Genomic DNA, 262,500 nt, shown 5'->3' on the forward strand with positions numbered 1-262,500 from the left:
GGCTGAGCTGGCAGCGTTCCTTCCAAGGCAGAAGACAAGCAGGAGCGGCGTGCAGATAGGATTAAGGTTTTAATTATTTTAAGGCAGGATCAAAAATACAAAACTGAGGACGCTAACAAGCGTGGAGCTAAAACAACCAAAAGGTCACCAAGGGTGAACAAGCAGGGAATGCTATTGTGTAAACAAATCACTAGAGCGAGGAGAAAAACCAGGAGAACGTAAATGTTGCCTATAACTAATGCTGGGTGACAGGAAACTATAAAGGGGGGTGATTAACCAAAACACCTGGTGGGAACACTAATTGCAGAACTAAGACAGGTGAGGAGAATCAGTGCCCATGGAAACTAACAGAAAACAGGGAAAGTGTCAGGCTTGTCCCTGACAGTTTGACTGTGTTTTAGTTTTTTCTCTGTTTGTCTTAGTTTCCTGTCAGCGCTTTTATTTTGTCTTCATTTCCTGAGTGTCTCCCTGAGTGCTGCTTCCCCTCAGCTGTGGCTGATTGGCACCTGGCCACACCTGGTGTCAATCAGCCAGCTACTATTTAAACCTGCCTTCTCCTCCAGTCATTGCTGGATCATTGTCGTTCCTACCTGTCGTGTCGTTGTTTGCTGTATGCTGTCGTTGCTACCTGTGTGCGTTAAGCTTTCCCTGGATCCTGACTCCTGTTCCTGCTTCCTGGTTTCTGGTTCGTGTTTTCCTTTTCTTATTTTTGAACATTAAAACCATGTTTTCTCGTACAATGCCTTCCGCCTTCTCTGCATCTTGGGGTTCGGCACCTACAAACTCTGACAGAAAGAGGGTGCACACAGGAAACAGACTAAAACAGAAAAACTACCAAACCCAAATCATGCCATGACCCGGGTGACGGATCATGACAGGAGCCGCCAGGTGTTACCTGGTTTTGTGGGGTTGATGAAATCATCACTGATGACATCAGACCATATCAAATAACAGCTGTTTGTCTTCTGTTTAATTCATCTTGTCTTAGGTTGGTCAAATGTGAGGATTAGATAGCGTTAGTATCTTTGAGGTCCTTTATTTGACCACTATAACTTTAACTGTTTGAGGTGTCAAAATGTTGGATTTTGTATGTAAGCCACCTACTCAGTGGCCTAGTGGTTAGAGTGTCCGCCCTGAGATCGGTAGGTTGTGAGTTCAAACCGCGGCTGAGTCATACCAAAGACTATAAAAATGTGACCCATTACCTCCCTGCTTGGCACTCAGCATCAAGGGTTGGAATTGGTGGTTAAATCACCAAAAATGATTCCCGGGCGTGGCCACCGCTGCTGCCCACTGCTCCCCTCACCTCCCAGGGGGAGATCAAGGGTGATGGGTCAAATGCAGAGAATAATTTCGCCACACCTAGTGTGTGTGTGACAATCATTGGTACTTTAACTTTTTAACTTTAACTATGGGAAACTGTGGAGTATTCTGGGTAGTATTGGAAGCCCTATAAAAGAGCAGAAGGATTAAAAGTTTAAGTTAAAATACCAATGATTGTCACACACACACACTAGTTGTGGTAAAATGAACCTCTGCATTTGACCCATCCCCTTGTTCACACCCTGGGAGATGAGGGGAGCAGTGAGCAGCAGCGGTGGCCGCGCCCGAGAATCTTTTTGGTGATTTAAGCCCCAATTCCAACCCTTGATGCTGAGTGCCAAGCAGGGAGGTAAAGGGTCCCATTTTTATAGTATTTGGTATTGAGATGCGGCAGCCATTTTGTTGTGACCAATTCAGACATGCCGCTGTCAAATCACGTGCTTCATTTTATTGATTTGAATGGGTAGATTCTTTGCTTTGTACATTTTGATAGTTTAAGTTGCTACTTTTATTTGTGTTCTGTTTGCCAGGTGTTTAAGGCATGCTTTGTCAGTAAACACACCACACCTCCAACAAACTGAGAGTCTGTCCTTGGACACCAGGACATATGTGGGCTTGTCTCACATAAGGATTGTGAATGATAGGCAAAATCCCGTAAAAAGTGCGGCTCCACCCTTAAAGGATCTTCTGAATCATATTTAATTCTTTCAACCAGTACCTAAAAGAAACTTAGTGTATGTGGTAGGCTGGCTGGATCCCGGCTGGGTCCAGACTAAGTCTTGGTCTGGATCTGGAACACAGTACAGACTTTAGAGAAGCCCTGCAGTAGACCATTAGTGACTCTGCAAAAGTCCATTCAAAGAGGTCTTTCTGAAAAGGAAAAGTTATTCTCCTGCGTGTGTTCTCACGTGTCTTTGCAATATATTTTTGTCAGTATATCTTTTGCCGCACACTGAACAACTAAAAGGTTTTTCTCCTGTGTGTGTTCTCATGTGTGACAGCATCCTTCCCTTTCGGGAAAACTTTTTGCCACAGTTTGAGCAAATGTAAGGTTTTTCTCCAGAGTGTGTCCGCTTGTGTCGAGTCAAGTCAGACTGCGCCACAAAGTTTTTTGCACAAACTGTACAACTGAAAGGTTTTTCTCCTCTATGTCTTCTCATGTGTATTTGCATAGTATGTTTTTCGGAGAATATCTTAACGCAAAGTGAACAACTGAAAGGTTTTTCTCCTTGGTGTCTTCTCATGTGTATTTGCATATTATGTTTTTCTGAAAATAAATTACCGCAAACTGAACACCTGAAAGGTTTTTCTCCTGTGTGTGTCCTCATGTGTGACAACATGCTTACCCTTTGAGAAAACTTTCTGCCACAGTTTGAGCAGATGAAAGGTTTTTCTCCGGTGTGTGTCCGCATGTGTCGAGTCAAATCAGAGTTTGTAACAAAGGGTTTAGCGCAAACTGAACAACTGAAAGGTTTTTCTCCTGTATGTGTTCTCATATGTACTTGCATATTACGTTTTTGGAAGGATATTTTACCACAAACTGAACAAATGAAAGTTTTTTTCCCTGTATGTGTTTTCAAGTGTGATTCCATATTGACATTAACGTGTGACGTTGAGTCGTCACTATCTGACAGTGGAGCTAAGAGATTGTGTGCTTGTGATCCTCCACTGTGGTCTCCATCATCTTCTGTTGTCATGTGTTGTGATGAGCTGCTGCTTGGAGGCTCCACCTCTCTCTTCTCCTCACTTGGAGTGTGATGAAGCTGTGAGGACTCAGGTGGTTTGTCTTCATGTTCTTCAGTCTTCACAGAGACAACAATCAGTGGAAAGTTGGTGAGATCAGCCTCTTCCTGCCCTAGAAGACACTCTCCCTCCTGAGTGATGCAGAGTTCCTCCTCTTCCTCTTTAATGTGGGGGGGCTGTGGATCCTCCTGCTTCAAAGGAGAGCTCACCTTCAGCAACAAAGAGAGAGGTTCTTCTTGATGACCAATCAGCTGCTGGACGTCTGCAAGACGAATAAGAATTATTGTGAAATATGATTAAAGGGGAACATTATCACAATTTCAGAAGGGTTAAAACCATTAAAAATCAGTTCCCAGTGGCTTATTTTATTTTTCGAAGTTTTTTTCAAAATTTTACCCATCACGCAATATCCCTAAAAAAAGCTTCAAAGTGCCTGATTTTAACCATCGTTATATACACCCGTCCATTTTCCTGTGACGTCACACAGTGATGCCAATACAAACAAACATGGCGCATAGAACAGCAAGCTATAGCGACATTAGCTCGGATTCAGACTCGGATTTCAGCGGCTTAAGCGATTCAACAGATTACGCATGTATTAAAACGGATGGTTGTAGTGTGGAGGCAGGTAGCGAAAACGAAATTGAAGAAGAAACTGAAGCTATTGAGCCATATCGGTTTGAACCGTATGCAAGCGAAACCGACGAAAACGACACGACAGCCAGCGACACGGGAGAAAGCGAGGACGAATTCGGCGATCGCCTTCTAACCAACGATTGGTATGTGTTTGTTTGGCATTAAAGGAAACTAACAACTATGAACTAGGTTTACAGCATATGAAATACATTTGGCAACAACATGCACTTTGAGAGTGCAGACAGCCCAGTTTTCATCAATTAATATATTCTGTAGACATACCCTCATCCGCGCTCTTTTCCTGAAAGCTGATCTGTCCAGTTTTGGAGTTGATGTCAGCAGGCCAGGGAAGCTAGGGTCCATCTCTGTCGTAACATAGCTTTCGTCGGTAAAGTGTGCGGAACAAACGTCCAATTTCTTGCCACTTTCGCATCTTTGGGCCACTGGTGCAACTTGAATCCGTCCCTGTTCGTGTTGTTACACCCTCCGACAACACACCGACGAGGCATGATGTCTCCAAGGTACGGAAAACAGTCGAAAAAACGGAAAATAACAGAGCTGATTTGATTCGGTGTTTGTAATGTGTTTGAGAAAATGGCGGATTGCTTCCTGATGTGACGTCACATTGTGACGTCATCGCTCCGAGAGTGAATAGTAGAAAGGCGTTTAATTCGCCAAAATTCACCCATTTAGAGTTCGGAAATCGGTTAAAAAAATATATGGTCTTTTTTCTGCAACATCAAGGTATATATTGACGCTTACATAGGTCTGGTGATAATGTTCCCCTTTAACCAGCACAAGTCACTCCACTAACTTTTAGTCTCATCTGAAGCATACTTTCCAACCCTCCCGGATTTTCCGGGAGACTCCCGAAATTCAGCGCCTCTCCCGAAAACCTCCCGGGACAAATTTTCTCCCGAAAATCTCCCGAAATTCAGGCGGACCTGAGTGACGTGTCGACAGCCTGTTTTCACGTCCGCTTTCCCACAATATAAACAGTGTGCCTGCCCAATCACGTTATAACTGGAGAATGATCGAGGGCGAGTTGTTGGTTTCTTATGTGGGTTTATTGTTAGGCAGTTCCATTAACGTCCTCCCAGCGCGGCAACAACACACAACAACAGCAGTCACGTTTTCGTCTACCGTAAAGCAGTTAGTCTGCCGTAAACAGCAATGTTGTGACACTCTTAAACAGGACAATACTGCCATATACTGTACATGCATATGTGACAATAAAATCTAGGGCTTTTAGAGAGTGCAGTGCACAACTGCACACACAACAAGGAGACAAAGCAGAATGCATCATCAGAGAGAGCATGGTTAGAAAAATAGTGACAGAGAATAGAACAAGGATGGACAATTCAACCCTTAACTCAACAATGAGGAGTGTTATGTGGGTGTATATGTGTAAATAAATGAACACTGAAATTCAAGTATTTCTCTCATATATATATATATATATATATATATATATATATATATATATATATATATATATATATATATATATATATATATATATATATACATATATATGTATATATATAATAAAATAAATATTTATATATATAGCTAGAATTCACTGAAAGTCAAGTATTTCTTATGTATATACAGTGTTGGGACTAACGCGTTACTAAGTAACGCGTTACTGTAACGCCGTTAGTTTCGGCGGTAACTAGTAATCTAACGCGTTATTTTTTTATATCCAGTAACTCAGTTACCGTTACTACATGATGCGTTACTGCGTTATTTTACGTTATTTTTTAATGTAGTATCGGCTAGAAACAGAAGAAGTGTCGTCCTTCTGTCTCACAAGGAAAAGAAAAGGCGTGCTTTCCTCGACCGAGGAGCGGAGCGCAGGGGAGACGTTCCTCCAGGGCCTATGTACTTCGGGGCTAACACCCTTCACTTTACCCGGCAGTGGGTCTTTACAGCTCCGGACTCAAGGGTGAATGACGAGGCCGGCGGTTTGTTGCAATTTTGTGACTTTATTGGTGTCTTGCACGTAGCCATCCACCAAGCTAGAGCACCTGCACGCATTCACTCTGTTGCGCTCCCTCACCTCTCTCGCCCACTCACTCACTGACGTCACTCACCTCACATGCTGTCATTTCTTAAAGGGCCACACACACACACACACACACACACACGCTACTCTCATAACAACTAAAAAGACATCATGGCGAAGCCAGAAGTCGAGGTTCTTAACATGGAGACATTGTCACTACTTTTCTTTTGTCGAGCACAAAGAAAATAACATTTTAGTTAAATGTAAGTTGTGTCTTGGATCAAAGATCCCATCTACTTAAAGTTAAAGTGACAATGATTGTCACACACACACTAAGTGTGGTGAAATTATTCTCTGCATTTGACCCATCACCCTTGATCACCCCCTGGGAGGTGAGGGGAGCAGTGAGTAGCAACAGTGACCGCACCCGGGAATACTGCCCAAAAATGGGTTATACTTGTATAGCTTTTCTACCTTTTTCAGGAAATCAAAGCGCTTTGACACTATTTCCACATTCACCCATTCACACACACATTCACACACTGATGGCGGGAGCTGCCATGCAAGGCACTAACCAGGACCCATCAGGAGCAAGGTTGAAGTGTCTTGCTCAAGGACACAACGGACGTGACTAGGATGGTAGAAGGTGGGGATTGAACCAGTAACCCTCAGATTGCTGGCACGGCCACTCTCCCAACTTCGCCACGCCACATAAGCAACATGCTTTGACGAAGCTAGTAAAGAGAGACACAGACTCCGATGCCACTTCACCTCCACCTAAGGATATTAATGGAGGCAATGCTAGCCAGGACAACATTGATAGAGCCATTGCAGCGTATGTGCTAGAAGACATGCAGGCTATTTCTACAGTGGAGTCACCCGTTTTCTGGCAGCTAAATAGCATGATACCGGCATCAAACAACAAATGGCACAGAAAACATGTTCCAAGTACCTGGACAGTGAGCACATAAACATGGAAAGCGAGCTAAAGAAAACACTCCAAACTCTGCCTCTGCTCATCATTGAAGGTACACACTGTCAATTCTCTTATATACTATTTCATTCTAGACTTCTAGAGTGTTTGATTATCACATCACTCTAAATGTATAGACTATAAAGTTCACAAACATAAAGAGGGATGCTAGTGGGCCAGGCCAATCTTTCATTTTCTCTAAACTAAAACTGGGGAAATGTGTAGAGTCTTCTGGGCTTCACTACAGTGTTGATCTCCTGAATACATGATTTTATTTCACAATTCCTTGAGAGAGAAAAAATGCCTGATTAGGCTTTGTGTATGTCATGTGTGCCTTCCTTGGGTGAAGCCAGCTTTACAGCTATGTTGTTATTATGCGGTTTGTTACTTATGTATGTTATGTTGCAGCTATTTCAAATAGTTTTGTCAATTTGTTGTGGCCTGAAATAAATTGGCCCTTTGAAACATATCTTTGTCTTTGTGTGTTGTATGTAGACCACATTGCTTAACAGAGTTCAGTGATGCAAATGCATGTCAAGTTGATCAACACATTGTATTATTCTCCAGTGCAATAACAGTACTGAAACGAAGGCTAAAAGGGCATTAATGGGAGCCTTAAAAAAAAGGAGAAAAAAATAAGTAACTAAATAGTTACTTTTCACAGTAACGCATTACTTTTTGGTGTAAGTAACTGAGTTAGTAACTGAGTTACTTTTGAAATAATGTAACTAGTAACTGTAACTAGTTACTGGTTTTCAGTAACTAACCCAACACTGTGTATATATATATATGAAATTCTTGACGTGGTGAATTCTAGCTGTAAATATACTCCTCCCCTCTTAACCACGCCCCCAACCACAACCCCGCCCCCTGACCACGCCCCACCTCCCGAAATTGGAGGTCTCAAGGTTGGCAAGTATGATCTGAAGTAAAAAGTGCATTACTTTTAATTTAACGGCAATGTGCCTTCCACTATAAAGAAGGGCATTTTTTCTTCTTCGAGAAAGGCTAGTTGACACCAAGTACTCATTGAGAACAGAGCTAGCTTGATCACCACCAGTATTCATAAGGCGGGACGTGACGTCAGTAACATCCCAGCCATTGTTGGATGTTATTTCGTCTGGGAGGAATTGAAAGTAGGCAGCACGGTGGAAGGGGGGTTAGTGCATCTGCCTCACAATATGAAGGTCCTAAGTAGTCTTGGGTTCAAGCCCGGGCTCGGGATCTTTCTGTGTGGAGTTTGCATGTTCTCCCCGTGACTGCGTGGGTTCCCTCCGGGTACTCCGGCTTCCTCCCACCTCCAAAGACATGCACCTGGGGATAGGTTGATTGGCAACACTAAATTGGCCCTAGTGTGTGAATGTGAGTGTGAATGTTGTCTGTCTATCTGTGTTGGCCCTGCAATGAGGTGGCGACTTGTCCAGGGTGTACCCCGCCTTCCGCCCGATTGTAGCTGAGATAGGCTCCAGCACCCCCCACGACCCCAAAGGGAATAAGCGGTAGAAAATGGATGGATGGATGGATTTGAAAGTACTGTTTTGCGTGTGCAAATAAATGTTCAATTTCCATCATTTTACTTCTTGACTAAGCTCCTCCACTCAGTGAAGTTATTCCAAATGTTATTTCATGTGAAGTTAGTAAAGATGTGAGAGTAAGAAGTAAACAAACCTGCTTTGTGCAACTCAACTTGAGGCTTCTTGCAAACAGCGTCCAGTAGTTGACGTTGTCTCTCCTTCTCGTCTTTTGTTCGAGGAAGTTCCTCCTCGTACTCTGCTATCCTTCTTTCGCACATTTTCACACAATCACAACACTTTACACTCACACGTGACCTCTAGTTAGCGACGTGTTGATCACTTCCGCGTCTCTATGTTAGCAGCTAGCAAGCTAAGCTAACTAGCACGCTAAGCTAACCCGAGAAGCTGCAAAGTTCACGGAGACGAGTCGAGTTTATACTTGGACGAAGAATGAATAACGTGTAGTTTGTCACACGATAGACGAATTAGTACAAACGGAGAGACTAACGCAGACTTAAAGACCACACTGCTATGTTACGTCTGTGGTAGTGTCCAAACATGAGGGCGGCTTCTTCTTCTTCTTCTTCACATGTGAGTTTAGGATGTCTTTCTTCTTCTTTTACTTTTCTGGCGAGTTGCAGCCATAACTTAAAAGACACATATCGCCACCTACTGTACCGGAGTATGCAGCGTATATGTGTATGTTTGGAAACAAAAAGACAATGTCATCAAATACAAAACAGAATCGTAGAAAATAGAAGATAGATACACGTATGAAGGTAGTGATTACAAAAAAATCAGATTTTTGATCTAATTTCTATTTACACTTTTTTTCCGCACCACTACTTTTTATGGAGACACTCACATAACAGGACATTGTTGCCAAAAAAGTAATATTGATTGATTGATTGATTGATTGATTGATTGAGACTTTTATTAGTAGATTGCACAGTGAAGTACATATTCCGTACAATTTACCACTAAATGGTAACACCCGAATAAGTTTTTCAACCTGTTTAAGTCGGGGTCCACTTAAATTGATTCATGATACAGATATATACTATCAGATATATACTATCATCATAATACAGTCATCACACAAGATAATCACATTGAATTATTTACAATCCAGGGTGTGGAGGGGGGCGCGGGTTTGGTTGTTATCATCAGTCATCAACAATTGAGAACAGAGAAATGGATATTGGAATAGTGTAGGTCTGACTTGGTAGGATATGGACAGCAAGTAGTGGGGAGAGAGAGAGAGAGAGAGAGAGAGAGAGAGAGAGAGAGAGAGAGAGAGAGCGAGAGAGAGCAGAAGGCATAAGAAACAGTATCCGCATTTGATTGTTTACATTTGATTATTAACAATCCGGGGAGGGTGTTAGTTTAGGGTTGTAGCTGCCTGGAGGTGAACTTTTATTGCAGTTTTGAAGGAGGATAGAGATGCCCTTTCTTTTATACCTGTTGGGAGCGCATTCCACATTGATGTGGCATAGAAAGAGAATGAGTTAAGACCTTTGTTAGTTCGGAATCTGGGTTTAACGTGGTTAGTGGTGCTTCCCCTGGTGTTGTGGTTATGTACTTCGGTATCAGGGAGGTGTAGCGGATTTTATAGACTAGGCTCAGTGCAAGTTGTTTTACTCTGTCCTCCACCCTGAGCCAGCCCACTTTGGAGAAGTGGGTAGGAGTGAGGTGGGATCTGGGGTGGAGGTCTAGAAGTAATCTGACTAGCTTGTTCTGGGATGTTTGGAGTTTAGATTTGAGGGTTTTGGAGGTGCTAGGGTACTAGGAGGTGCATGCGTAATCAAAAAAGGGTTGAACGAGAGTTCCCGCTAGAATCCTCATGGTGCTTTTGTTGACCAGAGAGGAGATTCTATAGAGAAATCTCGTTCGTTGGTTGACCTTTTTGATTACCTTGGTTGCCATTTTATCACAGGAAAGATTAGCCTCTAGAATGGAACCTAGGTAGGTGACCTCATATTTCCTGGTGATAACAATGTCATCCACTTTTATAGTGAAGTCATTGACTTTCTTAAGGTTGATGTGGGACCCAAATAGGATGGATTCCGTTTTACCCAAGTGTATGGATTGCTTGTTGTCAGCGAGCCAGGTGCATGTTCTACAGAGTTCAGCACTGAGGATTTTTTCCACCTGTGACTTGTCCTTGTCTGATACCAGCAAGGCCGAGTCATCCGCAAACAAGAACAATTCACAGTCGCATGCCGATGACAAGTCGTTTATGTATATTAGGAACAGTAAAGATATTGTGTAATTAACCTCTGCACACATCCCAAAGAGTTATTACTTACTAAGGGTATTACTCAATATAAGAGAGTGAATACCCGGAAAGCACCGGGACCTGATGACATTAGGCTTAAGGGATGTGCAGACCAGCTGGCTGGGGTTCTCAAGAACATCTTCAACATCTCGCTGACCCAGGCTCTGGTACCATCATGTTTTAAGACGACCACAATCATCCCAGTGCCTAAAAAACCCACAATCTCCTCCCTCAATGATTACCGCCCCGTTGCACTCACCCCCATCATAATGAAGTGCTTCGAGAGGCTGGTAAAGAAATATATTGTCTCCAGACTTCCCCCCACATTCGACCCATACCAGTTTGCTTATCGCCCTAACCGCTCCACAGAGGACGCCATTTCCTCTGCACTCCACCTGAGCTTAGAACATCTGGAAGGGAAGGACACACACGTGCGGATGTTGTTCCTGGACTTCAGCTCAGCATTCAACACCATCATCCCGCAGCATTTGGTGAGCAAACTGGCCCCCTTGGATTCAGTACCCCCCTTTGCAACTGGCTGCTTGACTTCCTCACAGACAGACCCCAATCTGTGAGAGTGGGCGACAACACCTACGGTGCCATCTCCCTGAGCACCGGCTCCCCCCAGGGCTGCGTCCTGAGTCCGCTGCTGTTCACGTTGATGACTCATGACTGCTGCGCCAGGTCCACTAATAACCACATTGGGAAGTATGCAGACGACACAACAGTAGTGGGCCTCATCCGTGACAACAACGACATGGACTACAGGGAGGAGGTGAAACATCTGATTGACTGGTGCAGAACCAACAACCTGGTCCTGAACGTCGACAAGACCAAGGAGATCATTGTTGACTTCAGGAAGCACCAGTCCAGCCACGCTCCACTCTACATCAACGGCACAGCAGTGGAGATAGTAAGCAGCACCAAGTTCCTGGGGGTGCAGATATCTGACAATATAACCTGGTCCCTACACACTTGTAAAAAGAGCTCAGCAGCGCATGCACTTTTTGCGTCGGATGAAAAGAGCACAGCTCCCTCCCCCCATTCTCACCACATTCTACAGAGGCACTATAGAGAGACTGCTGACCAACAGCATCTCTGTCTGGACTGGAGCCTGCAATGCCTCAGACTGTAAGTCTCTCCAGAGAGTGGTGAGGACGGCGGAAAAGATCATCAGGACTCCTCTTCCTCTTATCCAGGAGACCGCAAAAAGCCGCTGCCTGACCAGTGCTCAGAAAAAATGCAGAGACTCCTCCCACCCCCACCAAGGACTGTTTTCACTGCCGGACTCTAGAAAGAGGTTCCGCAGCCTCCGAAGCAGAACCTCCAGGTTCTGTAACAGCTTCTTCCCTCAGGCCGTAAGACTCTTGAACGCATCATAATTATCCCCTCAATTCCCCCCAAAAATGGATTAACTGACTGGAATTTAAAGACAATACAACATACATCTATAAACCTGGATGCATATGCAAAAGTGCAATATGTTAATCTGTACAGTAATCTATTTATTTATATCTGCACCTTATTGCTTTTTTATCCTGCACTACCATGAGCTAATGCAACAACATTTTGTTCTTATGTGTACTGTAAAGTTCAAATTTGAATGACAATATAAAGGAAGTCTAAGTCTAATATATTTTTGAAGATTTCACTGATTTAAAAATGTAAAAGAAGAAGGGATGTAAAAAGAGGTGGGTTAGTTAATATTTATTTTAAATAGGGACAGTAAATATTAATGGCAAATATACAGAATATGTAAATGTGTCAGATTCTAGTCAAATTATAATTGCCGCCTGTTGTCTCTGGGCAGACTAACATTTAAAACAAAAACAATAACAAACTCACTCAGCACCTTTTGGTCTAAAAATAATATTTCTCATGACATGAGCATAGATGATTGCTACCTGAATATCGCACATTTGAGCAGAAGTGTCCTGAACTCATGACGGCTTTTTTATCCCGCCTGCAGGGTTTACAAAACAAATTAAAACGGTATGACATCAGACGGCTGGTCTTAAACTGGCTAAGAAGCTACCTAACCAACAGGAAGCAATATGTGACGTTAGGCAAATACAGTGCTAAATATATTTTGTGGTGTACCCCAGGGATCAACACTGAGACCAAAATGGTTCAAGCTTCATATAAACAACATTTGTAAAGTTACAAAGGACTTGAAATTAGTACTATTTTCAGACAACTAAATAGTGCTATTCCGTTAAAGTAGAAGGGATAGTCAAACACAAATACAAATAGATGAAGTAGACATTGAAAGAGTTAAATAAATCACATTTTGGGCGAAATAATAGATGGCAAAACAAACTGGAAATCCCATATAAAAATATACAACATAAGGCGTCAAGAAACATTTCTATAATGAATAAAGCAATATATGCGTGAGAATTGTGATTTCTTCATTCGAATGGGAAGATATGAACATTCCATTAGTCGACTTTCCAGTGGGAGCAGACATTGTAGAGTAAGTGCTTGTTTAATTATTTTTGTTGTTTGTATGTCTTGTTTATTAGCACTTAGCAATACTGCTACTTCTTGGATCTGCTTATCACTCAGCTTCTAAAATTTGTAACACATTCTGCATATACTCAGGCTCAAAAATGTAAGGTTTATCTAGTCTTGCAAGCATTTATTTACGAGATAGAATACATAAAAAAGGAAGACATGAGTGCTTGTCTTACATAAGCATTGCGAATGATAGACAGCATTCCAAAAAAGTGCAGTTCCCCTTTAAAGGATTTAGTGGATCATATTTAAAAACACTGTATTTGATATTGATTACAAATTCTTAACTTAAAGTGGGTTGGCTGGGTCCCCACTGACTTGTTGTCTGGCTCTAGAACCCAGTCCAGACTTCAAAGAAGCCTTGCAGTAGACCATTAGTGACTCTGCATGAGTCCATTCAAAGAGGACTTCCAAAAAGAAAACGCTATTCTCCTGTGTGTGTTCTCATGTGTATTTGCATTATTTGTTTGTGAGAGGATCGTTCACCACACACTGAACAACTAAAAGGTTTTTCTCCTGTGTGTGTTCTCATGTGGGTTTGCATATTACCTTTGAAAGAGAATCTTTTATCACAGACTGAACAAGTGAAAGGTTTTTCTCCCGTGTGTGTTCTCATGTGTGTTTGCATATTACGTTTGCAGGAGAATCCTTTATCGCAGACTGAACAAACGAAAGGTTTTTCTCCTGTGTGCGTTCTCGTGTGTCTTTGCATTTTACTTTTCTCACTGTATCTTTTATCACACACCAAACAACAGAACGTTTTTTTTCCTGTGTGTCTGCTCATGTGTATTTGTATACTACTTTTTTTGGAGAACATTTTGCCACACACTGAACAACTGAAAGGTTTTTCTCCTGTGTGTGTTCTCATGTGTCTTTGCAAATTACTTTTATGGGAAATTTTTTTACTACAAACTAAACAACTGAAAGGTTTTTCTCCTGTGTGTGTTCTCATGTGTGACAGCATTGTTCTCCTTTGAGAAAACATTTTTCCGCAGTTTGCGCAGATAAAAGGTTTTTCTCCAGTGTGCGTTCGCATGTGTTGAGTCAAGTCAGAGGTTGAACCAAAGCCTTTTGGACAAACTGAACAAATATAATTTTTTTCTCCTGTATGTGTTCTCATGTGTCTTTGCATAATGCTTTTATTGGAAAATATTTTACCGCAAACTGAACAATTGAAAGGCTTTTCTCCTGTGTGTGTTCTCATGTGTATTTGCATATTACTTTTTGTGGAAAATATCTTACTGCAAACTGAACAACGGAATGGTTTATCTCCTGTGTGTGTTCTCATGTGTATTTGCATATTACATTTTCTGGAAAATATTTGATCACAAACTGAACAACTGAAAGGTCGTTCTCCTGTGTGTGTTTTCATGTGTGACAGCATTGTTCTTCTTTGAGAAAACCTTTTGCCACAGTTTGGGCAAATAAAAGATTTTTCTCCGGTGTGTGTTCGCATGTGTTGAGTCAAATGAGAGTTTGTACCAAAGTCTTTTGCACAAACTGAACAACTGAAAGGTTTTTCTCCTGTGTGTGTTCTCATGTGTCTTGTCATATTTCCTCTTTGGGAGAATATTTTACTGCAAACTGAACAACGGAAAGGTTTTTCTCCTGTGTGTGTTTTCATATGTGACAGGATATTATATTGGTGAGATAATATTTTACCACAAATTGTACAACTGAAAGTTTTTTCCCCTGTGTGTGTTTTCATGTGTGATTCCATATTTACATCAACGTGTGACGTTGAGTCGTCACTATCTGATAGTGGAGCTAAGAGGTTGTCTGCTTGTGATCCTCCACTGTGGTCTCCATCACCTTCTGTTGTCATGTGTTGTGGTGAGCTGCTGCTTGGAGGCTCCACCTCTCTCTTCTCCTCACTTGGACTGTGATGAAGCTGTGAGGACTCAGGTGGTTTGTCTTCATGGTCTTCAGTCTTCACAGACACAACTGTCAGAAAGTTGGTAAGATCAGCCTCCTCCTCTCCTAGAAGACACTCTCCCTCCTGAGTGATGCAGAGTTCCTCCTCTTCCGCTTTAATGTGGGGGGGCTGTGGATTCTCCTGCTTCAAAGGGGAGCTCACCATCAGCAACAGAGAGAGGGGTTCTTCTTGATGACCAATCAGCTGCTGGACGTCTGCAGGACAAATAAGAATTATTGCAAAATATGATGGTTTAACACATTTTTATTAATTATATGTCTCTTTGTATGCTCTTGTGGTTTCAGCATACAAAGCTTAGAAAGTTTGAACAGCAGGTTGCTTCTTAGGCGGGACACAAACCAGCTTTTAATCACGTGCAGGCAGGCAGGCAAGATGCTTGTCTCATTTATTCTTCTGTAATGTTTCCACAAGTTTGAAACCAAAATGTCATAACCTATGTCAGTGTATGATTTGGTATTTCAATGTTCTTTTCATTATTGGAAATTGAAATTATCTCATTTTAAAATACAAAAAAGAAAATTGAAAAACAAAGCGTTTTTTTTCTTTGGTTTTGAAAAGAAAAATGAAGATCCCCAGTAAACAATAACGGAAAAACAGACCAAAACGGATGGTTTTTCGTAGTCTGACAACGGAAGTCTTTATTTTCAAAGTAAAAGCGGGGATAATACAGTATGTGTGTCTGGCTAAAATGTCTTTGGAGCCCAACACATAAAATATTTTAGACATGGCACAACGAGGATGTTTACAGATATGCACATATATGAAAGTGGAGGTAAAAAGGGATTCGCGTTTGTTGATGTCCTGCCGCTGGCCTGCCGTGCGACGCAGTGGGCGCGGCTCTGGGGGTCCTGTCGCTGGTCGGCATGACTGCGTGGGGCCGGTGGTCCCTATTTAACTGGGCACTGCACCTGTTGTTTTGGGTTGGGCTCTCTGGGTGGCTGAGGCTGTAGTTTGGCTCCCGCACACACTGGGAGACAAATATATTGTACATACAAATACACATACATACTCACATACACCCAATTATTCATACATATATACGTACATTCATACATACATACATAGATACTTACCCACATACACAGGTACATACGCTCACATATACATACACAAATACAGTATATACATACACACTTGCGGTACATACATCCACACGCACATTCACTGTACAAACATACGTATAAACATACTGTACATCAGTGGTTCTCAAACTTTTTTTGTCATCCCCCACTTTGGACAAGGGGGAGTTTTCAAGCCCCACCTGCCCCCATCGCCCCAACAGAACGCTAATGCCAAGCTTAACATTTTCAAATTTATTGAACATCAAGTAACATCAAGTTGTATACATTCAAACTCAATAACATAATATAACATCAAGTTCAATAATAAATAAAATAACTGTGCAGCTGTGGTATAACTTGCATCAAGTTCAATAATAAATAAAATAACTTGCATCAAGTTCAATAATAAATAAAACAAAAGTGTTATAACTAGCATCAAGTTCAATAATAAATCAAAAAAAGTATTATAACTTGCATCAAGTTCAATAATAAATAAAATAAAAGTGCCACTTTGCAATCTTTGCAACAACAAAAAAAGGAGGAGCTATGCATTTGGCAAGACAGGGCAAGTGACAGCACTTTGCCCCGGGAGAGCCACCTTGCTTCACTGTGAAACAGCACCGCTGTATGATCAGCTCCCATTTCCTCACACAGTGCAGAGAACAGTCGCGCTTTCAGTGGTCGTGTTTTGATCAAATTTACCGCGCTCACAACATCTGTTAAAACCTCATTGAGTTCGGGGCTGAGCTGCCTTGACGCAAGTGCTTCCCGGTGAATGACACAGTGTGTCCAATGCGCATTTGGCGCAACCCTCTTTATTAGAGCCTGCAGCCCGTTTCTTGACCCTGCCATGGTCTGTGCGCCATCACAGCAAAAGCCCACACAGTTTTCACATTTAAAGGTCGTGTTCTTTGATGAAACTGTCCATTATCTTGAACAGCTCATCAGCAGTGGCTCTATTTTTGATGTATTTGCAAAACAGAAAATCCTCGCAGTGACTCGCCATTCACAAAGCGGACGTATGCGATGAACAGTATTGCTGTCAGTAGCTTCGTCCACTTGTAAAGCAAAACGACTTTCTTTTAATGTGTCGACGAGTTGTTCCTCAAGATCACTTGCAATGTCGCATATACGTCTCGCAACTGTGTCGTTTGACAGTGGGACAGCTTTTAATTTTGCTGCGCTTGTCTCGTCAAGCATGACTGACACCATGTCTATTGCAGCGGGGAGAATGAGCTGCTCAGCAATTGTGTGAGGTGTCATGTACTGTTTTGTCATGTCCGAGCCACCGTAGCATGTGTTCAGTGTGTGACGTCACGGGAGGAAGGGAGAGTTTGGACTCTCGAAGTTGTTAATAAATGGGAGCGATCCGAGGCATTGAGTTGAAACGTGTTGCCTGATTATTATTAAATTAAGACACCTAAATAAGCACATAGGTGAAACCGAGGACATAACATGTGTTTTTTTGCATTGTGCAATTCTGTATGCAACTCTATATGAAGCCATTTGAGCGTTACTGTTTACTGATGTAGCTTTTACCAGGCGCTTCTCCTGTTGACGGTACTCTGTCAGTTTTATTTGAAAGAAATCAAGTGGCTTATTGACGTGATTGGGGTGTGTGGTCTCGAGGTGTCTCTTTAATTTGTTGGGTCTCATGCTGTCTGCTGCTAGCGCTTTTAGACACAGAACACACAGGGGTCTCTCTGCCTCCACCACCGCTGCCGTGAGTCCAAGAGCATTAAGATACCCTTCATCATATTTTCTTTTCGGTTGGCTTTATGGTTGATTAGGCCCGTCAGATTTTTGTTTTTTTGCAGGCGCTGGCTCTGGCTCTGGCTCGACGACCTTTGAGGTGCCAGTCACAAATGTATCCATTTTGTGTAATTGTGGTTCACACATTAGCCTGCTACCCATCCGCGTGAAAGTTTGATCCGCTTAGCACCGCCCCCATTAGTTACTGTTGCTATGTCTGTCAAACTTTCGCTCCTACCGAGACATTTAAAGCCTACAGGAAAAATAAGTAATTTGCATTTATTTATATAGCGGATTCCACAGACAGAATCACAAAGTGATTTACAGTGTGTATAGAAAATGAAAGCATAGTAAAAAATAAAAAAAAATCTAAGAATATAATTTAAAAAAAAATAATGAAAGTGAAATGTCCTCCCGTTCCTCGCGCCCCACCTGTCATGTCTCTATTCCCCACCAGTGGGGCGCGCCCCACACTTTGAGAAACGCTGCTGTACATATACATACATACAGTCACGCATATAATCATGTTTCATCAAACATATATTAACGTTGTTCCCCTCGGTGAAACTGGGTAACACACGGCACACTGATAAAGCTTAACCTATTTTACTATAGCAATCTACAGGGTTAATACAGTACGCTTCTCTTTCTTCCCCTCCATTTATCTGCTTTCTTTTGTAATTCAAGTTTTCATTGCATATATGTATTGTTGCATTTGAAACAATTGTGTTGTTGATAATAGAGGTAATTATTGTTATTATTCGTTATTAATGGTGCTATTTCTATTGGTATTTGTATTGTTCCATTTGTAGTGCAATAATGTTCATTGCAATTTCTGTGTTAATATTTACTTCACTAACTGCTTCTTTGCTATCACTTTTCGTATCATATTTGTACGTATTGTATTTGCTGATGTTGTTCTGTAGTTGTGGTTGTTATTGTTGTCTTTGTTGTGGTTGTCTCTCTGTCTTATCCCCATCTTGTCCCCACAATTTCCCCCTCTGTCTTCCATTTTTTTTCTTCTTTCTATCCCCTCCTGCTGCGCCAAACATTAAATAAATCCATGTAATAAAGTTAAATACAAATAAGGCAACAAGAGAAGTATCCCACACTTCTCTTTTGTAAAGTAAATCTGTACAGCAAATATGGGCATCTACATCAGCAATAGGATTTGCCTGAAAGGCTGGACAGGACATAAAAAAACAAATACAAATGTTCTTCTTTCTTCTGTCTTGAAAATCACTACTTCCGCTTTCGGTGTCTATATATGAAAACACATCAATTTTGGCCTGCTTTTCATTTTCAATTGATGTTATGTGCGTTGATATTTATGTAGAAGTCTTGGAAATTAGTGCCATGTCTAAAGTATTTTCTTTTACGTGTTAGACAGAGTCAGAGGCACCTTAGAAATTATGTCCGTTTTTTAAACAATCAGGATGTTTCAAAGGCTGCTCCATTCATACCAACATTAGACTGTCATAGACATGATTGAATACAGGGATTTAATTGCACCTGATGGTCTTCTGCTCTTCTTTGACTTTTATAAAACGCTTGACTCACTGGAACATGACTTCCTTTCTAGAATGCTGGAACACACTGGATTTTGTATTAAGTTTCGGGAGATAATTCAAGGACTTTATGATAATATTAATATCTGTGTCTTACTAGTCTCAGGCACAACCCCAAGTTTCCCCAATCAAGATGAGCATTCCTTAAGAATCTCTGTTATCACCATATTTGAACCTGCTGGCACGGAAATAATAGTTCATTAGCAGATGAAACTACTTTTTTCTTAAAAAATGAAGAACAAATTCCAACTGTTATTGAAAAGATTCAAGAATTCTCTAATGTTGCAGGACTTTGCCTAGCCCCTAAAACATGTGAATGGTTTCCTATCAATAAATGTGTCCCTGTAAAGTCTGAGGTAAAATATTTAGGTATTAACCTATCAAAAAAAAAGCAAAAATGTACTCTCAGAAAACAAACATAGAAAATAAAATTAAAGAGTGCCAAACTAAGCTACAGTTATGGCAACAAAAAGATTTGCTTTGGGTTTTTTAATGCAATTTTAAAGTGATTTAAAGGTAGAATTGATTGCTCCCATTAGCTGCATTGCTAGTGTGGATAATGCATATATGTTTGATATACTGTGATGCTTTAGTATAACATTGTATTATGTGATTATGCTACTGGTACATTTCCACTCTGGAGATGTCCGTGCGGCCGGTATATTTCTGTTGCCTTATTATCTGTTGTTGAATTCCATATTTTGTCCTTGAGCGCCCAGTGTCTGCACAAACATGACCAATCACTCCTCAAAAGGGTGGTTTGTGCTGGTACCGAAGGATGCGACCCCTCTTCTTATCAGCAGGTGCATTCCTCTCTCACTATGAAAGTTAACCCCCTTTGTCTTATTTTTAGACCTCTCCTGGCGTTGCTCGGGTTGCGTTGTAAGGGCTGGTCTCCTAAAGCTTTAATAAAACTTGGCCAAGTACTATTCTGTCTCGGCGGTCCTTTTTACTCAACATATATGTCATCCAAAAGAATTTGGGATTGACCAGCGTGTTTTATTCCCTGAGAGGAAGACTGGTCGTGCGCAACACTAGCCACCTAGAACGAGCTGATTTTTACATGTTAGAATGCAAAAATGCAAAATAAAATAAAATAAAGTGCAGTTCCCCTTTAACGCGTTAAAGCATGTCATAAATAAAAAGAAATGATCGCGTTATCAAATATGAATGAAGATTAATCACTTCCGGGTTAAGGTTTAACCCGGAAGACGGGCACATTTGTTACACGGTCTGTGATCACCATTTCGCTCCAAAACAGAATTTTGGATAAAACTCAGGTAACTTGTCCAACCAAAATATGTCATTCATATCCCCACTGCTGATCTGCACAATTACAGCAAGGATGCACCAACTGTACTACACAAACAAGAGCATCAAATTGCTACTACTGACTGCATGCAAATTTATTTTGCTGCCCGGAGAACGTTGGACATCTGTAAGTAATCACAAGGAGCTGGGGTCGCGATGTACCAAAAAAAGAGATCAGCATTGTCGTCTGAAAAAGGTAAACAAGCTTGTTTGTTTCAACAATTGTTTAAACCAAATGGTTCACTATGTTAAGTTGTTTATGAGCGTGTGTACTACATTATCGATTAGTAACTGTACCTTGTTTGCAAGATTATTGCAAAGACTTTCAAAATGTGCTCTTAATTCTCACTATACTTATTGTCACCATGTTTTGAGTAAATCAATGACTTGCAGTTCAGTAAAACATAAAAAAAACGTTCCTGTATGACATTCTGACTACAAAATTGCATTTGTATCCAAATATTGGGGTATTTTCTTAAGCACATTATTTATGCAAGCAAATAATAACTTGTAACCTTAAGAGTCTGATTAAACCGATTTAAAAAAAAATTGTCACCCAAGTAAAAACTAAACGCATGTATCATATGTTATAAATTAATTGCCAAAAAAGCAGAGAAACAAACGTAGATAAACAACAATTACCAGCAGAGATGGGAATTGTTAATGTCCATAAATACATAAATATAATAAACATGACTTACCTTACTTATTGATGCACATATCAGGAGGTAACAATTACCGATGTTAATGATAAACTGCAGTAAAACTCCTGACAGTTAGTATTATTTGTGTATATTAACCACTAAACCTTAAAATATGCTGACATTGGTGCTGCAAAAAGTAAATAAACAGTAGCCATATTGAATGTTTGCCTTCATTTGACCACATGAGGTAAGGGGGACGTCCTCTAGGTCACGTGGTTGCAACTCAACAAATACATTGTTGATGATTATATCTCCAACGTGAGAGAGAATGTTGGACCCTGGATGAAGATCTGTTACAAACATTGTCAGGGTCTCTGCAGGTTTCAACAAGCCAAATTTAAGACTTTTTAAGACTTTTTTTAAGACCATAATGAATCAAATTTAAGACCCATTTCACATCGATACAGGCAAAAAAGTACAAAAGACTTGAAGGAAAAGTGGAGGCCCAGAATTACTTACAGAGTATATGAATTTATTCACAGCTCTTTCAGATTGGAATACAAAATGCTTAACTTAACTAAAAACACCAGAAACCTCTCTGTTGTGAACTAAGATTTGTTTGGAATTAGCCAAACAAAAATCAAAACATTTCAAAGCGAGACTGAAGTTTATGCATGTTTTTAATAAAAGTAACGTTAATAGATTTTTAAGACCTTTTACAATTATATTTGAGACCTTTTATGATATTTAGGAGAATTTTAGACATTTTAAGGCCTTAAATTAAAATTTTTAGATTTAAGACTTTTTTAGACTTTTTAAGACCCCGCGGATACCCTGATTGTATTAGATGATATCTGGATGTTGTGCTTACTTGGACTGTGATGAAGCTGTGAGGACTCAGGTGGTTTGTCTTCATGGTCTTCAGTCTTCACACAGACAACAGTCAGTGGAAACTTGGTGAGATCCGCCTCCTCCTGCCCTAGAAGACACTCTCCCTCCTCTTCCTCTTTAATGTGGGGGGGCTGCGGATCCTCCTGCTTCAAAGTGGAGTTCCCCCCCTGTGATTTAGGGGGACTTTCTTTCAACTGCTGCACATCTGCAAGAAACAAACCAAAGTAACAGACATGAATTGAATTATGAATATTCTACAAGTGAACAATGTGATACTAAAATGTATAATTTATGACATGACGTCACATGCAACAAAGGTATTGAAATATGGCACCGTTTAATTTTAAAATAATCGGTACACGGTAGTACCAACAGACTTCGGTCAGTACCTATAAAAGTACCGAATTCTGTACCCATCCTGACAAACATATGTGGTGCCTACAGAGTCCTTGGCTTCCACAACCACATCTCTATTCTGTCAACCCCAGCCTACCGTCCTCCGATGAAAGGTGTAGACCAGGGGTGTGACACTTGTTTTCGTCAAGGGGCCACTTTGCAGTTAGGGCTGTCCTTAGAGGGCCGTTTGTCACAGCGAATAATATATGAATTTGCCTATATATTTAAACATTACCGTATTTTTCGGAGTATAAGTTGCACCGGAGTATAAGTCGCACCTGCCAAAAATGCATAATAAAGAAGGAAAAAAACATATATACGTCGCACTGGAGCCCGGCCAAACAATGAAAAAAACTGCGACTTATAGTCTACTTATTATACGGTATATATTTTTAAAGGCCTACTGAAACCCACTACTACCGACCACGCAGTCTGATAGTTTATACATCAATGATGAAATCTTAACATTGCAACACATGCCAATACGGCCGGGTTAGCTTACTAAAGTGCAATTTTAAATTTCGCGTGAAATATCCTGCTGAAAACGTCTCGGTATGATGACGTCAGCACCTGACGTCACGGATTGTGGAGGACATTTTGGGACAGCATGGTGGCCAGCTATTTAGTCGTCTATTTTTATCACAAAATTCCACAGTATTCTGGACATCTGTGTTGGTGAATATTTTGCAATTTGTTCAATGAACAATAGAGACAGCAAAGAAGAAAGCTGTAGGTGGGAAGTGGTGTTTTGCGGGCGGCATGCAGCAACACAAACACAGCCGGTGTTTCATTGTTTAAAATCCCGGAAGATGACAGTCAAGTTTTACCATTGGCCTGTGGAGAACTGGGACAACAGAAACTCTTACCAGGAGGACTTTGAGTTGGATATGCAGACGCGGTACCGTGAGTACGCATGCAGCTGCGGCTTCCAAACATTTGATCGCTTGCCCGTACGTGCGTGCCGCTGTGTGCATGTCACGTCCGTAACTTTGGGGACTTTGGGGAAATATACGTGCTGTATGAACTTTGGGGAGGTGAACGGTACTTTGAGCTGTGGGATTGAGTGTGTTGTGCAGGTGTTTGAGTTGTATTGGCGGGTTATATGGACGGGAGGGGGGAGGTGTTTGTTATGCAGGATTAATTTGTGGCATATTAAATATAAGCCTGGTTGTGTTGTGGCTAATAGAGTATATATATGTCTTGTGTTTATTTACTGTTTTAGTCATTCCCAGCTGAATATCAGGTGCCACCCGCCTCTCACAGCATCTTCCCTATCTGAATCGCTCCCACTGCCCTCTAGTCCTTCACTCTCACTTTCCTCATCCACAAATCTTTCATCCTCGCTCAAATTAATGGGGAAATCGTCGCTTTCTCGGTCCGAATCGCTCTCGCTGCTGGTGGCCATGATTGTAAACAATGTGCGGATGTGAGGAGCTCCACAACCTGTGACGTCACACTACTCGTCTGCTACTTCCGGTACAGGCAAGGCTTTTTTATCAGCGACCAAAAGTTGCAAACTTTATCGTCGATGTTCTCTACTAAATCCTTTCAGCAAAAATATGGCAATATCGCAAAATGATCAAGTATGACACATAGAATGGACCTGCTATCCCCGTTTAAATAAGAAAATCGCATTTCAGTAGGCCTTTAATGCACACTGTAAAAACAAAAATCTGCATATTTTATAGTAAAAACTGGCAACTCACTCACTGGAATTTTACTGCAGTAAAAAGTGTTTTTACAACATTTTACAGTAAATGGAAAAACTTACAGCTTAGTGGCCAGAATGTTACTGTAAAATGTACTGTGGTTTTACAACGTCTTACTGTACATGGAAAAACAGCACCACTGTTATTTCTTTTTTAATTCTGGCAACAGCGCTGCCAGTTTTTTACCGTCAAAAAAGGTGCGACACTTTTTCCGTTAACAGTAATACACGGTAAAAACAACAAGCATAGATTTTACCATGAAAAAGTTTTTTGTTTTTTTTCAAGTTAATATTGTCACGACCTGAACAGGACTCTGGGCACAGATGCAGGAGTTTGACAACAAATAATGTATTCCAAACAAGGGAGGAAATGCTAAACAACTAATCTTACCTGACAAAAAGGGTACGAATAACGTGGCAATGGCTGTGGACATGGAACGCTGGAGGTTCGCACAAAAGATACGAAAACACTCTGGCACAGGACAGATGGAAGACGAACCATTTATACACATGAGGGTGGGTGACACAGGTGGACACAATCAGGCAATCAGGAGAGACATCAGACCAGTGAAACAGGAGGAAGGGAGAGTTAACCTTTCAAAATAAAACAGGAAATGACAAGATAACATGAAACCAGACGAAACCCAGACAAGACTTCACCCAGGTGTGACTAATATGCTGTAAAAACCAACATAAACGTAACCCCTAAAATCTCCAGTGAACAATTTGATGGTTAAAGGGGAACATTATCACCAGACCTATGTAGGCGTCAATATATACCTTGATGTTGCAGAAAAAAGACCATATAATTTTTTAACCGATTTCCGAACTCTAAATGGGTGAATTTTGGCGAATTAAACGCTTTTCTAATGTTCGCTCTCGGAGCGATGACGGGAAGCAATCCGCCATTTTCTCAAACACCGAGTCAAATCAGCTCTGTTATTTTCCGTTTTTTCGACTGTTTTCCGTACCTTGGAGACATCATGCCTCGTCGGTGTGTTGTCGGAGGGTGTAACAACACGAACAGGGACGGATTCAAGTTGCACCAGTGGCCCAAAGATGCCAAAGTGGCAAGAAATTGGACGTTTGTTCCGCACACTTTACCGACGAAAGCTATGCTACGACAGAGATGGCAAGAATGTGTGGATATCCTGCGACACTCAAAGCAGATGCATTTCCAACGATAAAGTCAAAGAAATCTGCCGCCAGACCCCCATTGAATCTGCCGGAGTGTGTGAGCAATTCAGGGACAAAGGACCTCGGTAGCACGGCAAGCAATGGCAGTTTGTTCCCGCAGACGAGCGAGCTAAACCCCCTGGATGTCTTGGCTCACACCGTCCCTTATGCCACCGAAGATGATCAAGAGAAGAATATCGACCCTAGCTTCCCTGGCCTGCTGACATGAGGGTATGTCTCCAGAATATATTAATTGATGAAAATTGGGCTGTCTGCACTCTCAAAGTGCATGTTGTTGCCAAATGTATTCCATATGCTGTAAACTTAGTTCATAGTTGTTAGTTTCCTTTAATGCCAAACAAACACATACCAATCGTTGGTTAGAAGGCGATTGCCGAATTTGTCCTCGCTTTCTCCCGTGTCGCTGGCTGTCGTGTCGTTTTCGTCGGTTTCGCTTGCATACGGTTCAAACCGATATGGCTCAATAGCTTCAGTTTTTTCTTCAATTTCGTTTTCGCTACCTTCCTCCACACTACAACCATCCGTTTCAATACATTCGTAATCTGTTGTATCGCTTAAGCCGCTGAAATCCGAGTCTGAATCCGAGCTAATGTCGCTATAGCTTGCTGTTCTTTCCGCCATGTTTGTTTGTGTTGGCATCACTATGTGACGTCACAGGAAAATGGACGGGTGTTTATAACAGGCACTTTTAAGCTTTTTTTAGGGATATTGCGTGATGGGTAAAATTTTGAAAAAAACTTCGAAAAATATAATAAGCCACTGGGAACTGATTTTTAATGGTTTTAACCATTCTGAAATTGTGATAATGTTCCCCTTTAATTACCTGAAATGAAATAATGCAAAAAAAACACAAAGTCCTTATTGCACATTACATCTCGATTGATTGCAGCAATTCTTTTTGTCTTGGTGGTGGACTCTATCCCTGCAGACTGTATTGATATATATTGATATATAATTTAGGAACCAGAAATATTAATAACAGAAAGAAACAACTCTTTGGTGCGAATGAGTGTGAATAAGTGTAAATGGGGGAGGGAGGCTTTTTGGGTTGGTGCACTAATTGTAAGTGTATCTTGTGTTTTTTATGTTGATTTAATAAAAAATACAAAAAAAATATTATTTTTTACATTTCTTGTGCGGACCGGTACCGGGCCGCGGCCCGGTGGTTGGGGACCACTGCTTTAAAGCACTTTCCTTTGTGTGCTTATTTTTACCGTAACGTCACTGTGTAGATTATTAACCTTAACCCCTAACTTCAAGTGGAATATTTGTCATCTTTATTTTTGAAAAACAGTTTTGTGTGTGCAACTTATTATCCACTTCAATTTACGTAGCCAACAATCTTACTTTCACTTCTTGACAACGCTAATCTACTCAGTTAAGTTTTTCCAAGTGTTTTTTTTCATGTCAATGATGAAATATAAAGTTAGTAAACATGTGAGATGGAAAAGTAAACAAACCTGTTCTGAGTAGGACAACTTGAGGCTTCTTGAAAACAGCGTCCAGTAGTTGACGTTGTCGCTCGTTCTCCTCTTTTGTTCGAGAAAGTTCCCCCTCGGATTCCGATATCGTTCTATCGCACATTTTCACTCAATCACAACACTTTGCACTCAGATGGGATCTCTTTAGAGATGTGTTGCTCACTTCCACGTCTCTTTGTTAGCAGCTAGCAAGCTAAGCTAACTGGCGAGCTAAGCTAAGCTAACCTGAGAAGCTTCAAAGTTCACAGCGACGAGTCGAGTTTAAACTGACACGAAGAATGAATAAAGTGTAGTTCGACACACGATGGTCGAATTAGTAAACATGTGGAAATGAGAGATAAACGCAGACTTAAAGGCGACACTGCTGTTTTATGTCTGTGGTAGTGTCCAAACATGAAATCTGCTTCTTCTTCTTCTTCTTTCTTTCTATGTGGTCGCAGGAAGCCTTTCTTCTTCTTTTACTTAACAGGCGGGTTGCAGCCATAACTTAAATACCGCATACTGCATACCGCCTTTTACTGCACCGGAGTATGCAACATCTACTCTTTGTCTGGCGCTCTCTGATGGCGTAACTGTAAACAGCAGTCTATTGGCTTTAAAAGAAAATGCGAGAAAATGTCACCAAATACCAGTGACGTGCAGTGAGGTTGATGGCTGGTGAGGCACTGACTTCATCACAGCCAGATTTACAAACATATGAACCCTAAAGAGTATCTTATTCACCATTTGATTGGCAGCAGTTAACGGGTTATGTTTAAAGCTCATACCAGCATTCTTCCCTGCTTGGCACTCAGCATCAAGCGTTGGGATTGGGGGTTAAATCACCAAAAATTATTCCCGGGCACGGCGTTGCTGCTGCCCACTGCTCCCCTCACCTCCCAGGGGGTGAAGAAGAGGATGGGTCAAATGCAGAGGACAGTGTGTGTGTGACAATCATTGGTACTTTAACTTAACTTTACACATACAAACTGTAGCACACAAAAAAGCACATTTAATTAAAAAAAACTTATTATGGTCTTACCTTTACTTATAAGTGCGGGAACAGTGGTGTTCGTGTTGGAGGAGTTGTGAATGAATGAAATATGAAATCCGTGCTGCAGTCTGCAGGTGTACCTAATGTTGTGTCCCTGCAGTCGTTCACGGCTCCTCCGGCGCGAGCATTGTTGTTTTTGCACTTTTTGGCTTCTTGTTAAGTGACTTTTTTTGGGTGGATTCGGTCTTGCACGTGGAGGGTTTGGGTGTGGGCTTTGGTTGGTGTGGCGCTCCCGTCGGGGGGTGCACTTTGCGCGGTGGTGCATCAACCGGCACCAGGAGGCGGGATTACTGCGTGCCTCACACAGTGCGCCTTCGCAGCAGTTTTATGATTGCTCAGCACAAGAAATACGTTACACACATACAGTTGTTGACAAAATACACTGTACATTATATACCTCAGCTAACTAAACTATGGAAATGTATAATATAGTTCATATAGCAATATGGTCTCACTGCACAGCAGGCCAGCAGTTAGCCGAGTCCGCAATCCATGTTGAGGCACAACTGAGTGACGTGCCTCAACTGGCTGCTGATCACCGCACCGTCTCTTCTCAGTATTTGAACGGCAAATGTGAAAATTCAGCGATTTTGAATAAAAATAATCTAAAACTGGTGAAGTTAAATGGAAAATAACTTTATAGTATAATCACTGAATACATATAACAATTTAATTAATTTGTTTTCTTTTTACATTTTTTTTCTTTCCATGATGGCAGGTGAGGCCCTGCCTCACCTGCCTCTAGTGACCGCACGTCACTGCCAAATACATAACATAATAGTATAACATAAAAGATAGATAAAAGTATGAAGGTATTATTTACAAACAATTCAGAGGGGTGTCAGTTAAATGTAAAAAACCCCAATTCTTATTCTAATTTCTATCTACACAGGTTTTTTCCCCCCGATATGATAACTGTACGAAAACCTATTGTGTGTCTTTAACCAGTTTTGTAATGTTCCTGTGTCTTTTAAATTGATAGGTCAATCTGTGACGTCATTTCCCCTTTAAAGCACGTCTTTGTCAGACTAGCCGGTTTCAATCAATGGTGGCAGCCAGCCTTGTGTGCGTTGGCGACTAAATGTAAGTTTGTCACATACTGTTACAGCATATGAACTGAATGTCGTGCCGCGCTACTTCTGCAAATGTTTGGTGCATCGTATGCTAAGTTCAGTTGTTTTTGGGTCAATTGAGAGATAATTAGTCTCGTTGACGGCGTTTACATTCACATGTAGTTTATTTAACGTCATTGCAACTGCCATGGCGGAGTTTGGCCTTTAGATGGCGACAGAGACCACATAATCGCCATGTATGGTTCTGAAGCTTAGAAACTTGTTTGAAGTTCATGCATAGTTAAATCAATCAATCAATCAATGTTTATTTATATAGCCCTAAATCACAAGTGTCTCTAAGGGCTGCACAAGCCACAACGACATCCTCGGTACAGAGCCCACATAAGGGCAAGGAAAAACTCACCTCAGTGGGACGTCGATGTGAATGACTATGAGCTCTCCCTCCTTCTGTAGGAGGACTGCCCTCAATCCGTATGAAGAGGCATCAGCCAACAGTTGCAGCTCTTTGTTGGGGTCGTACAGTGTCAGTAAGTACTGGAGGTGAAGTGAAGTGAATTATATTTATATAGCGCTTTTCTCTAGTGACTCAAAGCGCTTTAGTGAAACCCAATATCTAAGTTACATTTAAACCAGTGTGGGTGGCACTGGGAGCAGGTGGGTAAAGTGTCTTGCCCAAGGACACAACGGCAGTGAATAGGGCACGAGGAAGTTGAGGTGGGAGGGGGGCAGCGGAGGCTGTATATTGTAGCGTCCCGGAAGAGTTAGTGCTGCAAGGGGTTCTGGGTATTTGTTCTGTTGTGTTACGGTGCGGATGTTCTCCCGAAATGTGTTTGTCATTCTTGTTTGGTGTGGGTTCACAATGTGGCGCGTTTTTGTAACAGTGTTAAAGTTGTTTATACGGCCACCCTCAGTGTGACCTGTATAGCTGTTGACCAAGTATGCATTGCATTCACTTCTGTGTGTAAAAAGCCGTAGATATTGGGACGGCGTGGCGCAGTGGTAGAGTAGCCGTGCGCAACCCGAGGGTCCCTGGTTCAATCCCCACCTAGTACCAACCTCGTCATGTCCGTTGTGTCCTGAGCAAGACACTTCACCCTTGCTCCTGATGGGTGCTGGTTAGCGCCTTGCATGGCAGCTCCCTCCATCAGTGTGTGAATGTGTGTGTGAATGGGTAAATGTGGAAGTAGTGTCAAAGCGCTTTGAGTACCTTGAAGGTAGAAAAGCGCTATACAAGTACAACCCATTTATCATTTATTATATTATGTGATTGGGCCGGCATGCAAAAGAAGTGCCTTTAAGGTTTATTGGCGCTCTGTCCTTCTCCCTACGTCCGTGTACACAGCAGCCTTTTAAAAAGTCATGCATTTTACTTTTTGAAACCGATACCGGTAAATTCCGATATTACATTTTAAAGCATTTATCGGCCGATAATATCGGCAGTCCGATATTATCAGACATCCCTAGTTTCTGTACTTGTTTTGTTTATTATTATTTCTTTGCTTGTATGTAAATGTTGCATTAAAGGTTTATAAAAATCAAAACAATTTAAAAAAAAAAAGATACAAAAATAAGTAAAGCCAGCGTCTGTTTCCAATGGGTACGAGGCGCCATTTAGAGTTTCTCGTAGAAACTTGCCTTGCGATTGCGTTGTTTTCGGCTGTACGAACTGTTAATTTCTGCTCTCTATTACACACTGACTACATCATTTATTATTTAGACCAAACTGGGCGGTAATTTATCGTTCAACTTCGGCAGACACGTTCACAACTCCATCTCTACTCCATTTCCGATGCATCACTGAATAATGTCCCTGTTGCAACACAAACAATTGTTCCTAGGGAACGCATATCTTAACAATAGGTCATATTGTTACACGAACCGTTCAAATCTTTAATTGGAGGGTTGCATATGACGTCACATCTGTTTTTCTTATCGATTCTTATCGAGCAAAACATGCCGTATAGAGGGGTTTTGATTTTTATTTTACATTTCCGACAATGCATTGCCAATATCAATATTGAGAGGCGGAAGTTAGTGAAACGCTAATTATCTCCGATCATTCATCCAATAATATTCATAATGCCGACGACGTCTGCCATTGTCAACCCCCACAATCAAGGTGAAATGAATACAACTAGCTTGCATCGCATTCCTACGCGTGTTTCTGGACAAACGGAAGCGGCTGAAAAGAAAAGTTAACGGCGAAGACGAGCATGGATCGCTACAATCAACCGAGGTGTGACGTGACTTCGTGTTTGTTCGGATTATTTCAGGTAAAACATTTTGTAAGTAAAAAAAAAAAAAATCTAAAATAAATAACTTTGTATTAACTGGGTGTGCTTGGTCATAGACGCACTCTATTGCTGTTCTGTTCTTGGGTGTTCTCATCGTTCGAATAGAGAGATTGGAAATATCATATAAATTCGGGGGGAAAAAACGAAAGTGCGTCGAAGGAAATGGCTCTTGAAAATATCCCTTTCATCATCTTGTGGAATACAATCTGACCATGCTCGTGTCTGCAGTAATCACTTTGTAAAACGTTTGCTTGAACATTTAAATTGTTTGGGAAACTTTCTGTGATGCGATCGAGTTTATTCTCTACAATATTAGTAGTGTTTGAGAGCAGAACTAAATGTAAATAAAGGACAGGCGATCGCATTAGTTTGTGTTCTTTCGTGGCTGCTATGCCTAAATATGAAGACCTGGTTGTGCAAATAAACTACCGTATTTTTCGGAGTATAAGTCACACCTGCCGAAAATGCATAATAAAAAAGGAAAAAAACATATATAAGTCGCACTGGAGCCCGGCCAAACTATGAAAAACACTGCGACTTATAGTCCGAAAAATACGGCAATGCCATGTTGAGTCCTAGTAATAAATATTTTAATTGTTGGTCCAATCTACCATAGTTGGAGGTTTTTTTTAGAGCGCTTTAAAGGCGGAATAGAGCCGATGCCATAGGCTTCATTGTTAGCGGACGCTTGCTAGTGTTTATTTACGAGTTAGAATGCACAATAAAGAACAACATGTGTGCTTGTCTTACATAAGGATTGTAAATGATAGGCAAAATTACAAATAAAGTGTAGTTCCCCTTTAAAGGATCTTGTGAATCATATTTTATTGATCTTTTTTTTTTTAACCGGTACCTAAAAGACACTTGATAGTGTTTTTTAATTCATAACATAAGAGTGGGCTAACTGGGTTCAGACTGAATCGTGGTCTGGATCTGGAAAACAGTCCAGACTTTAGAGAAGCCGTGCAGTAAACCATTAGTGACTCTGCAGAAGTCCATTCAAAGAGGACTTCCAAAAAGGAAAAGTTATTCTCCTGCGTGTGTTCTCATGTGTCTTTGCATATTACGTTTGTGAGATAGTATTTTACCACAAACTGGACAACTGAAAGGTTTTTCTCCTGTATGTGTTCTCATGTGTGACATCATAATTCCCTTCCGAGAAAACCTTTTTCCGCAGATTGAGCAAATGAAGGGTTTTTCTCCTGTGTGTGTTCTCATATGTAACTGCATCATTCCCTTTCGAGAAAACGTTTTGCCACAGTTTGAGCAAATAAAAGGTTTTTCTCCAGTGTGTGTCCGCATGTGTCGAGTCAAGTCAGAGTTTGTAACAAAGCCTTTGGCACAAACTGAACAAATAAAAGGTTTTTCTCCTGTATGTGTTCTCATGTGTATTTGAATACTACCTTTTCGGGAAAATATTTGGCCGCAAACTGAACAACTGAAAGGTTTTTTCTCTGTGTGTGTTTTCATGTGTGATTCCATATTTACATTAACGTGTGACGTTGAGTCGTCACTATCTGATAGTGGAGCTAAGAGGTTGTCTACTTGTGATCCTCCACTGTGGTCTCCATCATCTTCTGTTGTCATGTGTTGTGGTGAGCTGCTGCTTGGAGGCTCCACCTCTCTCTTCTCCTCACTTGGACTGTGATGAAGCTGTGAGGACTCAGGTGGTTTGTCTTCATGGTCTTCAGTCTTCACAGAGACAACAGTCAGTGGAAAGTTGGTGAGATCAGCCTCCTCCTGCCCTAGAAGACACTCTCTCTCCTGAGTGATACAGAGTTTCTCATCTTCCTCTTTAATGTGGGGGGGCTGTGGTTCCTCCTGCTTGAAACGGGAGCTCACCTCCAGCAACTGAGAGAGAGGTTCTTCTTGATGTCCAATCAGCTGCTGGACGTCTGCAGGATAAATAAGAATTATTGTGAATGATAAACTTTTAATTTTTGGTACAAGTTGATGTTTCAAAAGCAATGTATACATCTATTTTAGTAAATTATATGTCTTGGCTGTTGTATTTCAGGACACCAAACTTAGGAAGTGGTTGGGGGCGTGGCTAAGAGGGGAGTAGTATATTTACAGCTAGAATTCACCAAGTCAAGTATTTCCTATATATATATACATATATATATATATATAGGAAATACTTGACTTTCAGTGAATTCTAGCTATAAATATATATTTATTTTATTGTGTATATATATATATATATATATATATATATATATATATATATATATATATATATATATATATATATATATAAAAGAAATACTTGAATTTCAGTGTTCATTTATTTACACATATACTTGTTGAGTTATGGGTTGAATTGTCCATCCTTGTTCTATTCTCTGTCACTATTTTTCTAACCATGCTGAACACCCTCTCTGATGATGCATTGCTGTGTGGCACGCACAAAAGTGCTTTCATCAAATGCACTAGATGGCAGTATTGTCCTGTTTAAGAGTGTCACAACATTGCTGTTTACGGCAGACGAACTGCTTTACGGCAGACCAAAACGTGACTGCTGTTGTTGTGTGTTGTTACCGCGCTGGGAGGACGTTAATGAAACTGCCTAACAATAAACCCATATAAGGAACCAAGAACTCGCCCTCGATCATTCTACAGTTATAACGTCATTGGGCAGGCACGCTGTTTATATTGTGGGAAAGCGGACTCAGGTCCGCATGAATTTCGGGAGATAATTTGTCCCGGGAGGTTTTCGGGAGAGGCGCTGAATTTCGGGAGTCTCCCGGAAAATCCGGGAGGGTTGGCAAGTATGAGTAAGTGATGAGTAAGCGCGTTGAGAATTTCGTCCCGAGACGTCCTTAAGGCTTATATTTGTTCGAAAGCCGGGACAACACATTGTATTAGATGCTATCTGGATGTTGTGCTTACTTGGACTGGGATGAAGCTGTGAGGACTCAGGTGGTTTGTCTTCATGGTCTTCAGTCTCCACAGTGACAACAGTCAGTGGAAACTTGGTGAGATCAGCCTCTTCCTGCCCTAGAAGACGCTCTCCCTCTTCTTCTTCTTTACAGTGGAGGGGATGTGGACCTTCCTCTTTAACAGGAGGGGGCTGTGGATGCTTCAAAGCGGAGTTCCCCCCCTGCGACTTAGGGAGACATTCTTTCTGACGTCCAGTCAGCTCGTAGACATCTGCAAGACTCAGACAAAACCAGCAAACTTTAACTCAGACATATTACATAGTACATGAAATGTGAATATTTTACAGGTGAACAATGTGATGGGAAAATGTGTAACGTATGTCATGACGTCACGTGAAACAAGGATATTGAGATATACCATTAGATTTTACCTGTACATGAATCGGTACCTAGTAGTAAGGACGGACTTCAGTCGGTACTGAATTCTCTACCCATCCCTACAAACATACACGGCACATAGAGAACCCTCCCCCTACCACACCTCGGCTTCTCCAACCACATCTTTAGTCTATCAGCCTTAGCCTACCTAGGAGTATCACTTTGTGGCCAAATGATGCAGCCTCTGTGCTCCAGGACTTCTTTCAGTGCACAGACTGGCAGATGTTCAGAGCAGCAACCACACAGGATGGAAGAGTGGACATGGAGGAATACACAACATCTGTCCTGGCTTCTACTTCAAAACGTGTTGCGATGTCTCCACCACCATGACATATTTACCAAGATAAAATACATTTTGGTAGCTTGTCAATAGGATATTTAATTGTATGTTAGCTTTAGGCTAGCGGCATGAGTGCCAACCAATCCTGTTCTTATTGGGGGGTTTTTTCAGTTCATACAAAAATGTATGGAGGGCTTTTGCTTTTTCGACATTTCCCACAATGCATTGCCCTTGGCTGTATTGTATCACACTCATTGTTGCTGATCATTCATTCAGTAAAACTGATAATGCAGACGACGTGTGCGACTGTCAACTGCCACAATAGAGGTGGGAGAGACATTACTTGCTTTGAGAGGTGGGGGAAATAATCGATTTTTAGAGGTATCACAATTCGGATCGACCTGAACTCCGCTCTGACATGTGGTACCTTGATTCTGCTTCCCTGGTATGTTGCCTTCGCATATTTCTGTAATATTGACCTCGTTGTGTTTTTGTTTTCCTAGCCACCTTGTTTTGAGAGGACTAGTTTTTGCCACGCTGTGTACGTCCTGACCTTTGCTCCGCCAACCTCTGAAAGAGACTACTTTTGTTTTATTTCCCATGGTGTGCACTTTTTCCCCATCACCCTTAGTTACAATTTTGGACTCATTAAATATTTTCATTTGTTATCGCTTCCCTTGCCTCCATTCTCTGCATCCCGGGGTCCACCCTTGAACTCTATCTTAACAGGAATTAATGTAACTGTTTCTTATTCCAAATGAATTGGATTTTTTAAAGTTGCAAGTGATCAACGCTTATTCAGTGAAACAAAAAGAAATGTAAAACTGCATCAATATACAGTACAGGCCAAAAGTTTGGACATACCTTCTCCTCATTCAACGCGTTTTCTTTACTTTCATGACTATTTACATTGTAGATTGCACACTCTTGGCATTATCTCGATGAGCTTCGAGAGGTAGTCACCTGAAATGGTTTTCACTTCACGGTTGTGCTTGAAGCTCATCGAGAGAATGCCAAGAGTGTGCAAAGCAGTAATCAGAGCAAAGGTTGGCTATTTTGAAGAAACTAGAATATAAAACATGTTTTCAGTTATTTCACCTTTTTTTGTTAAGTACATAACTCCACATGTTCCTCCATTCATAGTTTTGATGCCTTCAGTGACAATTTACAATGTGAATAGTCGTTAAAATATAGAAAACACATTTAATGAGAAGGCGTGTCCAAACTTTTGGCCTGTACTGTACATAAATTAAAGATGCATCAATAATCGATTTTTAATCGAATCGTAGCTCCTGAATCGACCCAAAGATTCCCACATCTACTAGCTTTAATCGCATTCCTAAGCGTATATCTGGACAGACGGAAGCGTCTGAAAAGAAGGCAAATGCGAGGATGGACTTTGTGTTTGTTTGGATCATTTTAGGCAATTAGGAACATTTTGGAAGTAAAATGAATGTAAAATAAATGACAGCAGCACTTTGATGTATTTATATTGATGAAACTACTACTCACTTCTCTCATCCAGACTGTAGCCTCCATATAAAACAAAAGTGAAGCGACATGAGAACAACATTCTCCCATTCCTGCCTTACAGTCAGTGTACTAACATGACATCAGATTAGTTATCCATGATTATCCAGGGTGTCAAAGTTCTGTCAGATAATGTCTGAGAGGAGGTGTGAAGTGGGCTGGGTTGAAAAATTAAGTAGTTCACAAAGTCCGGTTAGGAGACACGGGAAAGACGTCATGCATGGTCTCTGCTCCACTCAGACTTGTCCATCTTACACGGATTCCGTTAGTCTACCCCAGGTCAGCTGTGGCTACAAATGTAGCTTACCACCACCAGGTGTGAATGTGGAGTGACGCTATATAAATCTAATCTGACCTGATAGGTCGTGAGTTCAAACCCCGGCCGTGTCGTACCAAAGACTATAAAATGGGACCTGTTGGAGCCAAATTTCCTTATTTTGTTTATATTTTGTTTTCTCGAAATGATTGCTGGCAGTCTTCCATCAGGGATGGGACCGTTGCCATGGTGCGGTTGCCATAGTACCCTCATTTAATCTAGGGTTTAGGTGGTAGCACTCAGGTGCGATTGTATGGAGGACACAAACAGTTTTCGACCGTGCCGTGCGTGGTCAAGTCTCGCTGCTGTGACAATGTTCAATTCAAGGTCAGCATACTAACGATGACATTATGTTGTGTAGCCTACATTTGATTTCATTTTGATAGCTTAAAATAAACGGATTGTCCTATCCAAACATATTTCCACAGTGCTGGACATTGAATCATTTGCACGCGTCAAACTAAGTCAACATAGTCGCCCTCAGTATCAGCTTAAAGGTAAAGGCTATACAGGACCCATTACCTCCCTGCTTGGCACTCAGCATCAAGGGTTGGAATTGGGGGTTAAATCACCAAAAATGATTCCCGAGCGCAGCCACCGCTGCTGCTCACTGCTCCCCTCACCTCCCAGGGGGTGGAACAAGGGCATGGGTCAAATGCAGAGGTTAATTTCACCACACCTAGTGTGTGCGTGAATATCAGTGGTACTTTAACTTTTAACTTGAATCCATTATTATTATCCTTGCATCCAATTAATTTGCTCCTTATAACGACAAATGGAGGTCTTATCCAATGACTCACGGTATTTCTCCTTAGTATCACAAGTAGGGATGATGTTCGTTAAGAAATTATCGAGTTCGAGTACATTATCGAATCCTCTTATCGAACCGATTCCTTATCGAATCTCTTCTCGAATCCAGATAGGTTGTTGTGTGTGGACTGTGTTGCAAAAGCCACAGATGTTATGTGACTGGACCGGCACGCTGTTTATATGGAGGAAAAGCGGACGTGACTGAGGACAGCATGCAGCAGTTATAGGGTGAAGGTTTCAGGTTTCAACGCTATGTGCGTTGTAAATAAAAAAAATTGCCGACAAACACATCACCAACATGGACGCTCACTTTCAACATCCCGGTGAAGCACACCGGAGAAGAGGGGGACCAGCACGGTAGCGAATCCATACGCACAACGGGGCAAGAGAAGTCGGCTTTTACTGTTGTGCTTTGAAAATGAGGAGAGGGAATCTGGCGTGTTTGATGGAGAACTTGCCCAGTTGTTCAATTCGGACACAGAAGATGAGGACTTTGATGGATTTGTGGATGAGGGTTGATCAAAAAATAATGTGAGTACATTGATAAATACTTCAATAAAGTACAACCCAACTCAGCTTTGCTCCTGCTGCCTTTTTAAAACAGCGTATGTTTTAAACTAGCGTATGTTTTAAGTAGGGATGTCCGATAATATCGGACTGCCGATAATATCGGCCGATAAATGCTTTAAAATGTAATATCGGAAATTATCGGAATCGGTTTCAATAAGTGAAATTTATGACTTTTTACAACGCCGCTGTGTACACGGACGTAGGGAGAAGTACAGAGCGCCAATAAACCTTATAAGCACTGCCTTTGCGTGCCGGCCCAGTCAAATCTACGGCTTTACACACATACAAATGAATGCAAGTCATACTTGGTCAAAAGCCATACAGGTCACACTGAGGGTGGCCGTATAAACAACTTTAAAACTGTTACAAATATGCGCCACACTGTGAACCCACACCAAACAAGAATGACAAACACATTTCGGGAGAACATCCGTACCTTAACACAACATAAACACAACAGAACAAATACCCAGAACCCCTTGCAGCACTAACTCTTCCGGGACGCTAACAATATACACCCCCTCTACCCTCAACCACGCCCCCCTCCAATCTTGCCCACCTCAACCTTCTCATGTCCCAAATTCCAAGCTGCTGTTTTGAGGCATGTTAAAAAAAATAATGCACTTTGTGACTTCAATAATAAATATGGCAGTGCCATTTTGGCATTTTTTTTCCATAACTTGAGTTGATTTATTTTGAAAAACCTTGTTACATTGTTTAATGCATCCAGCGGGGCATCACAACAAAATTAGGCATAATAATGTGTTAATTCCACGACTGTATATATCGGTATCGGTTGATATCGGAATCGGTAATTAAGAGTTGGACAATATCGGAATATCGGATATCGGCAAAAAAGCCATTATCGGACATCTCTAGTTTTAAGATACCGGTAGCGTATGTTTAACCATGTCTGCGCCCACAAATACGCTGCACCTTATTTATGCGTTAAATACAGAAATAGCATCCGTAACTGACACGGCGCATTTTAATACGGTGCGCCCTATGGTCGCGAAAATACGGTATAGTGGCTTCGATAACGGGTACCGGTTCTCAAGAAGGGATTCGAATCCATGGAATTGGTTCTTTTCTTATCGAACAATCGGGAGAATCGGTTTCGAACATCATCCCTAATCACAGGTGCAACGTTATTTCCCATGGAATAGTTCGGAAGTATTACAAGTAGCACTATCCTGAATGCTTAATCTGCCTTAATTTGACATGATTCTTAGATGTTAAAGTACTTCATGTGCATATCAATTAGGGGTGTGGGGAAAAATCGATTCGAATTCGAATTGAAATTCTCACGTTGTGCGATTCAGAATCGATTCTCATTTTTTATTTATTTATTTTTAAAAATCAATCCAACAAAACAACACACAGCAATACCATAACAATGCAATCCAATTCCAAAACCAAACCCGACCCAGCAACACTCAGAACGGCAATAAACAGAGCAATTGAGAGGAGACACAAACACGACAGAGAACAAACCAAAAGTAGTGAAACAGAAATGATTATTATCAACAACAGTATCAATATTAGTTACAATTTCAACATAGCAGTGATTAAAAATCCCTCATTGACATTATCATTAGACATTAATAAAAACAATTTAAAAAATGAACAATAGTGTCACAGTGGCTTACACTTGCATCGCATCTCATAAGCTTGACAACACACTGTGTCCAATATTTTCACAAAGATAAAATAAGTCATATTTTTGGTTCATTTAATAGTTAAAACAAATTTACATTATTGCAATCAGTTGATAAAACATTGTCCTTTACAATTATAAAAGCTTTTTACAAAAATCTACTACTCTGCTTGCATGTCAGCAGACTGGGGTAGATCCTGCTGAAATCCTATGTATTGAATGAATAGAGAATCCTTTTGAATCGGGAAAATATCGTTTTTGAATCGAGAATCGCGTTGAATCGAAAAAAATTGATTTTGAATCGAATTGTGACCTCAAGAATCGATATTGAATCGAATCGTGGGACACCCAAAGATTCGCAGCCCTAATATTAATACACTTTCCTTTGTGTGCTTGGTTTTACTGTAACCTAATTGAGGCGGTTATCAATAAACAACTTCAAACTTTTCATCTTTAATTTGAAACACTCTTAAAGGGGAACATTATCACAATTTCAGAAGGGTTAAAACCATTAAAAATCAGTTCCCAGTGGCTTATTTTATTTTTCGAAGTTTTTTTCAAAATTTTACCCATCACGCAATATCCCTAAAAAAGCTTCAAAGTGCCTGATTTTAACCATCGTTATATACACCCGTCCATTTTCCTGTGACGTCACATAGTGATGCCAACTCAAACAAACATGGTGCATAGAACAGCAAGCTATAGCGACATTAGCTCGGATTCAGACTCGGATTTCAGCGGCTTAAGCGATTCAACAGATTATGCATGTATTGAAACGGATGGTTGTAGTGTGGAGGCAGGTAGCGAAAACGAAATTGAAGAAGAAACTGAAGCTATTGAGCCATATCGGTTTGAACCGTATGCAAGCGAAACCGACGAAAACGACACGACAGCCAGCGACACGGGAGACAGCGAGGACGAATTCGGCGATCGCCTTCTAACCAACGATTGGTATGTGTTTGTTTGGCATTAAAGGAAACTAACAACTATGAACTAGGTTTACAGCATATGAAATACATTTGGCAACAACATGCACTTTGAGAGTGCAGACAGCCCAATTTTCATTAATTAATATATTCTGTAGACATACCCTCATTCGCTGTCTTTTCCTGAAAGCTGATCTGTCCAGTTTTGGAGTTGATGTCAGCAGGCCAGGGAAGCTAGGGTCGATATTCTTCTCTTGATCATCTTCGGCGGCATAAGGGACTGTGTGAGCCAAGACATCCAGGGGGTTTAGCTCGCTCGTCTGCGGGAACAAACTGCCGCCATTGCTTGCCGTGCTATCGAGTTCCTTTGTCCCTGAATTGCTCACACACTCCGGCAGATTCAATGGGGGTCTGGCGGCAGATTTCTTTGACTTTATCGTTGGAAATGCATCTGCTTTGAGTGTCGCAGGATATCCACACATTCTTGCCATCTCTGTCGTAGCATAGCTTTCGTCGGTAAAGTGTGCGGAACAAACGTCCAATTTCTTGCCACATTCGCATCTTTGGGCCACTGGTGCAACTTGAATCCGTCCCTGTTCGTCTTGTTACACCCTCCGACAACACACCGACGAGGCATGATGTCTCCAAGGTACGGAACACAGTCGAAAAAATGGAAAATAACAGAGCTGATTTTACTCAGTGTTTGAGAAAATGGCGGATTGCTTCCCGATGTGACGTCACCATCGCTCCGAGAGCGAATAATAGAAAGGCGTTTAATTCGCCAAAATTCACCCATTTAGAGTTCGGAAATCGGTTAAAAAAATATATGGTCTTTTTTCTGCAACATCAAGGTATATATTGACGCTTACATAGGTCTGGTGATAATGTTCCCCTTTAAGCAAATACATATTTACATAACTATCTTACTTTCACTTCTTGACAAAGCTCCTCCACTAAGTAAAGTAATTCCAAGTGTTCGTCCCTGCCAATGATGAAACATCAAGTTAGTAAAGATGCGAGAGTAAGAAGTAAACAAACCTGTTCTGTGGAACACAACTTGAGGCTTCTTGAAAACCGCGTCCAGTAGTTGACGTTGTCGCTCGTTCTCCTCTTTTGTTCGAGAAAGTTCGCCCTCGTACTCTGCTATCGTTCTTTCTAACACTGCAAATATGTCTTCAACAGCCGCAGTCAGTCGCCGAGTCACCAACACTCTCAGCATTTGTACTTGACACATTTTTTGTTTACACGATCACAACATTCAGGAGCGGTTGACGATCACTTCCGCGTCTCTTTGTTAGCCGCTAGCAAGCTAAGATAACTAGCGCGATAAGATAGCATGAGAAGCTTGAAGGTTCAGTGAGATAATTTAGCTTAATCCTTACATAAAAAATGAATAATGCACAAAAAAATAAGTACACAGGAAGAAATGAAGGATTAACGCCGACCACTGTGCTCCACGACTGGTGTCAGGAGACGCGAGAAGTCCGTGCATGCGCAGAATGTCACTTCCGGTCATCTTTTACATCACATCCGTTTTTCTTCTTCGCGGCTTAATTCACGCGATGGTCAAGCAGTTTGAGCACAGCCTTAAAAACATTTGATTGATTGAAATTTGATTGAAACTTTTATTAGTAGATTGCACAGTTCAGTACATATTCCGTACAATTGACCACTAAATGGTAACACCCGAATACGTTTTTCAACTTGTTTAAGTCGTGTTCCACGTTAATCAATTCATAGTACCGGTAGACAACAAACAAACAAAGTGAGTGTAGGTATCAGAAAATGCCGTGTTGCTGTTCTGTTCTTGGGTGTTCAAGTCGTTCAAATAGGAAAAAGCTTTCATAGAGTCCGGAAAAATAAGTGGTTGATAAAAGTAATAAAGTCCGGGGATAGTTATATTTTCATAAACAATCATAAATGAATCTTTCAGCTCAAACACAATGTTGACATTTATAGTTATATTCTGATAAACAATCATAAACAAATATTTCAGCACATACACAATGTTGACATCTATAGTTATATTTTGACAAATAATAATAAATGAATCTTTCAGCACATACACAATGTTGACATCTATAGTTATATTCTGATAAACAATCATAAACAAATATTTCAGCACATACACAATGTTGACATCTATAGTTATATTTTGATAAATGATCATAAATGAATCTTTCAGCACATACACAATGTTGACATCTATAGTTATATTTTTGATGAATTAATATTTCAGCACATACACAATATTGACATCTATAGTTATATTTTGATAAATAATCATAAATGAATCTTTCAGCACATACACAATGTTGACATCTATAGTTATATTCTGATAAACAATCATAAACAAATATTTCAGCACATACCGGTACACAACATTGACATCTATAGTTATATTTTGATAAATAATCATAAATTAATCTTTCAGCACAAACACAATGTTGACATTTATAGTTATATTTTGATAAACAATCATAAACAAATATTTCAGCACATACACAATGTTGACATCTATAGTTATAGTTTGATAAACAATCATAAATGAACCTTTCAGCACATACACAATGTTGACATCTATAGTTATATTTTGATAAACAATCATAAATTAATATTTCAGCACAAACACAATGTTGACATCTATAGTTATATGTTGATAAATAATCATAAATTAATGTTTCAGCACAAACACAATGTTGACATTTATAGTTATATTTTGATAAACAACCATAAATGAATCTTTCAGCACATACACAATGTTGACATCTATAGTTATATTCTGATAAATAATCATAAATGAATCTTTCAGCACATACACAATGTTGACATCTATAGTTATATTCTGATAAACAATCATAAACAAAAATATTTCAGCACATACACAATGTTGACATCTATAGTTATATTCTGATAAATGATCTTAAATGAATCTTTCAGCACATACACAATGTTGACATCTATAGTTATATTCTGATAAACAATCATAAACAAATATTTCAGCACATACACAATGTTGACATCTATAGTTATATTTTGATAAATAATCATAAATGAATATTTCAGCACATACACAATATTGACATCTATAGTTATATTCTGATAAACAATCATAAACATATATTTCAGCACATACACAATGTTGACATCTATAGTTATATTTTAATAAACAATCATAAACAAATCTTTCAGCACATACACAATGTTGACATCTATAGTTATATTTTGATAAACAACCATAAATGAATCTTTCAGCACATACACAATGTTGACATCTATAGTTATATTTTGATAAACAATCATAAATTAATATTTCAGCACAAACACAATGTTGACATCTATAGTTATATTTTGATAAATAATCATAAATTAATGTTTCAGCACAAACACAATGTTGACATTTATAGTTATATTTTGATAAACAACCATAAATGAATCTTTCAGCACATACACAATGTTGACATCTATAGTTATATTCTGATAAATAATCATAAATGAATCTTTCAGCACATACACAATGTTGACATCTATAGTTATATTCTGATAAACAATCATAAACAAATATTTCAGCACATACACAATGTTGACATCTATAGTTATATTCTGATAAATGATCATAAATGAATCTTTCAGCACATACACAATGTTGACATCTATAGTTATATTCTGATAAACAATCATAAACAAATATTTCAGCACATACACAATGTTGACATCTATAGTTATATTTTGATAAATAATCATAAATGAATATTTCAGCACATACACAATGTTGACATCTATAGTTATATTCTGATAAACAATCATAAACATATATTTCAGCACATACACAATGTTGACATCTATAGTTATATTTTGATAAACAATCATAAATGAACCTTTCAGCACATACACAATGTTGACATCTATAGTTATAGTTTGATAAACAATCATAAATGAACCTTTCAGCACATACACAATGTTGACATCTATAGTTATATTCTGATAAATAATCATAAATGAATCTTTCAGCACATACACAATGTTGACATATATAGTTATATTCTGATAAACAATCATAAACGAATACTTCAGCACATACATAATGTTGACATTTATAGTTATATTTTGATAAATTAATCTTTCAGCACATACACAATGTTGACATCTATAGTTATATTCTGACAACAGTAACAAACATGGCAGTAGACGCTAAGTTAAATCATGAAATGCAACCGGGTCTATTCCATTGCATAGTTTTGCTCGTATCTCCTTTTTGCAGGAAGATTTAAGCCTCTTTTGTACTCAGTTCGCACGCTGCTTACTGTACAACAGCCATCTTGGCTTGGTCGACCACCGCTGGTTGTCATTTCAGGGAAGAAGTCACGTGTCTGAATACAAGCAATAGGCCGCACCGGATGTCCCCCTTTTCATCGTGAAAGATGATCAATAAAAATACAATGTAAATATATAAATAAAATTGCTGCAATAACCTTCTTCAACCGTGACACGGGTAGCAGTACGCTATAGGTCATAGTTTAGTTTTTTTAAGAAAAGGTTCCATTAAGTGTACAGAGTGCGCATTAAACATACATTTTTATTTACGCATTCGTATTAATAAATTTATTTTTATTTTTTTCATTCTGCAATTTTCTAACAGACATTTCCACCATGTTTGATTGAGGTAATTATGGTGACAGCTGATCACCGGGATCAAACTGGAATTTAATTGCCCAGCTGATTGTGAACAGGAATGTTGTGGTTAAACATCGGGTAAGGCAAATAACATCAATCATAAAAATAAACCCATTTGAAGAGAAACCTTTGACCAAAATACAAATAGAACATATTAGTGATCAACCAACATCACATCAGTCTTTGTCCTTGGAAAAAGTAGAGGTCTCTAGCCGACTCCAAAAATGCATCAGGAATTGTTTGAAATTTTGCCTATTGTTCACAATTATTAGAGACGAGAACACTAATCTCTTTTTTTTTTTTTGGATTTTAAAGATGATAAAAAATGCTTGGGTGGTGCGGCTCATAGGAGTCCCGGATGTAGCCTTCAAAGCCCTCTAAAACAACTTCAAAGCCCTCCATCAATGTTTGATATACACACTGCAAATCTATTTATAATGTAGTAACAGACACCATCATAACAATATGTAATACATTTTATATACACACTGCAAGTATATATATATATAATGTTGTAACAGACACCTTCATAACAATATGTAATATGTACAATATACACACTGCAAGTATATATATATAATGTAGTAACAGACACCTTCATAACAATATGTACAATATACACACTGCAAGTCTTTATATAATGTAGTAACAGACACCTTCATAACAATATGTACAATATACACACTGCAAGTATACAGGTAAAAGCCAGTAAATTAGAATATTTTGAAAAACTTGATTTATTTCAGTAATTGCATTCAAAAGGTGTAACTTGTACATTATATTTATTCATTGCACACAGACTGATGGGTCAGCAGCAGGAAGCATGAAGTGCTCTAAAACTTGCTGGTAGACGGCTGCGTTGACCCTGGATCTCAGGAAACAGAGTGGACCGACACCAGCAGATGACATGGCACCCCAAACCATCACTGATGGTGGAAACTTTACACTAGACTTCAGGCAACGTGGATCCTGTGCCTCTCCTGTCTTCCTCCAGACTCTGGGACCTCGATTTCCAAAGGAAATGCAAAATTTGCTTTCGTCAGAAAACATGACTTTGGACCACTCAGCAGCAGTCCAGCTGGTGTCGGTCCACTCTGTTTCCTGAGATCCAGGGTCAACGCAGCCGTCTACCAGCAAGTTTTAGAGCACTTCATGCTTCCTGCTGCTGACCTGCTCTATGGAGATGGAGATTTCAAGTTCCAACAGGACTTGGCGCCTGCACACAGCGCAAAATCTACCCGTGCCTGGTTTACGGACCATGGTATTTCTGTTCTAAATTGGCCCGCCAACTCCCCTGACCTTAGCCCCATAGAAAATCTGTGGGGTATTGTGAAAAGGAAAATGCAGAATGCCAGACCCAAAAACGCAGAAGAGTTGAAGGCCACTATCAGAGCAACCTGGGCTCTCATAACACCTGAGCAGTGCCAGAAACTCATCGACTCCATGCCACGCCGCATTAACGCAGTAATTGAGGCAAAAGGAGCTCCAACCAAGTATTGAGTATTGTACATGCTCATATTTTTCATTTTCATACTTTTCAGTTGGCCAACTTTCTAAAAATCCCTTTTTTGTATTAGCCTTACACAATATTCTAATTTTGTGACACACGGAATTTTGGATTTTCATTTGTTGCCACTTCAAATCATCAAAATTAAATGAAATAAACATTTGAATGCATCAGTCTGTGTGCAATGAATAAATATAATGTACAAGTTACACCTTTTGAATGCAATTACTGAAATAAATCAAGTTTTTCAAAATATTCTAATTTACTGGCTTTTACCTGTACGGTATATATAATGTAGTAACAGACACCTTCATAACAATATGTAATATATACAATATACACACTGCAAGTATGTATATAATGTAGTAACAGACACCTTCATAACAATATGTACAATATACACACTGCAAGTATATACATAATGTAGTAACAGACATCTTCTTAACACTATGTAATATGTACAATATACACACTGCAAGTACCGGTATATATATAATGTAGTAACAGACACCTTCATAACAATATGTACAATATACACACTGTAAGTCTTTATATAATGTAGTAACAGACACCTTCATAACAATATGTACAATATACACACTGCAAGTCTTTATATAATGTAGTAACAGACACCTTCATAACAATATGTACAATATACACACTGCAAGTATATATATAATGTAGTAACAGACACCTTCATAACAATATGTAATATATACAATATACACACTGCAAGTATGTATATAATGTAGTAACAGACACCTTCATAACAATATGTACAATATACACACTGCAAGTATATACATAATGTAGTAACAGACACCTTCTTAACACTATGTAATATGTACAATATACACACTGCAAGTCTTTATATAATGCAGTAACAGACACCTTCATAGCACTATGTAATATGTACAATATACACACTGCAAGTATATATATAATGTAGTAACAGACACCTTCATAACAGTTTGTAATATGTACAATATACACACTGCAAGTATATATATATATCATGTAGTAACAGACACCTTCATAACAATATGTAATATGTACAATATACACACTGCAAGTATATATATAATGTAGTAACAGACACCTTCATAACGGTTTGTAATATGTCCGAAATACACACCGCAATTATATATATAATGTAGTAACAGACACCTTCATAAGAATATGTAATATGTACAATATACACACTGCAAGTCTATATATAATGTAGTAACATACACCTTCATAACAATTTGTAATATGTACAATATACACACTGCAAGTATATATATAATGTAGTAACAGACACCTTCATAACAATATGTAATATGTACAATATACACACTGCAAGTATATATATAATGTAGTAACAGACACCTTCATAACAATATTTAATATGCATAATATACACACTGCAAGTAAGTATACATGTAATGCTGTAACAAACACATTCATAACAATATGTAGTATGTACAATATGTACTCCATCCATCCATCCATCCATTTTCTACCGCTTATTCCCTTCGGGGTCGCGGGGGGCGCTGGAGCCTATCTCAGCTACAATCGGGCGGAAGGGTACACCCTGGACAAGTCGCCACCTCATCGCAGGGCCAACACAGATAGACAGACAACATTCACACTCACATTCACACACTAGGGCCAATTTAGTGTTGCCAATACTGTATTTTGGTAATTTTAACTAATTCCTTGGCAGATTTATTTCCGTTTTCATAACAGTGCACTTCCGACCTCCGGCAGACTGAAGCCGAGAGAGTGACGTCTGCGTGTCTTGCTGCTTCAAATGTGGAACTTGAAGCAAAGCCATTACGACATAAATGGAGTGATTACCCAAAATAAACCGGAAAAATGTCCCCGGCCAGCTGAACCGAACGCACAACTGTTCATTGAGTGAGTCACTTTAATATTTATCATGATACACGCAGCAAATCATACTTGTTATTTCAATTACAGTATGTCGAGCTACCTGTGTACAAATGTTGTGCAAGGTGAAGTTCTTTTTACATTTATCAGCAATTAAAAGGCAAAGTTCCACTGTTAAGAAAAAGACACCAAAAGTTGTTTAAAATAATTAGATTCCAGCTTAAAAAAAAATAATTTAACAGGATGTTTAAAAATGAACTAAAAAAAAAAGATTAAATAAATTGCAATAAAAAAAAACCTGGAGATGGTGGGAAAGACCCGATAAGACGCTCATTTGTGTTACCTTTTTGTTTCTTTATCTGTGGGAAAAATATGATTAATTCTTCATCTAAACATGTAGATATATACATCCCATCAGTCAGCAACCCAGTGAGAGCAGACAGTGTACAGTAAGTGATTGTTTGATTATGTTGCTAGTTTATAGTTCGTGTTCAGCATTTAGCAAAACTGTTTCTTGTTGGGGCCGCTTTTAACTCAGCTTCTAAAACTTGTAGCTCATCCTTTGTATGTTCAGGCTCAAAAATATGGAAATTCTGGATTATCATCTGTTCCAAAGTAGTTTTTGTTGTTTTTCATGAAGTCTGACATAATTAGAAGTGTTAATAGTGCTAAAAATTAACAAAATATGTAAATATTACATATTATAAATGTTATTACACAAATATACTTACATCATGTATATTACATGTTTTTAAAGCGCTTTATAGGCAGAATAGTGCGAATCCCGTGAGCTTCTTTGTTAGCTGACTTTAGCCAGTGTTGCTTTTTGAGTTAGAATGCATAAAGAACTAAAACGTGTGTGCTTGTCTTATATAAGGCTTGTGGATGACTGGCAACATTCCAAACAAAGCGCAGTTCCTAATCTATATTTGTTTAAAGGACAATGCGCAGTTATGTTAACAAGCACCTTGCTAATTTCCATCTGTCGTCCTTTTACTGCACAGTTAGCATCCACAATTGAAATTTCATAAAGAGATTACAAGTACATAACAAGATTAAAATTACATAACAAGCAAGCTGTTAAAACATATTGTGATTTTTATTTATAAAACACTTTATCTAACATTACACATAACAAATACATACACATTGCAAACCATTTACTGATATATTTCTTACCAGTTCCTAAAAGAAACTTGATAGCGTTATGTCATTCATATCTTGAGGAGAGCTGGCTACGTCCAGGCTGAATCGTGCTCAAGAACTGGAACACAGCAGTAGACCATTAGTGACTCAGCAGGAATCCATTCAAAGAGGACTTCCAAAGTGGAAAAGTTATTCTCCTGTGCCTGCTTTTCATGTGACTTTGTTTGTCGGTGTATCTTTTACCACACACTATACAACAGACAGGTTTTCTGCGTGTGTTCTCATATGTGACAGCATCATTCCCCTTCGAGAAAAGTGTTGACCACACTCTAAACAACTGAAAGGTTTTTCTCCGGTGTGTGTTCTCATATGTGACAGCATTGTTCCCTTTAGAGAAAACTTTTTGCCACAGTTTGAACAAATGAAAGGTTTTTCTCCCGTGTGTGTCCGCATGTGTCGAGTCAAATCAGAATTTTTAACAAAGCCTTTTGCACAGACTGAACAAATATAAGGTTTTTCACCTGTATGTGTTCTCATATGTCTTTGCATGTAACCTTTTTCCGAGAATATTTTGCCGCAAACTGAACAACTGAAAGGTTTTTCTCCTGTATGTGATCTCATGTGTCTTTGCATGATATGTTTTGCAGCGTATCTTTGACCGCACACTGCACAACTGAAGGGTTTTTCTCCTGTATGTGTTCTCATGTGCAACACCATAATTCTCATTTGAGAAAACCTTTTACCACAGTCTGGACAAATGAAAGGTTTTTCTACAGTGTGAGTTCCCATGTGTCGAGTCAAATCAGAGCTTGTACCAAAGCCTTTTGCGCAAACTGAACAAATAAAAGGTTTTTCTCCTGTGTGCATTCCCATGTGTAACTGCATTAATCTCTTTTGAGAAAATTGTTTACCACACACAGAACAACTAAAAGGTTTTTCTCCTGTGTGTGTTCTCATATGCAACAACATCATTCCCCTTTGAGCAAACTTTTTGCCACAGTTTGAGCAAATAAAAGGTTTTTCCCCGGTGTGAGTTCGCATGTGTCGAGTCAAGTCAGAGTTTGTGACAAAGCCTTTTGGACAAACTGAACAAATAAAAGGTTTTTCACCTGTATGTGTTCTCATGTGTCTTAGCATATTATGTTCATTAGATAATCTTTTACAGCAAACTGAACAACTGAAAGGTTTTCCTGTGTGCGTTCTCATATGTGACAGCATCATTCCCCTTTGAGAAAACCTTTTGCCACAGTTTGAGCAAATGAAAGGTTTTTCTTGTATGTGCGTGCCCATGTGTCTTTGCATATAAAGTTTTTCGGAGAATGTTTTACTGCAAACCGAACAACTGAAAGGTTTTTCTTTCGAATGCGTTCTCATGTGTCGTTGCATACAATGTTTTTCGGAGAATATTTTACCGCAAACTGAACAACTGAAAGGTTTTTCTCCTGTATGTGTTCTCATGTGTCTTTGCAAATTATGCTTGTGAGATAATCTTTTATCGCAAACTGAACACTTTTTCCCTTCCATATTTACATCAACGTGCGATGTTGAGTCGTCACTATCTGATAGTGGAGCTAGGAGGTTGTCTACTTGTGATCCTCCACTGTGGTCTCCATCATCTTCTGTTGTCATGTGTTGTGGTGAGCTGCTGCTTGGAGGCTCCACCTCTCTCTTCTCCTCACTTGGACTGTGATGAAGCTGTGAGGACTCAAGTGGTTTGTCTTCATGGTCTTCAGTCTTCACAGAGACAACAGTCAGTGGAAACTTGGTGAGATCAGCCTCCTCCTGCCCTAGAAGGCAAGCTTGCTCCTGGGTGATCCAGAATTCCTCCTCTTCCTCTTTAATGGCGGGGGGCTGTGGCTCCTCCTGCTTCAAAAGGGAGCTCACTTCCAGCAACTGAGAAAGAGGTTCTTTCTGATGACCAGTCAGCTGCTGGACACCTAGGACAAATACAAATTATTGTGAAATATGACGTAATGTGATTTAAAAGCATAGCATGATGATGGGGACGATGACTTGTGTGGCTATTTTACTTTTTAAAATGCATTTATCATATCGTTTTGTAAGACTGTTCCTCACGCCGAGCCAAATTTATCTTTGGGTACAAATAAAGACATCAAAACTAATCTGAACTATATCTATTTTAGTAAATTATATGTCTTGGCTCTAGTGGTTTAAGGACACCAAACTTAGGAATATTAAGTGGGATACAAACTTGCTTTTAATTAAGTGCAGGCAAGATGCTTGTCTAATTTATTCTTCTCAGTTTTAGACCAAAATGTCCTAACTGACTTATCTACATTTATTTATATACTTTTACGGCTGAGCGATGTGACTGAAAACTGTACCACAACACAAGTGTTTTATATCAGTCAATATCAATAAAAATTATTATCATTATCATAAGGTCTGGTAAACAGTTTGTCAACAGACATTTGTCCTGTAGTGTCTTTATTTAGCTATTCAACTAATCACACATCCATTTTTTTGCGTGTAGCCCTCAGATTACATTGAATTTTCTCCAGATCTAAGTATAGCATGAGGTCCTTAAAGGGGAACCTCATGCGACAGTTTGTTTTTAAAGGGGAACATTATCACCAGACCTATGTAAGCGTCAATATATACCTTGATGTTGCAGAAAAAAGACCATATATTTTTTTAACCGATTTCCGAACTCTAAATGGGTGAATTTTGGCGAATTAAACGCCTTTCTATTATTTTGCTCATCGGGAAGCAATCCGCCATTTTCTCACTTTCGTCGGTGTGTTGTCGGAGGGTGTAACAACACGAACAGGGATTCAAGGCGCACCAGTGGCCCAAAGATGCGAAAGTGGCAAGAAATTGGACGAAATTTGTTCAAAATACGAGGCCGTGGGGAAAGCCGACGAAATGGTCAGTCGTTTGTTCCGCACACTTTACCGACGAAAGCTATGCTACGACAGAGATGGCAAGAATGTGTGAATATCCTGCGACACTCAAAGCAGATGCTGACATCAACTCCAAAACTGGACAGATCAGCTTTCAGGAAAAGAGAGCGGATGAGGGTATGTCTACAGAATATATTAATTGATGAAAACTTTATTCATTACTCGCGGTTTTACGTAAATTATTATACATAAACTGTGTTTACCAATAATTTAGCTTAAAAATATATATTTTTTTCAATCATTCGAGTACATTCGGGTAGTCTTGTGTAATGCAGTATTTTGTGTCTATTTAGGTATGGTTAACCTGAGTGCTGAAATCGTGGAAAAATATATGTTCTTAGCGCGCCTGAAATGGGCTGTCTGCACTCTCAAAGTGCATGTTGTTGCCAAATGTATTTCATATGCTGTAAACCTAGTTCATAGTTGTTAGTTTCCTTTAATGCCAAACAAACACATACCAATCGTTGGTTAGAAGGCGATCGCCGAATTCGTCCTCGCTTTCTCCCGTGTCGCTGGCTGTCGTGTCGTTTTCGTCGGTTTCGCTTGCATACGGTTCAAACCGATATGGCTCAATAGCTTCAGTTTCTTCTTCAATTTCGTTTTCGCTACCTGCCTCCACACTACAACCATCCGTTTCAATACATGCGTAATCTGTTGAATCGCTTAAGCCGCTGAAATCCGAGTCTGAATCCGAGCTAATGTCGCTATACCTTGCTGTTCTATCCACCATGTTTGTTTGTATTGGCATCACTATGTGACGTCACAGGAAAATGGACGGGTGTATAAAACGATGGTTAAAATCAGGCACTTTGATGCTTTTTTTAGGGGTATTGCGTGATGGGTAAAATTAAAAAAAAAACTTCAAAAAATAGAATAAGCCACTGGGAACTGATTTTTAATGGTTTTAACCCTTCTGAAATTGTGATAATGTTCCCCTTTAACTTGTTCACCCGCCTAAAGACGAAATTAAATATGATTGGATTTCGTCTCTGTCAACATTTGTCTTGTTATTATTCGTCGACTTAATTGTGTCATTGTTTTAGTCCATGTGCAGTTGTTGTGATTTGTTATCAGGCTATTTTAGACAAGGAACATTTGATTGTTGGCGATAACTGGGACAAAAATTCGTAGTCAACAAAATTAACACGGGCGTGGAGATACCTGAGGAGATGCGAGGAAGAGATGGGATTACGGAGCGAGGACGAGGTTCACGGAGCCCTGGCTGAATAAGCCTGTATCGTAGTCTTCGGTCTCCCTGGCTGGATTCCGACTCATTTACGCAGACCGGACATTTGCCGAGGGCTAGTGGGCAGCCTAGGACATGGTCAGCTCTCTTGGTTGCGTCGTTGGGTCTATTCCTGTTTCTGACTGTGCTGCCCCTCACCCCAGCAGACGATGGGTGTTGAAATTAAGTTCTTATTTTTGTTTGTCTATGCCTGGTGCAATTGTATATGTGCAATATTTATTATTTGTTTATTATTGTTCTTTTTTACTTTTGTAGCTGTATATAGAAATGGGGCCACTGTAGTGGCGGCTGGTTGCATCAATGTGCTCTCCTAACGTATTTTATGTCCTTTGCGTTACTTGATGTTTCCTTCTGGTTATTTTAATGAATTGTTTGCCTTGTTTTTTGTGTGTTTTTGTCTGCACTGCAACCACATTAATTTCCCATTGTGGGATAAATAAAGTATAGCCTAGCCCAGGGGTCGGCAACCCGCGGCTCTAGAGCCGCATGCGGCTCTTTAGCGCCGCCCTAGTGGCTCTCTGGAGCTTTTTAAAAAAATGTATGAAAAATGGAAAAAGAAAAGAAAAAATCTATTTTTTGTTTTAATACGGTTTCTGTAGGAGGACAAACATGACACAAGCATCCCTAATTGTTACAAAGCACACTGTTTATATTAAACATGCTTCACTGATTCGAGTATTTGGCGAGCGCCGTTTTGTCCTACTAATTTTGGCGGCCTTTCAACTCACCGTAGTTTGTTTACATGTATAACTTTCTCCGACTTTCTAGGACATGTTTTATGCCACTTCTTTTTCTGTCTCATTTTGTCCACAAAACCTTTAACGTTGTGCATGAAAGGTGAGTTTTGTTGATGTTATTGACTTGTGTGGAGTGCTAATCAGACATATTTGGTCACTGCATGACTGCAAGCTAATCGATGCTAACATGCTATTTAGGCTAGCTATATGTACATATTGCATCATTATGCCTCATTTGTAGCTATATTCGAGGTCATTTAGTTTCCTTTAAGTCCTCTTGATTCAATTTATATCTCATGACACACTATCTGTATGTAATATGGCTTTTAATTTTTTGCGGCTCCAGACAGATTTGTTTTTGTATTTTTGGTTCAATATGGCTCTTTCAACATTTTGGGTTGCCGACCCCTGGCCTAGCCTATATACAGCACGTGGTAAATTAATTATTAATAGCACAGAAACAAACACTGACAGACAACAATTACACAGCAGTGATGGGATATGTTAATGTCCATAAATACATTACTTATCTTACTTATTGGTATATAGGTAATAGGGATGTAACGATTAAAACTCCCGACATTTAGTATTCTTTGCGTATATTCACAACTAAACCTTTAAAATGCGCTGCAAAAGGTAAATTCCAAACATTGTATTAGAACAGGCCTCGGCAAATTAAGGCCCGGGGGCCACATGCGGCCCGTTGAGCTTTTCAATCTGGCCCGCCGGACATTCCCAAATAATTTTTGTAGATGTTTAAGATGGAAATTGTAGCTGTCATTATGATGTGCAGTGATGTTTTTAAAATACCGTAAGTCTTAAGCATTAAAGATAAGCTGACTCAATTTAAGATATTGAATAGATTGATTTTACATCTTCTCAGCTGTTTAAAATTGGCGTAGTAGATAGCAAGTTATGTATGAAGTGTCGGGCAGCTGAGAGAACTTTTGTTCATTTATTGTGGGAATTTCAGAGAATAAAAGAGTTATGGTTGAAAACAACAAAAGAAGCAATCACATTCCTTAATATAAACATCCCAATGACACTGCAAACTTGTATTCTTGGGGATCTACATCAATTTAGTAACGTGTCATCAAAGAGTAAAAATGCTTTTCTTTCAATATGCATAATAACAAAAAGGGTAATACTTAAAGAATGGATAGATGTTGATAGTCCAACTCATACTGACTGGTACACACAAGCTATGGAGATGATATCAGTAGAACAAACTGCATTTAGTTGAGATAATAATGAGTCATATATTGGAAAATGGGATCCATTATTTAAATGTGTTTCAACTAATAAATGAACCAAAACATGACTTATTATATCATTGTGGAAAATGTTGGACGCGGTGTGTTGTCGGGCTTATGGGATGTGATGTAAGTGTAAGCCACTGTGACACTATTGTTCATTTCTAATTTTTTTTTTTTAGTATTTTTTATTAATGTTTTTAATGATGATATCAATGAGGGTTTTTTTAATCACTGCTATTTTGAAATTGTTACTAATATTGATGCTGTTGTCGATAATGTTCATTTTTGTTTCACTACATTTGGATTTGTGTGTCCTCAATTGCTCTGTTTATTGTTGTTCTTAATGTTGCTGGGACGGGTTTGATTTTGGAATTGGATTGCATTGTTGTGTATTGTTTTTTTGATTGATTAATAAATTCATTTAAAAAAAAAAATTAAAAAAAACGTAAGTCTTGAACTATACAAAGTATTTCTATGGTTGGAATTTGCACTTTTGCATGATCTACTAGTTACTATGGTAATCTAATTAGTTACTATGGTCATCTAAGTCACAGCAGCTCAGACGAGGCATCAAGCAGTGTGGGGGGGGGGAGCGTTTCCACAGACTGTTTCCAGAGCGGCCAGCCTGAAATGCGGGTGTCAGGGACAGACGTGGAATGACATTTTTACAACAAAGTTCTAAAGCTTAGTGATATATCAGATTGTAGGCGGGTTTTTTTAGTTTTTTCGCTCTCATGTTTCGCTGTTTGTTGCATTTTTGTTGCGTTTCGCTTGATTGTAAAATATGTCGAAGGAGAGGGGGTGTGACATTCATATGTTGTCAATATTCAGAGTTTTATCGTTCATAGTTAATATTGTAAATCCCACATTCTTTATTTTCATGTACATTCTGGGTGTCTCATTCAGTAAAAAAATGTAATGTTCCATTCCGTTTTTTAAGGCGCTCTGTCATTACGTTTTTAGCATTTAATCAGACATTATTGTGAGGTTTTACATTAGTGTTCTTAAAAATCAGCTATACCGGCCCCCAGGCACATTTTTTCTCTAAATTTGGCCCCCCGAGTCAAAATAATTGCCCAGGCCTGTATTAGAGGATATCTGGATGTTCAGCTTACTTGGACTGTGATGAAGCTGTGAGGACTCAGGTGGTTTGTCTTCATGGTCTTCAGTCTTCACAGAGACAAAAGTCAGTGGAAACTTGGTGAGATCCGCCTCCTCCTGCCCTAGAAGAAACTCTCCCTCCCCTTGTTCTTCAATGTGAGGGGGTTGTGGGTCCTCGTCTTCCTCTTTAACATCAGCGGGCTGGAGATCTTCCTCTTTAAGAAGATGGCGCGGAGGATTCTCCTGCTTCAAGGTGGAGTTCCCCCCCTCCGACTTAGGGAGTCTTACTTTCTGATGTCCAATCAGCTGCTGGACATCTGCAAGACACAAAACCAACACACTTCAACTCAAACATGAAGAATATTTTATAGTGCATGAAATATAAATATTTCACAAGTGGACAATGTGATGGGAAAATGTGTAACTTATGTCATGACGTCACGTGCAATAAAGGTATTAAAATACTGTATATCGCCCAGTGACGTGCGGTGAGGTTGATGGCTGGTGAGGCACAGACTTCATCACAGTCAGATTTACAAACATATGAACCCTAAAGAGTATCTTATTCACCATTTGATTGGCAGCAGTTAACGGGTTATGTTTAAAAGCTCATACCAGCATTCTTCCCTGCTTGGCACTCAGCATCAAGGGTTGGAATTGGGGGTTAAATCACCAAAAATGATTCCCGGGCGCGGCGCTGCTGCTGCCCACTGCTCCCCTCACCTCCCAGGGGGTGATCAAGGGGATGGGTCAAATGCAGAGGACAATTTTCACCACACCTAGTGTGTGCGTGACAATCATTGGTACTTTAACTTAACTTTTTTTTTTTGTTTTTTTTTTTTTTTGTTTTGTTTTATGTCCTGTCCAGCTTCTCAGGCAAATCATATAGTTGATGTAGATGCCCATGTCGGCTGTTCAGATTTACTTTACAAAAGAGAAGTGTAGGATACTTCTCTTGTTGCCTTATTTGTATTTGACTTTATTAAATGTATTTATATTATCATTTAGTGCAGCCGGGCCGGAGCAGGAGGGGATAGAAAGAGAAAAAAAAAGAAGACAGAGGGGGAAATTGTGGGGACAAGAGGGGGATTAGACAGAGAGACAAAAACAACAACAGCAAACAACAACAACAACAACAACAATAGAGCAACATCAGCAAATATGACATGTACAAATATGATGGTAAAAGTAATAGCAAATAAGCAGTTAGCGAAAAATAAAAAATAATACAGAAATAACAATGAGCATTATTACACTACAAATGGATCAATACAAATACCAATAGAAATAGCGCTATTGATAATGAACAATACCAATAATTTACCTTTATTATCAACAATACAGTTGTTTAAATGCAACAATACATATACGTAATGATAACTTGAGATACGAAAGAATGCAGAAAAATGGAGGGGGAGAAAGAGAAGCAACCTACATTAACCTTGTAGATTGTTATAGTCACAATAGGTTAAGCTTTGTCAGTGTGCCATGTGTTACACCCAGTTTACCCTAGGGCAACAACGTTAATATATGTTTGATGAAACGTGATTATGTGCATGAGTGTAAGTATGCATATGTACTTGTATATGTACAGAATGTGTATATGTGTTTGTACAATGAATGTATATGTACAGAATGTGTATATGTGTTTGTACAGTGAATGTATATGTACAGTATGTGTATGTGTATGTTTGTATATTGAATGTGCGTGTGGATGTACGAACATTAGGTAAGTAAATATGTACTGTATTTGTGTATGTATGTGGGAGCGTAGGTACCTATGTACGTATGTGAGCATATGTGAATTTGCATGTACAATACATTCGACTCCCAGAGTGCGTGGGAGCCAGAGCACGGCCCCATCACCCCCGAGAGCCCAACCCACAAACAGGAGGCGTGGTGCCCAGGGAACCAGGGACCACCGCCCCCACGCAGCCAAGCCGGCCAGCGACAGGAAACCCAGAGCCCGACCCACCGTACCGCCCACAAGGGCCAGCAGCAGGCCGCAGACAGACGCACCCGGCAGAGGACAGGGCACGAGAAAAGCAGGGGACAGCCAGACCCCAAGCCAGCGAGAGACCACACCCCACACGGGAAGACCGCCCCCGCCCCACCGGCAACCGGGCCCCCACGAGCCCACCCCCCACCCCCGGAGAGCGCGGCGAGGCCAGCCCCCGGCCACCCCACCCAAACCGGCCGCCGCAGGACCACCCAGGCACAGGGCCACGGGAACCACCCACCCCACCCGCAGGGACCCCAACGATGGAGATGGAACAACCAGCAACCGCCCCGCCGAGCCCCCCCCCTGAGGGAGGGGAAAATTAAAAAAATAATATTAATAAAATATATTAAAAAATAAATTAATTAATTAATTAAAAAAAAAAAGAATTAAAAGAAGATCACAGACATGCTGACAAACAAGGTCACTACCCCAGCAACTGGCCGACTCGCAGCACCTCGGAATACCTTGCAGCACCAAGCTACCACAATAGACGCAGGGACTAGGCCCAACAGGCCCCAACCAAGACGGGCACCCGGAAGGGATGGACAGCGGGACCCAGGAGCTCCAGACACGCAGTTCGGATGCTTTAACTTAACTTTAACTTTACACATACAAACTGTAGCACACAAAAAAAGCACATTTAATAAAAAAACGTTATTATGGTCTTACCTTTACTTATAAATGCGCTGCTGTTGTGCTGGATTAATGACGGGAGTGTTATATCAACTAAAGCCCTCACTTCAACTTTCCACGTGCAAGATTGAATCTATTTAAAAAAGTGTAACCGAGGGTTTATAAATGTCGCCTATACTGTATGAAACTACAAAATAACAAACACGGAGGCTCCAGTTTACACGAGGACCACTTTATTTACCTTCTTTCAAAAACTTCCGCTCCACTCCAACGTGTCAAAATTCCGCTCTTAGCGCCTTCAAAATAAGAGCTCAAGGCATATACTGTATAACAGCGCATAACAGGAACTTAACATCACAAAGAGGAAAGCCCATAAAAATAGGTTACAAAAGTTATTTAATAAGAAGCCAAAAAGTGCAAAAACAATAATGTTGGAGGAGTTGTGAATTAGATACACCTGCAGTCTGCAGGTGTACCTAATGTTGTGGCCCTGCAGTCATTCACAACTCCTCCAACACGAACATTATTGTTTTTGCACTTTTTGGCTTCTTATAAAATAACTTTTTTAAATAGATTCAATCTTGCACGTGGAAAGTTTAAGTGTGGGCTTTAGTTGATATAACAATTCTACGGCGGGGGTGCAGGAGGCGAGCCTCAGCCAGTGCGTCTTTTGCAGCCGTTTTATGATCGCTCAGCACAAGAAATACTTTACACACATACAGTTGTTGACAAAATACACTGTACATTATATACCTCAGCTAACTAAACTATGGAAATGTATAATATAGTTCATATAGCAATACGGTCTCACTGCACAGCAGGCCAGCAGTTAGCCGAGTCCGCAATCCATGTTGAGGCACTGAGTGACGTGCCTCGACTGGCTGCTGATCACCGCACCGTCTCTTCTCAGTATTTGTTCGGCAAATGTGAAAATTCAGCGATTTTGAATAAAAATAATCTAAAACTGGTGAAGTTAAATGGAAAATAACTTTATAGTATAATCACTGGATACATTTAACAATTTAATATATATTTTTTTCTTTTTACATTTTTTTTCTTTCCATGATGGCAGGTGAGGCCCCGCCTCACCTGCCTCTAGTGACTGCACGTCACTGATATCGCCCTGTTTGATTTTAAATGAATCAGTACCCGGTAACATGGACGTACTTCGGTCAGTACCTATTAAAGCACTGAATTCTGTATCCATCACTACAAACATACACGTCACGTACAGAGCCCTCCCCCAATCACACCTCAGCTTCTCACGATCACATCTCCATCTCTGGATGTCCTTTGTGAAAGGTCCAGGCCCACATCAAAGGGGCCTGAACTTGTTTGGGGAATTTTGCCTGTCGTTCAAAATATTTAGGGAAGACACAGAACTGATGTATTTTTAATGCATTCTAACTCGTAAATAAACTTAAATAGAAGTCCCCTTACAACGGAGCCAATAGAGGTCCTTTAATCTGCCCATAAAACCCAATACATAACTGCCAACAATATTCCATTGACATTTGGTGACTTGAATAATAACCAAGAATTAGTCATATTTTTATTATAAGCGCTAACGCAGACCAACTATTTATAGCGTCGCCGTCATCTCTAGCTTACGCTGCTATATTTATAGCGAGTGGCAACCTCCTTCCTTGCTTGTGAACATTTATTGTAGATCATAAATCATGCCTCTCACGTGGATAACAGAAGGACGAGGACATATTCCGACAAGTTGGTACACTTTGACAGCCAATTTAGACCCAGCATTGGCAAGAACAACACAAAAAGACACTTGGTTCCAACCCCCTTTTCTTCGCGAGGATTAGAAGTCATTCTTCATCTAAACAGGACCAAAAGAAGATCATATCTATTGACATCCTAATGACAGCAGACGTTGTACAGTAAGTGATGTTTTATTATGTCGGTTGGCTCTCATGAAGTCTGCAGTGAGTAATAATCAGTGATGATGTAGAAGAAAAAATTAATGAAATTTGAAATTTTGAAATGAATGCGCCGCGTATGCTTAAAATGATCAAAATACGTAAATAATAAATTTTAATACAAATGTGCCTGTCACTACATTTCATATTGTCAAGACTTGGTCCTTGGGTTTTGTTTTTCCGGAAGGCAACGGAAAGTTGGCTCGGGCGAGACGGGAATGTAAGTACATGATTTATTAAATATTATCAAAAAAGAACAAACTAAAGGTGCGCACAAGGCGGAAGTACAAACTTGACTAATAAAACAAATACTTGCACGTGGGCAAAAAACTAAGGACATGAACAAAGTCGCTAACTGTGGCATGAATAGAAAAAACTTACTTGGACATGGCATGAAGTGCGCAGAGGTAAACAGAGTGTGACAGGGGTATGATGTCGCCAGACAGACAGCCTGGCAACTGGAAGCTTAAATAATAGTGACATGATTAAAGACAGGTTCGTGAGTCGTGAGGGCAGGTGAAAACTAATGGGTTGCTATGGTGACAAACAAGAGTGCACAATGAGTCCAAACGTGGAACAGGTGAAACTAATGGGTAACCATGGAAACAAGACAAGGGAGTGAAAAGCCAGAAACTAAAGAGTCCAATAACTAAACAAAACAAAACATGACTAAAACAAAACATGATTACACAGACATGACACATATATACTAACCGTATGTATATAAAACCTAAATGGAGGTGTTTGGTTGTATTTTAAGGACTTTTACAGGCAGAATAGAGCGACTTCCATAGGCTCCATTGTAAGCAGACTTTTGATCGCATTTATTTAAAAATTGCATATATAAAAAAACTGTAACACCTTAGTATGGGGAACATATTCTAAGTAACAAAGACTTAATTTTGAGTCATTTGGACTCTAGGAGAACATATAAGGGTTAGGGTTACTCATAAGCAATAATTCTGAGGTTATTGAGGGAAGACTCTTAGTTAATGGCTTACTGGTTGTATAATAAGGCCATGCAGAACAAGGCATTAATAAGTACTAATTTGTTAATAAGCAACTAATTAATGGTGAATATGTTTCCCATACTAAAGTGTTACCAAAAAAGATATGTGATGTTCTATTATATAAGGATTGCGAAAAAAAAATTCAAAAACGTGCAGTTCCCCTTTAAGGAGTGTCACTTTTTTGCCCAATGATGCAGCTTCTGTGCTTTATGACTGCTCTCAGTGCACAGACTGGATGGAGTCGACATGGCTTCTATCTCAAAGTGTGCTGCGTTGTCTCCACCACCAAGACAACATACCAAGATAAAATAAATTATGGTAGCCTGTCAATGGGATATTTAATTGCATGTTAGCATTAAGCTAATTGTATTGCTTTTTTCAGTTTATACCAAACGATATTGTCGATTTAACATGATTCTTAGGTGGATGTGTAGTTAGTGTGCATATAAATGTACTTTTTCTTTCTTTAGTTTATTTCGAACATGAACACACTTACAGCATAATACATCACACAATTTCATATCATTTCACTTTACATCGTGTCCGAAAAGGAGTAGGAAGAAGCAAAGCTTATTTAATCCTACCCCTTTCCCACTTCAGAGCGTTTACAAATATATACATCCATTTACTGACTTTTTTATAGTAAAATGACATCCGTGAATGAGTAATACAACAGTTTTGTAGTATATAATTAAGTCAGTCATTATTAACATACTGAGATGAAGAATATGTTATTTTCAATAAGGTTGAAAGTATTTCTCATAATTATTCTTTGTACTTTGTAAGCACTATTAATTTTAACAACCTCTTAAACTGGATCATATCAGTACAATGTTTAACTTCTTTACTCAATCCATTCCATAATTTAATTCCACATACTGATATGCAGTATGTGGGGTCACCAACCTTTTTGAAACCAAGAGCTACTTCTTGGGTACTGATTAATGCGAAGGGCTACCAGTTTGATACACACTTAAATAAATTGCCAGAAATAGCCAATTTGCTCAATTTACCTTTAACTCTATGTTATTATTAATAATTAATGATATTTATCTTTGTGGAAACACTGATCATTTTAATGATTTCTCACAATAAATATATATAGAAACAGATAAATATCAATATGGAACACTTTATTTTTATATTTTCTCTAAGTGCACATTTTTCAAATTGAACATTTTCAAATGATCACTTCTAAGACAGTCTTGTGAAATCACAATATCCCATTTTAACTAGGTAGCCACGAACATTTTTTTTTTAACAAATCATGAATTAATTTGCACCATCTTTGTACAAATAATAACTCATGTAAAATACAAAAGTCAACTCTCAAATTTTTAAATAAATCATGTCACACTTTGAACTGGACACCAAATCTGTTTCTTTGTCAGTTAGTGAAGACCAAGTCTTTAAAATATTTTCTTGGATTTTCAAATTCTATTTGAGTTTTGTCCCTCTTAGAATTAAAAATGTCGAGCAAAGTGAGACCAGCTTGCTAGTAAATAAATAAAATTTAAAAAATAGAGGAAGCTCACTGGTAAGTGCTGCTATTTGAGCTATTTTTAGAACAGGCCAGCGGGCTACTCATCTGGTCCTTGCGGGCACCGCGTTGGTGACTCCTGGGCTAAAGGTTCTAAGTGTTGTACGTGCATACACATGTTTTAAATTAGATTTTCCTCTAAGGTTATATTTCTCCTCTATAGTTGAGAATAATTGTTGTACATTCTTTGGTAGTGTCACAAAGGGGGGGCGCAGCTTGCTGCGGGATTGTTCTTCCAATGCAAAAATACGGCTCCGGACGACAGCGTGAAGGTAGGCTTGGATTTATTGACATAAATCCCTCACTACCACAAAACATAAAAATACAACCAAAAAAGGCAAGTGTGCCTAAAACACAAGAAGCTGCTAATTAGCAGAAGCTATGGCATGGATCAGGAAACTTACTAGGTCAGAACGAAACATGAACCGGTGTGACATAAAGACAATGCAGGCAGAACGAGTGATGGACAAAGGTAGGCTTAAATAACAGTGACATGATTGGTGACAGGTGTGTGTGAGTCCGAACATGAAACAGGTGCGTGACGTGACAGGTGAAAACTAATGGTTGCTATGGTGACAAAACAAACAAAAGTGCACAATAAGTCCAAAAACAAAACCGAACATGACTAAAACAAAACATGATCACAGACATGACAGGTAGCAGGTTATAGTTTGCTTTGTACATCATTTTAGCTGTTTGCAATTTTACCAAACCATCGGACTTTCATATTTTTGACCGAATAAATAAAGGGTTTGTATGTTCTCTATATCCAACATTATGTATCAGTCTAATTGATCTTTTTTGTAACACGGTCAGCGAATGCAGCGCACATTTGTAGTTATTTTCCCCATATTTCTGCACAATAACTCAGATATGGTAACACTAGCGAGAAGTAGCTAATATGAAGTGATTTTTGGCCCAGGACGCATTTTGCTTTATTCATTATTGAAATGTTTTTTGCCACCTTATTTTGTATGTGAGATTTCCAGTTCATTTTATCATCTATTAATTCCTCTATACCTCTAAATCGAAAGACTGTTTAGTGTGTGCTGTAAAAATTAAATAAAGGTGTTTGGGTTTACTTGGCCTGCAATCTTGCTTTCACTTCTTGACAATGCCCCTCCTCTTGGTAAAGTTATTCGAAGTGTTCTTTCATGATAATGATGAGATATAAAGTTAGTTGACATGTGAGAGTAAGAAGTAAACAAACCTGTTTTGTCCAACCCAATTTGAGGCTTCTTGAAAACAGCGTCCAGTAGTTGACGTTGTCGCTCGTTCGAAAGTTCCTCCACGAACTCTGCTACCTTTCTTTCGCACATCTTCACACAATCACAACACTTTACGCTCAGATTTGGTATCTGCTAAGCGATGTGTTGATAGCTTCCGCCTCTCTTTGTTAGCAGCTAGCAGGCTAAGCTAACCAGCAAGCTAAGCTAAGCTAGCCTGAGAAGCTTCAAAGCTCATGGAGACGATTTGAGTTTATCCTGACACGAAGAATGAATAAAGTGTAGTTTGCTACACGATAGACGAATTAGTACACACGTGAAAAAACAAGATTAACGCAGATTTAAAAAAAAAAAAAAAAATACAGTGCTGTGTCACGTCCGTGGTGGTGTGCTAACATGAGGTCTGCTTCTTCTTCTACTTCCTGTGTGGGCACAGGAAGTCTTTCTTCTTCTTTTACTATTCTGGCGGGTTGCAGCCTAATTTAAAAGATGCTGTCACGCCAAATTTATTTCCCCCCCATTTACTTCCGGGGTCATTTTCTCTTACGTCAATTTCTCTTACTTACGTCATTTCCTCTTACGTCATTGACAGCGATCGATAGAATCCAAATCTCCTGAAAATGGTGGTGTCACTGAATGACATTTGTCTTTATCTTTCCCAGGAGACTTATGTCAAACACCAGCAGGCTTCGAAAAATTCCAGGCGGAGTGTTAGGGCCGCTGCTGGGAACTTCTGTCTTCGTGGTAACGTGCAAAAAATATTAATTAATATATAATACTGTTAAATGTCTGTACTTTAACTCAAGTTAATTTGTCCGATTAATACAGGCGTTTTGTTAACGCTATATTATAAAAAAAAATCAAAAAAAACAAGTTAAAGTTAAAAAAAGTTAAAGTACCAATGATTGTCACACACACACTAGGTGTGGCGAAATTATTCTCTGCATTTGACCCATCACCCTTGATCACCCCCTGGGAGGTGAGGGGAGCAGTGGGCAGCAGCAGTGGCTGCGCCCGGGAATCATTTGGTGATTTAACCCCCAATTCCAACCCTTGATGCTGAGTGCCAAGCAGGGAGGTAATGGGTCCCATTTTTATAGTCTTTGGTATGACTCGGCCGGGGTTTGAACTCCCAACCTACCGATCTCAGGACAGACACTCTAACCACTAGGCCACTCAGTAAGTATCCTTAAAGCGACGGGCAGTCAAAGCCGAAGTGTTATCGATCGCAGTCAATGACGTAAGAAGAAATGACGTAAGTAAAAGGAAATGACGTAAGAGGAAATGACCCCGGAAGTAAATGGGGGGGAAGGTTTTTGCAGGGGGAAGAAATTTGGCGTGACAATGCATACCGCTATTTACTGTACTGGAGTATGCATAGTGTACTCTAAATCTAGCGTCCCCTGGTGGCGTAGCTGTAAACAGCAGTCTAGTGACTTTCAATGTCTGGAGAAGAGAAGACAATGTCTGTCCATCCATCCATCCATCCATCCATTTCTGCCGCTTATTCCCTTCGGGATCGCGGCGGGTGCTGGAGCCTATCTCAGCTACAATCGGGCGGAAGGCGGGGTACACCCTGGACAAGTCGCCACCTGATCGCAGGGCCAAACACTTGGACCAATTTTTTTTAATTTTTTTTTAGTGTTGCCAATAAGTCGCCACCTCATCGCAGGGCCAAACACTAGGGCCAAGTTTTTTTTGTTTTTGTTTTGTTTTTAGTGTTACCAATCAACCTATCCCCAGGTGCATGTCTTTGGAAGTGGGAGGAAGTCGTAGTACCCGGAGGGAACCCACGCAGTCACAGGGAAGCTGGAATATGTCAGTCTTTTAAAAAAATATATGATAAAATAGAAAACTACTTGATTAATAAGTGCCAGAATGTTCCCAAAGAAGGGTTTTAATTACGTGACATTATAGCACATTCCGGCTGTTTGAGAGAACTGCTGAACAAAAACCTCCTACACCAGTTGCCTTAAATAGCAATGTCATCAAATTTATAACAGAATTGTAGACAATAAAATATAGAACATAGTATAAAAGCAATATTTACAAAAAAAATCAGAGGGGCCCCCGTTCAATATATGTAAAACTTCTATTTACACTTATTTTTCACACTATTACTCTACATTGAGAGAGAGAGAGAGAGAGAGAGAGAGAGAGAGAGAGAGAGAGAGAGAGAGAGAGAGAGAGAGAGAGAGAGAGAGAGAGAGAGAGACATTACAGGACATTGTTGACAAAACAATTAATTTAGTACAGTCAATAGCTTTTGGAAGATTTCACTTATTTAAAAATGCAAAACAATAGGTGGGCTAGTTTATATATATATTTTTTTTTTAAAAGACGGTAAATATTAATGACAAATGTACAACATATATGTCAGATTCTAGTCAAAGGATCATTTCCACCTGTTGTCTCTGGGCAGACTAACATGTAAAACCAAAAACAATAATGAACTCACTCAGCACCTTTTGGTCTAAAAATAATATTTCTCATGACATGAGCATAGATGATTGCCACCTGCATATCACACATTTGAGCAGAAGTGTCCTCAACTCATGACAAAACTTCCGGGAAAGTCCGTCAACATGTGATCGATACATGTACTTGCTAGCAAGGGGTCGTAAAACCATACTTTTTTTTTTTTTTTCCAAAAACACACATTTTATCTTTGCAGAATATTACTCTACACACACTGATCATGACTAAGAGTAATTAATTATCCAAACAGTTCATGATTCCTACTTACATAAATCATATCTATGAGTATACTGATTAATTTTAAATGATCCCAACAGTTCATCTAAATCCATTATGCTATGACAGGCCAGGGTCAAAGGTCTACACAGCCTGATGCTGATCAAAGTGCCGAATGTGTGTTGGAACAGAGTGTGCATCTAAAAGAAGTAACAGGGCACTCAATATTAATAATAGCACATGTCAATTATATTATTGGTCATGATGGACTTTGTGGCAAATGTCAGGGTAAGTCTGTTAAAGGTTATGGTGTGACGTGTCCCTGGGAAAGTATCTCAACACTTTTATGTGAATATGTTGTTATTCCATTTATGAATTTAGGTGAAATAAGTGAAAATATTCTATCGGTTCTTTTTAAAAGGGGACTGCAATTTTTTTCTGGGGATTTTGCCCATCATTCACAATCCCTATGTAAGACAAGAACACATCTGTCTTTTTAAATTGTAAAATACGGACAGTACGTGGTGGCTAAAAATGCAGATAATTAATGGCAGTAGTTTATTGCGCCCGTAAAGCACACACACACATATATACATATATATATATATATATATATATATATATATATATATATATATATATATATATATATATACATATATATACATGTATATACATATATATATATATATATATATATATATATATATATATATATATATATATATATATATATATATACATATATATACATGTATATACATATATATATATATATATATATATATATATATATATATATATATACATATATATATATATATATACATATATATATATATATATATATATATATATATATATATACACACACACACAGTATATGTGTGTGTATCATCAACTGAGAAGTTGGTCAACTTTGAAATTCAACTGAGACCTGGAGATCGCGAGAAAGACACAAAAAGACGTAACCTGATCTCTCAAATGGTGCCAAAACCTGGACAACCATCAAATGTGTAAAGAAAAGACTAAGGGTGATGGAACGGGCTATGGAAAGAATAATGATAGGTGTAATAAAAAAAAATGACAGGGTGTCAAAAACAGACTTAACACAGAAATCAGGTAACCCCCCCACATATGCGGTCCTCTCCAAGGTTTCTCATAGTCATTCACATCGACGTCCCACTGGGGTGAGTTTTTTCTTGCCCTTATGTGGGCTCTGTACCGAGGATGTCGTTGTGGCTTGTGCAGCCCTTTGAGACACTTGTGATTTAGGGCTATATAAATAAACATTGATTGATTGATTGAAATCAGGAGTGTAGGATATCATTTTGACCATCAAATCAAAGAAATGGAGGTGGGCAGGACACCTGCCAGGAGGTATGATGGACACATTTCTAGATATCACATCAGAAAAATAGGGAGACAAAGCAGGAGACGGAGAAATTAGTTAACAGCACAAAGTGGCGTTGTTAGGCAGAATAAAGCTCCAGATGGAATAAAATGTAAAATTTGTGAGTAGGTCTTTCTCCTTCAGTGGAGTGAAGATGATTGAATATAGGCAGAATAAAGCAAATTCTATCACCTCCATTGTTAAATGACTCTTGCCAAAGTTTATTTATGAGTTAAAATGCATAAAAAAGGGGGAAAAATGGAGTGCTCGTCCCACATACGGATTGTGAATGATAAGCAAAATTCCCCTAAAAAGTGCAGTTCTCTTTTATAGGATCAAGTGACTCATATTTAAAAACACTATTTAACATTACAACCCATTTGTTGATGTCATATTTAACCAGGACCTAAAAGAAACTTGATAGTGTTTTGTAATTCATATCATAAGGTGGGCTGGCTGGGTCTCCACTGGATCCAGACTGACTTGTGATCCGGACCAGGAACACAGTCCAGACTTCAGAGAAGCCCGTCAGTAGACCATTGTTGACTTTGCCAAAGTCTATTGACAGAGGACTTCCAAAAAGAGAAAGTTATTCTCCTGTGTGTGTTTTCATGTGTCTTTGCATTATACGTTTGTCAGTGTATCCTTTACCACACACTGAACAACTGTAAGGTTTTTTTCCAGTGTGCGTTGCCAAGTGTATTTGCGCATTACTTTTTAGGGAGAACAATTTACCGCAAATTGAACAACTGAAGGGTTTTTCCCCTGTGTGTGTTCTCATGTGTGAGAGCATCGTTTTCCTCTGCGAAAACGTTTTGCCACAGTCTGAGCAAATAAAAGGTTTTTCTCCGGTGTGCGTTCGCATGTGACATGACAACTCAGACTTTGTAACAAAGCTTTTTGCACAAATTGAACATTTAAAGGGTTTTTCTCCTGTATGTGTTCTCGTGTGTACTTGCATATTATGTTTATCAGAGAAAATTTTACCGCAAACTGAACAACTGAAAGGTTTTTCTCCTGTGTGCGTTCTCATGTGTCTCTGCATATGATATATGTGAGATAATCTTTTACTGCAAACTGAACAACTGAAAGGTTTTTCTCCAGTGTGTGTCCTCATGTGTCGAGTCAAATCAGAGTTTTTAACAAAGCCTTTAGCACAAACTGAACACATGAAAGGTTTTTCTCCTGTATGTGTTTTCATGTGTGTTTGAAGGTTACATTTTAGGGAGAATATTTTACCGCAAACTGAACAATCGAAAGTTTTTTTCCCTGTGTGTGTTTTCATGTGTGATTTCATAGTTACATTAACGTGTGATGTTGAGTCGTCACTATCTGATAGTGGAGCTAAGAGGTTGTCTACTTGTGATCCTCCGCTGTGGTCTGCATCAACTTCTGTTGTCATATGTTGTGGTGAGCTTCTACTTGGAGGCTCCACCTCTCTCAACTCCTCACTTGGACTGTGATGAAGCTGTGAGGACTCAGGTGGTTTGTCTTCATGGTCTTCAGTCTTCACAGAGACAACAGTCAGTGGAAACTTGGTGAGATCAGCCTCCTCCTGCCCTAGAAGACACTCTCTTTCCTGAGTGATCCAGACATTCTCCTCTTCCTCTTTAATGTGGGGGGGATGAGGATCCTCCTGCTTCAAAGGTGAGCTTCCTTCCAGCAACAGAAAGGGAGATTCTTCTTGATAACCAATCAGCTTCTGGACGTCTGCAGGACAAATAAAAATGATGGTGAATTATAAAGACGGTTTAACAAATTTGTATTAACAAGGTGATGTTTCAAAAGCAATGTATAAATCTATTTTAGTAAATGTTATCAGTGTTTCCCCCAGCTAAGGTGGTGACTCTCCAGGGGGAGGGGACCGGGGAAAGGGGTGGGTGGGTGTAAGGATCGGTGTAACTCGGCCTGTCGCCATCACGTCTCCACCTCGTCGCTGCCACCACAGCCTGGGGAGCAATAGACTACAGACTGTGGTGACGTAGGCCGGCTTCGTCGCGTGAAGAAGCCTACAACTTTTGGTTGTGTTTTCCGCTCCATTTGCTGTATGGCGATATACGATATATATCTCTATATTTTTTCCGTAAAGTAAAAACAAAACAGTCCTAGTTACCTGAGATACTAAAATAATGACTTACAAAGTCAAATTAATGACTTACTGTAAGTAAGCGTTTGCAATAAGCGTTTGTAAAAAAAGAGTTAAAAGTGGGGCTACATGCTTAATTTATTACAGCATTTGGGAAGCCTGTAGTTGATTTTTATTATGTAAATGTTATATTTGTATCAACATGTGATAGCAGGGACCCTGCCATTCAAAACTAGGCTTCTACATTACTAATGATTAATGTAACTATAGCTGAAAAAATAGTACAATAGCAATAGGAGAGACTATTCATCCCTGAACACCATGGAGTTCATGTAGGCTTTATGATACAGTAACATTATTATATCAACTATCAGAGACAGCTTCAGGAAACTCTTCATTTAACATAATGTCCTTTTTTGCTGTTTTAACACAGCTCAATCAACAGAGAAAAAGGTAAAGTGAAATAACTTAGTTGTTAACTGTAGGTCAATAACGCTTGTCTTTCTCTCAGGCAGACAGGGCTTTGCTGTCCGTAACACACGCACGCACACACACACACACCGCACATTGAGCTAACGTTACGCTGAAAGCTAATTAGCCTACACCTCAAGGACTGCGAACGAGCTGAGCTGCCGCTTATGTTTCTGGAACGTCAAGGGGTCATAGTGATGTAACTAGCAGTTGACTTGGAAGTGTTTATTATAATTTGGGGAGAGTCCTCTGCCTTATGCTTACCTTTCTGCTCACTCCACGAAGGAGCACTAACTCCATGCACTCTGAATACGCACTGCTGATTGGCTGTTACATGCACTCTGAATACGCACTGCTGATTGGCTGTTACCGCTCTGCGTATAACCAATCAGATGGTTCTGTGGGTGGGACAATGCTGGGTGCTGCAGACACGTACTGACAGAGGCAGAGTGAGAACTAAGCGGAGCAGCTTGTTAAGACTTTAGTTTAGGCGGTGACTCTTTGTTGTTAAGGCGGCCGCCTTAACAACAAAGCGCTGCGGGAAACCCTGGTTATGTTTTAGCTCTTGTGGTTTCAGGAGACCAAACTTAGGAAGTTGTTTATTTGTCCTCAGGCTGAACAGCAAGTTGCTTATTTTTTTAGACCAGGAATTCTCCAACTATTGTATGTGTACCACTAATGGTACGCGGGCTTAATCTAGTGGTACGCCAAAGAAGCCCTTGATTAAAGCACAGTGTTTCATTTTCCTATATTAACAATGTTCTTCTTCAAACTGTGTGTAATGTTAGAGTGGTCAAAAATATTAAATAAACTTGTTAAATGTTTTTAATGGTACTTGGGCCTACTACACTACTGTATTTTAATGTTAGTCATTAGTGGCCTACTGAAATGCGATTTTCTTATTTAAACTGGGATAGCAGGTCCATTCTATGTGTCATACTTGATCATTTCGCGATATTGCCATATTTTTGCTGAAAGGATTTAGTAGAGAACATCGACGATAAAGTTCGCAACTTTTGGTCGCTGATGAAAAAGCCTTGCCTGTACTGGAAGTAGCAGACGATATGCGTGTGACGTCACAGGTTGTGGAGCTCCTCACATTTGCACATTGTTTCAATCATGGCCACCAGCAGCGAGAGCGATTCGGACCGAGAAAGCGACGATTTCCCCATTAATTTGAGCGAGGATGAACGATTTGTGGATGAGGAAAGTGAGAGTGAAGGACTAGAGGGCAGTGGGAGCGATTCAGATAGGGAAGATGCTGTGAGAGGCGGGTGGGACCTGATATTCAGCTGGGAATGACTAAAACAGTAAATAAACACAAGACATATATATACTCTATTAGCCACAACACAACCAGGCTTATATTTAATATGCCACAAATGAATCCCGCATAACAAACACCTCCCCCCTCCCGTCCATATAACCCGCTAATACAACTCAAACACCTGCACAACACACTCAATCCCACAGCCCAAAGTACCGTTCACCTCCCCAAAGTTCATACAGCACATATATTTCCCCAAAGTCCCCAAAGTTACGTACGTGACATGCACATAGCGGCACGCACGTACGGGCAAGCGATCAAATGTTTGGAAGCCACAGCTGCATGCGTACTCACGGTACCGTGTCTGCGTATCCAACTCAAAGTCCTCCTGGTAAGAGTCTATGTTGTCCCAGTTCTCCACAGGCCAATGGTAAAGCTTGACTGTCATCTTTCGGGAATGTAAACAATGAAACACCGGCTGTGTTATCCGGCAAAACAGTCAGGGGGTGCATTCTACGGCGGGGGTGCGTTATCCAGCACAACACCTGCCGCAATACACCGCTTCCCACCTACAGCTTTCTTCTTTGCAGTCTCCATTGTTCATTGAACAAATTGCAAAAGATTCACCAACACAGATGTCCAGAATACTGTGGAATTTTGCGATGAAAACAGACGACTTAATAGCTGGCCACCATGCTGTCCCAAAATGTCCGCTACAATCCGTGACGTCACGCGCTGACATCATCATACCGAGACGTTTTCAGCAGGATATTTCGCGCAAAATTTAAAATTGCACTTTAGTAAGCTAACCCGGCCGTATTGGCATGTGTTGCAATGTTAAGATTTCATCATTGATGTATAAACTATCAGACTGCGTGGTCGGTAGTAGTGGGTTTCAGTAGGCCTTTAGGGTGGTACTTGGAGAGCCAAGTTTTTTCTGGAGTGCTCCTTAGTGACAAAATATTTCCAACGTGTTGGACCCTGGATGAAAAACCTTAACAAACATTGTATTAGATGATATCTGGATGTTTTGCTTACTTGGACTGTGATGAAGCTGTGAGGACTCAGGTGGTTTGCCTTCATGGTCTTCAGTCTTCACAGAGACAACAGTCAGTGGAAACTTGGTGAGATCCGCCTCCTCCTGCCCTAGAAGACAATCTCCCTCCTCTTCCTCTATAAAGTGATTGGGTTGTGGATACTCCTCTTCCTGTTTTACGTGACAAGTTTGTGGCTCCTTGTATTCCTCCTTATTGTGTTGGCGCCGTGGCTCCTCCTCTTTCTCTTTAAAACAATGGGGCTGTTCCCCCCCTGAGTTTTTTCCCTGCGACATAGTGAGACTTTCTTGCTCACATCCAATCAGGTGCGGGACATCTGCAAGACACAAACAAAAACAAGACATTTTCACTCAGACATGTAGAATATGACATGAAATATAACTATTTTACAAGTGGAAAATGTGATGGGTACAAGGTATAAGTTATGTCATGGTGTCACGTGCCACAAAGGTATCGAAAATGGCACCGTTTGATTTGACATGAATTGGTACCCAGTAGTACCGACGGACTTTAGTCGGTACCTTCTAGCTGGCCTCACGTTGAACGTGACATGTACGCGTTCTGTGATTGGATACTCACCGGGACCCTTAGCGGATGAATTTGAGAACACATAGAGTTGATAGACAGTTGCGATAGCCAATCAGATCACAAGTTGTTGACAGTAGCCTCTCTAGGTAGCCTGATGTTAACGAGACGGTGATTGGACACTTATTTGTCATTCCAAAGTGAGTATCCAATCACAAGTTGCAACTTAGCAGGAAGCAGGAAGTGTTGACCCACAAAGAAGGAGAACAAAACGTTGATTAGGTGGTATATATATATATATATATTGTGATGTTATGAGCTAGGTAACATACGAACTCCATTACCTAGCATGCCACAGTAGTGAAGAGCGTGCCCAGTAGCCCTGTTTAGGTTGTTGAATGAAGCCATGCCGGTAGCTGGATGTTATTGATGAGCACGCTGTGGAGTAAACTTTAAGAAGTCAGCCAACACGCCTCGTCTGCATCTTTTATGATTAGACAAGACAACACATATATTTGCAAGTCCATTTTCAAGAACGATATTTAAAGAGAAACTACATCTTGTGAGACGATGTCGGCGATGGAATGCCGACTACAAGGGGCACCACTGGCTTATACGGCGTCGAATGGGGCTACAAATTGTGAGTTTAAATATTGTATTTCTTTATTTTTTCACGTTTAATTTGTTTTTTGCAATATTAATTTTGACAGTACCACATCAGATATGTTTTAATTGCTGATGCGGGTTTATTGATTTTTTAAATGCGCCAGAAAATAACCCGTTTTGTACACTGTTGAGGGGATTCAATGCACAGTAAATGTGTGTCTGTATAATATTTCTCCAGCAATGGTCATGTGGTGACTTAAATTATGTTTTTTTGAGAGGTAATCATTGAAGTCGGACATCACTGAAGGCCTAGGTGGGAAACGCACGGCCCGCCACTATATATATATATATATATATATATATATATATATATATATATATATATATATATATATATATATATATATATATATATATATATATATAGTCCAACTTTGTCTTTTACGGAATAATACTTAATTTGTGGACCTTTGTTACCTAAAGACGTCCTATCTTGTCTTCTATATCCGTGTGAGTGTCAATTAAAGTGAGGTCGTAGGGAGCAGTAACATCTTGGTGGTGATGAATGGTTTAAACCTTTCAAAAAAAAAATTCTCGATAATGTATAATTTCACTGCATCCCATTTTAAATATTTGCATTCAATACACCCAAATCTGTGCTGATGTAGGTAAATACACAGTAGCACTTTAGAACCATCGCCTGAAACCCGGAAGTGCCACTAGGTCACGTGATCGCAACCCAGCAACCGCTATGAGTTAAAAAAGGGGTAGGAATAAATTAGCTTTGCTTCTTCCTGCTCCTTTTCGGACAATGTTCCAACACTCAGTAAAGTTATTCCAAGTGTTCTTTCGTGTTAATGATGAAATATAAAGTTAGCTAACATGTGAGAGTAAGAAGTAAACAAACCTGTCCTGTGTAACACATTTTGAGGCTTCTTGAAAACTGCGTCCAGTAGGTGACGTTGTCGCTCCTTCTCCTCTTTTGTTCGAGAAATTTCCCCCTCGTACTCTGCTACCCTTCTTTCGCACATTTTCACCCAATCGCAACACATACACTCATATTCGATCTCTGCTGAGCAATGTATTGATACATCCGCGTCTCTTTGATAGCAGCAAGCAAGCTAAGCTAACTAGCAAGCTAAGCTAAGCTAGCCTGACACGCTTCAAAGTTCACTGAGACGAGTCGAGTCTATTTTGACACCAATAATAAACAAAGTGCAGTTTTTCACACAATACACGACTTAATACACTTATAGAAATGAGAGATTAACGTAAATTTAAAGACCACACTGCTATGTTACGTCCGCGGTAGTGTCCAAACATAAAGTCTGCTGCTTCTTCTTCCTATGTGGAAGCAGGAAGCTTTTCTTCTTATTTTACTATAGCGCCCATTACCATAGACATCTTATAAGTAAACACAGCATCGAGCGCTACTGCCTACTGGCGCTGACGAGACGCGGGGCCGCCATCTTGGAGTGGTGATCCGCTCCACTCAGTGCAATTCATTTGGCAGGAACAATGAACCGCCAGCCCATTTAATTCATTTTACCTCATTGAATACCACTGATTTTCACGCAGTTTTTTGTCATACGTGTAGCTACGATAAAGGACACATATTTTGGCGTGTTTTATTATTCATAGTTTGCTTAACAGTAATAGAATATTATTATATGCTATAAATGACCAGACGTTCGGGATCAAAACTGGGAATATAATCTCAGAGAAGGGGGAACAAAACGGCCAGCTATTTTTAAATTGAAGAAACAATATGATTAGGTTATATATACATGCGTATATCCTACATAAACAATGTATGAATACATTAGATATCTACCGGTATATATCTTAGGGACCTATAGACTGTATCTCTGTTGCTGCACAAAATTGGGTTGGAAAGCTAGACTAAATTTAGACTTGTATAATACTTTATAGCCACTGTCCATCTGATTGTATACTTAGCTAACGTATGTCCCCCCCCCACACACACACAATCTGTACTAACTTTTACCCCTGTTGGCTTTTACATTCTTTATCTTCATCATTTATTTCAATTTTATGTTTTTCAAGTATGACCTTTTTAAATTCAATTAATTTCATTGACAAGCAATTCTATTATGGTCATAATCTTGTTTGCTAGCTGCTACGATTTCAGTACTATTGAAGATCTTTGCTCCTTCTCAACTCTGTGGTAATATTATTTTCACAAAATACAACCAATAGTACGTTAATGTTAAATCTTACTTGTGAAAAGTAATCCCCCGATCCCTATTTTCAACAGTCCGCTCATTTGAGCAGGAAAACGCTGAACACCAGCCCGGCATCTTTGTTTTCTACCTGTCAACTGTCAGTTTAGGCTGCTCCCCGGCTACTCATCACCACTTCAAGATGGCGGCCGAATTTCTCGCGTCACAGCAGCCAATGCTGCGTCTACTTATAAGATGTCTATGTCCATTACTGCACCGGAGTATGCAACATGTACATTATATCTAGTGTCACCTGGTGGCGTAACTGTAAACTGCAGTGCAGTGACTTTCAATGTCATCAAATACATAACAGAATTGTAGAAAATAGAAGATGAATAAAAGTATGAAGATGATATTAACAAACATTTCAGCGGGATCTCTGTTAAATGTATAAAACATTTGTTGTTCTAATTTCTATTCACACTTCATTGAGACACACACCTATAAAAAGACATTGTTGACAAAAAAAAAAGTAATTTAGCGCAATGAACCACAGCACATTTCCCAAAGAGTTATTACTTACGACGAGTATCACTTAATAGCTTTGGGGATAAAAAAAAAAAAAAAAGAGGTGGGCTAATTTATATTTATTTTTGAATAAATATTAATGACCCATATACAAAATATGCAAATCACTTATATAGTAAAAGGTTGTTGCCATAAACCGAGAAGTTGGTCAAATTTGACATTCAATGGCGAGGCAGACACAAAAAGTCGCACATTTGCTCCCGGACTTTTTTTTTTTGTAACCTGCGCGAGAAAAAATAAATAAATGTAATCCAAACGGAAACATATAAACAGCACATCAGTCAGAATCCCAGAGGGAGTAGACATTGTACAGTAAGTGATCGCTTTATTATGCTCGTATTTTGTATTTCTATATAAAACTTGTAGCTCATCGTCCGTACGTCCACGCGCAAGAATACAAAGTTCTGGAACATATTTTTCCCCAAATAAGTCATTGTTGACTTTCATGAAGTCTGCCATGATTAGTGATAGTTATTGTTGAAGGAAATAGCGAACATTGTAATGTGAAATTAATGCACCACCAAAATGTTCTTATAATAATTAAAAAGACCAAAATACATAAATATTACTTTTTTAAAGAAAGTGCCTGTTACTACATTACATATATACTTACAGCGTGTATATTGAACGTTGGGCGCCTTGAGAGGCGACCCTTCAGCGTTCTTGTTTTGTTACCATGTACAATGTCTGTGTGCTGCTGAACAGGTTTGTGATGACAATTAAATGTTGTTGTACTTGTGCAATGACAATAAAGATCTTGCTTTCCTTGATAGAGGTTTTTATGAACGCTTTATGGGCAGTATGGAGCGAATCACTTTGCTTCTATTGTTAGCTGACTCTTACTAGCCTTTATTTATGAGTTAGACTGCATAACAAAAGGAAAACATGTGTGCTTGTCTCGCATAAGGATTGTGAATGATAGGCAAAATTCCCCCCAAAAAGAGTAGTTCCCCTTGAAAGGATCTTGTGAATCATAATTTAAAACATTGTATTTAACATTACAAACATTTAATGACTTGTCTTTATGGTCTGGATCTGGAACACAGTCCAGACTTTCGAGAAGCCCTGCAGTAGACCATGAGTGACTGCCAGAGTCTATTGAAAGAGGACTTTCAAAAAGGAAAAGTTATTCTCCCGCGTGTGTTCTCATGTGTCTTAGAATATAACGTTTGTCAGTGTATCTTTTACCACACACTAAACAACTGAAAGGTTTTTCTCCGGTGTGAGTTCGCATGTGGCAAGACAATTCAAACTTTGTAACAAAGCCTGTTGCACAAACCGAACAAATGCATTTTTTCTCTCCTGTATGGGTTCTAATGTGTCTTTGCATATGACGTTTTTCAGAGTAAATCTTACCGCAAATCGAACAACTGAAAGGTTTTTCTCCTGTGTGCGTTCTCATGTGTCTTTGCAAATGATGTTCGTGAGATAATCTTTTACTGCAAACTGAACAACTGAAAGGTTTTTCTCCTGTGTGGGTTCTCATATGTGACAGCATAATTCCTCTTTGTGAAAACCTTTTGCCACAGTTTGAGCAAATGAAAGGTTTTTCTCCGGTGTGTGTCCGCATGTGTCGAGTCAAGTCAGAGTTTGAAACAAAGCCTTTTGCACAAACTGAGCAAATAAAAGGTTTTTCTCCTGTATGTGTTCTCATGTGTATTTGAATATGACCTTTTCGGGAGAATATGTGGCCGCAAACTGAACAACTGAAAGGTTTTTTTCTTGTGTGTGTTTTCATGTGTGATTCTATATTTACATTAACGTGTGACAATGACTCGTCACTATCTGACAGCGGAGCTACGAGGTTGTCAGCTTGTGATCCTCCCCAGTGGTCTCCATCAGCTTCTGTTGTCATGTGTTGTGGTGAGCTGCTGCTTGGAGGCTCCACCTGTCCCTTCTCCTCACTTGGACTGTGATGAAGCTGTGAGGACTCAGGTGGTTTGTCTTCATGGTCTTCAGACTCCTCTTCCTCTTTAATGTGGGGGGGCTGTGGATCCTCCTGCTTGAAAGGGAAGCGCACCTCCAGCAACTTAGAGAGAGGTTCTTCTCGATGACCAATCAGCTGCTGGATGTCTGCAGGACAGATTAAAAATATTGTTAAATATGATGCTGGTTTGGCACATTTAATTAAGGGGGAACATTATCACAATTTCAGAAGGGTTAAAACCATTAAAAATCAGTTCCCAGTGGCTTACTTTATTTTTCGAAGTTTTTTTCAAACTTTTACCCATCACGCAATATCCCTAAAAAAAGCTTCAAAGTGCCTGATTTTAACCATCGTTATATACACCCGTCCATTTTCCTGTGACGTCACATAGTGATGCCGATACAAACAAACATGGCGGATAGAACAGCAAGTTTATAGCGACATTAGCTCGGATTCAGACTTGGATTTCAGCGGCTTAAGCGATTCAACAGATTACGCATGTATTGATACGGATGATTGTAGTGTGGAGGCAGGTAGCGAAAACGAAATTGAAGAAGAAACTGAAGCTATTGAGCCATATCGGTTTGAACCGTATGCAAGCGAAACCGACGAAAACGACACGACAGCCAGCGACACGGGAGAAAGCGAGGACGAATTCGGCGATCGCCTTCTAACCAACGATTGGTATGTGTTTGTTTGGCATTAAAGGAAACTAACAACTATGAACTAGGTTTACAGCATATGAAATACATTTGGCAACAACATGCACTTTGAGAGTGCAGACAGCCCAGTTTTCATCAATTAATATATTCTGTAGACATACCCTCATCCGCACTCTTTTCCTCGGGGTCTGGCGGCAGATTTCTTTGACTTTATCGTTGGAAATGCATCTGCTTTGAGTGTCGCAGGATATCCACACATTCTTGCCATCTCTGTCGTAGCATAGCTTTCGTCGGTAAAGTGTGCGGAACAAACGTCCAATTTCTTGCCACTTTTGCATCTTTGGGCCACTGGTGCAACTTGAATCCGTCACTGTTCGTGTTGTTACACCCTCCGACAACACACCGACGAGGCATGATGTCTCAAAGGTACGGAAAACAGTCGAAAAAACGGAAAATAACAGAGCTGATTTGACTCGGTGTTTGTAATGTGTTTGAGAAAATGGCGGATTGCTTCCCGATGTGACGTCACGATCGCTCTGAGAGCGAATAATAGAAAGGCGTTTAATTCGCCAAAATTCACCCATTTAGAGTTCGGAAATCGGTTAAAAAAATATATGGTCTTTTTTCTGCAACATCAAGGTATATATTGACGCTTACATAGGTCTGGTGATAATGTTCCCCTTTAACAGGGTGATGTTTCAAAAGCAATGTATTGCTTTGATTTGAATGACGTCACGTTCGGCTCACTAAATATGCGTGGTGGTCAAGCAGCGTCTATTCTCAGGTACCAAGCGCTTTTTGCCTGTGTCGAAGAAAAATGCCCTACGATTGCGTTGATTTCGGCTGTACGAACCGTTCAAATCGCAAAAAGGATCCATGTTTCTTCAGAGTTCCTCGAGAGGTAATCAAGACGGGCGAAAGAGCGCAAGATTTTAGGAAAGACGACGACAAAAGTGGGACGCCCTCCAGTCCAAAAGAGCAGAGTCGAAGAACGCACAAGTTTGTAGTAATCACCCCGTTAAAGGTTTGTTTGATATATTTTTAATTTAATTTACCCGTTTAGTATTTCCCATTGTGGTATTATCTTGATATTCTTTGTATTTAATTTTTTAACAAACCAGCCAGAAAGTCAGGGTCAACGATGCTTTGTCAGGAAAGGCACTTCTACATCTCCCCTCTTTTTTTTGTACACAAATGTGTCAGATTGCATACGACAACAGGACAAAAATCAAATATGGTGATGATTCCGTAATTATTAGTTTGTTAAATGGATATGCAGTCACATGTGGCAGCTGTCGGGTGCGGGTCGTCGCAGTTTGTTTACAAGGACACGTCCTCGCAAGACGCAAAGTTATATCATGAAATGCAACCTTACCCGAGCAAAAACAACGCATAAATACCCGGGAGAGTCTTGATACCAATGTCCTTGACCAATCCACACACAAAGAAGTTGGAGACCTCCATGCTTTTACAAGTTTTCATCTGTTTTGTTGGGTAGAGTGACGTCCGGAGCGCAAGATAGATAAATGTTTTGTACATTTCAAAAGAAGGCTAATGGGAACCGCGTTACAGCAGAGAGTAACCAGTTAAAAAGAGGAAATTATCAAGAAAATTAAGTCAAGAAAGACAATAATATTCAACAATACAGTTTGGCTGCCGGTGAGTCGATAGACGACACTCGTCTTTTAGCCGAACGTTTATGGCGACTGGGCCCAACGTGTTTGAGCATTCTGTGGTTTTAGAAGGCACAGTAATGAAATGAAAGGATATCTGCTTGCTTAGACATTATTTTTATTTACCGTATTTTTCGGAGTATAAGTCGCACCGGAGTATAAGTTGCACCTGCTGAAAATGCATAATAAAAAAGGAAAAAAACATATATAAGTCGTACTGGAGCCCGGCCAAACTATGAAAAAAACTGCGACTTATAGTCCGAAAAATACGGTAGTAATATTTATTATTATATATCAGGGGTGCCCATTACGTCGCTCGCGAGCTACCGGTCAATCGCAGAAGGTGTGTCATCTGCCAGCTGCAGGCATTAAAAAAATAGACCTGAAAATTAACGATCATCAATCTTCACTATGACGTCACTTTCGTCACTTGATTGACGCTCGCGGCACCCGAGGGTCTTGTGAGATGACGCTGGCTGCTGCAAGCTCAGTATTAAGAAAAAAATGACCGACAGGAAGGCGAAAAACACTTTTCTATTAAACAGACTCTGGAGTCGTACCTGCAGTCAAAAGCCTAATGCCCGACTGCACAGTTCCTGTCTACCAAAATATATACGGTATATATATATATATATATATATATATATATATATATATATATATATATATATACACACATACATATATATATGTATATATATATATATATATATATATATATATATATATATATATATATATATATATATATATATATATATACACATATATATATACATATATATATACATATATTTGTGCGGAGACACTGGAGGAGATGTGGAGGAAGAGACGGGATTACGGCGCTAGCGGTGAGTGTCGTGATGGACTAGATTGATTGATTGATTGATTGAGACTTTTATTAGTAGGTTGCACAGTGAAGTACATATTCCGTACAATTGACCACTAAATGGTAACACCCGAATAAGTTTTTGATTCATGATACAGATATATACTATCATATATACAGATATATACTATCATGTATACTATCATCATAATACAGTCATCACACAAGATAATCATCAGGGTGTATTATTTACATTATTTACAATTCGGGGTGTGGAGGGGGTGGGGGGGTTAGGTTTGGTTGTTATCATCAGTCATCAACAATTGAGAACAGAGAAATGGATATTGAAACAGTGTAGGTCTGACTTGGTAGGATATGTACAGCAAGTAGTGGACATAGAGAGAGAGAGAGAGAGAGAGAGAGAGAGAGAGAGAGAGAGAGAGAGATCAGAAGGCATAAGAAAAATATCTGCATTTGATTGTTTACATTTGATTATTAACAACAATCCGGGGAGGGTGTTAGTTTAGGGTTGAAGTTGCCTGGAGGTGTACTTTTATTGCGGTTTTGAAGGAGGATAGAGATGCCCTTTCTTTTATACCTGTTGGGAGCGCATTCCACATTGATGTGGCATAGAAAGAGAATGAGTTAAGACCTTTGTTAGATGGAATCTGGGTTTAACGTGGTTAGTAGAGCTCCCCCTGGTGTTGTGGTTATGGCGGTCATTTACGTTAAGGAAGTAGTTTGACATGTACTTCGGTATCAGGGAGGTGTAGCGGATTTTATAGACTCGGCTCAGTGCAAGTTGTTTTACTCTGTCCTCCACCCTGAGCCAGCCCACAGATTCATGGAGCCTTGGCTGAATGAGCATGTATCGGACACTTTGGTCTGCCTGTAAAGATTCTTGCTATTCCTGGACATTGGTCGAGAGCTAGTGGGCAGTTAAAGACAGAATCGGCTCTCTTGGTTGCTTTGGTGGGTCTGTTCCTGTTTCTGGCCGTGTTGTCCCACACCCTAGCAGACGATGGCTTGGAACACCGCAAAAGCCAGCGCGGTGTATGTGGGTGTTGAAATGATGGTTTTGGTTTTCTTTTGTTGTTTGTCTATGCATGGTATGTGCACAATATGTATTTTGTTGTGTTTTACTTTTGCAGCTGTATGTAGAAATGGCGCTGCAGAGGTGTCAGCTGCTTGCATCAGGTCTGTGCTCTTTTTATCTATTTTATGTCCATTGTGTTACTTAATGTTTCCCCTTTGGTTTCATGAGTTGTTTATCTTTATTTTTGTGGGCTTTTTGTATCTTCACTGCAACCACATAATTTGAAAAATGAAGTCTATTCTACATGTGTTATAAATTAATTTCCAAAAAACACAAATGAAAACTAATGAACAACAATTACACAGCAGAGACGGCAATTGTTAATGTCCATAAATACATTACTTATCTTACTTATCGATGACGAATATGGATGTAATGATAACTGGCTTTAATAATAGTTAGTTAGTGTTCTTTCAGTATATTCACCACTAAACCTTAGGATATATGACATCACTGCAAAAGGTAAATAAACAGTAGCCATATTGAATGTTTGCCTTCATTTGACCACGTAAGGTAGGTAACATTTTTTAAATTTTAACTTAAAATCTGTTACAAACATTGTATTCGATGATATCTGGATGTTCTGCTTACTTGGACTGTGATGAGGTGGTTTGTCTTCATGGTCTTCAGTCTTCACAGAGACAACAGTCAGTGGAAACTCGGTGACATCAGCCTCTTCCTGTCGGAGAAGACACTCTCCCTCCTCTTCCTCTTTAATGTGGAGGGGCTGTGGATACTCCTCTTCCTCTTTAACATGACAAGTTCTTGGCCCCTCTTCTTCCTCTTTATTGTGGGGGGGCTGTGGCGTCTCCTTTTTCTTTTTAAGAGGAGGGAGCTGTAGACTTTCCTGCTTCAAAGTGGAGTTCCCAACCTGCAACATAGGGAGACTTTCTTTCTGACATTCTAACAGTTGCTGGACATCTGCAAGACACAAACGAAACCAAAAGATTTTAACTCAAATTGGTAGAATATTACAGAGTACATAAAACATGAATTAATATTTTACAAGTGGTAAAGTACAAGTATATATATTTACACCCACATACATATGTATATATATATGTATATATATATATATATATATATATATATATATATATATATATATATATATATATATATATATATATATATAAATATACATATATATACAGTGGGGCAAAAAAGTATTTAGTCAGCCACCGATTGTGCAAGTTCTCCCACTTAAAATGATGACAGAGGTCTGTAATTTTCATCATAGGTACACTTCAACTGTGAGAGACAGAATGTGAAAAATCCAGGAATTCACATTGTAGGAATTTTAAAGAATTTCTTTGTAAATCATGGTGGAAAATAAGTATTTGGTCACTTCAAACAAGGAAGATCTCTGGCTCTCACAGACCTGTAACTTCTTCGTTAAGAAGCTCTTCTGTCCTCCACTCGTTACCTGTATTAATAGCACCTGTTTGAACTTGTTATCTGTATAAAAGACACCTGTCCACAGCTTCAAACAGTCAGACTCCAAACTCCACTATGGCCAAGACCAAAGAGCTGTCGAAGGACACCAGGAAAATAATTGTAGACTTGCACCAGACTGTGAAGAATGAATCTACAATAGCCAAGCAGCTTGGTGTGAAAAAATCAACTGTGGGAGCAATTGTCAGAAAATGGAAGACATACAAGACCACTGATAATCTCCCTCGATCTGGGGCTCCACGCAAGATCTCATCCCGTGGGGTCAAAATGATCATGAGAACGGTGAGCAAAAATCCCAGAACCACACGGGGGGACCTGGTGAATGACCTGCAGAGAGCTGGGACCAAAGTAACAAAGGTTACCATCAGTAACACACTACGCCGACAGGGAATCAAATCCTGCAGTGCCAGACGTGTCCCCCTGCTTAAGCCAGTACATGTCCAGGCCCGTCTGAAGTTTGCTAGAGAGCACATGGATGATACAGCAAAGATTGGGAGAATGTCATGTGGTCAGATGAAACCAAAATATAACTTTTTGGTACAAACTCAACTCGTCGTGTTTGGAGGAAGAAGAATACTGAGTTGCATCCCAAGAACACCATACCTACTGTGAAGCATGGAGGTGGAAACATCATGCTTTGGGGCTGTTTTTCTGCTAAGGGGACAGGCCGACTGATCCGTGTTAAGGAAAGAATGAATGGGGCCATGTATCGTGAGATTTTGAGCCAAAACCTCCTTCCATCCGTGAGAGCTTTGAAGATGAAACGTGGCTGGGTCTTCCAGCATGACAATGATCCCAAACACACCGCCCGGGCAACGAAGGAGTGGCTCCGTAAGAAGCATTTGAAAGTCCTGGAGTGGCCTAGCCAGTCTCCAGACCTCAACCCCATAGAAAATCTGTGGAGGGAGTTGAAAGTCTGTGTTGCTCGGCGACAGCCCCAAAACATCACTGCTCTCGAGAAGATCTGCATGGAGGAATGGGCCAAAATACCAGCTACTGTGTGTGCAAACCTGGTAAAGACCTATAGTAATCGTTTGACCTCTGTTATTGCCAACAAAGGTTATATTACAAAGTATTGAGTTGAATTTTTGTTATTGACCAAATACTTATTTTCCACCATAATTTACAAATAAATTCTTTAAAAATCCTACAATGTGAATTCCTGGATTTTTTTTTCACATTCTGTCTCTCACATTTGAAGTGTACCTTTGATGAAAATCACAGACCTCTGTCATAATTTTAAGTGGGAGAACTTGCACAATTGGTGGCTGACTAAATACTTTTTTGCTCCACTGTATATATATATATATATATATATATATATATATATATATATATATATATATATATATATATATATATATATATATATATATATATATATATATATATATTGTTGGAGCCAAATATCCTTATTTGTTTATATTGTTTTTATTTTATTTTCTCTAATTGATTGCTGGCCTCAGCTCATGATGAATTTCCTTTGTGGCAGATTGCTCCGCCCACTTCCTGTTAAGAACCAGGAAATGTTGACAGGGAGGGGACGGTTGCTATGGTGCGGTTACCATGGTAGCCTCCTTAAATTGGGTTCAGGTGTGAGCATGGGAGGGCGATTGGAGGACAAACAGTTTTCGACCGTGTCGTGTCATGTCATGTGGCGTCGAGTTGTGTCTTGCCGTGACAATGCTGTGACAATGTGCCATTCAAGGTCAGCATACTTTGTTATATAGCCTACATTTGATTTAATTTGGATAGCATAAAATAAACGGATTGTCATATCCAAACACAAAACTACAGTACTGGACATTCTATCATTTACACGCGTCAAACTGGTCAACACAGTCGCCGTCGGTACCAGCCCAAGGGTAAGGGCTGTACATATACATATGCATATACATATATATATATATATATATATATATATACATACACACACACACACACACACATGTACATGTTCGTATGTATTTATACATATATAGTTAAATTATGGAATGGATTAAGTAAAAAAGCCAAACAATGTACTAATGTGATTCAGTTTAAGAAAATGTTGAAACTAAAAATGTTTACAAAGTACAAAGAAAAATAATTCTGATTAACATCTTGAACTTTATAGAGAAATTATTCATCTCATTCTGTGACTCATAACTGACTAAACTATTTATTTAAGAGAACGGTTGTATTTAGAATAAATTGTTGTAAAGTGTGTTACAAAATGAGAACAGTAAGTAAACATACGAGTTAGTAATGGCTAATATACATTCATTGTACAAACACACATATACACATACTGTACATATACATTCACTGTATAAACACATATACACATTCTGTACATATACAAGTACCGGTACATACGCATACATACACTCATGCACATAATCACGTTTCATCAAACATATATTAACGTTGTTGCCCTAGGGTAAACTGGGTATAACACATGGCACACTGACAAAGCTTAACCTATTGTTACTATAACAATCTACAAGGTTAATGTAGGTTGCTTCTTTTTCTTCCCCTCCATTTTTCTGCATTCTTTCGTATCTCAAGTTATCATTACGTATATGTATCGTTGCATTTGAACAACTGTATTGTTGATAATAAAGGTAAAGTATTGGTATTGTTCATTATCAACAGCGCTATTTCTATTGGTATTTGTATTGCTCCATTTGTAGTGTAATAATGCTCATTGTCATTTCTGTATTATATTCGCTAACTGCTTATTTGCTATCACTTTTACCATCATATTTGTACATGTCGTATTTGCTGATGTTGCTCTATTGTTGTTGTTGTTGTTGTTTTTGTCTCTCTGTCTAATCCCCCTCTTGTCCCCACAATTTCCCCCTCTGTCTTCCTTTTTTTCCTCTTTCTATCCCCTCCTGCTCCGGCCCGGCTGCACCAAATGATAATATAAATACATTTAATAAAGTCAAATACAAATAAGGCAACAAGTGAAGTATCCTACACTTCTCTTTTGTAAAGTAAATCTGTACAGCCGATATGGGCATCTACATCAACTATATGATTTGCCTGAGAAGCTGGACAGGACAAAAAAGAAAAAAGTAATGGCTATGAGTTAGAAAAGGGGTGGGAATAAATCAGCTGTGTGTCTTCCTGCTCCTTTTCGATTGTGAAATATGTTATGCATTTTATTGTAACCGTGTGTTCGAAATAAACTTAAACCAAACAACCAATTTACCGACAATGCTCCTCTTCTCAGTAAAGTTATTCCACGTGTTCTTTCATGTCGATGATGAAATATAAAGTTAGTAAAGATGTGAGAGTAAGAAGTAAACAAACCTGTTCTGTGTAACACAACTTGAGGCTTCTTGAAAACTGCATCCAGTAGTTGACGTTGTCGCTCCTTCTCCTCTTTTTTACGACAAAGTTCATCCTCGAACTCTGCTATCCTTCTTTCACACATTTTCACACAAACACAACACTTCACACTCACACTTGATCTCCGCTTATTGATGTGTTGATCACTTCCGCCTCTCTTTGTTAGCAGCTAGCAAGCTAAGCTAACTAGCCTGACAAGCTTCCAACCTCACTGGGACGAGTCGAGTTTATCCTGACACGAAGAATGAATAAAGTGTAATTAGACGAATTAGTACACGTATGAAAATGAAATATTAACGTAGATGTAAAGACCACACTGAAATGTTTCATCCGTGGTAGTGTCCAAACATGAAGTATGATTCTTTTTCTTCTTTTTTCCATGTGGGCACAGGAAGTATTTCTTCTTCTTTTTCTTTTCTGACGGGTTGCCGCAATAACTTAAAATGCGAATACCGCCACCTACTGTACAACATGTACTAGCGACTTTTATTGTGTTTGTCATCAAATACCTAACAGAATTGTAGAAAATAGAAGATAAATGAAAGTATGAAGGTAATATTGACAAATAATTCAGAGGGGTCCCTGATTAGTGTGTAAACCTTTACACTTAATTGAGACACATAACAGGACATTGTTGACAAAAAACAATAATTTAGTGCAATGAACCTCCACACCCATCTCAAATAGTTATTACTTACTAAGAGTATCACTCAATAGCTTTTTGTCACGTCTGTGTGATCATGTTTTGTTTTGGTTATGTTCAGGTTTGGTTTTTGGACTCTTTGTGCACTCTTGTTTGTTTTGTCACCATAGAGACCATTAGTTTCACCTGTTTCACGTTTTGCACTCGCACACCTGTTGTCAATCATGTCTGTATTATTTAAGCCCATAGTTGCCAGGATGTCATCCTGGCGACATTAGTTATCCTTGTTACTCCATTGATTACGTGTTCCATGCCACAGATTCCTGCTATGCCAAGTAAGTTTTTGTTATTAATGCCACAGTTAGTGACTTTATTTTAATTTTTATTTTTTATTTTTTATTATTATTTTTCTAATTAAATCAACATAGAAAAAAAACACACAATACACTTTCAACTAGTGCATCAACCCCAAAAAAAACCTCCCTCCCCCATTCACACTCATACACACCCACTCACACAAAAGGGGTTGTTTCTTTCTGCTACCAATATTCTGGTTCCCACAACATGGACAACACTTCTGCAAGGGACACAGTCCCTGAAGCACACTTGATTGTTTGTGCTGCTGGTCCACATTTTTTTTAATGTAATTATCCTTATATTGTTTTACTTTCTTTTTTTATCCAAGAAAAGATTTATTTATCTTATCTAAAAAAAAAAAAAAAAAAAAAAAAAGGACCTTATCTTCACCAGACCTGGTTGTAAATGAAATTAGCTTCGTTTAAAGGTTGTTTTTTTTTAAACCAGGTCCAGTCCAGATAATGTCCAAGTCGGGTTCAGCAACACACACCTTCATTCATGTACACTGGAAAAAAAAAAATAGTAATAATAATTAAAAAAAATAAAATAGAAACATTTTGGAACACAACAGATTGCATATAATCTATAAACAAAATTACATTTTCAAAACAAACAAACAACAACAAAAAATATGTATTTACAGTCCAGATATGTTCAGGTCACTAAAAATTAGAATAAACATAATTACACTTTCAACATAAGCCTTTGAGGACTTCCCATCTTTTTTAATGTTTTTTGGCATCATTATCGTTTTCAACCATGTAACTTTCTTCTAGTGACTTTAGTTTCATGTTCATAATTTCTGCCTTTGTGCTAGATTTGTTTTCATTAGTCAAGTTTGTTCTCCGCCTTTGTGCGCGCCTTTAGTTTTGTACCCCTTTTGTACAAACCCCGTTTCCATATGAGTTGGGAAATTGTGTTAGATGTAAATATAAATGGAATACAATGATTTGCAAATCCTTTTCAACCCATATTCAATTGAATGCACTACAAAGACAAGATATTTGATGTTCAAACTCATAAACTTTATTTTTTTTTGCAAATAATAATTCACTTAGAATTTCATGGCTGCAACACGTGCCAAAGTAGTTGGGAAAGGGCATGTTCACCACTGTGTTACAAGGCCTTTCCGTTTAACAACACTCAGTAAACGTTTGGGAACTGAGGAGACACATTTTTTAAGCTTCTCAGGTAGAATTCTTTCACATTCTTGCTTGATGTACAGCTTAAGTTGTTCAACAGTCCGGGGTCTCCGTTGTGGTATTTTAGGCTTCATAATGCGCCACACATTTTCAATGGGAGACAGGTCTGGACTAGAGACAGGCCAGTCTAGTACCCGCACTCTTTTACTATGAAGCCACGTTGATGTAACACGTGGCTTGGCATTGTCTTGCTGAAATAAGCAGGGGCGTCCATGGTACCGTTGCTTGGATGGCAACATATGTTGCTCCAAAACCTGTATGTACCTTTCAGCATTAATGGCGCCTTCACAGATGTGTAAGTTACCAATTTCTTGGGCACTAATACACCCCCATACCATCACACATGCTGGCTTTTCAACTTTGCGCCTATAACAATTTGGATGTTTTTTTTCCTCTTTGGTCCGGAGGACACGACGTCCACAGTTTCCAAAAACAATTTGAAATGTGGACTCGTCAGACTACAGAACACTTTTCCACTTTGCATCAGTCCATCTTAGATGAGCTCAGGCCCAGCGAAGCCGGCGGCGTTTCTGGGTGTTGTTGATAAATGGTTTTCGCCTTGCATAGGAGAGTTTTAACTTGCACTTACAGATGTAACGACCGACTGTAGTTACTGACAGTGGGTTTCTGAAGTGTTCCTGAGCCCATGTGGGGATATCCTTTACACACTGATGTCGCTTGTTGATGCAGTACAGCCTGGGGGATCGAAGGTCACGGGCTTAGCTGCTTACGTGCAGTGATTTCTCCAGATTCTCTGAACCCTTTGATGATATTACGGACCCTAGATAGTAAAATCCCTAAATTCCTTGCAATAGCTGTTTTTTCTTAAACTGTTCAACAATTTGCTCACGCATTTGTTCACAAAGTGGTGACTCTCGCCCCATCCTTGTTTGTGAATGACTGAGCATTTCATGGAATCTACTTTTATACCCAATCATGGCACCCACCTGTTCCCAATTTGCCTGTTCACCTGTGGGATGTTCCAAATAAGTGTTTGAGCATTCCTCAGTTTTATCAGTATTTATTGCAACCTTTCCCAACTTCTTTGTCATGTGTTGCTGACACATTCCGACTTTTGCAAAGCAATTAACAAACAGCTGCCACCTACTGACATGGAGCATTACGTGGTTACCCTGCTGAGTTTTACACAACACAGACACTAAGCAACGGCACATTATTTGCAGATTATTACTAATGATTTGTAAAAAATATTTTTTGGACCAATTAGGTGAAGTTGCATAATTTCCCACGGCACACGAGACAATATCTCACGGCACACTAGCGGCACAGTGGTTAAAAAACACCGTACTGTATAAAAACATGTCCTACACTTTCTATCTTATGCGCATGCAAATTTACTACGTCATTTCCTGACAATTTTTTTTTACCTTTTATGTTCGTTCACTGCCTACGGTTCACCGTTATCTTTATTTAGATTAAAAATATCACCTAAAAGATAACATACAAAACAAAACTACAGTTATTTAAGAATACAGTATTTATTTTGAAATCGTATAAATCCGCACGGAAGCTGAGCGACTCAAAATGACGTCACGTCCGGCTCACTCGCGACAAGTGGTGGTGAAGTCAGCGTCTGCTGGCAATGGGTACTCGGCGCCATTTACCCTTTCTCGAAGAAAAATGTCCTATGCTTGCGTTGTTTTCGGCTTTACAAACCGTTTAAATTGCAAAAAGGAAAAACGTTTTTTCAGAGTTCTCCGAGAGGTAATCAAGAATGGCGGAAGAGTGCAAGATTTTATAAAAAAAGACAACAATAGTACCACACACTCCAGTCCAAGGGTGCAGAGCCGAATAATGTACAATTTTGCAGTGATCACTTCGTGAAAGGTTTGTTTGTTATATACATTTAACGTTTATTATTTCCAGTTTAAGTATTATCTTGATATTATTTGTATTTCTTAAGAATTTTTGGCAAGTCTAAATAAAATAAATCAAATGTGAGAAAAACCTAAAAGAGTTACATTTTTTTTTTTTTTTTAACCAAAGGCAGCAATCATAAATTAATCTTTCAGCACATACACAATGGTGACATCTATAGTTGTATTTTGATAAACAATCATAAATACATCTTTCAGCACATACAAAATGTTGACATCTTGTATTTTGATAAACAATCATAAATGAACATTTCCGCACGTACACAATGTTGACCTCTATAGTTATGTTTTGATAAACAATCATATATGATTATTTTAGCATATACAAAATATTGACATCTATAGTTGTATTTTGATAAAACAATCATACATAAATATTTCAGCACATACACAATGTTGACATTTGTAGTTATGGACCCTGGACACAAACTATTCTCCCCTCTCCCCTCAGGCAGGAGACTACGGTCCATCCAGACCCACACCTCCCGCCACCTGAACAGTTTTTTCCCCTCGGCCATCAGGCACATGAACAATAGCTCCTAACAGTAGCTCCTTGAATTCCTTGAATTCCTTCTAAGTCTATATAGGCCTGAGACAGCAGAGGACAAGGCACGGGAAAAGCAGGAGACAGCCAGCGAGAGACTATACACTACACTGCCAGAAAGTTGGGACGGCCCGCCCCGAGGGGCCCAGAAACTCCCCAGAACGGGACGGGCTGACTGCTCCGCCCAAGGCTGACCCACTAAAGTGCCCTGGCAGATCCTCCCCCTGAAGAAATAAAGAAAATAAGTGAAAGGAGGAGATAATACACACGCCGACACACAAGGTCATTACCCCAGCAGCTGGCCGCAATGCAACACCGCAATATACCATGCGACTCAGCGAAGAGCCACGATGGACACGGGGACTGGACCCAGCTGGGTATCTGTACTGTACATTTTGTTTGGTCTGAATGTTTGTAAAACACAAATTATGATAGATAATTTTGAAAAAGAGTAACGGTAAGCGCATGTCTGGGATTTATTATAGATGATAAACTAAGTTGGAAACTATACATATAAATCATATAAGGAAGAACATCAAGAATGACTGCATTATTAAATAGAACAAAATATAAAACCTTTTTCTAAGAGAAAAAAAATTACCCCATTTTTTGAAGCAATCATTGCTAATTGTATAAAGGTCTAAGGAAATACAGTACATGGAAAACATTCACATATCCAATATTCATAATATAAAAAGACGATTGATTTTCAAGACTCAAGTAATGATTCATAAAGTCACACGTTTTTAAAGTAAATGCTCTTAAAAAATACACCACTGCTCAAATGATGTGAACCAGTAAATATGACTTCGGAGGGACCTGCAGTCGCGATCAAAAGTTTACAAAGAACATAATGTCATGGCTGTCTTGAGTTTCCAATCATTTCTACAAATCGTGTTTTTTTGTGATAGAGTGATTGAAGCACATACTTGTTGGTCACAAAAAACATTGATGAAGTTTGGTTCTTTTATGAATTTATTATGGGTCTACTGAAAATGTGAGCAAATCTGCTGGGTCAAAAGTATACATACAGCAATGTTAATATTTGGTTACATGTCCCTTGGCAAGTTTCACTGCAATAAGGCGCTTTTGGTAGCCATCCACAAGCTTCTGGTTGCATTTTTGACCACTTCTTTTAACAAAATTGGTGCAGTTCAGCTAAATGTGTTGTTTTTTTGACATGGACTTGATTCTTTAGCATTGTCCACGCGTTTAAGTCAGGACTTTGGGAAGGCCATTCTAAAACCTTAATTCTAGCCTGATTTAGCCATTCCTTTACCACTTTGACGTGTGTTTGGGGTCATTGTCCTGTTGGAACACCCAACTGCGCCCAAGACCCAACCTCCGGGCTGATGATTTTAGGTTGTCCTGAAGAATTTGGAGGTAATCCTCCTTTTTATTGTCCCATTTACTCTCTGTAAAGCACCAGTTCTATTGGCAGCAAAACAGGCCCAGAGCATAATACTACCACCACCATGCTTGACGGTAGGAATTGGTGTTCCTGGGATTAAAGGCCTCACCTTTTCTCCTCTAAACATATTGCTGGGTATTGTGGCCAAACAGCTCATATTTTGTTTCATCTGACCACAGAACTTTCCTTCAGAAGGTCTTATCTTTGTCCATGTGATGTGCATAAACACTTTTATGAAGTATAAATATCTGAATACACATAAAATGTTAACTTTATGAAATATATGTAAGTTTTGGACTGTATATAGTTTTTAATGAATACAGCTATAAGGTTCTGGAAAAAAAAACCTGAATCTGATTAACAATTTTTCAGTCACTAAAGTTTTTTATTTTGAAATATATGTAACACAATGTTCTATATAAATGCACTTAATGAATGTACTTGACTAAAATAGTGTTAACAGTTACAATGTATATATATATCACATATTCACAAATCAAGTAAAAAAAAAAAAACAGAGTTTATATTAATGCATGTACCTGACTGACATAAAAGTAAAATGTAATCTATAAATGATAGAAGCATATTAACGAGAAAGTGTTACAAACAACAATGATGTCACACATGTTAAATGTAGAGAAGTTGTTAGAAAGTCAGAGTTATAGTGTTAACAGTTCCCTGCAGATTCATTTGCTGCTGCTGCTACTGTTCTCAGCAGCACACTTGTGTTTTTCACACTGGTACTTATAAGAGAATCTTTCATCACACACACTGCATCGCAACACTTTCTCACCAGTGTGTCTTCTGATGTGTTTTACCAGGTTTGATCGGTCACAAAAGCTTTTTTTGCAGCTTGAAGAGGAATATGGTTTTTCACCAGTGTGCGTTCTCATGTGTCTAGCAAGTGCGGATCGGTCACAAAAGGTTTTGTTGCAGCTTGAACAGGTGTACGGATCTTCACCAGTGTGTAGTCTCATGTGTCCTTTCAAAAATGTATTTCGTCTGAAACCTTTACCGCAGATTGTACAAGAGAAAGGTTTTTCTCCTGTGTGTGTTCTCATGTGTACTTTAACTGTTCCTTTTTGTACAAAACGTTTACCGCAGACTGAACAGACAAAAGGTTTTTCCCCAGTGTGAGTTCTTATGTGTACTTTAAATGTGTCTTTTTGTGCAAAACGTTTACCACAGACTGTACAGATAAAAGGTTTTTCTCCAGTGTGTGTTCTCATGTGCACTTTAAATGTATTTTCTTGTAGAAAACGTTTACCACAGATTGAACAGGCAAACGGTTTATCTCCAGTGTGTATTCTTGTGTGTATAATTAAATGTTGCTTCTGAGAGAACCTTTTACCGCAAACTGAGCACATGAATGGTGTTTCTCCAGTGTGCGTTCTCATGTGCACTTTAAATGTTTTATTTTGTACAAAACATTTATCACAGAGTGAACAAGTAAACAGTTTTTCTCCAGTGTGAATTCTTGTGTGTACAATTAAATGTTCCTTCTGAGAGAACTTTTTACTACAAACTGTGCACATGAATGGTTTTTCTCCAGTGTGTGTTATCATGTGTACTTTAAATGTTTTATTCTGTAGAAAACGTTTACCACAGACTGAACAGGTAAAAGGTTTTTCTCCAGTATGAATTCTTGTGTGTTTTATCAAATGTTCCTTTTGAGAGAACCTTTTATTACAAACTGGGCACATGAATGGTTTGTTTTCTTCCGGGTGTATTTTCATGTGTACTTTCATCTCACTTTTTTTTCCAAAGCATTTACCACAGACTGAACAGGTAAATGTTTCTTTTTCCGTGTGAATTATTGTGTGCTTTATCAAATGTTCTTTCTGGGAAAACCTTTTACTACAAACTAAGCACATGAAGGGTTTTTCTCCTGTGTGTATTCTCTCATGTCTTTTCAGATTACCACGGAGATGAAACATTTTGCCACATAGAGAGCATTGGAAGTGCGTGTTATCAGCGTGAAATGACTTATCAGGTTTAGAGTCTTCGTCATGAGTGTCAGGAGATTGTGACGTGTGTTGAGTTGAGCTGCTGCTTGGAGGCTTTACCTCTCTCTTCTCCTCACTTTCACCTTTGACCTCATCTTTACTCTTCACAATTACGCCAGTCAGTGGGATCTTAATGACATCAACCCCCTCTAGTCCTTCAAGGTACTCTTCCTCTTGACTGATGCTGTATTCCTCCTCTTTTTCTTTAATGTGAGGGGGCAGTGGCTGCCTCTCTTCGTCTTTAAAAGGAGAGGTCTGCGGCTCCTCCTCTTCCTCTTTAATGTTGGTAGGCTGTAGCTCCTGTTCCATTATGGAAGTCCACTCCTGCTGCTCAGGGAGAAGGTGTTCTTCACACATGTCTGCAAGACAGAAAAATCCATCTTTGTTCAGCTCCATAAGACACTCAGTATGCTGACAAGTACAAAAGAAAAACAAAGTTTTGCATGAACTGGCTTAAAATAGTTTTTCTAAAATCAACATTAACACTTTAGTCTGATTGCGCATGTCTGTTTTAACTTTAACTGGTACAAAATGCTGCAGCACGACTCTTGACTAACACTTAAACAAAGAGCTACATCACGCCAGTTCTGCCTTTTTTTGCACTGGCTTTCAGTCTGTTTTAAGAGTTGATATAAAAAAATGTTTTTCTCCTAAAAATTCGTTTGGGTTTTCATGGCAAATACATGCTACAAGAATGTGATCAAATAGCAAATGTTTTTATTCCTTCCCCTCCCCAAAAACAAAACACCCATAAAATACAACAAAAACTTAATAAATAAATACAAAAGACAATACAAAATAAGCAAATACAAATAAAATAAATTAAATCTAATTAAACAAAACAAAATTGGGTACAGCTAAACAGTGACACAAAGCCGCAAATAACAACAAAAAGCTTGTTATCTATGTACAAAACATTTCAGCTGGGGGAAATTAAAGATCAGTTTCTTAGCTACGGCAGGGGCGGGCGGCAGCTCCTTTTTTCTTTTTACCAGAGGTAACAAGTCGGTGAAAAGACTCACATCCATCCATCCATCCATTTTCTACTGCTTGTCCCTTTTGGGGTCGCGGGGGTACTGGAGCCTATCTCAGCTGCATTCAGGCGGTAGGCGGGGTACACCCTGGACAAGTCGCCACCTCATCGCAGGGCCAACACAGATAGACATATATGTACATATATATATATATATATATATATATATATATATATATATATATATATATATATATGTGTGTATATATATATATGTGTGTGTATATATATATATATATATATATATATATATATATATATGTATGTATATACATATATATATATAAATATATACATGTGTGCGCATATATATATATATATATATATATATATATATATATATATATATATATATATATATATATATATATATATATATCTATGTATGTATGTATGTATGTATGTATGTATATATATATAAAGAATGTGATTAATAAAAAAAAAAATTGCGTTATCATAAATTAATCAAAATTAATCACACTATTTGTTATGACCACACGAAAACCTGGAGGTTGGCCCCTATTGTTACACAGTACAAAGATGAGTGATGAGAGGCAGCCAGTTTCACTTCAAAACACACTCCGATGGAACTTTAGATAAAACTGAGGTATTTTGTTTGCATTGCAGCAACAAACTTTCTCATCGTCGATGCACAACAACTTTAAAATAGCATCTTAAAGCAAAGCACATAGAGGTTTTTCGCAGGGCATTAAAAAGCATTAAATGACTTTTGCGAAAATTAACACCTTAAATGGCATTAAAAAGCATTGAACTCCATGTCTAGAGGAATACAATTTGATAGTAGTAGGTCAATCAGCTGACCGAACTCAATAACTTAACAGTCATCGATACATTGCTACGCCTGTCTGTGTGTTTATTTTCTTCGGCCAGGGCCTTCAAACTGCATACCAGACGTCATTTGAAAGCGTGATAAGCGCTGCCTCCATACGGCAAAGGAAACAGTTCTGGGACCCCAAACTTTGGTGACTGTAGGCGTGTATTCCTTAAAAGGGAACTGCACAATTTTTTTGGAATCGTTCACAATGATTATGGGAGACAAGAATACACATGTATTTGTTTTAATTAGGATTTTAAAGATGTGGAAGACGTGGCTAATTAAAGCCACTGTTGTAGCCTTCAAAGTCCTCTAAAACAACTTTAATGCCCTCTATCAACGTTGTATCTACACGCTGCAAGTCTATATATAATGCAGCAACAAACACATTTATAACAATATGTAATATGTTCTATATTTACCGTATTTTGGTCATTTTAATCAATAGCGGGACTTCCTTCCCTGGCACATTTATTTCCGTTTCCATCACAGCGCACATCCGACTTCCGGCATCTACTGTGTGTTACTACTTCCACAAACAAACAGGCGAGTGTGTTCTAATCATGTATAATCAGCTGCATTCAGGCGGTAGGCGGGGTACACCCTGGACAAGTCGCCACCATACAACAAAGACGACTACTTTTGGACAAATGAATATTCAAAACCTTATCTTTTTGAAGCTGAATATACGAATGGTGATGAACTGCTGCTTATAGAAGCGAGCACAAAGAAATGGGTGAAACGTTGGAGTAGACAGAAGCCCAGAGAGTGAGGTCGGTGCGATTTGGTCACGCTGCAAATCTGGAACTTTTAAACTAAGCTATGCCGAATTATTGGAATGCCCAAATCAACTGGAAACGTCCCTGGCTAGCTTGACCAAACGAACAATTGTCCATCGAGTAAGTCATTATAATGTTGTTCATAATACATGCAGCACATCACCGTACACTACAGTACATACACTGTCGAGCTAGCTGTGTACAAACAAAACATGAAATAATAATTTATAGATACTGTAATATTTCATGTTCATGTTTTTCAGTCAGTACTGATTGGTGTCTTATCGCAGTTGTTGCAAATACCGAAACACGCTGATGTGCTACTACGCTAGAAAAAAAGAGTTCCTCGGTGTTTGCTCTAACAATAACAATGTCGCTACAGCTTGGTTATTATACAGGTTACAGAACATATATGAAGTATTGTTGACGGTATATTATTCAGCAAATGTTATTTATGCAAGCAAATAGCCGGTGATTAATTATGATTAATCACAGGTTCTGATTAATCACTTGACAGCCCTTTTATATATATGTATACATACACGTATGTACACTGTATATCTATACTAATGTATACATACATATATACAAACATACATATATGGATATATACACATATATACACACACAAATACATATATATGTATGTATTCACACACACACACACACACACACACACACACACAGACACAATATATATATATATATTTATATATATATATGAACAAAATACGATTAGTTGTGATAATATATCATAGTCGTTTGATCATTTAGATATTTCATTTGTATGTATACAGGTATATATGTGTGTGTGTGTATATATATATATACATACACATACACACACAGAACTTATCGTATTTTGTTCGTGGTTAACTCAAAATGAATCACAATTAATCGCAGATATTTCCACATTACATATACATTATTAATAAGTGCACCCGAGACAGATATTTTTTAAGTTGTTGATACCATGAGTGGACAATTAGTTTTAATAAAATATTTTTTAACTGTTATGCTAAAATGGACATCAACTCGCATTTATTGACAGCACAAAAATACCTGCAGTTCGTTGCTGTTTTGCCAGATTTTGTGTTTTGTAAGAATAGTGAATTTCTATTCCTGCTGTAGGAGCACTTGCATTCAGAGGAGGGGAGCTTCACTTTAATCTTTAGATACCAATTCAGCGCATTAAAAACGAAAAATGTGGATTATTACGATCATGATTTCATTGTCAAAGATGTTTGGAAATGTAATCTGTGATATTTCCACCTGAATAAATATTTCTCATACAGTGCATTAGAAAAGTATTCCGGAAAAGCTGTAAATATATTCATGTAAATGTGATGTCTAAGTTTTTTATTTTTAACAAATTTGCAAAAATCGATTAAAAAAATAAATACAAATAAAATACTGTGATGAGTTGGCGACTTGTCCAGGGTGTACCCCGCCTTCCGCCCGAATTCAGCTGAGATAGGCTCCAGCGACCCCAAAAAGGGACAAGCGGTAGAAAATGGATGGATGGATATTAAAAAAATACCTTTTTCACATTGCCATTATGGGGTATTGTGTGTAGAATTTTGAGGCCAAAAAGGAATTTATTCCATTTTGCATTTTGGAGTAAGGCTGTAGCACAACAAAATGTGGAAAAAGTGAAGCGCAGTAAATACTTTCCGGATGCACTGTACAACAAGTACCGAATTTGTTACCCATCGTAATTGTCTTTCATGTATTTTATATTGTTTTAATATTGGTTTTATATGTATTTATTTTTTGTTTTTATTCAGTCATTGGTGGAGCTAAGGATAATATTTTAATATTGTTTTTAATATTGTTGTGCAGCACTTTGGAAACATTTTGTTGTTTAAATGTGCTATATAAATAAAGTGGATTAGATTGGATTGGATCCAGCCGTTAATTATGTTTATGTATCATCCAGGAGCGAAGAAATTATGTTCCCTAATACTTTTGTACTTGTACTGTAGTGTGGTCGACCAGATGGTTTGAAAAGTTCACCTTGATTATGTAAAATGTTTTAAACCTTGTGAAAAGTATTTCTACTTAAGAGTGTATGGCTCCACTTCATCACAGTCACATATTTTTTCATATCTGGTTTGTATATTCATCACTAAACCTTTAAAATATGCTACTATTTGCCCTGCGAAAGGTAAATAAAAAGGAACCATGTTGAATGTTTGCCTTCATTTGACCATGCGAGGTCGTCCTGTAAATGAGCACATGATTGTAACTGATCAATTGCACTGTTGATACTAAAGAAAGCATATATTTTTGTAAGTGGTCGTGTTAAAAAGCAAGTAAACCTCCAACGTGGATGAAAATCTGTTACAAACATTGTATTAGATGATATCTGGATGTTGTGCTTACTTGGAGTGTGATGAAGCTGTGAGGACGCAGGTGGTTTGTCTTCATGGTCTTCAGTCTTCACAGTCAGTAGAAACGTGGTGAGATCAGCCTCATCCTGCCCTCGAAGACACTCTCCTTCTTCTTCCTCTTTAATGTGGCGGGGTTGTGGATCCTCTTCTTCTTTAAAGTGGGAGGTTTGTGGATTATCCTCCTCCTTTTTAAAGTGGTGGGGTTGTGGATCATTTTCATCATAATTGTGTGAGGACTGTGGATCTTCCTCTTTTGTATTGGATAACTGTGGATCCTCCTCTTCCTTAAGCAAATGAGGACACTGTAAATCATTTTCTTCAATGTGCGGGAGCTGTGGATCTTCCTCTTTTATATTAAGGGACTGTGGATCCTTTTCTTTTTCTTTAAGGGGAGGGGGCTGTGGATCCTCTGGCTTCAAAATGGAGCTTCCCCCTTGTAGCTGAAAGAGACATTTTTCTTGACGTCTACTTAGCTGCTGGGTATCTGAAGGACAGAAATGAAACAAACACCTTTTAATTCTGATATGTCAAATATATATATATATATATATATATATATCCATCCATCAATCCATCCATTTTCTACCGCTTATTCCCTTTGGGGTCGCGGGGGGCGCTGGAGCCTATCTCAGCTACAATCGGGCGAAAGGCGGGGTACACCCTGGACAAGTCGCCAACTCATCGCAGGGCCAACACAGATAGACAGACAACAGTCACACTCACATCCACACACTAGGGCCAATTTAGTGTTGCCAATCAACTTATCCCCAGGTGCATGTCTTTGGAAGTGGGAGGAAGCCGGAGTACCCGGAGGGAACCCACGCATATATATATATATATATATATATATATATACACTTATATATATATATATACATATATATATATATATATATATATATATATATATATATATATATATATATATATATATATATATATATATATATATATACACACACATATATATATATATATATATATATATATATATATATATATATACACATATATATATGTATATATATATATATATATATATATACATATATATATATATATACACATATATATATGTATATATATATATATATATACATACATATATATATATATATATATATATATATATATATATATATATATATATATATATATATATATATATATATATATAAGGGCTGTCAAATATAACATGATAACCTGTTAACTATAAGCTCCTTTTTGACCCTCGGGACGTTCCATAGTCTGGGAATATTTGCTGCGTTCACCAGTTACTGATAAGCCACAAGCGGGAAAAAAGTGAGCAGAAATGGCCAAAGAAAATAGTATATTATGGAAATATCAGGTACAAAGCTATGGCTCGGTTGTTTTCCCGACAAGACATGACTTTTCACTGGAACAAATGCCTGCTGTGTGCGTTGTTCAGACATGTGGGTGCATCTTCACTCCCGTGTTTGGATTAAACATTGATAGCATTCAATTTAAAATGTTGTTACTGTGAAAGCTTTAATAAGATAGCATAAAAGCTCAACGGAAATGAAAGACGGTAAGCAGGAAGTCGACAGGGTACTTTTTTAAAATTGCAAACAGTCAGGACCATCATCAAAAGATGTCAAGACATCTCAAACCAATCAAACTTTTCCATCTCAAAAATAAAAGCACTACGCTTTACAACCGGTTCACAAAATAAATATGTCCTACATTAGGATCATGCTTCGTCAAATATGTTTTGTAAATTAATCTGTGATATTTGCACCTAAATAAATGTCAATACATTACCAGGAGCACAATGGCACTCACAAGCATGACCTCAGCTCAGTTTTAATTGTGATGAGACCAGTCTTTTCTGAGAAAAGTTGAGGAAAATATACTTTCTCTCATCTCATTAGGCCCTTTTCCACCAAAAGTGAACTTTTGGTTCCTGGAACCTCTACTTCCTGGAACTATGGGTTCCTGTAAAAGTGTGTGCATGTGTTTCCACCGCATTTCACATTTGAGGGTAGTTTATACAAATCAGGCTGATGACGTATTGAGGAGGGGTTTAGTATATTTCTACACTGATACCATGTAAATAAGCAGACACTATTAGGTCACTTTTTTTCACTAAAAAGTTAGTAAATGAAATAAGAAGCAATAATATACAAAACAGTATGATTTAAAAAATGTATTGTACCAAATTGTTCATAAAAAGGCAATCTTTTGTCCGCAGTGTCCAACAGTCAGAAAGTTGGACATTGCGGATCAAACTAGAAGAAGATTTGGGGGAAATAAACATGGTTGTTGTCAGCAGACCATACAGGCGCTATATCAAGCCTCCGCACATTTGCTCAGCGCAGACGTGATCACGTGTACACAGTATCTTGCGACAAAAAACTTGCCAGTCACCGCGGATTTCATCTCAACAACTACAGATACCAACTTGATAGTAGGGCTACACGATTATGGCCAAAATAATAATTGAAATTATTTTCATCAATACTGAAATCACAATTATTAATTATGAATATTCACTATGCTAAGTAAAACATTTGTTTTTGCACTATGTGTTTTTAACAAACCGTATTTGAACGTAGCTTTTGTTTCAAAATGAAACTAAAAGGGGAACTGCACTTATTTGGGAATTTTGCCCATTATTCACAATCCCTATGCAGGACAAGAACACATGTTTTTCTTTTTTTTAAATGCATTATAACTCGTAAAATACGGCCAGGTGGCTAACAATACGGTTAATGAGAGTACACTATAAAACCCTCTAAATATAGATACTTCAAACTACTTCTAATGGCGCCGTGATCGCAGAAGGCTAATTAATCTATGCTGCTTTATTGACATATAGGCTGCATTCACCTGACGGCACGTCCGGTTCATTAACTATGCGAGGCTCGCAATGGAGGGACAGCGAGTGTTGGAACCGTTCAACCTTGAGAGGTAATCAAGTAGGGCGAAAGATGTCAAGAATTTACGAACGACGACAAGAAACACGGTGCCACATCTGCGGTCCTCTCCAAGGTTTCTCATAGTTATTCATATTGACATCCCACTGGATTGTGAGTTTTTCCTTGCCCTTATGTGGGCTCTGAACCGAGGATGTCGTTGTGGCTTGTTCAGCCCTTTGAGACACTTGTGTTTTAGGGCTATATAAATAAACATTGATTGATTGATTGATAACAGAGACGTAGCAGAAGAACGAAGAAGAGACATGGCGACGACGAGTAAGAAGAAGAAGTACGCTTGCAAGTTCTAAAATGATTGGAAATAATAATTTCAGTTCATCCAGGACAGCTTGAAGGGGAAGGGGTATGCTGCCTGCAAATTTTGTAGATCAGACTTCTCCATTGAACACGGTGGCCGAACGGATATAAGTCTGGGGGTCTCTGCTGGAACTGTTGTCCCCGCGACTCAATCCTGGATAAGCGGTTGAAGATGGATGGATGGATGGATATTGCTCCTTAATTGTTTCAGTGCTCCTGATTTTTTTCTGTGCTCTTAATTTGTTTATTTTGGACAACGGTGGTCGTAGTGAAAAAACTAAGCGCCTAGTCCTGTTTTGTTGACTCTGTGAGTTTTGTGTAAACAAGTTGACATTGTTACAAGGTAAGAGGAACTTGAACCTCTCATAAATGTTGTATGTCTGAAACTGTCTCGTTTTAACGAACCATAGAGTGCATCATCCTCACAAGACAAGTCATATTGCTATAGTTCAGTGGTTCTTAACCTGGGTTCGATCGAACCCTAGGGGTTCGGTGAGTCGGCCTAAGGGGTTCGGCGGAGCCTCCGCCGCGGAGGTCAAGATACACCCGACTCATCGTGTAAATAAAAACTTCTCCCTATCAGCGTATTATGGATACCCCCAAACAATGTTCCCTCTAATTTTCAATATGCGTGAGCAAACGCAAAAACTCCTTGAGCATTCAGTGGAGCACATGTGAGCCACACCAGCAGCACACCGGTCCCAAACCTGACTAAATAACAAGTTAAATGTTTTATTATTATAATCAAATGACAGCAGTAATTTCTATGAGATTATTTTCTAATATAAGTATTTTGGCCCAACTACAATGACTATAACAAAAAATATTATTTTTCATGAGCTCTGGCTTATTAGTGATTCCCAGAGCCCAAAAGAAGTCTGCAGGCTATAGAGCGTTTTCTATTCGGGCTCCAGTACTATGGAATGCCCTCCCGGTAACAGTTAGAGATGCTACCTCAGTAGAAGCATTTAAGTCCCATCTTAAAACTCATTTGTATACTCTAGCCTTTAAATAAACCCCCTTTTTCGACCAGTTGATCTGCCGTTTCTTTTCCTTTCTCCTCTGCTCCCCCCTATCTCTTGTGGAGGGGGGGGGACACAGGTCCGGTGGCCATGAATGAAGTGCTGGCTGTCCAGAGTCAGGACCCGGGGTGGACCGCTCGCCTGTGTATCGGCTGGGAACATCTCTGCGCTGCTGACCCGTCTCCGCTCGGGATGGTTTCCTATTGACCCCACTATGGACTGGACTCTTACTATTATGTTGGATCCACTATGGACTGGACTCTCACAATATTATGTCAGACCCACTCGACATCCATTGCATTCGGTCTCCCCTAGGGGAGGCGGGGGGTTACCCACATATGCGGTCCTCTCCAAGGTTTCTCATAGTCATTCACATCGACGTCCCACTGGGGTGAGTTTTTCCTTGCCCTTATGTGGGCTCTGTACAGAGGATGTCGTTGTGGCTTGTGCAGCCCTTTGAGACACTTGTGATTTAGGGCTATATAAATAAACATTGATTGATTGATTGATTGATGAGCTGTGTACTAGTATTGTATGTCTGGGTGGGGGGTCCTGCTTTGGAAATAATTTGTACCCCTTTCAGATATCGCATTTAGTTCCCACTAAAACAATCACACATTGCACAATGAGATGTAAACATGGGATCATGTGTACATTCCTGTAACTTTGTTTGTAAAAAAAATATCTTTATTAGTATTTATTTAATATAATAACATAATGTCATGGTTAATATTTATAAATTAAGATAAAATTAAGAAAAAAAAACATTTTATTTTTCACTAAAGAAGGGTTCGGTGAATGCGCATATGAAACTGGTGGGGTTCGGTACCTCCAACAAGGTTAAGAACCACTGCTATAGACAATATATTTAAGAATAGACTAGTGTTAATGATGATATATACTAGTCGAGCTCATAGAGCGAAACCCTGTGTCGGTGCGCGTACCGCTTTTAGAAAGTCACGTGACCGATCATGAGCTGTTTTGGTCACGTGACCGATACGCGAACTGTGTCGCACTGACGCCTCCTCTGTGCCCTGTGAGCGGCTCTTTTCTACAGCCGGAGAAATAATAACTAAGAAGAGAAAGCGTCTAAAAATGAATACGTTGGAAAAACTGTTTTTTTTTAAATAAAAATGTGTAAAAATAAATAAATAATAATTTCCAGGTCCACAAGCATCCTCATTCACAACACGTTCTCTTAGATTTCCATGTTATGATACATGTTCACATTATTTATTGACTGTATCTAAAAAAGACAAAAAATATATTTTTATTTAAATGAAGTTATGAAATAATCCTAAATGAAATACAATGACTTGGTTTATATTATTGTATATACTAGGTCAGTGGTTCTCAACCTTTTTTCAGCAATGTACCCCCTGTGAATTTTTTTTTAATTCAAGTACCCCCTAATCAGAGCAAAGCATTTTTGGTTGAAAAAAAAAAGATGAAGTAAAATACAGCACTATGTCATCAGTTTCTGATTTATTAAATTGTATAACAGTGCAAAATATTTCTCATTTGTAGTGGTCTTTCTTGAACTATTTGGAAAAAAAGATATAAAAATAGCTAAAAACTTGTTGAAAAATAAACAAGTGATTCAATTATAAATAAAGATTTCTACACCTAGAAGTAATAATTAACTTAAAGTGCCCTCTTTGGGGATTGTATTAGAGCTCCATCTGGATTCATGAACTTAATTCTAAACATTTATTCACAAAAAAAAAAAATCTTTAACATCAATATTTATGGAACATGTCCACAAAAAATCTAGCTGTCAACACTGAATATTGCCTTGTTGCATTTCTTTTCACCGTTCTTTTTGACAGACATTTTAGTGACAAACTTGAGCTTGTGCTTCACGGAGTTTATGAACTTACAGTCATATTTTGTTGAAGTATTATTCAATAAATATATTTATAAAGGATTTTTGAATTGTTGCTATTTTTAGAATATTTTAAAAAAATCTCACGTACCCCTTGGCATACCTTCAAGTACCCCCAGGGGTACGCGTACCCCCATTTGAGAACCACTGTTGTAGCTGAGATAGGCTCCAGCGCCCCCCGCGACCCCAAAGGGAATAAGCGGTAGAAAATGGATGGATGGATGGATGTACTAGGTCATAAAATCAGTGTCAGTTGAGTCGGTCCATAGGTTGCCTGTAGGGATTTTTAATGTCCAGCAGATGTCAGTATTTAGTGACACAGTATCGACACAGTATCAATACAGTTTTGCAATGTGTCGAAACGCTTCATGAGGCCTCATCAACCCATCACTAATATATACAATTAGTAAACATGTGAGAGGAAAAAGTAAACAAACCTGTTCTGTGTAACTCAACTTGAGGCTTCTTGAAAACAGCGTCCAGCAGATGACTTTGTTGCTCCATCTCCTCTTGTGTTGGACAAAGTTTCTCCTTGTACTCTGGTGGCATTCTTTCAGACATTTTGACACAATCACAACACTTTACACTCACACTTGATCTCTGCTTAGCAATGTATTAATAGCTTCCGCGTCCCTTTGTGAGCAGCCAGCAAGCTAAGCTAAATACCGAGCTAAGCTAGCGCGACAAGCGTCAAAGTGCACTCAGACTAATGTATCAGCATACAAACAATTATTAACGATGTTTAACTATATTTAACGCCATTTATGTGCACATGTACGGATTAAGGACAGATAACTATAAACCCCACAACAACGTCCTCTCCACCAAACGCCATCTTGCTTTATCCTGGTCTTGTTTTGTTCGCGCTCAGTGTTGTCAGATCTCGCGAGAGAAACAAGCTTTTTAGCTTTCACTACAACGGACGCAACATAGCAGTGTGGTCTTTAAGTCTGCGTTCATCTCTCATTTTACGTGCGTAGTAATTCGCCTATCGTGTGACAAACTGCAAGTTTATTAATTCTTCGTGTCAGGATACACTCGACTCGTCTCGGTGAACTTTGAAGCTTTCTCGGGATTGGCTTAGTTTAGCTCGGTCGTTAGCTTCGTTTGCTAGTTAGCTTAGCTTGCTGGCTGCAAACAAAGAGACGCTGAAGTGATCAACACATCGCTCAGCACAGATCAAGTGTGGGTGTACAGTTTTGTGTTTATGCGAAAATGTGCGAAAGAAAGATAGCAAAGTACGAGGAGGAACTTTCTCGATCAAAAGAGGAGAACAGGCGACAACTTCAATTACGGGACGCTGTTTTCCAGAAACATCAAGTTGTGTCGCATGGAACAGGTTTGTTTACTTCTTACTCTCACATGTTTACTAACTTTACATGTCCGAAAAGGAGTAGAAAGAAGCAAACCTTAAATATTCTTACCCCCTTTCTACATACTTGCCAACCTTAAGACCTCCGATTTCGGGGTGTGGGGGGGCGTGATTGGGGGGCGAGGTTGGGGGCTGGGGGCGTGGTCAAGAGGGGATGAGTTAATTTACAGCTAGAATTCACCAAGTCAAGTATTTCATCCATCCATTTCCTACCGCTTATTCCCTTTGGGGTCGCGGGGGGCGCTGGAGCCTATCTCAGCTACAATCGGGCGGAAGGCGGGGTACACCCTGGACAAGTCGCCACCTCATCGCAGGGCCAACACAGATAGACAGACAACATTCACACTCACATTCACACACTAGGGCCAATTTAGTGTTGCCAATCAACTCATCCCCAGGTGCTTGTCTTTGGAAGTGGGAGGAAGCCGGAGTACCCGGAGGGAACCCACGCAGTCACGGGGAGAACATGCAAACTCCACACAGAAAGATCCCGAGCCCGGGATTGAACCCAAGACTACTCAGGACCTTCGTATTATATATAAGAAATACTTGACTTTCAGTGATTTCTATTTATATATATATATTTATTATATATATATATATATATATATATATATATATATATATATATATATATATATATATATATATATATATATATATATATACATATATATATATATATATATATATATATATGTATGTGTGGGGGAAAAAAATCACAAGACTATTTCATCTCTACAGGCCTGTTTCATGAGGGGGGGTTCCCTCAATCGTCAGGAGATTTTCTGACGATTGAGGGAACCCCCGCTCATGAAACAGGCCTGTAGAGATGAAATAGTCTTGTGATTTTTTTTCCCCACACATACATATATTGCGCTCTACTACGGTATCGAGCACTATTTTTTGGATAACCTCATTAAGACATATATATATATATATATATATATATATATATATATATATATATATATATATATATATATATAGATAAGAGAAATACTTGAATTTCAGTGTTCATTTATTTACACATATACACACACATAACACTCATCTTACTCATTGTTGAGTTAAGGGTTGAATTGTCCATCCTTGTTCTATTCTCTGTCACTATTTTTCTAACCATGCTGAACACCCTCTCTGATGATGCATTCTGCTTCATCTCCTTGTTGTGTGCGCAGTTGTGCACTGCACTCTCTAAAAGCCCTAGATGTTAATGTCACATATGCATGTACAGTAGATGGCAGTATTGTCCTGTTTAAGAGTGTCACAACATTGCTGTTTACGGCAGACGAACTGCTTTACGGTAGACGAAAACGTGACTGCTCTTGTGTGTTGTTGCCGCGCTGGGAGGATGTTAATGAAACTGCCTAACAATAAACCCACATAAGAAACTAAGAACTCGCCCTCGATCATTCTCCAGTTATAACGTCATTGGGCAGGCGCGCTGTTTATATTGGGGGAAAGCGGACGTGAAAACAGGCTGACGACACGTCACTCAGGTCCGCCTGAATTTCGGGAGATTTTCGGGAGAAAATTTGTCCCGGGAGGTTTTCGGGAGAAGCGCTGAATTTCGGGAGTCTCCCGGAAAATCCGGGAGGGTTGGCAAGTATGCCTTTCTAGTTCATAGCCATTACTTTTTTTTATTTATTTAGTCTTTATTTAACCAGGTAAAATCCCATTGAGATCAAAGATCTCTTTTCCAAGGGAGACCTGGCCAAGAGGGCAGCAGCAAGGTTACATCAAAAACAGTAAACAAATGATAATAATGATAAATGGGTTGTACTTGTATAGCGCTTTTCTACCTTCAAGGTACTCAAAGCGCTTTGACACTACTTCCACATTTACCCATTCACACACACATTCACACACTGATGGAGGGAGCTGCCATGCAAGGCGCTAACCAGCACCCATCAGGAGCAAGGGTGAAGTGTCTTGCTCAGGACACAACGGACATGACGAGGTTGGTACTAGGTGGGGATTGAACCAGGGACCCTCGGGTCACGCACGGCCACTCTTCCACTGCGCCACGCCGTCCCCAAACAAATACATAAAACATCACATTTACAACATTAAAACTTGCTCACATGACATATGTGCATACAGACAAGGTAGACTGCAGTCATTTCACAGAAGCTTTAAACTCATTCAACGTAAAGGTTTGAAGTTTAATATTTGATTGGAGGTTATTCCAAGCCTTAGGTGCTGAAAACCTAAATGTCATAAAGCGGAAACTGAGGTGGTACGGATACATCACCAGATCCTCAGGCCTTGCAAAAACCATCCTGCAAGGCACCATACAAGGTGGCAGGAGACGAGGGAGACAAAAGAAAAGATGGGAAGATATCATCGGAGAATGGACTCACTTGAAACTCACTGAGGCAATGAGAGCTGCTGAGGACAGAGAGGGATGGAGAGAGCTGGTCAACAGATCGTCTGTGGTGCCAGAACAACCCTCCGGGGTTATGTCAAGAGCTCTCACCATCTTGAACTCTAACTTATAATAATAATTCACCCCTATACAATATCCTACCCTAATACCCTACTGTGCAATATTACCCTTCGAGTGCAATACGTCCGACACTGATTGTTATTTATTACTCCGGTACTCTTGTCTTGTTCTGTATATTATACAGTATTTTGTATTTCTACAGTGTTTTGTATATTGTACAGGATTGCTTATTATTTTTATTGGATAGTAGTCTGTTTATTTCAATTGTTAGTTGTTTTTTTTTCCTTTATTACCTCTTGTGTAATTTATTTGTACCCCATATTTGTTCCCACTACAGCACCTTAAATTGGAGTCCTTAATCTCATTATATGCAAATATAATTTATTCTATCCTATTCTATTATGGGATAGGTACAGGTACATGCATAGTTTTAGCTCTCTGCAAATGCACCAAAATATTGAATTGAAATATTTTGGATTCAATAAATACAAGGTATGTTTGTTCTCTATATCCAACATTATGTATTTTGTAACTTTGTTACAAAAAAGGTTTGTATCGAATGAAGTGTACTTTTGTAGTTATTCCCCATATTTCTGCACAATAATTAAGATATGGTAACACTAGCAGTAGGTATGAAGTGATTTTTGGTCTAGAACATGTTTTTCTTTATTCATTATTGAAATATTTCTTGTAGTTAATATTATCATCTATGATTACGTCCAAAAAATGTTCTATCTTTTACTCTGTCAAAATTTCCTGTGTATTTTGAATTGTGTTTGACTTTCTCTTCTACTGTTACCGAATAACATTATTTTAGTTTTACTGAGATTCAAAAATTGTCTGTTTTTGTCAAAACATCTATTAATTGTATTAATTTATTCTATTATTATTTGTATTAGCTTCTGTGTGTTGTCTACTGAAAAAAAATGCAGTTGTGTCGTCTGCAAATAATACTAGCTTTAAGTCCTTTGTAACATTACAAATGTAGTTTACATAGATATTGAACAATTTTGATCCCTGGTGTACGCCGCAAGATATATTCAGCGCTGTAAATGTATTTCCACCTATAGCTTCACATATTGGTTCCTGTTGGTTAAGTAGCTTTTTACCTAGTTGAAGGACAACCATTTGATGCTATACAATTATAATTGGTTAATTAAGATATTATGATTAATTGTGTCAAATGCTTTTGTTAGATCCATAAACCCTGCAACTGCACACTGATTACCATCTATTGCATTGGTCATGTTCTGTAATATTTGATTAATGTCATCAATGATGAAATGTTAACTCTGCGAGTGTTCCACTTCGTTTATGAATTTGAGAAAAACGTGTATATGTATATATATATATTACGGGTGTGGGAAAAAATCGATTCATATTCGAATCGTGATTCAGAATCTATTATCATTAAAAAAAAAAATTTTTTTTAATATGTATTTATTTTTTATATATATATATATATATATATATATATATATATATATATATATATATATATATATATATATATGTGTGTGTATATATATGTGTATATATATATATATATATACAGTATATATATATTATTTTTTTTAATTAATCAATCCAACAAAACAATACACAGCAATACCATAACAATGCAATCCAATTCCAAAACCAAACCCAACCCAGCAACACTCAGAACTGCAATAAACAAAGCAATTGAGAGGAGACACAAACACGACACAGAACAAACCAAAAGTAGTGAAACAAAAATTAATATTATCAACAACAGTATCAATATTAGTTACAATTTCAACATAGCAGTGATTAAAAATCCCTCATTGACATCATCATTAGACATTTATAAAAATAAAAAAAAAGAAGAACATTAGTGTCACAGTGGCTTACACTTGCATCACATCTCATAAGCTTGACAACACACTGTGTCCAATATTTTCACAAAGATAAAATAAGTCATATTTTTGGTTCATTTAATAGTTAAAACAAATTTACATTATTGCAATCAGTTGATAAAACATTGTCCTTTACAATTATAAAAGCTTGTTACTCAAATCTACTACTCTGCTTGCATGTCAGCAGACTGGGGTAGATCCTGTTGAAATCCTATGTATTGAATGAATAGAGAATCGTTTTGAATCGGGAAAAAATCGTTTTTGAATCGAGAATCGTGTTGACTTGGAAAAAAAAAAAAGATTTTGAATCGAATCGTGACCCCAAGAATCGATATTGAATCGAATCGTGGGACACCCAAAGATTCACAGCCCTAATATATACATATGTATACATACACACATATATATATATATATATATATATATATATATATATATATATATATAAGTATATATATATATATATATATATAAGTATATATATATATATATATATATATATATATATATATATATATATACGGTATATATATATACAAACCCCGTTTCCATATGAGTTGGGAAATTGTGTTAGATGTAAATATAAACGGAATACAATGATTTGCAAATCATTTTCAACCCATATTCAATTGAATGCACTACAAAGACAAGATATTTGATGTTCAAACTCATAAACTTAATTTTTTTTTGCAAATAATAATTAACTTAGAATTTCATGGCTGCAACACGTGCCAAAGTAGTTGGGAAAGGGCATGTTCACCACTGTGTTACATCACCTTTTCTTTTAACAACAAAAACGATTGGGAACTGAGGAAACTAATTGTTGAAGCTTTGAAAGTGGAATTCTTTCCCATTCTTGTTTTATGTCGAGCTTATATATCCATATATCCATAACTTTGTTGCCCGTGATGTCATGACATGACAAGTTATACATTTTCCACATGACATTGTTCACTTGTAAAAAAAAATATATTTCATGTAGTATATAATATTGTACATGTCTGAGTTAAAATGTTTTTTTTTTTGTCATTTTCAGATGTCCAGCAACTGATTGGATGTCGAAAAGAAAAGGGGGGGAATTCCACTTCAAAGCAGAATGATCCAAGTCCCCCTCCTCTTGAAGAGGAAGAGGAAGATCCACAGCCCTCTTATTTTAATGATGAAGAAAATCACCCACATTCCCCTCATGTCAAAGAGGAAGAGGAGGAGCAACAGGCCCCCCACTGTAAAGAAGGAAAGGAGAGCAAGTGTCTTCAGGGGCAGGAGGAGGCTGATCTCACCAAGTTTCCACTGACTGTTGTCTGTGTGAAGACTGAAGACCATGAAGACAAACCACCTGAGTCCTCACAGCTTCATCACACTCCAAGTAAGCACAACATCCAGATACCATCTAATACAATGTTTGTAGCAGATTTTCATCCAGGGTCCAACATTCTCTCTCACGTTGGAGATATACTTGCTTTTTAACAAAACCATTTCATCCATCCATCCATCCATTTTCTACCGCTTTTCACTCTTGGGGTCGCAGGGGTAGCTGGAGGCTATCCCAGCTGCATTCGGGCGGAAGGCGGGGTACACCCTGGACAAGTCCCTACCCCAAAAAGATTTTTTTTTTTAAAATCTTACCTACCTCACATGGTTAAATGAAGGCAAACATTCAATATGGCTACTGTTTATTTACCCTTTGCAGCGCGAATGTCAGCATATTTTAAGGTTTAGTGGTGAATATACACAAAGAGTACTACGGTAACTGTCAGGAGTTTTACCACAATTTATCTTAATACCGGTAATCGTTACATTCCTATTTGTGCATCGATAAGTAAGACAAGTAATGTATTCGATGGACATTAACAATTTTCATCACTGCTGTAATTGTTGTTAATGAGTGTATGTTTCTGTGCTTTTCTGCAATAAATTTATAACATATGTAGTAGGGATGTCCCGATCCAGGTTTTTGCACTTCCAATCTGATACCGATATTGTTTTTGCACTTCCGATCCGATACCGATACTGACCGATACCGATACTGACCGATACTGGCCTATCCGAGCATGTATTAAAGTTTAAAGTTATTTAGCCTACTTAGTTGTCAGAATCATGTTGAAAAGGGTTTTAGTACTCTTGATAACAACTAGCCAGCTGAATTAGGGGAGTTTGAATAATACACAATGGTTGGTAACAAGAAACTGACCTGTTTATTCAAGGATAAACACAAAATAGACAAAATTATACATGACAAACAGAAATGGCATCATTGAACTAGGGCTGGGCGATATGGCCTTTTTTTAATATTGTGATATTTTAAGGCCATATTGCGATACACAATATATATCTCGATATTTTGCCTTAGCCTTGAATGAACACTTGATGCATATAATCACAGCAGTATGATGATTCTATGTGTTTTGATTGAGACTTTTATTAGTAGGTTGCAGAGTGAAGTACATATTCCGTACAATTGATCACTAAATGGTAACACCCGAATAAGTTTTTCAACTTGTTTAAGACGGGGTCCACTTAAATTGATTCATCCATCCATCCATTTCCTACCGCTTATTCCCTTCGGGGTCGCGGGGGGCGCTGGAGCCTATCTCAGCTACAATCGATTCATGATACAGATATATACTATCAGATATATACTATCATCATAATACAGTCATCACACAAGATAATCACATTTAATTATTTACATTATTTATAATCCAGGGTGTGGAGGGGGGCGCCGGATGTAAGTGTCAAAAAGACAGCCAAAAGAGTTTGATATGAGAATAAATCTAAAGTTAAAATATAGGGTAGAAATGCACCCATTTGCAGGAAATGCAGTCTTGATTTTCAAAATGTTCTTTCAAGGCTTGCATGTCTACATTAAAACATTCTTCTTCATACTGCATTAATATATGCTACTTTTAAACTTTCATGCACAGAAGGAAATCACAACTAAAAAAATCACTAATATTTTCATACGGTGTTGATGTGGAACTTTTTGCCATTTTGATGGTGTGGATTTGTGGCACCGAATGGAGATAAGCGTCTCGACAGACGTCACAATATTTGAACAATGATGACGAAAACTGTTGTCTCTGTCGTGTCCGTGTGTCGAAAATTGTTAAGCGCTTATTTTTTTATTTGATTTTGTGCGTGGCATAGATTTGCCGTGCGCAGAGGACGCTTGAGCAGGCGCGCACCTTAGCGGCTGCGCTAGCATCACAGCTAACGTTAGCCATGCCGCTACCTCGCTCTCTGCTGAGAGAGGACGTATACGTATGTGACGTATGACGTGACAGTATGTGACGTATGACGTGACAGTATGTGACGTGTGTAAGAAGGTGCGCTCGCTGTCTGTGAGGGAGACACAGGAAAGAGTGAGAAGAGCCTGTCGTGTAATGCCAGCAGCTAAAAGCAACTGCGTGAGAATTGTGGATGTGTTGAAGGTGTGCTGGAAAATGCGGAACGGAAATTACGGCGCAGCAGAAAAGTGGAATGTATTATTTAAATAGGTGCGTTGGAAAACACGGACCGGAGTTTTTTTTTAAACTGGATCTGGATCGGCATTTTCCCATGCCTTGCCGATACGCAATTTTTGGCAAATATCGGCAGCCGATCCGATCCTAATATCGGATCGGGATTCCCTAATATGTAGGATAGGATAGACTTTATTCATCCCAAAATGGTTAAGTATGCAGATACAAAATGTCCACACAAATAAGGTAAACAAATCAGGAAACAAGAGGGAAACATTAAATAACACAAAAGACATCAAATACATTAGAAGAGCACAGACCTGATGCAACAAGCTGCCAGTTCAGCAGTGCCACTTCTACACGCAGTTTAAAAGTAAAACGCACAAAAAAAACAATAAAATAAGAAAGTAAATGATACGTATTGTGCACCATTCATAGACAAACAAAAATAAAAACATAATTTCAACTCCCACATACACCGCGGAAGCAGTTTTTTATCAGTATCGTTTTTTTTGTTGTTTTTTTTTAATGTTTTTTTTTTTTTTTTTTTTTTATTAAATCAACATAAAAACACAAGATACACTTACAATTAGTGCACCAACCCAAAAAACCTCCCTCCCCTATTTACACTCATTCACACAAAAGGGTTGTTTCTTTCTCTTATTAATATTCTGGTTCCTACATTATATATCAATATATATCAATACAGTCTGCAAGGGATGCAGTCCGTAAGCACACATGATTGTGCGTGCTGCTGGTCCACTAATAGTACTAACCTTTAACAGTTAATTTTACTCATTTTCATTAATTACTAGTTTCTATGTAACTGTTTTTATATTGTTTTACTTTCTTTTTTATTCAAGAAAATGTTTTTAATTTATTTATCTTATTTTATTTTAGTAATTTTAAAAAAAAGGACCTTATCTTCACCATACCTGGTTGTCCAAATTAGGCATAATAATGTGTTAATTCCACGACTGTATATATCAGTATCGGTTGATATCGGTATCAGTTGATATCGGTATCGGTAATTAAAAAGTTGGACAATATCGGATTTCGGCAAAAAGCCATTATTGGACATCCCTAGTCATAACAAATAGTGTGAATAATATTGATTAATTTATGATAACACAATATATTTTTTAAATCAATCACATGCTGACAGCCCTACTTTATATAATATATATATACAGTACAGGCCAAAAGTTTGGACACACCTTCTCATTCAATGCGTTTTCTTTATTTTCATGACTATTTACATTGTAGATTGTCACTGAAGGCATCAAAACTAAGAATGAACACATGTGGAGCTATGTACTTAACAAAAAAAGGTGAAATAACTGAAAACATGTTTAATATTCTAGTTTCTTTGAAATAGCCACCCTTTGCTCTGATTACTTTTTTGCACACTCTTGGCATTCTCTCGATGAGCGCCAAAAGGTAGTCACCTGAAATGAATTTCACTTCACAGGTGTGCTTGAAGCTCATCAAGAGAATGCCAAGAGTGTGCAAAGCAGTAATGAGAGCAAAGGGTGGCTATTTTGAAGAAATTAGAATATATAACCTTTTCAGTTATTTAACCTTTTTTTGTAAGTGCATAACTCCACATGTGTTCATTTTATAATTTTATGGATGCTATATATATATATATATATATATATATATATATATATATATATATATATATATATATATATATATATATATATATATATACTGTATATATATATATATATATATATATATATATATATATATATATATATATGCAGTATATATATATATATATATATATATATATATATACTGTATATTTATATATATATATATATACCGGTATATATATATACATATATATACTGTCTCTCTCTCTCTCTCTCTCTCTCTCTCTCAATTGCTTTGTTTATTGCAGTTCTGAGTGTTGCTGGGTCGGGTTTGGTTTTGGAATTGGATTGCATTGTTATGGTATTGCTGTGTATTGTTTTGTTGGATTGATTAATTAAAAAAAAAAAAAAAAAAAAAAAAAAAAATATATATATATATATATATATATATATATATATATATATATATATATATATATATATATTCTACCGCTTGTCCCGTTCGGGGTAGCGGGGGGTGCTGGAGCCTATCTCAGCAGCCTTCGGGTGGAAGGCGGGGTACACCCTGGACAAGTAGTATATATAAATCCCAGCTGATTGTGGACCAACTGCATTAGCTTGGAGATGAAGTTAGTGCCCTGATCAGTCAGCACTTCATCCAGGAATCCCACTGTGAAAGTCGCTTCCTAGCAGTTCCACTGCCACACACATCACAGGAGCCAGGTGTGCAGTTTTTAACAGAGTTTTAAGGTTCATCAATTTAAACAAATGTTTTTCAGCAGGTCGTGATTTTTTAGTCACTCCAAATCCTCCTCCTCTACTGTTCCCGGCCGCCACTGTTAAAGACAACAGGTGATTAGATAACTCGTACCACCTGGGAGACCTAATCACCTGTTCAGCTGTGTCTTGCCGTCGGCACTGCCACGCCCCCGTCTGATGGTGCTCTGTCCTCAGCAACATGGACAGAGGCGGTGACCTCCGCTCCTGCAGGCAGCGCTGGCCACACCTCCCTCCTCACCCACTCTTGAGAAGAGTTGTACCAGGGCATGGAGGACCAAGGCTTTTTTATCAGCGACCAAAAGTTGCAAACTTTATCGTCGATGTTCTCTACTAAATCCTTTCAGCAAAAATATGGCAATATCGCGAAATGATCAAGTATGACACATAGATTGGACCTGCTATTCCCGTTTAAATAAGAAAATCGCATTTCAGTAGGCCTTTAACGCAGCATCAAACTTTGTCTGCATTTTGTCTGCACAAAGAAAAACGTTTTTTTGACAGTGAATGTGTGGGGAAAAAAGGAAGATTCTTCTTTTGAACTTGAATTTGAACCTCCATAAGTCAGATATGTCACGTTTTCTCACCACAGAATTAAACATCACAGCTGAGTTTAAATTGAAACCTCCCTGATCATATTATATTATTCAACATTGAGAAAAGAAGAGTAAAATCTGTTAATGAACTGTTCATCATCCCAGTTTGGTGCGTAGAAGCTAGCTAAAACAACATGAGTGTTGCACATAACAGGGTTAGGATATAGATAAGTAAAAAGATAAAGTAAATAAAGAAATGTAGATAAGTCAGTTATGACATTTGGGTCCGGAATTTGTGGAAACATTACAGACAAATAAATGAGACAAGCATCTTACCTGCATGTAATTAAAACCTAGTTTTTGTCCCACCTAATAAGCAACCTGCTGTTCAGCATGAGGACAAATAAATCAACTTCCTAAGTTTTGTGTCCTCAAACCACAAGAGCTAAAACATATAATTTACTAAAATAGATGTACACATTGCTTTTGAAACATCACCTTGTTAATTAAAATGTGTTAAATCATTGTATTATTATTTGTAATAACTCTTATTTGTCTTGCAGACATCCAGCAGCTGATTGTTCATCAAGAAGAGCCTCTCTCTCAGTTGCTGGAGGTGAGCTCCCCTTTGAAGCAGGAGAAACCACAGCCCCCCCACTTTAAAGAGGAAGATGAAAAAGTCTGGATCACTCAGGAGGGAGAGTGTCTTTTAGGGCAGGAGGAGGCTGAGCTCACCAAGTTTCCACTGACTGTTGTCTCTGTAAAGATTGAAGACCATGAAGACAAACCACCTGAGTCCTCACAGCTTCATCACAGTCCAAGTGAGGAGAAGAGGGAGGTGGAGCCTCCAAGCAGCAGCTCACCACAACACATGACAACAGAAGGTGATGGATACCACAGTGGGGAATCACAAGCAGACAACCTCTTAGCTCCACTATCAGATAGTGACGACTCAACGTCACAAGTTGATGAAGACATGGAATCAGACATGAAAGCACACACAGGGAAAAAAACTTCCATTTGTTCAGTTTGCGGTAAAATATTATCCCAAAAACGTAATATTCAAATACACATGAGAACACATACAGGAGAAAAACCTTTCAGTTGTTCAGTTTGCGGTAAAACATTCTCCCAAAAAGGTAGTATTCAAATACACATGAAAACACATACAGGAGAAAAACCTTTCAGTTGTTCAGTTTGCGGTAAGAAATTCCCCCAAAAAGGTAGTATTAAAACACACATGAAAACGCACACAGGGGAGAAACCTTTCAGTTGTTCACTTTGTGGTAAACGATTCTCCCAAAAAGGTACTATACAAATACATATGAGAACACATTCAGGAGAAAAGCCTTTTAGTTGTTCAATTTGCTGTAAGTTTTTCTCTGAAAAACTTAATATGCAAATACACATGAGAACTCATACAGGGGAAAAACCTTTCAGTTGTTCAGAATGTGGTAAAATATTTTCCAAAAAACAAAATATGCAAAGACACATGGGAACACATTCAGGGGAAAAACCTTTCATTTGCTCAAACTGCGGCAAAAGGTTTTCTCAAAGGGGAACAATGCTGACACACATGAGAACACATACAGGAGAAAAACCTTTTAAATGTTCAGTGTGCGGTGAAGGATTCTCTGACAAACGCAAAATGCAAAGACATATGAGAACACACACAGGAAAAAAACCTTTCAGTTGTTTAGTGTGTAGTAAAAGATACGCTGACAAACGTAACATGCAAATACACATGAGAACACACACCGGAGAATAACTTCCTTTTTGGAAGTCCTCTCTGAATGGACACCTGCAGAGTTACCGGTACTAATGGTCTACTGCAGTAGAGTGGAAAAACAAGTTGATTGTATATGCTTATTTGTGTATCATTGCATCCATTAAATCATATCCAATTGTGTTTACAATCCGCAAAGTATGGGAAAATACTGTCTAAAATGCCACAAGTTCCGTCCGCCATTTTGAATATTTCGCTCGAAATATCTTTGTCGCGACCCCGAACGGGACAAGAGGTAGAAAATGAATGGATGGAATTTCCGTATATTGTACGTCACTATGGTAACGCTTCTGCACTCTGACTATATTATCAGATCAGTCATATTAGAAATTTACAAACATTGGAAAGACACGTGCTGTTTGTCATTCACAATCCTTATGGAAGACAAGAACACATATGCTTGGCTTTTTTTGTCATGCATTCGAAATCATAAATAAATAGCCAACAATTGAGTCAACAGATAAAGGGTCCTCTGTTGCGCCCATTATACTCTCTAATACTATCTAGCAACCGCCAACAAGACTCTATTTACATATCGTGACCTGAAAATAACCAAATATGAGTGATGTTGTTTTAAGTGTCAACGCAGATGGCCTATTTTAGCGGCGCATTGATAGCAGTGAGCTAATGCTAGCTTACGCTGCTATTGTTGACACACTGAGCCGGCAGCTGCTTCTGCTTGGTCTCAAACTTGCTAAAAGTAAATTCTAGATTATAATTCATGCATCTCTTACCTGGTAGTAGATAAATGTGGCCATGGACCGAGAGACTCGTCGACTTTGACATTACCGGAGATGGCGAAAAAGACGCTGGTTGCGGCAACTATCTTTTAACTCTTCATGAGGATTGCGACTGAATCTCCATCTAAACGGAATTACGCGTGCGCCCTGTCGGTCAGCATCGCAACAATGTGGAAATTGTTTGGTTTATTATGGTTAGTTTGTATGTTTAGCACCTAGCCATGCTGCTGATGCATCCGTTTAGTACTCAGCTTCTAAAACTCAGGCTGTTTGTGTTCTGGCTCTAAAATATACGGTTCTGTATGATGATTTTTCCCAAAGTAATCGTTCAAAGTCTGCTTGATTAGCATTGTTGTTGATGGGGAAGAGATCTGTGTTTCCTAACACTGCGTCACGCGATCATTTGACTAGCTTCGTCATTAATTCTCAAAACGGCTCGAGAATCTCCAAGGGATTGATACTATTTTGATCATACATTTTTATTTGTAAACTCAAGAAGTCTTTTGATGTAATAAATCAGGTATATATGATAATAACCTCTATATAGAGGCAACTTGTTTTTCCACTCTACTGCTACTTTAAAGTCTGTACTGTGTTCCAGAGCCGGACCACGAGTCAGTCCGGATTCAGTGGGCCCACCTTATGATATGAATTATAAATCACTATCAAGTTTTTTTTTAGGTACGGGTTCAAAGGGGAACATTATCACCAGACCTATGTAAGCGTCAATATATACCTTGACGTTGCAGAAAAAAGACCATTTTTTTTTTTAACCGATTTCCGAACTCTAAATGGGTGAATTTTGGCGAATTAAACGCCTTTCTATTATTCGCTCTCGGAGCCATGACGTCACAACGTGACGTAACATCGGGAAGCAAATACCGAGTCAAATCAGCTCTGTTATTTTCCGTTTTTTTCGACTGTTTTCCGTACCTTGGAGACATCATGCCTCGTCGGTGTGTTGTCGGAGGGTGTAACAACACGAACAGGGACGGATTCAAGTTGCACCAGTGGCCCAAAGATGCGAAAGTGGCAAGAAATTGGACGTTTGTTCCGCACACTTTACTGACGAAAGCTATGCTACGACAGAGATGGCAAGAATGTGTGGATATCCTGCGACACTCAAAGCAGATGCATTTCCAACGATAAAGTCAAAGAAATCTGCCGCCAGACCCCCATTGAATCTGCCTGAGTGTGTGAGCAATTCAGGGACAAAGGACCTCGGTAGCACGGCAAGCAATGGCGGCAGTTTGTTCCCGCAGACGAGCGAGCTAAACCCCCTGGATGTCTTGGCTCACACCGTCCCTTATGCCACCGAAGATGATGGGTATGTCTACAGAATATATTAATTGATGAAAATTGGGCTGTCTGCACTCTCAAAGTGCATGTTGTTGCCAAATGTATTTCATATGCTGTAAACCTAGTTCATAGTTGTTAGTTTCCTTTAATGCCAAACAAACACATACCAATTGTTGGTTAGAAGGCGATCGCCGAATTCGTCCTCGCTTTCTCCCGTGTCGCTGGCTGTCGTGTCGTTTTCGTCGGTTTCGCTTGCATACGTTCAAACCGATATGGCTCAATAGCTTCAGTTTCTTCTTCAATTTCATTTTCTCTACCTGCCTCCACACTACAACCATCCGTTTCAATACATGCGTAATCTGTTGAATCGCTTAAGCCGCTGAAATCCGAGTCTGAATCCGAGCTAATGTCGCTATAACTTGCTGTTCTATGCGCCATGTTTGTTTGAGTTGGCATCACTATGTGACGTCACAGGAAAATGGACGGGTGTATATAACGATGGTTAAAATCAGGCACTTTGAAGCTTTTTTTAGGGATATTGCGTGATGGGTAAAATTTTGAAAAAAACTTTGAAAAATAAAATCAGTCACTGGGAACTGATTTTTAATGGTTTTAACCCTTCTGAAATTGTGATAATGTTCCCCTTTAAACATGAATGAATAAATAGTTTGTAATGATAAATACGGTGTTTTTAAATATGACTTAAAAGATCATGTAAAGGAGAACTGAACTTTTGAAAAAAATGTTTGCCTACCATTCTAAATCATTATGAGAAACAAGCACACTTTTTATTCCTTTTTTTATGCATTCTAACTTGTACATAATCGCTAGCAAAAGTCAGCTAACAATGGAGATAACGGTATCCAATCTATTCTGCCTATAAAACGTTCTAAAAACTTCCATCATTGTTTTATAGACACACTGTAAGTACATATGTAATGTAGTAACAGGCACGTTCATAATAACATTTTATATTTTTGTATTTTGGACATTTTAGGCATTATCGGAACATTTTGACCGCGCAACAATTTCACAGACACTGTACAGTTCCCACTACGTGTTGTATACTAGTATGTTAACCTAGATACTTGCCATACTCCGGGTTTCACAAGCCAGGATCAGAGCGTCTTGCTCCCTTTATTGTTGACAAATGCAACTGATGACACTTTTATGACTCACAGAAATCACGAGTGAAACTGCAATAACAAGCGGAAAAACAAACAAGATAGATAGCATTAGAACTCATGCATTAGCTAATGTTCAATCACAAGTGCTATGACATTTTAATTTGCATAAACAATTGTAGTCTCACATAAGGACATTACAAATGAATATTTGACAAACAGATAGATTGCTGTACCGGAAATAACGACTACATGGAAACGATGCTTAAAAATGGCACAATCTTCTCACCTTAGTGTTGCAACAACTTATTTACTTTCATTTGAAGTAAATGAAGGCTCAAAACACGACGGAAAGTTCCAACGTTCACTGTGTGTTTAGAGAAGCATTCTACAAGTTTCCCATCATACCTTGCGACTTCCTCAAACGCTGTCAAAATAAAACACACTGGTACAAAACAATTGTCAACTTCCTGTCAAGAAAACATGCATGGCAGAATGTTTGCTATTTCGTTCAACAACTATTACTAATCATGGCAGACTTCATGAAAGCCAACAAAGACTACTTTGGGACAAATGGCGATCCAGAAACATATATTTTTGCGCGTGAACATACAGAGAAGCTGATTGATAAGCAGATCCAGCAAGTAGCAGTATTGCTAAGTACTAAACAAGAAATACAAACTACGAACATAATAAAACAATCACTTACCGTACAACATCTGCTCTCACTGGGATGTTGACTGTTGGGTTGTGTATATCTTCCCGTTTAGATGAAGAATTATTCATAATTATCATGCAGGTAAAAAAATATATTTAACAATCCACAAACAAGCGTCTTCTTGTGTCTTTATCGTCAGTTCCAAGTCCAAGTTAGATGCCAAAGTTAACCAACTTGGCAACAACCTTACTCGTGAGGGGCATGATGTATAATCTAAAATGAACTTTCACTAACTCGGAGGTGATGCAGCAGTTCATTTTGTCTATTATTACACCTAGAAATTGTATTTAATTTACTCTTTCAGTGCCTACTCTGTCTATTTGTATTTGTGTTTAACTACAGTCACTTGTCATTTGGTTTTATTGAGATTTAAAGATTGTCTGTTTTTGTCAAACCATCTTAGGTTATTATTTGTATTAGCTTCTGTGTGTTCTCTCCTGAACAAAACACAGTTGTGTCGTCTGCAAATAATTCTAACTTGAAGTCTTTTGTAACTTTACAAATGTCGTTTGTATAAAGATTGAACACTTTTGGTCCCAGTATTGATCCCTGGGGTACGCCACCAGATAGATTTAACTCTGTAGACGTTTGTTTGCCTGGCTTCACGTATTGCTTCCTGTTGGTTAAGTAGCTTCTTAACCAACCATCTGATTCCACAACATTCTAAATTGTTATTAAAATAATATGATTGTCTCAAATGTTTTTAATAAATCCATAAACATTGCAGCAGCTCACTGTTTACCATTTATTGCATTGGTCATTTCTTCCGCTATTTCCAATAATGCCGTTGATGTTGAAATGTTGGCTGTTGGTTGTCTGTGTGTGTTTAATTTGTATTTATGAATGTGTCCAATCTGTTGTTAAAAAAACTGTTTTTCAATTATTTTACAAAATTGTGGAAGTAAAGAAACAGGTCTGTAGTTTGTAAAGTGTTGTTTGTCTCCAGTCTAATAAATTCGCTCAACTTTTGCTATTTTCGTTTTATTTAGGAGTTTGTCTGTTTAAAATGATAGGTTGCTGATACACGTTAAAGGTTGTGAAATCTCTTCATTAACCGTGTTTATCGTTTCCATATCAATTCCGTTACAATCATTTTGAGATCTTTCACAATATTGATTGTTGTTTTACAACATTTCACCTATTTATTGTGTGAATGCTCCAAACCATTCACACATGTTTTTTTACACCAAAATTGATCTATTATTATTTGTGTAAAAATAAACGGTTACAAACAGTCCGAAACTTAGATGCTAATATGCTAATGCTAACAAGCTAAAGGAAACCATCTCTAGTATGAGTTATACAACAAGATGTGGATCAGAATCATTCATTTACTCAAAAATTACGATGTTGGTGGTAATTATTCTGAAATATATTTTTGTGTAAAAATTCCATAAGGGGGAGTCATATTTGCATGCTTTGGCTGTGATTTCACTAGTTTGAATTTTCCCTCACCTAAAATAATATGTAGCATTTTAACAATATATAAAGAATACACAAATAACTAAGAATAAAAAGCATTAATGGATATTAAAAGTATATTTAAAACAACAATAAAAATTAGGACATAATAAAAATGTGAGTACAAAATTGTACTACCAAACCTCCATGGAGCCGTAACCAAAAATTGATTTTGGGGCCCTCTATTTCTGCCAATAACATTGATTGTTGATCATTCACACACCTACTATTAACACATTGTGGCTCGGCAGTGTTGTTTATGTTATCCTATTGTTAGCCTGGCATGTCTTTACATATGTCATTTGGTGGTGGCCCAGTTAGGAACATACATAATGGCAATGCAATAATACCACAATTAATACCAATGAATGAAAGATATCCAGGGTGCCACATATGGTTCCTAATTTTTAAAATGTAGAACATTCAGCTACAAGAGTGGCCTGGGGTTGAACGATCCAAGTGATAAAGTTCCACGACCAGGACAAAAAAACAAACTGCTCCTCCTGAATCCGAGATTCGACTATCCAGTGTAGCCTCCTCTCCAGTACACCTGAATAGACCTTACCGGGAAGGCTGAGAAAGGTGATCCCACGATAGTTGGAACACACCCTCCGGTTCCCCTTCTTAAAGAGAGGAACCACCACACCGGTCTGCCAATCCAGAGGTACCGCCCCCGATGTCCACGCAATGTTGCAAAGTCTTGTCGACCAAGACATCCCCACAGCACACCTTAAGGAACTCTGGGCGGATCTCATCCACCCCAAGGCCTTGCCACCGAAGAGCTTTTTAACTACCTTAGCAACCTCAGCCCCAGAAATAGGAGAGCCCACCGGAGATTCCCCAGGCACTGCTTCCTCATAGGAAGTCATGAAGGTGGGATTGAGGAAGTCTTGGACCTTGACCCAGCATACCAACCCACCACTGCTTCCCCTTCCTGAGGCGACGAATGGTGGTCCAGAATCGCTTCGAGGCCGTCCGGAAGTCGTTTTCCATGGCTTCCCTGAACTCCTCCCATGTCTGAGTTTTTGCCTCCGTGATCGTCGAAACCACACACCGCTTGGCCTGTCGGTACCTGTCCGCTGCCTCCTCAGTCCCATGAGCAATGGTCATGATAGGACTCTTTCTTCAGCTTGACGGTATCCCTCACAGCGGGTTCTGGAATTACCGCCATGACAGGCACCGACCGACCACCTTGCGGCCAAAGCTGTGATCGACCTCGACAATATAGGTATGTAATATGGTCCACTTTTATGTTTACTTTTTCATATATATATGTATGTATATATAAATATGTACATATATATGTATATATGTATATATATATATATATATATATATATATATATATATATATATATATATATATATATAAATACATATATATATGTATGTATATATAAATATGTACATATATATGTATATAAATACATATATATATGTATATATAAATATGTATATATGTATGTATATGTATATATATATATATATACATATATGTCTGCGTATATATATATATATATGTATGTGTATATATACATATATATATATATATATATATATATATATATATGTATGTGTATATATACATATATATATGTATATATATATATGTATATATATATATATATATATATATATATATATATATATATATATATATATATATATATATATATATATATATATATATATAAAATGACACAGAAACCTTAAATGGTACTTTGCATATTTTTTCCAGGATGTACTTGTTTCTATTTTATCTGATAAATTATTAGAAACCATCTGAAATTTCCAGGAAACCAATGCTTGCTTCTGTCGCCAACATTAAACTGCTGCGATTTTGCGGCTGAAACTTCAATGTTCCATAAGATGCTGATGCTCAAAAGTTTTTACAGATAAAATAAATGTGTGTTTTATTGTTTCTTCAGGCACCGGAAGACATAATCGGTCTACTACGTCACTTCTGGCAGTTATTTTCGTGCACGCCTGATTTACCATGGTTTTCTTTTTGTAATCTATATTTAAATATCATATAAAAGAGTACATACACAAGATAATACACGTTGCTTAAGGAATACAGTATTTATTTTGAAACCTTACAAAATCTATTATTTATTTTGAAACCGTACATAAATCAATCTTTTTTTTCACTACCTTGTTTACATTAAATTGACGGAAGTGACGTAGTCATCGCGCATGCGTGGACCCGACTGTGTCTTCCTGAACAGATCGCGTCGTGACACGTAACAAAGCAGTATGGTCTTTCAACATGCGTTAATATTTCATTTTTACGTGTGCACTAATTCGTCTATCGTGTGACAATCTCCACTTTGTCCATTATTTGTTTAAAGATAAACTCGACTCTTCTCTGTGGACTTTGAAGCTTGTCAGGCTAGCTTAGCTTAGCTTGCCTGTTAGCTTAGCTTGCTAGCTGCTATCAAAAGAGACGCGGAAGTTATCAACATCATCGCTCAGCAGAGTCCAAAGTGAGTGTGAAGTGTTAGGATTTTGTGAAAATGTGCGAAAGAACGATAGTAAAGTACGAAGAGGAACTTTCTCGAACAAAAGAGGAGAACGAGCGGCAACGTCAACTTGACGTTGTTTTCCAGAAACATCAAGTTTTGATACACAGAACAGGTTTGTCGACTTCTTACTCTCACATTTTCACTAACTTAATATTTCATCAGTAACATGAAAGGACACTTGGAATAACGTTGTTAAGAAGTTGGTTGGTTTAGAATGGAAAAAGGGGGAAATCATTTTTTTGTTGTAGTAGGTTTTTTGTTTGAGGACAAACATGACACAAACCTTTCCAATTGTTAAAAAGCCCAGTGTTTAATATGTTTGTGTGTATGCCTCACCGATGACAGTATTTGGTGAACATCGTTTTGTCCTACTAATTTTGGCGGTTCTTGAACTCACCATAGTGTGGACTGTGACGCAACTGTTTGTTTACATGTAAAATCTTCCACTCCTTCTTTGTCTCATTTTGTCCACCAAAAGTTTCATACTGCGCGTGAATGCACAAAGGTGAGCTTTGTTGATGCTGTTGACTTGTTCGAGTGCTAATCAGCCATATTTGGTCAGTGCTTGTGTCAAGTTAATCAATCCTAACATGCTATTTAGGCTAGCTGTATCATCTGCATCATTATGCCTCATTTATAGGTATATTTGAGCTCATTTAATATCCTTTACTTTTAGATTGTAATAAATGTATTAAAAGAAGACAGCCTGTCGTTTCCTTTAACTTGGACACACACATCTATACCTTTGGCCATTAAAAAGCCAGTAATTTCCAGGAGTTATCTCACCTGAGTAGCCTCTGATTTACCATACTTGCCAACCTTGAGACTTCCGATTTCGGGAGGTGGGGGTTGGGGGCGTGGTCGGGGGTGGGGCGGGGGGCGTGCTTGGGAGCGTGGTTAAGAGGGGAGGAGTATATTTACAGCTAGAATTCACCAACTCCAGTATTTCATATATATATACTGTGTATATATATATGTGTGTGTATGAAATACTTGACTTTCAGTGAATTCTAGCTATATATATATTTATTTATTTTATTATATATATATAAATAAAAGGAATACTTGAATTTCAGTGTTCATTTATTTATACATATGCACACACATAACACTCATCTACTCATTGTTGTACTTGAAAGTACAATGCAATACAATTCCGGGACAATGGCACCTATCAAATACACAGTAATGAATACACAGTTGTTCTACTAACTGTACTGTGTGTTATGACAGTACAGTATGTGTGTGTGTGGCCCTTTAATAGGTGACAGCATGTGAGATGAGTGACGTCAGTGAGTGTGTGGGCGAGAGAAGAGAGGGAGCGGTAGCGTGAGTGCTGGGAGGGACTAGTTGGTTTTGTGTTGGATTGGCTGTGTGCAAGCAGTCAATAAAGCAAGATTTGCAACTAATCGCTGGACTCATCATTCACCCTAAAGTCGTCCGCTGTGGAGACCCACTGCCGGGTAAGGTGAAGGGTGTTGCCCCGAGCATACATCGGCCCTGGAGAAGTGTCTCCCCTGCGCTCTTCGACTACGGCCTCGTTCTTCTGCTTCGTCTCCTTGTGTGCGCACACTGGACTCAGGTCCTTATGGAGCTGGAGGGGGCGTGGCCTCCAGCTCCGGCTGAAATCCGAGAGATTTTCGGGAGAAATTTTCTTCCAAGAGGTTTTCGGGAGAGGCGCTGAATTTCGTGAGTCTCCCGGAAAATCCGGGAGGGTTGGCAGTATGGATTTACAAATGGTTTCTAATGTTGTAAAAATGTGTAGAATAAACATTAAATTTCAACATTTCTGTCAACAAAGGTTTGCGACATAGTCATTTTGATAGTAGGCTATTATAGCTAATATAGACACTTATATAGGTTGTGAGTTCAAACCCCGGCCGAGTCATGCCAAAGACTATAAAAATGGGACCCATTACCTCCCTGCTTGGCACTAAGCATCAAGGGTTGGAATTGGGGGTTAAATCACCAAAAATGATTCCCGGGCGCGGCCACCGCTGCTGCTCACTGCTCCCCTCACCTCCCAGGGGGTGATCAAGGGTGATGGGTCAAATGCAGAGAATAATTTCGCCACACCTCGTGTGTGTGTGACTATCATTGATACTTTAACTTATATCACGTGTTGCCTTCATTATAAGACTTAAATACGGCAGATTTGTTTATTGTTTTTTTAGTCCAATATGGCTCTTTCAACGTTTTTGGTTGCCGACCCCTGGTTTAAGTTTATTTTGAACATGTAGTTACAATACATCACATATTCTAGATATTTATATTGTTCTATCCATGTCCAAAAAGGAGCAGGAAGAAGGAAAACTTTGTTAATCAGAATTTGTCTTCTTTGTACTTTTTAAACTTTTTTAGTTCGAACATTTCTCTAAACTGCATCCTATTCATCAAGTGTTTGATTTCTTTGCTTAATCCATTCCATAACTGAATTCCACATACTGATATACTACATGTTTTAAGTGTTGTACGTGCAAACACATGTTTTAAGTTAGATTTTTCTCTTTAAGTTCATATTTCCCCTCTTTTATTGAGAATAATTGTTGTACATTCTTGGGTAGCAGGTTATAGTTTGCTTTGTACAAAAAAATCTGCTGTGTGAAAATGCACCACGTTTAAACGTCAGCAGCAACATGGAAATAATTGACCTTTAACAATGGTGTTTTTATAGGTACCGTATTTTTCGGAGTATAAGTCGCACCGGAGTATAAGTCGCACCTGCCGAAAATGCATAATAAAGAAGGAAAAAAACATATAAGTCGCTCTGGAGCCCGGCCAAACTATGAAAAAAACTGCGACTTATAGTCCGAAAAATACGGTAAACATTATTACAAAGATGTTAGCCAGGAACACCAACCTGCCAATCTAAGTAAATGAGCACGAACTGATGAAGCCTACTCAGATGAGTGGAGAAATGTCTTCTAAGACAAACCAAACAGTCCAGTTGCGATCAATGGCCTGAGATGACGATGACCTGATGAATGAGAATATTCATAGACATTTTCCAACACATTGTCCACTTGTAAAATATTCATATTTCATGTACTGTATAATAGTCTACACGTCTGAGTTAAAATGTGTTGGTTTTGTTTGTCTCTTGCAGATGTCCAGCAACTGATTGGACGTCAGGAAGAAAGTCCCCCTAAGCCCCATGACCAGGAGGATCCACAGACACCCCCCCTTAAACAGGAAGATAAAAATCCACATGCTCCTCAATTTAATGATGAAGAAAAGCACCCACAGAACCCTCATGTAAATGAGGAACAGGAGGATCCACAGCCCCCCCAATTTAAAGAAGAGGAAAGAGAGTGTCTTCTCGGGCAGGAGGAGGCTGATCTCACCAAGTTTCCACTGACTGTTGTCTCTGTGAAGACTGAAGACCATGAAGACAAACCACCTGAGTCCTTACAGCTTCATCACAGTCAAAGTAAGCAGAACATCCAGATATCATCTAATACAATGTCTGTCACAGTTTTTCATCCAGAGTCCAACTTTCTTTCTCACTTTGGTGATATACTTGTTTTTGAACACAGAAATTCCATAAAATCTTACCTACCTGATATGGTTAAATGAAGGCAAACCTTCAATATGGCTACTGTTTATTTACAGCGCAGATGTCAGCATATTTTAAGGTTTAGTGGTGAATATACACAAAGAATACTAACTGCCAGGAGTTTTACCACGGTTTATCATTAACACCCGTAATTGTGACATCCCTATTCGAGTCTCGAAAAGTAAGATAAGTAATGTATTTGATGGTAATGAACAATTTCCATCACAGCTGTGTAATTGTTGTTTATCAGTTTTTGTTTCTGTGCTTTTTGGCAAACAATTTATAAGATATACTGCATAGGATACGATAAACTTTATTCATCCCACAATGGGTAAAATATGTGGTTGCAGTGCAGATACACTAAGTCCTAAAAAAAAAGACAATAACTCATGAAAACAAGAGGGAAACATTAAATTATACACACAAAGGACATTAAAGACAAAAAAAACCCTACAGAGCTGATGCTGCCACCTCAGCAGAGCCATTTCTACATATAGCTACAAAAGTTAAACAACCAAAAACCCCAAAAATTAGCAATAAATAATACATATGGTGCACATACAATTGCACCATGCATAGACAAACAAGATAACAAAAATAAAACATAATTTCAACACCCACATACACCGCGCTGGCCTCTGCGGTGTTCCACACCATTGTCTGCTGGAGAGGGGGGCAACACGGCCAGAAACAGGAATAGCCCAAACAAAGCAACCAAGAGAGCCGACTCCGTTCTAGGCTGCCCACTAGCTCTCAGCCAATGTCCAGTCCACGCAAATGAGCAAGAATCTGTTCACAGAGACCAGTGTCTGATACATGCTCATTCAGCCAGGGCTCTGGCTGGACCTTTTGCTGCCAATGGAACTGGTGCTTTACAGAGAGTAGATGGGACAATGAAAAAGTAGGATTACCTCTTAATTCTTCAGGACAACCTGAAATCATCAGCCCGGAGGTTGGGTCTTGGGCGCAGTTGGGTGTTCCAACAGGACAATGACCCCAAACACACGTCAAAAGTGGTAAAGGAATGGCTAAATCGGGCTCGAATTAAGCTTTTAGAATGGCCTTCCCAAAGCCCTGACTAAAACGTGTGGACAATGCTGAAGAAACAAGTCCATGTCAGAAAACCAACACATTTAGCTGAACTGCACCAATTTTGTCAAGAAGAGTGGTCAAAAATTCAACCAGAAGCTTGTGGATGGCTACCAAAAGCGCCTTATTGCAGTGAAACTTGCCAAGGGACATGTAACCAAATATTAACATTGCTGTATGTATACTTTTGACCCAGCACATTTGGTCACATTTTCAGTAGACCCATAATAAATTCATAAAAGAACCAAACTTCATGAATGTTTTTTGTAACCAACAAGTATGTGCTCCAATCACTCTATCACACAAAAATAAGAGTTGTAGAAATGATCGGAAAGTCAAGACAGCCATGACATTATGTTCTTTATAAGTGTATGTAAACTTTTGATCACGACTGTATGTATATAGACATAGCCTGCTCAGTGGCCTTGTGGTTATATTGTCCGCCCTGAGATCGGTCGGTCATGAGTTCGAACCGAGCCATACCAAAAACTATAAAAATGGGACCCATTTCCTCCCTGCTTGGCACTCAGCTTCAAGAGTTGGAATTGGGGGTTAAATCACCAAAATGCCACCGCTGCTGCTCACTGCTCCCCTCACCTCCCAGTGGGTGGAACAAGGGGATGGGTCGAAGAGGGTAATTTCACATAGTGTGTGTGTGACTATCAGTGGAACTTTAACTTTAATATATGTATATGTATATATATATACATGTATGTATTAGTGTTGTCCCGAGACCAATATTTTGGTACCGATACCCAGGGACGCCGCTAGGGATTTTGGGCCCCATGAAAAGAATCTTTACAGGGCCCCCAACACAGTGTCATTATTTTTTCTGTATTATAATTTCATCATCATTAGGGGCCTCTCTGGGCCTCCTCCATCATGGGCCCCTAGAATCCGTCTCCTTTACCCCCCCTTTTCGGCGCCCCTGCCGATACCAAAATTATTTCGATACTTTTCAGTACTTTCCTGTACTTTTCTATATAAAGGGGACCACGAAAAATTGCATTATTGGCTTTATTTGAACAAAAAATCTTACGGTACATTAAACATCCATTTGTTATTGCAAGTTTTTCCTTAAATAAAATAGTGAACATAAAAGACAACTTGTCTTTTAGTAGTAAGTAAGCAAACAAAGGCTCCTAATTTAGCTGCTGAATTATGCAGTAACATATTGTAATTTTCCATTCTATTATGACTATTTCCATTCTATTAGTACTTTTCAAATGGGGTATAGTACCGAATATGGTTCATTAATATCGCGGTACCATACTAATACTGGTATACTGTACAACCCTATTGTGTGTGTGTGTGTGTGTGTGTGTGTGTGTGTGTGTGTGTGTGTGTGTATATATATATATATGTATATATGTATGTGTATATATATATATATATATATATATATATATGTATGTGTGTATATATATATATGGAAATATGTATATATATGTATGTGTGTATATATATATATATATGGAAATATGTATATATATATATATATATATATGTTTATATATACATATGTATGTATGTGTATATATATATGTATATATATATATATATATATATATATATATACATACATACATATATATGTGTGTATATATATATATATATATATATATATATATATATTTATTTATGCATATATATATTTATATATGTATATAATATATATATGTATGTATATATATGTATACATACATACATACATATGTATATATAACCATATATACATATTTCCATATATATACACATATATGTATGTATGTATGTGTGTATAATTGTATGTATGTATGTATGTATGTAAATATATCTTAATATTTATATATATAAACAGTATATCAAACAAAGTTTTAACGAGGTGGTCACTGCAAATTTGTGCGTTCTTCGACTCTGCTCCTTTGGACTGGAGTGCGTGCTACTTTTCTTGTCGTCTTTCATTAAATCTTGCACTCTTTCGCCCTTCCTGATCATCTGTCAAGTAACTCTGAAGAAAATGTTATCCTTTTTTGCGATTGAAAACGGTTTGTACAGCGGAAAACAACGCAAGCATAGGGCAAGGCTGAATGGCCCCAAGTACCCATTGAAAACAGACGCTGGCGTGACCATCACGCATATTCGATGAGCCGGATTCGACGTCAATGCAGCAAACTGCTGTTCAGCATGAGGACAAATAACTTCTTAAGTTTGGTGTCCTCAAACCACAAGAGCCAAGACATCTAATGTACTAAAATAGTTCAATTAATTGTTTTTGAAATATCACCTTGGTGATAAAAAATGGTTTTAAACTATCATCATATTTCAAAATATTTTACTTTATTTACCCTGCAGATGTCCAGCAGCTGATTGTTCATCAAGCAGAACCTGTCTCTCTTTTGCTGGAGGTGAGCTCCCCTTCGAAGCTGGAGGAACCACAACCCCCCCACATTAAAAAGGAAGAGGAGGAATTCTGGATCACCCAGGAGCAAGCTTGTCTTCTAGGGCAAGAAGAGGCTGATCTCACCAAGTTTCCACTGAATGTTGTCTCCGTGAAGACTGAAGACCATGAAGACAAACCACCTGAGTCCTCACAGCTTCATCACAGTCCAAGTGAGGAGAAGAGAGAAGTGGAGCCTCCAAGCAGCAGCTCACCACAACACATGACAACAGAAGATGATGGAGACCACAGTGGAGGATCACAAGCAGACAACCTCTTAGCTCCACTATCAGATAGTGACGACTCAACGTCACACGTTAATGTAAATATGGAATCACACATGAAAACACACATAGGGAAAAAACCTTTCAGTTGTTCCATTTGCGGTAAAATATTCTCCCTAAAATGTAATCTGCAGATACATATACAAACACACACACGAAAAAAAACTTTAACTTGTTCAATTTGTGCAAAAGGGTTTGTGAGAAACTCTGATATGACTAAACACATGCGGACACACATGGGAGAAAAACATTTATTTGGCTCGAACTGTGGCAAAAGGTTTTCTCAGTGGAGAAGGATGCTGTCACATATGAGAAAACATACAGGTGAAAAACCTTTCAGTTGTTCAGTTTGCGGTAAAATATTAATTCACGAATATAAAATGCAAAGACACATGAGAACGCATACAGGAGAAAAACCTTTCATTTGTTCAGTTTGCGGTAAAATATTCTCTGATAAAAGTAATATGCAAAGACACATGAGAACACATACAGGAGAAAAACCTTTCAGTTGTTCAGTTTGTGCTAAAGGCTTTGTTACAAACTGTGATTTGACTCGACACATGCGGAGCCACACTGGTGAAAAACCTTTCATTTGCTCAAACTGTGGCAAAAGGTTTTCTCAAAGGGGAATGTTGCTGTCACATATGAGAACACACACAGGAGAAAAACCTTTCAGTTGTTCAGTATGTCGCAAAAGGTTTACTGGAAAGGGAATGATGCTGTCACACATGCGGACACACACAGGAGAAAAACCTTTCATTTGCTCAAACTGTGGCAAAAGTTTTTCTCGGAGGGGAACAATGCTGTCACATATGAGAACACACACAGGAGAAAAACCTTTCAGTTGTTCAGTTTGTGGTCAAAGATACTCTGATAAACGCAAAATGCAAAGACACATGAAAACACATACAGGAGAAAAACCTTTCATTTGTTCAGTTTGTGCCAGAGGCTTTGTTACAAACTCTAATTTGTTTCGACACATGCGAACACACACCGGAGAAAAACCTTTCATTTGCTCAAACTGTGGCAAAAAGTTTTCTCAAAAGGGAACGATGCTGTCACACATGAGAACGCACACAGGAGAAAAAACTTTCAGTTGTTCAGTGTGCGGTAAAATATTATCTCACAAACGTAATATGCAAAGACACATGGGGACACACACAGGAAAAAAAACCTTTCAATTGTTCAGTGTGTGGTAAAAGATACTCTGACAAACGCAGTATGCAAATACACATGAGAACACACACAGGAGAATAACTTCCTTTTTGGGAGTTTTCATTGAATGTACTCCTGCAGAGTCACTAATGGTCTACTGCAGTTCTTCTCTAAAGTCTGGACTTTATTCCAGATCTGGACCATACGTCTGTTTGGACCCTGTGGGCAACCAGCCAGCCCACCTTTTTGTTATAAATTACAAAATACTGTCTATCTTTTAGGTACTGGTTAAAAATAAATAAATATTTGCCATGTTAAAAAATACAATGTTTTTAATGAAGATTTTCCAAGATTCTTTGAAGGGGAACTACACTTTTTTTTTGTGCCTATCATCTGAAACAAGAACACGTTATTTTTTTATAAATTCTAACTTGTAAATAAATGTGTATATGTAATGTAGTAACAGGCACAATCATAATAACATGTCATATTTATCTATTTTGGACGTTTTAATCATTACCGGAACATTTTGGTGGCGCATTAATTTCACAGACGCATCACAATCGTTGCTATTTCCTTCAACAATAACTACTACTAATCTTCATGAGAGCCAATAAAGACTACTTTGGGACAAATGATAATCTACAACAGACCTCTGAGCAAAATACAGCCCACTGGCCGCATACAGCCCATTAAGATTTTCAATCTGGCCCGCCGGACTTAACCAAATATTTTTTTTGGACCTTTAACATCGAAACTGTGGCCGCCATTATGATGTGCAATGCTGTTTTCAAAATACCGTCAGTCTTGAACTATACAAAGTATTTCAAGGGTTGGAATCTGCACTTTTGCATGATTTATAATTGAATACGGTAATATACATCACAGCAGCTCAGACTCTGCATCAAGCAGTGTGGGCGGGGTTTGTTTACACTTAGTGTTTCCAGAGCGATCAGCCTGAACGGCGGATGGCAGGGACAGATGCGGAAGCAGATTTTTTACAACAAAGTTCTGCTGAACAGTGATATTACATCAGATTGTAAGTGTTTTTTTACCCTTTGCGTTCATATTTCAGTGTTTGTTGCATTTTTGTTGCGTTTTGGTTTATTGTAAAATATGTCGATCAAGGAGGTGGTGTGAGAAGTAAAAAAGGAGTGACGTTTGTATGTTGTTAATATTCAGTGTTTTATCCTTTATAGTTAATACTGTAAATCCCACATTCTTTATTTTCATGTACATTCTGAGTGTCTCATTCAGTAAAAAGCAATTTTTATTCCATTTTTGAGGTGGTCTGTCATAACATTTTTAGCATTCTATCAGACATAATTTTTTGTTTTTGTACTAGTGTTCGTGTGTGTGTGTGTGTGTGTGTGTGTGTGTGTGTGTGTGTGTGTGTGTGTATATTTATATATACATATATATATATATATATATATATATGTCTGTTTACATATACCTGTATATGTGTGTATATATGCATGTATATGCGTATATATGTATGTATGTGTGTGAAACAGTAACAGTCCAAACAAGGCAACCAAGAGAGCCAACTCTGTCCCAGGCTGCCCAATAGCTCTTGGCCGATATCCACTCCGCGCAAATGAGTGAGATCGTCACGTCACGTCTGGGAAAGTCTGATGATCGGTGCTGCCGCAAAAAAGCTAAGTACTATCTATCTGTGTGCTTCTAATTGTTTTACAGCTTTCTTTATTCCTTCTCAAACATATTTAGTAGTATTATCAAACTTGCAAAGCACGCACTCTCTGTCTCACCGCCCCTATCTCAGCTAGCTAGCTAGATAATTGGCCCTCTTTCTGGGGCAAACCGGGCTTGCCGAGGAGAAACGGCCTTCACTCTCCAGAAATATAGACCACTACTTGAGTCAAACTTGACTAACTACACTAGAGCAAGCTCGGACACAGGAAATCACAATGTCTGTTAGTCCAGATGAGGAGTCATTTATGCTAGAACTAACCAGGCTGGAAAATTCCTGCACACATAGCATTTCTCGTAGAATAATACAAAACTCAGTGTTTTTTTCTTTAGTGACTGTGCCAGAGGTTAACATGCATTCTACTGAGGTGGCAAATTATAAGGCGTTCAATCTGTCGCAGCACCAAGCAAACAATCTCAAGATCCCCACCATATCAATTCTTAGATGTCATCAAAATTATTTAAGGCGCACAACACAAAATAAACGTAACATTATTAATATCAGTACAAACGTTATTAGGTAGTGAGGTCATTAGAGACAACAATCTTAACGTCATTGGTCTTCCCAAACCTGGCTAAACCAGTTGAATTTTTCCCGCTTAACGAGGCATCTCCTCCTAACTGTACGAGGGCACGTATTGCCCGTTCCCATAAAAGGGGCGTAGGGGTACTAATATATAATGAATACCTTAATCTTACCCCTAACCTAAGTAATAGTTTGATTGATGTCTGTCACACTGCTTCCTCTATATCTGGCTGTTATCTATCACCCGCCTGGGCCCTATTCAGACGTTATCAGTGAATTTTCAGAGTTTGTCGCAGATCTAGTGATGCACGCAGATAATATAATTATAATGAGGGGATTTTAATATCCATATGAATACCCCTTCAGACTTTCCGTACGTGGCGTTCCAGACCATAATTGATATCTGTGGTCTAACACAAATAATAAATGAACCCAGGCATCGCAGTGGTAATTCAATAGACCTAGTCCTTGTCCGGGGTGTCACCACCTTCAAAGTTATGGTATTCCCGTACACTAAAGTAATGACGGATCATTACCTTATAAAATTTGAAGTTCTGACTCATTGTCAACAAGCTACTAATAACCACTGCTTTTGCAGCCGCAACATTAATACTGTCACAACTATGACTCTTGCTGACCTACTGCTTTCAGTAATGGCACCATTCCCAAATTATGTGGGCTCTATCGATAACCTCACTTCGAACTTTAACGATGGCCTAAAGCTAAAAAAGGCCCCTAAGAGGCGTACCCCCTGGTTTACAGAAGAAACCAGTGCTCTTAAACTATCATGTAGAAAGCTGGAACGTGCGACTAAACTTGAGGTTTTCCATCAAGCATGGAGTGAAAGTTTAATAAACCTTTAAACACACGCTTACTTTAGCTAAAACTAATTACTACTTCAATCTCATCTGCCTCAATAAAAATGATCCTAAATATTTGTTTAGTACAGTAGCATCGCTAATCCAACAAGGGACTCCTCCCAGTAGCTCCATCCACACAGCTGATGACTTTTTGAATTTCTTTAATAAGAAAATTGAACTCATTAGAAAGGAGATTAAAGATAACTCGTCCCAGCTCCAACTGGGTTTTACTCACACAGATACGAATGTATGTACGATGGATATTGCCCTCCAAAATAATCTCTCTCTTTTTGAAGAAATAACATTAGAAAAAGTCCCGCGACTAGTAAATGGGACAAAACAAACAACATGTTTGACCCACTTCCTGGGAAACTTATCAAGGAGCTGTTTGTAATATTAGATCCATCAGTGCTAATAATTATTAACTTATCATTTTCCTCTGGCACTGTTCCCCTAGCATTCAAAAAAGCGGTTATTCGTCTTCTCAAAAGACCTAACCTCGATCCTGACCTCATAGCAAACTACGGGCCGGTGTCCCACCTTCCCTTTATCTTGAAAATCCTGGAAAAAATTGTTTTACAGCAGCTAAATGAACACTTAGCGTCTAACAATCTCTGTTAACCCTTTCAGTCTGGTTTCAGGGCAAATCACTCTACAGACACCGCCCTCACAAAATTGCCTAATGACCTATTACTAACTATGGATGCTGATGCGTCATCCATGCTGCTGCTACTTGATCTTAGCGCTGCTTTCGATACCGTCGATCATAACATTCTATTAGAACGCATCAAAACACGTAAGTGCAATATGCAAGTGCAATATGACTTTCATCATCTTGTGGAATGACCACATTATAGCGTCTTTGGTGATATTTGTTAGCATCAAGAAATATCCTTAACAGTATTAATAAAGTACATTAATACATCTCTGGTAGGCTCAACAGCATATCCTGAATCTTGATATTGCTAGCAAACATTGCTGAACAACAGGGACATCTATAACTAAATAATGAGACAAAATATGAATTTCACAGCATAAAAACAACTGCAGACATGAATTGTAGATGAGACTAATATTTGTAGCAGGAAATCAACTGCAAACAAATATAATTATTCTCATTAGCGTCACGATCACAGCAGCACAGCACTCGTTATGTCAATTGACGGAGGCAGATAATTACATATATCCATATTTGTGTGTTACTTCTTTATTTTCATAGTCATATTACAAAACAGCTAGTGTTCTTTATTTGTTATCTTTTGGTTGTCTGCAAGTACTGTGTGCCAACTTTTAAGAATGTGAAGGGGGAGATCTTCTCTGCTTCTTGTCTAAAACCGACTTTAGATAATAAACAAAAGGGACCTGGGGTGAGGTGAGAGAGAGGGGGAGTAGCAATAAATCCTTTTTCTTATCTTCTCCTGTGCCCAGCTGTGGAGTAAGAGGGACAAGGAGGGTGGGGGCAAGAGAGACGTTCAAGAAGAGAAGTTTTCCGTATGTTGGGATTAGACCATTGTAGCTGCGCGAGTGAGCGCTTCTGTACGGGATTTGGTCTCACGTTTATTTCCAAAGGCTTTGGAAATCAAATTACAAAATACCTATTCTGTCTCTAGTGGTTCTTCTACTCAGCTTTATGTGTCATCAAAAGAGCTTGGGAGTGACCAGCAACTTGAATTCCCTGGGAGGAACAACTGGTCAAAACGCAACACAATCAAATACGTTACTTAGCGACACACGTATAAGTCCAACTTTGTCTTTCACGGATTAATGTTTAATTTGTGCACCCAACAGATGTAAAGACATGATGTGCCTCCAATCTTTTCTTTTGTAAATACCGTAAGTGTCAAGTGAAGTGAGTTAACAGCAGTGTTGGGTTAGTTACTGAAAAGCAGTAACTAGTTACAGTTACTAGTTACTTCATTTCAAAAGTAACTCAGTTACTAACTCAGTTACTTACACCAAAAGGTAATGCGTTACTGTGAAAAGTAACTATTTAGTTACTTCTTTTTTCTTTTTTTTTAAAGCTCCAATTAATGCCCTTTTAGCCTTCATTTCAGTACTGTTATTGCACTGGAGAATAATACAATCTGTTGATCAACTTGACATGCATTTGCATCACTCAACTCTGCTAAGCCATGTGGTCTACATACAACACATAAAGACAAAGATATGTTACAAAGGCCAATTTGTTTCTGGCCAGAACAAATTGACAAAACTATTTTAAATAGCTGCAACATAACATACATAAGTAACAAACAGCATAATAACAGCATAGCTGTAAAGCAAGAAAGGCACACACTACATACACAAAGTCAGGCATTTTCTTCCTCAAGTAATTCTGATACAAAATCATGTCTGAAGCCCAGAACACTCTACACATTTCCCCAGTTTTAGTTTAGAGATAAGGAAAGATTGGCCTGGCCCACTAGGATCCCTCTTTATGTTTGTGAACTTTATAGTCCATACATTTAGAGTGATGTGATAATCAAACACTCTAGAAGTCTAGAATGAAAGAGTATATAAGAGAATTGACAGCAACGTTCCCTCTCAGGAGCGCGCATGTGCAATTGCGCACTGCTCAAGCGTCCTCTGCGCACGGCAAATCTATGCCATGCACAAAATCAAATAAAAAAATAAGCGCATAACAATTTTCAACACGACACGGACACAACAGAGAAAACCGTTTTCGTCATCATTGTTCAAATATTGTAACGTCTGTCGAGACGCTTTGAGGACATGAATTCCATCCATCACTTTACTGAGCAAAACTCTTTACTGTCGGCCATAAACACATCACCAAAACATTAGTAAAAAAAATGATATCTAGCAAAACTGGTCATTTTCTGCAGTACAAACCAGACCAAAAGCAACTTTGTTATATCAACAGCAGCCGCTCGCTCTCTCACTTGCGCCAACACTTGCACATATGGCACTTAGCCAGTGATGCGTTTACAGCCACACAAAAAGTCGGACAACTCCAACACCACACATAAAGTGTCATTCCAGGTCGTTACACTATGATTTACCAATCAAATGTGTGCTTATTCTAGTGTCATTTATTAGGAATCTTAATTTATAAATATTAATCATTAAATGCTGTTAGTATATTTAATAAATACTAATAAAAATATATTTTTTACAAACAGGAAGTTGCAGGAATGTACACATGATCCCCTGCTTACATCTCATTGTGCAACATGTGAATGTTTTAATGGGAACTAAATGCAATGTCTGAAAGGGGTACAAATTATTTCCAAAGCAGGACCTCCACCCAGACAAACAATACAAGTACACAGTTCATGAAAAACAATATTTTTTGTTATTGTCATTATAAGTGGGCCTAAACACTTATATTAGAAATGGAAATGACTGCTGTCATTTGATTATAATAATAAGAGAATGTTGTCTGTCTATCTGTGTTGGCCCTGTGATGAGATGGGGACTTGTCCAGGGTGTACCCTGCCTTCCGCCCGAATGCAGCTGAGATAGGCTCCAGCGACCCCGAAAGGGACAAGCGGTAGAAAATGGATGGATGGATGGAGATGTAAGTTGTTATTTAGTGAGGTTTGGGACAGGTGTGCTGCTGGTGTAGCCACAGTGTGCACGTCTAAAGTTGCTCACATGGACTCCACTCAATGCTCAGGGACTTTTTGCATTTGCTCACACATGAACAATTAGAGGGAACATTGATTGACAGAGTGTGTACCTTCAGCGGTGAATGGTGGTGGTGGTGGAGGTGAAATGGCATCAGAGTCTCTGTCTCTCTTTACTAGCTTCGTCGAAGCATGTTGCTATGTAGCTTGTTTCAGCAGATTTGAATTGCTGTTTTGGGCAGTAGATGGCATCTTTGATCCAAAGCACAATTTACATTTAACTAAAATGTTATTTTCTTTGTGCTCGACAAAAGAAAAGTAGTGAAAATATCTCCATGTTAGCAAACTCGACTTCTGGCTCCGCCATGATCAGACACGCCCCCCCCCCCCCTCCCTCGCTCCCCACACTCACACTCAGACACACCCACACAGAGCGCATGTCTCTCTCTCTTCTCCGGCTTGTGACACAAGAAGAATCAGAACAATGACAGAGCAGCGCTCCGATAAAACACACTTTATACTACATAAAAAGTAACGTAACATAACGCAGTAACGCATCATGTAGTAACGGTAACTGAGTTACTAAATATAAAAAAATAACGCGTTAGATTACTAGTTACCGCCGAAACTAACGGCGTTACAGTAACGCGTTACTTTGTAACGCGTTAGTCCCAACACTGGTTAACAGTAACCTCTTGGTGATAATAAATTATTTAAATCTTTTTGAAAAATATTTTTCTTAAGAGTGTCAAAATCCACTCCACCCCATTTTAAACATTTCTTCTTGATTGCTTTTATATTTGCCTCTAAACCTTTCAAAATAAGCCTAAATCTGCACGGATTTAGGTAAATAAACAGTATAGGGCTTAGACCAGGGGTGTCAAACTCGTGTTTATTGAGGGCCACATCGCAGTAATGGCTGCCTTTATAGCAGTGGTTCTTAACCTGGGTTCGATCGAACCCTAGGGATTTCAGTCTCAGGGGTTCGGTGGAGCCTCCGCCGCAAAGGTCAAGACACACCAGACTCATCGTGTGTCAGGCTTGTCCCTGACAGTTTGGTTATGCTTTAGTTTTTCCTCTGTTTTATTTCCTGTCAGCGCTCTTATTTTTGTTCAGTTTCCTGCTTGTCTCCCCTCAGCTGCGGCTGATTGGCACCTGCCCACACCTGGTGTCAATCAGCCGGTTGCTATTTAGACCTGCCTTGCCCTCCAGTGTATACTGGAGTATTGTCGTTGTAGCTGTAGCTACTATCTGTATGCTGAATCCGGATAGCTGTTAGCCGTTTCCTGTATGCTGTGAGCTGTCTTCTAGTTCCTCGTTTCCTGTTTTCCTAGGTATCCTGTTTCCTGTCTCCTAATTCATGGTTTGTGTTATGATCCGCTGCCCGGATCATAGTTTGTTTATGTTTTCTAGTCACTTGTGTTTTCAGCACCTCTTGATTTTGTTTGTTTTCAGTTGCCATGTCGACAGATTACATTCACCTGCCTCTGGTTAGTGTTCGGGACGCGCACCTGTTGCCCGGGCACTAATCAGAGGGCTATTTAGTCTATGCGCTGGCCTCACTCGGGCTGGCTTCCTACTGTAACGGCGGGGTCGCATCGTGGTGCGTGGTTGTTCTCCCAGGGATGCAGACGGCTTCGGACACAGCTAGCAGGTAGGAAAATGATTTATTTAAGATATAAATCAATCAATCAATGTTTATTTATACAGCCCTAAATCACAAGTGTCTCAAAGGGCTGCACAAGCCACAACGACATCCTCGGTATAGCCCACATAAGGGCAAGGAAAAACTCACCCCAGTGGGACGTCGATGTGAATGACTATGAGAAACCTTGGAGAGGACCGCATATGTGGGTAACCCCCCCCCTCTAGGGAGACCGAATGCAATGGATGTCGAGTAGGTCTAACATAATATTGTGAGAGTCCAGTCCATAGTGGATCCAGCATAACAGTAAGAGTCCAGTCCACAGTGGGGTCAGCAGGAAACCATCCCGAGCGGAGACGGGTCAGCAGCGCAGAGATGTTCCCAACCGATATACAGGCGAGCGGTCCACCCCGGGTCCCGACCCCGGACAGCCAGCACCCCATCCATGGCCACCGGATCTGTGTGTCTCCCCTTCCACAAGGGATAGGGGGGAGCAGAGGAGAAAAGAAAAGAAACGGCAGATCAACTGGTCTAAAAAAGGGGGGCTATTCAAAGGCTAGAGTATACAAATGAGTTTTGAGATGGGACTTAAATGCTTCTACTGAGGTAGCATCTCTAACTGTTACCGGGAGGGCATTCCATAGTGCTGGAGCCCGAATAGAAAACGCTCTACAGCCCGCAGACTTTTTTTGGGCTCTGGGAATCACTAATAAGCCGGAGTTCTTTGAACGCAGATTTCTTGCCGGGACATATGGTACAATACAATCGGCAAGATAGGCTGGAGCTAGACCGTGTAGTATTTTATACGTAAGTAGTAAAACCTTAAAGTCGCATCTTAAGTGCACAGGAAGCCAGTGCAGGTGAGCCAGTATAGGCGTAATATGATCAAACTTTCTTGTTCTTGTCAAAAGTCTAGCAGCGGCATTTTGTACCAACTGTAATCTTTTAATGCTAGACATAGGGAGACCCGAAAATAATACGTTACAGTAATCGAGACGAGACGTAACGAACGCATGAATAATGATCTCAGCGTCGCTAGTGGACAAAATGGAACGAATTTTAGCGATATTACGGAGATGAAAGAAGGCCGTTTTAGTAACACTCTTAATGTGTGACTCAAAGGAGAGAGTTGGGTCGAAGATAATACCCAGATTCTTTACTGAGTCGCTTTGTGTAATTGTTTGGTTGTCAAATGTTAAGGTGGTGTTATTAAATAAATGTCGGTGTTTAGCAGGACCGATAATCAGCATTTCCGTTTTCTTAGTGTTGAGTTGCAAGAAGTTAGCGGACATCCATTGTTTAATTTCATTAAGACACGCCTCCAGCTGACTACAATCCGGCGTGTTGGTCAGCTTTAGGGGCATGTAGAGTTGGGTGTCATCAGCATAACAATGAAAGCTAACACCGTATTTGCGTATGATGTCGCCTAGCGGCAGCATGTAAATACTAAAGAGTGCAGGGCCAAGAACCGAACCTTGGGGGACTCCGCACGTTACCTTAACATAGTCCGAGGTCACATTGTTATGGGAGACGCACTGCATCCTGTCAGTAAGATAAGAGTTAAACCACGACAAGGCTAAGTCTGACATACCAATACGTGTTTTGATACGCTCTAATAAAATGTTATGATCGACGGTATCGAAAGCAGCGCTAAGATCAAGAAGCAGCAACATAGATGACGCATCAGAATCCATCGTTAGCAGTAGATCATTAGTCATTTTTGCGAGGGCTGTCTCCGTAGAGTGATTTGCCCTGAAACCGGATTGAAAAGGTTCACAGAGATTGTTAGACACCAAGTGTATATTTAGCTGCTGTGCGACAATTTTTTCGAGGATTTTCGAGATAAACGGAAGGTGGGACACCGGCCGGTAGTTTACCATGAGGTCAGGATCGAGGTTAGGTCTTTTGAGCAAAGGATGAATAACCGCTTTTTTGAATGCTAGTGGAACAGTGCCAGAGGAAAGTGATAAGTTTATAATATTTAGCACTGATGGACCTAATAATACAAAAAGCTCCTTAATAAGTTTCCCAGGAAATGGGTCAAGTAAACATGTTGTTTGTTTTGTCCCCTTAACACATCTTAACAATTCCTCTAATGTTATTTCATCAAAGAGAGAGAAACTATTTTGGAGGGCGGTATCCTTCGTAGATACAGTCGTATCTGTGTTAATAGAACCCAGTTGTAGCTGCGCTGCATTGTCTTTAATCTCCTTTCTAATGAGTTCAATTTTCTTATTAAAGAAATTCATAAAATCATCTGCTGAGTGGGTGGAGCTACTGGGAGGAGTCCCTTGTTGGGTTAGCGATGCTACTGTACTAAACAAAAATTTCGGATCATTTTTGTTGAGGTGGATGAGATTTGAGTAATATTTAGCTTTAGCTAGGGTAAGCATGTGTTTATAAGTTATTAAACTATCACTCCATGCTTGATGGAAAACCTCAAGTTTAGTAGCGCGCCATTTGCGTTCCAGCTTTCTACATGATAATTTATGGGCTCTAGTTTCTTCTGTAAACCATGGGGTGCGCCTTTTAGGGGCTCTTTTAAGCTTTAGCGGTGCTATACTATCAATGGTGTCGCGCAGGGCGTCGTTAAAGTTGTTAGTGAGGTTATCAATAGAGCCAACATAATTTGGGAATGGTGCCATTACCGAAGGCAGTAGGCCAGCAAGAGTCATCGTTGTGGCAGCATTAATGTTGCGGCTGCTATAGTAGTTATTATTATTAGTTTGTTGACAATGAGTCAGAACTTCGAATTTTATAAGGTAATGATCGGACATTACTTTAGTATACGGGAGTATCGTAACTTTGGAGGTGGTGACACCCCTGACCAGCACTAGATCTATCGTATTTCCGTTGCGATGCGTAGGTTCATTTATTATTTGTGTAAGACCACAGCTATCAATTATAGTCTGGAGCGCCATGCACTAAGGGTCCGATGGGGTATTCATATGGATATTAAAGTCCCCCATTATGATTATATTGTCGGCGTGCGTCACTAAATCAGCAACGAACTCTGAAAATTCACTGATGAAGTCCGAATTGGGTCCTGGGGGGCGGTAGATAACAGCCAGGTGGAGAGGCAGCGGTGTGACAAACCTCATAGTAAGCATCTCAAACGAGTTATATTTATTATTTAGGTTCGGGGTAAGATTAAAGTTTTTATTGTGGATGAGTGCAACTCCCCCACCCCTTTTAATGGGACGGGCAATATGCGCTCCCGCATAGCCAGGAGGAGACGCCTCACCCAGCGCAAAGAAATCATCTGGTTTGAGCCAGGTCTCGGCGAGACCAATAACGTCAAGATTATTGTCTCTAATGACCTCATTAACTAATAACGTTTTGGAAGATAATGATCTTATGTTTAAGAAGCCCATATTATAGGTAGTGGGCTGTTTTGAGGAGTTTTTGTTGAAATTATCCGTAGTAGCAATATTAATAATGTTGTGTTTATTATGTGTAGTGCAATTTAAATAATTTCGACCATATCTAGGAATTGATATGACGGGAATTTTCCGATTGTTTGCTTGATGTTGTGATAAACCGAACGCATCATAACTTGCCACCTCAGTAGAGTGCATGTCTACTTTTGACACAGAAAAAACATTTTTTGAGTTGTGTATTGTTCTAAAATAGTTGCTATGTGTGCAGGTATTATCCAGCCTGGTGCTGGCTAGTTCTATTTTAACAAACTTCTCACCCGGACTAGCGCTTCTTTGAGGATTAGCCTTTCGCTTTGTTGTTAGCCCCGCTCGGCATCCCCGCTTCTGCTTCCGCTCACACCGCTTACGTGTCTTCCGTTGACGGTCCTCGCTGGCACTTAACTCCGCTGCTTTCGAGGCCGCTGGATGTAGCCGGCGAAGAATCCCCATGCTAGCGAGGAGGTCGAAAGTACCCGCATCTTTCAGCCTATAACGGCCCGATCTATCCACATCCAGAATCGTCTGTCGGTCGTATCTGATCATACGGGGAACAAACAAAAGACATGCACATAGCACAAAAGGCAAAAACAAAAGGGCTAGCGTGAGAGCTAGCAAGCCAAAATAGCCTAGCGTGAAAACTAGCAGCTAAAGAACAAGAAATAAACGTCGTCATCAGTTGTGTAAAACAAACTAGGAAGCCAGACCGAGTGAGGCCAGCGCATAGACTAAATAGCCCTCTGATTAGTGCCCGGCCAACAGGTGCGCGTCCCGAACACTAACCAGAGGCAGGTGAATGTAATCTGTCGACATGGCAACTGAAAACAAACAAAATCAAGAGGTGCTGAAAACACAAGTGACTAGAAAACATAAACTATGATCCGGGCAGCGGATCATAACAGTTTGTGTTTTACCTTTATTTTGGACATTAAATGATGTTTTCCTGCACCAAGCCTGCCGTCTCTGCATCTTGGGGTTCGTCACCAACACTGTGACCTTGTGTAAATAAAACCTTCTCCTTATCGGCGTATTAAAGATACGACAACAGCAGAAGTCACTCTGATTTTCAGGTGTGTAATTTGTTGTGAGTTCATGCACTGTGTTGGTTTTGTTCTTTGAACGAGGTGATGTTCATGCATGGTTCATTTTGTGCACCAATAAAAAAACTTGTAACTTTGTCTTGAATTTGAAAAAAAAAACACATTTTATTTTTCACTAAAGAAGAGTTCGGTGAATGCGCATATGTAACTGGTGGGGTTCGGTACCTCCAACAAGGTTAAGAACCACTGCTTTATAGGGACGCATTTTTCAAATTAACTACAATTATGCTAACCTGACTCTCGCAGGATCTGGTGAGAGTCAGGTCACAATTATGCATGCGGACAATAATCTGTGATATCTCAGCTGCATTCGGGTGGAAGGCGGGGTACACCCTGGACAAGTCGCCATCTCATCACAGGGCCAACAATGACAGACAACATTCACACTCACACATTCACACACTAGGGGCAATTTAGTGTTGCCAATCAATCTATCCCCAGGTGCATGTTTTTGGAGGTGGGAGGAAGCCGGAGTACCCGGAGGGAACCCACGCAGTCACGGGGAGAACATGCAAACTCCACACAGAAAGATCCCGAGCCTGGGATTGAACTCAGGACCTCCGTATTGTGAGGCACATGCACTAACCCCTCTTGCACCGTGCTGCCTATTTCTGTAATGCACTATATAATAATGTAATATTTGGCATGATTAGATAACATGTAGAAGATACGCACTTTATTTCTGTCAAAATCTAAATAATTATTTGCATTTAGTAATAAAAAAAAAGAAGTATTTTATTAACACATTTTTCCCAGGCTTTTGCGGGCCTCATACAATGATGTGGCAGGCTAGATCTGGCCCCCGGGCCTTGAGTTTGACACCTGTGGCTTAGACCAGTGATCCCCAACCTTTTTGTAGCTGCGGACCGGGGTGGTATTTTTTTTTTCGTGATAAAGAAATACAATCATGTGTGCTTACGGACTGTATCCCTGCAGACTGTATTGATCTATATTGATATATAATGTAGGATCCAGAAATATTAATAACAGAAAGAAACAACCCTTTTGTGCGAATGAGTGTAAATGGGGGAGGGAGGTTGTTTTGGTTGGTGCACTAATTGTAAGTGTATCTTGTGTTTTTCATGTCGATTTAATAAAAATAAAATAAAATTTAAAAAAATAATACTTTTTTAAATTTATTTCTTGTGCGGTACCAATCGATCCACGGACCGGTACCGGGCCGCGGCCCGGTGTTTGGCGACCACCGGTTTAGACCATCGCCTGAAACCCAGAAGTGCCCGGATCTTCTTGGTCACGTGATTGCAACCCACCTATTGAGTTGATATATCAAAATATCACAAAAAAACTTAAAGTTTTTAGATATATCTTTGTTATCCCCTTGTTCATTTTTATATATTGTTGCGTTTTGTATCCTTTTATATTGCTCGCATTTTTGTACAGTGATTGCATTGATTTATTACAACTTGTAATGCCGTGTTGTTATGCAAATAAAGTTATGTTAGAAAAAAATAAAAGTCGACCGGAAGTGATATTTTGCGCTTGCGCATTCTGATACCGATCTTTTGCAGTGACGTCGACAGAGCACTGTGGTCTTTGTCTGCGTTAATCCTTATTTTCTACGTTTGTATGTATCTGTATATCGTGTGACGAACTATAGTTTATTCATTTTTCGTGTCAGCATAAACTCGACTCGTCTCCGTGAACTTTGAAGCTTCTTGGGCTATTTTAGCCCGCTAGTTAGCTTAGCTTGCTAGCTGCTAACTAAGCTAAGTCTTGAGTGCAAAGTGTTGTGACTGTGTGAAAATGTGTGAAGTACAAATGCTGAAAGTATTCGTGAATCAGCGACTAACTGCGGCTGTTGAAGACATATTTGTGGTGTTAGAGAGAAAGATAGCAGAGTACGAGGAGGAACTTTCTCGAACAAAAGAGGAGAACGAGCGACAACGTCAACTACTGGACGCAGTTTTCAACAAGCATCAAGTTGTGTTCCACAGAACAGGTTTGTTTACTTCTTACTCTCACATGTTTACGAACTTTACAATTCATCATTAACAGGAAATAGCACTTGGAATGACTTTACTTTAAGAAATGAAAGTAAGACAGTTGTGGAAGTGTGAAGTGAATTCTATTTATATAGCGCTTTTCTCTAGAGACTCAAACCGCTTTACATGGTGAAACCCATTATCTACACATTTAAGCTACATATAAACCAGTGTAAGTGGCACTGGGAGCAGGTGGGTACGTTGTCTGGCCCAAGGACACAACGGCAGTGAATAGGCTGGCGTAAGCGGGGATCGAACCTGGAACCCTCAAGTTGCTGTGCAAACCGAGCCACGCCATGCATACACAATGCCATAACAATAATAATATTAAATTCATGAAATCAATAACTGCAGACAGCGTTTCTCACATAAATGCCATCTAAACGGCAGTATCGAGATGATGTCATAATTTAATTTGCATACATTCACTTTTTTAAATGGCTAAAATAATTTTTTATTTAAGGACAAATCTTTCTGTTATTACTAGTGTGATTAATTGTATTAGCGATTGAATCTTGATGTGATACAATACGGTGTACTAACCGTGAAGGCTGTGGTTTGTCATGTGACGAGCGAGCAATCGGAGCAGGGAGAGAAGTCAACCCTGCAGTGTTTTGTGCGGTTAAATAGCTGAGTTTGCTTATCAAATTGTGAAAATAGTAAATAAATGTTGTGTTTTACTTAAAGTATGTACGTGACAAAAAAAAATATCTCAAAGCGATTGACACCATTGCGAAGACCTTGGAAAAATGTTTTCCACTGACATTTTAACCATTGTGATAGGCCAAACTTTAAAGGCCTACTGAAATGCGATTTTCTTATTTAAACGGGGATAGCAGGTCCATTCTATGTGTCATACTTGATCATTTCGCGATATTGCCATATTTTTGCTGAAAGTATTTAGTAGAGAACATCGACGATAAAGTTCGCAACTTTTGGTCGCTGATAAAAAAGCCTTGCCTCTACCGGAAGTAGCAGACGATATGCGCGTGACGTCACAGGTTGTGGAGCTCCTCACATCTGCACATTGTTTACAATCATGGCCACCAGCAGCGAGAACGATTCGGACCGAGAAAGCGACGATTTCCCCATTAATTTGAGCGAGGATGAAAGATTTGTGTATGAGGAAAGTGAGAGTGAAGGACTAGAGGGCAGTGGGAGCGATTCAGATAGGGAAGATGCTGTGAGAGGCGGGTGGGACCTGATATTCAGCTGGGAATGACTAAAACAGTAAATAAACACAAGACATATATATACTCTATTAGCCACAACACAACCAGGCTTATATTTAATATGCCACAAATTAATCCCGCATAACAAACACCTCCCCCCTCCCGTCCATATAACCCGCCAATACAACTCAAACACCTGCACAACACACTCAATCCCACAGCCCAAAGTACCGTTCACCTCCCCAAAGTTCATACAGCACATATATTTCCCCAAAGTCCCCAAAGTTACGTACGTGACATGCACATAGCGGCACGCATGTACGGGCAAGCGATCAAATGTTTGGAAGCCACAGCTGCATGCGTACCGGTACTCACGGTACCGCGTCTGCGTATCCGACTCAAAGCCCTCCTGGTAAGAGTCTCTGTTGTCCCAGTTCTCCACAGGCCAATGGTAAAACTTGACTGTCATCTTCCGGGAATGTAAACAATGAAACACCGGCTGTGTTATCCGGCACAACAGTCAAGGGGTGCATTCTACGGTGGGGGTGCGTTATCCAGCACGACACCTGCCGCAATACACCGCTTCCCACCTACAGCTTTCTTCTTTGCTGTCTCCATTGTTCACTGAACAAATTGCAAAAGATTCACCAACACAGATGTCCAGAATACTGTGGAATTTTGCGATAAAAACAGACGACTTAATAGCTGGCCACCATGCTGTCCCAAAATGTCCTCCACAATCCGTGACGTCACGCGCTGACGTCATCATACCGAGACGTTTTCAGCAGGATATTTCGCGCAAAATTTAAAATTGCACTTTAACCCGGCCGTATTGGCATGTGTTGCAATGTTAAGATTTCATCATTGATATATAAACTATCAGACTGCGTGGTCAGTAGTAGTGGGTTTCAGTAGGCCTTTAAAGGAGCCATATGTAATGATGTCATGTCATGTCATCATGAAATGGCCCTGATATGTCTAAAGGCATTCATAAATCATGTTCTTTTCCAATACCTCTATAACTCATAACAGTAGTTCGGGATATGCTCATTTTAAAAATAGATTTACAGCCCCGAAATCTTGTTGTTTTTATTTCGATGTCCCGCCCTCCACCGTTTGACCAATTGGAAAAAGTCCATGAATGTGTCACATCCAGGTTGCCAGTTACACACAGCCCTCATCATTGGGCTACCTACTCAGTGGCCTAGTGGTTAGAGTCTCCGCCCTGAGATCGGTAGGTTGTGAGTTCAAATCCCGGGCGAGTCATACCAAAGACTATAAAAATGGGACCCATTACCTCCCTGCTTGACACTCAGCATCAAAGGTTGGAATTGGGGGTTAAATCACCAAAAATTGTTCCCGGGCGCGGCACCGCTGCAGCCCACTGCTCCCCTCACCTCCCAGGGTGTGAACAAGGGGATGGGTTAAATGCAGCCTGGTGAACAAGGGGATGGGTTAAATGCAGAGGACAAATTTCACCACACCTAGTGTGTGTGTGACAATCATTGGTACTTTAACTTTAACTTCAATGCGTTTTCTTTATTTTCATGACTATTTACATTGTAGATTGTCACTGAAGGCATCAAAACTATGACACCATTTCAGGTGACGACCTCTTGAAGCTCATTGAGAGAATGCCAAGAGTGTGCAAAACAGTAATCAGAGTAAAGGGTGGCTATTTTGAAGAAACTAGAATATAAAACATGTTTTCAGTTATTTCACCTATTTTTGTTAAGTCCATAGCTCCACATGTGTTCATTCATAGTTGTGATGCCTTCAGTGACAATCTACAATGTAAATAGTCATGAAAATAAAGAAAACTTATTGAATGAGAAGGTGTGTCCAAAGTTTTGGCCTGTATTGTACATGTAAGAATCGTGTTAAATCAACAATACAGTTAGGTATAAACCGGAAATGAAGCAATACAAATATAGAGGATAACGGTTGGCACTTATGCCGCCAGCTTAATGTTAACATACTGTACAATTGGGGTCTAGGCCTTTCACCAGAGGACAGTATTTGTAGAAACCAAGCTGTGCTCTGTATGCGCTGTGTATGTTTGTAGGGATCGGTACAGAATTCGGTACTTTTATAGGTACCAACCGAAGCCCGTCTGTGCTACCGGGTACTGATTCATGTCAAATCCAAGAGTGCCATATTTCGATACCTTTGTTGCTTGTGACGTCATGACATAACTTACACATGTTCCCATCACATTGTCCGCTTGTAAAATATTCATATTTCAAGCACTATAAAATATTCTCCGTGTCTAAGTTAAAATGTGCTGGTTTTGTTTGTGTCTTGCAGATGCCCAGCAGTGGATTGGACATCAGAAAGAAAGTCCCCTGAAGTCGCAGGGGAGGAACTACACTTTGAACCAGGATCCACAGCCCCCTCTTGTTAAAGAGGAGGAGGAAAATTCACTGCTCCCCCACATTGAAGAGGGAGAGGAGGTAGAGTGTCTTCGAGGGCAGGAGGAGACAGATCTCACCAAGTTTCCACTGATTGTTGTCTCTGTGAAGACTGAAGACCATGAAGACAAACCACCTGAGTCCTCACAGCTTCATCCCAGTACAAGTAAGCAGAACATCCAGATACCATCTGATACAATGTTTGTAACAGATGACCCTGATAACCCTGGATGAAAATCTGTTTGTTACAGATTTTCATCCAGGGTCCAACATTCTCCCTCACATTGGAGGTATACTTGTTTTTTCAAAAAAATACTCTTTATTAAAGGGGAACATTATCACAATTTCAGAAGGGTTAAAACCATTAAAAATCAGTTCCCAGTGGCTTATTTTATTTTTCGAAGTTTTTTTCAAAATGTTACCCATCACGCAATATCCCTTAAAAAAGCTTCAAAGTGCCTGATTTTAACCATCGTTATAAACACCCGTCCATTTTCCTGTGACGTCACACAGTGATGCCAATACAAACAAACAGCAAGGTATAGCAACATTAGCTCGGATTCAGACTCGGATTTCAGCGGTTTATCACTGTCTGATAAGATAATTACTAACAACTATGAACTAGGTTTACAGCATATGAAATACATTTGGCAACAACATGCACTTTGAGAGTGCAGACAGCCCATTTCAGGCGCGCTAAGAACATATATTTTTCCACGATTTCAGCACTCAGGTTAACCATACCTAAATAGACACAAAATACTGCATTACACAAGACTACCCAAATGTACTCGAATGATTGAAAAAAATAAATGTTTTTAAGCTAAATTATTGGTAAACACAGTTTATGTATAATAATTTACGTAAAACCGCGAGTAATGAATAAAGTTGTCATCAATATATATATTTTGTAGACATACCCTCATCCGCTCTCTTTTCCTGAAAGCTGATCTGTCCAGTTTTGGAGTTGATGTCAGCAGGCCAGGGAAGCTAGGGTCGATATTATTCTCTTGATCATCTTCGGTGGCATAAGGGACGGTGTGAGCCAAGACATCCAGGGGGTTTAGCTCGCTCGTCTGCGGGAACAAACTGCCGCCATTGCTTGCCGTGCTACCGAGGTTCGTTGTCCCTGAATAGCTCACACACTCCGGCAGATTCAATGGGGGTCTGGCGGCAGATTTCTTTGACTTTATCGTTGGAAATGCATCTGCTTTGAGTGTCGCAGGATATCCACACATTCTTGCCATCTCTGTCGTAGCATAGCTTTTGTCGGTAAAGTGTGCGGAATAAACGACTGACCATTTCGTCGGCTTTCCCCACACCCTCGTATTTTGAACAAATTTCGTCCAATTTCTTGCCACTTTCGCATCTTTGGGCCACTGGTGCAACTTGAATCCGTCCCTGTTCGTGTTGTTACACCCTCCGACAACACACCGACGAAAGTGAGAAAATGGCGGATTGCGTTGTGACGTCATCGCTCCGAGAGCGAATAATAGAAAGGCGTTTAATTCGCCAAAATTCACCCATTTAGAGTTTGGAAATCGGTTAAAAAATATATGGTCTTTTTTCTGCAACATCAAGGTATATATTGACGCTTACATAGGTCTGGTGATAATGTTCCCCTTTAACAATTGCTAGGATGTTACTGACGTCACGTCCCGCCCAATGAATACTGGTCGTGGTCAAGCTAGCTCTGTTCTCAATGAGTACCTGGCGCCATTTAGCCTTTCTCGAAGAAAAAATGCCCTATGCTTGTGTTTTTGGCTGTACGAATTGTTCAAATCGGAAAAAGGATAAGCGTTTTTTCAGAGTTCCTCGATAGGTAATCAAAAAAGGCGAAACAGGGCAAAATTTTACGTAACATGACAAAAGCAGTGCACACTTCAGTCCAAGGGAGCAGAGTCGAAGAATGCATGAGTTTGCAGTGATCACTTCGTTAAAGGTTTGTTTGATATACTTTTAACCGTTATTATTTCCCATTTAAGTATTATCTTGATATTTATTTTTATTTCTTAAACACTTATTCTACAAGTGTCTCGAAAAGCATCAACTCGGTGAGTCTAAATAAATGAAAGCAAATGTGAGCAAAACCTAAAAGAGTTAATTTTTTACCAGACAACAACCATAAATGAATCTTTCAGCATATACCGTATTTTTCGGATTATAAATCGCATTTTTTTTCATAGTTTAGCCGTGGGTGCGACTTATACTCGGGAGCGACTTATGTGTGAAATTATTAACACATTACCATAAAATATCAAATAATATTATTTATCTAATTCACGGAAGAGACGAAGCAAAATGTCAGCAATGGTCACACACACGTCAACCAATAAGAATTCGGCGGGGGAGGGTCATGGCAGAAGTGCATTGTGGGTCATGGGATGCTAACTGCTCTATGCTATATGCTACTGCCGTAGCTATTAAAATTGGTCATTTTTACATTGGCGGTAACTTATAAAAAGTGAACAAAAATGGCGCCGAAAAGGAAATCATATACTGCAGATTACAAGCTGGACGTAGTGAAATATGCAGCAGAAAACGGCGATCGAGTAGCAGAAAGAAAGGACGCTAACGAGGAAGAAGATTTCATCGTATTTAGCAATCAGGAGTGACAGATTGTTTGGTAAACGTATAGCATGTTTAATGTTATAGTTATTTGAATGACTCTTACCATAATATGTTACGTTAACATACCAGGCACGTTCTCAGTTGGTTATTTATGCCTCATATAACGTACACTTATTCAGCCTGTTGGTCCATCCATCCATCCATTTTCTACCGCTTATTTCCCTTAGGCTCCAGCGCTTCCCGCGACCCCGATCTCAGCTACAATCGGGCGGTAGGCAGGGTACACCCAAAGCCTGTTGTTCACTATTCTTTATTTATTTTAAATTGCCTTTCAAATGTCTATTCTTGGTGTTGGGGATTAATTTGTGGCATATTAAATATAAGCCTGGTTGTGTTGTGGCTAATAGAGTATATATATGTCTTGTGTTTATTTACGGTTTCAGTCATTCCCAGCTGAATATCAGGTCCCACCCGCCTCTCACAGCATCTTCCCTATCTGAATCGCTCCCACTGCCCTCTAGTCCTTCACTCTCACTTTCCTCATCCACAAATCTTTCATCCTCGCTCAAATTAATGGGGAAATCGTCGCTTTCTCGGCCATGATTGTAAACAATGTGCAGATGTGAGGAGCTCCACAACCTGTGACGTCACGCTACTCGTCTGCTACTTCCGGTACAGGCAAGGCTTTTTTATCAGCGACCAAAAGTTGCGAACTTTATCGTCAATGTTCTCCACTAAATCCTTTCAGCAAAAATATGGCAATATCGCGAAATGATCAAGTATGACACATAGAATGGACCTGCTATCCCCGTTTGAATAAGAAAATCGCATTTCAGTAGGCCTTTAACCTTCTGTTGACTTGTACGAAGCATTTATTTACTTGTTTCACTGCTTCACCTCCAAGTTAGCCTAGCGACGTGGCTAGAATAGCTTCTCCTCTCCTCCCTTCTGCTCTGTGTTTGTCTGCGCTAACCCAGCTGTCACATAATGTTCAAAGATTGTTTGCTAATAGTTCTCAAATGTAGATAAATCTGTTATGACATTTTGGTCTGAAACTTGTAGAGACAATAAAAACAAATAAATGACACAGGCATCTTACCTGAATGTAATTAAAAGCTAGTTTGTCTCCCGCCTAATAAGCAACCTGCTGTTCAGCATGAGGACAAATAAACAACTTCCTAAGTTTGGTGACCTGAAACAACAAGAGTCAAGACATATAATTTACTAAAATAGATGTATACATTGCTTTTGAAACATCACCTTGTTAATTAACATTTATGAAAGTGTTATCATATTTTACAATAATTCTTATTTGTCCTGCAGACGTCCAGCAGCTGGTTGGTCATCAAGAAGAAGCTCTCTCTCTGTTGCTGGAGGTGAGCTCCCCTTTGAAGCAGGAGGAACCACAGCCCCCCAACATTACAGAGGAAGAGGAGGAACGCTGCATCACTCGGGAGGGAGAGTGTCTTCTAGGGCAGGAAGAGGCTGCTCTCACCAAGTTTCCACTGACTGTTGTCTGTGTGAAGACTGAAGACCATGAAGACAAACCACCTGAGTCCTCACAGCTTCATCACAGTCCAAGTGAGGAGAAGAGGGAGGTGGAGCCTCCAAGCAGCAGCTCACCACAACACATGACAACAGAAGGCGATGGAGACCACAGTGGAGGATCACAAGCAGACAACCTCTTAGCTCCACTGTCAGATAGTGACGACTCAACATCACAAGTTGATGTAAATATGGAATCACACATGAAAACACAAACAGGAGAAAAACCTTTCAGTTGTTCAGTTTGCGGTAAAAGATTCTCCCAAAAACGTTATATGCAAATACACATGAGAACACATACAGGAGAAAAAAATTTCAGTTGTTCAGTTTGCGGTAAAAGATTAACTCACAAACGTAATATTCAAATACACATGAGAACACATACAGGAGAAAAACCTTTCATTTGTTCAGTTTGCGGTAAGGGATTTCCCCAAAAAGGTAGTATTCAAATACACATGAAAACACACACAGGAGAAAAACCTTTCAGTTGTTCAGTTTGTGGTCAACTATTCTCTGAAAAACAAAATATGCGAAGACACATGAAAACACATACTGGAGAAAAACCTTTCAATTGTTCAGTTTGTGGTAAAATATTCTCTGAGAAACAAAATTTGCAACTACACATGAGATCACATACAGGAGAAAAACCTTTCAATTGTTCAGTTTGCAGCGAAAAATTCTCCGATAAACAAAATATGCAAAGACACATGAAATCGCATTCAGGAGAAAAACCTTTTAATTGTTCAGTTTGTGCAAAAGGCTTTGTTATAAAATGTCGTTTGACTCATCATATGAGAACGCACACAGGAGAAAAACCTTTCAGTTGTTCAGTGTGCAATAAAAGATACATTGACAAATATGCACTGCAAAGGCACATGAAAACACATACAGGAAAATAACCTTTTCCTTTTTGAAAGTCCTCTATGAATGGACTCCTGCAGAGTCACTGATGGTTTACTGCATGGCTTCTCTAAAGTCTGGACTGTGTTTCAGATCCGGACTACGACTGGATTCAGTGGGGGTCTAGCCAGCCTACCTAAGATATGAATTACGAAACACTATCAACTTTTTTTAGGTTCTGGTTTAAGATGTAACAATAAATGTTTTGTAATGTTATGTACAAATTTCTTGAATATGATTCACAAGATGCTGGGAAGGGGAACTGCGTTTTATTTTGTTATGTTTAATATCATTCACAATCCATATGTAAAACAAGCACACACGATTTTCTCTTTTTTTTCTGCATTCTCACGTGTAAATAAACGCTGGCAAGAGCCTGCTAACAATGGAGGTAATGAGATTAGCTCTAATCTCCCAATAAAGTGCTCTGAAAAACATTCCCATACATACATCCACATTTTATATACATGCTGTAAGTATATATGTAATGTAGCAACAGGCACATTCATAATAACATTTAATATTTGTCTTATGGACATTTTTAGCATTCCAGGGACATGTTGGCAGTGCATTAATTTTACAGACGCATCACAATGTTTTCTTATTTTTATAACAACTATTATAGCTTGGCGCTTCACGAGCACCAACAACTACTTTTGGACAAATAATGATCCAGAACCTTATATTTTTTTAGCCTGAATATGCAGTTTTAGAAGCTAAGTAATAAGCAGATCCGGCAAATAGCAGTATTGCTAAGTGCTAAATAAGAAATATAAATCACAAACACAATAAAACAATCACATACTGTACAATGTCTGCTCTCACTGGGATTCCCGTTTAGATGAAAAATTACTCATAACCCTTATGCTGGTAAAAAAATAAAAAAGTCGGAGCAAACGAGCAACTTTTTGTGTCTTATACGCCATCTCCTTGTCTAAGTTGGATGTTAAAGTTGATCCACTTCTCGATTTAGGGCAACAACCTATAGCACTTATAATAACAATATCCCTAATACTCAGTTAAAATTCAGCTTACAAGATGTAAATGGAGTATTGTTGGTGGTTTTTGGATGTTTTTTAGAGTGATTAATGAGCACAGTAGAGGACTCTTATTAGCTGCAATTTTAACCACCCTGTACTTGACGTATATTACAAATTAGAATGCATTAAAAAATATTTGTTTTTGTCTGACATAAGGATTGTGAATGATAGGCAAAAAAAAAAAAAAAGGTGCAGTCTCCCTTTAAAGATAACTGTTAGAATAATTTCCATTTCAGCAAGTACATACATCGATCACATGTTGACGGAAGCACAAACGTTAAGGACAATATTGTTTAGTTATTTTTTTGAGATGATGCTCGTATTGTTTTGGCGGGATTAAAAAGCCGTCATGAGTTCAGGACACTTCTGCTCAAAGGTGTAATATTCAGGTAGCAATCATCTATGCTCATGTCATGAGAAATATTATTTGTAAACCAAAAAACCTCTATTTTTTTTTTTTAATCCCTTCTTGTTTCACATTTTTAAATCGGTGATATCTTCCAAAAGCTATTGAGTGAGTAAGTAAAACCTCTTCGGTATTTGTGCGAAAGTTCATTGTACTAAATTACTTTTTTTTGTCAACAATGTCCTATTATGTTTATCTAAATCAAATGTAATAGTGTGAAAAATAAATGTACATGGAAATTACAATAATAAATGTTTTATACATTGAACAGGGACCCCTCTGAATTGTTTATTATCTTCATACTTTTTGATGACATTGTCTTCTCGTCTCCAAACAAATTAGTCACTAAACTGCCGTTCACAGTTGCGCCACCAGGGGACACTAGATCCAGAGTACAGAGACGGAAGACTTCCTGTGCCCACATAGAAAGAAGAAGAAGAAGAAGAAGCCGACCTCACACTACCACGGACTGGTCTTTTAAGTCTTTTAAGTCTGCGTTTATCTCTCATTTTCAACTGTGTACTAATTCGTATACCGTGTAACAAATTACACTTTATTCATTCTTCGTGTCAGAATAAACTCGACTCGTCTCCGTGAACTTTGAAGCTTCCTAGGCTAGCTTAGCCTAGCTCGCTAATTAGCTTAGCTTGTTAGCTCCCGCGTCTCTTTTGTCAGCAGCTATCAACAAATCGCTAAAAAAAAAAGAGGCCAAATCTGAGTGTAAAGTGTTGGGATTGTGTAAAAATGTGTGAAAGAAAGATAGCAGAGTACGAGGAGGAACTTTCTCGAACAAAAGAAGAGATGGAGCGACAACGTCAACTGCTGGACGCTGTTTGCAAGAAGCCTCACGTTGTGTTACACAGAACAGGTTTGTTTACTTCTTACTCTCATATGTTTACTAACTTTATATTTCATCATTAACATGAAAAACAAAAAACGATGGCAGGAGGGACGCGTGTGACTTCGGGGAATATCAATAAAAGATGATAATGAAGCGTATGTGGGAGGTGAGGAGGAAAGACCGGTTTGTTGTTTCCTTTTATTTGAATAAGCTTACAATGGTATGCAGAGATATAGTTATAACCATTTTATAGACAAACTATACAATTTGTAGTTGCCTGGGGGATATTTTCTTTTATTTTCTAATACTTATTTTTCCTAACAAAGTATTTGAGAAGCACTGTGTTAAGTGAGTGTCTGTCTATCTGTGTTGGCCCTGCGATAAGGTAGCGACTTGTCCAGGGTGTACCCTGCCTTCCGCCCGAATGCAGCTGAGATAGGCTCCAGCACCCCCCGCGATTCCAAAAAGGGACAAGCGGTAGAAAATGGATGGATGGGATGTGTTAAGCCAAGGTGCACTTCAGCACTTTTAACTACCATTTGGAAAAATGGTGTTTTAATGCTTAATCACTTTAAATTATATGACCTGCAGAAATAACATAGTACATTTTATTTAATGTCTTGAATGTAATTATGAAATATGTTTCTATTCGATTACATTGAATGTTGAAAATCGTGAATCGACAAAACCCAAAACCAGTGAAGTTGGCACGTTGTGTCAATCGTAAATCGAAGGTCACGGGCAAATATTAGCTCATTTGGAATATGATGCCTGCAACATGTTTAAAAAAAGCTGGCACAAGTGGCAAACAAGACTGAGAAAGTTGAGGACTGATCATCAAACACTTATTTGCAACATCCCACAGGTGAACAGGCTTATTGGGAACAGGTGGGTGCCATGATTGGGTATAAAAGCAGTTTCCATGAAATGCTCAGTCATTCACAAACAAGGATGGGGCGAGGGTCACCACTTTGTGAACAAATACATGAGAAAATTGTTGAACAGTTTAAGAACAACATTTCTTAACCAGCTTTTGCAAGGAATTTAGGGATTTCACCATCTACAATCCGTAATATCATCAAAAGATTCAGAGAATCTGGGGAAATCAATGCACGTAAGCGATGATATTACAGACCTTCGATCCCTCAGGCGGTACTGCATCAAAAAGCAACATCAGTGTGTAAAGGATTTCACCACGTGGGCTCAGGAACACTTCAGAAAACCACAATGAGTAACTACAGTTGGTCGCTACATCTGTAAGTGCAAGTTAAAACTATACTATGCAAAGCGAAAGCCATTTATCAACAACACCCAGAAACGCTTCACTGGGCCCGAGCTCATCTAAGATGGACTGATGCAAAGTGGAAAAGTGTTCTGTGGTCTGACGAGTCCACATTTCAAATTGTTTTTGGAAACAGTGGACGCCGTGTCCTCCGGACCAAAGAGGAAAATACCCATCCAGATTGTTATAGGCGCAAAGTTGAAAAGCCACCATCTTTGATGGTATGGGGGTGTATTAGTGCCCAAGACATGGGTAACTTACACATCTGTGAAGGCACCATTAATGCTGAAAGGCACATTTTGGAGCAACATATGTTGCCATCCAAGCAACTTTATCATGGACGCCCCTGCTTATTTCAGCAAGACAATGCCAAGCCACGTGTTACAAAAGCGTGGCTTCATAGTATAAGAGTGCGGGTACTAGACTGGCCTGCCTGTAGTCCAGACCTGTCTCCCATTGAACATGTGTGGTGCATTATGTAGCCTAAAATACCACAACGGAGACCCCAGACAGTTGAACAACTTAACCTGTATATCATGCAAGAATGGGAAATAATTCCACCTGAAAAGCTTCAAAAATGGGTCTCCTCAGTTCCCAAACGTTTACTGAGTGTTGTTAAAAGGAAAGGCCATGTAACACAGTGGTAAAAATGCCCCCCCTGCCAAATTTTTTGCAATGTGCTGCTGCCATTAAATTCTAAGTTAATGATTATTTGCACACAAAAAATATGTTTCTCAGTTCGAACAGTGTGTCTTTGCAGTCTATTCAATCGAATATAAGTTGAAAAAGATTTGCAAATTCTGTTTTTATTTACGAATTACACAACGTGCCAACTTCACTGGTATTGGGTTTATTAGTACAGTCAGTGAAGTTTATCTGAAGTTAATACTAATGTACGATTTACCGGGACCTTGGTACTGCTCTACAGGCCAGGTTCCCACGATTGATGGCGAGCTATGAAGGAGGCCTAGCCTAAAAGAACCTAAAGACGAGCACTTGTGTTGAAGCGATAGTCTCCTGCCCGGCCAATAAGGGGCTCTTTAAATTAAGTTGCCTACCTCTCCTTTATATTCCATCCTTGCTACTTTTATAGTGGTGTAAACATTAGTTAGCAGGACACTTGCTACACTTGTATTCCGTCACGTGACTTCTTCCCGGGAGTGAAAACCAGTGGTGGTCAACCAAGCCAAGATGGCTTACGTGAACTGAGTATGCAAGGGACCTAAATCTTCCTGCAAAAAGCAGAAAAGGACAACAAAGTCAAACTATGCAATGAAATTTTTTTCTACTTTATCAAAAAATATATATATATTGTCGATTAGTATCAAGGGTTATCTGTTGGTGGAGTTCCCAAACATATCAAACTATTTTGTGCTCCAGTCGTCATTCTACAGGACAAAACAGATAAAAGCTTGAAAAAACATGGAGGTCTACAACTTCTTTGTCTGTGGCTGGGTCAAGGAAATCGCTATCAAGACTCTCTCGGATAAATATGCATCGTTTTTGCTCGGGTAAGGTCAACTTTACGTCTTGCGAGGACTAACACCCTACAGCTGACACTGCATATCTATTTAACAAACTAACAATCACTGAATCATCACCATATTTGATTTTTGTCCCGTTGTCGTCTGTGCTCTGACACATTTGTGTACAAACCAAACAAGAGGAGAGACGTAGACCTTTCCTGACATAGCATCATTGACTCTCACTTTCTGGTTTATGTTTGTTGAAAATTGAAATGCAAATAATATCAAGATAATATTTAAAATGGGAAATACCGTATTTTTCGGAGTATAAGTCGCACCGGAGTATAAGTCGCACCTGCCGAAAATGCATAATAAAGAAGGAAAAAAACATATATAAGTGGCATTTTTTGGGGAAATTTATTTGATAAAAGCCAACACAAGAATAGACATTTGAAAGGCAATTTAAAATAAATAAAGAATTTTGAACAACAGGCTGAATAAGTGTACGTTATATGAGGCATAAATAACCAACTGAGAACGTGCCTGGTATGTTAACGTAACATATTATGGTAAGAGTCATTCAAATAACTATAACATATAGAACATGCTATACGTTTACCAAACAATCTGTCACTCCTAATCGCTAAATCCCATGAAATCTTATACGTCTAGTCTCTTACGTGAATGAGCTAAATAATAATATTTGATATTTTACGGTAATGTGTTAATAATTTCACACATAAGTCGCTCCCGAGTATAAGTCGCACCCCCAGCCGAACTATGAAAAAAACTTCGACTTATAGTCCGAAAAATACGGTACTAAACTTTACAAACATGTATCAAACAAACCTTTGACGAAGTGATCACTGCAAAATTGTGCCTATTTTGACTCCGCTTCCTTGGACTGGAGTGCGTGCTACTTTTCTCGTCGTCTTTCGTAAAATCCAGCGCTCTTCTTCAATAACCCTCGACGAACTCTGAAGAAACGTTTATCCTTATTGCGATTTAATCGGCTTGTACAGCCGAAAACAACGCAATCATAGGGCTATTTTAAATGGCCTCCAGTATCCATTGAGAATAGACGCTGGCTGGACCACCACGCATATTCAATGAACCTGGCGTGACGTCATGTTACTCTAAGCAATTATTTATTATTCCACAGGCCTGAGTTAAAGGGGAACATTATCACCAGACCTATGTAAGCGTCAATATATACCTTGATGTTGCAGAAAAAAGACCATATATTTTTTTAACCGATTTCCGAACTCTAAATGGGTGAATTTTGGCGAATTAAACGCCTTTCTATTATTCGCTCTCGGGAAGCAATCCGCCATTTTCTCAAACACATTACAAACACCGAGTCACCGTTTTTTCGACTGTTTTCCGTACCTTGGAGACATCATGCCTCGTCGGTGTGTTGTCGGAGGGTGTAACAACACAAACAGGGACGGATTCAAGTTGCACCAGTGGCCCAAAGATGCAAAAGTGGCAAGAAATTGGACGTTTGTTCCGCACACTTTACCGACGAATGCTATGCTACGACAGAGATGGCAAGAATGTGTGGATATCCTGCGACACTCAAAGCAGATGCATTTCCAACGATAAAGTCAAAGAAATCTGCCGCCAGACCCCCATTGAATCTGCCGGAGTGTGTGAGCAATTCAGGGACAAAGGACCTCGGTAGCACGGCAAGCAATGGCGGCAGTTTGTTCCCGCAGATGAGCGAGCTAAACCCCCTGGATGTCTTGGCTCACACCGTCCCTTATGCCACCGAAGATGATCAAGAGAAGAATATCGACCCTAGCTTCCCTGGCCTGCTGACATCAACTCCAAAACTGGACAGAACAGCTTTCAGGAAAAGATAGCGGATGAGGGTATGTCTACAGAATATATTAATTGATGAAAATTGGGCTCTCTGCACTCTCAAAGTGCATGTTGTTGCCAAATGTATTTCATATGCTGTAAACCTAGTTCATAGTTGTTAGTTTCCTTTAATGCCAAACAAACACATACCAATCGTTGGTTAGAAGGCGATCGCCGAATTCGTCCTCACTTTCTCCCGTGTCGCTGGCTGTCGTGTCGTTTTCGTCGGTTTCGCTTGCATAGGGTTCAAACCGATATGGCTCAATAGCTTCAGTTTCTTCTTCAATTTCGTTTTCGCTCCCTGCCTCCACACTACAACCATCCGTTTCAATACATGCGTAATCTGTTGAATCGCTTAAGCCGCTGAAATCCGAGTCTGAATCCGAGCTAATGTCGCTATAGCTTGCTGTTCTATGCGCCATGTTTGTTTGTGTTGGCTTCACTATGTGACGTCACAGGAAAATGGACGGGTGTTTATAACGATCGTTAAAATCAGGCACTTTGAAGCTTTTTTTAGGGATATTGCGTGATGGGTAAAATTTAGAAAAAAACTTCGAAAAATAAAACAAGCCACTGGGAACTGATTTTTAATGGTTTTAACCCTTCTGAAATTGTGATAATGTTCCCCTTTAAACTTTGTTGGTTTTGTGTCTTGCAGATGTCCAGCAGCTGATTGTAGATCAGAGAGAAAGTCTCCCTAAGTCTTGGGGGGAGAACTCTACTTTAAAGCAAGAGGAGCCACATCCACATCCTGTCAAAGAGGAAGATCCACAACCGCCCCACTTTAAAGAAGTTAAAGAAGAAGAGGAGGAAGAGTGTCTTCTAGGGCAGGAGGAGGCAGATCTCACCAAGTTTCCACTGACTGTTGTCTCTGTGAAGACTGAAGACCATGAAGACAAACCACCTGAGTCCTCACAGCTTCATCCCAGTCCAAGTAAGCACAACATCCAGATAATATCTAATACAATGTTTGTAACAGATTTTCATCCAGGGTCCAACATTCTCTCTCACGTTGGAGATATACCGTATTTTCCGCACCATAAGGCGCCCTGGGTTATAAGCCGCGCCTTCAATGAACGGCATATTTCAAAACTTTGTCCACCTATAAGCCGCCCCCGTGTTGTAAGCCGCATCTAACTGCGCTAAAGGAATGTCAAAAAAACAGTCAAATAGGTCAGTCAAACTTTAATAATATATTAAAACCAGCGTGATGTGGGCGCAAGTCCGTGTATATCAACATGGACGGAGCTGCGTGAAAAAAGCCACCCGGCCTCTTCGCGTAAACTTAAACTTACTTTAACCACTCGCTCATCTTTTCTTCATCCATCCCTTCGAGTTAGCTTTTATGATGACGCCGGCTGGAAAGGTCTCTTTTGGCAAGGTCTTCCTTTTGAATATCACCATGGGTGGAAGTTTCTGGCCATTAGCATGGCAAGCTAGAACCACAGTGAAGGATGACTTCTCATTCCCTGTGGTGCGAATATTCACCGTACGTGCTCCCGTTGTATCCACAGTGCGGTTCACAGGAATATCAGTTGCTGTGAAATAGTAATCCGTGTGTGGATGGAGAGATTGCGTCTTTTCATGAACCGGATCCCTGTCGCTTAGTAGGAGCCATTTTGTGGTCTTTACAGATGTAAACACACAAAGGAAATGAAACGTACGGTAATATCCGCGCGCTTTTTCTCCTTCTACGCGGGCGGGTGGTTGCTTACAGTAGAAGAAGAAGCGCTTCCTGTTCTATGGGGGCGGCTGCTTACCTTGGCGGTTGCTTGCGTAGAAGAAGAAGCGCTTCCTGTTCTACCGGGAAAAAAGATGGCGGCTGTTTACCGTAGTTACGAGACCGAAACTTTATGAAAATGAATCTTAATATTAATCCATATATAAAGCGCACCGGGTTATAAGGCGCACTGTCAGCTTTTGAGAAAATTTGTGGTTTTTAGGTGCGCCTTATAGTGCGGAAAATACGGTACTTGCTTTTTAACACGGCCATTTAAAAAAAATGTATTCATTAATCATCAACAATGTAATTGCTGGGTTGCAACCATGTGACCTAGAGGACGTCCCCTTACCTTACATTGTCAACATGAAGGCAAACATTCAATATGGCTACTGTTTATTTACCTTTTGTCACACAGATGTCAGCATATTTTATTTTATGTTGTTGGTGAATATATACAAAGAATACAAACCAGGAGTTTTAATGTGGTTTATCATTAATACTAGTAATTGTCACATCTCCATTTGTGCATCGATAAGTAAGATAGAGAAGAAGATACGCGCCGTTTACGAGTAGCGTGTTTTCCCCCGTCTTCATCTAAATATAACTATAATTGTCAACATTGTGTATGTGCTGACATATTCATTTATGATTGTTTATCAAAATATAACTGTAGATGTCAACATTGTGTATGTGCTGAAAGATTTGTTTATGATTGTTTATCAAAATATAACTATAGATGTCAACATTGTGTATGTGCTGAAAGATTCATTCATGATTGTTTATCAAAATATAACTATAGATGTCAACGTTGTGTATGTGCTGAAAGATTAATTTCTGGTTGTTTATCAAAATATAACTATAGATGTCGACATTGTGTATGTGCTGAAATATTTGTTTATGATTGTTTACCAAAATATAACTATAAATGTCAACATTGTGTATGTGCTGAAAGATTCATTTATGATTGTTTACCAAAATATAACTATAGATGTCAACATTGTGTATGTGCTGAAAGATTCATTTATGATGGTTTATCAAAATATAACTATAGATGTCAACGTTGTGTATGTGCTGAAAGATTCATTTATGATGGTTTATCAAAATATAACTATAGATGTCAACATTGTGTATGTGCCGAAAGATTTGTTTATGATTGTTTATCAAAATATAACTATAGATGTCATCATTGTGTATGTGCTGAAAGATTCATTTATGATGGTTTATCAAAATATAACTATAGATGTCAACGATGCGTATGTGCTGAAATATTAATTTATGATTGTTTATCAAAATATAACTGTAGATGTCAACATTGTGTATGTGCTGAAAGATATGTTTATGATTGTTTATCAAAATATAACTATAGATGTCAACATTGTGTATGTGCTAAAAGATTCATTTATGATGGTTTATCAAAATATAACTAAATGTCAACGTTGTGTATGTGCTGAAAGATTTGTTTATGATTATTTATCAAAATATAACTATAGATGTCAACATTGTGTATGTGCTGAAAGATTCATTTATGCTGGTTTATCAAAATATAACTATAGATATCAACGTTGTGTATAAGGCTGCAGCTAACGATTATTTTTCTATCGATTAATCTATAGATTATTTTTTCGATTAATCGGTTAATCTATAGATTTTATTTTTTTTTCGATTAATCTATAGATTATTTTTCCTTTTACCGATTATTTTTTTTATTTAAAATGAAGATGAAAAAATAAATGTTGGCCAGTTTTTTCAAAAGGCATGACTTTTATTTACAAAAAAAAAAGTATGGCCACTCAGTCAACATTGACAACAACATGACAAAATATTCTGTAACAATGTAAACATTTAAAACTTTTAACATTTAACAAAATTAAAAGTAGCTTATTTGCTTTTTAATGTGCAAATATAAAAGTAAACATCCAGTGCAAATCTTAATATTCTGCAATAGTATAAGCATTTCAAAAGTAAAAGTATTGCTTATTTTGCTTTAAAATGTGCAAAAATAAAGATAAACATCCAATACAAAAAAGTGCAAAAGGAAATATTCTGTAACAGTGTAAACATTTCAACAAAAGTAAAAGTATTGCTTATTTTGCTTAATAACACAACAATGATAGTATGATTAAAGTGAAAGTTAATTGTTGGTTTGTACATAGTATATGTAACTGTTAATGTTGTAAAAGGTATTTGCACAACTAGTTAACGTTAGCGTTAAAGAGGAGCGCGTCTTTGTAAACACTGAACAGGCACGCCAAACGCGCCTCTCAGAGCGAAACAGTGTTTTAGTTTATGAATTTACAACGCAGATACAAATGACACATTCATGTTTTTGTGTAATGATGACAACGTATACTCACGCGGACGATTGACTAGTTGATGGTGATGGCAAGAACGCTGTCGGGTGTTTTCTTTTCAAATGTTCGTTCATAGCCGTTGTGCTGCTATGATAGGCCATTTCCGCTCGACACAGTGTGCATACAACAACTGTCAAGTGTTTTTCTTTTTTCGCTGTGCTTATCCCACACTTGAAGGGATGTACCAATGCTGAATGTGGCTTCTGGATTTCACTCAAAAGACCAGACCGTAGTTACTTTTTACTTTTATTTATAACAGTTTTTCCAACGAAGAAACAGCTTCTTTTTTCTTCTTTAGTCTTTTTAGCAGTCTTTAGCAGTGTTAGTAGACTTTAGTTTCTTTAGCTGTCATTAGCTGTCTTTAGTAGCCTTTAGTAGCCTTTAGCTTCTTTAGTAGGTGAAAAACCTTTAAGGACAAAACACCACAAGATAAACATGCTGTAAAAAATCAATCAATTATCAATACCATAATTTACAATTATTAATTAGGCTATCAAACTCTTAACCATTAAACAAGTGCAAGAAAATGGACACATCTTTTCCCTTTAAGTTAAAACAGATTTTAAATAAATTGTCTCAACATAAATGCACCAAGATACATATAAAATACATTTAAACCCAGAAACACAATAGATAAATGCAGCAGAAAACCCAATATGCAAATACATAAATACCTAACCAATTAACCACCTATTTAGATACATATTTAAAATCCATATTCAATATAAATATATTATTAATTTAGCAGTGAAACACTCAATCTTAAACGCTGTCTACTGGTAGAAAAATGCCCCTTTTTCTATTGCCTCACCAGCAGCCAATGATCCAACACAGTTAAATCCAACACTTGAAGTTGAGTGACTTCACCCTCCTGATGAAGCAAACTGCTACAACATTTATCAAACTAAGCAAAGAATATCAACACTAAACAACAGTTACATAACACACTATGTGTATTTAGCCTCCAGACTAAGCACGCTACATGCACACAACTCTCTCTCCCCCCCCCCCCCCCCCCATCTCACCAGCGCAACAAGTGCGCCACATCCACGAAGAGAAATATTAAATCTTACATACTTTTGGCACAACTCTTGGTTATCTGTAATGAACTAAACCTTTTTCCACTCTGCGCTGGCGTCTTTTGTACTCCTTGATTTGACAAAGCTGTCTAATTACTGGGCTCGTGCCCCAACAGATGAGACGGGAGCGCGCCGCTTTATACCTGCGCGTGAACGTAAACTGATCGGCTCTGATCATATAAGCCGACTGGCCGAAATAATGCCGAATTATATACATTTCCTGGGGTTGCCTAGGTGAATAGGGATGCGGATGTGCTCTAAGATAAAATATAATTTTAAGTGGTGTTTGGCTGGTTGCTAAACAGCCACGGTTGCGAGCTCGCGCGTCAGCTGACGAGACAGCTGTTCGCCGCGACAACATTAAAAGGCCGTTTATTGAAATACTCCCACACTTTTGACGACTTTTGGCGTGCTTTTTTCCCCTCGCTCGCACCGCTCGCATCGTCTGCTTTGCGCTCCACCATGACGGCAGTGTGACGTAAATATGCGACGCGTCGACGCATAAAAACGACGTCGACGTATTTACGTAACCGATGACGTCGATGACGTCGACTACGTCGACGCGTCGTTTCAGCCTTAGTTGTGTATGTGCTGAAATATTCATTTATGATGATTTATCAAAATATAACTATAGATGTCAACATTGTGTATGTGCTGAAAGATTCATTTATGATTGTTTACCAAAATATAACTATAGATGTCAACATTGTGTATGTGCTGAAAGATTCATTTATGATGATTTATCAAAATATAACTATAGATGTCAGCGTTGTGTATGTGCTGAAAGATTCATTTATGATGGTTTATCAAAATATAACTATAGATGTCAACATTGTGTATGTGGTGAAAGATTCATTTATGATTGTTTATCAAAAGATAAAAACTTAGCTTTTATGTTTTGCTCAGATTTGCTTTCTTTTATTTAGACTTGCCGAGTTGGTGCTTTTCGAAGCACTCGTAAACATGTGTTTAAGAAATACAAATAATATCAAAATAATACTTAAATGGGAAACGATAAACGTTAAAAGTACATCAAACAAACCTTTCACGAAGTGATCACTGCAAACTCGTGGATTCTTTGACTCTGCTCCCTTGGACTGGAGTGTGAGCTACTTCTCTCGTTGTTTTGTAAAATCTTGCAGTCTTCTGCCCTTTTTGATTACCTCTCGAGGAACTCTGAAGAAACGTTGATCTTTTTCGCGATTTCAACTGTTCGTACAGCCTAAAACAATGCAATTATACAGCATTTTTTCTTAATCACGCTGAGTACTCTTTGAGAACAGAGCTAGCTAGCTTGACCACCATACCATACCAACTTTGTTAAAGCCCTTTAAAAACAGCCACAGTGGGAAAACAAAGGACTGTACACCACAAACAAGTAAACACACAAAAAGCAGAGAAATACAAGCAAATGACAGACTAAAATATATAATTTAAAACAGAGGTAAAATACACACACACACACACATATATATCCATCCATTTTCTACCGCTTGTCCCTTTTTGGGTCGCGGGGGGTGCTGGAGCCTATCTCAGCTACAATCGGGCGGAAGCCGGGGTACACCCTAGACAAGTCGCCACCTCATCGCAGTGTTGGCTATATATATATATATATATATATATATATATATATATATATATATATATATATATATATATATATATATATATATATATACACACAATGTATTTTTATTTCCTTTTTGTTTTTCAAGGAAATGTCATCAAGCTCACAACATCTTCTTTGGTAAATTCACATTATGTTTACAAACTCAGGAAATATGTCCCTGGACACATGAGGACTTTGAATATGACCAATGTATGATCCTGTAACTACTTGGTATCGGATTGATACCAAAAATTTGTGGTATCATCCAAAACTAATGTAAAGTATCAAACAACAGAAGAAAAAGTGATTATTACATTTTAACAGAAGTGTAGAAAGAACATGTTAAAAGAGAAAGTAAGCCCATATTAACAGTAAACGAACAAGTAGATTAATAATTAATTTTCTACCACTTGTCCTTAATAATGTTGACAAAATAATAGAATGATAAATGACACAATATGTTACTGCATACGTCAGCAGACTAATTAGGAGTCTTTGTTTGTTTACTTACTACTAAAATACAAGTTGTCTAGTAGGGGTTTGGGGAAAAAAATAGATTCGCATTAGAATCGCGATTATCACATTGTACGATTCAGTATCGATTCTCATTTTTCAAAAATTGATTTTAATTTTTAATTTTTAATTTTTAATTTTTAATTTTTAATTTTTAATTTTTAATTTTTAATTTTTAATTTTTTAATTAAAAAAAAAAAGTTTTATTAATCAATCCAACAAAATAATACAAAGCAATACCATAACAATGCAATACAATTCCAAAACCAAACCCGACCCAGCAACACTCAGAACTGCAATAAACAAAGCAATTGAGAGGAGACACAAACACGACACAGAACAATCCAAAAGTAGTGAAACAAAAATGAATATTATCAACAACAGTATCTATATTAGTTACAATTTCAACATAGCAGTGATTAAAAATCCCTTATTGAGATTATCATTAGACATTTATTAAAAAAGAAAAAAAGAACAATAGTGTCACAGTGGCTTACACTTGCATCACATCTCATAAGCTTGACAACACACTGCGTCCAATATTTTCACAAAGATAAAATAAGTCATATTTTTGGTTCATTTAATAGTTAAAACAAATTTACATAATTGCAATCAGTTGATAAAACATTGTCCTTTACAATTATAAAAGCTTTTTACTAAAATCTACTACTCTGCTTGCATGTCAGTCAGCAGACTGGGGTAGATCCTGCTGAAATCCTATGTATTGAATGAATAGAGAATAGTTTTGAATCGGAAAAATATCGTTTTTGAATCGAGAATGGCGTTGAATCGAAAAAATCGATTTATAATCGAATCGTGACCCCCAAGAATCGATATTGAATCGAATCGTGGGACACCCAAAAATTCGCAGCCCTATTGTCTAGTACGTTCACTATTTTCTTTAAGGACTTAACTGCAATAAGAAACATGTGTTTAATGTACCCTAAGATTTTTTGTTAAAATAAAACCAATGATGCAAATTTTTTGCGGTCCCGTTTATTTAGAAAAGTACCGAAAAGTACCAAAATAATTTTAGTACCGGTACCAAAATATTGGTATTGTTACAACACTAATACACACACATAAAAAGAGCAGATACAAATGATCTTAAGAGCAATTTGTTAGATAAAAGGCAGTTAAAAAGTTAAAAAACAGTTAAAAGTCTCATAAGAGTAAAAATGGGTTTTAAGAAGGGTCTTAAAAGTAGCCAAAGAAAATGCCTGTCTTACATGGAGAGGGAGATCGTTCCAGAGTTTGGGGGAATGCAATGAGCTGGATGTGACGTCATATGCAACCCAGCAATATATACATGTAAACATTAATAAATGTCCCTAAATGGCAAGCGGGGTATCCTTGATTTCATTTCCCTGCTTTCCAAAACCACAGAATGTTCACACTTTGGCCTCAGTCGCCATAAACGTGTGGCTCAAAGACGTGTGTTCTATCGGCTCACCGGCAGCCGGTCTATGTTGTTATTATTGTCTTTCCTGATTTATTAATCTATTTCAGTGTTTCTCAACTTTTTTTCAGTGATGTACCCCCTGTGAACATTTTTTTAATTCAAGTACCCCTTAATCAGAGCAAAGCATTTGTGGTTGGAAAAAAAGACATAAAGAAGTAAAATACAGCACTATGTCATCAATTTCTGATTTATTAAATTGTATAACAGTGCAAAATATTGCTAATTTGTAGTGGTCTTTCTTGAACTATTTGGAAAAAAAGATAGAAATAACTAAAAACTTGTTGAAAAATAAACAAGTGATTCAATTATAAATAAAGATTTCTACACAGAGAAGTAATCATCAACTTAAAGTGCCCTCTTTGGGGATTGTAACAGAGATCCATCTGGATTCATGAATTAATTTGAAACATTTCTTCACAAAAAAAGAAATCTTTAACATCAATATTTATGGAACATGTCCACAAAAAAATCTAGCTGTCAACACTGAATATTGCATTGTTGCATTGTAATGAATGGAATAGCCAACTTGATTTGATGTTCAGTTTATGAACTTACATTCATATTTTGTTGAAGTATTATTCAATGAATATATTTATAAAGGATTTTTGAATTGTTGCTATTTTTAGAATATTTAAAAAAAATCTCACGTACCCCTTGGCATACCTTCAAGTACCCCCAGGGGTACGCGTACCCCCATTTGAGAACCACTGATCTATTTGATCATTCCCTCTTCTTATCTGCTTACATTCTGCTTCAACGCGGCTTGTGTTAGCCTTCTGTTGAAATGTATGAAGCATTTCTTGTTTCAAATCTAGTTCAAATCTATTATGACATTTTGGTGTGAAACGTGTGGCAACATTACAGACGAATAAATGAGACCAGCATTTTGTCTGTAATTAATTAAAAGCAAGTTTGTGTCCCGCATAATAAGCAACCTGCTGTTAGCATGAGGACAAATAAACAACAGTTTGGTGTTTTTAAAACAGAAGAGCCAAGACTAAAATAGATTTATACTTTGCTTTTGAAACATCACCTTGTTGATAAAAAAAATGTTAAACCATCATCATATTTCACAATGCTTCCTATTTTTCCTCCAGATGCCCAGCAGCTGATTGGTCATCAAGAAGAACCTCTCTCTCTGTTGCTGGAGATGAGCTCCCCTTTGAAGCAGGAGGATCCACAGCCCCCCAACATTAAAGAAGAAGAGGAGAATGTCTGGATCACTCAGAAGGACGAGTGTATTCTAGGGCAGGAGGAGGCTGATCTCACCAAGTTTCCACTGACTGTTGTATGTGTGAAGACTGAAGACCATGAAGACAAACCACCTGAGTCCTCACAGCTTCATCACAGTCCAAGTGAGGAGAAGAGAGAGGTGGAGCCTCCAAGCAGCAGCTCGCCACAACACATGACAACAGAAGGTGATGGAGACCACTGTGGAGGATCACAAGCAGACAACCTCTTAGCTCCACTGTCAGATAGTGACGACTCAACGTCACACGTTGATGTAAATATGGAATCACACATGAAAACACACACAGGGGAAAAAACTTTCAGTTGTTCAGTTTGCGGTAAAAGATCATCTCACAAACATAATATGCTAATACACATGAGAACACATACAGGTGAAAAACCTTTCATTTGTTCAGTTTGTGGCAAAAGATTTTCCCAAAGAGGTAATATTCAAATACACATGAAAAGACATACAGGAGAAAAACCTTTCAGTTGTTCAGTTTGTTCAAAAGGCTTTGTTAAAAACGCTGATTTGACTCAACACATGCGAACACACACGGGAGAAAAACCTTTCAGTTGTTCAGTTTGCTCAAAAGGCTTCGTTAAAAACGCTGATTTGACTCGACACATGCGGACACACACCGGAGAAAAACCTTTCATTTGCTCAAACTGTGGCAAAAGGTTTTCTCAGAGTGGAACGATGCTGTCACACATGAGAACGCACCCAGGAGGAAAGTTATTTAGTTGTTCGGTTTGCAGTAAAATATTCTCCAAAAAATGTAACATGCAAATACACATGAGAACTCACACAGGAGAAAGACCTTTCAGTTGTTCAGTTTGTGGTAAAAGATACTCTAATAAACCTATATTGCAACGACACATGAGAACGCACACAGGAGAAAAACCTTACAGTTGTTCAGTGTGTGGTCAAAGATTCCCTGACAAAAAAAAAATTCAAAGACACATGAGAACACACACAGGAAAATAACTTTTCCTTTTGGGAAGTCGTCTTTGAATGGACTTCTGCAGACTCACTAATTGTCTACTGCATGCCTTCTATAAAGTCTGGACTGTGTTCCAGATCCGAACCATTAAGTTTCTCTTAGGTACAGACATAAATTAATAAATGGTTTGAAGTGTTAAATACATTGTTTTTAAATGAGTCACAATATCCTTTAAAGGGGAACGGCACTTTTTTAATTTTCTTATTTTACCTTGCCTATCATTCACAAACCTTACGTGAGACAAGCACACGTTTTCCTTTTTCTTTTAGTGCATTCTAACTCGTAAATAAATGCTAGCAATTGTCAGCTAACAATGGAACCAAGGGGATTCACTCTATACCGCCTATGAAACGCTCCCAAAAACATCTGTCAATGTGTTTTTTACACGCTTTAAGTATGTAGTAACAGCCACATTAACGTGTAATATTTACTTTTTATGGACATTTTAAGCATTACCACAACATTTTGGCGGAGTATTAATTACACATACGCATCACAGCGTTCACTGTTTCCTTCAACAACTACTACTACTACTAATCATTGGAAAATTCATGAGAGCCAACAAAACCTACTTTGGGACAAATGATGATCCAGAACCTTAATATAATAATATTTTTGAGCCTGAATATACGGAGGATGAGCTACAGGTTTTAGAAGCTGAGTGATAAACTGATCCAGCAAAAAGCAACCACTTACTCTGCTTGCACTGGGATGTAGACCGATGTGATGTTAATATTTTCCCATTTAGATAAAGAATTATTTATAATCCTCAAGCAGATTAAAAAAAAATGTTGGCGCAAATGAGTGACTTTTTGTGTCTTTTTTGCTGCCTTTGGGTCTAAATTGGATGTCAAAGTTGACCAACTTCTCTGTTTATGGCAACAGCTTTTTACTATACAGGTGAGAGTTATGGTTTATAATCCAGAATTAACATTCACCAACTCAGGTGATGCAGCACATAAGCTAATTAGCTCTCGGTGACCACTGCGCTGCTAAACGTAGTTCCTCGGCGTTAGCACTTATAATAGAAATATTGCTAATAGTTGTTTAATATTCAGGTTACAACATGCAAATAAAGTATTGGCGGGTTTGGGATGTTTTAGGGTGCTTGTTGGGCACAATAGATGACTCCCATCAATCAAAGTTTTTTTTATATAGCCCTTAATCACAAATGTCTCAAAAGGGCTGCATAAACCACAACGAAATCCGAGGCTCTGATCCCACATCAGGATAAGAAAAAAGTCAACCCAATGGGAACAGTAAGAAATCTTGGAAAGGACCGCAGATACGGATCTAACTGACCCTAACCCCGCTCAAATGTGTGATATTCAGGTAGCCATCATCGATGCTCATGTCATGAGAAATATTATTTTTAGACCAAAATGTGCTCAGTGAGTTTGTCTTTGTTTTAAATGTTAGCCTGTCCAGAGACAACAGGCGGAAATTATAATTTGACTAGAATCTGACATATTTTCCTATTTTGTATATTTGTCATTGATATTTACTCTCCCTATTTAAAAATAAATATAAACTAGCCCACCTCTTTCTTAATAAAAAAAAAAAAAGTACTAATGATTGTCACACACACACTATGTGTGGTGAAATTATTCTCTGCATTTGACCCATCACCCTTGATCACCCCCTGGGAGGTGAGGGGAGCAGCAGCAGTAGCCGCGCCCGGGAATCATTTTTTGGTGATTTAACCCCCAATTCCCACCCTTGATGCTGAGTGCCAAGCAGGGAGTGTCATGATCCGTGGTCGGATCATGTTTTGTGTTATCAGTTTGTTTTGGACTCCTTTTAGTTCCTGGTTATGCACTTCCTGAGTTTAGTCACCATGGTTACTTATGATTTTCACCTGCCTTTTCGCGCACCTGTTGCTCATCAGAGACTACTATTTAAGCCTGTCATTTTCAGTTGGTCGTCCTGGCGACATTGCTTCTGTTACCCTTGCTACCCATGTTACCTGATGATACCTCTGAAATCCATGCCATAGTTCTCTGCATTCCAAGTAAGTTATTGTTTATTGTCCATAGTTTTGCCTTTGTGGTAGTTTTGTTTCTTAGCCAAGTTTATCTCCGCCTTGAGCGTGCCTTTTGTTTGTACCCCTTTTGTAGTTTAGTGTTAAAATAAATAATGTCCTTACCTTCACGCCATGTCCGATCCAACCTTTATTGCATCCCGGGAAAACAAACCACCCAAAGTCCACGCCATGACAGGGAGGTAATGGGTCCCATTTTTATAGTCTTTGGTATGACTTCGGCCAGGGTTTGAACTCACAACCTACCGATCTCAGGGCGGACACTCCAACCACAAGGCCACTGAGTAGGTTTTCATCCCTTATCATCTCCATCCATCCATCTTCTTCCGCTTATCCGAGGTCGGGTCGCGGGGGCAGCAGCCTAAGCAGGGAAGCCCAGACTTCCCTCTCCCCAGCCACTTCGTCCAGCTCCTCCCGGGGGATCCCGAGGCGTTCCCAGGCCAGCCGGGAGACATAGTCTTCCCAACGTGTCCTGGGTCTTCCCCGTGGCCTCCTACCGGTTGGACGTGCCCTAAACACCTCCCTAGGGAGGCGTTCGGGTGGCATCCTGACCAGATGCCCGAACCACCTCATCTGGCTCCTCTCGATGTGGAGGAGCAGCGGCTTTACTTTGAGCTCCCCCCGGATGACAGAGCTTCTCACCCTATCTCTAAGGGAGAGCCCCGCCACCCGGCGGAGGAAACTCATTTCGGCCGCTTGTACCCGTGATCTTGTCCTTTCGGTCATAACCCAAAGCTCATGACCATAGGTGAGGATGGGAACGTAGATCGACCGGTAAATTGAAAGCTTTGCCTTCCGGCTCCCATCAATCAATCAAAAGTTTTTTTTATATAGCCCTTAATCACAAATGTCTCAAAGGGCTGTACAAACCACAACGACATCCTAGGCTCTGATCCCACATCAGGATAAGAAAAAGGTCAACCCAATGGGAACAGTAAGAAATCTTGGAAGGGACCGCAGATACGGGTCTGACTGACCTTAACCCCGCTCAAATGTGTGATATTCAGGTAGCAATCATTGATGCTCATGTTATGAGAAATATTATTTTTAGACCAAAAGGTGCCTAGTGTGTTCGTTATTGTTTTTGTTTTAAATGTTAGCCTGTCCAGAGACAACAGGCGGAAATTATAATTTGACTAGAATCTGACATTTTTTCCTATTTTGTATATTTGTCATTAATATTTACTCTCCCTATTTAAAAATAATATAAACTAGGCCCCTCTACCTCAAAGAACTACTCACCCCCAAATCCTCCACACGACACCTCCGCTCCGGACAGGCTAACCTCCTCCAACCTCCAAGGACAAAGCTACAAACAATGGGTCTGTGGAACGCTCTCCCTGACCACCTGAGGGCACCACAGACTGCGGATGCTTTTAAAAAAGGCTTAAAAACCCTTCTTTTTAAAAAAGCCTTTTTTTTTTTTTAGATACATGCATACTAGTTTTAGCTATTTGGCTGTTCTAGTTTTTATTTTTATTTATTTTTTATTATCTTTTTATTTTTATTGTTTTTAATACACAGTAGCACTTTGAGGTTGTTTACTCAATGTAAAGTGCTTTTTACAAATAAAATCTATTATTATTATTATTATTATTATTATTATTATTTAAAAAAAAAAAAAGTACCAATGATTATGTGTGGCGAAATTATTCTCTGCATTTGACCCTTCACCCTTGATCACCCCCTGGGAGGTGAGGGGAGCAGTGAGCAGCAGCGGTAGCTGTGCCCGGGAATCATTTTTTGGTGATTCAACCCCCAATTCCAACCCTTGATGCCGAGTGCCAAGCAGGGAGGTAATGGGTCCCATTTTTATAGTCTTTGGTATGACTCGGCCGGGGTTTGAACTCACAACCTACCGATCTCAGGGCGGACACTCTAACCACAAGGCCACTGAGTAGGTTTTCATCCCTTATTATTTTACATTTTCAAATCAGTGAAATATTCGAAAAGCTATTGAGTGATACACGTAGAAAGTAATAACGCTTTGGGACTAAATTACTTTTTTTTGTCAAAAATGTCCTGTTATGTGTGTCAATGAAGTGTAATACTGTGAAAAATAAGTTTAAATACAAATTTGAATAATAGATGTGTTACACATTTCTGACTGCTGTTAACAGTTGCGCCACCAGTAACCGATATACATCGAGTGCATGTTGCATACTCCGGTGCCGTAGGTGGCGGAATGCACCTTTTAAATTATGGCTGCCACCCGCCAGAAAGCAAACGAAGAAGAAAGACCTCCTACGCCCACACAGAAAAAAGAAGAATAACTCATGTATTGGACACGACCACGCACGTAACATAGCAGTGTGGTCGTTAATATGTCATGTTTACGTGTGTACTAATTCGTCTATTGTGTGACAAACTACACTTTATTTATTGTTCGTGTCAGAATGAACCCGACTCGTCTAATTGAAATTTTAAAGCTTCTCAGGCTAGTTTAGCTTAGCTTGCTAGTTAGCATAGCTTGCTCGCTGCTAAAAAAAGACAATCATAAACTATCAACACGTCGCTTAACAGAGTCCTAGTGTGAGTGTAAAGTGTTGGGATTGTGTCAAAATGTGTGAAAAGGGGATAGCAGAGCACGAGAAGGAAGTATCTCGAACAAAAGCGGAGAAGGAGCGACAACGTCAACTACTGGACGCTGTTTTCCAGAAGCTTCCAGGTTTGTTTACTTCTTACTCTCACAGGTTTACTAACTTTATATTTCATCATGAAAGAACGGTTTCAATAACTTCACAAAGTGGAGGAGCTTTGTCTAGTGAAAGCAAGATATGTGATTTAATTCCACATTTATTTGCAGACACAAAACAGTCTTTCAATTTAGAAATGAAAAAATATCCATCTTGAAGTTGTGTATTCATCATCTCCACAAATAAGTTACGGTAAAACTAAGCACACAATGGATAGGACATTAATATACACATGAAGTACATATACAGTCGCGATCAAAAGTTTATATACACTTTTTTTTGTGATAGAGTGATTGGAGCACATACTTGTTGGTCACAAAAAACATTCATGAAGTTTGGTTCTTTTATGAATTTATTATGGGTCTACTGAAAATGTGACCAAATCTGCTGGGTCAAAAGTATACATACAGCAATGTTAAAGGGGAACATTATCACAATTTCAGAAGGGTTAAAACCATTAAAAATCAGTTCCCAGTGGCTTATTTTATTTTTCGATGTTTTTTTCAAAATTTTACCCATCACGCAATATCCCTAAAAAAAGCTTCAAAGTGCCTGATTTTAACCATCGTTATATACACCCGTCCATTTTCCTGTGACGTCACATAGTGATGCCAACACAAACAAACATGGCGCATAGAACAGCAAGCTATAGCGACATTAGCTCGGATTCAGACTCGGATTTCAGCGGCTTAAGCGATTCAACAGATTACGCATGTATTGAAACGGATGGTTGTAGTGTGGAGGCAGGTAGCAAAAACGAAATTGAAGAAGAAACTGAAGCTATTGAGCCATATCGGTTTGAACCGTATGCAAGCGAAACTGACGATAACGACACGACAGCCAGCGACACGGGAGAAAGCGAGGACGAATTCGGCGATCGCCTTCTAACCAATGATTGGTATGTGTTTGTTTGGCATTAAAGGAAACTAACAACTATGAACTAGGTTTACAGCATATGAAATACATTTGGCAACAACATGCACTTTGAGAGTGCAGACAGCCCAATTTTCATCAATTAATATATTCTGTAGACATACCCTCATCAGCTCTCTTTTCCTGAAAGCTGATCTGTCCAGTTTTGGAGTTGATGTCAGCAGGCCAGGGAAGCTAGGGTCGATATTCTTCTCTTGATCATCTTCGGTGGCATAAGGGATTGCGTGAGCCAAGACATCCAGGGGGTTTAGCTCGCTCGTCTGCGGGAACAAACTGCCGCCATTGCTTGCCGTGCTACCGAGGTCCTTTGTCCCTGAATTGCTCACACACTCCGGCAGATTCAATGGGGGTCTGGCGGCAGATTTCTTTGACTTTATCGTTGGAAATGCATCTGCTTTGAGTGTCGCAGGATATCCACACATTCTTGCCATCTCTGTCGTAGCATAGATTTCGTCAGTAAAGTGTGTGGAACAAACGTCCAATTTCTTGCCACTTTCGCATCTTTGGGCCACTGGTGCAACTTGAATCCGTCCCTGTTCGTGTTGTTACACCCTCCGGCAACACACCGACGAGGCATGATGTCTCCAAGGTACGGAAAACAGTCGAAAAAACAGAAAATAACAGAGCTGATTTGACTCGGTGTTTGTAATGTGTTTGAGAAAATGGCGGATTGCTTCCCGATGTGACGTCACAACGTGAGAGCGAATAATAGAAAGGTGTTTAATTCGCCAAAATTCACCCATTTAGAGTTCGGAAATCGGTTAAAAAAATATATGGTCTTTTTTCTGCAACATCAAGGTATATATTGACGCTTACATAGGTCTGGTGATAATGTTCCCCTTTAATATTTGGTTACATGTCCCTTGGCAAGTTTCACTGCAATAAGGCGCTTTTGGTAGCCATCCACTAGCTTCTGGTTGAATTTTTGACCACTCCTCTTGACAAAATTGGTGCAGTTCAGCTAAATGTGTTGGTTTTCTGACATGGACTTGTTTCTTCAGCATTGTCCACACGTTTAAGTCAAGACTTTGGGAAGGCCATTCTAAAACCTTCATTCTAGCCTGATTTAGCCATCCCTTTACCACTTTTGACGTGTGTTTGGGGTCATTGTCCTGTTGGAACACCCAACTGCGCCCAAGACCCAACCTCCGGGCTGATGATTTGAGGTTGTCCTGAAGAATTTGGAGGTAATCCTCCTTTTTCATTGTCCCATTTAAAGCACCAGTTCCATTGGCAGCAAAACAGGCCCAGAGCATAATACTACCACCACCATGCTGGACGCTGGGCATGGTGTTCCTGGGATTAAAGGCCTCACCTTTTCTCCTCCAAACATATTGCTGGGTATTGTGGCCAAACAGCTCAATTTGTGTTTCATCTGACACCACATGGACAAAGATAAGACCTTCTGGAGGAAAGTTCTGATGTGTTTGGAGAAACTTGTAGAGCTTGCAGTTGTGGCTGCTTGCTGTCCTTCCTTGCATGCAGCTTGTTTGGTGAATGAGTCTGACTGAACCTCCATTCCTTTGCAGGTGCCTTCAATCAGTAATTTGGCGGCCATTTTCCCTTGGCATTCTGGGAATTGAAATTCTCAATGGTTTTGACCATGTACCGTATTTTTTGGACTATAAGTCGCAGTTTTTTTCATAGTTTGGCCGGGCTCCAGTGCGACTTATATATGTTTTTTTCCTTCTTTATTATGCATTTTCGGCAGGTGCGACTTATATTCCGGTGCGACTTATACTCCGCAAAATACGGTAGTTTTCCGCCGAGTAGGGCATGTATTGACACTTGACTGACACTTCTGAGTTTTTAACTTTGCATGTAGTATTTTCATAATTCATGTAATATGATTGGCAACACTAAATTGGCCCTAGTGTGTGAATGTGAGTGTGAATGTTGTCTGTCTATCTGTGTTGGCCCTGCGATGAGGTAGCGACTTGTCCAGGGTGTACCCCGCCTTCCGCCCGATTGTAGCTGAGATAGGCTCCAGCGCCCCCCGCGACCCCGGAGGGAATAAGTGGTAGAAAATGGATGGATGGATTTAAAATGTGAAAAGTCTGAGTTAAAATGCGTTGGTTTTGTGTCTTGTAGATGTTCAGCAGCTGATTGGACGTCAGAAAGAAAGTCTCCCTGAGTCGCAGGGGGGGAACTACACTTTGAAGGAGGAAGATCTACATCACCCTCATATGAAAGAGGAAGAGGAAGATCAACAGCCCCATCATTTTAAAGAAGAAGATCAACATTCCCCCCATCTTAAAGAGGAAGAGGATGCTCCACTGCCCTCCCACATTAAAGAGGAAATCGAGGATCTCCAGGCCCCTCATGTTAAAGAGGAAGAGGAGCCACACTCCCCCTACATTAAAGAGGAGGGAGAGTGTCTTCTAGGGCAGGAGGAGGCTGGTCTCACCACGTTTGTGAAGACTGAAGACCATGAAGACAAACCACCTGAGTCCTCACAGCTTCATCACACTCCAAGTAAGCACAACATCCAGATGTCATATCAAACAGTGGTTCTCAAATGTTTTTGTTTTTTTTACCATTTACCACCTCAGAAAACACTTGGCTCTCCATGTACTACCATAATGAGCAACATTAAAATACAGTAGCGTAGTAGGCCTCAGAATTTGTTTAAAAAAGCCAAAGGTTTTATTTAACAAGTATATTTAATATTTTGGCTACTGTAAAATTACACACAGTTGGAACAGTAACACTGTGTTTAATCAAGTGATTCTTAGGCGCACCACTAGTGGTACACATACCACAGTTTGAGAATCAAGCACGAAAATAGCGAGCGGATATTCACAAAGAAAAGTGTACATTATGGAAATATTAGGTCCAAAACCATGATAAGTTGTCCTCTCGACAAGAAAATACTTTTTTTTCCCCCTGTGAGTAATCTTTACTGTGTAAAATGCCTGCTGCATACCTTGTTCAAAGAGGCGGGTGGAGCTTTATTTCCTTTTTTACAGTTAAAGGGGAACATTATCACAATTTCAGAAGGGTTAAAACCATTAAAAATCAGTTCCCAGTGGCTTATTTTATTTTTCGAAGTTTTTTTCAAAATGTTACCCATCACGCAATACCCCTAAAAAAGCTTCAAAGTGCCTGATTTTAACCATCGTTATATACACCCGTCCATTTTCCTGTGACGTCACATAGTGATGCCGATACAAACAAACATGGCGGATAGAACAGCAAGTTTATAGCGACATTAGCTCGGATTCAGACTCGGATTTCAGCGCCTTAAGCGATTCAACAGATTACGCATGTATTGAAACGGATGGTTGTAGTGTGGAGGCAGGTAGCGAAAACGAAATTGAAGAAGAAACTGAAGCTATTGAGCCATATCGGTTTGAACCGTATGCAAGCGAAACCGATGAAAACGACACGACAGCCAGCGACACGGGAGAAAGCGAGGACGAATTCGGCGATCGCCTTCTAACCAACGATTGGTATGTGTTTGTTTGGCATTAAAGGAAACTAGCAACTATGAACTAGGTTTACAGCATATGAAATATATTTGGCAACAACATGCACTTTGAGAGTGCAGACAGCCCAGTTTTCATCAATTAATATATTCTGTAGACATACCCTCATCCGCTCTCTTTTCCTGGGGGTCTGGCGGCAGATTTCTTTGACTTTATTGTTGGAAATGCATCTGCTTTGAGTGTCGCAGGATATCCACACATTCTTGCCATCTCTGTCGTAGCATAGCTTTCGTCGGTAAAGTGTGCGGAACAAACGTCCAATTTCTTGCCACTTTTGCATCTTTGGGCCACTGGTGCAACTTGAATCCGTCCCTGTTCGTGTTGTTACACCCTTCGACAACACACCGACGAGGCATGATGTCTCCAAGGTACGGAAAACAGTCGAAAAAACGGAAAATAACAGAGCTGATTTGACTCTGTGTTTGTAATGTGTTTGAGAAAATGGCGGATTGCTTCCCGATGTGATGTCGCATTGTGACGTCATCACTCCGAGGGCGAATAATAGAAAGGTGTTTAATTCGCCAAAATTCACCCATTTCGAGTTCGGAAATCGGTTAAAAAAATATATGGTCTTTTTTCTGCAACATCAAGGTATATATTGACGCTTACATCGGTCTGGTGATAATGTTCCCCTTTAAAGTGCATAGATAACATAAAATGTAGATGGTAATTGTAACCAGAAAATGGGCCTGCTATCCGTGCGCTGAACCTCTGGCCGGGGGGCGGTGGAAGCCGGCGTACTTATTAGATGGTGCCGAGTGTCCGAATCCATGAGTTTTAGGTGTAACCATAAAAAATTAGCTCAAGACCTAGCTTAAAACTTATCATTTCTTAAAAATGTAGTCTAAGCACCTCTAAATTTGTGGCTTTCCACAAACGTTGCACTTTCCCACAGCTTCTGCTAAAGCTGGAAATGGCCTAATTCATCCAAGGACAAGGTCTCTTAGGAGAGCCTAGAGAGCATGGTTGTCAAAGTCATTTTAGTTCAGGGGCCTCGTGGAGGAAAATCTATTCCCAAGTGGGCCGGAATGGTAAAATCATGGCATGATAACTTCAAAACAAAGACAACTCCAAGTTGTTTTCTTTGTTTTACTTTGGCCAAAAATAGAACAAGCACATTCTGAAAAAGTTACAAATTACAAATAATCCTCTGGACAAAACTGGACAAAAAGTCTGAGGAAATTGATGCAGCTTCTAAAACACCATGAGCTTAGACTTTGTCTCAGTGGTGTATCTACAAGTCACAGTATTTTTAAACTTAGACTTAGACTTCCTTTTTATTGTCATTCTAATTTGAACTTTACAGCACAGATAAGAACGAAGTTTCGTTACATAAGCTCATGGTAGTGCAGGGTAAAAAAAGCAATAAGGTGCATATATAAAAAAAAAATATATAGATAATATATAAATAAATAAATAGATTACTGTACAGATAAATGTATTGCACTTTTTTACATGCGTCCATGTTTATGGATGTATGTTGTATTGTCTTTTTTATTCCAGCGAGTTAATCCATTTTGGGGGAGTTGAGTTGAGGGGATAATTTAATTATGATGCGTTCAAGAGTCTTACGGCTTGAGGGAAGAAGCTTTTACAGAACCTGGAGGTTCATGCTTCGGAGGCTGCTGAACCTCTTTCTAGAGTCCAGCAGTGAAAACAGTCCTTGGTGGGTGTGGGAGGAATCTTTGCAGATATTCTGAGCCCTGGTCAGGCAGCGGCTTTTTAAGATCTCCTGGATAGGAGGAAGAGGAGTCCTGATGATCTTTTCCGCCGTCCTTTTGGGACTGGACAAAAAAGTTAAAGTACCAATTATTGTCACACACACACACGAGGTGTGGCGAAATTATTCTCTGCATTTGACCCATCACCCTTGATCACCAGTACGAAAAATAAAAGCTAGTTTGTGTCCCATCTAAGCAGCAACCTGCTGTTCAGCATGAGGACAACTTGTTCTTAAATCACAAGAACCAACATATAATTTACTAAAATGTATTTATACATTGCTTTTGAAACATCACCTTGTAAATAAAAAAAAAAAGTTTAACCATCATCATATTTCACAAAAATTCTTATTTGTCCTCCAGACATCCAGCAGCTGATTGGTCATCAAGAAGAACCTTTCTCTCTGTTGCTGGAGGTGAGCTCCCCTTTGAAGCAGGAGGATCCACAGCTCCTTCACATTAAAGAGGAAGAGGAGAAAGTCGGTATCACTCAGAAGGAGGTTGATCTCACCAACTTTCCACTGACTGTTGTCTCTGTGAAGACTGAAGACCATGAAGACAAACCACTTGAGTCCTCACGGCTTCATCACAGTCCAAGTGAGGAGAGGAGAGAGGTGGAGCCTCCAAGCAGCAGCTCACCACAACACATGACAACAGAAGGTGATGGAGACCACTGTGGAGGATCACAAGCACACAACCTCTTAGCTCCACTCTCAGATAGCGATGACTCAACGTCACACGTTAATGTAAATATGGAATCACACATGAAAACTCACACACAGGAAAAAACTTTCAGTTGTTCAGTTTGCAATACAATATTCTCCCAAAAACGTTATATGGAAAGACACATTAGAACCCATACATTAGAAAAACATTTCAGTTGTTCCGTTTGCGGTAAAATATTCTCCCAAAAACGTTATATGAAAAGACACATTAGAACCCATACAATAGAAAAACATTTCAGTTGTTCAGTGTGCGATAAGATATTCTCCCAAAAACGTTATATGCAAATACACATGTTAACACATACAGGAGAAAAACCCTTTAGTTGTTCAGTTTGTGCGAAATGCTTTGTTAAAAACGCTGATTTGACTCGACACATGCGAACACACACCGGCGAAAAACCTTTCATTTGCTCGAACTGCGGCAAAAGGTTTGCTCAAAGGGGAACGATGCTGTCACATATGAGAACACACACAGGAGACAAACCTTTCAGTTGTTCAGTTTGCGGTAAAATATTCTCCGAAAAACGTTATCTTAAAATACACATGACAACGCACATAATAGAAAAACCTCTCAGTTGTCCAGTGTGTGGTAAAAGATACACGGATAAATGTAAAATGCAAAGACACATTAGAACGCACACGGAAGAAAAACCTTTCAGCTGTTCAGTTTGCGAAAAAAAATTCTCCGAAAAACGTTACATGAAAGTACACATGAGTACACACACAGGAGAAAAACCTTTCAGTTGTTCAGTGTGCGATAAAAGATACACAAACAAGCGCAATATGCAAATACACATGAGAGCTCACACAGGAAAATGACTTTTCCTTTTTGGAAGTCTTCTTTGATTGGAGTCCTGCAGAGTCACTAATGGTCTATTGCAGGGCTTCTTTAAAGTCTGGACTGTGTTTCCAGATCCGGATTACAAGTCAGTGGGGTCTCAGCCACCCCCACCTTATGTAAAAAATAACAAGGCACCATCAAGCTTCTTTCAGGTTCTGGTTAAAAAATAAATCAATAAATTGTTTCTAATGTTGAATTCAATGTTTTTAAATATGATTCACAAGATACTTTAAAAGGGAACTGCACTTTTTGGGGGAATTTTGCAATCTCTATGTGTGAGAAGCACATATGTTTTTCTCTTCTTTTATGCATTCCAGTTTGTAAATAAACGCTAGCAAGTGTCAGCTGACAATGGAGCCAATAGGATTCGCTCTATTCCGCCTAAAAGTGCTCTAAAAACCTCCTTCAGCATTTTATATTCTCGCCGTAAGTACACACGTAATGTAGTAACAGGCACATTCATAATAACATGTACATTTGAGGTATTTTGCTCATTTTAAGCATACGGCGGTGTATTTAATTTCACAGAACGCACCGCAACATTTTGCTATTTCCTTCAACAATAACAAGACTACTGATGATGGCAGACTTCATGAGCACCAACAATGACTCTTTTGGGACGAATTATGATCCAAAACCTTATATTTTGGAGCATAAGTATACAAAGGATGAAATACAAGTTTTATAAGTGATAAACAGATCGAGCAAGTAGCAGCATTGCTAAGTGCTAAAGATGAAGTACCAACTACGAACATAATAAAATAATCACTCACTGTACAATGTCTGCTCTCAGCGGGATACCGACTGATGGGATGTTTATATCTTCATGTTTAGATGAAGAATTAATCATAGTCCTCACGCAGGTAAAAAAGTTTTTTTTTAAAGCATCTTTTTGTGTCTTTCTTGCGATCTCCGTGTCTAAGTTGACCAACTTCTTGGTTTATGGCAACAACCTTTTACTATAGGCATGATTTATAATCTAGAATTAACTTTCACCAACTCAAAGGCGATGCAGCAGCTCAGTACGTCAATAGCTGCATAAGCTAGTTAGCTGACTGTGATCAAGGCACCACTAAAAGTAGCTCTTCGCCGTTCGCGCTAACAACAATATCGCGAATACTTGTTTAATATTCGGTCATGACATATAGACGCAGTATTGTTGGCAGTTTTTGGATGTTTTTTTGAGTGCTATAGGTGCAATACAGCTGCAGTGTAAGCCCCCTCGTACTTGCTGCAAATTGCAAATTAGAATGCATAAATAAAGAAAAACTAAGTGTTCTTGTCCTACATAAGGATTGTGAGTGCTCGGCAAAATTCCAAAAAAAGTGCAGTTTCCCTTTAAAGATAACTGTCATAATATTTTCACTTTCAGCAAATACATATATTTGTTCATCCCTTCTTGTTTGACATTTTCAAATGAGTGAAATTTACTAAGTAACAACCTTTTTTTTTTTTTTAATTACTTTTTTTTGTCAACAATGTCCTGTTTAGTGTGTGTCTCAGTGGAGTGTAATAGTGTGAAAAATAAGTGTAAAAATAGAAATTAGAATATTAAATGTGGTATACATTTAACAGGGACCCCTCTGCATTGTTTTGTTATGTATTTGAAGACATTGTCTTCTCGTTTCCAAACACATTGAAATTCACTAGACTGCCACCAGGGGCTGCTAGATATAACTTACATGCTGCACACTCCGGTGCAGTAGGTGGCGGTATGCACTATTTTAAGTTATGGCTGCAACCTGCCAGAAAAGTAGAAGAAGAAGAAAGCAGACCTCATGTTTGGACACTATACCAACTGAGAAAGCTAAAAAATAGAAAAAAGGCCACCCAGAGAGCCCATCCCAAAACAGTAGGTGCAGTGCCCAGGAAAACAAGGAACAGCCAGGCCTGACAGGAACAGGAACCCCAGACAGGCCTATTATGCTGCCCGGCAGGGCCAGCAGAGGGCCATACACAGATGTGCCCAGCAAAGGACAAGGCACGGGAGAAGCAGGGGACAGCCAGCCCCCAAGCCAGCGAGAGACCAAACCCCACGCGGGCAGAAAGGCGGGACGCCCGAGACTCCCCGCAGCTGGACGGGAAGACCGCCACCGCCCCACCAGCCCAACCCCCCCGGGAGAGCATGGCGGGGCCCGTCCAAGCCAAATCAGCCGCCGCAGGACCGTACAGCACAAGGCCTCGGGAACCACCCACCCCACCTGCAGGGACCCCAACGATGCAGATGGAACATCCAGCAACTGCTCTGACGGATCCTCCCCCTGAGGAAAGAGAGAGGGAAAAAAGCAGTTCACAGACACACAAGGTCACTACCCCAGCAGCTGGCCGACTTGCAGCACTGCAGAATACTTTGCAGTGCACATAGCTGCCATGATAGACGCGGGGACAAGACCCAGCAGGCCCCAACCAAGATGACCATCCAGAAGGGGTAGACGTTGGGACCCAAGGGCCCCAGACACGCAGCCTGGCTGCAGTAGCACACACACACACACACACACACACACACACACACACACACACACACACACACACACACACACACACACACACACACATGTATAAACAAACAAATCCATACACAGGCCGGTGGGGCAGCAATCCAGCCCCGGAACCCATTGGCCACAGAGAACCAGCTGATCACTACCACTATATATATATATATATATATGTGTGTGTATTTATATATATATATATATATATATATATATATATATATATATATATATATATATATATATATATATATATATATATATATATATATATATCCATCCATCCATCCATTTTCTACCGCTTATTCCCTTCGGGGTCGCGGGGGGCGCTGGAGCCTATCTCAGCTACAATCGGGCGGAAGGCGGGGTACACCCTGGACAAGTCTCCACCTCATCGCAGGGCCAACACAGATAGATAGACAACAGTCACACTCACATTCACACACTAGGGCCAATTTAGTGTTGCACCTTCCCCAGGTGCATGTCTTTGGAGGTGGGAGGAAGCCGGAGTACCCATCCATCCATCCATTTTCTACCGCTTATTCCCTTTGGGGTCGCGGGGGGCGCTGGAGCCTATCTCAGCTACAATCGGGCGGAAGGCGGGGTACACCCTGGACAAGTCGCCACCTCATCGCAGTACCGGAGTACCCGGCTTATATATATATATATATATATATATATATATATATATATATATATATATATATACACATGTATACATATAGACATAGACACGCACATATATATATATATAATATACATATATATAATATATATATGTGTGTCTATGTGTATGTACGTATATATACATGTGTATGTATATGTGTGTGTATATATATGCATATATGTGTGTATATATATTTAAAAAATGTGTATATAAATGCATATATGTGTGTGTATATATATGTGTGTATATACGTATATATAAATATACATGTGTGTATATATATAATGTGTATATATACATGTGTGTATATAAACACATGTGTATATATATTTATATATATATATGTGTGTGTGTGTATATATATATATACACTGTATATGTGTGTGTGTGTGTGTGTGTATATATGTGTGTATATAAATGTGTATATATATATGTATAAATATATATACACATGTGTATAAATATATATGTATATATACATATGTGTATGAATGTATATGTATATGTATACCTACTCAGTAGCCTAGTGGTTAGAGTGTCCGCCCTGAGATCGGTAGGTTGTGAGTTTAAACCCCGGCCAAGTCATACCAAAGACTAAAAATGGGACCCATTACCTCCCTGCTTGGCACTCAGCATCAAGGGTTGGAATTGGGGGTTAAATCACCAAAATGATTCCCGGGCGCGGCCACCGCTGCTGCTCACGGCTCCCCTCACCTCCCAGGGGGTCATGGGTCCAATGCAGAGAACAATTTCACCGCACCTATTGTGTTTATTATATACGGTGTGTGTGTGTGTGCGGCCACGTGAGTCTGCCCCCTGCCAAACAAAGCCAGCCCCAACCCGACTCGCTATATTTTATATATTATAATGCTATCATTATAATATATAGGGGGCAGACTATACTCCGGTACAGTAGGTGGCGGTATGCGCCTTCTAAGTTACAGCTGCCACCCGCCAGAAAACTAAAAGAAGAGGAACATGTTTGGACACTGAGACGGACATAACGCCACAGTGGGCTCTTCAAGTCTAAGTTAATCTTTCATTTCCTCGTGTGTGCTGTTTCGTCCGTCGTGTGACAAACTACTCTTTATTAATTACTCGTGTCAAGATACACTCGACTCGTCTCCGTGAACTTAGAAACTTCTCGGACTAGCTTAGCTTAGCTTGCTAGCTGCTAACAAAGAGAGGCGGAAGTTGCTCAGCAGAGATCACGTGTGAGTGTAAAGTGTTGCGATTGCGTGGAAATGTGCGAAAGATCGATAGCAGAGTACGAGGAATGACTTTCTCGAACAAAAGAGGGGAACGAGCGACGACGTCAACTACTGGACGCTATTTTCAAGAAGCCTCAAGTTGTGTGACACAGAACAGGTTTGTTTACTAACTTTATATGTCATCATTAACGTCAAAGAACACTTGGAACTACTTTACTGAGTGGACGAGCTTTGTCAAGAAGTGAAAGTAAAATGGTTGGCTATGGAATTGTTTTGATTTGCACACACACTTCAAAGTAGGGACAAGCGGTAGGAAATGGATGGACTTGTAAGTAGACTGGCTTGGCTGGAGCTCCACGCTTTGGGCCTTGAATCTCCCCAGCGCCTTTTTCAGCCTCTCCAGGGAGCCAACGTGAATTGTTTCAAAAGTGTTTCATTGCTGTTTAAACAATCCCCGTTCACATGAGTGTAGTTAAAAAACAATCTATGTCTACAAAGAGAAAACATTCCCCAGCTGTCATTCACATTTTGCCCACAAAAGCTGACGTGATGGCAATATAGCGATATAATACATGTACAATCTTGTGTACTTTATATTTAAAATCAATATAGTTGGATATTACATGTACAGTTATGTGTAAGTTATATTTAAAATCCATATAGTTAGATATTACATGTACAAACCCTGTTACCATTTACACAACGTGCCAACTTCAATGGTGTTGTTTTTTTTATACATGTGTACGTTATATTTCAAATCAATATAGTGATATATTACATCTACAATCATGTGTATGTTATGTTTAAAATATAGTGATAACTAGTACAATTGTGTACTTTATATTTAAAGTCAATATAGACATATATGTACAATCGTGTACTTTGTATTTAAAAAAATCGGAGCACACTTACATGGAGGACAATATTTTTTGCCCCTGAACGAAATGAAACTTACTCGTAAGTAAATAACTTCATGTTCTGTTGTTGAATCATTTTTTAAAACATGAGATTATGTTGCATGTTGTACACACAGCACCTTTAAATAAAAAAAGTTTGTCCACTCATTAGGGCTGGGCAAAAAGCACCGAAACTAGTATCCTGATACATTTTGGCTAAATATTGATCTATGATATAATGTGCGCACACCATAATATCTTTACCGGAAAGTGAGTTTCGACAAAGCCAAATATGTGTCAAGATGTTTTATTGAAACAAATACTTAACAGAAGTAACTTAAATTGTTATTTTTAAAGTTGCATGATTATTCACATTAAAAAATAATAAATACATTTTAAAAATCTTAAAAATAATTTAGGGCTGGGCGATATATCAAATATACTCTATATATCGCGGGTTTGTCTCTGTGCGATGTAGAAAATGACTATATCGTGATATTCGAGTATACGTTCTCACGCAGTTGCTTTTTAGCTGCGGGCATTACACTACAGGCTTTTCTCACTCTTTCTTGTCTCTCCTTCTCACAGAGACATAAAACAAGCGCACCTTCTTACATACGTCACATATTGTCGCGCGTGCAACATCATATGCCCTCGCCGAGCAGAGAGGTAGCGGAATGGGTAACGTTAGCTGTGGCAGGTGGTGCGAGTGGTAATACGAAAGAGAGAAGGTGAGAATCTGGTAACAAATGAAGGAAGAAGAATGAATTCCCAAGAAAAACAGCACGGGGTCCATCGTCTGGTGGTGGTTTGTCTTCAAGCGGGAAGATGTTGAACAGACAACCGTAATTTGTCAAGTATACTACAAAAAGTATCAGCACTACCAATTTGTAGCATCATTTGAAAAGTCACCAGCTAGAGAGTGAAGAGTGCTTCAAACTCCGCATGTCAACATCTCCGGCCGGTGCCACCCAACAAAATGACCCAATAGAGCCTGGCGTCTTCCATTTCCACATCAACACCGTATTAAAAAAACAGGAGATAACGTACGCAGGAACCTACCACATAGCGAAGGACATACACAATTGTATTTCCTATTATGCAGCTCATTTTTATTTGACAGTTATTGAAATATCTTGTGTGACATCATGCACAAAAGTGCACTTTATATGTTTTAAACTATTGTAGTGGCGTTCTGTACAAAAAGTGCACTTTAATTTAGTGTTGTTTTGATATGTCATCTTAGTGACATCATGCACAAAAGTGCACTCATAGCTTGTTTTAAAATGTCTCTGACAATCTTGCACTTTCTGTTTTGAAATGACATGAATGTTTGTGCCACTGCTTAATAACTGTTTAATAAATACAGTTTTGGTAAATTGACTTAGTTGTGATTTCCCTCTCTGCATGCAAGTTTACAATGAGCATATATTAATGCAGTATGAAGAAGAATGTTTTAATGTAGACACATAGAATCATCATACTGCTGTGATTAAATGCATCAAGTGTTCATTCAAGGCTAAGGCTAAATATCGAGATATTAATAAAAGGCCATATCGCCCAACCCTAATACAATCTTTAATCTTCTTTAAAGGGGAACATTATCACCAGACCTATGTAAGCGTCAATATATACCTTGATGTTGCAGAAAAAAGACCATATATTTTTTTAACCGATTTCCGAACTCTAAATGGGTGAATTTTGGCGAATTAAACGCCTTTCTAATATTCGCTCTCGGAGCGATGACGTCACAACGTGGCGTCACATCGGGAAGCAATCCGCCATTTTCTCAAACACCGAGTCAAATCAGCTCTGTTATTTTCCGTTTTTTTGACTGTTTTCCGTACCTTGGAGACATCATGCCTTGTCGGTGTGTTGTCGGAGGGTGTAACAACACGAACAGGGACGGATTCAAGTTGCACCAGTGGCCCAAAGATGCCAAAGTGGCAAGAAATTGGACGTTTGTTCCGCACACTTTACCGACGAAAGCTATGCTACGACAGAGATGGCAAGAATGTGTGGATATCCTGCGACACTCAAAGCAGATGCATTTCCAACGATAAAGTCAAAGAAATCTGCCGCCAGACCCCCATTGAATCTGCCGGAGTGTGTGAGCAATTCAGGGACAAAGGACCTCCGTAGCACGGCAAGCAATGGCGGCAGTTTGTTCCCGCAGACGAGCGAGCTAAACCCCCTGGATGCCTTGGCTCACACCGTCCCGAAGATGATCAAGAGAAGAATATCGACCCTAGCTTCCCTGGCCTGCTGACATGAGGGTATGTCTACAGAATATATTAATTGATGAAAATTGGACTGTCTGCACTCTCAAAGTGCATGTTGTTGCCAAATGTATTTCATATGCTGTAAACCTAGTTCATAGTTGTTAGTTTCCTTTAATGCCAAACAAACACATACCAATCGTTGGTTAGAAGGCGATCGCCGAATTCGTCCTCGCTTTCTCCCGTGTCGCTGGCTGTCGTGTCGTTTTCGTCGGTTTCGCTTGCATACGGTTCAAACCGATATGGCTCAATAGCTTCAGTTTCTTCTTCAATTTCGTTTTCGCTACCTGCCTCCACACTACAACCATCCGTTTCAATACATGCGTAATCTGTTGAATCGCTTAAGCCGCTGAAATCCGAGTCTGAATCCGAGCTAATGTCGCTATAGCTTGCTGTTCTTTCCGCCATGTTTGTTTGTGTTGGCTTCACTATGTGACGTCACAGGAAAATGGACGGGTGTATATAACGATGGTTAAAATCAGGCACTTTGAAGCTTTTTTTTAGGGATATTGCGTGATGGGTAAAATTTTGAAAAACACTTCAAAAAATATAATAAGCCACTGGGAACTGATTTTTAATGGTTTTAACCCTTCTGAAATTGTGATAATGTTCCCCTTTAAAGGGGACTTATTGAGATGTTTTTTTCTGCATGTAAAACACTTCCTTGAGTTCTACATAACATGTAATGGTGCTTTTTGGTCAAAATGTTGCGTAGATGATGTTTTACAGATCATCTTCAAGCCGCTTTATGACCGTCTCTTCAGGATGTGCCATGTTGTTTCTTTTACGTGCCTCCACTTTCACTGTCTTCTCAATATGACAAGTGGGAAGGTTTGTGTCAAGTTTGTCCTCAAACAGTGAAGTGAAGTGAATTATATTTATATAGCGCTTTTCTCTAGTGACTCAAAGCGCTTTACATAGTGAAACCCAATATCTAAGTTACATTAAAACCAGTGTGGGTGGCAGTGGGAGCAGGTGGGTAAAGTGTCTTGCCCAAGGATACAACGGCAGTGACTAGCATGGCGAAAGCGGGAATCGAACCTGGAACCCTCAAGTTGCTGGCACGGCCGCTCTACCAACCGAGCTATACCACCCCAACAAACAACAAACAAAACACATACTAAAACAAAAATGTTATTTTCCCCTCGTCTTTTTCCCATTTTCAATCCTTTTTTAAAAATGCTCCAGGGAGCCACTCGGGCTGCGCGAAAGAGCCCCGGGTTGCTGTCCACCGCGTTAGACGTTTAGCTTCCATGAGGGAGCCTCATTCCTGTAACTGACTGACTTGTGATTGACAGGGGAACAGATGTTGGATCTGCCGCCGGAGCTCTGCGTGTCCGTGTTCAGTTACCTGAGCACGAAGGAAAAGCACGCCGTCCGATGCTGCTGCAAGGCCCTCAGGAAGCTCATCGACCACCCTTGCCTGTGGAGGAGGCACATTGTGGTGCTGAAGGATCTCACCCGCTACACCCCTGGCTTCTGGGACACCCTGCGCCACCGCAAGGTGACCCGGGTGGTTGTGTGGAAATTTAAGCATAAGGATTGGTGGATGCTCGCCAAGTTCCTCCCAACGCTCGCCGCCATCGTGTTCAAGTACGTAGGGTTGCACAAGAGGATGAAACTGGACCTGGACTACCTCATGCTGTTCTCAGATCTCAAGGACGTGGGCGTACGGAACACCGCCTTGTCGAAGCCCATGCTGGGCCCCAGCCTGATCGCCCGGCTGACAGGTCGTCTGACACACCTGAGCATATGCAACGTCAGCCTGACGTGCATCAGCGCCTTCTTTAAAGCCGTGTCGCACCTGAGTAACCTGCAGTACCTGCTCTTCCACCACCTGGAAGAGGTGAGTCCCGTGCCCCGCCAAGACTTGACCCACATGATGGTGCAGCTGAAGCAGCTCAAACACCTCTCATGGGGAATGAGGGGGCGGCCGCAGGAACCTGTGCCCGACGACTGCCTGAGCCTCCCGGACCCTCGGCATCCAGGTAAACCCCACCCTCATGCCACCACCAACACTGATTCCATGAACCAGGCCGAGAGAAGCTTTTTATTGCGTTGCCTTCCTCAGGATCCCAGTACGACGGCCCAGCTCTGACCACCTTGGAGCTGGAGGTCTACCACAATACCATCCTGCCCGAGGTGGCCTTTTGGAGCCTGACCTCGCTCAGATCGCTGACGGTGCGCTACAGGTCCTTTCCAGATGGCGTGAATTGTCGCCTGAACTCCTGGCTGAGTCCCATCAAGCACCTGGAGTCTTTCAGCATCTACGGTGAGTTGTTGCCAGGAGGTACCTTGATGAAGATGCTACCAAAACACATGCTGGTAATGTACACTCCCTTAGGCTTGTGGTGGCGGATCTCCGCTCTTCGGTGACCACTCTTACTTGATTATGTAATAAGTGCATGATGAAGGATACACCTCTCTTTCACTTTTACTCGCTGAATATAGCTACACAAATCATTTCTGCAAAGAAGGCGCCTTTGAGGTGTGTTGTGAAGCGGAGTTGATGTGAAAAATAATAAGTGTTATACAGAATTCTGTGTGTATTTTATGCATCTTGGTATTGAAGTGATATCATGTCCCGATCTGCTTTTTGCAGGAAGATATAGAATAGAGTTTTATGGTCATTATTACAGTGAACAGGTTCAAAGAACAACAAAGTTGGAGCAGATCCCCTAAGGCAGTGTTTAGTGTGCCGCGGCACACTAGTGTGCCGTGAGATACAGTCTGGTGTGCCGTGGGAGATTATCTAATTTCACCTATTTTGGTTAGAAATATTTTTTGCAAACCAGTAATTATAGTTTGCAAATGATGTGTTGTTGTTGAGTGTCTGTGCTGTGTAGAGCTCGGCAGAGTAACCGTGTAATACTCTTCCATATCAGTAGATGGCAGCCGATAGCTAATTGCTTTGTAGATGTCGGAAACAGCGGGAGGCAGGGTGCAGGTAAAAAGGTGTCTAATGCTTAAACCAAAAATAAACAAAAGGTGAGTGCCCCTAAGAAAAGGCATTGAAGTTTAGGGAAGGCTATGCGGAACGAAACTAAAGCTGAACTGGCTACAAAGTAAACAGAATGCTGGAGGACAGCAAAGACTTACTGTGGAGCAAAGACGGCGTCCACAATGTACATCCGAACACGACATGACAATCAACAATGTCCCGACAAAGAAGGATAAAAACAACTGAAATATTCTTGATTGCTAAAACAAAGTAGATGCGGGAAATATCGCTCAAAAGAAGACATGAAACTGCTACAGGAAAATACCAAAAAAAGAGAAAAAGCCACCAAAATAGGAGCGCAAGACAAGAACTAAAACACTACACACAGGAAAACACCAAAAAAAACCAAATAAGTCATGGCGTGATGTGACAGGTGGTGACAGTACACCTACTTTGAGACAAGAGCTATATTGATGCATGCTTGGTTATGGTTTAAAGTCATATCCAACAATTGTGACAACAATTTTTGACTGTCAACTGAGTTTTGTTTTTTAATGATTTCTGCTGGTGGTGTGCCTCTGGATTTTTTCAATGAAAAAAATGCGCCTTGGCTCAAAAAAGGTTGAAAAACACTGCCCTAAGGTGCATACATAATAGTATAGTAATATAAATAGTAAAAAAGAATATATGAAAAAAAATATATATATATTAAAAAATGTATATATACATATATATATATATATATATTTTTTTTTTAATATATATATTTTTTAATGTATTCTTTTTCTCTTTTTTTTTTTTTTAATATATATATTTTTTTATATATTCTTTTTCTCAGCTCGTGGGTCCATGACGATGACTTCTGTTTTGTTTGATCCCTTCACGTCAGAGAAACCCTCTGAGTGATTGCTGCTGTGTGAGGGAGGGAGACTGATAATCCAAATGCACATTGTCCAGTGCTTTGACACTGTCTGGGGAAAATTGTATATGTGACCTTTCAGTTGTTCAGTTTGTAGTAAAAGATTCTCCCGGACACTAATGTGCAAAGACACATGAAAACCTTATTGTTGTTCAGTTTGCGGTAAAAGTCTCTCAAAAATGTAGTATCCAATTACACATGAAAACACACACCGGAGAGAAACCTTTCATTTGCTCAAACAGTGGCAATGGGTTTTCTCGAAAGGAAAGCACACACACAGGAGAAAAGCTTTCCAGTTGTTCAGTTTGCGGTAAAATATTCTTACAGGGATGTAATATGGAAAGATACATGAGAACACACACAGGAGAAAAACCCTTCGGTTGCTCAAACTGCAGCAAAAGGTGTTCTCAAAGGGCAACGATGCTGACACATTTGAGAACACACACAGGAAAAAAAAACTTTATGTGTTCAGTTTGTGGTAAAATATTCTCCAAAAAAGGGATAATGTAATCACACATGAAAACATTCAGGAGAAAAAACGTTCAGTTGTTCAGTGTGTAATAAAAGATACACTGACAAATAAATAGTAAAATAGAATATATATAAAAAAATAATATATATAAAATATATATATATATATATATTTTTTTTTTTCAATATATATATTTTTTTCAATATTATTTTTTACTATTTATATTACTATACTATTATGTATGCACCTTAGGGGATCTGCTCCAACTTTGTTGTTCTTTGAACCTGTTCACTGTAATAATGACCATAAAACTCTATTATTGCACTTACCAAGAGGCCCTTTGGGATATATTTCACAGTCCAACATTATTGCACATTATAGTCAGGTTATTGCACATTATTCTATTTCACAGTCCAGTATTATTGCACATATCAAGAGGCCATTTAGGATATATTGCACAGTCCAACATTATTGCACATTATAGTCCAACAAATAAAAGACGTGACACATGAGGTCATGACGGACACATTGTGCTCACTCAGGGCCTGTTTAATGCTACTATGGCTCTTAGGTAAAAAAAAAAAAACATTTAGTCTATTTGTGCCCGCTTTTAGCACCCTAGGTCCCTTGTGTACTCACAGAGTTTGTGCCCAGCCATCTTAACTTGGTTGACCACCACTTTTTATCACTTCCGAGAAGAAGTCACGTGACAGATTGCAAGCAATACAAATATGATGTACATTTTTACTACTGTCGTCATATCATGATGACACATTTCAGTCGTGTTCTGCAAATCTGACTTTTGGGATGATGTCTCGATTCAACCCAATTCTCAATATACATAATTTTGTAATTAAAACCTTTTCAAATCAAGTTACAGATCACAGGTCACAAAAGCTCCTTTTGGCTGCTGCCGTACAACTTATAAGCGCAATGTTGGCATAAAAACATATTTTTAAAAATGTGTTTTTTAAATGTTATCTACAAAAAATATAGACTGTTAATCAATCTATCAAAAGAAAATTGAGCAACCCCAACGCCAACCCAATCCCATCTTTACAATATGCTGAGAAGAAGAAATACAAATACAATACTGTATTTTCCAGACTATAAGACGCTACTTTTTTCCTACGCTACCCTGCGGCTTATAAAACAGTGCGTCTTATTCATGGGGTGGTCTTCGCTTACGACGATGTTATTTTGTATTCAATAAATGGTTTTCATAAAACGCCAACAGAGACACTAAAGAGACGTGTCATTGTTTGTGCTTTGGCGCCATCTTTGAGAGGAGCTGCTGGTTGAACGTGTAAAGTATTTCTATCTGTTTAGTGTCTTGAACCGGAAGCACAAATGCCGTTCCGTCGTCTGGTGTGTTTCTACTCGAATGTTTTTTTCATTCATCACTCCATGCAGCGTTTGTAAGTTTTAAGATATAACTAAATCTATTCAAACTTACTGTCGAACATGCTATTGTAATGTAATCAAGCTAGCATCATTAGCATTAGCTAATGCGCTGACACGTTCACAAGTGTCTGTTGGAATTATTAACCTGCAATGGCATTCTGTTTGTATTGTTTCAGTTTCACAATTTCCTCAGTAAATTCACCAAAACGTGACCGTGGAGTTATTGAGTCTGTTTAGCTGATTAGAGAGCAAGCTTCCTCAGCTAGTGGGTCCACGACGATGACTTCTGTTTTGTTTGATCAGCCGTTTTACTGCCGTTTTACAGACACTGTTTAAAAACAATTAAGGTATGTCAATGAAAATGTACAAATATTTATGTGTAAATAACTCATTTCACAACGTATATATCTGCCGTGTATAGTCCGGTGCAGCTAATATATGGGGAAAAAATGTATTCGGAAATGTAGTGGTTGCGGGGTGCTCCAAAGTCCGGAAAAAACATTACTAAAAAACTACTAACAGTACAAAAAAAAAAAGGAAAACCACACTTTTGTATAAGCAACAGTATCAGTAGTAATAGCATTTATAACAAAGTTGATTATTGTTTTTAATCTACAAAATGTATTCTTTAAAAAAAAAAGTTAAATTGTTTAAAAAAACGCGATTTGGATTTAAATACATTTTTTTGAGCGTATGTAATACAAATGAATAAGGAAATAATGTAAATAATTAATGGATTTTGTTACACAGCCATTCTACGTTGTTTGTCTGTATATAATTGTGACAAATATGTACTCATTCAATGATCTTGAAAATTAGAAGTATCAGATTTGGTATGACCGACACTGCCAATGTAATTACTTGGTATCAAAGCAACACCCACATTTGTGGTATCACCAGTAACCAGATTTGAGCCCTCCGTGTCGGACGTTCTCACAATGTTTTGCGGTTCCCGAGACAGGCATCAACTTCCTGGCCAAGTACTGGACCAACATCCCCGCCAGCGTGACCAGCCTGACGCTGCGTGTGAACGTCATTCTCAAGGACTTGGACTCCATCGCTGCCAAAGTCCCGTCTCTGGAGCACCTGGACATCAACAATAAAAACGAGAGCCAGGAGGGCAGCCTGTGTTGTTGCATCGCCAAGTTGTTCCCTCAACTCAAGACGCTGCGCATAAGGTGAGACCCCACCCCGCCTTGGCGGGGATCTGAGTTTTTACTTGAATTCTGAGCGCCGCTCTCTCGCCTTCCAGGTTCCCCATGCAGGGTCGTGGGTTGGACCTGCTAAGCCTCAACCACCTGCGGCACCTGGAGCGACTGGAGCTGATGATGGATTGCTCCAGGGTCCGGAAGAAATGCCTGAAGCGGAACCCCTGCTCCATCCCCTCCATGCAGGACGTCGCCAACCATCTGCAGGTGATGTCGGCCGACAGGATCACCGTGGTCATCATCCCTTCACCTCAGAGAAACCCTCTGAGTGATTGCTTCTGTGTGAGGGAGGGAGACTGATGACCCAAATGCACATTGTCCAGTGCTTTGACACTGTCTGGGGAAAATTGTATATGTGACCTTTCAGTTGTTCAGTTTGTAGTAAAAGATTCTCCCGGACACTAATGTGCAAAGACACATGAGAACACATACAGGAGAAAAACCTTATTGTTGTTCAGTTTGCGGTAAAAGTCTCTCTCAAAAATGTAGTATCCAATCACACATGAAAACACACACCGGAGAGAAACCTTTCATTTGCTCAAACAATGGCAATGGGTTTTCTCGAAAGGAAAGCACACGCACAGGAGAAAAGCTTTCCAGTTGTTCAGTTTGCGGTAAAATATTCTTACAGGGATGTAATATGGAAAGATACATGAGAACACACGCAGGAGAAAAACCTTTCGGTTGCTCAATCTGCAGCGAAAGGTGTTCTCAAAGGGCAACGATGCTGACACATTTGAGAACACACACAGGAAAAAAAACAACTTTAGGTGTTCAGTTTGTGGTAAAATATTCTCCAAAAACGGGATAATGTAATCACACATAAAAACATTCGGGAGAAAAAACGTTCAGTAGTTCAGTGTGTAATAACTAATAATTAACTTTTCCTTTTTGGAAGTCCTCTTTGAATGGACTCCTGCTGAGTCACTAATGGTTTACTGCAGGGCTTCTCTAAAGGGACCCTCCCGTCGACTGGGTTGAACTCCAACGTGCAGGCTTTGAGCCGGGGGTGGCCAACAAGAATTGACACCCTAGCCCGTCGTCTCTCACTGCTTGCAATGCCAGAGTGGAAGAGTCCAGCCCCTATCGAGAGAACTGGTTCCAGAGCCCTTGCTGTGCGTCGAAGAGATCCAGCCGGAACTTCTCCACTTCGCGTAGTAGCTCAGGCTCCTTCCCCCCCCAGCGAGGTAACTTTCCACGTCCCAAAAATTAGCTTCTGTAACCGAGGATCAGACCGCCAAGTGCCCAGGCGCTCGCCATCATGCCCCACCTCCGGGCCTGGCTCCAGAGGGGGGCCCCGGAAATCTTAGTCCTTGTTTTCTCATTTCCATAAAGGTATTCGAGCTGCTCTTTGTCTGATCCCTCACCTAGGACCTGTTTGTCTTGGAAGACCCTACCAGGGTTCATAGAAGTCCCCGGACAACATAGCTCCTAGGAACATTGGGACACGCAAACTCCTCTACCACGACAAGGTGTCAGCTTAGAACGGAGATTTATGGAATGTGGGACTATAAAAGGCATCGGGTGCTGTCGCATGAGGCAGAAGCGGAAACTGACGTCAGACACCACCTGGACCACCTGCTAGCCAGATCGTTTTGCTGCGGAGCCACTACTTGGAGCATATCCACATTTTTTACCTTTTTTGTGTTTTTATCATTGGCCTGTGGAGAAATGGGACTAAAAGAGACAATTACCAGGAGGACTTGAGTTGGATGCGTGGTACCGTAAGTAGGCTGTGGCTTCCAATATTTTATCGCTTGCCCGTACATGCATGTCACATATGTGACTTTGGGTAATATATTTTCTGTATAAACTTTGGGTGTTGATCTGCACTTTGGACTGTGGGGTTGAGTGTGGTGGCATTGTATTGGCGGGTTACATGGACGGCGGGAGGGGGGAGATAGTTGTTTTGCGGGATTAATTTGTTTGGTATTAAAAAGAAAGCCTGATTGGGGTGTGGCCAGTGTTGGGTTACTTACTGAAAACCAGTAACTAGTTACAGTTACTAGTTACTTTATTTCAAAAGTAACTCAGTTACTTACACCAAAAAGTAATGCGTTACTGTGAAAAGTAACTATTTAGTTACTTTTTTTTTTAATAGTTTTTTTTAAGGCTCCCGTTAATGCCCTTTTAGCCTTCATTTCAGTACTGTTATTGCACTGGAGAATAATATAATCTGTTGATCAACTTGACATGCATTTGCATCACTGCACTCTGCTAAGCAATGTGGTCTACATACAACACACAAAGACAAAGATACGTTTCAAAGGGCCAATTTGTTTCAGGCCAGAACAAATTGACAAAACTATTTTAAATAGCTGCAACATAACATACATAAGTAACAAACCGCATAAGGCTGCAGCTAACGATTATTTTTCTATCGATTAATCTATAGATTATTTTTTCGATTAATCGGTTAATCTATAGATTATTTTTTCGATTAATCTATAGATTATTTTTCCTTTTACCGATTATTTTTTTTATTTAAAATGAAGATGAAAAAATAAATGTAGGCCAGTTTTTTCAAAAGGCATGGCTTTTATTTACAAAAAAAAAAGTATGGCCACTCAGTCAACATTGACAACAACATGACAAAATATTCTGTAACAATGTAAACATTTAACAAAATTAAAAGTAGCTTATTTGCTTTTAATGTGCAAATATAAAAGTAAACATCCAGTGCAAATCTTAATATTCTGCAATAGTATAAGCATTTCAAAAGTACAGGTATTGCTTATTTTGCTTTAAAATGTGCAAAAATAAAGATAAAAATCCAATTAAAAAAAGTGCAAAACGGAAATATTCTGTAACAACAGTGTAAACATTTCAACAAAAGTAAAAGTATTGCTTATTTGCTAAAATGTGCAAAAATAAAGATAAACATCCAATACAAAAAAGTGCAAAACGAAATATTCTGTAACAACAGTGTAAACATTTCAACAAAAGTAAAACTTTTGCTTATTTTGCTTAATAACACAACAATGATAGTATGATTAAAGTGAAAGTTAATTGTTCGTTTGTACATAGTATACGTAATTGTTAATGTTGTAAAAGGTATTTGCACAACTAATTAACGTTAGCGTTAAAGAGGAGCGCGTCTTTGTAAACACTGAACAGGCACGCCAAACGCTCCTCTCAGAGCGAAACGGTGCTTTAGTTTATGAATTTACAACGCAGATACAAATGACACATTCATGTTTTTGTGTAATGATGACAACGTATACTCACGCGGACGATTGACTAGTTGATGGTGATGGCAAGAACGCTGCCGTTGTGCTGCTATGATAGGCCATTTCCGCTCGACACAGTGTGCATACAACAACATTATTAGCAGAGGTGGGTAGAGTAGCCAGAAATTGTACTCAAGTAAGAGTACTGTTACTTTAGAGATTTATTACTCAATTAAAAGTAAGGAGTAGTCACCCAAATATTTACTTGAGTAAAAGTAAAAAGTATGTTGTGAAAAAACTACTCAAGTACTGAGTAACATACACACACATATCATATTTATATTTATATATATATATATATATATATATATATATATATATATATATATATATGTGTGTGTGTGTGTGTGTATATATGTGTGTGTATATATATATGTATATATATACACACACACATGTGTATATATATATATATATATATATATATATATACATACATTGATATATACAGTATATAATTTATATTTATTTATTTTGCCGTTTTTGTTTACATGTTAAAGGTGTTTTAATGAATATACATGCATGTTTAACATATAGATTCCTTTCTTTCATGAAGACAAGAATATAAGTTGGTGTATTACCTGATTCTGATTACTTGCATTGATTGTAATCAGGAAGTAGTGCTGGTAACGTCCACGTTTTCAAATGGAGGAGAAAAAAAGTTCCTCCTTTCTGTCTAATACCACATGAAAGTGGTTGTTATTTGGCATCTTATTTGTCCACCTTCCATATTCGTTTTTATACCCTTTACAAGAAATACATTGGCGGCAAACTCCGTAGCTTGCTAGCTTGTTTGCGCTGGCTTTCGGAGACTCTTATTTTGAAAGCGCAGGCGCGATGGAGCGGGACTTTTATTGTGAAGACAGGAACTGTGCAGTCAGTCTTTACGGTTGAAATAAAAAAAGGGTCTTTTTTCCTTCACACTTTTGATTGATTGATTGGAACTTTTATTAGTAGATTGCACAGTACAGTGCATATTCCGTACAATTGACCACTAAATGGTAACACCCGAAGTTAGCTCGGAGCCAGTCAGGTCATGTGACCCCTGGCTCTGTTTGATTGGTCCAACGTCACCAGTGACTGCATCTGATTGGTGGAACGAAGTGAAACGTCACCAGTAAGGCAGGCACTATGAAGGTCTGTCTGACAGACCAAAACAAACAAAGCGTGCATTAACAGATCGATAAAAATTAGTAGCGAGTAGCGAGCTGAATGTAGATAAAAGTAGCGGAGTAAAAGTAGCGTTTCTTCTTAGGCCGTATATTGAAATACTCCCACACTTTTGACGACTTTTGGCGTGCTTTTTTCCCCTCGCTCGCACCGCTCGCATCGTCTGCTTTGCGCTCCGGTAGTGTGACGTAAATATGCGACGCGTCGACGAACAAAAACGTCCTCGACGTATTTACGTAACCGATGACGTCGACTACGTCGACGCGTCGTTTCAGCCCTAAAACCGCATAATAACAACATAGCTGTAAACCTGTCTTCACCCAAGGAAGGCACACATGACATGATTATATGTCATGCCACTATATACAGCACACATACTGCTATACACATGCCTAACCAGGCGTTTTTTTCTCTCAAGGAATTGTGAAATAAAATCATGTCTTCAGTGAGCGAGTAGGGGCGTGTCCTGGCGCGCTGCCAGCGGAGGTGCCAGCCTAGCATGCAGTAGAAGGAATGAAAACATCTTTAAATTGTGCTTTATTTTTCAAATTTTTGCATGTTCAATTGCTGAAAAACCAGGAGCCTCTGGGTGTGGGGGTTGCTTTCCTTGTCACCCCCCACCAGGCGGCCCCCAGACCTCCGGCTTATTTTCAGTCTTTTTCATTAAGTTCAAATCACATGCCTGACACACGAACCCTATTATATAAAAAATATTGAAAATCAACAACTTGTTGCATTTGTAAACAGCTAAAAGTATGTACAAAGCAAACTTTCACCTGCTACAACAATTATTTTCAACAAAAGAGGAGAAACATAACCTTAGGAAAAAATATAACTTACAACTAGAGATGTCCGATAATATCGGGCTGCCGATATTATCGGCCGATAAATGCTTTAAAATGTAATATCGGAAATTATCGGTATCGGTTTCAAAAAGTAAAATGTATGACTTTTTAAAACACCGCTGTACGGAGTGGTATACGGACGTAGGGAGAAATACAGAGGGCGCATAAACCTTAACGACGCTGCCTTTGCGTGCCGGCCCAATCACATAATATCTACGGCTTTTCACACACAAAAGTGAATGCCAGGCATACTTGGTCAACATCCATACAGGTCACACTGAGGGTGGCCGTATAAACAACTTTAACACTGTTAAAAATATGCGCCACATTGTGAACCCACACCAAACAAGAATGACAAAACACAATTCGGGAGAACATCTGCACCGTAACACAACAAACACAACAGAACAAATACCCAGAACCCCTTGCAGCACTAACTCTTCCGGGACGCTACAGTATACACCCCCCGCTACCCCTAACTCTCCTGTGACTGACTCCACTGCAGATGGAATCGGCTATGGCTTTCAGGACTTGGCCGTGTCGCCAGCGGTACGGCCCTTCACCCAGGGCTTTTGGACAACAGTTCATAATGTGCTCCAAGGTTCCAAGGGGGCATGCTGGTGTCTCCACCTTCCCCCAGGTGAAGAGGTTGGATGGACTTGTTAGCACGCCGTAGACCGCCGGGATCAAGAATTTTATCCGATGGGGTTCGGCTTTCCAGAGTTCGGTCCATGTGACCTTGCGCTCTGCTGCTTGTTCCCATCTCGTCCAGGCGCCCTGTTGCTGCATTCCCGCCATCTCAACTCCTGCTCGCACCTCCTCGAGGATCAGTGACCTCCTCTCTTTCCCCTGCGCCTTATCATAGCATGGTGTTCTTCTGCTACCTACGCCAGCTCTCCCTTGCGCCAATGTTCCCACCAACATCCTTTGCCGTAGCCTTGACTCTGCGACATCCATAGCCTCGTCAGCTCTCCACTTCCGCCCCTTCTGGACTTCAATCCCAGCCTGGGCAACCTTTGGGTAACCGGACTCCCGATATTGTAGGAGCTCCATGGACCGCGTCACCATGAGCTCTTTGCTCAAGCGGCTGATGGGGAGCTTCAGCTTGTTATTCTGCCTGCAATGCTGCTCAGGCTTTGCGGCAGTCCCAGCCACCTGCGCAGGAACCTACTAGCCCTCATCTCAAAGCCTTCCACCGTTGAAATGGGGACTTCTTACATCATGAGGGGCCAGAGGATCCGAGGAAGAATCCCATGCTGGTAAATCCAGGCCTTGAACTTGCCAGGAAGGCCAGACTTGTCCACCACGGCCAGCCAGGTCTCCAGGTCTTGGTTCGTCGCTTTTGTGGAGGCTGCGTCTCTCAGGCTGCGATTGAACACCTTCCCCAAGTTCCTCACAGGTTTCTCGGTGAGTGATGGTATTTTGGTGGTGCCAAGTGAGAAGCACAACTTGCCAGTAACCTTCCCTTTCTTTAGCACAAGGGACCTCGACTTGAAGCTCATGCGAGCCCAGGAAATCACCTCCTGAAGGCAATTTAGGATCCACCTGCAGCCTGGGACAGATGTAGTGGTCACTGTCAGGTCGTCCATGAAGGCTCGGATGGGTGGCTGTCGGACTCCAGACCTGGAGAGGGGTCCTCTACACTGAACTTCCGCAGATATGTACAATATACACACTGCAAGTATATATATAATGTAGTAACAGACACCTTCATAACAATATGTAATATGTACAATATACACACTGCAAGTATATATATATAATGTAGTAACAGACACCTTCATAACAATATGTAATATGTACAATATACACACTGCAAGTATATATATAATGTAGTAACAGACACCTTCATAACAATATGTAATATGTACAATATACACACTGCAAGTATATATATATAATGTAGTAACAGACACCTTCATAACAATATGTAATATGTACAATATACACACTGCAAGTATATATATAATGTAGTAACAGACACCTTCATAACAATATGTACAATATACACACTGCAAGTATATATATAATGTAGTAACAGACACCTTCATAACAATATGTAATATGTACAATATGCACACTGCAAGTATATGTATAATGTAGTAACAGACACCTTCATAACAATATGTAATATCTACAATATACACACTGCAAGTATATATAATGTAGTAGCAGACACTTTCATAACAATATGTAATATCTACAATATACACACTGCAAGGATATGTATAATGTAGTAACAGAAACCTTCATAACAGTATGTAATATGTACAATATACACACTGCAAGTATAATATATAATGTAGTAACAGACACCTTCATAACAATATGTAATATTTACAATATACACACTGCAAGTATATATAATGTAGTAGCAGACACCTTCATAACAATATGTAATATCTACAATATACACACTGCAAGGATATATATAATGTAGTAACAGACACCTTCATAACAGTATGTAATATGTACAATATACACACTGCAAGTATAATATATAATGTAGTAACAGACACCTTCATAACAATATGTAATATGTACAATATACACACTGCAAGTATATATATAATGTAGTAACAGACACCTTCATAACAATATGTAAAATGTACATTATACACACTGCAAGTGTAATATATAATGTAGTAACAGACACCTTCATAACAATATGTAATATCTACAATATAGACACTGCAAGTATATATATAATGTAGTAACAGACACCTTCATAACAATATGTAATATCTACAATATACACACTGCAAGTATATATATAATGTAGTAACAGAAACCTTCATAACAGTATGTAATATGTACAATATACACACTGCAAGTATATATATAATGTAGTAACAGACACCTTCATAACAATATGTAATATGTACAATATACACACTGCAAATATATATATAATGTAGTAACAGACACCTTCATAACAATATGTAATATGTACAATATACACACTGCAAGTATATATATAATGTAGTAACAGACACCTTCATAACAATATGTAATATGTTCAATATTTACCATATTTTGGTCATTTTAATCATTTCCGTGACGGACTTATTCCGCGCATTGATTTCTTTATCCATAGCAGCGCACGTCCGACTTCCAGTGTGTTCCTACTTCCGGATACAAAACACTTGTGTATGTTCTAATCATGGCGGACTTGGTAACAGACAACGAAGACGACTATTTTTGGACAAATGAGGATTCTCAACCTTATACTTTTGAAGCTAAATGAACGAAGGGTTAACTTCTGCTTCTAGAAGGGAGCACGAAGAAGAGTGTGAGAGGTTGGAGCAGACTGAAGCCGGGAGAGTGGGGTGAAATCAACTCTAAGTTGCAAAATGTGGAATTTGGAGACAAGCTATTTCAACATAAATGGAGTGCTTACTTCAAACAAACCAGAAAAATTGTCCCCGGCCAGCTGGACCAAACAGACATCGAGTGAGTCACACTTTATATTAATCATGAGACACGCAGCACGTCATGCATGTATCATGACACACAGCATACGCTCTCTGGCTAGCTGTGTACAAACAAAACATGAAATAATACTTTACAGATACTGTAATATGATTGTTCATGTTTTTCACTCAGTACAGATTGGTGTCCTATCACAGTGTTGTGCAGGGGCGTCACTAGCTTTTAAGAACAGTACCCACATATGCGGTCCTCTCCAAGGTTTCTCATAGTCATTCACATCGACGTCCCACTGGGGTGAGTTTTTCCTTGCCCTTATGTGGGCTCTGTACCGAGGATGTCGTTGTGGCTTGTGCAGCCCTTTGAGACACTTGTGATTTAGGGCTATATAAATAAACATTGATTGATTGATTGATTGATATATATATATATATATATATATATATATATAGATATATATATTTATATACAGGTAAAAGCCAGTAAATTAGAATATTTTGAAAAACTTGATTTATTTCAGTAATTGCATTCAAAAGGTGTAACTTGTACATTATATTTATTCATTGCACACAGACTGATGCATTCAAATGTTTATTTCATTTATTTGAAGTGGCAACAAATGAAAATCCAAAATTCCGTGTGTCACAAAATTAGAATTTTGTGTAAGGCTAATACAAAAAAGGGATTTTTAGAAATGTTGGCCAACTGAAAAGTATGAAAATGAAAAATATGAGCATGTACAATACTCAATACTTGGTTGGAGCTCCTTTTGCCTCAATTACTGCGTTAATGCGGCGTCGCATGGAGTCGATGAGTTTCTGGCACTGCTCAGGTGTTATGAGAGCCCAGGTTGCTCTGATAGTGGCCTTCAACTCTTCTGCGTTTTTGGGTCTGGCATTCTGCATCTTCCTTTTCACAATACCCCACAGATTTTCTATGGGGCTACTAAGGTCAGGGGAGTTGGCGGGCCAATTTAGAACAGAAATACCATGGTCCGTAAACCAGGCACGGGTAGATTTTGCGCTGTGTGCAGGCGCCAATTCCTGTTGGAACTTGAAATCTCCATCTCCATAGAGCAGGTCAGCAGCAGGAAGCATGAAGTGCTCTAAAACTTGCTGGTAGACGGCTGCGTTGACCCTGGATCTCAGGAAACAGAGTGGACCGACACCAGCAGATGACATGGCACCCCAAACCATCACCCAACCATGCAAATTTTGCATTTCCTTTGAAAATCGAGGTCCCAGAGTCTGGAGGAAGACAGGAGAGGCACAGGATCCACGTTGCCTGAAGTCTAGTGTAAAGTTTCCACCATCAGTGATGGTTTGGGGTGCCATGTCATCTGCTGGTGTCGGTCCATTATTATTATTATGTACTGATGATAGTCATACGTGAATGAGCTCAGCTCCTGTTCTCCTCCATGTGTAAAGTGAGAAACACAGCTGATGCTCTAGAAGGAAGTAACCCCAAAGATAGCAAATGGTAAAAAAAGAGTGCACATTTAACTTTACTAATAACCAGGACCTTCATGGTGCATTTCAGGCTAACTAGCTAACTTAGTAGCAGCATTGTTTTAGAGCGGGAATGTAACTTTTGCCTGCAAAACAACAAACGTAGGACGTGCACAGACGCTGTCTATAGTGTGCTAGACAGGTTTTTATTTGTCAAACACAGACCTGGTGTAAAGTGGAGCTAATACGTTTTACTACAAGCAGTGATGAATACTTACTTTCTTGAAAAAGTTTCTTATGTCCATTTTGCATTCGTTCACGTTCTTGTTCTGCAGCGCTGTGTGCTTCAAAGCTGCCTGCACACCTGCAGGACCGCAAGCAAGGTCGCAGAGAAAATGTAGATTGGATTTTGAGTGATGTGGGCGTTTTCTATATGAACAAGTGGAATGGATTGGATACCGACGCACTAAAGGGGCTCTCTACCTTACGCTATGAAGTGAGGGGAAACTGAGTGAATAATGACAGGTTATATTAATATTCATTTAAACTCATATTCGGGCCACTTTATAATGAATATGTCGGCATGTATTTGTAAAAAAAAAAAAAAAAAAAAACATAACACAAAATTATTTAGAGGCTAGAGCCCCCCTAAAATAGGCCTAAAAACGTTAATGGTGTTGCGCATAACAAACTCAAATGCATTTCAGGTTGATGTAGAAGCTAGCTTATCTTTCGCCTTAGTTAGCTTCTACGGCTAACACTGAAACACGCCGATGTGTTACTACGCTCGAGTTCTTCCGTGTTCGCTCTTACAATAACAATGTGGCTATAGCTTGGTTAGTATACAGGTTACGGAACATAAATTAAGTATTGTTGAGGGTTTTTGAATGCATTTTTAAAGCGATTTAGTGGTAGAATTGATTGCGTCCATTAGCTGCATTGCTAGCTATCTAGAACGAGACGATTTTTACATGTTAAAATGTCTCTCATAATAATTGTGAACGACAGGCAAAATCCCCCCCCCAAAAAGTGCAGTTCTCCTTTAAATATTTATTTATGATTATTTTATTTATTGTTTATGTATTTAATATTTATCTACTTAAACAGTTGTCTATTTATTTACATACTCAGTTATTCACTGTGGTGTTACAAATTGAGTACAAACAAATGTGTTAGAAATTGCTGTGAAACAAAAAAAGGGTAAAACTGAAAAAGCTCTGAGTTTTTTCTAATCCTTTTTGGACATGCTGTAATGAGGAAACTGGAAATATGTGAAGTATAATATAGTAATTGTATGCATGTTTATAATAAACCAACACAAGAACCATATACACATCTCGGCGGGATTATTGCAATGCTTCTTATTTTGCGGTCAGCCAGTCTTCTCCCTCTCGTGAAGAGCTGGTCCAAAACACAGCTGCATCTCTTTGAACACAGCAGAGAGAACTCGTTTTTTTCCGTTTTAGCATGAAAGAAATACACGGCCCTTTAAAAACCTCATTAAGTGAGATATTTTCAGAAGAAACGATCATAAACATTATGCAGATTACCTTGTTTATTTTGACATGACACAACAATCAGACATGAGACCATTTTTTTACTCATAGTAATACATGTTTTTTTTAAACATGTATTACCATCAGTAATAAAACATTACTATTACACAAATATCCACATGTTACTCATTTTATTTCATGGGTTTGACCTGACAAAACAATTTCTTTATATGTTTTGATATTTCTTTCATTTTCACTCCATATATGATTGGATTTAACAGAGGACTATACACAACCACTTGTAAAGTCATTACTAAACTTACTCTTTTTGGAAGGTCTGACTGCAGTTGATCGGTCATAGCATCAAAAACAATTAAACAAGTGAAGGAGGATAAAACTATCAGGTGGGGTAAACATGTCTCTGTAGCTTTTTTCCTAACTTCCCCACAACTGTGAGCAGTTATTATAAATATCTTTATGTATGTAAAAAGAATGAACATCACAGGAGAAATAACATTAGTTATTGTGACAATCAAAACATAAATATTAAGAAATGTTGATTTTACACAGTGAAGCTTGTGGACTGAAGTGTTACACCAGACTCCACCTGTAGTAAAAGTGCACATTTTTTGTTTAGAATTCATTACAACTCCAACTGCGAGCTCCACTGCAGGTATAAACCAGGCCAAAGTCAAGAGGACAATAACAGTTCTTTTTCCCATGATAGTTGGATACTGCAGAGGTTTGCAGATAGACACATACCTGTCATAAGCCATGGCTGACAACAGTAAGAAGTCTGATCCACCTAATGAATGAACAACAAAATATTGAAACATACAAGCAGAATGAGAAATGGTCTGTTTTTCAGATAAGACGTCAATGAAAAGTTTAGGGTAGATACCACTGCTAAACAAAAGAGAGTTGAGTGACAAAGCAGCAATGAAAATGTACATAGGCTCATGAAGGTTCCTGTGGATCCAGATTAGACATATAATGGTGCAGTTAGCACAGAGGATGAGAATATATAGTGTCAAAAAGATGACAAAGTAAATATAGCCATATTTCTTCATGTCTACATAGCCACCAAAAGTTATATATGTTCCATTGAATTCAGCATCCATGAAGTTAGTCCCAGAAAAATGAATACCGGTAAAAAAAGATCCAGCAGACTGTGTCGAAGCAAACAAGAGTCCTAAAATAAAGATCACAGTGATTGATGTGCAGGGAGCTGGTCTTCCTCTTCATCTCCACAATGCACAAAGTGAAGTGTCGGAGGAGGATCACATCTTTTATAAGACTTGTTCGCCCTCCATGGATCTCATTATGTGATCCACAAAGAGTTGCTGTCATGTCAACAAGCACCTCCAAGTCTTTAGGACCTCCTGTCACTCAAACTTTCTATGACAGCCAGTCTTTAACATGTGAAGGACTCAATTATTTTTAATACTAACTACACGTTGTGTTAGCATACACATACACCTGGTGGCAGCATGTCTCTCTTTACCTGCTTGTGGCCATGAGGGAATTGTATTGCTTTGCTTCAAACGATCACACTGTAAAATAAATCTAAGACATACTTGCCAACCCTCCTGGATTTTCCAGGAGACTCCCGAAATTCAGCGCCTCTCCCGAAAACCTCCCGGGACAAATTTTCTCCCGAAAATCTCCCGAAATTCAGGCGGACTCAGGTCCATGCGGACCTGAGTCCGCTTTCCCACAATATAAACAGTGTACCTGCCCAATCACGTTATAGCTGTAGAATGATGGAGGGTGAGTTCTTGGTTTCTTATGTGGGTTTATTGTTAGGCAGTTTCATTAACGTCCTCCCAGCGCGGTAACAACACACAACAACAGCAGACACATTTTCGTCTACCGTAAAGCAGTTTGTCTGCCGTAAACAGCAATGTTGTGACACTCTTAAACAGGACAATACTGCCATCTAGTGCATTTGATGAAAGCACTTTTGTGCGTGCCACACAGCAATGCATCATCAGAGAGGGTGTTCAGCATGGTTAGAAAAATAGTGACAGAGAATAGAACAAGGATGGACAATTCAACCCTTAACTCAACAATGAGTAGATGAGTGTTATGTGTGTGTATATGTGTAAATAAATGAACACTGAAATTCAAGTATTTATTTTATATATATATATATATATATATATATATATATATATATATATATATATATATATATATATATATATATATATATATATACACAATAAAATAAATATATATTTATAGCTAGAATTCACTGAAAGTCAAGTATTTCTTGTATATATATATATATATATATACATATATACTGTATATATATATATATATATATATATATATATATATGAAATACTTGACTTGGTGAATTCTAGCTGTAAATATACTCCTCCCCTCTTAACCACGCCCCCTCTATTTTCCCATGGCACAAAATAACACGGTTCAACGTCTCATTTGACTGCCTGCACGACATCAAAGCCTGGCTTTCAGCTAACTTCCTGAGCCTAAATGAAGACAAAACAGAAGTTATGTTGTTCGGTCCAAGTCGCTCTCCCTCCCCCAACGTTGACCTCGGCACTCTGACCCCGTATCTCAGCGACTGTGTCACAAACCTGGGGGTAAAGTTCGACTCAGATTTTAAATTCGAAAAACAAATCAGCAGCGTCGTACAAGAAAGCTTTTATCAATTACGCCAAATACCGAAAGTGAAACCGCTTCTATCAGGACATGATTTTGAGAAATTAATCCACGCCTTTATCTCGACTCGTCTAGACTACTGCAATGCCCTGTATGTATGTAGGCATTAGCCAGGCCTCCCTCGCCCGCCTGCAGCTCGTGCAGAACTCTGCTGCTCGTCTGCTAACACAGACCCACAGACGTGAGCACATCACCCCTATATTAGCGTCCCTTCACTGGCTCCCTGTGCGTTACCCAATCAATTTTAAAATCCTTCTATTTGTTTTTAAATGTCTAAACAACCTCGCTCCAACATATCTCTCCAACCTCCTCGGATCCCTAAGATCAGCCGATCAGCTGCTACTGACAGTCCCTGACACAAGGCTGAAGCTTAGAGGTGACAGAGCTTTCGCCGCTGCTGCTCCCAAGCTCTGGAATGACCTACCTCTGAGTGTTAGACAGGCCTTCTCTCTTCCTGTTTTTAAATCTCTCTTAAAAACATACTTTTATTCCATGGCTTTTAACACTGAGTGATATCCATCCTGCTATGGTGCCCCATAATACACCTGCTGTGAACCTGCTTTTATGTTCTCTTTATTTTAGTTATTTATTTTTTATCGTGCTCTGTTTGTGTTGTGTTGTGTTTGCTCGGTTCTCGTATTATCTTTTAACCTGCCCATTGTACAGCACTTTGGCTCCCCTTGTGGTAAATTTTAAAGGCCTACTGAAATGCGATTTTCTTATTTAAACGGGGATAGGAGGTCCATTCTATGTGTCATACTTGATAATTTCGCGATATTGCCATATTTTTTGCTGAAAGGATTTAGTAGAGAACATCGATGATAAAGTTCGCAACTTTTGGTCGCTGATAAAAAAAACGCCAATGGTGTTGTGCATAACAAACTCAGATGCATTTCAGGTTGATGTAGAAGCTAGCTTATCTTTCGCCTTAGTTAGCTTCTACGGCTAACACTGAAACACGCCGATGTGTTACTACGCTAGAAGAAGAGTTCCTCCGTGTTCGCTCTTACAATAACAATGTGGCTATAGCTTGGTTAGTATACAGGTTACGGAACATAAATTAAGTATTGTTGAGGGTTTTTGAATGCATTTTTAAAGTGATTTAGAGGTAGAATTGATTGCGTCCATTAGCTGCATTGCTAGCTATCTAGACTGAGACGATTTTTACATGTTAAAATGTCTCTCATAATAATTGTGAACGATAGGCAAAATCTCCCCCAAAAAGTGCAATTCTCCTTTAAATATTTATTTATTATTATTTTATTTATTGTTTATGTATTTAATATGTATCTACTTAAACATTTGTCTATTTATTTACATACTCAGTTATTCACTGTGATGTTACAAATTGAGTACAAACAAATGTCAATCAATCAATCAATCAATCTTTATTTATATAGCCCTAAATCACAAGTGTCTCAAAGGGCTGCACAAGCCACAACGACATCCTCGGTACAAAGCCCACATAAGGGCAAGGAAAAACTCACCCCAGTGGGACGTCGATGTGAATGACTATGAGAAACCTTGGAGAGGACCGCATATGTGGGTAACCCCCCCCCCCCTCTAGGGGACACCGAAAGCAATGGATGTCGAGTGGGTCTGACATAATATTGTGAGAGTCCAGTCCATAGTGGATCCAACATAATAGTAAGAGTCCAGTCCATAGTGGGGCCAGCAGGACACCATCCCGAGCGGAGACGGGTCAGCAGCGCAGAGATGTTCCCAGCCGATTCACAGGCGAGCGGTCCACCCCGGGTCCCGACTCTGGACAGCCAGCACTTCATCCATGGCCACCGGACCTGTGCCCCCCCCCCCCCCCCCTTCAAGGAAAAGGGGAGCAGAGGAGAAAAGAAAAGAAACGGCAGATCAACTGGTCTAACAGGGGGGCTATTTAAAGGCTAGAGTATACAAATGAGTTTTAAGATGGGACTTAAATGCTTCTTCTGAGGTAGCATCTCTAATTGTTACCGGGAGGGCATTCCATAGTACTGGAGCCCGAATAGAAAACGCTCTATAGCCAGCAGACTTTTTTTGGGCTCTGGGAATCACTAATAAGCCGGAGTTCTTTGAACGCAAATTTCTTGCCGGGACATATGGTACAATGCAATCGACAAGATAGGACGGAGCTAGACCGTGTAGTATTTTATACGTAAGTAGTAAAACCTTAAAGTCACATCTTAAGTGCACAGGAAGCCAGTGCAGGTGAGCCAGTATAGGCGTAATATGATCAAACTTTCTTGTTCTTGTCAAAAGTCTAGCAGCCGCATTTTGTACCAATTGTATTCTTTTAATGCTAGACATAGGGAGGCCCGAAAATAATACGTTACAGTAGTCGAGACGAGACGTAACGAACGCATGAATAATGATCTCAGCGTCGCTAGTGGACAAAATGGAACGAATTTTAGCGATATTACGGAGATGAAAGAAGGCCGTTTTAGTAACACTCTTAATGTGTGATTCAAACGAGAGAGTTGGGTCGAAGATAATACCCAGATTCTTTACTGATTCGCCTTGTGTAATTGTTTGGTTGTCAAATGTTAAGGTGGTATTATTAAATAAATGTCGGTGTTTAGCAGGACCGATAATCAGCATTTCCGTTTTCTTGGCGTTGAGTTGCAAGAAGTTAGCGGACATCCATTGTTTAATTTCATTAAGACACGCCTCCAGCTGACTACAATCCGGCGTGTTGGTCAGCTTTAGGGGCATGTAGAGTTGGGTGTCATCAGCATAACAATGAAAGCTAACACCGTATTTGCGTATGATGTCGCCTAGCGGCAGCATGTAAATACTAAAGAGTGCAGGGCCAAGAACCGAACCCTGAGGAACTCCGCACGTTACCTTAACATAGTCCGAGGTCACATTATTATGGGAGACGCATTGCATCCTGTCAGTAAGATAAGAGTTAAACCACGACAAAGCTAAGTCTAACATACCAATACGTGTTTTGATACGCTCTAATAAAATATTATGATCGACGGTATCGAAAGCAGCGCTAAGATCAAGAAGCAGCAACATAGATGATGCATCAGAATCCATCGTTAGCAGTAGATCATTAGTCATTTTTGCGAGGGCTGTCTCCGTAGAGTGATTTGCCCTGAAACCGGATTGAAAAGGTTCACAGAGATTGTTAGACACTAAGTGTTCATTTAGCTGCTGTGCGACAATTTTTTCGAGGATTTTCGAAATAAAGGGAAGGTGGGACACCGGTCGGTAGTTTACCATGAGGTCATGTGTTAGAAATTGCTGTGAAACAAAAAAGGGTAAAACTGAAAAAGCTCTGAGTTTTTTCTAATCCTTTTTGGACATGCTGTAATGAGGAACTGGAAATATGTTAAGTATATTATAGTAATTGTATGCATGTTTATAATAAACCAACACAAGAACCATATACACATCTCGACTGGATTATTGCAATGCTTCTTATTTTGCGGTCAACCAGTCTTCTCCCTCTCGTGAAGAGCTCGTCCAAAACACAGCTGCATCTCTTTGAACACATCAGAGAGAACTCGTTTTTTCCGTTTTAGCATGAAAGAAATACACGGCCCTTTAAAAACCTCATGAGGTGAGATATTTTCAGAAGAAACGATCATAAACATTATGCAGATTACCTTGTTTATTTTGACATGACACAACAATCAGACATGAGACCATTTTTTTACTCATAGTAATACATGTTTTTTTAAAAACATGTATTACCATCAGTAATAAAACATTACTATTACACAAATATCCACATTTTACTCATTTTATTTCATGGGTTTGACCTGACAAAACAATTTCTTTATGTGTTTTGATATTTCTTTCATTTTCACTCCATATATGATTGGATTTAACAGAGGACTATACACAACCACTTGTAAAGTCATTACTAAACTTACTCTTTTTGGAAGGTCTGACTTCAGTCGATCGGTCATAGCATCAAAAACAATTAAACAAGTGAAGCAGGATAAAACTATCAGGTGGGGTAAACATGTCTCTGTAGCTTTTTTCCTAACTTCCCCACAACTGTGAACAGTTATTATAAATATCTTTATGTATGTAAAAAGAATGAACATCACAGGAGCAATAACATTAGTTATTGTGACAATCAAAACATGAACATTAAGAAATGTTGATTTTACACAGTGAAGTTTGTGGACTGAAGTGTTACACCAGACTCCACCTGTAGTAAAAGTGCACATTTTTTGTTTAGAATTTATTACAACTCCAACTGCGAGCTCCACTGCAGGTATAAACCAGGCCAAAGTCAAGAGGACAATAACAGTTCTTTTCCCCATGATAGTTGGATACTGAAGAGGTTTGCAGATAGACACATACCTGTCATAAGCCATGGCTGACAACAGTAAGAAGTCTGCTGCACCTAATGAATGAACAACAAAATATTGAAACATACAAGCAGAATGAGAAATGGTCTGTTTTTCAGATAAGACGTCAATGAAAAGTTTAGGGTAGATTCCACTGCTAAACAAAAGAGAGTTGAGTGACAAAGCAGCAATGAAAATGTACATAGGCTCATGAAGGTTCCTGTGGATCCAGATTAGACATATAATGGTGCAGTTAGCACAGAGGATGAGAATATATAGTGTCAAAAAGATGACAAAGTAAATATATCCATATTTCTTCATGTCTACATAGCCACCAAAAGTTATATATGTTCCATTGAATTCAGCATCCATGAAGTTAGTCCCAGAAAAATGAATAAAAAAAGATCCAGCAGACTGTGTCGAAGCAAACAAGAGTCCTAAAATAAAGATCACATTGATTCATGTGCAGGGAGCTGGTCTTCCTCTTCATCTCCACAATGCACAAAGTGAAGTGTCGGAGGAGGATCACATCTTTTATAAGACTTGTTCGCCCTCCATGGATCTCATTACGTGATCCACAAAGAGTTGCTGTCATGTCAACAAGCACCTCCAAGTCTTCAGGACCTCCTGTCACTCAAACTTTCTATGACAGCCAGTCTTTAACATGTGAAGGACTCAATTATTTTTAATACTAACTACACGTTGTGTTAGCATACACATACACCTGGTGGCAGCATGTCTCTCTTTACCTGCAATGTGTGATCAAACGATCACACTGTAAAATAAATCTACAAACTCCGTTTCCATATGAGTTGGGAAATTGTGTTAGATGTAAATATAAACGGAATACAATGATTTGCAAATCCTTTTCAACCCATATTCAATTGAATACACTACAAAGACAAGATATTTGATGTTCAAACTCATAAACTTTTTTTTTTTTTTGCAAATAATAATTAACTTAGAATTTTATGGCTGCAACACGTGCCAAAGTAGTTGGGAAAGGGCATGTTCACCACTGTGTTACATGGCCTTTCCTTTTAACAACACTCAGTAAATGTTTGGGAACTGAGGAGACACATTTTTGAAGCTTCTCAGGTGGAATTTTTTCCCATTCTTGCTTGATGTACAGCTTAAGTTGTTCAACAGTCCGGGGGTCTCCGTTGTGGTATTTTAGGCTTCATAATGCGCCACACATTTTCAATGGGAGACAGGTCTGGACTACAGGCAGGCCAGTCTAGTACCCACACTATTTTACTATGAAGCCATGTTGATGTAACACGTGGTTTGGCATTGTCTTGCTGAAATAAGCAGGGGAGTCCATGGTAACGTTGCTTGGATGGCAACATATGTTGCTCCAAAACCTGTATGTACCTTTCAGCATTAATGGCGCCTTCACAGATGTGTAAGTTACCCATGTCCTGGGCACTCATACACCCCCATACCATAACACATGCTGCCTTTTCATCTTTGCGCCTATAACAATCCGGATGGTTCTTTTCCTCTTTGGTCCGGAGGACACGACGTCCACAGTTTCCAAAAACAATTTGAAATGTGGACTCGTCAGACCACAGAACACTTTTCCACTTTGTATCAGTCCATCTTAGATGAGCTCAGGCCCAGCGAAGCCGACGGCGTTTCTGGGTGTTGTTGATAAACGGTTTTCGCCTTGTATAGGAGAGTTTTAACTTGCACTTACAGATGTAGCGACCAACTGTAGTTACTGACAGTGGGTTTCTGAAGTGTTCCTGAGCCCATCTGGTGATATCCTTTACACACTAATGTCGCTCGTTGATGCAGTACAGCCTGAGGGATCGAAGGTCACGGGCTTAGCTGCTTACATGCAGTGATTTCTCCAGATTCTTTGAACCTTTTGATGATATTACGGACCGTAGATGGTGAAATCCCTAAATTCCTTGCAATAGCTGGTTGAGAAAGGTTTTTCTTAAACTGTTCAACAATTTGCTCACGCATTTGTTGACAAAGTGGTGACCGTCGCCCCATCCTTGTTTGTGAATGACTGAGCATTTCATGGAATCTACTTTTATACCCAATCATGGCACCCACCTGTTCCCAATTTGCCTGTTCACCTGTGGGATCTTCCAAATAAGTGTTTAATGAGCATTCCTCAACTTCATCAGTATTTATTGCCACCTTTCCCAACTTCTTTGTCACGTGTTGCTGGCATCAAATTCTAAAGTTAATGATTATTTGCAAAAAAAAAAAAAAAAATGTTTATCAGTTTGAACATCAAATATGTTGTCTTTGTAGCATATTCAACTGAATATGGGTTGAAAATAATTTGCAAATCATTGTATTCCGTTTATATTTACATCTAACACAATTTCCCCACTCATATGGAAACGGGGTTTGTAAGATGGTGAATCTGAAAATTGACAACGACTTATTAGAGATTAAACGAACACATAATACACATTGACATGCATTGCTCTTATTTCTTAAACTGACAACGTAACCCAGATCAACAAGACCTCTGTTTTTCATTCTTGGTCGGTTATCAATAGTAGCCTCTCTTCGGGAATAGTTCCAGTAGAGTTTAAACATGCAGTGGTACGACCTCTACTTAAAAAAACAAGCCTCGACCCCTCTCTCCTCTCTAACCTCAGACCTATCTCTAATCTTCCATACATTTCCAAAATATTAGAGAAGGTTGTCTACAGTCAGTTGTTGCCCTTCTTAGAGGATAATGGTATCACTGAGCTGTTCCAGTCCGGTTATAAAGCCCTCCACAGCACAGAGTCAGCGCTTCTAAAAGTATTTAACGATATCCTCCTGTCAACTGATTCTGGTAAATATGTTGTCCTGGTGCTTTTAGATCTGTCTGATGCGTTCGACACCGGCGACCACGCCACCTTAATCACTCATCTTGAAAACTGTGTGGGCATTAAGGGCGCCGCCCTCAACTGGTTCCGGTCGTACCTAACCGAGAGGAGTTTTTGTGTAAAAATAGACAGTTTTATGTCTTCCACAGCTCCTTTACCACATGGGGTCCCCCAGGGCTCAATCCTTGCCCCAATCTTATTTGCGCTTTACCTTCTCCGCCCTTGGTTGTGTTTTTAGGAAGTACGGTATTGCATTTCATTTTTATGCCGATGATTGCCAGATCTATTTTCCCATGGCACAAAATAACACGGTTCAACGTCTCATTTGACTGCCTGCACGACATCAAAGCCTGGCTTTCAGCTAACTTCCTGAGCCTAAATGAAGACAAAACAGAAGTTATGTTGTTCGGTCCAAGTCGCTCTCCCTCCCCCAACGTTGACCTCGGCACTCTGACCCCGTATCTCAGCAACTGTGTCACAAACCTGGGGGTAAAGTTCGACTCAGATTTTAAATTCGAAAAACAAATCAGCAGCGTCGTACAAAAAAGCTTTTATCAATTACACCAAATAGCGAAAGTGAAACCGCTTCTATCAGGACATGATCTTGAGAAATTAATCCACGCCTTTATCTCGACTCGTCTAGACTACTGCAATGCCCTGTATGTATGTAGGCATTAGCCAGGCCTCCCTCGCCCGCCTGCAGCTCGTGCAGAACTCTGCTGCTCGTCTGCTAACACAGACCCACAGACGTGAGCACATCACCCCTATATTAGCGTCCCTTCACTGGCTCCCTGTGCGTTACCCAATCAATTTTAAAATCCTTCTATTTGTTTTTAAATGTCTAAACAACCTCGCTCCAACATATCTCTCCGACCTCCTCCAGCCTTACTGCCCCACCCGATCCCTAAGATCAGCCGATCAGCTGCTACTGACGGTCCCTGACACAAGGCTGAAGCTTAGAGGTGATAGAGCTTTCGCCGCTGCTGCTCCCAAGCTCTGGAACGACCTACCTCTGAATGTTAGACAGGCCTCCTCTCTTCCTGTTTTTAAATAACTCTTAAAAACATACTTTTATTCCATGGCTTTTAACACTGAGTGATATCCATCCTGCTATGGCGCCCCATAATACACCTGCTGTGAACCTGCTTTTATGTTCTATTTATTTTAGTTATTTATTTTTTATCGTGCTCTGTTTGTGTTGTGTTGTGTTTGCTCGGTTCTCTTATTATCTTTTAACCTGCCCATTGTACAGCACTTTGGCTACCCTTGTGGTAAATTTTAAAGGCCTACTGAAATGCGGTTTTCTTATTCAAACGGGGATAGCAGGTCCATTCTATGTGTCATACTTGATCATTTTGCGATATTGCCATATTTTTGCTGAAAGGATTTAGTGGAGAACATCGACGATAAAGTTCGCAACTTTTGGTCGCTGATAAAAAAAACCTTGCCTGTACCGGAAGTAGCAGACGATATGCGCGTGACGTCACCGGTTGTGAAGCTCCTCACATCTGCACATTGTTTACAATCATGGCCACCAGCAGCGAGAGCGATTGGGACCGAGAAAGCGACGATTTCCCCATTAATTTGAGCAAGGATGAAAGATTTGTGGATGAGGAAAGTGAGAGTGAAGGATTAGATGGGCAGTGGGAGCGATTCAGATAGGGAAGATGCTGTGAGAGGCGGGTGGGACCTGATATTCAACTGGGAATGACTAAAACAGTAAATAAACACAAGACATATATATACTCTATTAGCCACAACACAACCAGGCTTATATTTAATATGCCACAAATTAATCCCGCATAACAAACACCTCCCCCCTCCCGTCCATATAACCCGCCAATACAACTCAAACACCTGCACAACACACTCAATCCCACAGCCCAAAGTACCGTTCACCTCCCCAAAGTTCATACAGCACATATATTTCCCCAAAGTCCCCAAAGTTACGTACGTGACATGCACATAGCGGCACGCACGTACGGGCAAGCGATCAAATGTTTGGAAGCGTACTCACGGTACCGCGTCTGCGTATCCAACTCAAAGTCCTCCTGGTAAGAGTCTCTGTTGTCCCAGTTCTCCACAGGCCAATGGTAAAGCTTGACTGTCATCTTCCGGGAATGTAAACAATGAAACACCGGCTGTGTTTGTGTTGCTGCAGTCGGCCGCAATACACCGCTTCCCACCTACAGCTTTCTTCTTTGCTGTCTCCATTGTTCATTGAACAAATTGCAAAAGATTCACCAACACAGATGTTCAGAATACTGTGGAATTTTGCGATGAAAACAGACGACTTAATAGCTGGCCGCCATGCTGTCCCAAAATGTCCTCTACAATCTGTGACGTCACGCGCTGACGTCATCATACCGAGACGTTTTCAGCAGGATATTTCGCGCGAATTTTAAAAATGCACTTTAGTAAGCTAACCCGGCCGTATTGGCATGTGTTGCAATGTTAAGATTTCATCATTGATATATAAACTATCAGACTGCGTGGTCGGTAGTAGTGGGTTTCAGTAGGCCTTTAAATGTGCTTTATAAATAAAGTTGATTTGATTTGATTTAATTCCCCCCATCATGTCAATAGTCATCATGTAGATAGTCAGTTCAATTCAAATAACTTTATTTATCTCCATGGGGCAATTCAAGGCACGTAGAGCAGCAAATAAAGCAGCAAAAAGCGAATAGACTTTTCGCAGCTGTAAACACGGACTATGAAAACAGAAAAAGACAACAAATACTGAATATTTACACATTAAATAAAGCTATTGTTAAAAATGCTAAAATACTCATAAGGACAACAGTACTACAGGAACACAATAAGATACAAATACTTTGTACAAAAACTTTTGCTGAAATACCAAAACCATTTCTAGTACACAGATATTTGCTACTGGGGATCAGCATAATAATTCAGAACAACAGGTACATTAGTGGCATTTATATATGCATAATGTACAGAGGCAGGCAGAGTACCCCAAAATTGTACTCCAGTAAGAGTACCGTTAATTTAGAATAATATGACAAAAGTATAAAGTAGTCATCAAAATAATTACTTGAGTAAAAGTGAGTATTCCGTGAAAAAACTACTAAAGTATTGAGTGAGTTTTGACTCACTTCTGACTTAGTTAGTAGCTTTTTTTTAATGGTTTGGACTACAATTGTAGTTGATGTGAGCGTACGTGTGTAAAACATAAAATTCATATACAACTTGTTGCAACATCAATCAATCAATCAATCAATCAAAGTTTACTTATATAGCCCTAAATCATGAGTGTCTCAAAGGGCTGCACAAGCCACAACGACATCCTCGGCTCAGATCACACATTAGGGCAAGAAAAAACTCAACCCAATGGGATGACAATGAGAAACCTTGGAGGGGACCGCAGGTGTGGGGATACTTAACATTCGAACTGGAAAACGTTGTTATTTTTTGCATATATTAGCTCATTTGGAATTTGATGCCTGTAACATGTTTCAAAAAAGAGGGCACAAGTGGCAAAAAAGACTGAGAAAGTTGAGGAACGCTCATCAAACACTTATTTGGCTCTACAAAACCCAAAATCAGTGAAGTTGGCACGTTGTTTAATGGTAAATAAAAACAGAATCCAATGATTTGCAAATCGTTTTCAACTTATATTCAATTGAATAGACTGCAAAGACCAGATATTTAATGTTCGAACCAAGAAATGTACTTTTTTTTTTTGCAAATAATAATTAACTTAGAATTTAATGGCAGCAAAACATTGCAAAAAAGTTGGCACAGGGGCATTTTTACCACTGTGTTACATGGCCTTTCCTTTTAACAACACTCAGTAAACGTTTGGGAACTGAGGAGACCAATTTTTGAAGCTTTTCAGGTGGAATTCTTTCCCATTCTTGCTTGATGTACAACTTAAGTTGTTCAACAGTTTGACGCTTTATAATGCGCCACACATGTTCAATGGGAGACAGGTCGGGACGACAGGCAGGCCAGTCTAGTACACGCACTCTTTTACTATGAAGCCACGCTGTTGCAACACGTGCAGAGTGTGGCTTGGCATTGTCTTGCTGAAATAAGCAGGGGCGTCCATGAAAAAGACGATACTTGGATGGCAGCATATGTTGCTCCAAAACCTGCATGTACCTTTAAGCATTAATGGCGCCTTCACAGATGTGTAAGTTACCCATGCCTTGGGCACTAATACACCCCCATACCATCACAGATGCTGGCTTTTCAACTTTTCATCTATAATAGTCCAAATGGTTCCTTTCCTCTTTGTTCCGGAGGACACGACGTCCACAGTTTCCAAAAACAATTTGAAATGTGGATTCGTCAGACCACAGAACACTTTTCAACTTTGCATCAGTCCATCTTAGATGAGCTCTGGCTCAGCGAAGCCGGCGGCGTGTCTGGGTGTTGTTGATTAATGGCTTTCGATTTGCATCGAAGAGTTTTAACTTGCATTTACAGAAGTAGCGACTTACTGACAGTGGTTTTCTGAAGTTGCTGAGCCCATGTGGTGATATCCTTTACACACTAGTGTCGCTTTTTGATGCAGTATTGCCTGAGGGATCGAAGGTCACGGGCCTTGCCGCTTACGTGCAGTGATTTCTACAGATTCTCTGAACCTTTTGATGATATAACAGACCGTAGATGGTGAAATCCCTAAATTCCTTGCAATAGCTGGTTGAGAAATGTTGTTCTTAAACTGTTCGACAATTTGCTCAGGCATTTGTTCACAAAGTGGTGACCCTCGCCCCATCCGTGTTTGTGAATGACTGAGCATTTCATGGAAGCTGCTTTTATACCCAATCATGGCACCCACCTGTTCCCAATTAGCCTGTTCACCTGTGGGATGTTCCAAATAAGTGTTTGATGAGCATTCCTCAACTATATCAGCCTTTTTTTTGCCACTTTTGCCAGCTTTTTTGAAACATGTTGCAGGTGTCAAATTCCAAATGTGCTAATACTTGCAAAAAATAACAAAGTTTACCAGTTTGAACATTAAGTATCTGGTCTTTGCAGTCTAATCAATTGAATATAAGTTGAAATCATTGTATTCTGTTTTTATTTACCATTTACACAATGTCCCAACTTCACTGGTTTTGGGATTTGTAACTGTTTGATTAATTCACCTATGTTTTGTACAGCACTCTGTCATTTTTACCAGTGAAAAGTGCTTTACAATTAAAATGTATTTACCTACTTACTTATTAAAACAATACATTCTGTTGAATTTGGGAACACCCAAACCCTTTATTTATTGAATTAAAAAAGATTGAAACTCAATGATTTGGTGTATTTGCAAACAGCTAAAATTATGCAGAAAGCAAACTCTAACCTGCTACCCAAGAATGTACAACATCTCTTCTCAACAAAAGAGGAGAATTATAATCTTAGGGAACATTTTAAATGAAATCATTTAAATGCATGTACAACACTCATGACCTTTAGCATATCAGTATATGGACTTCAATTATGGATTGGATTAATAAACAATGTACTAATATGATCTAATCTAGATCAAAGTGTTTATAACGTACAAAAAAGAAGATTCCTGATAAACATCTTGAACATCTTGTGAATCAAAACTAACTAAATTATGTATTAATGATAAATTTATGTATTTAATATGTATTTACTTCAACATTTGTCGATGTATCAACTCATGCATTCTTTTCCCTTGTTGTGTTACAGATGAAGTACAAACACAAGGATATGATTGTATAATCACTGCTTTTTTCTAGTCCTTTTTGGACATGCTTTGATGAGGAATGGGAAATATGTGAAGTATAATATTGTAATCGTATGCATGTTTTAAATATACTAACACAATAACCATAACATGGATTATTGCAATGCTTCTTATTTTGCGGTCAACCGGTCTTCTCCCTCTCGTCCAAAACACAGCAGTATCTCTTTGAACCCAGCAGAGGAGAACTCATTGTTTCCATTTGAGCAAGGAAAAAATTACGCATCCCATTAAAAACCTCATGAGGTGAGATATTTTCAGAAGAAACAACCATAAACATTATGCAGATGCATTTGTTTGTTTATTTTGACACGAGACAGCAGTCAAGACATCACACATGTTTTATCATAGAACCATTTCAAATGCTTGTTTTTTTACCTTCAGTGATTAAAACATCACTATTACACAAAAATCCTCTAAATACTAATTTTATTTCATGGGTTTGACCTGACAAAACAATTTCTTTATGTGTTTTGATATTTCTTTCATTTTCACTCCATATATGATTGGATTTAACAGAGGACTATACACAACCACTTGTAAAGTCGTTACTAAAATGACACTTTTTGGAAGATCTGACTGCAGTCGATCGGTCATAACATCAAAAACAGTGAAACAAGTGAAGCAGATTAAAACTATCAGGTGAGGTAAACATGTCTCTGTAGCTTTTTTCCTAACTTCCCCACAACTGTGATAAGCTACTATAAATATCTTTATGTACGTAAAAATAACGAAAATCACAGGAGCAACACCGATAGTTATTGTGGCAAACAAAACAAAAACAGTAAAAAATTGTGATTTTACACAGTGGAGTTTGTGGACAGAATTGTTACACCAGACTCCATCTGCTGTAAAATTGCACATTTTTTCTTTTGAATTCATCAGAGCTGCAACTGCGAGCTCCACTGCAGGTATAAACCAGGCCAAAGTCAAGAGGACAATGACAGTTCTTTTCCCCATGATAGTTGGATACTGCAGAGGTTTGCAGATAGACACATACCTGTCATAAGCCATGGCTGACAACAGTAAGAAGTCTGATCCACCTAATGAATGAACAACAAAATATTGAAACATACAAGCAGAATGAGAAATGGTCTGTTTTTCAGATAAGACGTCAATGCAAAGTTTAGGGTAGATTCCACTGCTAAACAAAAGAGAGTTGAGTGACAAAGCAGCAATAAAAATGTACATAGGCTCATGAAGGTTCCTGTGGATCCAGATTAGACATATAATGGTGCAGTTAGAGCAGAGGATGAGAATATATATTGTCAAAAAGATGACAAAGTAAATATACCCATATTTGTCCACATCTACATAGCCACCAAAAGTTATAAATGTTCCATTGAATTCAGCATCCATGAAGTTAGTCCCAGAAAAATGAATAAACAAAAGATCCAGCAGACTGTGTCGAAGCAAACAAGAGTCCTAAAATGAAGATCACATTGATGCATGTGCAGGGAGCTGGTCTTCATCTTCATCTCCACAATGCACAAAGTGAAGTGTCGGAGGAGGATCACATCTTTTATAAGACTTGTTCGCCCTCCATGGATCTCATTACGTGATCCACAAAGAGTTGCTGTCATGTCAACAAGCACCTCCAAGTCTTCAGGGCCTGCTGTCACTCAACTCTTTCTTGAACATGTCAACACGTTATACACATTGACATGCATTAATCTCGGTCAGTTCACCTTCAACTGACAACATAATCCAGATAAACAACACCTCTGTTGTTATTTTTCACTCTGCGTCCACCATCATGTCAATGGTCAATTCAATCCAAAGAACTTGAATTGAGTAATTACACATTAAATAAAGCTAATGGTGATCAAAATTACAAAAACTATTACTGAATTACAAAAAAACATTTCTAGTGCAAAGAAATGTGTTACTGGGGATTAGCATGAATTAATTCAGAACAACAGTCCCATCTTAAAGGCCTACTGAAATGCGATTTTCTTATTTAAACGGGGATAGCAGGTCCATTCTATGTGTCATACTTGATCATTTCGCGATATTGCCATATTTTTGCTGAAAGGATTTAGTAGAGAACATCGACGATAAAGTTCGCAACTTTTGATCGCTGATAAAAAAAGCCTTGCCTGTACCGGAAGTAGCAGCTGAGTAGCGTGAGGTCACAGGTTGTGGAGCTCCTCACATCTGCACATCGTTTACAATCATGGCCACCAGCAGCGAGAGCGATTCGGACAGAGAAAGCGACGATTTCCCCATTAATTTGAGCGAGGATGAAAGATTTGTGGATGAGGAAAGTGAGAGTGAAGGACTAGAGGGCAGTGGGAGAGATTCAGATAGGGAAGATGCTGTGAGAGGCGGGTGGGACCTGATATTCAACTGGGAATGACTAAAACAGTAAATAAACACAAGACATATATATACTCTATTAGCCACAACACAACCAGGCTTATATTTAATATGCCACAAATTAATCCCGCATAACAAACACCTCCCCCCTCCCGTCCATACATACTTGCCAACCCTCCCGAATTTTCCGGGAGACTCCCGAAATTCAGCGCCTCTCCCGAAAACCTCCCGGGACAAATATTCTCCCGAAAATCTCCCGATTTTCAGCCGGAGCTGGAGGCCACGCCCCCTCCAGCTCCATGCGGACCTGAGTGAGGACAGCCTTTTTTCAGACGGGAAGACAACAGGGTGACAAGAACTAAATCATCCATACTAGAGATAAATTGTATTATTAAGTTTATCTTACCTAAAAATAAATATATTTACTAATTAAAAAAACCAAAAACGAAATACATTTTTACTATATTTTGCTAAAAACATCAAAATTAATTGTATTTTTATTTGTATTTTTTCTGACTCCTTACTACATCCAGCCATAGAATTATACATTAAAATAAACATATTTGAAATAATTAATTTTAAATGATCATAATTCATTTAAAATGACCATATTTAATTATTAAAATAATTGCTTGTTTATCAACAACTTTAGCATTTTATTCATTACATTTTGAAGCTCTCAGAAGCCAAGTTATGTTATATTCCTTAAGATTTATTTATGCAAGTTTGAAGTATCAATTATCTAAACACAGTTTTGTTTGCATATTTTCAGGATGTAGATATATATATATATATATATATATATATATATATATATATATATATATATATATATATATATATATATATATATATATATATATATATTTATGTATGAAATACTTGTCTTGGTGAATTCTAGCTGTCAATATACTCCTCCCTTCTTAACCACGCCCCCAACCACGCCCCGCCCCACCCCCTGACCACGCCCCCCACCTACCGAAATCGGAGGTCTCAAGGTTGGCAAGTATGCGTCCATATAACCCGCCAATACAACTCAAACACCTGCACAACACACTCAATCCCACACCCCAAAGTACCGTTCACCTCCCCAAAGTTCATACAGCACATATATTTCCCCAAAGTCCCCAAAGTTACGTACGTGACATGCACATAGCGGCACGCACGTACGGGTAAGCGATCAAATGTTTGGAAGCCGCAGCTGCATGCGTACTCACGGTACCGCGTCTGCGTATCCAACTCAAAGTCCTCCTGGTAAGAGTCTCTGTTGTCCCGGTTCTCCACAGGCCAATGGTAAAGCTTGACTGTCATCTTTCGGGAATGTAAACAATGAAACTCCGGCTGTGTTATTCGGCACAACACCTGCCGCAATACACCGCTTCCCACCTACAGCTTTCTTCTTTGCTGTCTCCATTGTTCATTGAACAAATTGCAAAAGATTCACCAACACAGATGTCCAGAATACTGTGGAATTTTGCAATGAAAACAGACGACTTAATAGCTGGCCACCATGCTGTCCCAAAATGTCCTCTACAATCCGTGACGTCACGCGCAGGCGTCATCATACCGAGACGTTTTCAGCGGGATATTTCGCGCGAAATTTAAAATTGCACTTTAGTAAGCTAACCCGGCCGTATTGGCATGTGTTGCAATGTTAAGATTTCATCATTGATGTATAAACTATCAGCCTGCGTGGTCGGTAGTAATGGGTTTCAGTAGGCTTTTAAAACTCATTTGTATACTCTAGCCTTTAAATAGACCCCCCTTTTAGACCAGTTGATCTGCCGTTTCTTTTCTGCTCTGCTCTCCACGAAGGAGAGGGGGGGCACAGATTCGGTGACCACAGATGAAACTCTCGCTGCCCAAAGTCGGGACCCAGGGTGGACCACTCATCTGTGCATCAGTTGGGGACGTCTCTGCACTGCTGACCTGTCTCCGCTCAAGTTGACCTCCTTGGCCTGATAGTAGCCACCCAGCATGTGATAGATCTGGTAATATATGGCCTGCTAGCCTGCATGTTTTGTAAGATGATCACAGACTGACAACAGAGACTTAGGAGGGTCCAAATTGTTTTAGAGCAGTATTTTTGCAAGGGTTTTTAGTCCTTAAGGCTAATAATAAATGAGGCGTGTGGAGCTTGTTCCTCAGAGCGGTGGCGTGACACTGACGGAGGGTGCAGGTCCACACCCGCTCTCCTCATGAGCTAAATTGAATCCTGTCTCTGTTTGATTCCTTGCTTCTTGTCTTGTTTAATAGATAGTTTTGTGTTTGAACCTGACACCAGCTACTCAGGCAAATCATATAGTTGATGTAGATGATCATATCTGCTGTTCAGATTTACTTTACAAAAGAGAAGTGTGGGATACTTCTCTTGTTTTTCTTTTATTATTAAATCATCATAGAAAAAACACAAGATACACTTTCAACTGGTGCATCAACCCCCCAAAAAAACTCCCTCCCCCATTCACACTCATCCACACCCACTCACACAAAAGGGGTTGTTTCTTTCTGCTACCAATATTCTGGTTCCCACAACACTTCTGCAAGGGACACAGCCCCTGAAGCACACATGATTGTATGTGTTGCTGGTCCACTAACATTTTCATTAATTACTATTTTTTTATGTAATTATTTTTATATTGTTTTACTTTCTTTTTTATCCAAGAAAATGTTTATTTATTTATCTTATTTTTTTTATTTAAAAAAAAAAGGAAAAAAAAGGACCCTATCTTCACCAGACCAGGTTGTCAATGAAATTAGATTTGTTTAAAGGGGTTTTAAAACCAGACGATGTCCAAGTCGGACTCAACAACACACACCTTCATTCATGTACACTGGGGAAAAAAATGAGGGAACACAACAGATTGCATATAATATATAAACAAAATTACATTTTCAAAAAAAACAAACATTTATGTACAGTCCAGATTATGTCCAGGTCACTCAAACTAGGGAACACAGCAACAGATAGCATATAATCTATAAACATGCATCCTCAACTTTCTCAGTGTTTTTTGCCACTTGTGCCAGCTTTTTTGAAACATGTTGCAAGCATCAAATCCAAATGGGCTAATATTTGCAAAAAATAAAAAAGTTTTACAGTTCGAAGGTTAAGTATCATGTCTATTTAATTGAATATATGTTGAAAAGGATTTGAAAATCATTGTATTCTGTTTTTATTTACAATTTACACAACGTGCCAACTTCACTAGTTTTGGGTTTTGTATGTACCATGAGTGTGTGTGTATGTATGTACTGTGTTTGTGTATGTATAGGTACCTATGTATGTGGGTAAGTACCAATGTGTGCACATGTGTATGTATTAATGAATGAATGTGTGTAAATATATGTATGTGTATAAATGAGTGTATGTGGGTGCAGGAGCCAAACTACGGCCCCAGCCACCCAGAGAGCCCAACCCAAAACAGCAGGTGCGGTGCCCAGGAACCCCAGACATTACCGTTCCGCCCGGCAAGGCCATGAGCAGGCCATAGACAGACGGCAGAGGACAAGGCACGGGAGAAGCAGGAGACAGCCATCATCTCAGGTCATCATCTCAATGGTCCCAACGTCAATGGTCAGCATGTCAATAGTCCCGATGTCAATGGTCAAAATTCAAATCATCATGTAGAATTGTTTAAATCTCATTAGTCGTGTCCTAATGCCGACGCTCAGATTGTCAATGGTCAATAATCAACATGTCAAAGGTTCTCAGGTCAGTGGTGCTCATGTCAATGGTCAACATGTCCAAGGTCGATAGGTAAATGGTTTACATGTCAACTGTCAATATATCAATTGTCTTCATGTCAGTCAGTGGTCAAAGCCTGCTTTTCCTCAACAAAAGACCCAAAGGTCGGAAGCAAGGAGAGATAAGATCGGGTGAGTTACCGTTGTCATTTGTATATGCATGTTTAATGTGTTTTAAAATAATATTTCTAACATTTTTGCTGTCGTTTAAAGGGGAACATTATCACCAGACCTATGTAAGCGTCAATATATACCTCGATGTTGCAGAAAAAAGACCATATATTTTTTTAACCGATTTCCGAACTCTAAATGGGTGAATTTTGGCGAATTAAACGCCTTTCTATTATTCGCTCTCGGAGCGATGACGTCACAGCAATCCGCCATTTTCTCAAACACCGGGTCAAAACAGCTCTGTTATTTTCCGTTTTTTCGACTGTTTTCCGTACCTTGGAGACATCATGCCTCGTCGGTGTGTTGTCAGATGGTGTAACAACACGAACAGGGACGGATTCAAGTTGCACCAGTGGCCCAAAGATGCGAAAGTGGCAAGAAATTGGACGTTTGTTCCGCACACTTTACCGACGAAAGCTATGCTACGACAGAGATGGCAAGAATGTGTGGATATCCTGCGACACTCAAAGCAGATGCATTTCCAACGATAAAGTCAAAGAAATCTGCCACCAGACCCCCATTGAATCTGCCGGAGTGTGTGAGCAATTCAGGGACAAAGGACCTCGGTAGCACGGCAAGCAATGGCGGCAGTTTGTTCCCGCAGACGAGCGAGCTATCGACCCTAGCTTCCCTGGCCTGCTGACATCAACTCCAAAACTGGACAGATCAGCTTTCAGGAAAAGAGCGCGGATGAGGGTATGTCTACAGAATATATTAATTGATGAAAATTGGGCTGTCTGCACTCTCAAAGTGCATGTTGTTGCCAAATGTATTTCATATGCTGTAAACCTAGTTCATAGTTGTTAGTTTCTTTTAATGCCAAACAAACACATACCAATCGTTGGTTAGAAGGCGATCGCCGAATTCGTCCTCGCTTTCTCCCGTGTCGCTGGCTGTCGTGTCGTTTTCGTCGGTTTCACTTGCATACAGTTTAAACCGATATGGCTCAATAGCTTCAGTTTCTTCTTCAATTTCGTTTTCGCTACCTGCCTCCACACTACAACCATCCGTTTCAATACATTCGTAATCTGTTGAATCGCTTAAGCCGCTGAAATCCGAGTCTGAATCCGAGCTAATGTCACTATAACTTGCTGTTCTTTCCGGCATGTTTGTTTGTGTTGGCTTCACTATGTGACGTCACAGGAAAATGGACGGGTGTATATAACGATGGTTAAAATCAGGCACTTTGAAGCTTTTTTTTAGGGATATTGCGTGATGGGTAAAAATTTGAAAAAAACTTCGAAAAATATAATAAGCCACTGGGAACTGATTTTTAATGGTTTTAACCATTCTGAAATTGTGATAATGTTCCCCTTTAAGCCTGGTACACAATAAAATCATAATAATCTATTTTATTCTGTTGGTTTTTGGCTAACTAACTCGTCTTCTACAACATTGCTGATAAAGCGTTTAAAAACGTGTGATCTGCTTTGATGTGGATGCTGGTTGACCATGTTGCACCTCGTGGAACGTCTTACTGTCCACAGGTTTTTTTCATGGTCATGTGATTTATTGTAGGAAGTGTGGTTTTGGTGTTTAATTTGTCAGAAATGTGAAAGAAGCCCACTGGTTAATTAGTAATGAAAGAGTGACGACACGATACTGTAACATGAGGTGAATAATAAGGCACGTCTCGGGGGAACACGCTGGATCAACTAATTACGAGCCAGCGGTCACAGTGAGGTGGCCTAATGAGACAAACAAGCACACTCTCCTGATGATATCACAATAACAATGTTTGCCATGGTCCAAAGCTCCTTTGTGTTGAATTCATCATGGGAAAAGAGTGTAAAAAAAAAAAAACGGTCATGTACTGGCAGCTACGGCTGCCAAACGAAAACCGTAAAATGAAAGTAAAACATTGTAAACCAAATAATGATCAAAAACATTATATTTACAGAAATTTGCAAGAAACGTTTTGCGGTAAAATATTGTAATTTTACATGACTTTGAAAGTAATTTAAAGGGGAACATTATCACAATTTCAGAAGGGTTAAAACCATTAAAAATCAGTTCCCAGTGGCTTTTTTTATTTTTCGAAGTTTTTTTCAAAATTTTACCCATCACGCAATATCCCTAAAAAAAGCTTCAAAGTGCCTGATTTTAACCATCGTTATATACACCCGTCCATTTTCCTGTGACGTCACATAGTGATGCCAATACAAACAAACATGGCGCATAGAACAGCAAGCTATAGCAACATTTGCTCAGATTCAGACTCGGATTTCAGCGGCTTAAGCGATTCAACAGATTACGCATGTGTTGAAACGGATGGTTGTAGTGTGGAGGCAGGTAGTGAAAATGAAATTGAAGAAGAAACTGAAGCTATTGAGCCATATCGGTTTGAACCGTATGCAAGCGAAACCGACGAAAACGACACGACAGCCAGCGACACGGGAGAAAGCGAGGATGAATTTGGCGATCGCCTTCTAACCAACGATTGGTATGTGTTTGTTTGGCATTAAAGGAAACTAACAACTATGAACTAGGTTTACAGCATATGAAATACATTTGGCAACAACATGCACTTTGGGAGTGCAGACAGCCCAGTTTTCATCAATTAATATATTCTGTAGACATACCCTCATCCGCTCTCTTTTCCTGAAAGCTGATCTGTCCAGTTTTGGAGTTGATGTCAGCAGGCCAGGGAAGCTAGGGTCGATAGCTCGCTCGTCTGCGGGAACAAACTGCCGCCATTGCTTGCCGTGCTACCGAGGTCCTTTGTCCCTGAATTGCTCACACACTTCGGCAGATTCAATGGGGGTCTGGCGGCAGATTTCTTTGACTTTATCGTTGGAAATGCATCTGCTTTGAGTGTCGCAGGATATCCACACATTCTTGCCATCTCTGTCGTAGCATAGCTTTCGTCGGTAAAGTGTGCGGAACAAACGTCCAATTTCTTGCCACTTTCGCATTTTTGGGCCACTGGTGCAAGTTGAATCCTTCCCTGTTCGTGTTGTTACACCTTGTGACAACACACCGACGAGGCATGATGTCTCCAAGGTACGGAAAACAGTCGAAAAAACGAAAAATAACAGAGCTGATTTGACTCGGTGTTTGAGAAAATGGCGGATTGCTTCCCGATGTGACGTCACAACGTGACGTCATCGCTCCGAGAGCGAATAATAGAAAGGCGTTTAATTCGCCAAAATTCACCCATTTAGAGTTCGGAAATCGGTTAAAAAAATATATGGTCTTTTTTCTGTAACATCAAGGTATATATTGACGCTTACATAGGTCTGGTGATAATGTTCCCCTTTAAGAAAACAGAAAATGCAATGTATAATTAATTTGGTATTTTTCTGTAAAAAAAAAAAAAAAATTGAAATATACATAGTTTGTCATTACTGGCATATTACTTAAAATAACAGGCGGATTGTTTATTTGCAGATAATGTCTTCAATTCTACAGTTTTATCAACTATTTTAAAAAAAGTAGAAAAATTACAGTAAAAATTTAGAGTAAATTAACCATAAAAATAGGATTTTCTTTTTTACAGTGTGGACATTGTTGCTACGACACTGCATTAATGCATTGTCAAAACAAAAAAAGAGTATTGTGGACAACACACAGAATAGAATAGAAAAAAGAAATTTCAAAATAAAAATCTAATTATTGGGGTCTTTTTTAAAGTTCAGTGTAATTATTCAAGCCAGTAAATTACTGTGATTAATTTCAATTAATCACAATTTAACTGTGCGATCAATATGATTTTACAAAATTGATTGCTTGACGGCATTTCCGTGTAGGTCGAACCGTTTATTGTCCACTTGGACACTCGCCGAAGCCGTACAGAAATTTGATACAAGAACCGTAAAGCATTCGGGGTGAGATTGCTGCTGCCGTCTTGTTCGTTCCTTCCATCAAAACAACAACAAACTGAAAATGTTAAAAAAAGAAATATCAAAACCATAACACTGGCCTAAACATGAGTGGCAGTGATTGAAATAATGCATTTGCCCCCAGGAAACTGGGTAACACACGGCACATTGGTAAAGCTTAACCTATTTCTACTATACCAATCTACAAGGTCAATATAGTTCGCTTCTCTTTCTTCCCCTCCATTTATCTGCTTTCTTTTGTAATTCAAGTTTTCATTACATATACGTATCGTTGCATTTGAAACAATTGTATTGTTGACAATAGAAGTAATTATTATTATTAATGTTCATTATCAATAGTGCTATTTCTATTGGTATTTTGATTGTTACATTTGTAGTGCAATAATGTTCATTGTCATTACTTCACTAACTACTTCTTTACTATAATTTTTACTATCATATTTGTACATATCCTGTTGTTGTTCTTTTTGTTTTTGTGGTTGTCTCTCTGTCTTATCCCCCTCTTGTCCCAGAAATTGACCCAGTTGTCTTTCTCTTTTTTTTCTTTCTATCCTGCTCTGATCTGGCTTCACCAAACATGAATATAAATACATTTAATAAAGTCAAATACGAATAAGGCAACAACAGAAGTATCCCACTCTGTAACAAACGCACCCAAGTTCCCCGGGTGTCTCTGCCACTACGCAATTATGGAGTCACGGGTGGGACCTGATATTCAGCTGGGAATGATTAATACATTAAATAACCACAAGACATGTATAATTATTAGCCACAAGACGATCAGGCTTATATTTAATATGCCACAAATTAATCCCGCATAACAAACACCTCCCCCCTCCCGTCCATATAACCCGCCAATACAAATCAAACACCCGCACAACACTCCATCCCACAGCCCAAAGTACCATTCACCTCCCCAAAGTTCATATAAGACATATATTTCCCCAAAGTCCCCAAAGTTACGTACGTGACATGCACATAGCGGCATGCACGTACGGGCAAGCGATAAAATGTTTGGAAGCCGCAGCAGCGTACTCACGGTACCACGTCTGCGCATCAAACTCAAAGTCCTCCTGGAAAAAGTCTCTGTTGTCCCGGTTCTCCACAGGCCAATGGAAAGTCCACAAAAAAGGGCAAAAATTAGGATTCTTCCATGAAGTGGCTCCGTAGCAAAAACGCTGGGTCTGACAGGTGCTCCTAGGTGGTTTGTGACGTCAATTTCCGCTTCCGCCCGGTCTGATAGCACCGGATGTCTTTTATATCCCCACATATTATTAAGTTACATTTTTAATATTAGTATGATTTATAGAATAGGCCTGTAATAGTTCATAATAAGTAAATGGATGACATAATAAGTATATATATATATATATATATATGTATGTGTGGGAAAAAAAATCACAAGACTATTTCATCTCTACAGGCCTGTTTCATGAGGGGGGGTACCCTCAATCATCAGGAGATCATCTCCTGATGATTGAGGGTACCCCCCCATCACAAGACTATTTCATCTCTACAGGCCTGTTTCATGAGGGGGGTACCCTCAATCATCAGGAGATCATCTCCTGATGATTGAGGGTACCCCCCCTCATGAAACAGGCCTGTAGAGATGAAATAGTCTTGTGATTTTTTTTCCCACACATACATATATTGCGCTCTACTACGGTATCGAGCACTATTTTTTGGATAACCTTATTAAGACATATATATATATATATATATATATATATATATATATATATATATATATATATATATATATATATATATATATATATATTTATTCATTTTCCCAGCTGAGCACAAGTTAATTGTGACTGGCAATTTTTATTATATATATACGCCTCCATGGACCCCTACGGCCATTACAAGACTTCTCCTTTTTTCAACTAAATCTGTACAGCAAATATGATCATCTACATCAACAATATGACTTGCCTGAGTGACTGGACAGGACAAAAAAAAAAAGGTAATAAATAATGCATAATTTCAACCATGCCAACACACAATTCCCAGATGTTCCTTTGTGCCATTTGTTTACAACTGGATGGAATGCTAACATGGGGGATTCTGACTATTTTGAGGGATAGTGGTTGATCCGCCACGCAATACCTCAACCATAGCTCAATGCTAACAAGGGGAGATTACACTTCAACGACTGTTGTTGGCATTGACGGTTAGGATTGCTTGTTTGCATCTCAACAGCTGTTTTTCTCACTACGATAGGGCAAAACCATCCTTGCCCAGTTTTAGACCATAAATATTTGGGGTTTTGGCACCAGCCGCTAGACTAGATCTGACCAATCTAAGTCTAAGACTCGATCTGACTAAGTCTATGAGCATGAACTGACAAAGACTACTCGGATGAGAGGCGAAACGTCGATCGAATGCCCTGAGATTACAATGACTAGGATGAATGAGAATATCCATAGACATCATTTCAACCAGTACAACGTAGTTTGTGGCAACATGCCAGCATGCTTGCTCACTGAGTCGCTAAGTACAAGTACAAAACTGGCGGTAGAAGCTACAAGCCAAACGAAAGACTCTACCAACATAGACCCAGCTGGACTCCCGTAAATTATATTTGGTTCATTTTCACCACATAGTTTCAGGCGTAAAGGCGCTAGCTAACATTTTGTTAGCTTTTGCAGGCTAGCATGTAGTTTAATGAATGAAAGCTTTGTCCACCAGCAAACACCAACAACCAACAAGGCAGTCCATCGCCTTTGTTAGAACTGGGGAGAATGCCACAACAGCAACGGAGTCAAGCAGGGGGGCTGCTGGCAACAGCTCGGGACTGGCAGCTGAAGGTTGACCTAGGGCAGGGGTCGGCAACCTTCAGCATACAAAGAGCCATTGGAGCCCATTTTCCCCCAAATAAAACCCACCTAGAGCCGCAAACTCTGTTCGATTCCTAATATGACGATAACACCACTTATAGTTTCCTTACACTTGGACTTATGAACACTTGACAAAAACGACTCGCATTTTATTTCTGGGCATAACGAAGCAAATCACCAAATAATTTTGAACATTAGAAAAAAAAATACACTGTTCCTTCCCTTATTAATGAATAAAAAAAATAAAAATCAGACCCCAAAAGGGACAAGCGGTAGAGAATGGATAGATGGAACTCATTCCATTTTTCTCAAGGCTACTATTACGGCATATTCATCTGACTAAAGATGGAAAACAACAACCTCGTCATCAATGAAAGCAAATTAATAAAAATTTAAGTAAATAAAATGTTTCTCTTTTCTGATCCGTCCATTGCTAGAGGTTGACCGCTAAAAACAATACAATACAAAAGAGATGTCGCATTAGGGCTTGACCCACACTTCCTTTGACAATACATTAAAATGTGTTTTATTTTCATATGACAAGATCCCAGAACTCTCCAAAATAACAACTGTTAAATTAAAATAAACTAACTAAATAAAATGAAGTATATTAAATCAAGTAACCATTATTTGTTGACATTCGGTTTCAAAGCCAAAGGGAGCCACGGCGAAGGCATGAAAGAGCCGCATGCGGCTCCAGAGCCGCGGGTTGCAGACCCCTGACCTAGGGAGACGGCTCAAGTTCCCAGACAACATCGCGGTGACCATACTCAGGCCAGGCATAGTCCTGGTGTCTGAAACAATGAGGCAAGTGGTCCTGCTGACTGTCCCCTGGGAAGACCGAATGGAGGAGGCCTTCGAGAGGAAGAGGGCTAAGCATTCAGCGAATGCTGAAGCAGGGGACGAAAGACCCGATGCAACCCAATCGAGGTCGGGTGCAGAGGGTTTGTCAGCTAGTCTCTCATCAGGGCACTCGAAATGTTGGGAGTGGAGGGACTGCAGAACAGGAAAGCCATCAGAGACATCTGTGGGCTCTGTACCGAGGATGTCGTTGTGGCTTGTGCAGCCCTTTGAGACACTTGTGATTTAGGGCTATATAAATAAACATTGATTGATTGATTGATCACCAATGCAGCAGAAAAGGCATCAAGATGGCTGTGGATCAAGCGGGGAGGATCCGTGGGCTACTCAAGCTACTTGGACACAAGCCGGGGCCTGATCAACCCTGGTTGGGTCACCTGGGCGAGGGTGTCTGGTGTGAGACCCGAAACATCCAATGTACCCAGGATGCAACACTGATGATGTGTCTAAGTTGCACCAAGAGTGTTTGTTAGAACTCACCGTCAACTTTTCCATTTGTGCTATCAGAATAGTTTCATTGTCAACCAAAATCTAGTAAGAAAAATTATATTGGGCTCTATGCTGTGAATAGAGATGGTAAATATTCTGTTTCAATATTGTTTTTATCTTTTGTATTAGAAAACACTCGTTGCTACAGGCTCAAAACAGTGAATTGCTGCTAGCTGCACTACAGGAAATACCGTACGTGTAATTGTTATCAAATTTTTTTGTACACAGCCAAAATGAATCATCCTAATGAAGAACTTTTGCAGTATTTGATAGAGACAGGACAAGGGCTAGAAAGCAGAAGGTCTTGGAAAGGACGGAGGCAGACACAGCGACCATGGTATGTGTCATGATAATAATAATAATATTGGATGGATGGATTATAATACTAATAATCACTAGATGAGGCAATTCCTGAAGGAATTGCGTGTGAATGCTCCAATGCTGAAGTTGAACTGAAATGCTGACAGAATGTAGTTTGAATGTAAGAATAGTTTGAATGTTGAAGAGTTAAAATTTCCAAGAAAACCGGAATTTGGTTTGGAACTTGGGAAAGGGTTAGTTTGAATGTTAAAAAAAAAAAAAGAAGAAAAAAAGAAGTAAGTAAATAGTTACTTTTCACAGTAACGCATTACTTTTTGGTGTAAGTAACTGAGTTAGTAACTGAATTACTTTTGAAATAAAGTAACTGTAACTACCGGTAGTTACTGGTTTTCAGTAACCAACCCAACACTGGTAATCAATATATCAATAGTCAACATGTCAATGTTTAAAATATAAATGGTCATTAGGTCAGTCGTCAATATATCAATCAAAATGTCAATGTTTAAAATGCCAAAGGTCATCATGTCAATAGTCAACATGTCAGTGATTAACATGGCAATGTTTTTTATGTCAATGATCAACGTATCATGTCAGTGGTCTCAATTTAAATATGAACATGTCAAAGGTCATCAGGTCAGTGGTCAATATATTAATAGTCAACATGTCAGCGATCAACATGTCAATGGTCATCTTGTCAACAGTCAATACGTTAATGTTTAAAATATCAATGGTCATCATGTCAACAGTCAATACGCCAATGTTTAAAATATCAATGGTCATCAAGTCAGTGGTCAATAAATCAATAGTTTACATGTCAATGTCTAAAATGTCAATGATCATCATGTCAATAGTCAACATGTCAATGTTCAAAATATCAAATGGTCATCATGTCGTGGCTTGTGCAGCCCTTTGAGACATTTGTGATTAAGGGCTATATAAGTAAACTTTGATCGATTGATTGGTTGATGTCAGTGGTCAATATATCAATCTTCAACATCCATCCATCCATCCATTTTCTACCGTTTATTCCCTTTGGGGTCGCGGGGGGCGCTGGAGCCTATCTCAGCTACAATCAGGCGGAAGGCGGGGTACACCCTGGACAAGTCGCCTCCTAATCACAGGTCTTCAACATGTCAATGTTTAAAATATCAATGGTCATCATGTCAATAGTCAACATGTTAGTGATCAACAGGTCAATAGTTCTTATGTCAATGATCAACGTATCATGTCAGTGGTCTCAATGTAAATATTAACATCCATCCATTTTCTACCGCTTGTCCCTTTTGGGGACACGGGGGGGTGCTGGAGCCTATCTCAGCTGCATTCGGGCGGACAAGTATGTCAATGGTCATCAGGTCAGTGGTCAATGTATCAATAGTCAAGATGTCAATTTTTAAAATATCAATGGTCATTAGGTCAGTGGTCAATATATCAATAATCAAAATGTCAGTGATCAACAGGTCAATGGTCATCATGTCAATATGTCAATGTTTAAAATATCAATGGTCATCATGTCAGTGGTCAATATATCAATAATCAAAATGTCAACGTTTAAAATGCAAAAGGTCATCATGTCAATAGTCAATATGTCAGTGATTAACATGTCAATTATTCTTATATCAATGGTAAATGTTTAATGTCAGTGGTCTCAATGTAAATATTAACATGTCAATGGTCATCATGTCAGTGGTCAATATATCAATAGTTAACATGTCAATGTTCAAAATATCAAATAGTCATCATGTCGTTGTGGCTTGTGCAGCCCTTTGAGACATTTGTGATTAAGGGCTGTATAAGTAAACTTTGATTGATTGATTGATTGATGTCAGTGGTCAATATATCAATCTTCAACATGTCAATGTTCAAAATATCAATGGTCATCATGTCAATAGTCAACATGTTAATGGTTCTTATGTCAATGGTAAACGTATCATGTCAGTGGTCTCAATGTAAATATCAACATGTCAATGGTCATCAGGTCAGCGGTAATGTATCAAAAGTCCATGGTCATCAGGTCAGTAACCAATATATCAACAGTCAACATGTCAGTGATCGACATGTCAATGGTCATCAGGTCAATGGCACCTCATGTAACTTCTCATCATCCAGGTCTTTTCAAGGTCAGGTGGTTATTGTGGAAAGTGTTTTGGTGTTTATCTTCTCGGAAATGTGAAAGAAGCCCACTGTGGTTACTTAATAGTGACCAGGGTGATCTGAGGATGTTGTAACACGAGGTGAACAATAAGACACGTCTCAGGGGAACACACTAGATCAACTAATTACGAGCCGGTGGCCACAGTGAGGTGGCCTAATGAGACAAATGATGACATCGTAACAATAACAATGTTTGCCGTGGTCCGGAGCTCCTTTGTGTTGAATTCATCAGGGGAAAAGAGTCTAACCTGGACATTGTTGCTATGACACTGCATTCATGCATTGTCAAAACAGAAATAGCAATTTTGTACAACATTTAAATCATCTAACACAATTGTGGACAACAATTACATCATCTAACACAGTTTTGGACAACAATTACACCAGCTAACCCATGACAAGGTAACGAGGGGAAAAAGACATGGTTTTCCCTGTATGACATCCAAACGCTCCATTTGCACATACAAAGAATATAATAGAATGGAAACATATCTCAAATGAAATTATTGGAGTTTCTTTCAAACTTTAAATAAATTATAAAAACCAGTAACTTACTGCGATTAATCACGACGAATCGAAATTCAGAAGCGTCATGGATCTGATTTTTATTTTTTTTTATTGATCAGTTGACAGTGTTCCTTGGCGCTCAGGCCAAATAAGGTGCCCCGCATCTGGCCTGTAAATTGTATCCAAATATTTGGATACAAATGCAATTTAGTAGTCAGGATGTCATACAGGAATGGATTTTAAATGTTTTACTGAACTGCAAGTCCTTGATTTTCCTCAAAACTTGGTGACTGTTAGTAAAAATTATCATATTTTCTGGACTATAGAGCGCACCGGTGTTTTAGCCACACCCACTAAATTATAGGGGACATTTGATCAATATATTAGCTGCACCGGACTATAAGCCGCAGATACATACGTTGCGAAATGAGTTATTCACACTGAATTTTTTTGTAAATGTTTATTTACATACCTTAATTGTTTCCAAACGGTTTCTGGGACACGGCAGTAAAAAGGCTAATCAAACAAAACAGAAGTCATTGTCATGGACCCACTAGCTGCGGAAGCTAGCTCTCCAATCAGCTAAACAGACTCAATAACTCCACAGTGACGTTTAGGTGAATTTACTGAGGAATTTGTGAAACTGAAATTATAGAAAAAGACTGCCGTTGTAAGTTAATAATGCTAACACAGACACTCGTAAATGTGTTGGCATATCAACTAATGGTAGCTTCATTACATTACGATAGCACGTACGATTATGCGTGAATACACTCCTACAGACATCACACATGGGTCGGTTTAGTAAGTATGAATTGTTTTAGTTCTATTGTAAAACTTACAAACATTGCTTGGGGTGATGAATGAAGAATCCATACGAGTAGAACCGCTATGGAACGCTAGTAGACTGAACGCCACTACAAATAAAATTGGAAGGACAGTGCAGCAACTGCACAGAGCGAACTCATTGCACAAACAATAAAACACCATTTAATTGTATTTTTTTAATTTTTTTTATGGCCGTCAGCGAAGAAAAATTCATGAATTTGCCGCACCCTCTCTATAAGCCACAGGGTTCAAAGTGTTGGTAAAAAGTAGCGGTTTATGGTCCAGAATTTATGGTGTTTTTTCCTGTTTAAATATGTTTTTTTTATTTTTTTGAGTAGTTTTATGGTATTTTCAGAGATGTGCGCATCAAATGGCCCCCGGGACCCACTTTGGGCACCCCTGCAGTAGGACATCTAACTAATATAATTATTGTGGTACTGCAATCCCTGTGTGTAGAACTATTGTGTGCTACAACACTACAAAAAAAAAACCCACCACATACATTTTTCATAAGCAATATTAGTGTCGGTCTTTCCCATACATTCATTTTCAAACACAATCACTACATGGCCCATAAACACATTATGATGGGACTGACTGTGAATGTAGCTTGTTGTTACAACTCCATGCAGAAGGTGGCAACGTAACCCTGCTCGTTAACACAGCTCATACACGTCTGGTCTGCCAGAGAATAAGCAGGCGTAGCAGCAACTTAGCTGTACTATTTTGCGAGTGCTCAGACCCCTCCAGATTCAGTTTAAAAAAAAAAAAAAAAAGCAAAGCAAATTTAGCAACTTTTTCTGGCCTTATTGGACACTTTTGCTTCACACAAAAGAAAGCAGCCGGTGCTGCTGTGGCCCCTCCTCTGTCTAAAGGCGGCTCCATCTTGTTTGTGACATTAACAACACGAAAAGACGCAACAAAAAAAAGCTCATTTGTATTTCTAAATATATCGGGTTTTTCTTTACTTATTGCCTGTCTCCCACAGCGTCCATAAAAATGATAAACACATGCGTCACGGCCATACTTGCCAACCTTGAGACCTCCGATTTCGGGAGGTGGGGGGCGTGGTCGGGGGTGGGGCTGGGCGTGGTTGGGGGAGGGGGGCGTGGTTAAGAGAGGAGGAGTATATTTACAGCTAGAATTCACCATGTCAAGTATTTCATATATATGTATATATCTACATCCTGAAAATGATAATTGATACTTCAAACTTGCATAAATAAATCTTAAGGAATATAACACAACTTGGCTTCTAAGAGCTTCAAAATGTAATGAATAAAATGCTAAAGTTGTTGATAAACAAGCAATTATTTTAATAATTAAATATGGTCATTGTAAATGAATTATTATGATCATTTAAAATTAATTATTTAAAATATGTTTATTTTAATGTATAATTCTATGGCTGGATGTAATAAGGAGTCAGAAAAAATACAAATAAAAATACAATTAATTTTGATGTTTTTAGCAAAATATATATATTTTTAATTAATAAATATATTTATTTTTAGGTAAGATAAACATAATAATACAATTTATCTCTAGTCTGGATGATTTAGTTCTTGTCACTCCCGTCTCTTCCCAAAGGATGGCTCCATGAGCTGGGCAAACGCTTGGAGATGCCCGACGTCAACAACACGGTCGGCGGCCCGTCGATGCGCAGCTCGTACATCGCCGCCCTCTACTTCACCCTCAGCAGCCTGACCAGCGTCGGCTTTGGCAACGCGTGCGCCAACACGGACGCCGAGGAGACCTTCTCCATCTGCACCATGCTCATCGGCGGTATGCCGGACGCCTCGTATGGAATAACGTGATTGGGCAGGCACGCTGTTTATATCATGGGAAAGCAGACGTGAAAACAGGCTGTCCTCACTCAGGTCCGCATGGAGCTGGGGGGGGCGTGGCCTCCAGCCCCGGCTGAAAATCGGGAGATTTTTGGGAGAATATTTGTCCCGGGAGGTTTTCGGGAGAGGCGCTGAATTTCAGGAGTCTCCCGGAAAATTCGGGAGGGTTGGCAAGTATGGTCACGGTTTATTATGCAAATGACAGGATGCACCATCAATCCCCCCCCCTCGGTTCCCTGCACCGCACTGCCACAAATAGATAGCAGTTCTGTAGGAATCGCAGAGTTTCCAAAGTCACTGAATGAACACAAATAATAATGACACAATATTATACATTACAGACAGAAGACTTCCAATAAAGTCCCAAGAGTTTTTCGTCGCATCCTTTTTATCCTAAAGGATTGGTGAGCTGTGCTGGGCTCAATAGTCTCCATTTGGGATTTTTTTCTGGTCACTTGTAAAAAAAAAAAAAAAAAAAAGAAGTCTGAAAGACAAAAATAAGAAAATGGAATCTTACTCATCCACTTTTATTTAACATAATAATCCACATTCTTCTTTTAAAATATAATTGTTGTGTTGACATTAAAAAGGTTCAATATTGAGTTGAGTTGGTGTTTATTTGGAATATGCATGCATACAACATGATACATCACAATTTCCAATTTCTCTATTCCACATGTCCGAAAAGGAGTAGGAAGAAGCGGAGTTTATTTAATCCTACCTCTTTTCCTTCACAAAGCAGTTGCTAAAACGTTTGTTCACTTCCTGTTCTCAATTTAGTCACAATATACTCCATAAGTAATCACATTAGAAATAAATGATAATTAGTGAAGTAAGTTATATTTCCTATGGTGAGATAAATAAGCTTATCTAGAAAATGAATGGATGGATGGAATAAATTCAGAATGTTTATCATGGTTCTTCTTCTTTGCACTTTGTAAACACTTTAAGTTTGAAGAGTTTCTTGAAGTGGATTATATTAGTACATTGTTTGATTTCTGTACTTAATCCAGGGATGTCAAACGTACGGCCCGAGGGCCGGATCAGGCCCGCGAACAGGTTTTATCTGGCCCACGGGATGAGTTTGCGAAGTATGAAAATGTACCTGAAATTTTTGAATGAAAGAAACCGCTGTTCTAAAAGTTTCCACTAGATGTCGCAATAGCAATTCTTTGTATCTTTGTAGATGATGCTACATACCGTATTTCCTTGAATTGCCGCCGAGTATATAGTATGCGCATGCCGGGTCAAACTCGTTTCGCAAAATAATTAGCGCATGTCTAGAATTTCCGCCGGGTCAAACTCGTTTCGCAATATAATTAGCATATGCATAGAATTTCCGCCGGGTCAAACTCGTCACGTCACGAGTGACACTTCACCTGTCATCATTTTCAAAATGGACGAGGCTGATTTCAATCATTTAAAATCGCATAAAGGGAAGAAGATAAAGAGCTATTCAGTAGGATTTAAGGTCCAAGCTATTGAATATATGCTAAAAAGAACAGTAAACAGCTATGTTTTATTAAAATACCGAAGCTGCGTGTGTCAAATATGAGTCATTAAATGACTCCCGCCTCCTGGTGGTAGAGGGCGCTAGTGATCCTTCTTGCGACTACTCGGCTGCAGAAGAAGTGACAACAAGCAGCAACAGTTAGCAGCGATCGTTTATTTTTTCCTCTCGCTTGCACTTTTAACATGGAGGATTACATATCTAAAATAAAACAGTTTTCTCAACTGGACTTTCAATCAAAGCAGGAGGTAATAATTAAAGGAAGATCTCCATCGAGACAGAGAGACTTTTAAAACTGAAGAAAGATAAGGAAGACTTCTATAAACAAGTTATCGATGCTTTTGTTCAGAAGGAGCTGCGCATGGACTTCATTTATAAGTAAAGGTAAGACCATAATAAAGTTTTTTTTAAATTAAATGTGCTTTTCATGATGGTATCCTTACATCACACTCAAAGCGCAGGCCTAAATTTACCGCATGCCTTTGGTAAGCACCGGCGTGAGGAGAGGTTTTAAATTAATTACCGTTCGGCGGCAATTCAAGGAAATACGGTATGTACAAAATAAACCACATGATGTTAGTACATCAGTTGAGGAAAATTATCAAACTACATAAATAACATACTGTCATTGGATTTTGATGTTGTTGTTTTTTTTATCTTGATAGATTGAAAATGAACACCAATGAGTTGACTGATGAACATTATCACATAATTTATTCAGAAAATATAAATAACGACAAATAAATGATTAACCGCGACATGTAAGTGTAAAAAAAAAACCAACAACATAATTATTTTTACATTTTCAGAATGTGCTTGTTCTATTTTTAAACAAAGGAAACAATCGAAAGTTGTCTTTATTTTTAATTTATCGTGCCGTGATTTTACCAGTGCGGCCCAATTGGGAGTAGATTTTTCTCTATGAAGCCCCCAATTTAAAATGAGTTTGACACCCCTGACTTAATCCATTCCATAATTGAATTCCACATACTGACATACTGAAGGTTTTAAGATTTGTACATGCATACAAATATTTTAAATGACATTTTCCTCCAAGGTTATATTTCTCCTCTTTTGTTGAGAAGAATTGTTGTATATTCTTGGGTAGCAGGTTATAGTTTGCTTTGTGCATCATTTTAGCTGTTTGCAAATTCACTATGTCGTGGAATTTCAAGATTTGAGATTCAAAGAATGAAGTGTTTAAACGTTCTCTATATCCAACATTATGTATTATTCTAACTGATCTTTATTGTAACACCGTTAGTGCATGAAGTGTACTTTTGTAGTTGTTTCCCATATTTCTACACAATAACTCAGATATGGTAACACAGCAGAGAATATGTAGTGATTTTTGATCTAGAACATGTTTTGCTTTATTCATTATTGATGTGTTTCTTGCCACTTTTTGTGATTTCCAGTTCATTTTATCATCAATCATTATACCTAGAAATTTGGTTTCATTCACTCTTTCAATGTATATTCCGTCTATTTGTATTTGTGTTAGACTTTCCCTTTTACTGTAACCAAATAGCATTATTTTAGTCTTACTGAGATTCAAAGATGGTCTGTTTTTGTCAAACTATCTTTTTAATTTGTTCATTTCTTCTGTTTTTATTTGTATTAGCTTCTGCGTGTTCTCTTCTGAACAAAACGCTGTTGTATCAGCCGCGAATAATACTAACTGTAAATCTTTTGTAACTTTAGAAATGTCATTTATATATAAAGATTGAACAATTTTGGTCCTAGTATTGATCCCTGGGGTACACCACAGGATATATTTAGCGTTGTAGATGTGTATTAGTCTAGCCCAGAGGTCGGCAACCCAAAATGTTGAAGAAGCCATATTGGACCAAAAATACAAAAATAAATCTGTCTGGAGCCGCAAAAAATTAAAAGCCATATTACAATCATTTAGTGTGTCATGAGATATAAATTGAATTAAGAGGACTTAAAGGAAACTAAATTACCTCAAATATAGCTACAAACGAGGCATAATGATGCAATATGTATAGACATGTCCGATAATATCGGCCTGCCGATATTATCGGCCGATAAATGCTTTAAAATGTAATATCGAAAATTATCGGTATTGTTTTTTATATTATCGGTATCGGGGTTTTTTTTTTTTTTTTTTATTAAATCAACATAAAAAACACAAGATACACTTACAATTAGTGCCCCAACCCAAAGAAACTCCCTCCCCCATTTACACTCATTCACACAAAAGGGTTTTTTCTTTCTGTTATTAATATTCTGGTTCCTACATTATATATCAATATATATCAATACAGTCTGCAAGGGATACAGTCCGTAAGCACACATGATTGTGCGTGCTGCTGGTCCACTAATAGTACTAACCTTTAAAAGTTAATTTTACTCATTTTCATTAATTACTAGTTCCTATGTAACTGTTTTTATATTGTTTTACTTTCTTTTTTATTCAAGAAAATATTTTAAATTTATTTATTTTATTTTATTTTATTTTATTAATTTTTTTAAAAAGGACCTTATCTTCACCATACCTGGTTGTCCAAATTAGTTATTATTATTAATTAATTCCACGACTGTATATATCGTATCGGTTGATATCGGTATCGGTAACTAAAGAGTTGGACAATATCGGAATATCGGATATCGGAAAAAAGCCATTATCGGACATCCCTAATATGTACATATAGCTAACCTAAATAGCATGTTAGCATCAATTAGCTTGCAGTCATGCAGTGACCAAATATGTCTGATTAGCACTCCACACAAGTCAATAACATCAACAAAACTCACCTTTGTGCATTCATGCACAACCTTAAAAGTTTGGTGGACAAAATGAGACAGAAAAAGAAGTGGCATAAAACACGTCCTCGAAAGTCGGAGAAAGTTATGCATGTAAACAAACTATGGTGAGTTCAAGGACCGCCAAAATTAGTAGGACAAAACGGCGCTCGCCAAATACATGAATCAGTGAAGCATGTTTAATACAAACAGTGTGCTTTATAACAATTAGGGAGGTTTGTGTCATGTTTGTCCTCCTACAGAAACCATATTAAAACAAAAAATATATTTTTTCCCCCTCATCTTTTTCCATTTTTCATACATTTTTGAAATAGATCCAGAGAGCCACTAGGGCGGCGCTAAAGAGCCGCATGCGGCTCTAGAGCCGCGGGTTGCCGACCCCTGGTCTAGCCTCACGTATTGTTTCCTGTTGGTTAAGTAGTTTCTATTCCAGTTTAAGGGCAGAGTAGGCCCAAATGGAGGTGATTAAAAACAAATAACTGACTTTTTATTCTTTTTTTTTTTTAGTTTGAGTTTGAGTCGATATTTATTTGGCTTACTCCAAATGAATTCTGCTAAAAAGACATGAAATAAATCAAATACAAGACGTGGCTTGTATATATATATATTTGTGTGTGTATATATATATATATACACACACACACACACACACACACACACACACACACACACACACACACACATATATATATATATATATATATATATATATATATATATATATATATATATATATATATATATATATATATATATATATATATATATTTTCATATATATATAAAAATATGTATATTTTTCTACTTTTATATGTAAAATTATATATTTCTTCTTATTTAAAAAAAAGTTAATCCAAATCTGTTAAATTTCCTTTACCTCTCACTCATTTTTTTCAGTCCAGTTACCAGTCGGCGGCGCGCACATGCAGAGCAGGCAATTGCCAACAGAAAATTTGCAAAACGGCTCTCAAACCGACGGTTTACAACTGGGAATCGGTTCTCATTGCTCACTTAAAAGAGCCAGTCAAAAGACTTGATTCATTCACGAATGTCACATCTCGATTACAAAAACGAGCATCCATTTTTTTCCAAACTCAAAAGACTCAGAAGCTCAAGCAGGGGAGCAGGTGTGTCACTACGCCAAAAAAGTAGTTCCTCTGTGTTAGCTCATATAATAATGTCACTATAGCTTGGTTATTAATAAGCAAGTCACGGCATGTAAATTGATTATTTATTTAATTTTAGAGCCGAGTCGATGACTTCCCATTGCCTGCATTTTAGCCGCCCGGTGCTAGCAGTTTTTTGCTATTTAGAACGAACAAAAAAGGGAAAGACGTGTGTTAGGATTGTGGATGATTGGCAAAAATTCTTGAAAAGAGCTACCTTGTTTGTGTCTCAACTCAACATCCAACTTTGACATGATTGACACACAACTCTTACCTGGCCAGGTGAGGGGTGGAGGAGGCGTGACACTGTGAGGGAGCCAGAGGACGTTTGGAAGGGGAGTACAATGTGGACTTTTTTTTCTGAAGGATTAGGCACACATGGAGCCACTAGCGTGGGGGTCTTTTGAAAATAGTCTCTTGCTGCTGCGGGCCTGCTAGTATTTGGGAATGAAAACAAGTGCGAAGGAGGAGATGATCGGAAGCCAGACGAGGAGAGGGCCGGCCACACATCCCGGGGACTGAGAGAGAAAGCAAGGCGACATATGGAGGCGGTGGCGTTAGCTGCACAGTGCGTCAATACCTGCGGGGGTGAGGACCAGCGCCTGGAGGAGGTCTGACAGAGACACGATCCCCCTCACCACATCCTCCGTGTCTACCAGCACCAAACGATGCACCTGGCCAAGCCACCACCCACGTTACTCACAACATCTTCTTCTGCATGCCATGTTGCTATGTTTGCTTGTGCTAAAATTAAGTCAGGCCCGTCTAGTTTGCTGCCTTAAACGGCAGTCGTAGCCCAGTCGCTATGTTTTGCACAGATAATTGGACATTGTCGTTGTTTGGCAGCAACTAATAGATATGAAAACTTTGACATCAGGCCCAACTAGGTTGCTGCCTAAATGGGCAGTTATTGTCTTGTTGCTACATCTTGAAGCAACATACACATAATTGGATATTGTCACTGCTTGGCAGAAACCAATTGATATGAGACGTTGACGTCAGGCCCAACTTGGTTGCTGCCTAAATGGGTAGTGGTAGTGTAATTGCTACATCTTGAAGCAATATAAACATAAATGGACAATGTTGCTATTTGGCAGCAACTAATAGATATGAAAACTTTTATATCAGGCCCAACTAGGTTGCTGCCTAAATGGGTAGTCATTGTGTTGTTACTACATTTTGAAGCAACATACACATAATTGGATATTTTCACTGCTTGGCAGAAACCAATTAAAATGAGACGTTGACATCAGGCCCAACTCAGTTGCTGCCTAAATGGGTAGTGGTAGTGTAATTGCTACATCTTGAAGCAATATAACCATAAATGGACAATGTTGCTATTTGGCAGCAACTGATATGAAAACTTTTACATCAGGCCCAACTAGGTTGCTGCCTAAATGGGTAGTGGTAGTGTAATTGCTACATCTTGAAGCAATATAAACATAAATGGACAATGTTGCTATTTGGCAGCAACTAATAGATATGAAAACTTTTATATCAGGCCCAACTAGGTTGCTGCCTAAATGGGTAGTCATTGTGTTGTTACTACATTTTGAAGCAACATACACATAATTGGATATTTTCACTGCTTGGCAGAAACCAATTGATATGAGACGTTGACATCAGGCCCAACTCAGTTGCTGCCTAAATGGGTAGTGGTAGTGTAATTGCTACATCTTGAAGCAATATAACCATAAATGGACAATGTTGCTATTTGGCAGCAACTTATATGAAAACTTTTACATCAGGCCCAACTAGGTTGCTGCCTAAATGGGTAGTGGTAGTGTAATTCCTACATCTTGAAGCAATATAAACATAAATGGACAATGTTGCTATTTGGCAGCAACTAATAGATATGAAAATTGTTACATCAGGCCCAACTAAGTTGCTGCCTAAATGGGTAGTCATTGTGTTGTTGCTACATCTTGAAGCAACCCACACATAATTGGATATTGTCACTGCTTGGCAGAAACCAATTGATATGAGACGTTGACATCAGGCCCAACTTGGTTGCTGCCTAAATGGGTAGTGGTAGAGTAATTCCTACATCTTGAAGCAATATAAACATAAATGGACAATGTTACTATTTGGCAGCAACTAAAAGATATGAAAATGTTTACATCAGGCCCAACTAAGTTGCTGCCTAAATGGGTAGTCATTGTGTTGTTGCTACATCTTGAAGCAACCCACACATACTTGGATATTGTCACTGCTTGGCAGAAACCAATTGATATGAGACGTTGACATCAGGCCCAACTTGGTTGCTGCCTAAATGGGTAGTGGTAGAGTAATTCCTACATCTTGAAGCAATATAAACATAAATGGACAATGTTGCTATTTGGCAGCAACTTATATGAAAACTTTTACATCAGGCCCAACTAGGTTGCTGCCTAAATGGGTAGTGGTAGTGTAATTCCTACATCTTGAAGCAATATAAACATAAATGGACAATGTTGCTATTTGGCAGCAACTAATAGATATGAAAACTTTTACATCAGGCCCAACTAGGTTGCTGCCTAAATGGGTAGTGGTAGTGTAATTCCTATATCTTGAAGCAATATAAACAGAAATGGACAAAGTTGCTATTTAGAAGCAACTAATAGATATACAAACGTTTACATCATACCCAGCTAGTTTGAAGCCTAAATGGGTAGTCGTGGTGTAGTCGCTACCTAGAAGTGGAAAAGGAGGCATTGTGGATGCCATGATGACTTGGCAGCAAACAGAAAGAGGGAAATAAAATCCCAGCAAGTTT

General features: G+C 39.2%; 13 protein-coding genes across 21 annotated transcripts in view; 4 read left to right on the top strand and 9 right to left on the bottom strand.

Annotated features, from left to right (window-relative positions):
• Nucleotides 1-1,693: 1,693 nt before the first annotated feature.
• LOC133613395 (uncharacterized) lies at nucleotides 1,694-8,759 on the bottom strand. The gene is made up of 2 exons (XM_061970916.2): nucleotides 8,352-8,759; nucleotides 1,694-3,328 (listed from the first exon to the last, which is right to left on the bottom strand). The coding sequence occupies exons 1-2, from the start codon at nucleotides 8,473-8,475 to the stop codon at nucleotides 2,208-2,210; spliced, it is 1,245 nt and encodes a 414-aa protein (XP_061826900.2). The 5' UTR covers nucleotides 8,476-8,759; the 3' UTR covers nucleotides 1,694-2,207.
• A 3,421-nt stretch (nucleotides 8,760-12,180) lies between these two features.
• Nucleotides 12,181-27,414, bottom strand: LOC133613393 (uncharacterized). Of its 2 annotated transcripts, none has more exons than XM_061970913.2 (3): nucleotides 26,917-27,409; nucleotides 22,136-22,360; nucleotides 12,181-15,122 (listed from the first exon to the last, which is right to left on the bottom strand). In XM_061970913.2, the coding sequence occupies exons 1-3, from the start codon at nucleotides 27,038-27,040 to the stop codon at nucleotides 13,417-13,419; spliced, it is 2,055 nt and encodes a 684-aa protein (XP_061826897.2). In that variant the 5' UTR covers nucleotides 27,041-27,409; the 3' UTR covers nucleotides 12,181-13,416. The 2 variants fall into 2 exon arrangements, with proteins under 2 accessions (XP_061826897.2, XP_061826898.2); XM_061970914.2 differs by lacking the exon at nucleotides 12,181-15,122 and adding an exon at nucleotides 15,637-15,895 and having other exon boundaries at nucleotides 26,917-27,414.
• Nucleotides 27,415-32,116: 4,702 nt separating this feature from the next.
• On the bottom strand, nucleotides 32,117-42,227 carry LOC133613394 (uncharacterized). The gene is made up of 3 exons (XM_061970915.2): nucleotides 41,785-42,227; nucleotides 34,230-34,490; nucleotides 32,117-33,232 (listed from the first exon to the last, which is right to left on the bottom strand). Exons 1-3 carry the CDS (start codon nucleotides 41,978-41,980, stop codon nucleotides 32,364-32,366), a joined length of 1,326 nt encoding a protein of 441 aa, XP_061826899.2. The 5' UTR covers nucleotides 41,981-42,227; the 3' UTR covers nucleotides 32,117-32,363.
• Nucleotides 42,228-49,920: 7,693 nt separating this feature from the next.
• Nucleotides 49,921-89,805, bottom strand: LOC133613391 (uncharacterized). Of its 3 annotated transcripts, none has more exons than XM_061970909.2 (4): nucleotides 89,368-89,805; nucleotides 74,507-74,839; nucleotides 71,097-71,354; nucleotides 49,921-51,885 (listed from the first exon to the last, which is right to left on the bottom strand). In XM_061970909.2, the coding sequence occupies exons 1-4, from the start codon at nucleotides 89,489-89,491 to the stop codon at nucleotides 50,198-50,200; spliced, it is 2,403 nt and encodes an 800-aa protein (XP_061826893.2). In that variant the 5' UTR covers nucleotides 89,492-89,805; the 3' UTR covers nucleotides 49,921-50,197. The 3 variants fall into 3 exon arrangements, with proteins under 3 accessions (XP_061826893.2, XP_061826892.2, XP_061826894.2); XM_061970908.2 differs by lacking the exon at nucleotides 89,368-89,805 and adding an exon at nucleotides 76,562-76,992; XM_061970910.2 differs by lacking the exons at nucleotides 71,097-71,354; nucleotides 74,507-74,839; nucleotides 89,368-89,805 and adding exons at nucleotides 57,227-57,529; nucleotides 65,542-66,070.
• Nucleotides 89,806-95,842: 6,037 nt separating this feature from the next.
• On the bottom strand, nucleotides 95,843-109,524 carry LOC133613392 (uncharacterized). Its single transcript, XM_061970912.2, has 3 exons — nucleotides 109,106-109,524; nucleotides 102,500-102,991; nucleotides 95,843-97,826 (listed from the first exon to the last, which is right to left on the bottom strand). The coding sequence occupies exons 1-3, from the start codon at nucleotides 109,227-109,229 to the stop codon at nucleotides 96,148-96,150; spliced, it is 2,295 nt and encodes a 764-aa protein (XP_061826896.2). The 5' UTR covers nucleotides 109,230-109,524; the 3' UTR covers nucleotides 95,843-96,147.
• Nucleotides 109,525-109,579: 55 nt separating this feature from the next.
• Nucleotides 109,580-140,142, top strand: LOC133613400 (uncharacterized). The gene is made up of 5 exons (XM_061970922.2): nucleotides 109,580-110,007; nucleotides 115,406-115,735; nucleotides 121,311-121,631; nucleotides 133,507-133,830; nucleotides 137,380-140,142. The coding sequence occupies exons 1-5, from the start codon at nucleotides 109,884-109,886 to the stop codon at nucleotides 138,945-138,947; spliced, it is 2,667 nt and encodes an 888-aa protein (XP_061826906.2). The 5' UTR covers nucleotides 109,580-109,883; the 3' UTR covers nucleotides 138,948-140,142.
• A 13,132-nt stretch (nucleotides 140,143-153,274) lies between these two features.
• On the top strand, nucleotides 153,275-181,013 carry LOC133613402 (uncharacterized). Of its 3 annotated transcripts, XM_072914519.1 has the most exons (5): nucleotides 153,275-153,713; nucleotides 157,236-157,381; nucleotides 157,451-157,505; nucleotides 161,234-161,491; nucleotides 179,088-181,013. In XM_072914519.1, the coding sequence occupies exons 1-5, from the start codon at nucleotides 153,518-153,520 to the stop codon at nucleotides 180,206-180,208; spliced, it is 1,776 nt and encodes a 591-aa protein (XP_072770620.1). In that variant the 5' UTR covers nucleotides 153,275-153,517; the 3' UTR covers nucleotides 180,209-181,013. The 3 variants fall into 3 exon arrangements, with proteins under 3 accessions (XP_072770620.1, XP_072770619.1, XP_072770621.1); XM_072914518.1 differs by having other exon boundaries at nucleotides 157,236-157,505; XM_072914520.1 differs by lacking the exons at nucleotides 153,275-153,713; nucleotides 157,236-157,381; nucleotides 157,451-157,505; nucleotides 161,234-161,491 and adding exons at nucleotides 164,248-164,669; nucleotides 169,912-170,187.
• Nucleotides 181,014-184,505: 3,492 nt separating this feature from the next.
• LOC133613390 (uncharacterized) lies at nucleotides 184,506-194,234 on the top strand. Of its 3 annotated transcripts, none has more exons than XM_061970906.2 (4): nucleotides 184,506-184,933; nucleotides 187,986-188,369; nucleotides 191,467-192,663; nucleotides 192,711-194,234. In XM_061970906.2, exons 1-3 carry the CDS (start codon nucleotides 184,828-184,830, stop codon nucleotides 192,645-192,647), a joined length of 1,671 nt encoding a protein of 556 aa, XP_061826890.2. In that variant the 5' UTR covers nucleotides 184,506-184,827; the 3' UTR covers nucleotides 192,648-192,663; nucleotides 192,711-194,234. The 3 variants fall into 3 exon arrangements, with proteins under 3 accessions (XP_061826890.2, XP_061826891.2, XP_061826889.2); XM_061970907.2 differs by having other exon boundaries at nucleotides 191,467-191,582; nucleotides 191,646-194,234; XM_061970905.2 differs by having other exon boundaries at nucleotides 191,467-194,234.
• Nucleotides 194,235-196,804: 2,570 nt separating this feature from the next.
• Nucleotides 196,805-210,127, top strand: LOC133613389 (uncharacterized). Of its 2 annotated transcripts, none has more exons than XM_061970899.2 (6): nucleotides 196,805-197,196; nucleotides 201,513-202,202; nucleotides 202,286-202,486; nucleotides 206,912-207,128; nucleotides 207,203-207,365; nucleotides 208,103-210,127. In XM_061970899.2, the coding sequence occupies exons 2-6, from the start codon at nucleotides 201,521-201,523 to the stop codon at nucleotides 208,466-208,468; spliced, it is 1,629 nt and encodes a 542-aa protein (XP_061826883.2). In that variant the 5' UTR covers nucleotides 196,805-197,196; nucleotides 201,513-201,520; the 3' UTR covers nucleotides 208,469-210,127. The 2 variants fall into 2 exon arrangements, with proteins under 2 accessions (XP_061826883.2, XP_061826887.2); XM_061970903.2 differs by having other exon boundaries at nucleotides 208,530-210,127.
• Nucleotides 210,128-218,967: 8,840 nt separating this feature from the next.
• Nucleotides 218,968-219,897, bottom strand: LOC133613953 (olfactory receptor 11A1-like). The gene has a single exon (XM_061971886.2). It carries the CDS (start codon nucleotides 219,895-219,897, stop codon nucleotides 218,968-218,970), a length of 930 nt encoding a protein of 309 aa, XP_061827870.2.
• Nucleotides 219,898-224,831: 4,934 nt separating this feature from the next.
• On the bottom strand, nucleotides 224,832-226,095 carry LOC133613952 (olfactory receptor 4K15-like). The gene is made up of 3 exons (XM_072914383.1): nucleotides 225,682-226,095; nucleotides 225,266-225,366; nucleotides 224,832-224,922 (listed from the first exon to the last, which is right to left on the bottom strand). Exons 1-3 carry the CDS (start codon nucleotides 226,093-226,095, stop codon nucleotides 224,832-224,834), a joined length of 606 nt encoding a protein of 201 aa, XP_072770484.1.
• An 8,685-nt stretch (nucleotides 226,096-234,780) lies between these two features.
• Nucleotides 234,781-235,892, bottom strand: LOC133613951 (olfactory receptor 11A1-like). The gene has a single exon (XM_061971884.2). The coding sequence runs from the start codon at nucleotides 235,708-235,710 to the stop codon at nucleotides 234,781-234,783; it is 930 nt and encodes a 309-aa protein (XP_061827868.2). The 5' UTR covers nucleotides 235,711-235,892.
• Nucleotides 235,893-259,385: 23,493 nt separating this feature from the next.
• Nucleotides 259,386-262,500, bottom strand: part of LOC133613149 (5'-AMP-activated protein kinase subunit gamma-1-like) — a 23,264-nt gene continuing 20,149 nt past the window's right edge. The window contains exons 12-13 of the mRNA XM_072914579.1: nucleotides 260,326-260,419; nucleotides 259,386-260,263 (exon numbers count right to left, since the gene is read on the bottom strand). Coding sequence (XP_072770680.1) covers nucleotides 260,133-260,263; nucleotides 260,326-260,419 — 225 coding nt within the window. The 3' untranslated portion in view covers nucleotides 259,386-260,132. The remainder of the gene's footprint in view (nucleotides 260,264-260,325; nucleotides 260,420-262,500) is intronic.

Source organism: Nerophis lumbriciformis, linkage group LG13 (genome assembly GCF_033978685.3).
Source record: "Nerophis lumbriciformis linkage group LG13, RoL_Nlum_v2.1, whole genome shotgun sequence".
Classification (NCBI taxonomy): Eukaryota; Metazoa; Chordata; class Actinopteri; order Syngnathiformes; family Syngnathidae; genus Nerophis; species Nerophis lumbriciformis.

Excerpts from the sequence above, each read along its gene's own strand:
- LOC133613395 (XM_061970916.2), bottom strand. The coding sequence starts at position 8,475 with ATGTGCGAAAGAAGGATAGCAGAGTACGAGGAGGAACTTCCTCGAACA. Across the intron at positions 3,329-8,351 it reads AGTTGAGTTGCACAAAGCAG|ACGTCCAGCAGCTGATTGGT; the intron begins GTTTGTTTACTT and ends TTCGTCTTGCAG.
- LOC133613393 (XM_061970913.2), bottom strand. The coding sequence starts at position 27,040 with ATGTGCGATAGAACGATATCGGAATCCGAGGGGGAACTTTCTCGAACA. Across the intron at positions 22,361-26,916 it reads AGTTGTCCTACTCAGAACAG|ATGTGCAGCAGTTGAAAGAA; the intron begins GTTTGTTTACTT and ends TGTTTCTTGCAG. Across the intron at positions 15,123-22,135 it reads ACAGCTTCATCACAGTCCAA|ACGTCCAGCAGCTGATTGGT; the intron begins GTAAGCACAACA and ends TTTGTCCTGCAG.
- LOC133613394 (XM_061970915.2), bottom strand. The coding sequence starts at position 41,980 with ATGTGTCAAGTACAAATGCTGAGAGTGTTGGTGACTCGGCGACTGACT. Across the intron at positions 34,491-41,784 it reads AGTTGTGTTCCACAGAACAG|ATGTCTACGAGCTGACTGGA; the intron begins GTTTGTTTACTT and ends TGAGTCTTGCAG. Across the intron at positions 33,233-34,229 it reads ACAGCTTCATCCCAGTCCAA|ACGTCCAGCAGCTGATTGGA; the intron begins GTAAGCACAACA and ends TTTATCCTGCAG.
- LOC133613391 (XM_061970908.2), bottom strand. The coding sequence starts at position 76,706 with ATGTGTTGCGATTGGGTGAAAATGTGCGAAAGAAGGGTAGCAGAGTAC. Across the intron at positions 74,840-76,561 it reads AAATGTGTTACACAGGACAG|ATGTCCCGCACCTGATTGGA; the intron begins GTTTGTTTACTT and ends TGTGTCTTGCAG. Across the intron at positions 51,886-71,096 it reads ACAGCTTCATCACAGTCCAA|GTGTCCAGCAGCTGACTGGT; the intron begins GTGAGGAGTTGA and ends TATTTGTCCTAG.
- LOC133613392 (XM_061970912.2), bottom strand. The coding sequence starts at position 109,229 with ATGTCTGAAAGAATGCCACCAGAGTACAAGGAGAAACTTTGTCCAACA. Across the intron at positions 102,992-109,105 it reads AGTTGAGTTACACAGAACAG|ATACCCAGCAGCTAAGTAGA; the intron begins GTTTGTTTACTT and ends TCTGTCCTTCAG. Across the intron at positions 97,827-102,499 it reads ACAGCTTCATCACACTCCAA|ACATGTGTGAAGAACACCTT; the intron begins GTAAGCACAACA and ends TCTGTCTTGCAG.
- LOC133613400 (XM_061970922.2), top strand. The coding sequence starts at position 109,884 with ATGTGCGAAAGAAAGATAGCAAAGTACGAGGAGGAACTTTCTCGATCA. Across the intron at positions 115,736-121,310 it reads ACAGCTTCATCACACTCCAA|ACATCCAGCAGCTGATTGTT; the intron begins GTAAGCACAACA and ends TTTGTCTTGCAG. Across the intron at positions 121,632-133,506 it reads ACAACACATGACAACAGAAG|ATGTCCAGCAACTGATTGGA; the intron begins GTGATGGATACC and ends TGTCTCTTGCAG.
- LOC133613402 (XM_072914518.1), top strand. The coding sequence starts at position 153,518 with ATGTGTGAAGTACAAATGCTGAAAGTATTCGTGAATCAGCGACTAACT. Across the intron at positions 153,714-157,235 it reads AGTTGTGTTCCACAGAACAG|ATGCCCAGCAGTGGATTGGA; the intron begins GTTTGTTTACTT and ends TGTGTCTTGCAG. Across the intron at positions 157,506-161,233 it reads ACAGCTTCATCCCAGTACAA|ACGTCCAGCAGCTGGTTGGT; the intron begins GTAAGCAGAACA and ends TTTGTCCTGCAG.
- LOC133613390 (XM_061970905.2), top strand. The coding sequence starts at position 184,828 with ATGTGTGAAAAGGGGATAGCAGAGCACGAGAAGGAAGTATCTCGAACA. Across the intron at positions 184,934-187,985 it reads TGTTTTCCAGAAGCTTCCAG|ATGTTCAGCAGCTGATTGGA; the intron begins GTTTGTTTACTT and ends TGTGTCTTGTAG. Across the intron at positions 188,370-191,466 it reads ACAGCTTCATCACACTCCAA|ACATCCAGCAGCTGATTGGT; the intron begins GTAAGCACAACA and ends TTTGTCCTCCAG.
- LOC133613389 (XM_061970899.2), top strand. The coding sequence starts at position 201,521 with ATGTTGGATCTGCCGCCGGAGCTCTGCGTGTCCGTGTTCAGTTACCTG. Across the intron at positions 202,487-206,911 it reads GGAGTCTTTCAGCATCTACG|GCATCAACTTCCTGGCCAAG; the intron begins GTGAGTTGTTGC and ends TTCCCGAGACAG. Across the intron at positions 207,129-207,202 it reads CTCAAGACGCTGCGCATAAG|GTTCCCCATGCAGGGTCGTG; the intron begins GTGAGACCCCAC and ends CTCGCCTTCCAG.
- LOC133613953 (XM_061971886.2), bottom strand. The coding sequence starts at position 219,897 with ATGGATGCTGAATTCAATGGAACATATATAACTTTTGGTGGCTATGTA.
- LOC133613952 (XM_072914383.1), bottom strand. The coding sequence starts at position 226,095 with ATGAAGAAATATGGATATATTTACTTTGTCATCTTTTTGACACTATAT. Across the intron at positions 225,367-225,681 it reads TACCTGCAGTGGAGCTCGCA|TCAGACCTTCCAAAAAGAGT; the intron begins GTTGGAGTTGTA and ends GATCGACTGAAG. Across the intron at positions 224,923-225,265 it reads GGAGTGAAAATGAAAGAAAT|GAGAGGGAGAAGACTGGTTG; the intron begins ATCAAAACACAT and ends CGAGCTCTTCAC.
- LOC133613951 (XM_061971884.2), bottom strand. The coding sequence starts at position 235,710 with ATGGATGCTGAATTCAATGGAACATTTATAACTTTTGGTGGCTATGTA.